Genomic DNA, 288,358 nt, shown 5'->3' on the forward strand with positions numbered 1-288,358 from the left:
TATTCACATACTAAGCTCTACAGAATTGTTCTTAGTCCCTGAGAGAGTCTCACATTTCCTGTCTCTGGGCCATTGCTCATTCTACCCCACCTCTTATCTCTGTCCATCAGAACCCTTCCTGTCCTCCCAAGTCATGTACAAATGCCATCTCCTCTAAGTGTTCCTGTTTTCTGACAGGGAAGTGGTCTCTCGCTCCTCTTGAGCAAGCACCAGTTGTTTAGTCCACACCCCTACATTCCTTTACCTCCCCCTTGTCTTAGGAGTACAGCTTCTCTCCCACTCATTAGGTCTGGCAGAGCTTCCAAGTAGAGAACCCCTGGCAACAGGTGTGGTCATGTGACCCAAGCTCAACCAATCCGATTCTATCTCCCGTAGGATTTTCTCCCCACTGGAAACACACAGACAGAAGGTAGTTGGAGCTGAGTCACTTGATCATGGCATGCTCAATGGTTCTTGAGTTCCTCCTGCTGCATTCACCACTTCAGCCCCAGTTCCTGTCATTCTCAAAGCATCTATTGAGCTCTTTTTTTTTTCTATGCAGTGAGGTACCCAGAATCCTTCTAATGAAACCATTATTTTTCTCTCTTAAGTTAGCCAGTGGTCATTTCTTTCATGTTCAACCAAATATCCCGATTGATACAGTTGAATCCCCAGAGCACAAGGCTTATACATCTCATAATACACCCTATTTCTGCCTTGTATGAAATAGCTTCCGCGTTTTGCCCCACATTTCTTTCCCCTTTTCTCTTCTCCACATTCAAGCAGATAATCCATTCTGTGTTCATTGACTTAAAGGGATGTGAGAGGGCAGAAAAGGGAGAGAAAAAGAAGTTTCCCAGTGTAACAGAAATGGCTGACAGCAAAGACAAAAGATTTGAAAGCAAACATTACGTGTCATAGTAGGATTCCCCACCCCACCTACCCCCGTCTCCCCAGATCAGAGGGTTCTCAGGGCTAGAAGTAAAAAGGAAAGATGGCAGGGGGAGCAAATGAGGAGAATCAAAATGTCAATTGGTTCTAGAGAGAAGGGGCACTTTGTCCTGTGTCCCACATAGATCCTTGGGGACACATAGTAAGACCCCCATAAAGAAAATGAATGAGTGGTGTGTTTCTTAGTCTATTGAGGCTGCTATAACGAAATGCCATAGACTGGGTGGCTTATAAACAGTAGAAATTTATTGCTGACAGTTCTGGAAGCTGGGATGTCCAAGTTTAAAGTGCTGGTGGTTTAATATCTGGTGAGAGCCCAACCTCCTGTGTCTTCACATGGCAGAAGGGGCAAGGGATCTCTCAGGGGTCTCTTTTATAAGGGCAATAATCCCATTCATGAGGGCTCTTCCCTCATGACCTAATCACCTCCCAAAGGCCCTACCTCCTAATACCATCACCTCAGGGGTTAGGATTTCAACATATGAATCTGGGGGGGACACAAACACTCAGATCGTAGCAGTGTGTTTAAGCATGCTGGGACGAGGCACACAGATTACCATGCAACCCAGAAAGGCCTAGAGGTAGAAGAGAGAATCAAAATGTCCTGAAGGGACCACGCAGAACAAATGAGTATGTTCCTGTGGCTGCCTGCATGAACTGATAACACAGAACCACGGGGCTTGTGGTTGTTTTTATCTGCTGACAAATGACATTGCGGACCATAACAGCACCCCCTCCTGGTACCTTAGGATCATGTAAGCCCTGAGAATTAGTTGTGACCCCCAAAATGGTGGGATTCCCACTGAGTTTATTCCAACTTGGTAAAAAGTAGGCTCAAAACAGAAATTAAGTTAAGGAGAAATATAGAAAGAAATTGTCCTTTCTTCCCTGAGCTGAATGCAAAGGTGTATGCCCCTAACACACTTATTTCTGTACCGGTCTGACCCTTCCTGCTAGACTGTAACAGAACAAGCACTGCAGCTCTCTTACCTTTGTATCCCCTGCAGCTGCTGTCCCAGGAACTTACCCAAAGTAGATACTCAATAAATATGTTTTTAAGCTGAATTGAACTGAATCGAGTACAGATTCGGAAGTGTACAGCAGGGTTGAATTGCCAATGGCAACAAGACAGTTATTCTTGATTTATGGGAAGGGCCCTGGACGTTTTTCATATTTTCATGAGAAAATGAAAGAGTTGCATCAGTGGTCTGGAAACATCGATGGAATTTGCTTCTCTGGCACAGGGGAGGTTGTTTGACCCCAGTGATTAGAGGGAGTTGGCAGGGTCTCTCACCCATGGTCAAAGAGTACTTGCATTTTTGCAAAATTGAACCGCAGAATTTTAGACCTGGAAGGGATATTCACCGAGCGAGCCAACACCCTCTCTTTTAAGTGGGAAAACACTGAAGCCCAGAGATATGTGGCATTTGACCCAAAGTAACAGAGTCGACGTGAGAGCCAGAGCAGGAGTCTGCCCCTCCTTCTCCCCGTTCCCATCCAGCTGAGACGCCATAGCCTGCCCCGTCACCCAGGCTCTTGCAGACCCTCAACTCTCTCGCTCCAGTGTCTCTGTACTTCACTCTCCCCAACTACCTGGAAACTCCTCAACTTGGATCAAGCCAAGGTTCTTGAGCTCTTTGTATACCTGGGCTGCCAAGCTCTGCTTGAGAACATCAGACAACCTCACAGATTGGTGCCACCATAAATTCATGACTGCCAGGCCCAATCGGGCCCTAAGCGCTGCCAGCAACCTGTGAATCCTTCCTTGTCCACTCTCACAGTCTCCACTCTAGTTATTTCACAATGTTTCCACTCTCCTCACACTTCTGACCCCACTACATCTCCCCTTTACACTCAGTCCTACTAAAATGAATTCCTCTAATGGGAAAGCCCTTGATCCCTGTATGGTTAGGTCATTTAAGATGGCTGTTTTCTTGCTCTCTGTACATCCCCTGCTCAACCAGTCCCAGCTTCACTCACATGACTACCCAGTCCTCTTAATTATAGGGCTTCATTAGTCTTTGGTAACTGGTGAGCCCACCTGATGTCAGTAACCCCCAATAAACGGTAGCCTCCTGCTCCCCCAAATGTCCTGCCCACTGTCTGCTGCACACGGTGGGGTGTTGCTCCAGGACCCTTTGTGTAAGATCCCCTGTGCAATAAACCACTGATGTCTCTGTCGCTGTCTCCAGGCTCTTTCTTCAGTCTTGAGTCTGGGCAACTACAAGGCTTGCAGGACTGTGGCGTGCAGCCCAACAGTCTCCCACCACCAAACCCACATAAACATCAGCATCCACACCCTCCCTTCCCCCCCCACCATCCCCCCCAACGGCAGTCTGAAGTCAATCCCTCCACCCACTTCCACTCAAAGAATGCACTCCTTGCTTTGTCCCGTCTCTGCTCCATCTCACTTCTTTTTCTGAACTGCTTCCTTATCATCAGCACGTGAGTAGATGCACACAGGTGGTTCCTTTATTTGAAAATCAAACAAACTTCCTCAGCCCCTGTTCCCCGTGTTCTTTTCCCACAACCATCTCACTTCTCCCTTCCTGAGTTATCCTCACTCATCGCCTCATTTACCAGCACCGTCTGGCTGTTACTCATCAACTGTGACTGTTCTCACCAGGGACGTCCTCGATGACAAGTCTACCAGAGCATCCCAGCCCTGCCCCTCCCAGACGGCATGGTGCTGCCCAGGTGTCCTCCTCTGCTGGAAGAGCCTCTTGATTCCTGTGACGGCCCATTCCTCTGCTTTTCACACGTCTCGAGCCACATCTTGTCAGTCTCTCTTTCAAGTTATGTTTTCTGTGTCCGTTCCTTGGGGGTACTAGGCTATCTTCTCCAGGCACCCTTAACATCGTACGAAGGCAATTTTATCTACTTCCTTGACTCCAAGTATAATCTAGGTTGAGGACTCCCAAATCTGTGTCTGTCAGACCAGACCTGGCTTCTGAGCACTGGATTCCTGATTCACCCAGACATCTCCGCGTGGTATCTCCGAGTCGGCGTGCTTAAAGCTAGACTCCTTATATTCATTCTCCCCTCCCCCCTCAACCAAAACCTCCCTTGTCCTCCTGCTGAAAGGCAATACCATCCACCCAGTCATCACCCCGAGCTCGTCCCACTTCCTCTTGACTTCCAGATTCAATCACTGGATGCTCTCAAGCCCACTCTCTTGATATTCCTCAAATCAGCCTACCTCTGGAGAGAAAACTGTAAGGAAGTGGTTACACTTGCAGCCAGAGGAAGTAGGTTCAAACCCCACATCTACCACCTAGTTATGAAACGAACTTAGCCTCTCTGTAAGCCTCTTAGTTTCTTCATTTAGAAAATGTGGCTGTTAATAATGGACCTTCCTCATGGGGATGTGCTAAGGGTTAAACGAGATGGTAGTGGCGCTCATCATAGCCCTCACTGCCACGCTCCAGAGCCGGCCATGCCCCATGTCTCTTCCCTGGCTTATCCTGACATTCTTCCTGTCTAGGATATTATCCCCTCCTCCAACTATTACAAAAGGATCATATGAAACAAAATTTGATCTGGTCACTTTCCTACTAACAACTTCACGGTGGCTTCCCATGGCTCTTAAATTTCAAATTTCTGAACATGACTTCCATGGTCCTGGCCGGGAACACGCCCTCCTTCCCTCCACCTCAGACCCTCAGCTGCATTGGCTGTGCCAGCTCCTCCTCAGCCTTCAGTTCTCAGCTTCGCATCACTTGCTCCAGGAAGACAGGCTTTCTCCTCCGAGTCTGAGAATTCCCCACCCTGTCCTCGCCCCCAAAACTCCCCAGCTGAGTTTGTCATTGCATATTTGTGTTTTTTGTTGCAGATTATGAGTTCTGCTCTCTTTTACATTTACGGCTTTTTTTTGTTTGTTTGTTTTTATTGCCTCCACACTAGAGTAGGAGGTCTTTGGGAGCAGGGACCTCATTTGATTCACTGCTGGATCCCAAGAACCTAGAAGAGTGCCTGGCATGTAGGACTATCTCCAGAAATATTTGTTGAATGAACTAAATGATGCCAAGGCTATCATTTGCTCACCACAGATGTCAGCTTTTTAGGTAGCAGAAAACATTACAATTCATTTTGGAAATTGGACACCCAGCAGATCTTCTTAAAATAACATAATCTATTCTTGTTCAGAGACCTCTCACCTTGAGAAACCTTGTATAATCTTCCTAGATGACTTCTATATGCTCCATCCTCTCTGCTGTAATACATCTTCATGGAAGAGGCTCCGGAGGCCCTTAATCTTGAAGAAACCTTAGCTCTTCTTTTTATGGAAACATTTCTTATATGAGAAAAGCCTGTGGGCTCCTTCAACACAAAATAATGACCTTAATTACATTTGACAATCCTTTCTACTTAAAATTATGTATGAGATTCAACTGAGTAGTTAGTAAATTAATGACAGATTTAATTTGAAATGGTCCTGCCTTCCTAATGCTTTTGCTGAAATGACTTGGTATATGACATAGCCTTCGTTGGTTTTAAAAAGTAGAAAGAGAGTTTCTTCCATTTTAAAATGTTCTTTTAAATTTTCTTTCCTTAGGCTAGAACAGATGAGAGTCCAAAAGGGCACATGTCACTAATTATGATGATTAAGGATTTATTCTTTTCATATTAATGTTTGGGCATCTCTTGGTCACCCAGTTCTGTTCTCTTTCATTCTCTCCCTCTTTTCTCTTCCTTCCCTCTTCTGAAGGGAAAATAAAAGGTCAGAATAAGAAAGGCATAGTATACAATATATACATATATATAGATGTGGAGGGAGAGGGAATCTCACAATATATTCATATATGGAGAAAAGGGTTTGCATATATATGTATGTCATCTATTAATAAATATATGTATATTTGTGTGTTTATATGTATATGTGTGTGTATATATAAATACTTAGTGTGTCCCAACATATTTATTAATTAAGTTCCAAGGTCATCTTCATAAATGTGTAAAATTTCTGCAGATGAATATGAATATATGGATGTATATGTATACACATATATGAATATTATGTATATTACATAATATATACATGCAGTACATACAATATATGTAAATTAATATACATATTGAAATATACATCCTGTACGTGTGAATGCATATATATACATATATACATATATTCTATATCTATGTACATATAAATATATGTATATATTGTGTATAAATACATAATGCATGTGTATATTACATATGTATATTATGTACACATAATATGAATATATATCCATATGTTCATATGAATCTAAGAAAATTTTACCCATTTGTGAAGGTGACCCTGGAAATTAATAAGCATGTTAGGAAGTACTAAGTATTTATGTCCCTTATAAAACTACACTACCATACATATTAATTTGAATTTTTAATGCTTAGTAATCTCCAACCTTTTGGGAAATACTGGTAACCCTTTTGTTTGGTCTAAATTTGATACATTTCCTTTCTCCCAAAAACTGTCCTGTTGAGCCAAAGTTAAATTCAGTTTGCTCTAGATTTGAGGATAATTCTTTGAGACCACCTGACAAACCTAGAGGCCCCTGAGAACGTTCCGCAGACAGAGGCCCCGACATCCTAGTGAGGGGCCATCTTGTTCTTCTTGCCTTGTGTACTCTCCACTTGTCCCAGACGGATCTCCATGCAGCCACCACTCTGCGTCCTCGTCCCAGAGAACAGATGACCTTTCCAGAAGAAGCTAAGGCCCTCCTTATTTAGCACTGTTGCAAGAAGAAATGGAGGGGCTTCCCTGCTGGTCCAGTGGTTAAGACTCCAGGCTCCCAATGCAGCGGGCACAGGTTCCATCCCTGGATGGGGAACTAAGATCCTGCATGCCACACGGTGCAGCCAAAAAAAAAAAAAAAAAAAAAGAAATGGAGGTGCAGACATCTCATCCTCCCACTTGCCAATGCGTGACAGTGTCCCCCCTGCTCCCCATCTGCTGGAAGGGCTACCCTCCCACTGAGACTTCAGCCCACCAGCAAGGAGGGTGGAATTTTCAAGTGTTTCTGTGAACCAAAAGACCTGAGTTTCTACTGAATTTTATTAATTAGCCGTGCGATCCAGGGCACATCACTTTCCTTCTCTGAACCTCCGTTCCCCTCAGTCAACTAAGGGATTTGGACTAAATTATCTCTAAGGTTCTTTTTAACTCTACTGTTCTGTTCTGAGTTGACGTTCATAAATGTGGAAATATAAGGCTACTGTCCTTCTAGTTTCTAATCGATGTAGTAAAAACGACCAGTTTAATTAAAGTTAAGTAACTTTTGTACTGAATACAAAACTCAAAATACAAAATTGGGAGATGCTAAAAGTAGCTTCAGCAGTAGTTGGCGCTATGAAAAGGGAGGATCTTGAAGCTTAATATTACTTTACTAATGAGATCTTAAGTGGAGGAAAAGGAAACCAGGAGTGCGGTTTGGAAAACAGCTTTCCTCACTTTAGGAGTTCTGGAAGCAACAGAAATTACTATAACCTCGCATTCCTGGCACACTGTCTGATTGTTAGGACAGGCATATAAAAAAGTCCGGGGGAGACTCGCGGTGGCGGAGGGGGTATTACGGAAGACTCTCAGTTTGGTATTTATAGATGTATATTTGACTTTATTAAACCATGTGCTATCTTTGAATTCAGGGAAAAAAGATAAATAAAATTATGAAATAATAAGTAAAAATTACTGATAAAATTAATTACCATAGTCAATTTTGATCACATTCCTTCAGGGTTTATTTTGCTCAAGCGAGAACTACCTAGCATAATCCCACATCTCTTCTCCCCGTCCACCAGGAAGGAAAAAAAGATCTGAGAGTGAGACATAATTAAATGAAATCACAGGCCTTAAAGCTTAATATTCCTCTACTAATGAGGAATCTGCCAAGAAGAGGGGAAAGGCATCATCATTTTCTCAGTGTCTCCTCTGTGTTCCCTTCAAAGTGCTCGTTTCATGGAATCTTGCGTCTCCCAAGCACTGGGTTGAGAAAACCATTCTCTTACCAAGGCAGGGAACAGGAGTTGTTGCCTAAGCGAAAGAAGGGTCAGCATGACAAACAAAAGCATAACCGAAATTCACTAACTAGTCTTGCAAAGAGCACCTTAAACAAATGTGCCCTCTACTACATCACTTTTGCTGATTTTAATTAATAATTGGCAATTTTGCTTGCCACTAACTATATTAAAATGGGGGGGGGGATGCAGAAGGACCGTACCAAAGTTAATATCCATAATATCTCTATTACCTGGTGTAAGAGAAGTACTAGTTATCCCCAGCATCTGTTTTACCCACCTGCTATAACAGGGATCAGCTTGTGGGCCAAATCCAGCCAACCACCTGTTCTTGTAAATAAAGTTTTATTGGAACACAGCCATGAACATTCATATGTGTATTGTCTGTGGCTGCTTTCACATTGCAACATCAGAGTTAAATAGTTGAGACAGAGATCATGTAGCTCAGAAAGCCTGAAATATTTACTCTCTGGCCCTTTACAGAAAAAGAATTTTGCCAACCCTTGTTCTGTAATGCTAGAACATGCAGCTTTAATCTCGCTTCGTGGCTGCCTGGAATAGAGACTTTATTTTTCTACCTCCCTGCAGTTGTGTCATGTGTCTAAGGATTGAAATAAGATGTAAGCACAAGCTGGGCACAATTTCATCTTGAACCACGGGAAGAGCTTGAACACAGAGGCCCTGCACGGCAGAGCAACAGGATGGGAAGGACCCGGTTCTGACACCATGGGACAGTATTCCGGGCTTGGACACTCTGCCCAGATTTCTAGATGAGAGGGAAATAAATTCTTATTTTGGGTTTTTGTCTCAACTAAATCTAATTCTAATATATGGGGATATGACTGTTTTTAACATAAAATATAGCTAAAGCTAAAAAGATTTTTATTTTTAATTGAAGTATAGTTGATTTACAATGTTGTGTTAGTTCCTGGTGTATAGCAGAGTGATTCAGTTATACATATATACATATTCTTTTTCATATGCTTTTCCATTATGATTTGTTACAGGATATTGACTATGGTTCCCTGTGCTATATAGTCAGGCCTTGTTGTTTATCCATCTTAGATATAATAGTTTGCATCTACTAATCCCAAACTCCTAATTTATCCCTCCCCCACCCCCTGACCCCTTGGTTACCATTAAGTTTGTTTTCTATGTCTGTGAGTGAGTCTGGGTATTTTTTTTAACTTATTTTTTTATTGAAGTATAGTTGATTTACGGTGTTGTGTTAGTTTCTGGTGTACAGCAAAGTGATTCAGTTATACATGTGTATACATATTCTTTTTCATATTAAAAAGATTTTTAAAATATATCTTCCTCTAACAGAAACACATGGATCTGCGTTCAAGCCAAGAGAGATGATACTAGAGTGTCTTAAAATAATTTCGAATAAATGACCTGTAGACAATTCAGTAAGAGCATCATTACAGAGAGATAGAGGTGCCCATTATTGGCATCTAAAGTTTTATTTTTATAAGCTATAATTTCTCAGTTTATCATTCTTGTCCTTAATTGGGTAAGGACAGGATGTTACTTCTTGTCATTATAATAACTATTAAACAAAGTTGTCACACCCTAAGTAATTAAGAATGTCAGATTCAAAAATGTGTGCTTTTGAATCTGTGTTACCACAAATTAACAAGCACTGTGGTGGGAAATCAAGGACGTATTGGCTACAATTCGACTTTTCCCTCTTGCTCTTTTTTTCCTTTGCGTCTTCATTGTTTAGTGGTAAAACTGTTCCATCACAACAGGCAAGAAGCCTGTGCCTGGTGACACAGCAGGTGTGTGGCCCATGTTTTAACAAAATGCCTTTTTATTAATTTAATTAGCACCTATGATCACAGGCTGGTGATGCAAAAGCTACAAGCTGGAGCATGAACTCTACAGCATCACCCCACCACCATGGTAAATGTCTCTCTGGGACTCATTCACCTCCATCTTCTTACAGTGAAAACTCACTTGTCATTTATTCCTATTGTCACCTCTTGGCCTTACTACTCTCTCTCATGGATTAAAAAATGAAAATAAGAGCCTTTCTAAAATGGGGCAATTTATCTACATTTTTTTATTCGATGAGAAAATGTCTGAGAATTAGAGAATACTCAGGAACATAAAGGTTTATTATTTTTTTATTGGCGTATAGTTGCTTTACAATATTGTGTTAGTTTATACTACAGCAAAGTGACTCATCTCTACGTATACATATCACCTCTTTTTTGGATTTCCTTCTCATTTAGGTCACCACAGAGCATTGAATAGAGTTCCCTGTACTATACAGTAGGTTCTCATTAGTTATGAACATAAAGGCTTAAAGTAGAACCATAGGAATTGGGACCTTGGACAATACCACTACAATTGCCTTTTTTTTTTGAGGGTGATTTTGTTTTTCATAATGATGCAACATATTGGACAAAGGATGTGTATGTTTGATATAGCAATTGTCTACAGATACCTAGTATCACCATCTACCTACAGCACACACTGTAAGAAGGTGACGGGTGACCCAAAGACACCCTGTGACAGAGCATCCCAAGGGGATCATGTTGAATCGTCTCTTACAGTAAATCAAAGCAAGAATCATGAAGCCAAACTTGATGAAGCTTCCCAAGCTCATGAAAGGGATCCCAACAGTACAAAAGGAACTGTCCAGGATTAAAGTACTAAATGATCCATACATTATAGGTAAAGAGCTTATCTGTGACAGAACCCATCTGAGATTCGGGCGGGACCATGGTAACAGCCCCTCACTCTCTGGAAGAAGAAACTGAGGCCCAGAGAAGTAAAGCGTTTTGTCCAAAATGGTGGGAAAATCTGGTTTAGTTAGAAAGCAAGTCCTTGACTTCTAATACAGAGCTCTTCCCACAAATTGGACATAGTCTTCTAGCCTCAAGTCTTATAACAGTTTGAGGAAATACGACACTGAGCTTGACTAGGGTTGTGTGATGGGTTTTCACACCACAGAGAATGTTTCCAGAGAACATGGACCACCTCCTTTCATGGCACGTGGACAGAGTTAGGATATCCACAGCCAAAGTGTGGGCATCGACGAAGTGGGCTTGGGGATGCACAGATTTGCCGTTCAAAGATTCAGCCATCCAAGGGCACTCAGAAAGGTCTGTACGTTTAGTGTTTGCTAATACAGGATTTTCAGTGACGTGCTCTGCCAGGAAAATCTCTTGGAGTGAGTCTGCATTCACTTCAAGTGTCAGCCCAGCATCACACACGACTCTGTTACTCTCTTACTGTACGTGAGAGCTCAGGAACAGTCCTTGAGTGATTTTTAGAAATTATTATTTTTTATAAATTGATTTATTTTATTTATTTATTTTTGGCTCCATTGGGTCTTCATTGCTGCACGCGGGCGTTCTCTAGTTGCGGAGAGCAGGGGCTATTCTTCGTTGCGGTGCGTGGGCTTCTCATTGCGGTGGCTTCTCTTGTTGCAGAGCACGGGCTCTAGGCGGGCGGGCTTCAGTAGTTGTGGCATGAGGGCTCAGTAGTTGTGGCTCGCGGGCTGTAGAGCACAGGCTCAGTAGTTGTGGTGCACGGGCTTAGTTGCTCTGCAGCATGTGGGATCTTCCCGGACCGGGGATCGAACCCATGTCCCCTGCATCGGCAGGCGGATTCTTAACCACCGTGCCACCAGGGAAATCCAGAAATTATTTTCATTGTGGAAAATTGCTCTTTAGAGTGATAGAAAGTCAGTTCAAAATGACTCAGGCTGAAAAACGGGAGAAACGATGGATCCTCATAACTGAAAATCTAGGATATAATAGCTTCGGACAAAGCTAGATTTCGATGTTGAAAGATGTCATTAAGAATCTGTTTCCATCTTTCCACTTCACCTTCTTCTGTAGTGGCCTCCTTCCCCAGCAGTCTCTGTGTTTGTAATGATGAAGAGGCTATCACCAGCTACTAACTTACATCCTGCTAACTTAGGGACCCCAGAGGAGTTATTGTCACTCACTCTTTGGGGCATGTGTCCACTCCTGGGATTGGAGCCTGTAGTCAGACTACTTGAGCCTTGTGAACCAGGATTAGTAGACATGGGTATGGTGGGGAACACCCAGTGGGACTCTGGAAAATGTTTAATGATGAGCTCTGGGGGTGGGAGGTGGGATCTTCATGTGTAATGTTTGCCAATTTCCATTGTGTAAATACTCTCACCAGGGCAGATTTCAAGCTACCAGTGTGGTCCCTGAACACAGAGTTAAGGCAGAGAGATGCAGTACATAATATTTCTACCACAGAGGTAAAATAAAAATAAGTAACCTCAAGACCATCAATAATAATAAAATGTCATAAAATAGTTAGGAAATGTTGAGTTTTGAGCATGCATGACCTTTGTTTTTAATAGTTTATTTAATCATAAGATTATAGAATTTAATGTTAAATAGTGACAGCATATGACAACGGACTAGCCAAATTCCTGAAATTTTAACAACATTGGTGTGGCAGCTCTACACACCAATGCAAATGCCCCAAAAGGAGAAGCTTTCTGTTACCAGAATGAGGGAGAATGGATGCTAAGTGGGTAAGAAGGACGTGTGTCTCTTATAAATGAGAGGTAAGATTTCAAGTGAAAGTTGAAAACTGGAGCTTGAGGATATGCAAAAGAAAAATTGTAATTCTTGCCAGAAACACATTTTGAGAGAAAATCTTGGAGAATTAGGGAGACACAGAGATCTCGTGTCTGTTTTCCCTCGTAATGTCAGGGGGTAATATAGGTCTTGAGTCCTTCTGCAGCCTCAGTCCTAAGGGTTGGTGGTTTGGTACAGGACAGCACCAGGGTCCAGACCTAAGACCCTGAAGAGTTGCAGAGATGGGGTTGGCTGGGCAGGAGGGCGCAGCTGGAAAACGAGCTTCTCAGTCTAATTCTCTCACCTATATCCTCCATAAAAGTTGCTAGTGATAACCGAATAATGCAGGAAAGTCCTTTGTAAATTGAGGAGAGTCTGGATTGTAATTTTTTGGAAAGAACCGAAGTTACCTTTCCATCCATAGGACAAACATCCTCTATAAAGCCGGTCCTTACTAACCCAGAATGCATTGATCTCACCTCTCTGAACTTCTGTAATACTTAACTATGATACAGTCTACACTGTGATTATATACTCTCTCGTTTTGTTATAAAAATCATTGTGGGAGAAATCTTTATCCTGCCAAGCGTATTATTGCCTCCTTAATATTTATTTTTATCACCATCAATGCTAGGCATAGTATTAAACACATAGAGTGTGTTTAATAAAAGTGTAGTGATGCGAAAACTGGACTGTCTACTAAATAACTATTGATTAAAAGAACTTGTTTTATGAAAAGGCAATGGTGACTTTGGTAAACAGGATAGTAAGTTATGTGTAAGTGGTCCTTCTATACCCTTGAGGGTGCCTGACAAATTATTTATTCATTTTGAAATTTTATCAAAAATGCTAACTTGGTTTTCAGATGTTTTTTTACAAAGACGGTATCATGGTAAAATACAAATTGGGCCTTGTCCAAAGTAACTCAAATTTTAGACCTGATGAGGTCCAGGATATGAGGTTACACTATAAATAAGAATTCACAGTAACAATTCTCTCTTAGCCAGTCTCTTGGGCTTACTGTCCACAGTGTGAAAGCTGATCACACTTGATAAATTCACAGAATTACACAAAGGTCCCTTCAGATGAGGTGGCATCCAACATTGGTTTCTGGAAAAGAGGTCACTCTTTTTTGGGCAGAGCTTAAGGTGGACATTAATTCCAAATGGAATTTCCAAGTTGAATGTGGTCATCAGCACTGAAACAGTTGACACCATTTTACATACCTTCAGAGGCAAAGTCATTTTTTCTGGTAAGGAAACGGAGACAATGATCACTTAATCGTCTTAACTGTTCATACTACCTATTAGAAAAAGTCGTAGAGTCTCAAATGCTATAATTATGGTGTCTTACTCGGCCTTCTGACTACAGCTGCTCCCCAGACACTCCCCCACCCCTCACTAAAATTGCTTCTTAAAATTATGCTGCTCAGGCTTCCCTGGTGGCGCAGTGGTTAAGAATCCGCCTGCCAATGCAGGGGACACGGGTTCAAGCCCTGGTCTGGGAAGATCCCCCATGCCACAGAGCAACTAAGCCTGCGAGCCACAGCTACTGAAGCCTGCATACCCTAGAGCCCGTGCTCCGCAGCAAGAGAAGCCACCGTGATGAGAAGCCAGCGCATCACCACGAAGAGTAGCCCCCGCTTGCTTCAACTAGAGAAAGCCCACGGGCAGCAACAAAAACCGAACACAACCAAAAATAAATAATAAATAAATAAATAAATTTATAAAAAGAAAAAATTATGCTGCTCAGCTTCTGGTTGGAGTTTCCTAGTTCAAATTAGGTTTTTTCCATATATCCGAAGCCCTCTCCTTTTGATTTTTATTTCTCAGTCTTTGTGGGCCAGCTGTCTTTAACAGATGGAAATTTTGTCCCTTAAAAAGGCTGCGTCTGTTACGGTACCTGCTGGTATCATTTCTTCCCATATCCTGTTGAATCACACGCATTCTTGCCTATGGACTGCTCAAGCCACACTTTACACCTAAGTTTAATTTTAATTCCAAACACAATGTCTCAGAGCAGCATATAAAAACAAGTAATTAGAAGTTTGCAGGTTTCTGATATGACAGTAATTTGAAGGAACGGGAAAAAATGGTGCAAATATGGAATTTAAGAAAGTATATGTCAAACTCACAAATGTTGCTAAACCCCACACATCCCAACCCACCCTCAGGGAAACACAATATTATTAATCATAGTCAAATTTCCCCGATATCCCAAGGGCTGAGTGTGGTTTTGCATAGCTGACTTTCCAAAACAGTTGAACAACTACACCTTTAAATCAAAACTTTAAAATCATAATCGTTCTCATTTGACTGCTTTGCAAGAGGTAGTATATTAAGTTTATAATATAATTTTTGTGTTTTGTTTTTTTTTTGCGGTACGCGGTCCTCTCACTGTTGTGGCCTCTCCCATTGCGGAGCACAGGCTCCGGACGCGCAGGCTCAGCGGCCATGGCTCACGGGCCCAACCACTCCACGGCATGTGGGATCCTCCCGGACCAGGGCACGAACCCGCATCCCCTGCATCAGCAGGTGGACTCTCAACCACTGCGCCACCAGGGAAGCCCTATAAATATAATTTAATCCATTTCTTTTTTTTTTTTTTTTTTTTTTGCTGTACGCGGGCCTCTCACTGCTGTGGCCTCTCCCGTTGCGGAGCACAGGCTCCGGACACACAGGCTCCGCGGCCATGGCTCGCGGGCCCAGCCGCTCCGCGGCATGTGGGATCCTCCGGGATCGGGGCACGAACCCGTGTCCCCTGCATCGGCAGGCGGACTCTCAACCACTGCGCCACCAGGGAAGCCCCTAATCCATTTCTTAATGACTTGGTGTCATCCTACAGTGAACATTCTTCACTGTGCTGTACTGTTGCAGTTGATAGCACACCAGGACAAAAATAAGTCTTGTTCATTTCCATTCAGTACCACAAACATTTGTGTATTTCCCTCTCCAAGCCAGACATGATGCTGAGTTCTAAAAATAGAGCCAATGAAGCCTGGGCCCTGTATCCAGGGTTGCTCATTCTCCCTAGAGGAACTCGAGAGCATGGAAGATGTACAGTGAATGGTCACAGGCAATTGGCCTTGGAAGTGAGCAGGAACCAGATCAGGAGGGAATTTGAACTTGACCCTGAAGTATTTTACACAGGGGACTAACTTGGTCAGGTTCAAAGGATCATCCGAAGGGCAGTGTGAAGAATGGACAAAGTAAATGCAAAACTGGAGATGAGACAAGTATGGAGAAATCTGCTCTAGTCCAAACAAGAAATGAGCTAAGGGAGAAACAGATTCAGAAGGTAGAACCAACAGGATCTGGTGTCTGTCTTAACAGTGGAATAAAGAAGGAGGAGGAATCTCGGATGATTTCTAAGTCCCTTGCTATGGCAGCTAGGTAGATAGGCCATTAGCCAAAATGGGAAATTCAGAAAGAAGAGGTTTGAGAGCAAATGAACTGAGCTTGGTTTTTCTTTTTATTATTATTATTCTTGTTTTATTGAAGTACAGTTGATTTACAGTGATTCAGGTGTACAGCAAAGTGATTCCGTTTTTTACATATATATGTATATATATTCTTTTCCATATCCTTTTTCATTACAGATTATTACAAGATATTGAATATAGTTCCCTGTGCTGTACAGTAGGTCCTTGTTGGTTATCTGTTTTATATATAGTCGTGTGTATCTGTTAATCCCAAATTCCCAATTTATCCCTCCCCACCGTTCCCCTTTGGTAACCAGAAGTTTGTTTTCTATGTCTGTGAGTCTGTTTCTGTTTTGTAAATAGGTTCATCTGTATCATTTTTTTAGATTCTACATATCAGTGATATCATATGATATTTATCTTTCTCTAAGCTTGGTTTTTCATACATTTATTCGACAAATATTTATTGGCCACCCAGTACATGCCAGGCACCAGGTTAGCACTGTGGACACGATGGTAAACAAAAGAAGACATAAGCTCTGTCCTCTGGGAGCTTATGAGAGAGGATTAACTGAGTAATCACGTGAAGATATTTATAACTACAAGTGTGATGAATGCAAGAAAGGAGAAGAACATGATGCTCTGAGGGACGATTATTGGGAGTCTCACCTCTTCAGGGAGGTCAGAGCAGCTTCCCGAGGAATCCTTGTTAGAGTCAAGATATAGGCAGGATGGGTAGGAGTTTGCTAAGTGAAGGAAGGAAGGAGCATGTTCACAGAGGAAGCAACGCCCAGGGGCTCCGGAGTGGGAGGGCGGTATTTTCAAGGAACTCAAAGACCAGTGTGACTGGAGGAGGGAGGGCAGGAGATAAAGCCAGAGAAGTGGATGGATGCCAGACCACAGAAGGCCTTGGAAGCAGGCCTGGTGGTCAGCCAATCTGCTCCAACATGGCTGCACTGTCATTAAGGCAGTAACACACTTCTGGACCCGATGATACATAGCTCCCGCACTGAGCCACCCTCATCCACCCCAAACCCAGTCCAGCTGCCCAGGCCCTCTTCTGGGCTTTGCCATGATCTAGCAACCAAGAGAGTAATATCTGGCAGAACAGGGCAGGGAGGGCAGATTTTTTAAATGCTGCTCCGAGATTCTGGCATCTGTTCTGATGGTCAGTACCTGTGCAATATTGGTTGTTAAATACTTAGATTCTTTTGAATATGATCCCTGCTTTTAGGCCATGTAACAGGTTAGTGTTATCCAAGAATAACGGGATACCCTTGAAGATGGTAACGTGATCGGATACATGTTTTGAAAATACCACTCCAATTACAGTGTGAATAACAGATTGGGGAGAGGCCAAAGTGAAGGCAGATGGACCAGTTAGGAGATTCTTTTTTTTTTTTTTTAATAGAAGTATAGTTGATTTAGAATGTTGTGTTAGTTTCAGGTGAACAGCAAAGTGATTCAGTTATACATACATGTATCTCTATTTTTTCAGATTCTTTTCCCTTATAGGTTATTATGAAATGTTGAGTATAGTTCCCTGTGCTATACAGTAGGTCCTTATAGGTTATCTATTTTATATATAGTCGTGTGTATATGTTAATCCCAAACTCCTAATTCATCCCTCCCCCTAGTTAATAGACTCTTGTTCATCCTGCCTTCTGTTAGGGTGGTAATTGGGGTTGGGATGGAGAGAAACAGACAGATTCAGGAGACAGAGAAGATATCCCAATCAAAATCCCAGCAGGCTTTCTTATAGAAATCCACAAGCTGATTCTAAAATCTGTAAGGAAACATCAAAGGTCTAAAATAGCCAGAATGATTTTTAGAAAGAACAAGGTTGAAGGATTTACACTACCTGATTGCAAGTCTTCCTGTAAAGGCACATCAATTAATCCAGTGTGTATTGGGAGAAGGATAAACAAGGTTTTATAAATTGAAATGTTTTCTGAATTTCCCTTTTGGATTGTTCACTGCTGGTATATAGAAATACAACTGATTTTTGCATGTTGATTTTATATCCTTAAAATTTGTCAAATTCATTTATTAGCTCTAAAACTTTTTTTTGTGGATTCTTTAGGGTTTCTACATATAACATCATGCCATCTTTGAAGGGAGATAGCTTTACTTCTTTATTTCCAATTTGGAGGAACTTTATTTCTTTTTATTGCCTGACTTCTCCAGCTAACATTTCCAGTACTACGTTGAATGGAAGTGGGGAGAGTGGGCATTCTTGTCTTGTTCCTGATCTTGGGAGAAAAGCTTTCAGTTTTTCACCATTAAGTATGTTAGCTGTGGGCTTTTAATATCTGGGCTTCATCCCGTTTATTTCTAGTTTATGGAGTGCATTTTTTTTTTTATCATGAAAGCGTACTGGAATTTGTCAAATGTTTTTTCCACATCTTGTGTGCATGATGTGATGTACATGAGATGATCATGTGTTTTTTCCTTCATTCTATTAATGTGGTGTATTACATTGATTGATGTTCTTATGTTGAAATACTCTGGCATTCCTGGGATAAATCTGACTGACCAACTGATTTTTGACAAAGGCCCCAAGGTAATTCAATGGGGAAAGGATAATTGTTCAATAAATGGTGCTCACAAAGTTGGATATGCTTGTGGAATAAAACGAAACCTTGATCCTAACCTCACACCATAATAAAAAAAAATGTCCTGGGGCCTCCCTGGTGGCGCAAGTGGTTGAGAGTCCGCCTGCCGATGCAGGGGATACGGGTTCGTGCCCCGGTCTGGGAGGATCCCATATGCCGCGGAGCGGCTGGGCCCGTGAGCCATGGCCGCTGAGCCTGCGCGTCCGGAGCCTGCGCGTCCGGAGCCTGTGCTCCGCAACGGGGGAGGCCACAACAGTGAGAGGCCCGCATACCGCAAAAAAAAAAAAAAAAAGTCCTATTTTCTGTGGGAAAGGAATTTGGAGGTGGCTTAGCTGAATAGCTCTGGTTCAGGGTCTCTTGTGTGGTTTCAATCAGGAGGTCAGCTGAGGCTGCAGTCGTCTGAAGGCTTCACTGGGGCTGGAGGATGCCCTTCTGAGATGGTGAACTCGCACGGCTGTTGGCAGGAGCTCTCAGTTTCTCACACGTGGAGATTTCCTTGCAACATGGCAGCTAACTCCCTGCAGAGCAAGTAGTCCAAGAGAGGGAGCAAGGAAGAACACAGCATCTTTCACAACCAGGTCTCCCAAGGCTCACATTATCACTTCCGCTTTCTTCTGTTTATTAGAAGCGAGTCACTAAGTTCAGCACACATTCCAGGGGAGAGGAATTTGGCTCCACCTCTTAAAGGGAGGAGCATAAAAACCTTCGTGGACATAAAGCCACAAGACAGAACATTAACTCCAAGGACTGCTGCAATTCAGAGGCTGAGATCTCTTTGGGTGGAGAGACGTGAGGTGCAGCACATAAAATATTGTACAATTTTTACCTATGTGAATAATGCGTTTTAAAAGATGACAGCTGATTTTGGTAGAACCCATATCATTGCTGACTTTAAAATTAGACAGGGCTTCCCTGGTGGCACAGTGGTTGAGAGTCCGCCTGCCGATGCAGGGGACACGAGTTCGTGGCCCGGTCCGGGAGGATCCCATGTGCCGCGGAGCGGCTGGGCCCGTGAGCCATGGCCGCTGAGTGGGCGCGTCCAGAGCCTGTGCTCCGCAACGGGAGAGGCCACAACAGTGAGAGGCCCGCACACCGCAAAAAAAAAAAAAATTAGACAAAGAAGCAAAACTCTTTACATCTTATTATTTCCTTTGAGCATACCAGTCAGGATGAAAATACTGAGAAAATTCATCTCTCAACAAAGTGCTATTTTCAGATAATCCTATTGAAAAATTTAATATTCCTCACGTAATGATCAGCACCCTAACATACTGAATATCTATTATAGTTGCAATTTAGAGTCTTCTTTTTACATTTTTCATTAGCATATTGAACTGCCTGCCTATCAAGTGTGTATATAAAATATAAGTTTTGAGAACTATAAACCCAGGCTAAAGAAATTCTTGAGAAATCCTTTCTGTAACAATTTTTTTTTTTTTTTTTTTTTGCTGCGTCACATGGCTTGCGGGATCTTAGTTCCCCAACCAGGGACCGAACCTGTGCCCTGTGCAGTGGAAGCGCGAGTCATAACCACTGGACCGCCAGGGAAGTCTCCTGTAACAATTTTTTTTGCATTCTTCTTTGACATCTGTTTCAGTCACCAGTTTCTAAAAATGACTTGTTGAGATCCGATTTGACATCGTGCTTTTCTTATAATAACTATTCCATACTCAAATGTTTTGGCTAAAAAAACACACTTAATGTGTCCCTGTTTCTTCACAAGCACATATCCTTCACCATTTCATCTTTCTAAACAGCAAGAAATCCTAATTAAATAATGTGACCATAACAATTTTTCTTCTACAATTTTTCCATTGTTTTTAACTTCCTTTCCCCTCTCTTTAAAATAAAATCAAGAATCTTTCTTTTACCATTGCAGAAAGTCTTCAGGATCTGGGCCTAGGTAAAAGAGTTCTTTGACTTGACACCAAAAGCATAAGAGGAAATTTGATAAATTGGACATAATCAAAATGAAAACCTTTTGCTTTGTGAAAGACGAGAATAAGAGGGTGAAAAGACAAGAAGCCTAGAATCTAGTGCAGCAGAAATACAAACCACAAGAATCTGTGTCTATCGGAGAGGTCCAAACAAAGTACGATGAGAATACAAAGAAGAAGGAGATGAATATCAGCCAAGGAAATCTGGGAAGTCTGACGAGGTGAGAACCAAGCTAGGAGTCAAAAGACAAGTAGAACTGCAACAGGTGGACCCAAGAGTGAGGAGAGCACTGAGGCAGAATTAGCAAAATCTAGAAGGAAGGAAAGTGCACAGATGTTTAAACCACAGGTTGCCCAGTGCAGATTCCGGTGTATGGGAGGAGGAGGGCGGGAAGTGAGCCTGGAAAGGTGGGCTGGGGACAAGTTGTGGTATCAAGTGCAGTGGGGACATAGTCCTGTTCCCAAATAGCTTACAGCTAGAAAATGCTAATTCCGGTAAGAGGTGCAGAGAACACCTGCCAGTGTTGTGAACTCTGGACGTCCTGAAGAATGGGATTATTTGGCCAGGCTTCATCATGAAAGATGGCCATCTGCTCCCACTTGAGGGGAGCTGGGGGAAGTTGCTGTGTGACCCCTCCTGTGTGCTTTCCCTCTTCTGTCTGCTGTCTTAGGCACAGGCTGGGGTACCTGAGTCTGTCTTTTTCCCACAGGAGTCTCTTCCTTGCTTCTTCCCACAGTCGTTCTTCGACTGAGGGTGAAGCTGGAAGTGCTACCCTGCAGCGGCTAGGGTGGGATTGATCCCACTCAGTGCAAGGTAAGAGCCACCCAGTTCCCCATTTGTAAGTTACAGTGGAGCATTTTAGCTGCAGGGGGGAAAAAGTAGGTCAGTTAGTAAATGGTTTATGAAGTGCTCACTCAAGAAACACATCACAGTCACTGCTTTATTTTGCAAAACTCTAGATACCCTGAGCTTTTAAAAATCACTTTATTTTCACCACTAGAGTTTTGGACCTGCTCTTTACATCCACTCACCTAATTCTATCAGGAAAACTTAAGTGTCTGTGGTTCAAAGTAAATTTTATTCCCTTGCCCATTTCTTCCAGGTGGCCTTGCTGGTATGTTCAGAGTATAAATTTTTTTGCATGGTCCAAGTAGCGTTGTCTAATTTAAAGGCAAGTAACTCAGCAACCTTGCAATAATTATTTGTTGGAACCGGATTGCTGGATATTTACCTAGTTCTAATATTTTAGTAAAAGGTTACGGTTGTTGGAAGGAAGGAGGAAGGGAGAAATAAAAGAAAATATCATCGACAAAAGGATGGGAAAGATGGCCTGGCTTCCCAAAGGGGATGAAAGTTTGAGTGTTTATTTTGGATATTTAGGAGGTGATTTCCCATCTATCTTGTATCTCTTGCTCCCCTACCAAGTTGTTGAGGGGGAGGGGTTGTAATTCTTGCTCTCATCATGGTATTTCCCTCTTGATGAACTGCTTAAACTCACAGAAGCAGACTTGAATGCTGATGGCATCAGTAGAAAAGCCAAACGCCTGCCCATGGCCTTGTCGCTGTTGGGGTGGAACAGTGGCTGATGACATTGACCTCAGTTTCTGGGATATTATCAGCAAAAATAAAATGTACCTCTCACTGTACAAAAAGCCTTTGGTTTCTGAATTTACTCTGCCACAGAGCTAGCCAGGAACTCCTTATCCAGATTCCAAGTCTGGATTAAACACACATTCTTAAAAAAAATAGAGAAATTATGCAAATTTGAGAGAGGTCTCTTCAGTTGCCCTTCCACAGAAAAAAATTAATGGAGGGGGAAGTAAAATAATTTCTCCCATAAAATGGTAAATGGTAGTATAATATCTTTTTTTTTTTTCTTTTGGCTGCATTGGGTCTTTGCTGCTGTGCGTGGGCTTCCTCTAGTTGCAGTGAGCGGGGGCTACTCTTCGTTGCAGTGTGCAGGCTTCTCATTGCAGTGGCTTCTCTTGTTGCGGAGCATGGGCTCTAGGCACGTGGGCTTCAGTAGTTGTGGCTCGCGGGCTCTAAAGCGCAGGCTCAGTAGTTGTGGTGCACGGGCTTAGTTGCTCCGCGGCATGTGGGATCTTCCCGGACCAGGGCTGAACCCATGTCCCCTGCATTGGCAGATGGTTTCTTAACCACTGTGCCACCACATAGGGAAGCCCTATAATATCTTTTTTGATTATTATCTGTTCATGTAGAACTCCAGCCTGCAGTCTTCTTTAATGTTCATTTTTTTCATCCCCAAAGTGAATAGTGAGTCATAAAGCAAAGGACCTTTCAGACCAGGAAAACCAAGCTCTAAGGTCACTGGAATTTCTTAACTTCTCTGTACACATTCTCAAAATACTATTGCTCTTCTTTAAAATATATCATATAAAGAAATAGTATTGAAGGGCTATAAAGTTTTTCCTGGCACTTCATCATTCATGACTAGAATGTTCTCTCCAATTTATGCCAATAAAAACTTGGAATAATCCAAGATATACTTTACATGTATTACATTACATACAAGAATAGTGCCTCAAAAATGGAAACCCCATTTTTGGCAATTGAAAAAGAAAGTTCAGGGTGAGAGGCAATTTCTCAGAGGACTTTTAGCCAATGTATATGCAAAAATATAAGGTTATAGTAAGGATGAGAAGAGGCTGAGGAAACTTCCTAGAGAAGATGACATGGGATTAGGGATCTGGGGAATGATTCAGGGAAAGAAAAAGGAAGGAGGACATTCCCAACAAAGGTCTCTACCAGGAGTCCCCCCGCTTCGTGGGGAGATCCCTGTGGTTGTCAAGTGTGGCTACAGCACAAGGTCCAAGAGGAGACATGGCTGGAATGGAAACTGGGAAGGGAGACAGAGGTCATGCTGTGAAGATTGTTTTGAATGTCTACTTATGGGGTGTGAAACCATTGAAAGTTTTTTGTAGGAGAGCTAGCTGGTAATGACAGTAATATGCCGAATGCTTTCTGTGTGTCAGACATCCTACACCATGAAATGCTGTGACTCCCTTCTTAAGGCCATCCTATACAGTGTGTACTATTCCCATTTTACCGGGGAAGAAATTGAGGCAAAGACTGATGAAATAGCTTTTGCAAGGTCCAACAGCTGGTAAGTGGTGGAGTCAAGATTTAAATCTAGGGCTTCCCTGGTGGTGCAGTGGTTGAGAGTCCACCTGCTGATGCAGGGGACACGGGTTCGTGCCCGGTCTGGGAAGATCCCACATGCCGCGGAGCGGCTGGGCCCGTGAGCCATGGCCGCTGAGCCTGTGCGTCCGGAGCCTGTGCTCTGCAACGGGAGAGGCCACAACAGTGAGAGGCCTGAGTACCACAAAAAAAAAAAAAAAAGATGAAATCTAGATAGTCTAGCTCCAGAGCCCATGCTCTCCTGCTTCTTGAGGAAGTCACTGCCATACTCTAGAAAAAAACTCCATGGCTGTGTGGAGGATGAATTAGAAGAGAGACTGGAGGCAGGGAGACCAGCTAGGAGGCCACTGCAGCAGTGCAAGTGAAAGCTAATACAGGTCTAAACTGGATAGGACTTAATGAACCAATGGACACAGAGGTGGAAAAGAGGGCACAATAAATATACCTGAGGCATCTAACTTGAATGAATGGGTGGATGGTGCCGCCAGTACCAGAGACAGAAAACAAAGGAGAAGATATAGGATGGGTCGGGGGAGAAGAAAGAACGGAGGCCAAATGATTTGAAACATGGGGGACGTGCAAGTAGAGGGAGCTGCAAGCAATAGAAAACCAGACCTAAAGTGTGGGAGAGGTGGAGGCTGAAGACAGAGGTGGAGGGGTACACTCTGGAAGGTCGTGACGCTTTACTTTCAGGGCTCATCCCATGAATGAGCCCTCCCAAGCCCCTTGGGGGCAGGGGGCAGCTATATGTTCATGTAGTCCTGTGTGTTTGTAAAAATGTCAAAAGTGGGTTCTTCTGGCTGCATTGATTGGCTGTAATTATAACCTCTTTCCACCCCAACTCCTCTCACTTTTCCCTCAGAGCCAGTGGCACTGGAGTGGTCCAGGCATTTGGGGGAACCTGTTTAAGGAGAAACTGAGTTAGAAATACAACAGAGTATGGGATTAAGGGTCTACATCTGTGTGTTTTCTGTGTATAGTTAAGCTATTGCTAACCATCCTGGCATAGAACTTTCTTAAAAAACACCCTCCCGGGCCTCCCTGGTGGCGCAAGTGGTTGAGAGTCCGCCTGCCGATGCAGGGGATACGGGTTCGTGCCCCGGTCTGGGAGGATCCCATATGCCGCGGAGCGGCTGGGCCCGTGAGCCATGGCCGCTGAGCCTGCGCGTCCGGAGCCTGCGCGTCCGGAGCCTGTGCTCCGCAACGGGGGAGGCCACAACAGTGAGAGGCCCGCATACCGCAAAAAAAAAAAAAAAAAAAAAAAAAAAACACCCTCCCCCCAAATCATATAAACGTCACATGCCATAAAACCTAGATGTGTCCCTGGATTGAGTTAGAGCTGCTAATTTGATATGGTTGTCAATTGAAGCCATTGAAATGACAACATTACATAAAAAAGAGGATGTAGCAAGAAAAGATCGACAAGATTAGAACCTTCAGGAACCCACATGTAAGTGGTGGGTGGAGGAGAGCCAGATGAAGAAAAAGTTACCAGACAGGCTAGACGATCCAGGAGAGTTTTAGAGTTTGGAAGCCCAAGGGTGACTGGTTTCAAGATGGAAGGGTAGGCAGTAGAAGTACCAATGCAGGAGAGAAACTGTTGAACTTAATAGGTAGGTGGAAATGGGCTGAGGAGTCCATAGGAGGCAAGAAACTTGAGGCACTGAGTGTAAGATAGTCTTTAAGAAATGCAGTGCTGGGGCTTCCCTGGTGGCACAGTGGTTGAGAGTCCGCCTGCCGATGCAGGGGACACGGGTTCATGCCCCAGTCTGGGAAGATCCCACATGCCGCGGAGCGGCTGGGCCCGTGAGCCATGGCCACTGAGCCTGTGCGTCCGGAGCCTGTGCTCCACAACGGGAGAGGCCACAACAGTGAGAGGCCCGTGTACTGCAAAAAAAAAAAAAAAAAAAAAGTGCAGTGCCCTTTGCTCTGTCCAGGGTGTCCTGCTCAGTGCTTGCAAACATTAATTTTATGTGTCAACTTGGCTAGGCTGTGGTGCTCTGATGTTTGTCAAACATTATTCTGAGTGTTTCTGTGACGGTGCTTTTTGGATGAAATTTACACTTAAATCAGTGGACTTTGAGTCAAGCAGATTGCTCTCCATACTGTGGGTGGGCCTCATCCAATCAGTTGAAGTCCTGACTAGAACCAAGACTGACTTGCCCTGAGCAAGAGGTGATTCAGCCAGCAGAGGCCTTCAGATTTGGACTGCAATGTTGGCTCTTCCCTGGGCCTCCAGCCTGCTGGCTCACCCTGCAGATTTTGGTCCTGCCAGCCTCCCTTAATCACATGAACCAATTCCTTATAATTAATCAATCAGTCTGTCTCTCTCGATATATATATGTGTGTGTATGCATATGTATATATATCTCCTATTGGTTCTGTTTCTCTGGAGAATCTTGACTAATACAGTCCTGTATTACACACTTGTTTAAGAATGTCCTCAGGAAGCTTACCCAGTGTGAGGGGAGGGGTGGATTTCACATCAGGCAGAGGAGCAAGAAAGGTTTCACCGAAGAGATTGCATTTAAGGTGGGCCCAGAGGGATGGACTGTATTTGGGTGAGCAGTGATTGGGGAAGAATAATTGATACGGAACGTGTAGTTAGATGAGGAAATGCACAGAGCAAGTTCAGGCATTCACAGGGGTCCAGTTTGGATCTAGTTTGGTATGTATAAAAAACCAGAGGGAGACAAGTATGAAGAGGTCCATTGAAGCTGAGGTGTAGAGGGTGTTTTAATATTAGGAATGAGGTGTTTGTCATTCTTTTGGTAGGAAATAGGAAATTATTAAAGGCCTTTGAGCAGGAAGGTGGCATCACTGGGTTTAATAGTATAAACAATCCCAACTAATCCATTAGTTGGGTTCTAACTGTTCATTCAGTATACTGTGTGCCAGGTACTATGATAAATATTGTAGATACAGTAATAAAAGACACCGTCTTTGAATTCAAGCTCATAAACTGTGAGAGAGTGGGAAATAGAGAAGGGAAAATTATAAAGCAATATTGATGAACTCTTTAGTAAGAGTAAGTACATAGTATAAAAAGAATCACAGAAGAAAGGCACCTAATCCACATGTGGGTATGGAGCTAGGTTGAGGTGTATAAGGTTAGAGAAAGCTTCCTGGAAGAAGAGATTTTAGGACAGTTTTCTGGAGCTCAGTAATTTTCTCACAGAGACAAGGTTGAATCATTTGAAAATGAGTTGCAATTTCTTATGGCCCAACCTAATTGAATGTTATGATGGTGTTCAGTTCCCCAGGTCAGACCTCAAAAGCTTAATTCATGACTATCTTACAACAGTGTTTTCTGTCTTAAGACAAGAGGCCTAGGACTTCTCAACATGCAACATCTGGAATTGGACAGATTAGATTTTTTTAAAGATTTATTTATTTTTAAATTTATTTTATTTTAAAATTTATTTTGTTTATTTATTTTTGGGTCTTAGTTGCGGCATGCGGGATCTTCGTTGAGGCATGCAGGATCTTTTGTTGTGGCATGTGGACTTCTCTCTAGTTGTGGCGTGTGGGCTCCAGAGCACATGGGCTCTGTAGTTTGTGGCACACAGGCTCTCTAGTTGAGGTGCGCGAGCGCAGGAGTTGTGGTACACAGGCTTAGTTGCCCCGCGGCATGTGGGATCTTAATTCCTTGACCAGGGATTGAACCTGCACCCCCTATATTGTAAGGTGGATTCTTTACCACTCAACCACCAGGGATGTCCCCAGATTAGATTTTTTTAATGTACTTCCATCTTGTTTCCTCAGTCCCTTCTTTTGTTTATGGCTCTTCTCACCAGAACCTCTGACCCCAAGGCCTTCAGCCTGCCCTGAAGCACTCAGTGTTTCTCCCAAACTTCATCTGCCCCAAACTTTCCTTTCTTTAGGCAGTACCCTATCTGGGCTAGAAAGAAGGCAACCTGATTGAACTAATTAGTGCTGAAGTGTGAATGACTCTCAAACCCTGTTACCTCCCAGAGCTATCTGACTCTTTAAGAGTGGATACTAGGAATCTTTGGTGGAATTCCAGGCAATAAAAAAAAGGTCTTTGTGTATTTGTTTGTATAGGCCATTTATAAGTTAAGAGTTGAGAAAGTGGGGCTACCCAGTCTGTGTTCCCCATTCAGACATACTTACTTTGTGACTTTGGTTAAGTAAATTTCTGCTTCCTATTTTTATGGCTGCTTACATTTAATATCATTAAAATACTGTTGGGCTTTTGATGGACTAAACTGAGCTATGAATTTTCTTCTAATGAATTAAAGTAGAAGATTAAAAACCTGTTTCTTCAAAAAGAACTTATGACTCATTGTCCTAAGTAGAAGAAATCATGTATTATTTCATCTCTTTTCTGATTGCTTCCTTTGAATGTTAAGTTGGTTGGATTACTCTATTTAGTTATTTAGTAAATGGGTAGTTATTTTCCTAAGAGAAACTAGTTGTTGTTGTTTTTTTAATCATGCATAAAGTATTTCATGATTTGGATTAAATAAACGAATTTAATAGAAAACTCTGTTTACTTAGCTCCTCTTCCTTGAAGTACACTATTTCAAAACAAATAAGACTTATGTAATATATCATAATGCTAATACCAGAAGTTTTAAGACCATAACATTTGAAACTTTGAAAGAGTAGTTCATTAAATCAGTGGTTCCCAAACTCAGGTCACCAGATTGGCCCTGGATAATTATATCATCAGCATCAGCATCGGTAATGTTTGTTAAGTACTTAATTTATAACAACCTCATATGAGATACTATTATCATCTCCATTTCATAGGGGAAGGCCCAGAGAGGTTAAGTAGCTTGTTCAAAGTTACTCAGATAATACTTAGTAAAGCCAGGATATAAACTCTGCCAGTTTCAAATTTCCTCCCTTCCCCTTCCCACCCAATTTTGAGTCAGTAGGCCTGGAATGGGCCCTGGAATCAGTATTCAAATCCCCAGGTGATTCTGAAGCAAAGACAGGTTTGGGAACTCTCTCATTAAATGAATTAACTTTGCACTGGATAGCTAGTTCCTTACTCAGGTCTTAGAAACAATAGCTCATAGCGCTGGTCAAGAGACACAGTATCCTTTCAAATTTGATTAGTGAACAATTTTGAACCTCTTCAGTGTCCTTCAGGCTTAATGCCGAGGGGCCTGGGGAATGTCAGGAAAGAGTGCCTGACCAAGGCACAGACCACGTAGTTTAAAGGCATATGTGAGAGGTTGGCAATCATGGAGAGATCACCAAAGCCTGCGTAGAAGGTGCAAAGTAGGCTTCCTGAAAGTGGATGTGAGCTGGATGTGAAAAAGGGAGGACGATTTGCAGATGTAGGAAAGGAGGAGGGACCATTTCTGTTTGTTCGGGGAACAAACAGAAGCAAGCCTTCAAAAATGGTGATTCAAGGCTGGTATTTGTGGGCCAACAGTAGACTTAGCAGGATGGGATGAAGTTGACAGTTCCTTTTGGGAAATGGCTGGAGATAAATTTGGAAAAGTAAGTTAGGACAAGATTATGGCCCACCTTAGGTGCCAGGTCAGCGTTTGGCTTGAACCCTATAAACAATGAGGAGACACTGAAAAGTCTGAAAGGACAAAGATTCAGTGATGATGGTAACAGTTTGGAAAAACCATCGGTGGTCAGTCACTTACACAGGCTGGAAGGATAGAGCAGAGATGAGAACCAGGAAAACCATTCAGAAGGTTAAAGGGACAACACAGGTGTGGGAAGACATCATAGTAAAGGAGTGGATGTACCCGGACTTGGGAGTCACTGGATCAGGTTACACCACTAATCAAGCTGAGAGATTGGGAGCAAATTGCCTAGGATCTCTGAGTCTTGGGTTTTTCTTTGGAAAGTGGGTGTGATGATATCGAATGCCCCCACAGATTGAGCCAAAATAGACAAAGGAGTTCTCTAGGACGGTGACTAGCTCTGAGATGCAAGGTCCATGGGTCAGTATTTTGAGTTTTCAGGCCCATAGGACTTGGAAAATGTCAGTGTTACCAACAGCTAAATAGGGCAGTCACTGGATTTCCACTGTATGGAAGATGAGGAAAGAAAGGGAACTAACACTTGCTGTTTGAGGAAGTGTGCTGGAATTACAAAGGAATTACCCTTCACGACAACCTTATGAGGTAGGTATTTGAATGCCCATACAACAGTTGGCTTAACCAGAGAAAAAGATGGTGGTTTGAATATAAACCAAGGTCTACCTAAATCTAAAATGTGGGCTTTTTGAACTTCATCATATTGTTTTAGACTTGTAAAGTTCTATTTTATTTCATTGGTTTTGGCCTAATATTCTAGTCTGAGACTATGTTGATTTTTTTTTTCTGAATTTTGATTCTAACATCTAACAAGTTAATTACCCCTCCAAACTTTGGGTCATCTGAAAGGGGGACAACATCAATTTTGCTGAGATGGGGGAGAAAGATGGAGGAAGAATGTTTTGATGTGGAAAGAGAATAGATGGCCTTGGTTCATTAGGTTGGAGGCAAGCTTACCTGCCTAGAGTAGAAGTGATATAGATGCAACTGGTTGTGAAGTGGACATAAAAGTCAATGGCCTAGGGGACTTCCCTGGTGGCGCAGTGGTTAAGAATCCACCTGCCACTGCAGGGGACACGGGTTCAAACCCTGGCCCAGGAAGATCCCACATGCCATGGAGCAACTAAGCCCGTGCGCCACAACTACTGAGCCTGCACTCTCGAGCCCATGAGCCACAACTACTGAGCCCGTGTGCCACAACTACTGAAGCCCACGCGCCTAGAGCCCATGCTCCGCAACAAGAGAAGCCACCGCAATGAGAAGCCTGCGCACTGCGATGAAGAGCAGCCCCCGCTCACTGCAACTAGAGAAAGCCTGTGCGCAGCAATGAAGACCCAACACAGCCGTAAATAAATAAATAAATAAATAAATAAATTTTTTAAAAAAGTCAATGTCATAGTCTAAGAGCTAAGAATAATAGTGCAGATGAGTGGAGAGCAAAGGCTAGAAGGAATTGAGGTAATGAGAAGTGGGGAGGATGGTATAGAAGGACTAAATCCTTCTGTTAAGGAAAAAGAGAGGTTGGAAGAAAAAAACAGTAAAGAGAAAGTTGACCCACTCAGCTCATGTATGAGCTCTGGGAAGCACAGGCGAGGAGACCATATTGAATGATGAGATGGGAGAGGGCAGATTAAGGGAAATTGGAGATGAGATACCTTGTCTGAGGAAAGCACAGGGAAGAAGTGAGGATCTAAGAGAAGCCATATACCTACAGCGGAAAGCACTGTCCGCAGGGACAAGCCTTCCCTTTGTACCTTCAGCCTTACCATGTGCCCACAAAAAAGTTAAATGCATCCAAGTTTCTTTTGAATATTTAGAAGTATAGGGTATAAACCAAGAATTTAAAAATCCTCACACAGACTGAGATCACATACTTCAGTGACAAGTATAGACAAAGGCCGTATTTTTAAAGATAATTAACAGATGCTGACAGAAGACCACTTTTTAATAGGAGGAACCACATCTACTAATGGGGTATTTCCTCTAAGAGAAACCCATATTCCTCAGGAAAGAGAGGACTATGGGGGTAGCCCTCTGCTCTGGGCCTAGGATTTCCACCCCAAGGTGATACTTAATGTTTTAGTTTGGAGCAAAACAGGAAGTTAACATTCATCAAGTTTGTTGCCCAGATAATCTGAAATCCTTCCACGCTTGTTCATGGACCACGGGTATGAAAGCAGAAGCCCCTCCAAGTCCATGCTTCTCACCTGTGCGACCCTAGGAAGCCAGGTGGCTATTTGTGCTGCCAAAATTTGTATTTCAAGTACCCAATTGTGAGTTAATTTCACTTTAATGCGGTGAACTACTCCAGACCCCACGTGAAAACAATCCTATTCTATAGTCACACTTCATCCCATCCATATATGTAAAATCTTCAGTTCCATTCTTGATTTGTCTTTAGAGATTAATGGTAAAAGGAATCTTTGTCAACATTTGCCTGAAAAAGAGTCGGTTAAAGAGTTTGAAGAGGGAAGCTAGTTTTGGTTTGATTTTAAAGAAACAGAGGGAGAGAGGCGCCGAGGAGCTCGGGCTTTCAGGTGCGGATCGCCGAGGCCCGCAGGTGTCCTGGGGCTCGGGAATGGACGCCACGTTTATCTCTAGTCTGTACCTGCTTTTCAGGGCCACTCGCCCATCTCAGACTTTATCAGCCGGTCGGGATATGGCTTTTGGTTATTCTCCCAGCCGGGGAGGCAGATCCACCAGGTGCACGTGTCTGCGCGCAGGAGGGGGGCAGGAGTGGGTGTGTAAGACCTCCTCCTCCGGGGTGTCTTGGGACAGTTTCTCCCCAGGCTGCTGCCCCGACCTAAGAAGGTGACCCCTCCTCGTTCGGCCCGAAGTGGCGGGAAGCCGGGTCCTTAGAGGCGGCCTCTAGGAGAGGGAGGCTGTAAAACCTGGAGGAGGATCCGCTGCGCCCGGCCGGGGAGGACGTCGGGGTTCAGGGCCAGGGGCCGAGAACAGGTAGAGAGCAGCCCCGCGAGCGGGTCCTCGGTGGCGCTGGGGGACCGGGGGCCGGGGCCGCGGCGGGCGGGAGGTTTCCGGGCCCCTCCCGCGCCGCGGGCTGGTGGGGAGATGGCGGCGACGGTTTCCCGGTTCCCCCGCCCCGGACGCCGATGGCGGTGCGTTCCGGCCCTCCCCCACCAGCTTCTCCCCCACGGGAGCCGTAGCCGGTGAGGCCGGGAGGGCGGGGAGCGGCGGAGGAAAGGCTAGAGGGCGGAGGTTGCGTGGTGCAGGCGGCGGCGGCGGCGGCGGGAGGAGGGCCGGCGGGCGGGCAGGGAGGAGGAGGAGGCGGGAGCCGTGTCGCACGCAGCTCCAGGCGGGGCAGCCCCGGCGGCTGAGGGACGCGGCGAGACCTTGGCGGGACGGGGATTTAACCGGTGCCGGGCCCAGCGACCAGGTGGAGACGTCGCCGGAGCCATTTAGGCACCCGGGAAATGCGGGTGAGTGTCGACGGCGCCGGGGCCGAGGAGAGTCGGCGGCGCAGGCCCGGCCCGGAGCCGCGGTGTCGCAGTGACTGGGGCCGCGGCGGCCGAGCCCAGGCGCCGGGCGAGGCCTGAGCCGCCGAGCCGCGGCTGGGCGGAATGGCGGCTGGGCCGGGGGACTCGTGGGCGGAGGGCGCCGGGGGCGGGAGGGGAGCGCGCGCGGCCCGGCCCTGAGTCACCCCGGCCGGCTTGGGCCTGGCCGGGCCGCGGCCCCGGACGCGGGCACGGGGCGGCCAGGCCCGGACTACGCACTGGGAAAAAGCCCGATTCATGGCGCCCGCCCCTTTCCCAGCGCAACCGGACTCGGGCCGCGGACCCGGGCCGCGGCCGGGCGTGCGAACCTCGCCTCTTCTCGGGCGGCGACCCCCGCGGGGCGCCCGGACCCGTGCCCTCTCTCCCTCGCCCCCTCGGGATCACTTCTCCCCCGAGCGTCGCTTGCCCCGGACTCGTTGTCTCAAGTAAAGTACTGGGCTCGCGCGCTGAAGGAGCCGCGGAGCCGGGCTCTCTGCTTTCCGGTTCCCTGCCCGCGGCTCCCGGGTTCCTCTCCCGCATTGTTGCGACTGTGCGGGGCGCTATTATTGGGTAATAGTCGCCCCTTTGCCCTGTTTTCTTGGGGGAGCGGGCCGGGGAGGCGCGCAGGGATGCGAGTGCGGCGGCCGAACGGGACGGAGCCCCCCCGCCCCGGCGCCGGCCGAGCGCCCGCGAGTCGGGCCCGGCCTGCTCCGCCGCCTCGGCGCGCCCCCGGCCCCGCGCCCGGCGGGAGCGCGCGCTGACCCCGCAGGTAACCCGGGCGCCGGCCGCCGCCCGCGTGCAGGGGTCGCCCCGCGCACCCCTGCTTCCGCCTGGGTGTGCTGTAGGCCGAGTGCTGGTTCGGGGAGAAACACTTGGTGAGCATTCCTTGAGACTAATGCCCCAAAGTTCGGGGTTTTCTCCCTTTAACGAGCTCTCTGCCAAAAATAGGATCCTCTTTTCCGATTGGATCCCTGTTGTTGCTCATAGTTCGCAGTTGGGGTTAGTGGTGAGGGTGCAAATGGGGAATTGCAGTTAACTTAACTCAGGTATTTATTTGCTCTGTGTAATTGCCCTTCCCCGTAGGGGCATTAAAACAGTCCAAGTTAGGAGTGAAGTAGTCACGCAGTTTTGGAAATGCACTCACGCAGTTTTGGAAATGCACTCGTCAGAGTCACAGAAGGGAACTAAATTCACTTTACTTTACGACCCCAGCTTCTAGGACCTCGGCATATCTTAACACGCTGCAAAAGCGTGTGCAGTTGTAAGGTTAACACTTCATTTTGTGGCCACTCTGTCTACCCAATTTTCCGAAATCCTGGAGCGTTTGTGGGTTGTGTAGCAAAATAGGGAATGTTGTTTTAAAAGCAGGAATATTTCGTCTAAAAAAATTGGATATGACGTTTTCTTGATCTAAAAGTGTTCTTGGATATTAGAAAAAAATTTACTTGAACATTCTATTTGTTGCTTTCCATGGTAAGTCGAAATAGTTGCATCGCATTTCAAATTCCGAAGCATGCAAACAGGAGACTGGCTTGCTTTAACTCTATTATGCCCATTTTTGGAGGTTTTGAGACAGAATGCTCATTAAGCTGGAGAGGGGTGGCTGAAATACTGTCTAAAAATATTTAACTTTTTTTGTCATTGGAGTCATCTTTTAAAAACTTGTTACAAAAAACAAAAACCACCTTTAGCTGTAGTAGTAGGGTTTCTCACCGATTTGTAGTATCCTCTGTATCTTAGGGCCACTGGCTCAGGTCCTTGCTGGTACACCCCCTTTCCTACCGCCCACCACCTCGGGGGAACTAACAGCCCAGTGAATGCCTGGGCTGATTCTGCAGTTTGCTTAGATATTACAGTTCCGTCGACTCCTTTGCCTGTTGCTGAATATTGCCTTCTAGAGATGATTAACTTAGCCTGGGTTGCCAGTGCAGCCTGACTTCCCATACTTTTCTGACTGAATTGCTTGAAGGCAGGAGATATTCCTTCTGCATTTTTGCATCCCCAAAGTAAAGAGCATAGAACTTCGTCATGGGTACCTCAGTTGTTTTTTGAGTGAATAAATCTGGAATAATTCTAACTTACACCGAGTGTTTGACCACCTCCGATTTTGGCTACAGAAGCAGTCACTGAACTTCCATTGCGTAAGAATGCAAGCTTAATTATAATTGTTATTACAGCACCCCAGGAACTAACACAGTGCCCTGACAGAAAAAATGCCCAGGTTTTCTTCAGCTGTGGCAATCCAGGAAAGTGCCAAGAAAACAAGTTGTGAAACTTTAATTTGCTTTTTTTGTTGTTTCAAAGCTAGTTTTAGGGTACAGATTTCTAAAATTTGTGTGTGTGTGTGTGTGTGTGTGTGTGTGTTTAAACAAGATTGAGGTCTTTCCCTTCAGGTTAAATGTTGCAGCCTTACCTTTGAAGTGAAATCATTTGGTGAGTTAAGGCTCTTCCCTGTTGGAGAGATGATGCAAACGCAGTGGTGGTACTAGAGCCCGAGTGACCTTTCTCACAGGAGAGACCTTTCTTGGGTCCTTGAGGGCCTTTTATCAGAAGTTCACGCCCAGTTTGCCCAGCAGGCGTGGTATGCCTTTCTTTCAGCAAGGAAAGGTCAAAGGAATGTGGTTTAGATTGAGGAGTAGTTACTTGCCATCCTTCAAGTTGAAAATTAGGGCCCCCCAAAACATAGGAGTGTGTTTGTGTTTTATTCCTCTCTGTTTCGGCCCTGCATAGGTTCCAAGGCCATGAGCTTTCTACCTCAGCAATTGAGTCTGGAATAAAATGTCTTTTGGGGACCATTGGCTGAATTTTGAGCTTGTCTTTCAGGTATGCCTGGAGAAAAGAATGTACCATTTTTTAAGGACCAATTAAGAGTTTACCTTGCTTTTTTGTTTGTTTCTTTGCGGGGAGGGATATCAGGTAGTTTCTCAACAAATTCTCTTCTTTCGTTTGCCTTTCAAAACTGAGAAGTGAACATGAAATGAGGAATAAACCAAATTTAAATAAAACCTTAGGTTTATTACTAAAGATTTAAGCTCTTTGTTTATAATGTGTCCATTTAATAATGCACACTATAAACAGAATTATTATATTTGATGGCTTTAAAATTTTTTATTCACAGGGATATAGCTTCTGAAAGAGAGGTGTGTGTAATTTATTCATGTATTTTTGCTTAGGTATAGAAGATGTTGCTTGGGAGAGAAGACATGGGATCTGGTTTGAACTTAACTTTGCTGAGCCTCTGTTTCCTCATTTATAAAGTGAGATGGTTTTTAATTGACTCAAGTTTTCTTCAGACCCTCAAAGTCTGGGTTCCATGCGAATGCCATAGCTTCTAGCGTTATCAACATTTGAGGAACCATCCTATATAAAGCGTAATCTTATTCGTGTTTGAGAAGCAGGGTTGTGAAGCCTAGGCTTGGTGGTCATTTAAATGTTTCCCCTTGGGACTCTGGGATCAAGTGAGCAGAGTCTCCTGGCAGCTTCCCCATCACTGCAGCGCCCGTTCCCAGAATTGGCCTTGCTGCCCTTTCCTCATGCTCTCCCTCGGTCTCGAGTATTGTGTCCCCTTCCTGTCACCCGACAGACTCCTGCTGCTTTGGAAAGGCTCCTCTCAGGTCCTGATGCTCCATCCGGGGTGGGAGCCTTCCCTGCAGTCCCGTGAGGCCCCACCTGGGTCACTGTCCTAGCAGTTAACCTTGGACTAGACTTGTGGTTCCTTTGGAATAGACAGACCTCCTGTAGGGCCGGGACCTTGTGACGGGCAGGTGTCCCTGTGCCATTGCGCTACCTGCTGCAACTCATGTAACGCACACTTTGTTCACGATCATCGACCCACTTAAAATCTTGATCAGGCCCCGCAGAGTGTGGTGCTGTTGTTCAGTCCTCTGACGGCGTCGAGGAAGCAGCTGAGGCTTTGGGTGGTTAAGATCAGGTCTAGTGAGTGGTGAGGCCTGGGTTAAATAAAACATGACAGGGAGACTCCAGGGCTCCAGCTTTTAACCGGATGCTCCCAAAGTGTCTAGTTTATATGAAGGTGGAAGAGGAGAAGAGAGCAAAATTGAAATGCTTTAAGATTGGTATCTTATCACTGATAATTAGGGCCGAATTCATTATGCAGAACTGGGTTGCCTACCAAGAATGAGCTTATTCTTCTTGGTCTTTTAGTAACTGGGGGACATTGAAGGGGAGTAATTGGGCACTGATGGGATAGAAAGGAACAGTTCTGGAACTTTGGGGCTATTGTTAAGTTGGTGTGATGTGATTCACTGGCCTTCAATTTATGAAACCATTTAAGACTGTTCATATCGAACAAGCTACGATTTTTTAAAAAGGCCTATGTCAGAAAATACTTTGGAAAACAGATTGTATGAAATGTGTGCTTAAAATGTGTATGTACTAGTGAAAATATTTATAAAGTAGTAAAGATGGTTGTAATTTTAGGATGATGAACTTGTGTGTTTTTAAAATATCCCCCCCACCCAAGTTTTTATCTTTATTTATTTATTTATTTACTTACTTACTTACTTATGGCTGTATTGGGTCTTTGTTGCGGTGCACGGGCTTCTCATTGTTGTGGCTTCTGTTGCAGAGCACAGGCTCTAGGCGCGCAGGCTCAGTAGTTGTGGCTCGCGGGCTCTAGAGCGCAGGCTCAGTAGTTGTGGCGCACGGGCTTAGTTGCTCCGCGGCATGTGGGATCTTCCCGGACCAGGGCTCTAACCCATGTCCCCTGCATTGGCAGGCGGATTCTTAACCATTGCGCCACCAGGGAAGCCCCCCCACCGAAGTTTTTAAGAACCAAAAGATAATACAAATGATCTCAGGATGGAGGAACCCTCTCAGCATAACACCAAAAGTAGGAACTGTAAAGAGGGAGGCTCTTTTCATTACTTTAGAATAATTAAACTTCTGCAGGTTAAAATGCCATACACAGAATTAAAAAGCAAATGACAAACTGAAAAAAATATTGTAACTTACAAGTAAATTTACTTTGCTTACTATAAAACGAGGGCTTATAAAAACTAAGGTAAAGACGAAGACCTCCCCTCCCCCGTGGGGGGAAAAATGAGCAAACTGGTAATTTTTAAAAGAAGGATCAAGAAACAAAACAAAAATTTCAGCTTTACTAGCAGTACTCTTAGAAAAGTAAATCAGTGAGATACTGTTTTTAAAAACTTGGGCATAGATTGAAAAATAAGCCACTTCTGGTGAGGGTGTGGAGAAATGAGTCCATTCATTCATTGCCTGAAAAAGAATGATTTTTCTGAGAGAACTATGTAAAAAAAATATATATGTATTTATACACTTTGAAATAGCTAATCTACCTTTAAGGATTTAGTCTAAGAAAATATAAAAAATGATTGATTAATATTCTGTCATGGGTAGACTGTTATTTAATGCTTTCTTATTGAGCATTTGTTTTCAGGTTTTGCTGTTAAGGCTTATGATCTCAGCATTTTTAGATAAATCTTTGCATTTCTGTAATTCTGTATTCAGTGAGACAAAAACATGCTGTGAAACAGTATATGTAATGCTTAAATTTTTCTTTTTAGTGTGTATGTACATTTTTTAAAGGATAATAAGCCAAAATGTTTTTAGTGGTTATCTCTGAATAGTGGAATTATGGGTTATTTTTAGTTTATTCTTTTGGTTTTTATTTTTTCGTCCAACTTTCTATAGCACACATGTATTTATAATGCAGTGGGTTAGCTTATGAAGACAAAAGACAATAGAAGCAGTGAGCCTGCTTCCGAACAAGATGTTTCTGCTCACTCAGTTCAGTGCTGGAATCACTCTGGTGTTTGCTTTATTTGCAGGTCCCTTGCCAGGTGTGTTGACACGTAGGGTAAATATCTGACTCTCAGCCCTCAGGTTCTCCTTGCAGCTCATCTTCCCATTCCCCCATCTTAATCCTTCAGCTGCTTTAGGTCCCTGCCAGTTTCACACCCTCCATGAAACTGTCTTCATCTCATGAACCTCATTTATGTTTTGTTATTTTGTTGAATTACAGCAGTGGATTATGTACTAGTGAATTGTCTTCAGTGTGGAAGTTTCCTTTTCTTAGAGATGCTGTGAACTTCCTGTCCTTTTTTGCTAACTTTACAACTCCTAGCAATAGTAGATGGAAGTTTAAACCTGTCGACATTATGCCTCAGAATGTAAATTTGCTAAAAATTAGAAAAAATAAATTCTTTTGACACATTTTGTGCTGTAGCCTGGAACATTGAAATGTTACTATTGATTTAAGAAACGTATTCTAAATGACACAAATTAGGGATACTTTCGGCCATCTGAGCAAACAGGTGCACAGAACGTGTCCCCTATTAGTTAACATAGTTAAGTGTGCCTGGGCAGCTTCCAGAAGTCAGGACGTGGGAAAAAAGCCAGGGAGCTCAGAGCCCCCTTCCTGCAGTGGGGAGGGAGGCCTGCTCTGGTCAGACTGGAAGGAAAGGCTTGAAATCGTGGATGAGGCTGAGAAACAGGAGACTGCAGACTTCAGTCCCAGCTGGAGGCCCAGGCATGAGGGCTGGAGGCCTTTCCCCTCCCCGAGCCCTGAGTTTGTCTTTGGGAACTAGGGGACTTCAGCTTGGGGGAGGGTGGAGAAGAAAAAAGTCCAAGAGTGATTTCTTCTGACTTCTCCAGTCTTACAGAATCATCTTGCCTGTGGTAATAACCACTATTCCTCAGCACATAGAATGTGCCAGAGACGGGGCTGAATCCACTTGGGCGGCTTTGGAGCTGTTCCCCCTCAGCTTTCTGCTTCTTGCAAATAAATGCCTCATTTTGGACAGAAGTCTTTCCTTCACTTCCCAGGGTGAAGGTAGCCTTGGACACTCGGTGCAGGAGTGGTTCACTAGTCAGTCGTCAGATAGAGACTCCTGAAACCAGAGGGTGATTAATGTCTACCCACAGGGGACCCAGAAGTCAGAAGGGAGGGCTTAGGAGTGCTGAAGACGCTTGGCCTGACGAGCACTTTTGCCGCCCTTACTCCTCAGTGGTACCTTTGCAAGTGTCCTGTGTGTTGGTGCCTTTGTCCTGTGCAGGATGTTGTGTGTTTTGTTTCTGAATGTCTGCAGTTTAACTGGGGCATTTATGGTGAAGCCTGTCATGCCTTTCATCACTTGACATTATGAAGCTTTGTTTAGTCACTCTTATTTTTATAATAAAGGAGCTCAACTTTACCACTCCCTGCATTTTCAGTAGTTTTTGATTTGCCTAGAGCAGTATTTGCCCACCTGTGTTCTGTGACATGTAAGATATTGGAGTGGAAGGGAAGATCTGTGACTAGATACATTTAGGAAATGCTAGGTTGCATATTGAGGGGCTTTTAATATGTTAGTGTGCATTGAGGGTCTTATAGGGAGACATCTATTTTACAGAGAATGTGTATCTTACAGGATATGTGTGCGTATGTACTTGTGTATGTATGCAACGTGTACCCTTAGTTTAATAATAGCCTTTGGGGGAAGAAAACCCTACTACCACGTTAAAGAGTATGTTTTGTTTTGTAGAGCACATACTGATTTTAGAATCAGAAATGTGAAAAATGGCATGCCATGCAGTAGAGGCGTGGTCTGGAGTAAACGGCTGCGTTCGCTTCTTCCCTCTTCAGTGGAGCGTTGATGAGCATCTGGAAACACCCGTGTTCTGGGGGAGCAGTGTGGGAAGTGCCACGGAGATCGGGATCCTCATGAGTACGGAGTTAGACGTGTAGTTGTCTAGAAATGGTTCCTGCTTCAGTTTATTCCTGGTCTAAATATAAATCCTAAATGCTATCACAGGAAGTCTCTAAGGAATTTTTTTAAGCACATGGACTGGCATTAATCCATCCTCACTGCTGAGGACCAACAGCAGGATCAAAGCACACATGGTTCACGTTTTCTTGGAGGTGTCATATGTTGAAAGTACTTTTTAAACCTGGGAAATGCTGGTTGGTAGCATTAACTACAGAGATGTTTCAAAATTTTTAAAGTCTAAACTGCCAGAGTTTTCAAAGCACTTCAGTCCATTGAAACTCAGACTTGGCTTCTCCTCGTTCAGGTTCTGTTAGATTCTTTCCTGTTATTTTAAATGGGTTCCCCTGCATGTCTCGGGCTCAGTGATTTCCAGAGTGTGAACACCGTTCGCGTGATATGTTTGGAAAGTGTAACCAGGTCTGTTCTCTAGAGCGTTTTGGCCCCTTTAAGGAGGGGATGTAACGTGTAGTGTTTTCCAAGCTTCTGGACCAGGTTCTCATCCTTTTTCCTTGAGTCATCTCTTGTCCTTAGCTTCTGTGGAGAATACTTTGCTCTTCTGGTTATGTCTTCTTCTCTAAATGGATGTGCAGGAAGTACCTCTGGGACCTGATTCTCTGTTCTAGTCCACTTTGCTGTGGGGTTTTTCAGTTCTGTTTTGGCCGGAGCGGTTCTGACAGTTCTCGCTGGTAGCTGGTTGCCTCCCAGCTGAGCCCCAGTGGCCTCTCTACCTGCCCACAGGGCTTCTCCGTGGCCCACCTGCCCTCCCCACCATCACAACATCCCCACGCTGATCTCATTTGCTCCCCAAGCCACATCCAGCTTCTCTGTTTCGAGCCTTCTCTCTGAGACTGTGATGTTCCATATTTAGTGACTACCGAGTAGTACTAGTTCCTCCTTCAAAATGCCCTGTCTTCATCCCTCCCTTGTTTGGTTCTGCCACCAGCTCCTGTTGCCTTGTGTTCAGCATTTGTCATGGCTCCCTGACTGCAGAGTCTGTCCCCAGCGGGTGTTGGCGTCACCACGACAGGCAGGAGTGGGCTCCGCCCTCCGTCCTCGCCAGCCCTTCACTACGCATCCCATCTCATCCCCTTAAGCTCAGAAAATACTGAGAGTCGGGCAGGCTGTGTGCTCGGTGCTGACCTGCGGCACTTAGCACTTGAACGTGGCTGGTGTGGGTGGCGGCGCTTTGTCGTGTCCTCGTTCTTCCAACCTTCTACCCATAAAAATGAGATTGCAGTAAAGCAAACCAATTTGGGGAAGTTCGGTTAATTTTGAGATTTTACCTATAATAAATTATAAACGAGAAATTTTCCTTTGATAGGCTGATTTATGGAAACAGTCTCTGATGAAAGAATTCAAGGTTCTGGGCTTCCCTGGTGGCGCAGTGGTTGAGAGTCCGCCTGCCGATGCAGGGGACGCGGGTTTGTGCCCCGGTCCGGGAAGATCCCACATGCCGCGGAGCGGCTGGGCCCGTGAGCCATGGCCGCTGAGCCTGCGCGTCCGGAGCCTGTGCTCCGCAACGGGAGAGGCCACAACAGTGAGAGGCCCGCGTACCGCAAAAAAAAAAAAAAAAAAAAAAAAAAGAATTCAAGGTTCTAACCAACAAACCATATGTTACACCGTTTAATTCTGAAAGTATGGATGTGGTGTAAGATGAATATCCACTGTTGCTTTTAATGGTAGATTTATAGGTGAGTGAGTGTGTGTCTAACTAGGACAGTGGATTCCCTTAATAGTTGTAAAAAGTGATTTTAAAACACATTTAGATGACTCCCTTGGCAGCAGTTTTACATTAAAAAGAGGGGTTTTCCCCCAAAATGTAGAGGCAGATTTGTGTGTTTTGTTGGCGGTCTAGTGTAGCCTAAGTGAGTGTAAGTGCTACTCGGGGCGTGTGATCTGAAAAACATTCGTCCTAAATGTGCTTCTTTCTATAGTTCATTGCATTTATACAGTAGTACTTTGCAGAAGTTGATTTATTTGCAAAGTTTTGATGTCTAAATTTTATTGTAAAAATTGGATCATGTTTGTGAAGCTCAAGTCTTCTAAAGTGCCCATTTTTTATATAAGTGAGTTCTTGTTAAACTGTGGAGGAAATTTGATGTTCTTTTAAAAAATACTGTATTTTCAACTGGGAGCATGATTTGATGGTTTTCAAAATAAGCTGTTTGAAGCATAGGCTTGAAAACCTTGCTTGAGAAAATATACACAAGTTAATGAAGTAAATTCTGTGAAATCAAGAATTTTGACAGACATTTCTTGGAGGCTTCTCCCACCAAACTTGAGCTTGACTGTAAAGATGATGGTAGTGCCCCAGTCTCAAGTAGGACTTTGATAGAAATCTGTACCAATCTCAGTATGTAGGATGTTCTTTATTCTTATTTAAAATATGAGGTTTCATTATTGTAGAAGTGAAATGAGCTGCTTTTGTCTCTTCTGCCCCTAAACAGTAACCTAAAAAGCCACTACTTTTATAGTGACCATAAAAACAAGTTGTGCGGATTATGAAGGAAATTCGCTACAAGTTTTTGCAACTAAAAAGAAACAACATGACTAGGACCAGTTCAGCTGAAAAAAAAAAACACAAGTGAAAAATGCTAGAAGCTTCTGTCAGTTTCAGAATCATTTTCTTAGGTGAGGCTGTTACAGGTTTTACCAGACTTTTTCCCTTGTTATAGGTATGGCCAGATTGTTCTCAGTCAGAGCAGGGAACAAGCCTTTTTAACCACTCCCGCCCCCGCCCCCGCAAAAAGAAAAAACCTCCCTTATTGGAGGTTATCAAATGGTACATTTTCATGAACTCAGAAGACACACTCAAATAATTGAGAGACTGAATTTAATCTGTTTATCCTTGATAGGTGCTAAAGCCCAGGTTTAAACACACTTTTGTATGTTGTGCACCTCCTCATACCCTTTCCCGGATATTTATAAGTTTCTTGACTACTTGCTGTTGTTCTAGCTAGTAAGGACATTTTCAACAGGATGCTTTTTATCAAGTCCGCACTGCACGTGTGCACGGGCTGGGTGCAGACCCCCAGCAGCGGTAGGTGCCTCTGGCTCTTCACGACCCCGCGTGGCCAGGAGCCTAAAACAGGGTGCCGTCAGCTTGCTCTCGTACCTTCGGTAAGGTGAATAAATTGGTAAACTGTATTCAAAACGTGAAATCTCCAGATCAGATGGAGAGTGGAAGTGGGACTGTTTATTCTTTTTGAACCAATTTGTAGTGAAGTGGGAAGTGTCTTGAAAATTCACTTAGCTAGAGGGAACTGCTGGTCAGAATTTTTAAAAAATTTTATTTGGTTTGGGCTGCATTGGGTCTTCGTTGCTGCGCGCGGGCTTTCTCTAGTTGCGGCGAGCAGCGGCTGCTCTATGTTGCGGAGCACGTGGGCTCTAGGTGCGCGGGCTTCAGTAGTTGTGGCACACGGGCTTAGTTGCTCCACGGCATGTGGGATCTTCCCGGACCAGGGCTCGAACCCGTGTTCCCTGGATTGGCAGGTGGATTCTTAACCACTGCGCCACCAGGGAAGTCCCCTGGTCAGAATTTTTGAACTTAAGATAACTTAATTGTATTAGTGGGAAAAAAAAGTAATGAAAAGCCTTGAAAACCCGGATTAGATGAATGATCTTGTCCACTTAGTGATGTGGTAACTTTCAAAATCTGCTGACTTAGCAGATATTATTTCAAGGTCTAGCACTCACCAACTACAGGGCAAACCGTGGCCACACAGGAGGGAAATCTGCGCATTAGTTGAACAGAATTGTGGGAACTGTGAGTTGAAACATTTCATTGAAACAAAAGTGACGGCGTGTGTGGTAGAACAGTGCTTCCTTTACTGGGCAGCATCCTCACCAGGAGTGGGAGAGACCTGTCATCTGCATGTGACATGTCATTCTGTCTCCCCAGCTGAAGGTCCGTGTCTAGATTTCCACCCTCGGTGGCCTGAAGATGTTTCCTGTACCACCAGCGTCCTGGTCATCTCAGGAGTGAAAACGACTTGCTGTCTGTATCTGCCTGTCTGTTGTTAGGCTGGGTCCTGATGATGCTGCGGCACCAAGACAGGAGAGAGATGCTGGGATGCTGGTGTGCAGGGAGAGCTCCGCCGCAGCAGGCTTCCACCCTCAGTGGATTCAATAAAACAGCAGCCCACCCACTAACTAGGGTGAGAAACGGTTTTCAAGGTGGTATTTTAGAGCGTTCTATTTCGTGTATTTGGTGGTGGAATGAAAGATCCAGATGAACTTTAAGAACAAGTGAAATTTCAAAGAAAATCTGAACTTTTACAGCTGCTTCTGTCTGGATCCCCAGGTCCGTCAGAATACAAGGTTCCCTGTCCCACTTTGGTGGGAATTTGGGAAGTACCCCTGGTGTTATGTTATCCAAGGGTATTGTGAAATTTTCAGGCAACTTTACTTTACTTCATTTTGACTTACACGCTAGCTTTGACATTTCCCCCTGAGAAGTTTTTTGTTGTTTTATTTAAGTACCATGTTAGGAATTTCGAGGACATCTGATAACATTTGTTGAAGTGTTAATATGAATAGTAGCAAATACTTACTGTGTGTACTGGTACCCTTCTAAACAGTTTATTTACATAACTCATCTATACCTCCCAGCAACCTTGTAAGGTAGGTACTGTTATTGTCCCCATTATATATATGTCTATCTGTGTTATAATTGCAGGTAATTATAGGCACAGAAGTTAAGGAATCTGCCCAAGCTCACACAGGCTGTGAGTTGTGGAACCAGAACTTGGGAGTCCCCTCAAACATCCACATGCACTTATATATTATTAACTATTTGAAATAGTCATGTCACTGTGTAATGTCACTCTGTGCTCCTTGAATTGTTTCTACAGTAAGAAATGCATTTTGTAGGTTAACTTTGTACGTACACAGACATAACTGAATTAAAGACGCACCGAGCGATACTTGTGTTCTATGAGCCCTTCTCTTTTTCACTCCTTTGAAAAGTTCCGGTTACCATTTACTAAGCTGATTTCATGGCCCACACATTAATGGATTGCAGTCCTCAATTTGAAAAATATGTATGGTGTAGATAACGATCAAATGTAATACTGTATTTCCTTGTTTTAAAGTGAACGAAAATGCTTGGAAATGAAATACGTGCAAGCACCAAGCTAGATCATTGAATAAATGTCCCTATAAAAGCATTGTGCTGAAACTGAGAGCTGAAATTCGGTCCTTAACAGTTAAAGCTAGTTTATATGGACCAACCAGTCAGTCTGCATAGCACCTGTTAAATAGTAAGTGGTTATGGTCACCTTCAGGTTTCCTAAAGCAATTTATACCAATGATGCTCATGTCATCCCACTGGAAGTCACATAGTAATTAAAATAGGAAGAATCTATATTCTAACGGAATTAAGATTCAGTTATAACTTGGACAATACTTGAAGCTTTGAGTGCTTGTATTTGGATTTTTAGGATTTAAAAAGACTTATTAGTTGTTCAAATACCAAGAATAAAAATTGTATCCTAATTCCTAAGATGCTCATAGGAGGAAATTCCATACCTAATGGCATCCAGAATTTCTCATGATTATAAAATGTATATGTGTTTGGGGAATGAGTTGAATTAGCATATTTCTATATTTATATAATTAGAAGGACAAAGATTGATCTCAAGGGAGAAAGCAGCTATGTTCCCTCATTTAGTATAAGTTTGAGAGCCTACTAATTTCAAAGCTCTGCTAGTTTTTAGGAAGTGGGAGAACTCATAAAACAAACCGTGAAGATTTAAATACATTTGCTCACATCCTACCCCAGGATGGTGGGTCCTTGCTTCTTCACTTTCCAAGCCATCAGTTTTACAGTTTTTATCGCCTGTTTGAATAATTTCTCTTAAATTTTATACATAACATAAATGATGTGCCTCCCCCCTCCCCGTTTTTCTCAGTACTGTTACTGTGCTGGGAGAAAATGAAATTACATGTAATAAACATGTTCTAGCATGCTTCCTTGTAATTCTGTATGCTGATGGGCTGGGTGGGTTTAGGTTTTTGTTTTTTTTTTTAATCTATTTTTGGCAGCGCGTGGGCTTTCTCTAGTTGCAGCGAGCGGGGGCTACTCTTCGTTGGGATGCGCGGGCTTCTCATTTTGGTGGCTTCTCTTGTTGTAGAGCACAGGTTTCAGGCACGCAGGCTTCAGTAGTTGTGGCACAAGGGCTCAGTAGTTATGGCGCACGGGCTTAGTTGCTCTGCGGCAAGTGGGATCTTCCCAGACCAGGGCTCGAACCCATGTCCCCTGCATTGGCAGGCGGATTCTTAACCACTGCGCCACCAGGGAAGTCCTAGGTTTGGGTTTTTTTTTTATGTATCATCAGTGATTCAGACGTGTCCCCAAAATATTTGGAATCATCATTTCCCCAGTCGTTCTGGAGCTCTGCAGTGTGCCGGGGCACTGTGTTTGGTGCTGAGGATTTAGCTGTGAATTAGGCCCCTGCCTTCCAACCACAGAGCAGAGCCCATGAATCAGAAGTATTACTTCTATTAAAGTCTGAGGGTCTGGGGCCAGATATTTTTGTTTACAAAGAAGAACCAGTTATTGATATACTTTCCATTTTTACGGTAACAGGTATAAATGTAAAATCTACTTATTGACATTTCCATTATTCAGGTAGCAATAATTATCAAAATAGCCTAATTTTCAATTAAGAAAAATAAGCAAATATAGTATTTAATATTCAGTACTAGCTTTTTGTTTACTCATGTTTTCTAGATTATAAAATGCAAGTTATTTCATGAGCAAAACATAAAGATCAAAAGTGAGCCTCTACTTTCATTTTTTTGTTTTGATTGTTTTGAGACTTTTTTTTTTTTTTAGCAGTTGTAGGTTCACAGCAAAATGGAGAGGAAGGTATAGAGATTTCCTATGTACTCCCTGCCCCAGCACATACACAGACTCCCCCGTTATCAATACCCCCCACCAGCGTAGTACATTTGTTACAACCAGACCTCCATTAACACATCATAATCACCACAGTCCATAGTTGACGTGAGGGTTCACTCTTGGTGGTGTACATCTTGTGGGTTTGGACAAGTGTATAGTAACGTGTGTCCATCACTGCAGTACCGCACAGAGCAGTGCACTGCCTTAAAAATCCTCTGGGCTCTGCACACTGACTTCCCCACCCCCAACTCCACCAAGCTCCTGGCAGCCACTTAAAACTTTCCACTGTCTACTTAGTTTTGCCTTTTCCAGGATGTCATATAGTTGGAATCACACAGTATATAACCTTCTCAGAATGGCTTCTTTCACTTAATAATATGCCTTTAAGTTTCCTCCATGTCTTTTCATGGCTTGATGGCTCATTTCTTTTTAGTACTAAATAGTATTCCGTGGTCTGGATGGACCCCAGTTTATTTATCCATTCACCCCGAGGGACATCTTGGTTGCTTCCAGGTTTTGACAATTAGGAAAAAAGGTGCTATAAAGATCTGTGTGCAGGTTTTTGTGTGGACATTAGTTTTCAACTCCTTAGGTAAATATGAAGCAGCACAATTTATTGCTGAATTGCTTGGTAAGAGTGTGTTTATTTCTGTAGGAAACCACCAATCTGTCTTCCAAAGTGGCTGCACATGTTGCCTTCCCATCAGCAGTGATTGAGAGTTCCTGTTGCCCCACCTTCTCACCAGCATTTGGTGTTGTCAGTGTTCTGGATTTTGGCCATTCTAATAGGTGTGTAGTAGTGTTTCATTATTTTAATTTGCATTTTCCTGATGGTGATATAATGTGGAGCATCTTCTCATATGCTTATTTGCCATCTGAATATCTTCGGTGAAGGCTTTGGCCCATTTTTTAATCAAGCGGTTTTCTTACTGAGTCCTAAGAATTTTTGTATTATTTTGGTTAACAGTTGTTTATCAGATGTTTCTTCTGCGAATATTTTCTCCCAGTCTGTGGCTTGTTTTCTCATTCTCTTGACAGTGTCTTTCCCAGAGCAGATGTTTTTAATTTGAGTGAAGTGCATCCTATCAATGATTTCTTTCATGGATCCTGCCTTTGGTGTTCTGTCTAAAAAGTCACATCTTACCCAAGGTCATCTAGGTTTTCTCCTATGTTGTCTTCTAGGAGTTTTATAGTTTTGCGCTACTTTTCTTTTTAAGGAAGGTTTTGCAAATATTGCATGAATGACGTTCGACATACCAAAAGTGTCCTTGCATTTAATGGGTTAATCATTTTCTGACCACGATCAGGTGAGTTAGATGGTTTCACCTCCTACTACACTATTGTTTTTTAAGAAGGAAGGGAGAAAAAGAGCTATTGGTTGGGAAATTCCTACTAGGTACCAGCCATAGAACTAGGCCTTTTTACATACGATGTCTCATTTAAAACTCTGTAACAGCCCTGGGAAGTTGTTTGGGTCTTTAGTTTCAAATGAGTTAACAGAATTAGAGCTGGCGCTGAAGGAACCAAGTGTGCCCTTCTAAGTGAATCTGACTAGCAGTGCGGCCTGGTTTAGGGTTGTCTGGATTTGTCTGTTCTCTGTAGTAATCGGTGTAGTATTTTCTCAGTCCCATGTGGGTGTGATCGGACTTGGGGGTCACCAAGGAGACCCCTGTAAGAGGGCAGTGGGAAGCATGAACTTCAGATCACATTTTGAATTCAAGGTTTCATACGTTCAACTGTGAGACATTGCACAGAAGTTTTATTTGGAGACAGCTGTTGTAATTATCATTGGTTGTATATTATTTTTGAATAGGCTATGTGACTTGTCTTAGAAGTTGAAACATGATAGTTGTCATGTTGTATTCAAATAACAGTTTATAACAGTTATGCTTGTATACTGGCCTTAGGATTTAAATGGAACACTCATGTCTCTCACTTGCATTGTGTAACGGCGGATGGGGTAATAAGTCATGGCGTTGTCATCGTCCAAGCTAGTCCTGGGTCCTCCTGTGAGACCAGGTGTCAGGAGAGGCAGGTTTCCAGGGGCCCCATCAGCAGCAGAGCCGGCACCTTCTCCCGGCCGTTAGGGGGCGTCTCCACGTGGCTGCAGCCGGCTCCCACTCTGGACCTGCATTCTCAGAGGTACCTTCTCCTGGCACCTGCTGCAGTCAGCGACTTTCATCCTAGACCTTCTCCCTGATTGATCGCAGCCTTTGACCCTGTCGAGGACTAGAGGTTTCGTCCAGCTCTCCTCCCCGAGCTTCTGTTCTCTGGCCTCTGGTTCTCACACCTGTGTCCCCCCCGGCTCGCAGCACTCCTCTCTCCTGGGGAGCCAGGGGGAGGGGGGCTCCCCCATGTCCTTTAAATACAGGTTTTAGTTCTCATCGCTGTTACGTTCTTCCCTTATGCTGTGAAGATTTTATCCACGTTAATGCTGACAGTTTTAAAAACCTTTTTGCAGATTACCAAATTTTTTTCTACAGGTGTGATCTCCTTTGGGCTACAGTTCTGTATTTTCAAACTGCCTGATTGAGCATTTTCATTTTGGTATTATTTTTTTTAATTGCTTCACATTCATCATATCTAAAATTAAGTTTCTCATCTTCCCTTTAGAATCAGACTTCTTCACATAACTTACCAGTTACTCTTAATAATATGACCTTTTTCTTTTGGGTTGTTTCTCTTTGACACTTTTACCCCTGGTTTTTTTCCAGCATGAGAATTTTTTTAAATGAGTGTTCAATTTAGTGACATAAGGAATTTTATAATAACAGATTTATGAATGTTTAGATGATCATCACTTAACCCAGAACTTCCATGAGACTTCGTGCTTGTGAATTCCTATTTATTTACAATTATATCGTTGCCAGTTATTACCTAAAGCAGAGAGCACAATTGGTTGAGACCCGATAGGCCAACTATGGCTCACAGATAGATGTTTTTATAACTTTTACAGTGTAACTTTTTGCTTTTCTCAGTCATGAAAGATGTCCAACAAAGAACAGCAAACTTCACCCCTGAGAATTACACGTTAACGTATTTTAAATATTTCCCGTTTTTTAAATTTTATTTATTTATTTTTGGCTGTGTTGGGTCTTTGTCGCCGCGCCCGGGCTTTCTCTAGTTGTGGCGAGCGGGGGCTACTCTTCGTTACTGTGCACGGGCTTCTCATTGCGGTGGCTTCTCTTGTTGCGGAGCACGGGCTCTAGGCACGTGGGCTCAGTAGTTGTGGCGCATGGGCTTAGTTGCTCCGCAGCATGTGGGATCTTCCAGGACCAGGGCTCGAAACTGTGTCCCCTGCATTGGCAGACGGATTCTTAACCACTGCGCCACCAGAGGAGTCCAATATTTCCTACTTGAGGTATAAAAATTTTTATGGCGAGCTGCTGTAATTCCACAGTATTGATGAGCAGAAATGATCCTGGCAATAACTGTCATGGAGTCATGAAAATACCTGTGATTTCCTGGTGGCAGAGTCAGAGGTCCTGCTAAAACTGTTGTGGACTGCTGCCTATATTCATAATTGGAGGAGTGGTCGGGTTTCAGTCAGAGGTGAGTGGGAAATAAGATGTACTTTTTTCCCCACCCGCGTTTGCAACCCCCTGAGTTCTGTCCACGGACCCCCACTGAATCTCACCTGCACCCCTCTCCTCCTCCCATGGGTAACCATTTGTATTAGTGTTTGGTCTATCTTCCACTTGTTTCTCTTCGAAAAGAAAAATAGAGATCTATCTCTGGATGTTAGTATTTACTCCCCTCCCCTCACACACACAGGGAACGTTGCTTTTTTCAGCTACTGTGTCCACTGGGAAGTCACTGTATTGTCAGTGAGTAGGGGCCGCCCTCCTTCCTTTTTTTTTTTGCAGTACGCGGGCCTCTCACTGCTGTGGCCTCTCCCGCTGCGGAGCACAGGCTCCGGACGCGCAGGCCCAGCAGCCATGGCTCACGGGCCCAGTCGCTTCGCGGCACGTGGGATCCTCCCAGACCGGGGCACGAACCCACGTCCCCTGCATCGGCAGGCGGACTCTCAACCACTGCGCCACCAGAGAAGCCCCCTCCTTCCTTTTCACAGCTGTACGATGCTCCGTGATGCGGCTGTGCTATAATTTAGTGCTGCATCCCCTCTCGGTGGAGTTTAGGTTGATTTTCAGTCTTTTGCGTGACTAAACTTGAGGAGTTTACAACTTCTTGTCGTTTTCGGCCAGTTTATCTTGGGGATAGATTCCTAGTGGTGAGACTGTTGGGTGGAAGGGTCAGTGCACCTGCGGTGCTGCTAGACATGGCCAGTCACTGTCTGTCTCAGTGAACATCCCCAGCAGCAGTAGTTAAGTCATTCTGACTTTGTAATGCAGTGTCTGTCAGATTCTGGAATCCAGAGGTAAATTTTCGGAGACTTGAAAGTCCAAGTTTGAGAGGCGCTCTCTTCATCCTTATGTCGTTCCTCACCAGCGCCGCCCATCCTGGTCCACGTTCCCATCACCCCTGCTTGGTTTGGTTTTAAGCATCTGGCCTTTTCTTTTTCCATCGCTGTTCCTCTAAGGTAGTCAGTGTCACTGACCTTAGGTCCCCGTTCGTCCCAGCTCCAGCTCCAGCGAGCTGTCAGATGAATGTTTCTGAAATCACGGTAGTTGTGTCACTTCCCTGCCCTGGAGCCTTGCGGGCCTCTGTTGCCCACTCAGAATAAAGGCCTCCCCCAAGGGGGGAAAGCCGAGGGCGGGTGGGGATGCTGGTGTGATGAATTGGGCGATTGGAATTGACATGTATACACTGATGTGTATAAAATTGATGACTAAGAAGAACCTGCTGTATAAAAAAATAGAATAAAATTCAAAAATTAAAAAGAAAAAAGAGTAAAGGCCTCGCGGGAGTTCCGTGACGGTCCAGTGGTTAGGACTCTGCACTCTCACTGCCAAGGGCCCGGGTTCGATCCCTGGTCGGGGAGCTAAGATCCCTCAGGCTGCGCAGCCACAAAGAAGAAGAAGAAGAAGAAGGGCCTCACGTGCTCTTCCTGGAAACCTGCCCCCCTGCCCCCGAAGCTTCCAGCCTGAGCCCCGCGCTTGGCCTCCTGCTCTAACCTTGCCGCCCTCCCTGTTCCTCTCCTGCCCTTCAGATCCTCCTAAGCAGCATTCAGAGCACACGCGTGTAGAGACTTCTTGTCATTGTAGCTGGAATGACTTCTTCCAGACCCCCTGAACTCTATTGCAGTGCTGTCTTTATCTTTACTGTGGCAGTAAAACGCCTCTGCCGTGCGGCAGCTCCTCGGGTGCTTCCAGCTGTCTTTTAAATGATTTGTGTTGCGGGGGAATAAGAGCCCCTCTGTCGGTAACATATTACATAGCAGTTCTTAAATAAAGCTTTCTTTCCAGTAGAACACCCAATAATACTGTTTTTCATGCTAAGGCTCCTACATATGCAGAACCTGGTCGTTTTGTAAAGATACATTCCTTTCTGTGAATGACCTGAATTTGACCCAGAACGATTTATAGCTAGCACGCTTTAAAGCTGTCTTTTTTTTCCTTAACAGTTTTATTGAGGTATAATTCACATACCATAAAATTCACTTGTATAATTCAGTGATTTTTAGTAAAGTTAGAGCTGTGCAGCCATCACCACAATCCAGTTTTAAAACATTTTCATCACCCGAAATATCCCATGTGGCTGTCTGCACTCTCCATCCCCGCCACCCCCCAGGCAAGCACGAGTCTGCTTCCTGTCTCTGTAGTTTGCCTGTTCTGTACATTTCATGTAGTAAATGGGATCCTATAACATGTGGCCTTTTTCTTCTGGCTTTCACTTAGCGTAATGTATTTGAGGTTCGTCCATGCTGTGGTGTGTATCAGTACTTGACTTATTGCCTGAGAGTATTCTTTTATATGACTTCAGGCTATTTTGCTTATGCATTCACCTGTTAGTGGACATTTGGGGTGTTCCACTTTCTGGCTTTTATAAATAATGTGCTGTGAACATTCTTGTACAGGTCTTTGGATGGACACATGTTGTCTTGTTTTTTGGGTAAATACCTCGTAGAGGAATTGATGGGTCACATGGTAAATTTATGTTAACCAAACCCGGTGTTCAAATGGCCCAAATGTTTAATCGCTAGCTTTGAGTAAAGACATAAACAAGGCAATTCGAGTACTTACGATACATTCCCGTCTTGAGAACTTGGCTGTGAATTGGTTGCTTGAGAAAAAGCAGAACGCGCTTCCAGTCTGGGTGAGTGTTTTTGCTTCTCTTTCTAGCCGTGGATTTAAAGGTTTTGAATGACTAAGTGGAAACAAAAACTCAGTTAAAGTTTCTAGAAAGCCATCTATTAAGATGTTAATTGGAACTTTTTTATGCTTTTGTCAACTGTAATTGTTTGAACTTAATTGTTATTGTTCCCTTAGTTCTATATAGAAATGGAATAATATATTTAAATTTTATAATATAAGTAAGTATAAACTTTGCAGGCCTTGTGTTTCAATAGTGAAATAGGGTAGGCTTAGCCGAGGTAGTAAAGGCACTTCCTGGTGATGCACAGGTAGACCCTGGTTAGTGAACGCACACATTCCTGGTCTGCATTTACAAGATATTAGCCCCTGTTCTTTAAGATGCCTTTGATTTAAAAAGTGAAAAATTTTAATAATTACCATTCAAATGCTAATAAATGAATATTCCAATGAAGTATGTGCGTATGAATAAATGTCCAGTTGCTGAGTTGGCCAGCTCTTCCTTGACCTGTGTGTGGGTTTGCTGTCCTTTGGGCTCATCATTACACACTTGCGTCGTGAAGTTTTCAGTTGCCTTTTTGCGTGGTTCCTGTGGTTCGTGTTGTAATTTCAAATTGGAGAGTAAGTCTTCATAGCACACTTTTTAAGGAAGTGGAATAAGAAATCTCCACCTTCCTGTGGAAACAGCATGGAGGGGCGGGTGACGGAAAGAACGTGGCTTTGGAATCCAGATAGTTGAGTGTGAATACTTGCCTCTTATTAGCAGAGTGGCTTTGGGCAAATTATTGAACATCTTCAAGCCTGAGTATCCTCATTTGTAAGAAATGGATAGTACCATGCAGAGAATATGGTTATTGTAAGGATTCAGTGAGAAAAAGTATCACAACTGCTATTGCCACAGGGTCTAGCACTGAGACCTACAGAAAATATTGGGTCCTTCCTTTACACGGCGAGTAAACCGACATGCAGCAAGCAGTCCCACTTGATGGACACTGTCCGGGGTGGTCATCGCTGTGGTAAAGTGTAGATGGTGGTTGTGGAGTTAATTCATTTAACAGAATGAAAGGCTGCTTGTGTTTTAGAAATTAACCCGGGCCCCATTGTGGAGGGTGAACTGGACAGGGTGAGAGCAGTGAAGAGACTTTTTTTAGGGACCCCAGTGAGAGACAGTGATACCTCTTGGACTCTAGGAGTTGTGCGGATATCAAGAGATGTGGATGATTCAAGAGAAGAAGAAGGGGCTTCCCTGGTGGCGCAGTGGTTAAGAATCCGCAGGGGACACAGGTTCAAGCCCTGGCCCGGGAAGATCCCACATGCCGCGGAACAACTAAGCCCGTGCGCCACAACTGCTGAGCCTGCGCTCTAGAGCCCACAGCCACAACTGCTGAGCCCACATGCTACAACTACTGAAGCCCGTGCGCCTAGAGCCCGTGCTCCACAACAAGAGAAGCCACTGCAATGAGAAGCCCGTGCACTGCAACGAAGAGCAGCCCCGCTCGCTGCAACTAGAGAAAGCCCGCATTTAGCAACGAAGACCCAACACAGGCCCAATAAGTAAATAAATAAATAAAATTTTAAAAGAAGAAGAGGGAGTTGACGGAACTGACCTTACATCAGGGGTAAGAACAGAGAGGAATCAAAGCTGACCTCTTACCAAGGTGGGAAATACAGAAGGAGGGTTAGTTAGAGGCTAATTAAGCAATACCCTTAATTTACAGTGTCGGGGAGGGGCTGGGTGGCGGGTGGTGTGTGAATGGAGATGTGTCTGCCATTAGCAAGTGGTGCTTTCATCACCCCCAGGAGTTTGAATCGGGCAACTGAGGCTTCTGTTAACTAAGGTGGAGGAAAGGCGGAGAGGGAGGTGTTCCGTTTTATTCATGTGAGCTTGTGGCCTCTGGAAGGTCCGGGAAAGGAGAGTAGGAGGGAGATCTGGATTCGGGAGCAGCTTGGAGTGGCAGGTGCACAGAGGGTGGTGCCGCCGGAATTACCAAAGTGAGAGTGTAGAAGTCTAGTAAAATCCTGACCGGAACTGTCTGCAAAGTTTACAGCCCGAAGCTTTCGTGTTACATGATCCCAGGTGTGCACATCAAACCCAGGTTGGCTGGATCTGCCTCTCAGGTGTTACATTCATTTAAAACTCTAATGGAATTTAAGACTTTCTAATAGAATTTAAGAATTTCTCAGGTTGGGAGCTTTGCAGTCTCAGTTCTAAGTGGCGGTGAGATGTCTTTGTATGTATCAACTAGATCATGATTAAACATCACAGTATTTCCAGGGGTGCAAGTGGGAAGCTACTACTGTAGGGAACCCACCCCCCGGCCCTGTGGAATAGGATGTGTCCAGTGCGGGCTTGCTCCCTGGGTCTGTGCTGCGTTCCAGTCCCATCTCCACCCACGTCGGTGTCCGAAAGTTCACGTCCCCGCCCCCCACCCAATCCTCTTGCTCTTCTTTCTACTTGTACTTCATACGTTGTGTAGGTTTGCAGAGCTTTTAATTATGGAAAATAGAAACTACAGTGTAACTATCACTCGGCCTTTTTTTCTGCAGTATTTTGAAGTATGTGTCCAGCCATCGTATCATGTCACCCACAAGAGTATTTTCTGACGAGGATGGTGGTGGGTGTTGTCTGTTTGGTTTTAAACATGAGCCAGTAAACCCGGGTGCCAGTGCCTCACCCAGCTGTGAGCCGAAACTTCCAGGCCGTCCTCCCATCCTGTCAGGGGAGTGCGAGCCTTCTCTCCTGTGTTTTTTGTTTGTTTGTTTGTTTTGGGGGGATTTTTAAAAATTCAAACAGAGTCACGAAAATTATAATCATCCTCATCAGTTCACTCAGTCCCATGCAATTAATTTTTTTTATCTTGGTCTTTTGTTATCACTTTATGAATTCATCAGTTTTCCATTAGAGTCCTGAAAATGCCTATTCATTCAGTTCAGCAGTATAGTCAGTTACCAGAAACCTGTACTTGTCAGTCTTTTCCATGAATTCCTTGAAGATGAAACCTTTTTATAGGAACATTTTTGCGAAAGTATCAGAGTACACCCAGAACTGTCTGTAAATGACAAAAGACTTAAAAATGACCACAGTTAAAGATTTGATAAAAGTTCATAATAATGCAATTGACAAGGAAATTTAGTTATTTCTGAGATACACATTTTAAAGTAATAGCTAGAAATATGACTTATAACATGATACCAGAACATATAAGATTTTTAGAAATTTCATGTAATGTCTGAAACATTTATATTAACATATTTCCATACAAATAACCCAAAGAAAGTTTAGTTTTGTTTGTTTGTTTTACTGCAGGTTCTTATTAGTCATCAGTTTTATACACATCAGTGTATACGTGTCAATCCCAATCGCCCAATTCATCACACCACCATCCCCACCCCACCACGGTTTTCCCCCCTTGGTGTCCATACGTTTGTTCTCTACATCTGTGTCTCAACTTCTGCCTTGCAAACCCGTTCATCTGTACCATTTTTCTAGGTTCCACATACATGCGTTAATATGATATTTGTTTTTCTCTTTCTGACTTAGTTCACTCTGTATGACAGTCTCTAGATCCATCCACATCTCAACAAGTGACTCAATTTCATTCCTTTTTATGGCTGAGTAATATTCCATTGTATATATGTGCCACATCTTCTTTATCCATTCGTCCGTCGATGGGCATATAGGTTGCTTCCATGACCTGGCTATTGTAAATAGTGCTGCAGTGAACATTGGGATGCATGTGTCTTTTTGAATTATGGTTTTCTCTGGGTATATGCCCAGTAGTGGGATTGCTGGATCATATGGTAATTGTATTTTTAGTTCTTTAAGGAACCTCCATACTGTTCTCCATAGTGGCTGTATCAGTTTACATTCCCACCAGCAGTGCAAGAGGGTTCCCTTTTCTCCACACCCTCTCCAGCATTTGTTGTTTGTAGATTTTCTGATGATGCCCATTCTAACCGGTGTGAGGTGATACCTCATTGTAGTTTTGATTTGCATTTCTCTAATAATTAGTGATGTTGAGCAGCTTTTCATGTGCTTCTTGGCCGTCTGTATGTCTTCTTTGGAGAAATGTCTATTTATGTCTTCTGCCCATTTTTGGATTGGGTTGTTTGTTTCTTTAATATTGAGCTACATGAGCTGTTTATATATTTTGGAGATTAATCCTTTGTCCGTTGATTTCATTTGCGAATATTTTCTCCCATTCTGAAGGTTGTCTTTTTGTCTTGTTTATGGTTTCCTTTGCTGTGCAAAAGCTTTTAAGTTTCATTAGGTCCCATTTGTTTATTTTTGTTTTTATTTCCATTACTCTAGGAGGTGGATCCAAAAAAGATCTTGCTGCGATTTATGTCACTGGGTGTTCTTCTTCTGTTTTCCTCTAAGAGTTTCATAGTGTCTGGTCTTACATTTAGGTCTCTAATGCATTTTGAGTTTATTTTTGTGTATGGTGTTAGGGAGTGTTCTAGTTTCATTGTTTTACATGTAGTTGTCCAGTTTTCCCAGCACCACTTATTTTTTTTATTTTTATTTTTTTATTTTTTTCTTTTTGCGGTATGCGGGCCTCTCACTGTCGTGGCCTCTCCCGTTGCGGAGCACAGGCTCCGGACACGCAGGCCCAGCGGCCATGGCTCACGGGCCCAGCCGCTCCGCGGCATATGGGATCCTCCCAGATCGGGGCACGAACCCGTATCCCCTGCATCGGCAGGCGGACTCTCAACCACTGCGCCACCAGGGAGGCCCCCAGCACCACTTATTGAAGAGACTGTCTTTCCTCCATTGTGTATCTTTGCCTCCTTTGTCATAGATTAGTTGACCATAGGTGCGTGAGTTTATCTCTGGGCTTTCTATCTTGTTCCGTTGATCTATGTTTCTGTTTTTGTGCCAGTACCATTTTGTCTGATTACTGTAGCTTTGTAGTACAGTCTGAAGTCAGGGAGCCTGATTCCTCCAGCTCCATTTCTTTCCTCTCAAGACTGCTTGGGCTATTTGGGGTCTTTTGTGTCTCCATACAAATTTTGCGATGATTTGTTCTCGTTCTGTAAAATATGCCATTGGTAGTTTGATAGGGATTGCATTGAGTCTGTAGATTGCTTTGGGTAGTAGAGTCATTTTCACCATATTGATTCTTCCAATCCAAGAACATGGTATATCTCTCCATCTGCTGGTATCATCTTTAATTTCTTTCATCAGTGTCTTACAATTTTCTGCATACAGGTCTTTTGTCTCCATAGGTAGGTTTATTCCTAGGTATTTTATTCTTTTTGTTGCAGTGGTAAATGGGAGTGTTTCCATAATTTCTCTTTCAGATTTTTCATCATTAGTGTATAGGAATGCAAGAGATTTCTGTGCCTTAATTTTGTATCCTGCGACATTACCAGGTTCATTGATTAGCTCTAGTAGTTTTCTGGTGGCATCTTTAGGATTCTCTATGTATAGTATCATGTCATATGCAAACAGTGACAGTTTTACTTCTTCTTTTCCAATTTGTATTCCTTTTATTTCTTTTTCTTCTCTGATTGCTATGGCTAGGACTTCCAAAACTATGTTGAATAATAGTGGTAAGAGTGGACATCCTTGTCTCGTTCCTGATCTTAGAGGAAATGCTTTCAGTTTTTCACCATTGAGAATGATGTTTGCTATGGGTTTGTCATATATGGCCTTTATTATGTTGAGGAAAGTTCCCTCTATGCCTACTTTCTGCAGGGTTTTTATCATAAATGGGTGTTGAATTTTGTCAAAAGCTTTTTCTGCATCTATTGAGATAATCATATGGTTTTTATTCTTCAATTTGTTAATATGGTGTATCACATTGATTGATTTGAGTATATTGAAGAATCCTTGCATCCCTGGGATAAATCCCACTTGATCATGGTGTATGATCCTTTTAATGTGTTGTTGGATTCTGTTTGCTAGTATTTTGTTGAGGATTTTTGCATCCATATTCATCAGTGATATTGGTGTGTAATTTTCTTTTTTTATAGTGTGTTTGTCTGGTTTTGGTATCAGGGTGATGGTGGCCTCATAGAATGAGTTTGGGAGTGTTCCTTCCTCTGCAATTTTTTGGAGGAGTTTGAGAAGGATGAGTGTTAGCTCTTCTCTAAATGTTTGATAGAATTCACCTGTGAAGCCATCTGGTCCTGGAGTTCTGTTTGTTGGAAGTTTTTTTTGTTTTTTGTTTTTTTAATTAATTATTTTTGGCTGTGTTGGGTCCTCGTTTCTGTGCGAGGGCTATCTCCAGTTGCGGCAAGTGGGGGCCACTCTTCATCACGGTGCATAGGCCTCTCACCATCGCGGCCCCTCCTGTTGCGGAGCACAGGCTCCAGACGCACAGGCTCAGTAGCTTTGGCTCACGGGCCCAGCCGCTCCGCGGCACATGGGATCCTCCCAGACCAGGGCTCGAACCCGTGTCTTCTGCATCGGCAGGCAGACTCTCAACCACTGTACCACCAGGGAAGCCCCTGTTGGAAGATTTTTAATCACAGTTTCAATTTCATTACTTGTGATTGGTCTGTTCATATTTTCTGTTTCTTCCTGGTTCAGTCTTGGAAGGTTATACCTTTCTAAGAATTTGTCCACTTCTTCCAGGTTGTCCATTTTATTGGCATAGAGTTGCTTGTAGTAGTCTCTTAGGATGCTTTGTATTTCTGCAGTGTCTGTTGTAACTTATCCTTTTTTATTTCTAATTTTATTGATTTGAGTCCTCTCCCTCTTGATGAGTCTGGCAATGGTTTATCAGTTTTGTTTATCTTCTCAAAGAACCAGCTTTTAGTTTTATTGACCTCTGCTATTGTTTTCTTTGTTTCTATTTCATTTATTTCTGCTCTGATCTTTATGATTTCTTTCCTTCTGCTAAATTTGGGTTTTGTCTGTTCTTCTTTCTCTAGTTCCTTTAGGTGTAAGGTTAGATTGTTTACTTGAGATTTTTCTTGTTTCTTGAGGTAGGCTTGTATAGCTATAAACTTCCCTCTTAGAACTGCTTTTGCTGCATCCCATGTGTTTTGGATCATCGTGTTTTCATTGTCACTTGTCCCTAGGTATTTTTTGATTTCCTCTTTGATTTCTTTAGTGACCTCTTGGTTATTTAGTAACATATTGTTTAGCCTGCATGTGTTTGTTTTTTACTTTTTTCCCCCTGTAATTCATTTCTTTTTTTTTTCTTTTTCTTTTTTTTTTTTTTGCGGTACGTGGGCCTCTCACTGTTGTGGCCTCTCCCATTGCGGAGCACAGGCTCCGGACATGCAGGCTCAGCAGCCATGGCTCACGGGCCTAGCCGCTCCGCGACATGTGGGATCTTCCCGGACCGGGGCACGAACCCGTGTCCCCTGCATCGGCAGGCGGACTCTTAACCACTCTGCCACCAGGGAAGCCCCCTGTAATTCATTTCTAATCTCATAGTGTTGTGGTCAGAAAAAATACTTGATATGATATCAGTTTTCTTAAATTTACTGAGGCTTGATTTGTGACCCAAGATGTGATCTATCCTGGAGAATATTGCGTGCGCACTTGAGAAGAAAGTGTAATCTGCTGTTTTTGGATGGAATGTCCTATAAATATCAATTAAATCTGTCTGGTCTGTTGTGTCATTTAAAGCTTCTGTTTCCTTATTTATTTTCATTTTGGATGATCTGTCCATTAGTGTAAGTGAGGTGTTAAAGTCCTCCACTATTACTGTGTTACTGTCTAATTTCTCTTTTATAGCTGTTAGCAGTTGCCTTATGTATTGAGGTGCTCCTGTGTTGGGTGCATATATATTTATAATTGTTATATCTTCTTGGATTGATTCCTTGATCGTTATATAGTGTCCTTCCTTGTCTCTTGTAACATTCTTTATTTTAAAGTTTATTTTATCTGATATGAGTATAGCTACTCCAGCTTTCTTTTGATTTCCATTTGCATGGAATATCTTTTTCTATCCCCTCACTTTCAGTGTGTATGTGTCCTTAGGTCTGAAGTGGGTCTCTTGTAGACAGCATATATATGGATCTTGTTTTTGTATCCATTCAGCAAGCCTGTGTCTTTAGGTTGGAGCATTTAATCCATTCATGTTTAAGGTAATTATCGATATGTATGTTCCTATGACCATTTTCTTAATTGTTTTGGGTTTGTTTTTGTAGGTCCTTTTCTTCTCTTGTGTTTTCCACTTAGAGAAGTTCCTTTAGCATTTGTAGTAGAGCTGGTTTGGTGATGCTGAATTCTCTTAGCCTTTGCTTGTCTGTAAAGCTTTTGATTTCTCCATCAAATCTGAGATCCTTGCCGGGTAGAGTAATCTTGGTTGTAGGTACATCCCTTTCATCACTTTAAGTATATCATGCCACTCCCTTCTGGCTTGTAGAGTTTCTGCTGAGAAATCAGCTGTTAACCTTATGGGAGTTCCCTTGTATGTTATTTGTCATTTTTCCCTTGCTGCTTTCAATAATTTCTCTGTCTTTAATTTTTGCCAATTTGATTACTGTGTGTCTCAGCGTGTTTCTCCTTGGGTTTATCCTGTATGGGACTCTCTGCGCTTCCTGGACTTGGGTGGCTATTTCCTTTCCCATGTTAGGGAAGTTTTCGACTGTAATCTCCAAATATTTTTTCTGGTCCTTTCTCTCTCTCTTGTCCTTCTGGGACCCCTATCATTTGAATGTTTTTGCGTTTAATGTTGTTCTAGAGGTCTCTTAGGCTGTCTTCATTTCTTTTCATTCTTTTTTCTTTATTCTTTTCTGCAGCAGTGAATTCCACCATTCTGTCTTCCAGGTCACTTATCTGTTCTTCTGCCTCAGTTATTCTGCTATTGATTCCTTCTAGTGTATTTTTCATTTCAGTTATTGTATTGTTCATTTCTGTTTGTTTGTTCTTTAATCCTTCTAGGTCTTTGTTAAACATTTCTTGCATCTTCTTGATCTTTGCCTCCATTGTTTTTCTGAGGTCCTGGATCATCATCTTCACTATCATTATTCTGAATTCTTTTTCTGGAAGGTTGTCTATCTCTACTTCATTTAGTTGTTTTTCTGGGGTTTTATCTTGTTCCTTCATCTGATACATAGCCCTCTGCCTTTTCATCTTGTCTGTCTTTCTGTGAATATGGTTTTTGTTCCACAGGCTGCAGGATTGTAGTTCTTCTTGCTTCTGCTGTCTGCCCTCTGGTGGATGAGGCTATCTAAGAGGCTTGATGGGAGGGACTGGTGGTGGGTAGAGCTGACTGTTGCTCTGGTGGGCAGAGCTCAGTAAAACTTTAATCCACTTGACTGTTGATGGGTGGGGCTGGGTTCCCTCCCTGTTGGTTGTTTGGCCTGAGGCAACCCAACCCTGGAGCCTACCTGGGCTCTTTGGTGGGGCTGATGGCAGACTCTGGGAGGGCTCACACCAAGGAGTACTTCCCAGAACTTCTGCTGCCAGTGTCCTTGTCCCCGTGGTGAGCCACAGCCACCACCACCCCCACCCCCACCCCGCCTCTGCAGGAGACCTTCCAACACTAGCAGGTAGGTTTGGTTCAGTCTCCCCTGGGGTCACTGCTCCTTCCCCTGGGTCCCGATGCACACACTACTTTGTGTGTGCCCTCTAAGAGTGGAGTCTCTGTTTCCCCCAGTCCTGTCAAAGTCCTGCAATCAATTCCCACTTGGCTTCAAAGTCTGATTCTCTAGGAATTCCTCCTCCCATTGCCAGACCCCCAGGTTGGGAAGCCTGATGTGGGGCTCAGACGTCACTCCAGTGGGTGGACTTCAGTGCTATAAGTGTTCTCCAGTCTGTGAGTCACCCACCCAGCAGTTATAGGATTTGGTTTTACTGTGATTGTGCCCCTCCTACCGTCTCATTGTGGTTTCTCCTTTGTCTTTGGATGTGGGGTATCTTTTTTGGTGAGTTCCAGTGTCCTCCTGTTGATGATTGTTCAGCAGTTAGTTGTGATTCCGGTGCTCTCACAAGAGGGGATGAGAGCGCATCCTTCTGCTCCGCCATCTTGGTTCCTCCCATTAATATGGTTTTAAGACCATGCAGTCATGACCTGAATAGTCCTGGAAACTGTAGTCCAAAGTCAGGGTTTCGGCAGGGCCATGCTCCCTCCAAGCCATCAGGGGAGGATCTTTCCTTGCCTTCCAGCTTCTGGCAGCCCCAGGAGTTCCTTGGCTTTTCTCTCCTGTGTTTTTGTTGTTGTTGTTGTTGTTTTAGCTCTCATGTATAAAAATGGTATCATACAGTATGAATTCCTCTGTCACTTTTTCGCTCTAGACCCTTTCTAAAATTTATCTGTGTTGAAGTAGCCAAAGTTGATTTGTGTGTGGTCTGTTGTGTGACTGTTCTACAGTTAATTTGTGAATTCTCCTGTTGGTGAACTTGTGGGTTGTTTCTAGGTTTGCGTTTTTGTTCTCATTCTTATAAACATATGGCAAATGCATGTTTGCATATTTCTTTTTTTTTTTTTATGGAGCTAACTAAGGAGGTAGCTTATATACCTAACTTAGTAGGGAAAAGGGACTGGGGAGAACATATACCTAACGTAGAAGGGCTTATATACCTAACTTAGTAGGGAAAAGGAACTGGGGAGAACCGGCTTCTATGGGAAGAACAAAAGGTTTCTTTAGGGATGATAAATGGGTTTTTAGAAGAACAGATAGGGAAGAAAGTTTGTGATAATGTTGGTTTACGCTGGTGTGAGTGGTCTTTCCTTCTTCTTTATGGCCATGAAACCCCTGGGAGAGGGATTTATAGTGGTTTACTCTTGGTCTCTCTCCTGGGAGTAGACCCATGATGAAGAGGGAATTTTTGGCAGCCTTATTTCCAAGAAGTTTCTGCTTTTAGTCAAATAAGGGAAGCTCTAAGAAGGCTTCTTTCTGCACCCATTGATTGTCAAAAGTCTTCAACTTAAAATAGTGTTCATACTAATTCTGGGATTCTGAATATGTCCCTACACCATCATGTAAATTTCTAAGTATTTTTTTCTTCTTGAGGTTTCTAACTGATGACGTATCAAGCTATAATTAACCACTTGCTTGTTACTGGAGAAATTTAGCTTTATTTTTGGACCTTTTATGTTAACAATGCTTCCAAAGGTACTCAATTTGCATTGTTTTATTTATCTTATTAATTTAATTTATTAAAAAGAAAGGATTTCTGGTGTCCATTTTCAGTAGAATTAAATACCAGATAGGTAAGCATTTGTACTTCAGCTAACTTGTTAGAGATGCTTTTCAGCAGTCTAAGCAAGGATGAACCTTTTAGATATATTGTGTTGATTTGGGGGATACAGTTCTTACCTTTCTGACAAGAGGACTTTTTTTTTTCTTTTTTTTTTTTACATCTTTATTGGAGTATAATTGCTTAACAATGGTGTGTTAGCTTCTGCTCTATAACAAAATTAATCAGTTATACATATACATATGTTCCCATATCCCCTCCCTCTTGCGTCTCCCTCCCACCCTCCCTATCCCACCCCTCCAGGCGGTCACAAAGCACCGAGCTGATCTCCCTGTGCTATGCAGCTGCTTCCCACTAGCTATCTACCTTACGTTTGGTGGTGTATATATGTCCATGCCTCTCTTTCGCTTTGTCACATCTTAACCTTCCCCCGCCCCATATCCTCAAGTCCATTGTCTAGTAGGTCTGTGTCTTTATTCCTGTCTTACCCCTATGTTCTTCATAACATTTTTTTCCTTAAATTCCATATATATGTGTCAGCATACAGTATTTGTCTTTCTCTTTCTGACTTACTTCACTCTGTATGACAGACTCTAGATCCATCCACCTCATTACAAATAGCTCAATTTCGTTTCTTTTTATGGCTGAGTAATATTCCATTGTATATATGTGCCACATCTTCTTTATCCATTCATCCGATGATGAACACTTAGGTGGTTTCCATCTCCGGGCTATTGTAAATAGGGCTGCTATGAACATTTTGGTACATGTCTCTTTTTGAATTATGGTTTTCTCAGGGTATATGCCCAGTAGTAGGATTGCTGGGTCATATGGTAGTTCTATTTGTAGTTTTTTAAGGAACCTCCAAATTGTTCTCCATAGTGGCTGTACCAATTCACATTCCCACCAGCAGTGCAAGAGTGTTCCCTTTTTTCCACACCCTCTCCAGCATTTATTGTTTCTAGATTTTTTGATGATGGCCATTCTGACTGGTGTGAGATGATATCTCATTGTACTTTTGATTTGCATTTCTCTAATGATTAAAGATGTTGAGCATCCTTTCATGTGTTTGTTGGCAGTCTGTATATCTTCTGTGGAGAAATGTCTATTTAGGTCTTCTGCCCATTTTTGGATTGGGTTGTTTGTTTTTTTGTTATTGAGCTGCATGAGCTGCTTATAAATTTTGGAGATTAATCCTTTGTCAGTTGCTTCATTTGCAAATATTTTCTCCCATTCTAAGGGTTGTCTTTTGGTCTTGTTTATGGTTTCCTTTGCTGTGCAAAAGCTTTTAAGTTTCATTAGGCCCCATGTGTTTATTTTTGTCTTTATTTCCATTTCTCTAGGAGGTGGGTCAAAAAGGATCTTGCTGTGATTTATGTCATAGTGTTCTGCCTATGTTTTCCTCTAAGAGTTTGATAGTGTCTGGCCTTACATTTAGGTCTTTAATCCATTTTGAGCTTATTTTTGTGTATGGTGTTAGGGAGTGATCTAATCTCATACTTTTACATGTCCCTGTCCAGTTTTCCCAGCACCACTTATTGAAGAGACTGTCCTTTCTCCACTGTACATTCCTGCCTCCTTTATCAAAGATAAGGTGACCATATGTGCATGGGTTTATCTCTGGGCTTTCTATCCTGTTCCATTGATCTTTCTGTTTCTGTGCCAGTACCATACTGTTTTGATTACTGTAGCTTTGTAGTATAGTCTGAAGTCAGGGAGCCTGATTCCTCCAGCTCCATTTTTCGTTCTCAAGATTGCTTTGGCTATTCGGGGTCTTTTGTGTTTCCATACAAATTGTGAAATTTTTTGTTCTAGTTCTGTGAAAAATGCCAGTGGTAGTTTGATAGGGATTGCATTGAATCTGTAGATTGCTTTGGGTAGTAGAGTCATTTTCACAATGTTGATTCTTCCAATCCAAGAACATGGTATATCTCTCCATCTATTTGTATCATCTTTAATTTCTTTCATCAGTGACTTATAATTTTCTGCATACAGGTCTTTTGTCTCCTTAGGTAGGTTTATTCCTAGATATTTTATTCTTTTTGTTGCAGTGGTAAATGGGAGTGTTTTCTTGATTTCACTTTCAGATTTTTCATCATTAGTATATAGGAATGCCAGAGATTTCTGTGCATTAATTTTGTATCCTGCTACTTTACCAAATTCATTGATTAGCTCTAGTAGTTTTCTGGTAGCATCTTTAGGATTCTCTATGTATAGTATCATGTCATCTGCAAACAGTGACAGCTTTACTTCTTTTCCGATTTGGATTCCTTTTATTTCCTTTTCTTCTCTGATTGCTGTGGCTAAAACTTCCAAAACTAGGTTGAATAAGAGTGGTGAGAGTGGGCAACCTTGTCTTGTTCCTGATCTTAGTAGAAATGGTTTCAGTTTTTCACCATTGAGGATGATGTTGGCTGTGGGTTTGTCATATATGGCCTTTATTATGTTGAGGAAAGTTCCCTCTATGCCTACTTTCTGCAGGGTTTTTATCATAAATGGGTGTTGAATTTTGTCGAAAGCTTTCTCTGCATCTAGTGAGATTATCATATGGTTTTTCTCCTTCAGTTTGTTAATATGGTGTATCACGTTGATTGATTTGCGTATATTGAAGAATCCTTGCATTCCTGGAATAAACCCCACTTGATCATGGTGTATGATCCTTTTAATGTGCTGTTGGATTCTGTTTGCTAGTACTTTGTTGAGGATTTTTGCATCTATGTTCATCAGTGATATTGGCCTGTAGTTTTCTTTCTTTGTGACATCCTTGCCTGGTTTTGGTATCAAGGTGATGGTGGCCTCGTAGAATGAGTTTGGGAGTGTTCGTCCCTCTGCTATATTTTGGAAGAGTTTGAGAAGGATAGGTGTTAGCTCTTCTCTAAATGTTTGATAGAATTCGCCTGTGAAGCCATCTGGTCCTGGGCTTTTGTTTGTTGGAAGATTTTTTATCACAGTTTCAATTTCAGTGCTTGTGATTGGTCTGTTCACATTTTCTATTTCTTCCTGATTCAGTCTTGGCAGGTTGTGCTTTTCTAAGGATTTGTCCATTTCTTCCAGGTTGTCCATTTTATTGGCATAGAGTTGCTTGTAGTAATCTCTCATGATCTTTTGTATTTCTGCAGTGTCAGTTGTTACTTCTCCTTTTTCATTTCTAATTCTATTGATTTGAGTCTTCTCCCTTTTTTTCTTGATGAGTCTGGCTAATGGTTTATCAATTTTGTTTATCTTCTCAAAGAACCAGCTTTTAGTTTTATTGATCTTTGCTATCATTTCCTTCATTTCTTTTTCATTTATTTCTGATCTGATTTTTATGATTTCTTTCCTTCTGCTAACTTTGGGGTGTTTTTGTTCTTCTTTCTCTAATTGCTTTAGGTGCAAGGTTAGGTTGTTTATTCTAGATGTTTCCTGTTTCTTAAGGTGGGATTGTATTGCTATAAACTTCCCTCTTAGAACTGCTTTTGCTGCATCCCATAGGTTTTGGGTTATCGTGTCTCCATTGTCATTTGTTTCTAGGTATTTTTTAATTCCTCTTTGATTTCTTCAGTGATCACTTCATTATTAAGTAGTGTATTGTTTAGCCTCCATGTGTTTGTATTTTTTACAGATCTTTTCCTGTAATTGATATCTAGTCTCATAGCGTTGTGGTCAGAAAAGATACTTGATACAATTTCAATTTTCTTAAATTTACCAAGGCTTGATTTGTGACCCAAGATATGATCTATCCTGGAGAATGTTCCATGAGCACTTGAGAAAAATGTCTATTCTGTTGTTTTTGGTTGGAATGTCCTATAAATATCAATTAAGTCCATCTTGTTTAATGTATCATTTAAAGCTTGTTTCCTTATCTATTTTCATTTTGGATGATCTGTCCATTGGTTAAAGTGGGGTGTTAAAGTCCCCTACTATGATTGTGTTACTGTCGATTTCTCCTTTTATGGCTGTTAGTATTTGCCTTATGTATTGAGGTGCTCCTGTTGGGTGCATAAATATTTACAATTTTTATATCTTCTTCTTGGATCGATCCCTTGATCATTATGTGGTGTCCTTCTTTGTCTCTTCTAGTAGTCTTTATTTTAAAGTCTATTTTGTCTGATATGAGAATTGCTACTCCAGCTTTCTTTTGGTTTCCATTTGCATGGAATATCCTTTTCCATCCCCTTACTTTCAGTCTGTATGTGTCTCTAGGTCTGAAGTGGGTCTCTTGTAGACAGCATATATATGGGTCTTGTTTTTGTATCCATTCAGCCAATCTGTGTCTTTTGGTGGGAGCATTTAGTTCATTTACATTTAAGGTAATTATCGATATGTATGTTCCTATTCCCATTTTCTTAATTGTTTTAGGTTCGTTATTGTAGGTCTTTTCCTTCTGTTGTGTTTCTTGCCTAGAGAAGTTCCTTTAGCATTTGTTGTAAAGCTGGTTTGGTGGTGCTGAACTCTCTCAGCTTTTGCTTGTCTGTAAAGGTTTTAATTTCTCCATCAAATCTGAATGAGATCCTTGCTGGGTAGAGTAATCTTGGTTGCAGGTTTTTCTCCTTCGTCACTTTAAATATGTCCTGCCACTCCCTTCTGGCTTGCAGAGTTTCTGCTGAAAGATCAGCTGTTAACCTGATGGGGATTCCCTTGTGTGTTAGTTGTTGTTTTTCCCTTGCTGCTTTTAATATGTTTCTTTGTATTTAATTTTTGACAGTTTGATTAATATGTGTCTTGGCATATTTCTCCTTGGGTTTATCCTGTATGGGACTCTCCGTGCCTCCTGGACTTGACTATTTCCTTTCCCATATTAGGGAAGTTTTCAACTATAATCTCTTCAAATATTTTCTCAGTCCCTTTCTTTTTCTCTTCTTCTTCTGGAACCCCTATAATTCGAATGTTGGTGCGTTTAATGTTGTCCCAGAGGTCTCTGAGACTGTCCTCAGTTCTTTTCATTCTTTTTTCTTTCTTCTGCTCTGCAGTAGTTATTTCCACTATTTTATCTTCCACGTCACTTATCCGTTCTTCTGCCTCAGTTATTCTGCTATTGATCCCATCTAGAGTATTTTTCATTTCATTTATTGTGTTTTGAATCGTTGCTTGATTCATCTTTAGTTCTTCTAGGTCCTTGTTAACTGTTTCTTGCATTTTGTCTATTCTATTTCCAAGATTTTGCATCATCTTTACTATCATTATTCTGAATTCTTTTTCAGGTAGACTGCCTATTTCCTCTTCATTTGTTAGGTCTGGTGGGTTTTTATCTTGCTCCTTCATCTGCTGTGTGTTTTTCTGTCTTCTCATTTTGCTTATCTTACTGTGTTTGGGGTCTCCTTTTTGCAGGCTGCAGGTTTGTAGTTCCCGTTGTCTTTGGTGTCTGTCCCCAGTGGCTAAGGTTAGTTCAGTGGGTTGTGTAGGCTTCCTGGTGGAGGGGACTAGTGCCTGTGTTCTGGTGGATGAGGCTGGATCTTGTCTTTCTGGTGGGCAGGTCCACATCTGGTGGTGTGTTTTGGGGTGTCTGCGGATTTTTATGATTTTAGGCAGACTTTCTGCTAATGGGTGGCGTTGTGTTCTTGTCTTGCTAGTTGTTTGGCATAGGGTGTCCAGCACTGTAGCTTGCTTGTCGTTGAGTGAAGCTGGGTGCTGGTGTTGAGATGGAGATCTCTGGAAGATTTCTGCCGTTTGATATTACGTGGAGCTGGGAGGTCTCTTGTGGACCAGTGTCCTGAAGTAGGCTCTCCCACCTCAGAGGCACAGCACTGACTCCTGGCTCCTCAATTTGGGATGATTCGTTGTCTATTCATGTATTCCACAGATGCAGGGTACATCAAGTTGATTGTGGAGTTTCAATTCGCTGCTTCTGAGGCTGCTGGGAGAGATTTCTCTTTCTCTTCTTTGTTCTCACAGCTCCCGGGTCTCAGCTTTGGATTTGGCCCTGCCTCTGCGTGTAGGTCGCCGGAGGGCGTCTGTTCTTCGCTCAGACAGGACAGGGTTAAAGGAGCAGCCGCTTCGGGGACTCTGGCTCACTGAGGCGGGGTGGGGGGGCACGTAGGCGGGGCGAGCCTGCGGGCGTCAGACGCCGGCCAGACGTTGCGGCCGGCGTGACGTTGCACCAGCCCGAGGCGCGCCGTGCGCTCTCCCAGGGAAGCCGTCCCTGGATCTCGGGACCCCGGCAGTGACGGGCTGCACAGGCTCCCCGGAAGGGGGCGAGGACAGTGACCTGCGCTCGCACACAGGCCTCGTGGCGGCGGCAGCAGCAGCCCCAGCGTCCCACGCCCGTCTCTGGCGTCCAAAGCGCAGCTCGCGCCCGTCTCTGGACCTCCTTTAAGCAGCGCTTTTAATCCCCTCTCCTCGCGCACCAGGAAACAAAGGGGAAAGAAAAAGTCTCTTTCCTCTTCGGCAGCTCCAGACTTTATCCCGGACTCCCTCCCGGCTAGCTGTGGCGCATTAGCCCCTTCAGACTGTGTTCACGGCGCCAGCCCCAGTCCTCTCCCTGTGCTCCGACTGAAGCCCGAGCCTCAAGCCTCTCGGGCTGGTGAGTGCCGCTCGGCACCGATCCTCTGTGCGGGAATCTCTCCGCTTTGCCCTACCCAGGTACGTGGGGAGTTTCTTGCCTTTTGGGAGGTCTGGGGTCTTCTGCCAGCGTTCAGTAGGTGCTCTGTAGGAGTTGTTCCACGTGTAGCTGTATTTCTGGTGTATCTGTGGGGAGGAAGGTGATCTCTGCGTCTTACTCTTCCGCCATCTTTCCCGGAAGTCCCTGCATATTTCTTGGTGTGCATAGGCAAACGTTCCTCTAGGTCTAAATCACTGTTTTATCATACATGTCATGTCGTATGTGCCACACTGCAGGTGAAAGCCGGGGGTTCTGCATGCTTTTAACCAAGTGTTAGAAAATAAGTAATTCCTGAGTAATACCCAGGATCATTCACATTTTAATCAGATTTAAAATGTTACTAAACTAGAAAAGCTACATTTCGACATGTTTTATTTTTTAACAGTGAGTTTTAACTGTATTTTAATTTACTCTAATGCTTTATTTTTAGAAGATACTGTAACAGTTTAAGTCCATGCTTTGTTTTTATCTTTTTACATTTTTTCAAAAGCAGTCACCTAACTGAAGCAGCTGTGGTCTTTGTTTTTTTTTTTTTTTTTTTTTGCAGTACGCGGGTCTCTCACTGTTGCGGCCTCTCCCATTGCGGAGCACAGGCTCCGGACACGCAGGTTCAGCGGCCATGGCTCACGGGCCCAGCCGCTCCGCGGCATGTGGGATCTTCCCGGACCGGGGCACGAACCCACGTCCCCTGCATCGGCAGGCGGACTCTCAACCACTGCGCCACCAGGGAAGCCCAGCTGTGGTCTTTTTGAAGAACCCTGTTTCATGTATTCCTATTACAACTCTGATTTGATTGATTTTGCTTTGTTTATTTAACCCTGTTCAACGTTGGCTTGTGCAAAAGCATCTGCTAAGTGTGTTTGGTCTTAATTTATAGGAACAGAGGCAACTATCAGGACTGCATTAATAGACAAAAGTGGTATCTGGGTTTTTTTGAGTATTGGAGGTGAAACTGAGCATGGGACACAATTCTTTTATTATTTTTAAATTTGCGGGTTTCTCCCCTAGGGTAGAAATGTAGTTACGTTCATTAAAGTCTTAACTTATATTCCTGTCTGTTCGGTATTTAGGACTTGTTGGGGGAATAATATAACACATTAGGAGCACGCAGGGAGCGTAGCTGGTGAGATGTGGTCCAGGCCGAGGGCCATGCCCCGCCCCATAAATTGGAAGCCACCCTCTACTGAAACCAGAGGCCTAAGTCCCCTTGTGTCTCCCCAGGGTCTCTCCCATCTCTGAACTAACCCCCCGTAGCTGCATTGTCTGTCCCCAGCGACCCAGATTCCTACCCCAGTCCTCCCTGCCCTCCCTTCTTTCCCCACCTGGTTCTTCATGGAACCTTCTGGAGCCCAATTCCGGGAATGGGAAACTCCCCGGAAGCCTCTCTCCACACGCCTTCGGCCTCCTTGCTCTTCCTCAGAGACTAAGGCCCCTGAAGCCGAGGCGTGGCCGTCGCTCTTCCTCAGCATCCCATGGGCTCCCGTCGAAGGCGGTCTGGGGGCTCCGCTCGTCCCCCCGGTGCTGCCCGACTGCTCAGCCCGCCTGTAGCGGCCATTGTGCCCTGTCACCCTGTCGCAGGCGACGTGGCCTTCGTTGCCTCCACCTCACATCAGCCCCTCTCGGGCCTGGCCACCCAGCTGCGCCCCTACCAGCCACAGCCCCCTGCCCTCCCGTCCCTCTCTTTCTCTGGAGAGAGGATGAGGACATGCGGGCCTTTCCCAGTTGTCGCATCCCCTTCCAGCCTCTTCATGCCTTCATGGCCAGAATTCCTAAAGATAGTCTGCATTTCTGACCCTCCCAGCCCACTCCAGTTTGATTCCTCCTCTTAAAACCAGTGAAACCTGCCTTGCTCAGGTCCCCAGTGACTTACATAGAGCTAAAGTCAGAAGCTACATTTCGGATACTGTCACGATGATGAAAATAACAGCTAGCATTTATCCAACACTACGTTGCCACATTCAACCCTGACCCTCATAGATATTAAGTGATTTACCCAAGATCATACAGGAAGTAAATGGCAGCGACCTCCTTAGGCCCAGCCAGCCATGGCCTTCTCTGGCCTCCAGGATAGGTCTCGTTGCTTTTGGCTGTAACTTTGCAGGTACAAACTCTGTGGGGTCCCCAGCATCTAGTCAGTTTCTGAATGTTCCTCAAGATTCAGTTTGGGCCCATCTTTTTCTGTAATTTCTCTGATTAACTCTGGTTCCCAGACTCAAGTCGTGCCCATCAGAGATGAGCTCTCAAGCACCTGAGATTCACCGGGTCCGAAAGTGAACTATCTCCCGCCTGTCTTCCCTCTGATGTGTTCTGTCCTGGTAAATGGTTCCATGGTCCTTTTATCCTCTAGATACTCGTGGGTGTTTATCATATATGCTCAAAGTATGCTCAAAGAAGAGAAATCCATAGGCAGCTGCCTGTTGCAGTATTACTTAAACTGTTAAAAAGTCAACACACTAGCGGGGCGCTAGTGTGATGAACGGTAGAATAGTATATGCGCACAAAACCAGTGAGGTTTATCTCATTGTTAAATGGAAAAGTTACAGAACACCGTGTGGTTGATCCCAAGAGAGTTAGGACCCTGTAGGGATCAGAACAGATTTACCTCCCCACCCCCCACCCCCCCCTTTTTTAAGTTATGTTGTTCCTTGAAACATTAGTGTTTTCTTGAAAGTCCAGTCCTGAGATATGTTCAGGAAAAAATATGCTCTGGCCAAGTCAGTTTGAGTAGGAGATGCTTTATACTGTTTTTCTGATGGAAACTCATAAGACACATTCACTTATCAAGGCCTCTGAAGTCTTGTAGCAAACAATATTTAGCTGCAGTAAAGCTAGCATTTCCCCAGATTCCCTCAATGATCTGTTGAGTTGACACTCCAGTCAGTGTCTGTAGATGGCTGTTACAAGTGCTCTTTTAAGAAAGCCCTTTCCTTACTAATGAAACTGTGAATTACTACTATCAAAGAGGATGTACTTTGCAGGATTCTTGGAGGTCATTTGGTTAGTTCACACTTGAACTCAAGGAAGGAATCTTATGCACCATTAATCTTGAGAAGCATGCTGATTCGTTCACGATTTGAATTGTTAGAAAACTTGTTTAATATTGATTCTGTTGGCTTTCCATATCCCTTTGGAACAACAGTCTCTTCCATGAGGCAAAGCCTTAAATAGACAATCTCCCTTCTGTTAGACACCTTTGTTTATTTTGGCTCCTCTGTTATCTTACTTTCTGGGAGAGAGGAAGGTGAAGGGAGGGCGGGTGGGTGAGCCGTGCTGGTACTCATGCAGGCTTCTGAGCCAGGCTCTGGGGTGGGACGCTACAGCCTGCTCTGCCATCGGTTCCTGCCCTTGGTTGGCTGCATTTTGTGCCTTGGTCTCCTGTGCTTGGGCCAAATGGTGAAGTGGCAAATCTGCAGATTCTACCTCCGAAAACTTGAGTGTTCCTCCTGGATATTCATCACTGCAATTGGTAAACCCTGTGATGCCAGGGACCTACTGTAACAGACTACTTTGGAAAACCACCCGATTTCCTAAGTGTATATTTCATTTTGTTTTGTCTTTTATTTTTAATGTCTCTCAGCTTCTTGGACATCCTGTTTTTTGGCTCTGTGATGTGAATTATTGGGAAAATATTTTTAGCCCTTACCCCAAAGCCATTTACACCTCTGACTTTTCATGAGGTCGGATTAAGACTATTGATAGTTTTTGATGGCCTGGTTATGAGATGGAGGGTATATGGTTTGTAAAGTGGTTTATTCCTGAAAATTCAACATTGACAGTTAAACCAGTCTTTTTTTTTTTTTTTGCTGGGGGAGCCGCGTTGGGTCTTCGCTGCTGCGTGCAGGCTTTCTCTAGTTGCAGCGAGCAGGGGCTGCTCTTGGTTGTGGTGCACGGGCTTCTCACTGCAGTGGCTTCTGTTGTCGCGGAGCACGGGCTGTAGGCACGGGGGCTCAGTAGTTGTGGCTCGCGGGCTCTAGAGCACAGGTTCAGTAGTTGTGGTGCACAGGCTTAGTTGCTCCACAGCATGTGGGATCTTCCCGGACCAGGGCTCGAACCCGTGTCCCCTGCACTGGCAGGCGGATTCTGAACCACTGCGCCACCAGGGAAGTCCCTAAGTCAGTCTTTTATGGGCACCTCTATTATTGTACTTTATTACTCCAAACAGTTTTATAGTCAGACACTGAGTGCTGCATAAACAGGTGAAATCCAGACACACAAACCCGCACACACCCCGAGGTGGAAACCTCCGTGAGCAAAGCATCTTGGGTCCATTTGGGCCCCACCCAGGTGCCCCGTCAGGGAAAGACTCGACTCCTGCGCATGGTCAGCAGGTGGCCTCCAGTTAGCGCTGCCGTGCCCGGCCCGGCCCATTGCAGGGACTGAGCCAGCAGGAGCAGAAAGGCTGCCTCTGCAGCCCTGCGTGCCATGTCCGGTCAGTGCTGGGCACCCAGCTGCCTGCCAGGTGGGGACCACCTCACAGTTCCTTTCCTCCTCTGCCCGGTCCTGCTTCCTCCCCTGCCCCTCACAGGTGTCATCCCTAAGAAGCATCCTCCACCCAAACTGTGTCCCAGCATCTGCTCCAGGGAGCCCAGCCTGAGACCAGCAGGTCAGCTGCTATCAGCATGTGACCTGATTTTTAGGACCTTTTTCTGATGTACTGACTTTTAACGTTTCCCTTTAGATTTAGTTTGTTGTAGTATAAGTGATAAATGTTAAATATGTAAATGTGAGGCCCGCTGGGGGATATTAAAAATATAAGATAAGGTTATCCTCTTCAGACTTCTCCATTAAGTCAATAAGGACATGTGAATTGTTGTGAACCTTGGACCAACTCTATGAATTTTCGAATCTCAGTGGGGACAACTAGAAAAAGGGAATGAGTAGTTTAAAAGGAAAAACAATAAAGCACCTAAAAGCAGGAGTAGAATACTTTGCTGATTTTTCGGCCTAGTCTCCACATAAGCTGAGATTTGCTGTGGCACCAGATTGCTACGCGTAGACCTAGACACAGAACGTGCGTAATAAAGTAGACTTGACATTTTAACATGAAAAGTTTGTTTTTGATCTTAGAATACCAGTGACTCTTGACAGAGTAAGCTTATAACTGGAATCAGATGAACAATACGAGGAAGAAAGAACGCATTTGGGTGCTGATGTCGAGTGAGGACAGTGAGGTATTGTGAGGAAATCACCGACCGTTTTACTTGGTGTATCTTAACCTTGCCTCTGGGGCAGGGTTCGGGGTGACGTTGGTATGACAAGTGCTACCCTGACTTTATACTGCTCTGATAGTTGCAGCGTTCTTAGTTTAAAAAGTCAGGCTTTTTTTTTTTTTTTCCCCAACCCAGCTTTCTTAAATTTCAAAATATTTAAATAGATTTAATATTGATACGATTAGGACTGGTTTGTTCTTTCAGACTATCAACTCTTTTCATTGGAGCTGTTTGGGTTTGTAAGATTAATAGATAACTGGTGAATCTGTTTGTTTGTTTATTTTTCTTATGGCTCTGTTAGTGGTTTCCCTGTTTATCGACACCTTAAACATCACAGAATCTAAAGTTCAGACTAGAGTGTGGGGAGTACTGGCTTGAGAATCCAGAGCTCTGGCCTGGGGTCCTGCCACCTCCTAGCATTGTGACCTCGATCAGCTCTGACTGCTTCTTTGGGTCCGTTTCTTCATCTGTAAAAGGAAGGGCCAGAACCATCTTTTAAGGTTAACCTCTAATCGTCTGTGACTGAAATTGGCTCTTATGAGCAAACGCTTTTGGCACAAATGCCTGGTACATAAAGTTTCCAGTTTACAAGTGGGTTATATACCAAAGATGTGTATGTTAACCTCTTAGATGTTTTATTCCATGGCAGTGGTGTTATGGAAGTGGACCACGTCTGCTTTGATTTACTATTAACAGTATGTAACCAGGGCAGAGGACAGTGCCTGGCACAGGGTCGCTTCCTACTGAATATTTGTTAGATAAATACTAATGGTCACTAAATTTCTATAAATCTCATAAGTCTTTAAAAACTGTGTTAAAATATGTATACATTTGCAGTGACCAGGATAATACAAAACAGGACTGAATGAAACAGCAAGAAATAAATTTTAGCCTAAAATATAGTGTTGGAAGGAAAAAGTTGAAAGGGAACAAGATAGAATTTGTGGAGATGCTCCAGGGGGATTTGGGGCGAGTTTAGATGCTCGATGATGTTGGTGTTTCCTTATTTCTCAATCCTTGCAAAACATGTAACTCATCGATTCCTTAATTTACTCTCTCGTTTATTCATGCAAAACATTGATGGAGCTCTGCGCCTGCTCTGAAGTGGGCTCAGAGACACTGTGGTGAGTGAAAGAGACGGCCTCTGTGCCTGGGGATCCTTCTCACCGGTACAGGGAGAGAGTCCCAGTAAAGACACAGCCGTGGGGTGTCGACCCTGAGTGAGAGTTAAGACGGGAAAGGCCTGGAAATGGGCGAGCCTGAACCTCGCCTGGGAGTTCCCTAGTGTGTCTTCTGTGGCTGGAAAAGAACTTGACGAAGAGGAGCTTTCCGGGAAGAAGCAGCAGCAAGTGCACAGATGTTCAGGAGTGGGAAGGGGACTGGCACGTCCACGAAAGGAGGACAGAGTCTGTGTGGCTGTCCCCAGGGGGTGAAGGGGGAGTTCTGCAAGAGGCTAACGAGGAGGGAGAGGTGATTCTGCCGTAGTAAGGATTTCTCGGCTTCAGGCTGCCCTTGTGCTCAGGATGACAGCCTAGTCAGAGTGACAGTTTTAGACTCAACTGCTGTGTGAAGAATAGATGAGGAGTGACATAAATATTGGGAGGTATGGGAGTCCCGTTTAGACTGTGAAAATAGTGGTCCAGGGAAGAGAGGATGGTGATGATTACTGGAAGAGGAAGTAGAGATGAGTGAGTGGATTTGAAATGACCTTGAGAGTTAAAATCTGTAGCCACTGAATGTGGAAGATGAGGGATAAGGCATTCGAATTATTCCCAGGTTTCTGGTGTGTGGGTGCGTGGAGCTGCCACTAACTAAGGCGGGCAGCACTGGTGGAGAATGGAGGTTGGAGGAAGATCCTGAGTCCAGTTGTGGATCTGCTGGGTTTGAGACATAGGAGAAGATGTGAACTGGATACAGAGATAGGCCTGGAGTTCAGAGAAGAAGGCTGGGCTGGAGATGAACGTTGTGAGTGACTGGCCTATGGAGGTTTGAAGAAAGAAAGGTTGATACATCCCCATCCTGTGCTTACGTGTCATAATTGAATTTACTTTTTTAAGGTACCCAGCTGAAATGATAAGGTGAGGTAAAGATAAAAATGGGGAAAGTCGAGGGCTTCCCTGGTGGCGCAGCGGTTGAGAGCCCGCCTGCTGATGCAGGGGACACGGGTTCGTGCCCCGGTCCGGGAAGATCCCACATGCCGCGGAGCGGCTGGGCCCGTGAGCCATGGCCGCTGAGCCTGCGCGTCCGGAGCCTGTGCTCCGCAACGGGAGAGGCCACAACAGTGAGAGGCCCGCGTACCGCAAAAAAAAAAAAAAAAAAAAAAAAAATGGGGAAAGTCGAGGGACTTCCCTGGTGGTGCAGTGGTTAAAGCTCTATGCTCCCAATGCAGGGGGCCCGGGTTCCATCCCTGGCCGGGGAACTAGATCCCGCGTGTATGCCACAACTAGGGAGCCCGCGTGCCGCAACTAAGACCCAGCACAACCAAATAAATAAATAAATAAATATTTAAAAAATGAGTTTAAAAAAATGGGGAAAGTTGAACATTTTCAGTTGCTGGTAGACATTAGAAGAGAAGAAAAGGAAGTAAATAGAGCATCTAGATGGGTCTGAGAAAGCTTACGATCTAAGGTAGAACTAACTGAACTGTGAGTCTGGGAAATAAAAGTGATAATTTCCCTTTAGGGAAAAACTAAGTAAGTGACAGGGAATGGAGTGTAGGTTTAAATAGGGGTGTTGTCAGGTGGCGCTGCCAGTCCACAGTACCCTGATTCCTGTCAAGTGGGGCGTTAGTATGTACCATCCAAGGCAGAGGAAAAGCAGATAGAAATTGTATTAGGAAACATTTGCAAAGCAGTTTCTGAGTTGTTAGTTTCTTAAAGCTTGGGGATTCGTTTTTGTTAGACATCGTTATATTTCACATTTGGACATAACTATTTGAGTGTATGACATAAAATATTTTCAGGCTCAGGAAAAATGTTGTGGTTTCATAAAATATTAAGTCCCATAGCTTAGGTTATAAATATTAGAGATGATTTATGCTTCCGAAGTTCAGACTTAATCCATATGTGTGACCTACGTTGTCCTTAAATGTGCCTTAGCCTACGGAGAGCTCTATAATGTCGTTGAAGATGCAGGATGCACTGAATCCCTTGCAGACTTTGACAACCCATTCTTCCTGTTCCAGGTACCATTTACATCCCAACAACATTTATTTTTTGGAGCCATTAAAAAAATTCAGTGTTTTCCTAGTTTTGCACCAGAAATACTTGTTTAAAAGCCTCCACATTTTGATGTGATGTACATAGACAATCCTTAAAGTATGTCTGTAATGTTTTGTATTGGGAAGTACTGACTTAATACAATATTGGATAGCTGAAGTTCTTTATCTGTGGATCCATAATCCTGAGGCATTGTAAATTGTATTTTGCAGTAGCTTCATTCACTTAGAAATAATAGCCATTACCACTTGTCACGTGTTTACTATGTGTTAAATAGATTTGACCCCATTTTGCAGGCTGGGAAATTGAGGCTTAGAGCAGTGAGAGGGAAATTGAGGCTTAGAGGAGTGAGAAGTTAAGTAACTTGCCCAAGACCACATATTTGTAGGTATGGAGCTGAGCTTCAAACCCGCGTCTCCCTAAATTGAGGGAACATTTTAAATTTTGGTAATTCTTGCCCAATTCCCTTCTGAAAAGGGAGTGACTGGGAATTCACTGGTGGTCCAGTGGTTAGGACTCTGCACTTTCACTGCCGGGGCCCAGGTTCAATCCCTGATTGCGGGGAACTAAGATCCCATGAGCCGCCAGGCGCAGCACCAAAGGCGGGGGTGGGGAGGTGAGTGGGACACAGTGACCATTTCCCTCACCTTCAGCCTCAGCAACATTTGCATTTTGCCAGATGCTAAGTGAAAAGTGTTTTAAATTCACAGGTAACTAGTGAGATTGAATGTTTGGCTTTTTGTACTAGCTATTTTTGTTTCTCTTTCTGGAAATTTCCTTTGCCTTTTTCCCTTTGAGTTTGTCTTTCTAACTGTTACGTAGGTCAAGTAATATAGTTTAAGTTTTGATACCTTTCGAAGGCCTGCAAAGTAACATGTTGGTTGTGCTTGTGTCCGTTTTACCCAGCTTTTCTTGTGAGCACTAATAGTCATAATGATTTTGAACTAAACGTCTCCGTAAGCACACACAGACGGTGTAATATGAGTGTGTTTCCACACAGAAAGAGAAACACTCTGGATTAGAGTGGTACCTCCTGAGGCCTGCACACTATTTCTGCTGTGTGGCAGACATCCTATCCCACCCCCGCTCCCACCCCAACGCAGGATGTTGAAAAAGGATTAATTAGTTCCCTTTATTTCTTCTTCAGGTTTGCCTGCGATGAGATTTCATTCTCTGCCTTTAAAGGACGTCCTTTCTGAACTGCTGTGAATAAACTTGGAATGATACTGTATATTTTCATCTAATGGAGAAGTAGCTGTACCTTGAATAAGGATTGCTGCACTGGACGACTTCAGAAAATTACTCAACAATGTCATCCAACAGGAGTCAAAATCCCCATGGTCTGAAGCAAATTGGCCTTGACCAGATCTGGGACGACCTCAGAGCTGGAATCCAGCAAGTGTATACCAGACAAAGTATGGCAAAATCCAGATACATGGAACTCTACACGTATCCTCCTGCTTGAGCTGTGATTGATTTGCTTAGGATTTTGATTATTTACTTGTCTGATCTGTGAGTTGTTAGAAATTTTACGTCACGTGTTCTCTTCCAGTTCATCCTGTAATATAAGATTCGTTTTTTGCTTTAAAAGTTAACTCATTTACTCTTCTTTGTTTTGAGCAGAGGTGAAATTGGCTACTTGGTAGTCTAAAGCAGTGCTGTTCAGGACAGCAGCCTGTAGCGGCCTGTGGCTGTTTACATTTGAAATCATTAGTCGTGGTAGCCATGTTTTCCAGTGCTCAGTAGGTAATAGACTACTTTTATCATTGCAGGAAGTTCTGCTGGACAACGCTGGTTAAAGCCGGGGAGCATTGGTTTCTATGTTGTGCTGGGCTGCCTTCATGCTATGGGGGCAGAGTGGAATAGCTTGCATCAGAAATGGTCTGATCCACGAAGGTGTGTGTTTACTGTCTGGTCCTTTATGGGACGGGTTTGCTGACTCCCGTCTAAAGGGTCACCACATAGAGCAAAAGTTGTACTGTTATGGCCTTGATTTACAAATAATGTGTTCAAGTGTTTCACTCACTGTTATGTGGTCCACGATGGGTGCAGGGGACCGCTGTGTGCTACGAAGGCTACAGTCGGCCCTCCTGATCCGCAGATGTGCAACTCCAACTGTGCTAGCCACTTTACATAAGGAACTTGAGCATCCACGGGTTTCGGTATTGCTGGTGGGGAAGGTTCCTGGAACCTGTCCCCCACAGGTATCGAGGGACGCCTGTACTCCAAGACATACTATTTAACTTGTAGAGTTTCTTGATTCCATTCAAATACAAGAAGTTGCAATTTAAGCTAACTCACCAAAGAGCAGGTTGCTGGTTCTAGGAGTTTAAAGTTGCCAGTTCAGTGGAGATTTAAGTAACTCTTTAATATGTATCAGTGACTATCAATGCGATATTCCAGTATGCCCTCAACTATGCTAATGTTTTGTAATCTGAAAAAATTAACCTTAATTTAAATAGATATGAAACTATATGTCTATCTCTAAATTTAAACCTTACTGTAAGTATGTATACATATTCATAAATGTGTATATACTTACACTGTAGAATACTTTAAAAAAAACAGCTTTAGTGAAATATAATTCACATACCCAAAAAGCTCACCCCTTTCTAAGTGTACAGTGCAGCAGTTTTAAGTACAGTCCCATGTTGTGCACGCGTAACCGCTGTCTAAATTTAGAGTATTTTCATCACCGCCCTGTCCCCCCACAAAGACACTCTGCACCCATATTAGCAGTCACTTCCCATCCTGTCCTCCCCCAGGCCCTGGCACCTGCTAACCTACTTTCTGTCTCTGTGAATTTGCCTGTTCTGGACATTTCACATAAATGGAATCACACAGTGTCTGGCCTTTGTGATTGGCTTCTTTGGCTTAGCATCATGTCTTCAGGCTTCATCCTTGTAGCACGTGTCAGCACATCATTCCTTTTTACATCTGGGTTGAATGCATAGTCCATATTTTGTTTATCCATCAGTAATGGATATCTGGGTGGTTTCTACTTTTTGGCTATTACGAATATTGTATATGAGCTTCTGTGTGGACACGTGTTTTTAATTCTCTTAGATGTATATGCAGGAGTGGAACTGCTGAGTCATGATATGTAGAATGCTTTTAAGGACAGTAGAATCTTTGCAGATGAGAGGATATTGACCCACTCAAGAGGGTTGTGGCTTGCTAGGTATGATGGGTGGTGGTGGTTGTTTTTTAAATTCTTGTAAGTAATAGATATAAAGATGGTGATTCCAGTTGTGAGATGATAAGGCACTTAGTTGGATTCCTGGTGTGCAAACAACAGGGGAGCACTAGTGTAGACATCATGGACATTTAGCTGCTGCTGTGTCTCTCGGGAATTTATTAGTTGTAATTTTTGACCAACTCAGATTGGTCCTTAGCCCAATCAAATGTTTTGCTTTTAGAACTCTGAGAAAGTAGAGACTTGTCTGCTTGCTGCAATTACTAAATTCTTTTATTCTACAAATAATTATAATTTGTAGTTCTGACACCTTCAATTTTAATTTTTTTAGGAATAGTATTAAATTGAGTATTCTTCCAGTTTTGTCTGAGAAAATAATAACTGCATATATTTAATAGGAGTGGAGAGTCTGAACTGAGTCTAAAGCACCTGACTTTAATTCTTTAGATACTATGAAATAATATCCATGAAATCACAGCTACCATTTGAGTCCTGTGTGTCAGACATTGTGCCAAGAACCGTCTACATGTTATTTAAGGCTTACGTCACCCATGGGGGTTGGTGGTAGTAGCCGTCCTCTAGTGCTGTCAGAAACCTGATCTCCAAAAGGCAAGTAACTTGCCTAGTTGTTATAGCAACCATTGGGCAGTGATGATGCCTGTCTAAAATTCTTAGTAGCCTGAATATAGAAACTGCCTTTATCCACTCACTATATGGCCTTCAGATTTTGTATGTGAATGAATCACTGTTCCCAAAGTATTTTCTATATTTTTCTTACGAAGTTCCAAAGAAGAGGGTTTGATCAACTCTTAATTATTAACTTTTAGGATACAGATGAAACAGAATGTCTATTTGTATTTATTAATTTAATTACTGAAAATCATAAAATTTTATTCCCCCCTTTACCTGCATCTTTAACATCAGTGTTATTTTTCCTAAGTAGAACTTGAGTCATCTGACACAGTTTTCTAGAACACATCTACACTTCCATTTCAGTTATTTAACATACAGTATTTTTGGAAACTGTGTGTCGCCATACCGCAGTTTTATCGCAGCCTCAGTTTACATAACAGTATTTTTAAAAGTTTTCTCTTTCGGGTGTATGCTCAGCCTCCCATGTAACCGCTTAACTGCATCGCCCTTTAAAATAATCTCCCCCAGGCTGGTCGCCGGTGACAGATGATTTAACACTTTGGATTGTGAGGTTGTGTTTCAGGCTGGGAGGTACTTTCGGTCCCAGGAAGAAGGAGCAGACTGTGCATCTCCCTGCTGTAGTGTCACCCTTCAAAGTCCTGGCCTTATCAGGAGCTGCTGAGGGAGAGTGGGTCAGAAAGGGAGGAGGGGGAAACTGCCCGAGAGAAAAATGAGGGTTCCTTTCCCCATGATTGTAGCCAGTAGCTAACAGCTAGATTTTTAACCCTTGGTTCATCCTGGAGAGCCATGTGACATGTTTTCTAGAGAAAAGTAACCTACTTCTGGATGTGAAACATATTCTTTGAGCTTTTAGGAACCTCTGGCATTTATTGGTGCTATAACAAGAAGGTGGGTTAAACATAAACATTTTTCTTGATTTTTCAACTCAGAATGGCGAAGGAAAGAGAAGGAAACTTGGGGAAAGAAAAAAAAAAAAGTCCCAGAGCATCTACAGCCAGAAAGATCTAGTTCAATTAACTTTGTGTTTGGCCATTTCACAGACGTTTCCTTTTTCTTCTAAAGTTTAGCCAGATGCTCTTGCTCCCCACTGTATGTCTGTTAAGCACTTATATTCGGTTCTGATTTTCTAGGACGTCTTAGGTACGTAGAGTTACAATGCAGCAACTTTTTTTTTTTTTTTTGTAGTAAAATACAGGAGTACATTCTCTGCCGGTGGGTAAATAATGGTAGGTTTCCTTTCTCTTGAACTTGAAATAGGTAATGAAGTTTCCTGTTCAGTTTCTTGACACCAGTATGTTCCTGGTGTCGTGCCCAGCTCAGAGAGCAGGCCTGGGTCCTGACTCGCAGGCAGATGTTGGTGAAGGGAGTACAGTGTGATGAGGGGACCCCTGTGGCATAACCGAGAACAGCCGGTCTGGTCTAGTCTAGTCTAGACATCAGGCCATCTGGTTAAGTTTGTTGGTTTTGCTAGGCCCCAGGTCTACCTGCTTCTCACTTCTAGGTCAAAATTCTTTTGTTCTGAAGTCATTATTCATCTCAAGTCATAATTTTAGCTTCCCTTGGAGTCAGTTTAGACTTCCATGGTGATGTCTTCTTTTTTTTCTCTCTGCCTGCCTTAGTTCTCAGAAGCTTAAAAGTGGCTGTTTTTCTCCCTGTAGTGCTGTGAGCTGAATTAGTTTATTCTGTTTTCTTAGCCTGTTTTTTCAAAGTTCTTTTTCCCGGACCAGTACACCAAGGATCACATTCCTGTTTCCTAGCCTTGACTGCACCTCTCAGTAAGTTATAACACAGGTGCATTCAGAATTCAGTTCATCTCTGTCCCGATACTCTGTGACAAAGTTCACCATCACTGGGGCTGGGGCACTTACTCACCCAGGCGAGTCTGCCGGGCCCCTGGCAGCCTGCAGCGTAGGCCTTGCAGTGTTGACACGCCAGGATGTGCTGGTCCTGTTGCAGCTCATCACCTGCCAGCTGGGCCATCGCGTCACTATGCTCAGGTCGCCGGCTCCTCTGCAGGAGCTGTGAATGCAAGGCCAGTATTCCAGGTGGCCGCCTTTCTTCTTGGCCTGCCTGCTCCAGAGTTCTCTTTCCTTTATAGAAACTCAGTCTTGTAGAAAATCAGATCAAACAGAAAGAGTCACAAATTGTTTTCACAATAGATTAATAATGATCCATGTCCATTTTGAAATAACCACGTAGGCAGTGAAGGTATTTGGACATTTTTCATCTTGTATACTTTTTATTCAGGAGTCTTACATTCGCCTGATTTTGCTCACCTAATGAGCATGGCTTACAGCAAATAAACCTAAATGTACAGAAGTATTTTTTCCAAATGTATGCGACTGTTGATACATATATATATATATATATATATATATATATATATATGTCCATACTTTTAGAGTATGGTTCTGAAGGATGTAACTGGTTCACAGAAATAAGAAATGCAAATGGTCAGTAAGCATATAGGAAAATTTTCAACCTCTTAATTATTAAAGAAATGAAGAATTAAAAATTTTTTAACTTATCATGTTGAAAACATTTTTAAAGAAATGGTTGTAGCCAGTGTTGGCCAGAGTGAAGGGAGCTGGAGCCCCTGCAGTCAGGTGGGAGTGTTAGTTTGCTATGATCTTTCTGGAGAAATTTAGAAATATAAAGACATAAAAATGTACTTTGGTCTGGTGATTTTTTAACTTTTAATTCTGTCCTAAGGAAATAGTTGTGTCCAAATTGTATGTGCAAGGTTGTTCGGAATACTTTAATAATAGGAAACAATAGAAAACAACCTCAGCCTTCACCATTAAGGACTTGGTATAAAATAGCCATAAACAGCCATTAAAAATTCATTGAGGGCCTCCCTGGTGGCGCAGTGGTTGGGGGTCCGCCTGCCGATGCAGGGGATACGGGTTCGTGCCCCGGTCTGGGAGGATCCCATATGCCGCGGAGCAGCTGGGCCCATGAGCCATGGCCGCTGGGCCTGCGCGTCCGGAGCCTGTGCTCCGCAACGGGAGAGGCCACAACAGTGAGAGGCCCACATACCGCAAAAAGAAAAAAAAAAAAAAAAAAAAATTCATTGAGGACTATTCATTGACATGTAATAATCTCCGTAATAACGGGGAAAGCAGGGTAGGAAGTGGTCTGTGTGCTGTGAACCCTCACGGCATCCTCTCTGCTTTTGAAAAGCTTTCCGTAGTATTGAAAGTGGCTATCCGTATGTATTGGGCTTATAGATGATTTAAAAAAAAAAAAAAAAAACTGATCTGTGCTTTCTAGATTTTCAGTATAGAACATGCATTTTAAAATACAGTTATTTAGTTTTTGCTGGTTTTCCTTATGCAAATATAGGTCCTAGTTATTATACTTACTTGCAAAATTCTCTCTACCTTTCATTACTGACATTGTACTATTAAAATAGTTTATGGGATTGAGAAATTGTATCTATCTTTGAGAGAGAGCCCACAGAAATGATAATTATATTGCATAGTTGTCTCTAGAAGCAACTTTTTTGGTTTATTAGTATAAATGTGGTATGTTCAGCTTTTTTCTTCTAAATCTGATGCATAGTGTATATACTTAGAGCACTTTGAGCGTTGTTAAAACAAATTTTATAGTTAAACACAGTCCATTGCATGGAGTCTCTGCCTTTGAAATAAATGTGAACTTATTTGCTTCATCTGGGATTTTCCTTTTCAATGCTGTACCTACCACAGCCTAGAGAGAACTTGATTCTTTTATAACTTTGCAGGCGACAGTGCGGGATGGTAGGCAGGCCTGCCTCTCCTGCCACTGGCTGCAGGTGGGATGTTTGTTGACATGAAGATAGGAAGTATTTTCAACACAACTTTTAGTGCAGAGCCTTTCCAAATGATTTTAATACAAGCAATTGCTTAAATTTCCACTAAGTTCAGTTGGATAAAGAAGTGGTAGTAGAAAGTGGTTCCGTTCTGTTTAGTTTTGCTTCTTTCATTGACTTTTCTTTTAGTAAATGAAAATGGCTTGAGTTTGGTAGTAACTAAAAGTCACAAACGGATTCCCCAGATGTGTTGACTTTATGTAGACGGCCTGGTGCTGTGTTGTAACAGACAGTGGGGGCATCTGCCTTATCCTAAAGCATTTACAGGCTTCCTTGGCCTCACAGCTGGGACAGCATGTCATCACACGCAGCACCTGGGATGACAGCGGCAGGGCGGGCACCCAGGAGATGGCTGCATGTCACCCGACGCCTTTCGCGGTGACTTGTCCCAACCAATCATGCAAAAAGTGTGTTTTGGCAAATGATGGAGCAGTTCTAGGATATGGAGGAGTCATAGGCCCGTTTCGGAGGCAGAACCAGGCTCGGCTCTTGAACGCCAAGTGCCGCCAGGCCACCGTGCCATCCTGGCCGCCTGCAGACAGAGACCCCAGGTGTCTGCCTAGGGTCCCACTTACTGTCCACCTCTGGCCGTGTTGCCAAAGGAACTCTTCCAGGGAACCTTTTGAAAACAAGCTCAAAGTTTTAAAAGTCAGATACGGGAGTTTGTCAGGCTCTCGCTGACTTAGTGTAAAACAACCAACCCAGTGACTACTGAAGGAAACTTGTATTTAATTGCCTGTTAGGTTTTTAGTTTACTTTTACCTCTTGAGGGTTTTTTCCCCTTATTTCCTCTTAATTCCCATATTTAACTTTTCTTCATATTTTATTTTATTTTTGCTTTAAAAATCATTTTAGACCTGACCATTTTACCTTAAAATCTGAGTCATATTTACTGAGTTTTTACAGTCATCACTTAGAGTCAATGCCTTGTTGACACGCAGCTGCCTGTGTCGGAAGGGCGGTTGGTACAGGTGGGCTTGGGGCGGGGGGACTGCAGGAGGAGCCCCCGCTGTTCAGCCAGAAGCCTGAGGTCAGTGGTTTCCCGCAGTGGAATGAACCACCCCCAGCAATCGCGGGCCACGCCCCTTCCAGAGCCCCCTCAGGCCCGGCTGGTCCTCCCCGTCCAGGTGACACGCGGGACGTACCAGTGACGTGTGTGGAGGGCCGGTCCCCTGCACAGATGACTTCTCCCTGCAGCTTCTTTTTTTTTTTTTAATTAAAAAAATTTTTTTTAATTTATATATTTTTGGCTGCATTGGGTCTTCGTTGCTGCACGCGGGCTTTCTCTAGTTGTGGCGAGCGGGAGCTACTCTTAATTGCGGTGCACGGGCTTCTCATCACAGTGGCTTCTCTTGTCGCGGAGCAGGGCTCTCGGCGTGTGGGCTCAGTAGTTGCGGCGTGCAGGCTCAGTAGTTGTGGCACACGGGCTTGGTTGCTCCACGGCATGTGGGATCTTCCCGGACCAGGGCTTGAACCCATGTCCCCTGCATTGACAGGCGGATTCTTAACCACTGCGCCACCAGGGAAGTCCCCTCCCTGCAGCTTCTGATGCACATTAGGAGTCTGCTTTTTCCTTTTCTGATAGCATTTCCCCACACAGTTAATTTTAAAGCCAAGAAAAAAACACTACAGAGTGAAGATTGCACATCATTAAAGCTCCGTGGGTCTGTCTGGGTGGGAGGCCATGGGTCTCGCCTTTCTGCTGACGCAGCCTCAGCTCAGAGCGCAGCTGGTGCCGTTCTTCTGTGAAAGGCGTTCACGACTCCCTCAGAAGCATCCACCGGTTGGTATCTTCCTGATAAACTTGGTGTCAGTTTCCTCTTCAGGAAAACAGCCAGCATGGGCCCCCAGGCCAGCATCTCTTATGAGGACTAGCCGGGCTTCGGGCTGAAGTCTTCCACAGTCAGACACAACTACCCATTTGGGGGCTTTGTAATAATTTTTGTCTTTTAGACAAATAATCCTGTGGTTAAAATCTAGAAGTTTAAAAGGACACACAGTGAAAAGTACGAGGCCTTTCCATCCACGTGTCGTTCATGTCTCTCAGCCCCCGGGCAGTCCCTGCACTGCGGTCTTGGGTGCATCTGTCTGAGTGTTACCTACACACATACATCGTACAGAAGACGAGTGTGTGTATGTAACTTGGAAATAACCTTTAACAGCATTTCCCAAGTGTCAGTAGACACGTACCTGTGATGGTTCCCTGGTCATCAGGCTTTGCAAAGCACTTGCTCTGAAGCCTCCCCGTGAGTGTGAGAAACGGTCCCGTCGTGATACCATTTCTGGCTTATATCTGAGCACTTGTCATTGTTCTTGTGTGCTCTGGAGACAGACGTCTTTGTTAGAGACAATAGGAAAATTCATTTTTCCTTGATTCCTTGGATAATATTTGTACTTTAGTCAGGAGTAGGAATTGCCTTAACAGCTAGTTCTGATACTTAAATGCTATTAGAAATGCGGAAGATAAATACTCTGAAACTGGAATTAGTTTTGGCAGGTAGCCCTCCAGATGTGAAATATGTTCATTTCTAATAATGCATGGTTATTTGTTTAAGTAAGTTTTAAGACTCTGACTTAGACACTATAATTTTGTATCCTGTCTTTTTTTTTTTAAATAAATTTATTTATTTATTTATTTTTGGCTGCATTGGGTCTTCGTTGCTGCACGTGGGCTTTCTCTAGTTGCAGTGAGTGAGGGCTACTCTTCGTTGTGGTGTGAGGGCTTCTCATTGCGATGGCTTCTCTTGTTGCAGAGCACGGGATCTAGGTGCGTGGGCATCAGTAGTTGTGGCACACGAGCTTAGTAGTTGTGGCTCGCGGGCTCTAGAACACAGGCTCAGTAGTTGTGGCACACGGGCTTAGTTGCTCCGCAGCATGTGGGATCTTCCCGGACCAGGACTTGAACCCATGTCCCCAGCATTGGCAGGCGGATTCTTAACCACTGCGCCACCAGGGAAGTCCTGTATCCTATCTTATTTTTCTGTTCTGTAAATATTATTTGGGCTTGTTTTTTTGTTTTTTTTTTTTGTTTTGCGGTACGCGGGCCTCTCACTGTTGTGGCCTCTCCCGTTGCAGAGCACAGGCTCCGGACACGCAGGCTCAGCAGCCATGGCTCATGGGCCCAGCCGCTCCGCGGCATGTGGGATCTTCCCGGACCGGGGCACGAACCCATGTCCCCTGCATCGGCAGGCTTATTCTCAACCACTGCACCACCAGGGAAGCCCTGGGCTTGTATTTTTTATTTTTCTGTTACGTTTCAGGTCTTCTCATAAGCTATCTCAAATCCCTAATGAAGTGGGTGGAGGGGGGGGATGTGTGTGTGTGACGGAATATTTGATGGTCTTGTTTCATGAATTAGGAAGTATATTATGATGGATAGTACAGAGGGGATGCTCAGAGGAGGAGGGAGAAGGATTCTGACACTTCCAAGGCTGGAAAGTTTCAAGAACTAGTAGAGGTTAAGTGGGCCTCAAAGGATGCGTATAGGGAAGGAGAAACAAAGGGGTAAAAGTCTTGCAGAGTTTTGCCGGAGGGAGAAGGATGAACGTGAAAGTGGGAAGCAGCACTTTGAGAGAACACGACGCTGGTCAGCTTGAATAGATGCTGTAAGAATGGCTGCACAAGTTAGTTTAACTGGCTTTGATAAAGAGGGACACCAGATTCCAGTGAACCTTGAATACCAGGTAAATGAGTTTGTTTGTTTTAAAGTGTTGTAGGTCCATAGAGAAGGATATATGCCTTGATAACTAATGACTTTAGGAGGATGCATCTGGAAACCAAATGGGATTAAAACAGGAAAGAGATCAAAGGCACAGAAAGTCCAACTTGGTTTTAGTAATCCAGGTGTGATGTTGTGTAAGTTCTGAACTAGGGTAGAAACAGGAAATAAAAGGAGCAAATTTCTGGGCTTCTGGTTGAAGATGAAATTTATGTTTTCACTTTCTCATTTGTGACATCACTAAAATGATAGTAAAATAATTTTTAAATCAATGAAGACAAAGAATGGAAGACAACAGACATCATAGATGAGAATTTAACAGTTTGTTTTTGGAGAATGAAAAGCAGATAGAGTCACAGTACTGATCACCAGGGTATAGGAAGCCTCGCTTTAGAGGGTACATCCCCAGAGGAGGATGCTGGCGAGAGCACCACTGGCCCTGCCGGACTGGAGAAGCTTGGGACTTGAAGGCTCCGGTTTGGCAGAAGGTGGAGGCGTGAGACTGGGCAGTGCTTGGGAGGTGAGGGATGGATTCAAAATCTGTGAAATTAACAGCCTGTCATTTCCCTCTACTCAGGTATAGAACACATGGTAGTCAAGAGTCTGCATCCCAAGCAGAAGATTTGTTGCTTCTATTTAGTACACATTGAATGGGACCACTGCAGACACTTGGGAACAGGAGGCCTAGCAGAGGTGGTCATGAACAGGAGGCAACAACAGTGGCTGTGATGGAAAGTTGGCCTTTAGAGTGACCGGTCCCTAATTCCGTATATTCAGAATATACTGGTGGTGATGCTGGAGACAGGACGGTGCTCTGGAAAAATCGAACAGCGCTGAAAAGTAAATGCATTTATTGACATGAAAGGTGAGCCATTCAGAACTGTGGCCCACCAGCCCCACTCAGGCCAGTGGTGTTTCCAGTTAGTTTTTTAGTACCTTATCGTTATGAGTACTAAGGATTAATAGTCATCTGAAAGAACAGAATACACACACAAAGAATAAAAGGGAACAGGAAGAAACTGGTAATACAGGCAAAAGAAGAATATGTTTTAAAAAGTAACATTGTCTGATATGAGAAGCTTCTCATTATGACAGTAAGTTAGGAACAGGATGCTATGAGAAAAGAGCTCACATTTGAAATGGTGACTGAGATTTTAAAAAGAAGAACAATCGAAGACCTAGAAGGACAGTAAAGAGTAAAATAAAAGGACAAGTAGCTTTGGAGACAGGAGTCACCCAGGAGGCCTAATATCTGACTGTTAGGAATTCTAGAGAGAAACGGGAAGAAGATTTTTTTTGAATTTATAATATTTTTAATAGAGAGTGAAAAATAACTTCCCAGAACTGAAGGTGCTATATCTCTAGTGCCCAAGATAATAAAGGAAGAAAAGATCGATCCCACAATTTCTGTGCACAGAGAATTAAGAGATATCCATCAACCTGTGGACTGAATTTGAGAACAGGATGCAGTTCCTGGATCAGTGTCACCCAGTGGGTCTAGAGAGCAGTCTGTCTAAACTGAAGCTAGAAGACCGGGGAGCTGTTGCAATTGCTGCCGGAATTAAGACCAGGAGTGTGTTGAGTGGAACCCAGCCTTCAGTTGCCAAGAGTAGCATGTGAGGCGTATCAGAAGCCCTAAGCCTGTCATTAGGAAGAGGCACAGTTAAGGAAAATGAACATAATTTAGCAGCCTCAAATATTGAAATAGTTGGAGTCTGACCACCTGTCTTAAGTGATTAGCCTATCACAGTGTAATTAGCCAGAGCACCATTATTACAGCAAGTCTTAATAAAAGCACCAAAGTGGTACACAGGCATTTGTTCAGCAGTTTTACGAATGACTGGTTTTGTATCTTTGCTTTTGATTTTAGGTAATAAAGCATATCTAATTGTCTTTAGCAAATGACATCAGAGGCTCAAGTGTTCTTTATGTTTTGTTTTGAAGGTTGTTATATGTTATTTTCTGTCTTGGAGTTTTCAACCTTTTATTTATTTTTGATAAATTTATTTATTTATTATTTTTTGACTGCATTGGGTTTTTGTTGCTGCTCAGGCTTTCTCTAGTTGTGGCGAGCAGGGGCTACTCTTCGTTGCAGTGCAAGGGCTCCTCACTGCAGTGGCTTCTCTTGTTGCGGAGCGTGGGCTCAGCAGTTGTGGCTCGCGGGCTCTAGAGCACAGGCTCAGTAGTTGTGGCGCACGAGCTTAGTTGCTCCATGGCATGTGGCATCTTCCCAGACTAGGGCTCAAACCCATGTCCCTTGCATTGGCAGGTGGATTCTTAACCACTGCACCACCAGGGAAGTCCCTCAACCTTTTATTATAAAAAATTTCAAACATACAAATAAGTCAAAAGAATTTTAGAGTGAAGACCCATTTAACTGAACTTGCTTAATTACATATCTGTCTATCCTGAATCCCCATATCCATCCATCCATTTTATTTCATACATTTCAGAGTAAGCTCTAGACATCAATACACTTCTCCCTAAATGCTTGGCATGTACATCATTGGAGTTTGATATTTGTTTATAGTTTCCAGTAGGTAAGTTTTGACTAACGCATTTGCCCAAGTAACCCAAAGCCCTACCAAGATACAGGGCATAATCATCCCCACAGAAAGTTCCTTAATGCTTCCCAGTTAATCCTGGCCTCCCCCAAGGCAACCACCATAGATTAGTTTGGCCTGTCCTAGAAGTTCATCTAAAGGAGAGTATCTACCAAGTGGTGCAAAGGAAGTGTGTACCACTTCGTGTAAGGCTGCTTTCCCTCGATAGTTTTGAGATTTATCCATGTTATCGTAAGTAGCAGTAGTTTCCTACCCCCCTTTTTTTCTGCTGAGTAATATTCCGTTGTATGAATACGACAGTTTCTTAATTCATTCTTCTAATGACAGATACCTGGGCTGTTTCCAGTTTTTGGCTGTAGTGAATAAAACTATGAACATCTAAGTGGAGATCTTTTATATCTCTTGGGCAAACACACAGCAGTGGGATTGCTGGAATGTATGGTAATAGTATGTTTAACTTTATAAGAAACTAGCCAACTGTTTTTCCAAAGTGACTGTATCATTTTGAATTCATGTGAGCAATGTTTCTGAGTTCTAGTTGTCCTACAGTTTTGCCAACATCTGCTCGGAATGTCATTCTCTTTAATTTCAGCCATTCTTGTGGGAGTGTTGTGGTATCTCCTGGTTTTAATTTGCATTTCTCTAGTGATTAATGATGTTGAGTCCTTCTCATATGCTAGTTGACCATTTGTATGTCATCTTTTGTAAAGTATCTGAGTCTTTTACTTTTTTTTTTTTAACTTTTGGATTAATATCCTTTTTATTATTGAGTTGTAGGAGTTCTTAATATATTTAGGATGCCAGCATTTTATCATATCATCAAGATATGTCTTGCTACTATTTTCTCCCAGTTTGAGGCTTGCTATTCCTGTTCTTAATGGTGTCTTTGAGTGAGCAAGTTGTTTTTATTTTGAGGAAACCTAATTTGTTTTATTTTCTTTTACAGTTATCATCCTCTGTGACCTATAAGAAACCTTTGCCTAGATGACAAAGATACTGTGTTTTCCTCTTGAGGCTTTATGGTTTGGGCTTTTACATTTAGGTCTATGATGCATCTTTTTTTTTTTTTTTTTTTTTTTTTGCGGTACTTGGGCCTCTCACTGTTGTGGCCTCTCCCATTGCGGAGCACAGGCTCCGGACGCGCAGGCTCAGCGGCCATGGCTCACGGGCCCAGCCGCTCCGCGGCATGTGGGATCTTCCCGGACCGGGGCACAAACCCGTGTCCCCTGCATCAGCAGGCGGACTCTCAACCACTGCGCCACCAGGGAAGCCCTATGATGCATCTTGAGTTAACTTTTGTGTGTGGTGTGAGGTAGGGCTTGAGGTTAATCTTTCCCCCACGTGGTTCTCCAGTTATTCCAGGGTCATTTGTTTCCCCCAGTGTGTTGCCTTGGTGCCTTCGTTAAAACTAAGTCACAATATAAGTAGGTTCTATTTCTAGAATTCTGTTTCATTGATATGTATCCATCCTAAAGGAATGACATACTACTAATTTGATTTGTTTCTATTTTGTGCAGTATGTTTACATCTATATTCATGTGGGATTATTGGTTGGTGTTTTCATTTTTTGTAATTTCTTAATTACTGTATGTATGAAAATTCTTGAAGTCAGGTAGTATAGGTCTTTCAACTTTGTTCTCCTACCCCAAGATTTTTGACTATTCTAGGTCCTTTGCATTTCTCTATAAATTTTATTGTCAGCTTGTCAATTTCTACCCTGTAAGTTTCTGGATTACAATTGAGATTACATTGAATATTTTTTAATAGCAGTTTTATTGAGATACAATTCACATACCATACAATTCATCCATTTAGAATATACATTTCAGTGGTTTTCAGTATATTCAGATATGTTCAATCATCACATTTTAGAACATTTTCATCATCTCAGAAAGAAACCTTGTACCCTTTAGTTATTACTCCCTTAGTCCCCCGCCTCCCTGCTGATCTACTTTCGGTCTATAGATTTGTCTATTCTGAACGTTTTATGTAATGTAATCATATAATATGTGGACTGAAGTGTATGCCCCCCCAAAATTCATATGTTGAAGCCCTAACCCCAGTTTTATAGTATTTAGATGGGACCTTTAGGGAAATAAGATTAAATGAGTTCATAAGGTAGGGCCCTGATCCTATGGGATTGGTGTCCTTATAAGAAAAGGAAAAAATACCAGAGAGCTCGCTCTCCAAGGACACAGGGAAAAGGCAGCCATCTGCAAGCCAGGAAGAGAGGCCTCACCAGAAACCAACCCTGGCACCTTCATCTCACACTTCCAGCCTCCAGAACTCTGAGAAAATTAACTTCTGTTGTTTAAGCCACACCCAGTCTGTGGTATTGTGTTATAGTAAACTGAGTAGACTAGTTTTGTGTCTGGCATCTTCCACTTTACCATGTTTTCAAGCCGCATCCGTGTGGTGGCATACATAACTACTTCATTTGTTTTTATGGCCAAATAATATTCCACTGTATAGATATATTATATTTTGTTTATCCGTTCATCAATTAATGGACATTTGTGTTATTTCCACTTTATAGCTATCATGAATAGTGCTGCTATAAACATTTGTGTTTCTGTATGGTTATGCTTTTATTTCTCTTGGTTAGATACCTAGGAGTGGAATTTCTAGGTCAGATGGTAGGTCTATGTTTAACCATTTGCAGAACTGCCAGAATGTTTTCCAAAGTGGATGATAATACCATTTTACTTTCCCACCAGCAGTGTGTGAGGGTTCCAGTTTCTCCTGGAACATCCTGACTAGCACTTGTTACCATCTGAGTTTTTTGATTCTAGCCATCCTAATGGGTATGAAGTGGTGTCTTATTATGGTTTTGATTTGCATTTCCCTGATGACTAATGATATCTATCGGCAATTTTTATACATTCTTCAGAGAAATGTCTGTTAAGAGCCTTTGCCCATTTTTTAATTGGGTTGTCTTTTTGTTATTGAGTTGTAAGAGTTTTTTACATATTCAAATAGTTTATCAGATAAATGATTGATAAATTGTTTTCTCCCAGTCTGTGGATTGTCTTTTCGTTTCCTTGATTGTGTTCTTTGACACGAAAAACTTTTAAATTTTGATAAAATCCAGTTCATTTTTTCCTTTGGTTGCTCATACTTTTGATGTCATATATGAGTCCCTTGCCAAGTACAAAGTCATGAAGATTTATTTTTGTGTTTTCTTCTAAGAGTTTTATAGTTTTGGCTCTTAGTTCTAGGTCTTTGATCCATTTTCAGTTAATTTTTATATACGGTGTGAAGTAAAGGTCCCCCTTCATATATTTGCATGTCACTATATAGTTGTCCCAGCACCATTTGTTGAAAGACCATTTTCCCCCCATTGAATGGTCTTGGCACCCTTGTCAAAAATTAGTTGTCCACAGAGACATGGGTTTATATCTAGATTCTCAATTCTGTTCCATTGATATATGTGTCTATCTTATGCCAGTACCTCACTGTCTTGATTACTGTAATTTTGCAGTAAGTTTTGAAATTATGAAGTGTAAGGGCTTCCACTTTGCTCTTTTTCAAGATTGTTTTGGGTCCCTTGCAACGCCATATGAATTTTAGAATCAGCTTGTCACTTCCTACGAAGAAGTCAGCTGTGATTCTGATAGGGATTGTGGTGAATCTGTAGATGAATTTGTCATCTTAATCATAAGAAGTATTGTCATCTTAATCATGTCGTCTTCACCTATTCTAGTGTAAGTATTTGAAGGTACAAATTTCCTTGTAAGGATTTTTAGCTTCATTCCACAAATTTTGATTTGTTGTATTTTCATTATCATTTAGTTCAAAACAATTTATGTCTTGTTATTTGTTCTTTGACCCTTGGGTTTTATAGAAGTGTGTTGTTTAGTTAGAAATATTAGAGGTTTTCCAGGGTAGCTTATTGTTGCAGATTTCTCATTCCATTTTGGTCAGAGAATAAACTCTATATGAGTTCAGTCCTTTAAAATGTATTGAGGGCCATGATGGCCCAGAAAACGGCCTATTTGGTGAGCATACAATGTACTGTTGAAAAGAATGTGAATTTGTTGGGTGTAGACTGGAGCAGGATCCTGTTGGCTTGTGGGAGATGATTATGCACATCTCTCCCCAGCTCCCTGTCAGTGATGTCATGTTGGCAGCTTGAAATCTGCCATGGAGGGAGTCTTACCCCACAGATAGCTGCTAAGGCTACAGTCAGGGCTTTTTCCTTTTTTTCTTTCAGAGAGACAGTTGACTAGCATCCACTGGTATAGAATTAGGTGAAGGCGATTGACAGTGTCAGTCAGGTCGTCTGTGTCATGACTACGTTCCCCCCTTCCCCGCCTTTGGTCTAGTTGCTGAGAGAGGGATTTTTAATCTTAGCCTATGATTGTGGAATTGTCTTTTTCTCCCTTTAATTCTGTCAGATTTTGCTTCATGTATTTTGAAGCTCTGCTATTAGGAGAACGTACGTTTATGATTATGTCCTCTTAGTAAACTGATCCTTTTATTATTATGAAATGTCCCTCTTATCTCTGGTAATATTTTGTTTTGTTGAAGTCTGTTTTGTCTGATATTGGTATAGTGTCTTCAGCCTTCTTATGCTTAGTGTTTGCATGATAATCTTTTTCCGTCTATTTACTTTCAATTTGTCTGTCTTTATATCTAAATTGTGTCTCTTCCATCAGCATATTGAAAGGTCTTGCTGTTTTGTCCCTTCTGATCATTTCTGCCTTTTGATTGTAGGTTTTAGTCTACTAACATTTATTATAAGTATTAATAGGTTGGTTTTTAGGCCTACCATCTTATTATTTTTTCTGCCCTGTAAAAAAATTTCTCTGTTCCTGCTTTCCTCTCTTCTTTTGGATTATTTGAAATTTTTCAGAATTGCATTTTAATATATCTGCTGGCTTTGTTAGCTGTTCCTGTGTGTGTGGGGGGGTGTGTGTGTGTGTGTGTGATTGCTCTAGGGAGTACAATATGTATCCTTTTATTTATTTTTTAATATGCTGCTTAGAGTTGATACTGAACGACATCACAGAAAACATAGAAACCTTGTAACTGCGGTGTTCCATTTACTGTCCCAAGCTCATCCTTTATATTACATCTAAATAGTTTTAAGACCCACAAGACAATATTATAAATTTTAGTTTTAAATCATTCTTTGTATTTTAAAGAATTAAGAAAAATAGTCTTTTATATTTGCCCAAATATCTACTATTTCTAATGCTCTTCATTCTTTTCTGAAGATCCAAGATTCAACCTGATATCAATTCCTCTCTACCTAGAATTTAAGTCTGTACTATGTGAAGTCTCTAAGTTTTATTTTATCTGAAATTACCTTTATTTTGCCTTCCTTTTTGAGGAATATTTTCACTGGATAAAGAATTTTGGGGTTGATAGGTTTCTTTTTTTCTTTCAGCACTTAAAGATGTTATTCCACTGTCATTTGGCCTCTGTAGTGATGATATTGTTTTGCTGTATGTTACAAGTCCACTTTTTTTTTTTTTTTTTTTTTTTTTGGTACGCGGGCCTCTCACTGTTGTGGCCTCTCCCGTTGTGGAGCACAGGCTCCGGACACGCAGGCCCAGCGGCCATGGCTCACGGGCCCAGCCGCTCCGCGGCATGTGGGATCTTCCCGCACCGGGGCACGAACCCGTGTCCCGTACATCGGCAGGCGGACTCTCAACCACTGCGCCACCAGGGACGCCCTACAAGTCTACTTTTAATATTTTTTTCTCCTCTTTAGTTTTCAGCAGTTTCTTTTCTTTATTTCCTCTTTCTTCTTCAGAATTGATCATTTTTGTTGGTCTGTCTTCATGAGTCTTATTTCGTTTCCACTCTGCTCTCAAGCCCGTCCACTAAATAACTTATTCTAGGTAATATGTATTTCAGCTCTGGAATTTTTATTTGGGTTTTTTTCTTCATAGTTTGTTTTTTACTGCAATTAATTTTCATTTGTTATGAGCCTATTTTTCTTTGTGTCCTTGAGTATAGCTGTAATAGTTGCTTTAAAATCCTTGTCTCCTAATTTGGACACAGGTCACCTCCAGGTTGGTCTCTGTTGCTTTTCTCTTGAGAGTGGGTCTCATTTTCCTGTTTCTTAGGTCTATAGGCTTGGGTTGTGCTGTTCCCTTCTTCCAAGACTAGGATACTCTGCAGTATAAACCACCTTTTGGTTGCTCTCTGGTGCCTTCAGACAGTTCTTTTTACACTTTTTCAAGTTTATAGTTACTATCCCACAGAAACGTGGTTAGATACATTGGTACTGATAGCAGAACCAAAGTTTAAGTAGAACCTGAAGTTTCAGCGGCAACTCGCGCAGGCTCCACAGTGACATGGGCACTGCCATGGCAGGATTGGGTTGGGGGTGGCCACTAGAGAGGTTTTCTGTTGGCAGGAATTCAGTAACTTACGCAAAGATTAATTAGTCAAAAGACAATACAGGCGTATGATTTGAAGATGTGTATATTTGCCTGAAAAACAAGAACTAAATCAAGAAACAGTTAAAAGCGGTTGCTGCTGTGGGTTGGGAGGGGTGGATCATAACACGCTTGCTTTTTATTATAAGTTCTTCATTATTTCATCTAATTTAGTTGTAAGTTGATAAAAGGAAGCCTAAGTTGTATAAAGCAGGACAGCTCCTAATCACTACTGTCTCTAGTCAGCACTGTCTCATGTTTTCCGTGCCTGGTTGGATAATGGTGAGGGTGATGCTAATTTGGGAATGAACGTTAAACTGTGGGTAGAAATTTTAAAAGAGCTTTTAAGGGCTTTTTTTTTTTCCTCATTAAATTTTTGCCTTTTAGTCTGTTCGGTGAGGCCTAGGGTTCCTTGCATTGTTTCCAGGTCCTCTTTGAGGAGGTGAGGCTGAAAGGAAGTAATGGTGGGGTGAGAGTGTGTTCTGGGCACAAAGAATACTTTGTGAAGAAGAAAGAATTCTGTAGTTAAAAGTTTTTAAAAACCTTTGCTAGCCCTGCTCTCCCAAAGTAATGACTATTAATGTCTGGACAGATACATAAACTTTATCTACATGTCCAAAGGAACCATACTAAAATGCTCATTTCTAAGTTGTGCTTTTCACGTACTGTTATCTTTTTAACATCTTTCTGTATGGATCTGTGCATGTCCCACGTTCATTGACTCCAGGGCTGAGTGCACCCCTAGTGGGCAGCATGGCTCCCTGGTTGGTCAGGTGCTCCTCATTACCTGCACCTGTGCTGAGTTACCTGCCCGCCCCCCCCCCCCCACCGCCCCTTGTTCTTAGCCTGCAAACCATTTTAATATCAAGCAAGCTCAGGATGGGAGCAGATTAGAAAGAAACCCCACCGTGGGCTATGGGCTGTGGCCTGCTCTCAGCTTTTCTTTATTGGCTTACAAAAACGTTGTGATAAATCTTTTTAAGTCTAAACCACTAATCTTCTAGCCAGTCAATATAAAAATTCCATCTAAACGCACTGTGTCAGATTTTAATTGGCAGCATTTTCGTAGTGTTACTTAAAGTAATGATACATATTATGACCAGAGTCTTGGATTAGATGAAATTTGGTAAATATATTGCAGTTTTTATAACCACTCCATATTCTCTGACAGTGTTAAAAGCTCCATATTGTATCCTCAGGTGAATCCAACAGTGTATTTAACTAATTACAAGTAGGTTGTTAGAATTCTTTTTATCATCTTCAGCAATGCTGTGATAGTTTGCTAGCTAAATTAAAGTATTTGTATACTTACATGATAATTTCACTATGATAAATGCTTGTGAATATAATTACTATATCAAAAAGAATGCACTTGAATTTTGAATATTCCAAATTATATTCCAGAAAAAAATATAACAGTGTATGCTCTGACCCCCAATGAATAGATGCTCCCATGTTCCTGTACTTTGGCTATCACTGGGTTTGACTCTTTTGTTTAAAAAAAAAAAACAAAAAAAACCTTTGTTAATTTAGTAGCTAGAGATTAACATATTGCCGGGAAATAAAGGTCAGGCTGAACTAGGTAACCTAAAAAATTCCCTAGACCCAAACACCTCGAACTGGATGCTAGATACAAAGTGAGACTCTGTGCTGCCCAAGGATCTGGGTGAGAGGCGGGTAGGCTGGAAGCAGTGGTCACACACAACAGGAGCAAAGCCTGCGCCCGGGCAAGAAGCCGATGTTTCCATGGAAATCTTCAGTGAAAAGGTGAACTGGAAAACAAAATAATTGACCCACTGTCCCAGGTGGGCCACTAGGAAAGTAGTTTGAGCCAAGGTCTGCATGTGAGGGGAGTGGAGGGGAATCCGTCCTGAGAATTTGTCACCTCGGGTGTCTTTGGGATGTGAGTTTGTATTGCCAGCTTGCTGGGGGATTTCCCCAAGCTGGGAAATTAATGTGAAAGCCCCACTGAAAATGAGTTATAAAAAAACCCCAAAGTTACAAAGTGAGGAGAATCTCGGTCCACGTGAACAAGTCAGCATATAGAACAAACAGCAGAACTAGAGCCTCAAGAACTTCAAACAGAAAGGTCTTTAGAGAGCACTTCTAAGTGTATTTAAAAACAATTAGTGACGTAAAAGAGTCAAGAATATAAAGGAACAAAACACTGTGGACAATAAGACATCTTTTTAAAGAAATAGGGAAAATCTGCAAATGTAAAATAAAATTATTAAAAATAGCCAATTTGACACAGCTGATAGAGAATTACTTAACTTGATGTGGTAGGTAGATCAAGAAAAATTAGAAAGTTTGAACAAAGATAAAGTGATGGAAGTAACTGAAGTGATAAATTGAGATAAGGAGGTGACATGAAAATGTAGCAGAGAAGCTAGGAGAAAATAGAAAGGGAACCAGAAGTGTTTGAAGAGGAAATAACCCAGGAATTTACCAGAATTGGTGAAAGCAAAATATGCATGCCCAATTTTAAGGTAACCATTACAAGAATTTGAATAAGATGTGTAACTCCAGCATAACAAAAATACTACAGTGGAATAAGGAAACTATTGATCCAATATAAGGGAAAGGGGGAGAAAACAAGAAGCACAGAGAAAAAAAATTAAAATAGAAAATGCAAAATAAGGTGGTAGAAATTAATCGAGATAGCAGTAGGAAACAGTATCTTAAAACCAAACCTGCCCATTGGAGATGCTCTGACGCAGTTTCTATTTTAAAAGTGAATGTTACTGCGGTGATTCACAGTAGACAAACCAAAACAGAGAGATACAAAAGTTGAAAGTAAAGAGGTGGAATACAGGTATTTGAGATGAATTCTAACCAAAATATAGGAAAAACCATATTAACATCAGATACGATAGATTTCTAAGGCCCTGTTGTTAAGAATAAACATGGTTACTTTCTAATGATAAAAAAGAACAAGTTACCAGAAATATAATTCTAAATTTGTACACTTATTAACAGCGCCTCAAAATATATGACAGATTTTTTAGAGAATTGTAAGACTAATTGACAAACTCATAACTGGATAGGGGGCTTTTAATAAAACTTTCTCAGTAGTTTATAAACAGACAAATCACTGACAATACAGAAGATCTGAAAAGCAGAAGTGACCAGCTTGCTTTAACAAACCATGTGTCCAGCAGTTAGAGAGTGGACTTTTTTTCTAGCACATGTAAAGAAAAATCACTACATCTTCAGCTACAAGTCTCATCATATTTTTTAAAAAACATTTCTTTTTAAAAAAAAATAATTAATTAATTAATTAATTAATTTTTTGGCTGTGTTGGGTCTTTGTTTCTCCGCGAGGGCTTTCTCTAGTTGCGGCAAGCAGGGGCCACTCTTCATCGCAGTGCGCAGGCCCCTCACTATCGCGGCCTCTCTTGTTGCAGAGCACAGGCTCCAGACGCGCAGGCTCAGTAGTTGTGGCTCATGGGCCTAGTTGCTCCGTGGCATGTGGGATCTTCCCAGACTAGGGCTTGAACCCCTGTCCCCGGCATTAGCAGGTAGATTCTCAACCACTGTGCCACCAGGGAAGCCCCCTCATCATATTTTAAAGAAACTATCCAAAAGATAACACTCTCTGATTAATTTTAAAAAGAAATTAAAGGATTTTTTTTTTTTTTTTTTTTTTTTTTTTTTTGCTGTACGCGGGCCTCTCACTGCTGTGGCCTCTCCCGTTGCGGAGCACAGGCTCCGGACACACAGGCCCCGCGGCCATGGCTCGCGGGCCCAGCCGCTCCGCGGCATGTGGGATCCTCCGGGATCGGGGCACGAACCCGTGTCCCCTGCATCGGCAGGCGGACTCTCAACCACTGCGCCACCAGGGAAGCCCAAAGGATTTTTTTAAAGGTTAAAAAAATACACTTTGGAAGTCTAAAAAATTTTAAACTCTTAATCAAGATAACTAGCAATGGAAAAAAATATAACTGAATAAGGAAAATACATATCAGACTTAGGTGATGTAGCCACAGAGGTGTAGAGCAGAAAGTTTGTAGGATTTTTTTTGTTTTTTAAAAAATAAATTTATTTATTTTATTTTTATTTTTGGCTGTGTTGGGTCTTCGTTGCAGCGCGTGGGCTTTCTCTAGTTGCAGCAAGCGGGGGCTACTCTTCGTTGCGGTGCGCGGCTCCTTATTGCGGTGGCTTCTCTTGTTGCGGAGCATGGGCTCTAGGTGTGCGGGCTTCAGTAGTTATGGCACGAAGACTCAGTAGTTGTGGCACACGGGCTTAGTTGCTTCGTGGCATGTGGGATCTTCCCCGACCAGGGCTCAAACCCATGTCCCCTGCATTGGCAGGCAGATTCTTATCCACTGCGCCACCAGGGAAGCCTAGAAAGTCTGTAGTTTTTAATGCTTATATTAAAAAGAACAAGGAGGACAAATACAAAGCTAAGCAACCAAACGAGGATTTATAGAAAGAGAGCAAATGTAAAGAAAGAAGTAAATTTAAAACAATAGAAATACAGGTACAGTGATGAAAATGGATAAATCTCAAACTGGTTCCTTAAAAAGACTAATAGACAAACCTCTGGCAAAATTAATAATAAAAATATTTTAAAAGGGGACAATAAAATTTGCAGGCATTTTTTAAAAGAAGACTGAACTGGGCAGTATACTTGAAAAGTTTATTGAAATGGACAGTTATCTAGAAGTAGCAATACATATAGTCGGGAAAGGATAGACCATTTAATATGTGGTTTGTGAACCGTTGGTTTTCTATGTAGAGAAATGTAAAATCACTTTTCTTCTTCATGTTATATACAGTTTTAATCAAGGTGGATTAGAAATGTCAGATTTCAAAGAAAATACAGTAAAATCATGCCAAAATTTGGAACGTGCCAAAAGATCGTTAGCAGGGTCTAGCAACGAGAGAATGGATAAATTATAAATCTGTACTATACAGTACATTACATACAGCTGTAACTATCTCAAATATTGTCAGAAACATATTGGCGGAAGCAAATGTACAACGTGTTGCACTTTGTGTAATCTAAAATTTGAAAACATGCAAAATAATTTCATATATTGTTACACAGTAAAATATAAAACATTCATAGGAATGTTAGACACCAAATCACGGGGACATTTGCCCCTAGGGAAAGGGGGAGGAAGAATGGGATTAGGGAAGAGTTGTAGTACGTCAGGTATACTCTGTATCATTTCATTTCCTAAAAAGTTGAGGGGGATTTGGATGGAATGAGACAAGCATGGGAATGTAATAAGATTTGTCCAAACAAGGTCACGAGTTTGCAAGAGTTCGTTGTGTATTATCTGTGATTCTGTCTATATTTGAAATATTTAATAAAATGAGTCAGTGTTTTATGGCATAGTTCTTTGAGTACCACTGAGATTGAGGGGTTTCTTAGGTTTTTGGCTACGAATACGTATTTCTTTTAGCTTTTGGATTTTCTGTTGGAATCCTTGTTTCTTTAGAGATTAATTTTCTTCACATTGTTTTAAGTTACCTTTATTTATTAAAGATAGTAACTTTAAGATATTTCTTACTAAAATAGTTACAAAATTTCAGATGAAGTGATTATATGACTTTGCTTAGAAAGGCCTTCTCCAACCTCAGATCAAGAAAGTATTTGTGTGTATATTCTTTGTTTTATGGTTTCAGTTTGTATATTTTAATTCTAATCTGTTTGTAATATATTTTGGAATATGAAATTTTTTTGAAATCGCCTATAATGCCATTTATTCAATAATCTTTATCCACTGACTTGAAATAGTTTTTATATAGCAAGTTCTCAAATACACCAGAATATTCTGTTTCATGATTTTTCTTTCTGTCTGAATCAGTATTGGTGTCTTTCTATTAATTTTATCCAAGTAAAGTACATGCAGATAAACTGAAATAGTATTAAAGTTTATAAAAAAAAAAGAGAGAGAGAGACCACATCTCCATCTCTCTCCGTAGTGCCTGGGTCCTGCTCTTTTCTGATTGGCCAGCTTTAGGCATCCATGACTTTTAGATGTAATAGAGGACTCCGTCTCTTTCACTGCCGTGTCTTCTGCTTTTCATTTTTCATTCTCAGAGGGTAGCTTTGGTTAAATCCACTTACAGATAATTTTAAAGTAAAGTTTTGGTTATTTTTATATTTATGATGTATGCTTCTGGAAATATTCATAGCTAGGCATTATAATAGACTATGGTTATAGCTTGTTGTTTTCCCTGAAGTAGATAATTGCTTTTTTTCTTTATATTTGCAACCTTTTCTTTGTACATTTGCCAGTTCTTTTCTTACCTTCTAATATACTCTCAGGACAGTTTTCCACAAGGTAATGGCATTAGACGATCTTGAAGGTCCAGAGTTTTCTTGGTGACCTTCCTCCAGGATGTTCCATCCTCCTCGGCTGGCTGACTCTTAGCTTTATTGGTGTGTGAATGGGATCTTTTTTCCACTCTAACAGGTTTTGGTTGATACATGGGAAACATTGATACTGAAGTATCTTATAAGAAAATATGTTCGTGTTAATCACTGTTGACATTGATGATGCATGTTGATTTCCTTGACTTTTCTCCAAGTCACGTTTATAACTACTGCACGAGTGTTCACCAGTCAAACCAGGCTCGAGGGGCTGGTGTCCCTCCTTCTAAATCAAAAAAGGGGCAGACGCCGGGGGGAGCTCAGTTTGTTGGCTTGGAATTGTACAAACGGCTTAAAGAATTTTTGAAGAATTACTTGACAAATCTTCTGAAGGTAAGATGTTTTATATGTATACTGAGCATTTATAATAGAATGTAAAAAAAAAGGTAGTGAAATAATGATTCTATTGATAAGTTAAATCTTTCACTGTCATTTTTTCATTGTTTTTGGCATTGACATGTGCCTTAGTCATTTACCTTTTGTGAAGATGAAATCTTCATAAGCCCATATTCTGTTCTTTGATTTGTTAAATTAGAAGTTTTTGATAGCCTTTCACCATAGTAGTACTTTCCTTAAATTACTAACCATTTGGTATTTGGTGGTTAGAGATTGATGAACCTTTTTAAAGAATATGATTGTGAAGTCAAATTACCTATATTGTATTTTGAACCCAATGTGCTATTCTGTATCAAAACGTGTAAAAGACTGTAAGGTTATCCAGCCTTCGGTAATCACATTTTCCAACGTGTTCTTGCCTTTTCTACATGGCCTTGTGGTATATTTCAGAGCTATAATGAAATTGTGCCCTTGGCTGGATGGGTTTCACCACGGACATTCATTCCTCCTGCTCTGAGCCTTTTGCTTGGACAGTGAAGTGGTTTTTCCCCTTCATCTTCTGCCTTTTTCTTCCTCAGTCTCCATCCTCTGTAGCAAAGGCAGTGTGATGCCTTCCATCCAGCCACAGGATGGGCAGGTGGCTTCTTCATCTGGTGCTACGCAAATTATGTAGGGTGTGTACCCTGGGAAGTCTGCACACTCTGTGCATATACTTTAAAGATTTTTTATTTACACAGATAACAGGCAGAAAACTTCAGCATGCTCCACATTTGGTTTTCGTAATATATTTTACAAGGTAATTGGAAACTTAACATCATTTTAACAGACCATAATCGACTGACCACAAATCGTGACTAAGGTGGAATTATTTTCCACGTTCCTGAGAGCAGTCGTGATGAAGCCACTGTGTCCTCCTTGCTTTTATTCACAACACTTTGTAAAGTGAACACTGGAATTAATTATTCTTTTTTAGTATTGAAATGAGGAGCAGTGTATTGTGTTTTGAAAGGTATTGACAGCCATGCCATCAGCGATATTATTTTTTGCATTTTGAAAAAGGTCATCTACTATAATCCAGAATAGCTTAGCTTTACATGTTCGGGTTCATTTCTTGTTATTTAAATGAACACAGATTTGGTTGTATCAAGATACGGTCAGGTTTTCACGTGGCTTGTCGGATCACTTGTGCAGCGTGTATTTATGGAGTTTCCATTCTGTCGAGCTTTTTATTCTGCCAGTTGAAGGGCCCCAGGCTGAGAAGTTCAGGGACGGCCCCAGGCCCTTATTCATGGAGGGGCCGCCCTCTCCCAGCTCCCCCTGCAGTGCTCTTCTGCTACAGCACGTTTTAATTATACTGCAATCTAATGCCCCATTTTTAAAGGGTAAGACTTAACGTTGTAGATGTCATTAATACCTAAGAACAAATTTCAAGTTACTTTCCTTCAAGTAAAAATTTGTGGTTTGAGTTGTAGACATTTCAGTAAAAATAATTTGGTAAATGAACATTTTCCTCGTGAGGCCTTGTTAAAGAAGAAATATTGCACCATTATACTGTACACTTTATTTTTACAAAAATGCAGCAGATTACCACAAAGAGCTATAGATTTTTATAATTTTTAAGTAAATTTAATGAAGGAAGAAGATGCATTAAAAAATGGAATAGTATCAGCCCCGTGGTCTAAATTGTTAATTGGACATTTAATTTTTTAACAGAAAATATCAAAAATAGGGGTAAGTTGAGGTGAATTCCTTATTTGTTAATATAAAAAAATTACCCTCATATTCTAAAAAGTTCAGTCTTTTTATGAATGTATATGCATATTAATACCATGAAAAAAGTTCTAGTTTGAGATCAAAGAATTTTCATTAAAATTCTCTTTAGTCTAATCCTCATGAGCTACTTTCTTGTGAGAATTTGTAGTAAGTGAGCATGTTTTGTATACAGAATAATTCAAAGAACCTATCTATAACCATACACATCAGTGTATCTTAATGCAGTAGATTTGTTTCAGTTAACTTTTATCTCTAATTTATCATGTGACAAATTAGTCATCTTAAAGCTTTAGTGAACTTGTCTTTAGGACGGAGAAGATTTGATGGATGAGAGCGTACTGAAGTTCTACACTCAACAGTGGGAAGACTACCGGTTTTCAAGCAAGGTGCTGAATGGGATTTGTGCCTACCTCAACAGACACTGGGTTCGCCGCGAGTGCGACGAAGGACGGAAAGGAATCTATGAAATCTACTCCGTAAGATCTTTTTCACACACCTTTCAAATGTGTGCTTTCTTAGGGACGCGTCTTCCTTCCAGGTAGGAGATCTAGGCAAATAGTAAGCAGTTTTCAGACTGGTGAGCTATAACTTCCTTTGTTTTAATTTATCAGTAAATGGCCCTTAGATATTTTGTGGCGAGAAAAGAGAAGGATGAGTAATTGGAGTTCTAAAATACAGCCTGCACGCTTCTGCATTTACTTATTAAAAGTTTCTTCTTCAATTATCTGACCGACCATCAGGCTGAACCCCGAGCTGTCCCCGTTTTAGCACAGCAAGTCCTGCATCCCGGCCGCAGCAGGCAAAGCGGGTCCCTTACTTGGGACTCGAGCCTCGGTGATCAGCCATCCACGGTCTTTTGGGGTCTGGGAAACTGCTTCACGGAGGGGACTGTGATGTGAAATTCCATTCTACCCACTCAATATACAAAGTAATATGAGTCATGACACTTAACAGAATTCAAAATTGAGGGGTTTTTTTTAAGACTGCATGAAAAATTTTGAAGAGGCAAAATTTGAATTGTTAAATCACCTTCATTAGTATGTTTCTTCAGTCAAGGGAGCTTTTTCCAGGCTCACTGGTTTTACAAAGTGTGGTCCCCAAACTTGCAGCATCAATATTACTTGGGAACTTGTTAGAAATGCAAGTAATTGGGCCTCAGCCTAGACTGACTTAACTAGAGACTCTGGAGCTGGGGCCCAGCATTGTGTTTTTAGCAAGCCCTCCAGGTGATCCTGACGCACTCTTGAGTTTGAGAACCAGTCAAGGGAGGACTCAGAACAGCAGAACAGTCTGTGTGTTCATCGTAGGCTCTCAGATACCTTTTCTGAACGAGTGGTGTCAAAATGTCAGGTTCTGCATAATGAGATTCTCTCCATATCCAAGAATGTTGCTATAATAGCAGTGCTTTGTTGCTTTGCTTTTGGCAAATTTAATTAAAAGAAATGTGCCATAGATGCATGGCAAATTTTTATTATTTTAATATTTGTGTAGCTCAGTTTCTGTACCAAACAGTTATTGCTTCATAATGGTACTTTGTTATATAATTTTAACAGAATTTTCTAGGTTTAGTGTTTTGATTTGAGTCTTTTGTATGTAGTTCCCCTTTTCTTTTCCACTCACAAATGCTTTCTTGAGACTGAAAGTTGTCAGTGTAGGAATCAGCGTGATTTTCGTTGATTTCCTCTTGGCTGCTTGACCTAAAACACCATATATATGTGCTATAATAACATCACATGCTCCTAAAAATTATTACAGTCTTTAAACTTTTTTGTGTACTGTTTTCAAGATTTGGCTGCTTTTCTTTCCTTTTCTTTCTTTCTTTTTTTTTTTTTTTTTTTTTTACTTTCAAAATTCGTAGTTTCTACATCCCTAAATGCTGTAGTTAGTTTGGAAATGCAACATGCAGCCATAACTCATAACAAAGGCCAGGTAACACCCCTCTCTAGAAACAGTATTTCCTTTGCCTGCTCTTGCAGGGAGCCTGCTGAATTCATTTAAAGTTAGAATATCAGTTGACACATGGAACAGTTCTTGTACAGTGATGCCTCATTGCATTTTCCAGACTCTCCAGAAGACGGGGATGCTTTGTCATGAACTATAAAGATTTACTTTTTTCCTTGATAATTTTGTCTTTCTCTTCAATTATAGAAAGTTGTGGGTTTCCTTTCCAGTCAACCAGAGCGCGTAAACTAATTTCATTATTAACATGTTAAAGGGATTCAGCAAGACTTTTTCCCTAAATCTGTCCTTCTGAACTTTCTCTGCTTTACCTTCGGTCCTGCTTTCTTATCTTGCCTTTCTTCCTTCAAAGTGACAAATTATCCCAAGTCAGATTAGGTCTGCCTAGTGCTGTCTTAACTTAGAAAAATGTTTGGGAAAAGTTATTTTTAAAGGTGCAGAATCTTTACTGGAAGTTGATGGCCACACGTTGCGTTTGCCTTGCCTCCCCCTGCACTGACAGGTCTGAGGAGTGGGGAGAGGAACGACAGCGAGTTTCCACAGGGAGAGTTACCTTCAAACCGCGCCCCACGGGGTGCATTTTTCCTGAAAAATGAGACTCTTTCTTCCCGGAGTCTTTTTTGGTAGCATAATTCCTAATTCTGAAATAACCTTTTTATTCTAATAGTACTTGAGTATATATTGTTCATGCTTTACTAAAAATATTTTTCTCTTAAATAGTGCTTTCATGTTGCCCTTTTTTTGGTAGAATTTTTTTCATTTTGTAAATTAAATTTACACATAATCTTTTCAGAACTGTATTATCTTACATAAACCCAGTTTTATCTGTGGTTAAATTTGGAGGAAAATAAGACTGATAGCATTTACATTTAAATTAATTTCTCAGCAGTTTGTATTTGAGTGTTAAATTGTTATAAATTTGAGTTCGAACTTAACTGAATAATACATTTCTCAACAGTTTAAAAACCATATATGAATTGTAACATTTCTCTTTAGGGGAACTTACAGTAACTTTCTGACATAACCTCTATTGAGAAGTTCCAAAACTTTTATAAATGCATCATATGCACACATACTAGTCAAATGGGAAATTTGAATAATTTATGTATAATAAACTGCATTCATTTAAGATGTACAGTTTGATGCATTTACAGTTGTATGCATCCATGTAACATAAAACACCATGATAAAGATACAGAACTTATTAGATATTTAAGATCCATTATTTATTTTACTGAGTATTAGGAAACTATGATAAATGGAATTATCTTTCTTAAATGTGTTAGGTCAACACATACATTTGAGTCAGAGAACAATTTTATACATTGAATCCACTGTTGCCCTTTAGGCTAATATGTATGTTCTCCTAAAATCCAGATTTTCTTTTTATCTCACCTGTTAAAGTGTAAGCTGATAAATGTCTACTTTGATACCTTTTGAAGTTGTTAAGAGAATGGCTCTCTGATTTCATCATGATGATTTTTACCAAGTTTATAATCTAGAAATATTGATACATGTAATCTAGGATTCAGGCTATTTCCTATGACTTCAGCTTTGGAAAAAGCATAGTAAAAGTATAGCCATTTAATACTGTTCCTTTTTCTTTTCATCCAGCTTGCATTGGTGACTTGGAGAGATTGTCTTTTCAGGCCATTGAATAAACAGGTAACCTACTTGTGTGAGTGTGTGCATGTTTTCCTTTTAAAACCCCTTCCAGATTTCATTTCTTAGCCATTGTCTTCCTCACTCCTTTGGAATGTCCTAAGAGTGCCTCTCACCTTGCATTTAATGGATTCTGATGTTTAAGAGCTATGTAGTAACATAAGGTTGGGTTGGCTTAAAACCCGAACGAACTTTTTGGCCAGCCAAATACATACTGTAGTCTGTAATCTACATGTTTTCTTCCTATATCCTTTCTAAAGGTAACAAATGCTGTTCTAAAACTGATTGAAAAGGAAAGAAATGGTGAAACCATCAATACAAGACTGATAAGCGGAGTTGTACAGTCTTATGGTAAACAATTTCCCTTTAATTTATTCGAAGTTGTATATCAAGTGACAATTACATAACAGTGCTCCAATAGATTTATTTTCAGATAGTTTAGTATTATCAAGAATATTGTTAGCATTTACAAAGGTACTCATAATTCTTTTATGTCAGTGTGATTCGGTTTGATTTTACCCATTATAAAAATTGTTGGATCTTTGTGCCCTAAGGAAATTTTGATGGACTAGACATTTGAATTATTTTCTTTTCTAGTCTCATACTGAATTACTGGATATATATGCTAGAGTGTCATTAATGGAGCCAAATGGTAACAGATTGAGAAATCTAAAAAGTAATACAGTATTTTAAAAGCTTAGGTAGCATTGTATTTCTTTGAAAGTTTAGAATTAGGCATTCTTACTTCTTGTAAGCTTTTAGAAATATAAACGTTCTCTGAATGAACTTCATGATAACTTGAAACATGCCTGGCCATCCATCAGAATTACTTGCTTTTGTGTGTCTTGGATTTTTTTCTTTTTTCTTTTATTGAAAGTATACTTTACTACCAGTGAATAACAGATTTGCCTTATGCCCTGTTATTTTATTCTTACCTTTTAAGGATAACTTAAACTGAATGCTACACCTAAGTATATTCCTTAAAATATAACCAAAAATAGGGCAGTTGACATGTAGTTTCTGTTTACTTCCAGTGGAACTGGGACTGAATGAAGATGATGCCTTTGCAAAGGGCCCAACGCTAACAGTGTACAAAGAATCCTTTGAATCTCAGTTTTTGGCTGACACAGAGAGATTTTATACCAGAGAGAGTACCGAATTCTTGCAGCAGAACCCGGTTACTGAATACATGAAAAAGGTAAGCTTAAACATAGTACTTAAAGTAGGCTTAAGTTAAAAGTTATTGCTGCTCAAATGAATTATTCTTTTTAATATATGCAACTTTCTTCAAAGTCATTTCTTAGGCACTGTTATCCTGTAGTGTCTGTAGCAGATGCAGATGGTTTCTCCCAGTTCACCAAGGAGCTTTTATAAATTAATTTGGTAATCATGGCTCAGTGTTCTCCTTACTGATCGGCGGATATAACCGTAATAGCTGTATGACTTTCGTGTTTTGAACTGTCTCTACTACAATAGAATGTATATGTGTAGCTAACGGGAGCCACGGTCTTACGTCAATGAGAAACTAGTTTTTAAGAAACAAATATTTGCGAACTTTAAACTTCTGCTTTTTTGCTTCTGAAATATCCCCTAAAAATCTATATAACACAGTCTTCAAGTTTGCATTAGAGGAGAAGTCCTTCTGAGAGAACAGGATCGAAGTCTTAGACAAGAAAAAATCCAAGATCAGTGTCTGTATCATAAATCTGTTTCTACATTAAGTGATGTTACAGTGAAGTTCTAGTGGAATTATTCTTCGTTCTCCTTCTCGGGAATACAGGTATCCCAGACGTATGCTCTGAGGAGTGACCTAAGTCAGGAGGTAGCAAACCTTCTATGAAAGGCCAGATGGTAAATATTTTAGACCTTGTGCACATGTGGTCTCTCTTGCAACTGTTCAGCTCTGCCGTTGCAGTGCAGAAGCAGCCATGGCAACATCTGAACAGTGAGTGCAGCGGTGTTCCAATGGAAGTTTCCTTACAGGCAGGGTTTTGCCCACAGGCTATGGCTGCTGACTGAGACGGGCAGGGAGATGTCCAGGGAGTCTGGGGCCGACTGTGTCTGACACCTGCTTTTTTCCCTTGATTCTCTGTTCGCTTGGAGAGCAAATGCACTGCAGAACCACTTTCTCCATGTGCTGAGATCGAAAGTTAGTAAGTCAGAAAGAGCAGCAAACAGCTCTCCCTTCTAGCCATGTAGAGAAGGTCCTCCCCAATTTGTTTGTGACATTCCGAGTGCATTTTCCGATAAGAGATAGTGATTATAAGTGGCCCTTACAAGTTTGAAGCTGAAAGTCCTTGACAAATTTCTGATAACCTCAAAACCTAACAAAAGTGGAACTCTTCAGAAGTATTATACTTGGGGGGCTTCCCTGGTGGTGCAGTGGTTGAGAGTCCGCCTGCCGATGCAGGGGACGTGGGTTTGTGCCCCGGTCCGGGAAGATCCCACATGCCGCGGAGCGGCTGGGCCCGTGAGCCATGGCCGCTGAGTCTGCGCGTCCGGAGCCTGTGCTCCGCAACGGGAGAGGCCACGACTGTGAGAGGCCCGCGTACCGCAAAAAAAAAAAAAAAAGAAGTATCATACTTGGAGTAGTGATAGTTCCTTGTGTATACTTATGGATTAAATTAGCTTTTGTGTGCCAGTCTGGAACCTAACCAGCTTATAGAGAGTTTCTAACAGCTGCCTGACAAATCTGTTTTAAATCTAAGCATTGCCTGTTACTTCATTTTTTTATTTTGGCAGTGTAGTTTTCATAAAGACATATTTTATTGAACTCTACTATATATGGTGATCCTTTTAAAACTATGTATGTTTTTAAAAGTGGGGCCTTTTATCACGGTACACATCCACAAGCGTGGTTCAGGCCTTTTCATTTTACAGACTACTTAGTGAATTGCAGTTACCTGCTATCCACAACAAGGAAGGTAGTAGTGCTTTGATACAAGGAAATCCACTTTTAGGCCAGAGCTACATCAGCGCTCCCAAAGCAGGGAAATCTGCTTTTAAAATCGGACCTGGAACCAAAGGCAACTTGAGGAGCAAGGATTTCCAGTGGCCTGGATGTTTTCACCCCAGTGTGAGCTCTGCCTTCAACAGAGAGCATGCTCCCAGCATCCTTGCTCTCTTAGAGGGGATTTCTTCCTAGAGGCATTAAAGGTTTGGCCCAAATCTGGTTGTTTCTTACCAACATGACATCCTTCCATTCTGAAAGTCCATAATGCAGAGACTCTGAGCATAAAAGTGGAATTTAACCGTGCGGACAGTTCTGCCCTTACCTATAGCTGTAGCCTTGCATCTCAAACTGAGCTATGGGGCTAGTTTAAAACCCCTACTCCACCAGTTACTAGGGAGTTGACCTTAACCTTTCTGTTCCTCAGTTTCCTCATCTATAAAATGGGGATAATTTATTATTATTATTATATATTATTTGATGCTTGGCAAAGAGCAAGCATGATATAAGTGTTTGGTATTACACACATACATTGTTTAGAACCTTCAGTATATGCCTGAGAATATGCAAAACCATGGGATAAATTGTGGCACATTTTATTTAATAACTTAAGAAATTACGTTTATATTAAAACATTCTATCAGGAAGTAGAATACAAAACTCATGAACAATATTGAGATAAAGCCTGAACTTTCAAGAAATACTCTGCTTTTAACAGCCAGCTTGGGCTAGATGTGCAAATTCCCGGGGGGGGGGTTGGTCTATGTTCCCACTTCTGTGTTGTTAGGAATCTTTTAGTGGAAACAGTTGAGAATCTTTGGCTTTCCTTCTACTGATGACTTTGATGAGTGAACACCCCTGAGCCATATTAGTGTTTTAGCATATCTTACTGTCTCATCTGAGCTACGAAAAAAACGTGTGACGCTTCTAGGTTTCTAATGTCATTTTTTAAAACTTTAAAAATAAAGTATCCCTTATTTCATGAATTTGCTTACTTTTTTGGTCTTTTTTTCATTGTGTTTTTCCTGCAGACTGATCCTAATAGAATTAATAGGAGCAGCCTTTAATCGCTTAACTTTATTTAGTCATTCTGAATTTGATCCGGGTGTTCTGACGTAATTATCTGCCAAGTACAGTCCTGACCAAGGGCTTATTTGCCTTCAAATCAACAAAGAATGTAAATGACTGTCCTTCCTAAAACCTAATGACATAACACCCAGGACCTTGGGTTTTTCACCAACCTCAGAGACACTGCAGGCCCAGGTTCAGACCACTGCGAGAAAGCAAGTCACTTGGAGTTTTTGGTTTCCCAGGGCGTGACGCCATAGTGTAGTCTCTGAAATGTGGAGAATAGCGTTATGTCAAAAACACCAATTTACATACCTTAATTTAAAAAAGCTTTATTGCTAAATGATGCCAAAACAATTAAAATAGCAACATCTAAGATCACTGATCACAGATCAGCATAACAAATAATAATAATGAAAAAGTTTAAATATTTTGAGAATTACCAAAATGTGGCACAGAGACCCAAAGTGAGCACACGCTTTTGAAAAAACGGTGCTGATAGACTTGCTCAACCCACAGTCCTTCAGTTTCTGTTTTGTTTTTAAAAAAGCAGTATCTGTGAATCGCAATAAAAGGAAGTAAGCCTGTGGACAGCAGTCCCACCTTATTCACAGTTTCAGTTACCCACAGTCAACCTCAGTCCGAAAAATATTAAATGGAAAGTTCCAGAAATAAACAGTCCATAAGCTTTAAATTGTATGTATTGAAATATGTCGTTCTGAGGAGCATGATGGAATCTTGCCCTTGAATCATACCTTTCTCCATAGCATCTCCCCTGTTAGTCTCTCCATCGACCAGGTGATCAGATCGACCCTCGTCTGCAGTGCTTGAGATCACGTAGCTCTTACTTTACTTGAAAGTGGCCCCAAAGCACAAGAGTAGCAATTCAGATACGCCAAAGAGAAGCCATAAAGTACTTCCTTTAAGTAAAAAGGAGAACGTTCTCAGCTTAATAAGGAAAAGGTTGCTAAGATCTGTGGTGAGAATAAATTGTCTCCATGAGATTGTGAAGAAGGAAAATGTGTGCTGGTTCTGCTGTCACACCTCAAGTTGACGTTATGGCTACAGTGCATGGCACGTGCCCAGTTAAGATGGCAAAGGCATTAAACGTAACTTTTATGACATTATATTGTTACAATTGTTCTACTTTATTGATGGTGCTAATCTCTTACTGTACCTAATTTGTAAATTAAACTTTCTCATAAGTATGTACGTATAGGAAAAAACATAGTACCTATAGGGTTCACAGTTGCAGGCATCCACTGGGGGTCTTGGAACGTATCCCCCGTAGATAAGGGGGGACTGCTGTGTAAACAGCTACTGAGCCCCTCTGGCTTTTAATGCTTTTGTGATCACTTAGGGACCAGTTTGCTCTTCCCTCTCGGCCCCTACAGGAAGAGTCTGTAGAGTGCTACTGTTTTTTTGTAGTACAGGGGATGGAAAGCCAGTGTCCCCCAGAAAGTGAATCAGCAGTGATACCAAAGCTTTACCTTTCATTTTGGGGGAAAGAAAAGTTTTTAAGAGATGACTTTTTGCTGCCAGGGTGTTACGTTCTTCTAGGAAACAGGTATAACCTCGAGAAAAAGTGGTGCCTTTTGGTTTGCATGTCCTGTGTTTCACCAGCTTTAGTTCTTGAGGTATCAGGCTTAATGAAATACTAGATATGAAGCAGCAGAGGCTTGGAACTTCAGAGTTAAAGCACAGAAAGATCTTTTATTGTTTTTTAAAATTGCTTTGTAATCAGGAAAAAAAACACCCAACTGTAGACTTGCGGGGAAATACAAATAGCATAAACCTGCACAAACTTGGGAAACTGTTACTTAAGTATGCACAAAAACACCAAATTGGAGTAATGCTATAGGGTTTTGTTTTGTTTTTATTTATTTATTTTTGGCTGCACTGGGTCTTTGTTGCTGTGTGCGGGCTTTCTCTAGTTGCAGAGAGCTAGGGCTACTCTTCGTTACGGTGTGCAGGCTTCTCATTGTGGTGGCTTCTCTTGTTGTGGAGCATGGGCTCCTGGCGCACAGGCTCAGTAGTTGTGGCTCGCAGGCTCTAGAGCGCAGGCTCAGTAGTTGTGGCACACGGGCTTAGTTGCTCCGCGGCATGTGGGATCTTCCTGGACCAGGGCTCGAACCCGTGTCTCCTGCATTGGCCAGCGGATTCTTTAACCACTGCACCACCAGGGAAGCCCTATAGGGTTTTTAAATAACTTTTTCCCCCCACTGATTTATTACATTAATGTATTTTATATTTACTGGATAGCGGTATTCCATTAACCAAGTAATATAACAAATTGTATGTTATCAGAATCTTCAAGTATTTCTTAATTTTAAAATTGTTCCTTTTCCTTTCCCATGTTTTTATTTGCACATACTTATTGATTTTTCACAGATTATTATATATTAAGGATATTGACCTTTTGATATATACTACAGATATTTTCCAAGTTTATTTTGTTTTTCACATTTAACTGTATTTAGAATGTGCAGTAAGGTTTAAATTTCTGCAGTTGAAACTGTTGTCCTATTAGTAATTCTTGACAGTGCAAGACCTGCCCAGTCATTTTTTCTTTTTATGTTTTTTTGGCTCTTGAATGTTTATTCTTCCACTTGAATTTTTCTAGATTTCTCCAAAATTATGCCAAATTTAAAAATCATTTTGGGGGCTTCCCTGGTGGCACAGTGGTTGAGAGTCCGCCTGCCGATGCAGGGGACACGGGTTCGTGCCCCTGTCCAGGAAGATCCCACATGCCGTGGAGCAGCTAGCTGGGCCCATGAGCCATGGCCGCTGAGCCTGCACATCCGGAGCCTGTGCTCCGCAACGGGAGAGGCCACAGCAGTGAGAGGCCTGTGTATCACACACACACACACAAAAAAAACATCATTTTGGGAAGTATTGGCATTTTTACAATACAAAATATAGTTTTTCACTCTTTATTCAGATTACCTGAATAATGCGAGATCATTGAAATTTTTTATTTTTAAGAAGATGTTGCGGGTAGGAGTTTATTAATTAATTAATTTAATTTTGCTGTGTTAGGTCTTCATTTCTGTGCAAGGGCTTTCTCTAGTTGTGGCAAGTGGGGGCCACTCTTAATCGTGGTGCGCGGGCCTCTCGCTATTGCAGCCTCTCTTGTTGTGGAGCACAGGCTCCAGACGTGCAGGCTCAGTAGTTGTGGCTCACGGGCCTAGTTGCTCCACGGCATGTGGGATCCTCCCAGACCAGGGCTCAAACCCGTGTCCCTTGCATTAGCAGGCAGATTCTCAACCACTGCGCCACCAGGGAAGCCCTGAAATTTGTTTCTTGCTTTGATAATTTAGTGGTTCCTAGGTGATACTTTACACCACACATTTCTGGTAATATGTTGTAAAACAACCGACTTTTATTAACTTTGCTACTCTTTTAAATTGCATCCCTGTTTTCTTCTCTTCCTTGAAGGGAGATGGAAGAAATTGAGATGCATAAATAATCCAGTAGATTTCAGAGATGCATATTCAGTTGATTGGCAAGAGAAGGCCATAATATTTAAGTTTTTTAAAGGTCTAATTGCTGCTGATTCTTTCCATGTGGTCATTTCAGGGAATATATTTATATGACTTGACCTCAAGTAGCTCTCAGTCAGAGGGCGTGGTTCTTCCCTCCGTGTCTGTGTGCAGTGGAGAATCCACAGGTTTCTCAGAGTGTCGCCAGGGGTATTACCCCCAAAAGGTGTGAAGCACCACGTATCTGTGGGAAGAAAATTGATGTAAATACATTTGGACTGTTAATCATGATAACCTCATTAAAGTCATTTAAAGAGGACTTGGAAGCAAAAATATAGGTTACAGAGAACATGGGACACATTAGTGACTGGTTAGTTATAGTTGGCATTCATCCTAAAATCAGAGAACCCCTCCCCTCCCTTTTTTTCTTCAGGCAGGTTTGCAAGTTTAATTTGCTGCTATTTTTGTTAGCAGTGTTTAAAAAGCAAACCCAAACCTCTGACTTGAATTAATTCCCACAGGCGGAGGCTCGTTTGCTGGAGGAGCAGCGGAGAGTCCAGGTCTACCTTCATGAGAGCACCCAGGACGAGCTAGCCAGGAAGTGCGAGCAGGTGCTCATCGAGAAACACTTGGAGATTTTCCACACAGAGTTTCAGAATTTATTGGATGCTGACAAAAATGAAGGTGAGCCACTGAGATTCAAAACACAAGGGTATTTATTTTGATCTGTGATTTTGAAATTACGTGAAGTTGTAGACTCAAGAGTTAGCATTACCAACACCAGTCATTCTTTAAGAGATTCACGTGTGAGATTGTGTGTGTGTGTGTGTGTGCCTTGTCTTGTGTTGATTTCAGACCTCTGCAGTGTGTTTGGGGTGTGACTTCGGGGGCAGAACATCTTTTCAGTGTGGTTTGGAGTCTAACTTGTTCCATACACCTTAGCATTAAATGATGCTACCGCTGTTTTTTTTTTTCTTGCGTATGTTTCTTCTGAAAATTCTTTAAGATGAGAAGGCTATAATTTTGCAGAACTATTTCCTTTACCCCGCCCTTGTTTTACTGGGACATGTTAGGAGCTCAGTAAAAGATTGGTGTTTGGATTCAGGATTTTTCTTTGGTGTTCATATTTCAACCATGTGCCATGCATATATTAAGTGAAGAATATGGGGACCCTTTTTTTTTTTTTTTTTTGCGGTACGCGGTTCTCCCACTGTTGTGGCCTCTCCCGTTGCAGAGCACAGGCTCCGGACGCGCAGGCTCAGCGGCCATGGCTCACGGGCCCAGCCGCTCCGTGGCATGTGGGATCTTCCCGGACCGGGGCACGAACCCGTGTCCCCTGCATCGGCAGGCGGACTCTCAACCACTGCGCCACCAGGGAAGCCCTGGGGACCTTTTTGTGACTTATTTGTTTGTATAGTTGAGATGGATATTCATAAATACTCCTTAAATTTATTCTTTTAAATAATATTTGAGTGCCTGATATGTGTCAGGCATAAATCATATCTCAATCTCAAATTTAGGAAGCATCAGATGTAGTTCCTGATCATCTTCTTTCTCTATTAGTAGTTTCTCCTAGCAAGGGGGAGAATATGCTTTTATAATAGCATGACTTCATTGTTACTTTCAGCTAAATATACATATGCTAAATATAAAGTATTTGGTTACAGTTAAGTGCATTTGATTATTAAGGTGTAAAAGCGCGGTGGTTTTATTTCAGTGTACCTTTCACCTCTATAAGCACTTAGTTAATGGAATGGATATGCAGAGTTTGTTTCTGTGCATAAAGGTGTGGCGCCTTCTTCTTTCAGATTTGGGTCGCATGTATAATCTTGTATCTAGAATCCAGGATGGCCTGGGAGAATTGAAAAAACTCCTGGAGACACACATTCATAATCAGGGTCTTGCAGCGATTGAAAAGTGTGGAGAAGCTGCTTTAAATGTAAGTACTGTTTAACTGAAAACCAGTCAGGCCTAACCATTCCCACGCATGGACTGCAGGTGTGTCTCGTGTCTCCACTTACAAATCCAAGGGGTAAGATTTTCACTAGACTCTCGTAGAGAACCTTGTTTTGGCTTTCTAAAATAGAAAGTTCACAAGCATCTTTATTTAGTAAACATCTCCATAAACTCTTCTCTGGCACTTTTTAGGCTTTAAGGATTTAATTTCTTGATATTCTTTTTTCCTTTATGTCTTCTCAAAATTACATTCCTTGCACTAGAAGAGAGAAGATTATTCCATAGAAAGAACAGGCTAAAGCCTCCTAGAGACTTGGCTCTGGCACTCACAGGCCACAGGCTGCCCCTTGCAGGAACTTCGGTCTGTGTACCGCCCTCCCACTGAAGCTCACAGGGCTATTTGCCCTGGAAAGGCCCTGAAATGTATGGCATTTCTCATACACACCCCCATCCCCACTGCGGGAGGCACAAGAATATTCTGCTGGGTTATCTATAATTCACTTGATAATTTTACATAGCAAGTATCATGTGTTTCTAAGAGACAGGTAAGTTGTCTTCAGTTTTGTCCCTATTGTGAACTTTAATTTTGATAGTGTTTGGGACAGCTGTTGGAGAAGAAAAGCTTCTAGAACACACGGTTGGTTCTTAGGTCTGAATCAGAAAACTTTTTATCTCTGATTTTGTTGTGTTTGGTGTTAATTATTTCAACAATACTATCTTTAATATGTTTTTTTAAGTCTTTATTTTCCTGTTATCTTTGGGGGATCCCCCTCTTCTACTTTTAATTATGGGGGTTGCTGCTTCACGTGTTATCACATCTATGACATATTAGCGGGAAGAATGTAAACACACCTCTAAAGGGCCTGAGACAGGCATGTACGTGAGATTCAAAAGAGGTGACCTGATGAAGATATCTTTTCAATAACATAAGGTGTTTTCACAGATGTGTTAATTCAAAACCCGGTTTGGCTGTGTGGGCAGCAGAGCCAAGTTAAATGACTTTCCTTCAAATGAGTTAAGGTGGCGAGTCTTATTTCATCAGGTATGGATTAGAGTAGCAGATAAATGAAGCAGGTGTCGCTTTTTCATGTAAACTGTTAAATGTTAGATATGAGATTGGCCTTAGGGACTCATGTTCTAGGTGAATATAGTTAGATTAAAAATCAGTAGGATAACTTGCTTTTTTGTTTTCATAGGAATGATGGGATATTCCTTCTAATGTCAATCTTTTCCAAACCAAGTAAGGTTCTAGATGGAGAAATAATCACGTAATTCTCAAGTACCATTTCCTCTTTCTTTTGGATACAGCCAGCTGCCTGATTGACTTGGTCAGTGAGTCTTGAATCTGAAGTTGACCTTTTCATGGCAGTTAAAGCACAAGTTCAGCTTCTAAGTAAAATCATTTCTCTATTAGTAGAGACTTCATCCATCAGCAGTAGACAGCAAAAATAAACTGTATTTACCAGCAGTTATATTTTATTGGAAATTAAGCTTTTAAACAATATTTTTATCATCTGTTTATTTATTTATTTTATTTTTGGCTGCATCAGGTCTTGTTTGCAGCACACAGGTTTCTCTCTAGTTGTGGCATGCAGGTTTTCTCTTCTCTAGTGGAGGCGCGCAGGCTCAGTAGTTGTGGTGTGTGGGCTTAGGTGCCCTGCAGTGTGTGGGATCTTAGCTCCCTGACCAGGGATTGAACCCACATCCCCTGCATTGTAAGGCGGATTCTTTACCACTGGACCACCAGGGAAGTCCCCTAAACAGTATTTTTATTACTTAGATGTAAGCCACTGATACACATGTATTTAAACATCAAAATAAGATTTTCCCCCATGAAGAATAATTATTATTTCCATAGGAACTGTTTTTATACTGAACTCATGAAATTGGTTTTTTAAACTGTTGTTCTTGTGAGGAAAAGTTTCTTTAAGAAAACAAATACTTTTCCTATTTTCTGCAAAAGGAGTTTTCCCTGGATTTCCATTTTATTGGCTCATCTCTGAAGTTTCGGTTGACTCATAAGTTCGTGGTGCCGTCTGACTGGCGCATGGATTTCTTTACGACCTTCCCCGGGCTGGGTCGGACCTGCTACCTTTACTCACCAATGATGTAAAAGCCCAGGAAACTTGAAGAAGCTCCAGAGAGAGCACATGTAGCCAGTCTTAGCCTGACTCACAGCAGCTGCTTATTGTAAGACAATAAATACAGCTGCTACAACATAAATAATTTTAAGTAGGTATTCATTTTTATCACATGTGTAGTAAACGTAAAAGATGTATTGTAAGCCAAACCATGATGGTTTTCCAAAACCCATTAATGCTGAAACAAAAAAAAAGCGGCAGAAAAAGGAGATTGATTGAATTAGTAAAAAATTACAATTATCGTACCTAATTTTAAGTGGGGTTTAATTACTTTGAAAACAGTTTTTAAAGTTTTTCACCTAACTGAGTTGAATCATAGTATATGAGAATCATTTAAATTCATCTATTAAATGCCATAGAAGGCACTGCTTAAATGATTTTTTTTAAGGGCTGAAAAGTTGTCTAGTCCTATGATTCCATTTATCCCATCAGTTTGGCTAGAAAACAAGTTTTACTGCTAATCAGTGTGGCCTAGGCTGAAATTGTTACAGGTTTCACACTTGTAATGTGATTCAAATAATACTTTTGTGTTAGAAACTTCAAAATCTACTTAAGAATTTCCTGAAGGCATTTTTTTTTTAGGTAAAACAGATTTGAGAATAATGGCTGTTCCTGGGTAACCAGTGTCCGGGAAATCCCCCTCATGGTGTCCCCCTCTCTTTACCCAAAGAGGAACTGGCAGTCTTTTCCCATGAGGTGTGGCTGAAACCCTGAACACATGTGCTGTTTTTAGACACACTGCTTCTTGTACCTGGCCCGCACCCAGGCCGGGGAACACCAGGGAACGCAGCTCGGGATCAGGGCTCCTCTCGGGGTACAGGGGCTTCAGGCTGAAGCAGGTCAGTGCGGGTCCATCCCACCCACCCTGACGTGAGATTCCAGCATGAGGAGGAGTTCTCTCCAGCCTTCAAGAGACGCTCGCGACTGAGGACCCTCACGCCTAGCCGTGCTGCAGGCACCGTTAGCATATTGCATCGGGGCAGCGGTAGAGCTTTGGAAACACAAAGAAATCTTCAAGGATGGGTTTTAAAGAGGTTTAGAGCTGAACAAAGGATCAGATAATGTTTTTAATAGGCAGGTTTATTTCCTAGGCAGGTTCCCTGTGCGCGGCCTCTGGACTGAAAGGAGACAACACGGCAGCAGCAGGGCAAATCAGCACGTTTCGTGTTGCCTTCAGGCCGGCAGGAGTCGCACACTGAGAGGCCTCGTGTGCGTATGTAGACGGGCCACGGCACTACAGGTGTGCCCAGTTGTTGGCAGCGTAGTAACGGAAGAAAAATAATCCGTATTAAAATATAGGAGGAGGTTGGGCCCGTCCGCTTAGGTCTTGAGGGGGAGCATCTTGAAAGCAGAGCCCGCGCCTTCAGGTGTCCATTTAAAAGGATTGAAGCCCGCGGTGGGCCGGCCCCGTGCTGGGTTCTCAGCTGTTGCGTCTACCAAAGCAGCCAGCTGCTGCGCTGGCTGGTGGTAAAACTCAGAGGACCCACAGATGCCGCAGAGAACACTGATGTCGTTCTCGCTCATCCAGCAAGCATTACGGCCTTGCTGCGCTGGCTCTGCTGCCGAGGATTCCGGTGCGAGGCGCCTCCACACTCCTGTCTTCTCATCGGATCTCACTTTGTCTTCTCAGGTCTCCGTGACCTCATCGGCCTGCTTTAGTGGACTGTATTGCGGGTCCGTTTTAAAGCTCCCATCTTCCTTCCTTGGTTCCTTAGCACGGCGGCGGAGCTGTGGAGTATGTGCCACGCGGCCTCACCCTCTGCCCCTGGCAACCCGAGTCTTCTAAGGTGGAGTCATTTCCTGCTGAATGTGGGCGTGGCCGGGGGGTCCTCTCAGGACCCCAGCAGCGCGTAGCCGCCACCCAGTCCTCTCTGCTGAGTCAGTGGAGTGGGGACGCGCTGCCTCCCTTGGCCCTCCAGGCTTTTCCTGTCTGGTCCCAAAGCGACCCTTGTAATCTAGGCCCCGTCCCGTCCTTTCTGGATGGTCTTACATCTCTCCCATTCCTGTTCATCCCTCAGCTTGCTTAGCAGTTCCGTCTTCCAAAAATACTCCTTAACGCATGAACAGTTTTACTCCATGTTCTTCATCCATTGCTTTAAATAAAGCACAAAAAACCCCTCTTCCCTAAAATAATGTGTTAAATCTTCCATATTATATTAAATCAAAACCCCCTTCTAACATGCGCCCGTCTTCAGGAACCTCATCTTCCAGTGAAACCGTTGTGTCCTCGTTCCCCCCAGAGCACGTCCTTGTTTATTACACGCATGCCCCCTTCTCTGCCTGTAGCGCGGGCCTGCCTGCCTTCTCGTTTTGTCCTGCTTTTGAAGGCAGCTCGAATCCCACTTTCTAAAAAAAGTGCTCCCCACTAACTGTTCCCGCCCAAGTGGTTGTATCCTCATCCTAGACCATTAGGGCCTTTAGAAAAGTCTCCCAAATGCCACTTTATATTTGTGTATAACTTTGGTGTTTCTTGTCAGTCCATCGATTATAAATCCCTTGAGAGTACAGCTGACACCGTACTATGGTTCGATACTCTTTATAATTTTAGAACTAGCATCTGATCCAGCAAGTAGTTATGACGATGATAATGACGATGACCGTGGTGGCCAGGAGGAAGGGCCACCTGCTGCCGCCCCGGCTCCTTTCCAGTTTCACCCTCCTCACTCTTCTTCCTCATTATGTCCATCGTCGAAACGTCTTTAAACACTCCCAGTTCCATACGTGTGCCGTGCTGTACCCTCCTGGTTCTTCTTTTTGCTTAGAGATACTCCTTCTTTTTTTCCTATGTGTTAAACACCTTTATCTTTCAGTACCTCAAATGCCATTTCTTCCATGAAGGCTTTCTCGATCACCCCTTTGAAATAACAGCATGTTGGACTATTCACACTCCGTATATCTTAGATGTCTGTGTAAATGTCTTCTACAGGGATGGCTTTATCCATCTTCGTGGCCTCAGCTCAGCACTGCGGCATACAGAATAGGGTCTCGGTCTACTTATGTCTTAATTATACTCTTCACTGTTGCCAGCAGGATTCAGGGCGGCTTACACAATACATAAGAGACAATAGGATAAAGGAGACAGAGAGTAGCAAAATAAGGGTTGGGAACACAAACGAAGCCAAGTGGAGGAGCGCACTCAGGGTGCATGCAGTGAAGTCTGGTCTCATTAGAGGTGGGTGACAGGTTTGCCTCTGATGTTTTCCATCAGTACAGAGAGCTTGCTGGAAAGGACAGTTGGTAGTACTGTGAAGTACGGTCAACTCCTTGATTCATAGTGAACTTGGGGAACGAGCCCGTAGCTCAGAGGAATGATTTTATCGGCATTCAGAACTGACAGTACCTTTCCTTATGGCCCATCCTAAAGAGAACACCAGCTATGTGGAAAGTCATTCATGTAAATACAAAGTAAATACTATATCAAGTCATTGGATGGCTTTATAAGTTCCCCTAACGCCACAATTTTATAGCAAATAAAGTTCAGGAAAAGAGTCAATACAGACTTGTAAGTACTTGCTAGTAAATGCTTGACCGATACAGTTGGTTCCATGTTGAATTTTTAATGAACACGCGATTCTACGGCAGTCTGGGTGCTATTGTTCTTCCCTACAAAGAAAGCTTCATAAATCAGGTATAGAGAATGTTTCATTACTCTGTCTTCAGGGCAGAAGTGGCAACAGATAAGCACAAAGTCCTCTTTGAAACCGTATCTTGATTTAGTGACCTCAGTCTAACTGGAACTGAAATATAATCCAACAAGAATGGGCTTGTAGATGCTTCGATGTCCAGCAGGGCTGTTGGTGTGACAGTGGGAGGTTGGGCTGCAGAGCCAGACTGGGGCACAAAGTTGTGAATGTTTACTTGCAGCTTTGGAGGGCAGAGAGGCGTTTCAGGAGCGGCCCAGGGCTGCCAGGGCGATAGTGCTGTAAGAGGGAGCAGTTAAAACGGAGAGTTTTAAAAGCAGAAGTAAACTCGGGGCGCTCTGACGAGCATATTTTCCAGTATAAGACAAAGGGGTGAGTCTGGGACCCCTTACGAAAAAGAATTACGAGAAAGTTCCATGGTTGGGATTGAGGACTCACTTGTGTGTGAACTTACACCAGAACGAACAGAGTAACACAGTGCTGGGTGCTTCTGGCAGATTTGGGTTTCATTTATACAACCAAGATTGCCTTTCTCTTCTGGAGTAAAATGCTTAAATAACTTAGTCCTGACTCAACCTTTCTGTGGGTGGTAATAGAAGAAAATTACCCACGCAGAGCTGAACTTTAGCTCGGGGACCTTACATTTGGAGTGTGACCCGGCTTTGTGTGGTCAAGGGAGATGGAAAACATATCCATCGTGTCTTTAAAGAGTGTGGAGAGGGTAGGAAAAGAAAATTCTAGACTATTAAGCTATAGGCTATCCCTTAAAGCTGGGTGATGGATTATGGCAGCTGATTTTACTATTTCTTATTTTGAATATGTTGAAATTTTTCCATAATAAAACTTTAAAAAAAAAGCAAAACAAAAGAAATGTACCAGTTTTGGTGCAGTCGATGTGGGAGAGGAGAAAGAGGAGGGAGAAGGTTACAATTTCAATTACATAAAGAGCTGATACTTGGTGACGGTGCAGATTGGTTCAGAAAGCACGCAGCTAAATTTGTGAATTCGTCTTCTGTCTTGCCATGAGATGAAGAGGATAACCATTTTCTCTGAAGGAAAAAGTACACAAATATCCATTTTTAGTCTACGATAGCCGGGCTCTGAAAAGACTCACTGTATCCTTTGTGTATCCGGGAAACACCCTTCTCTCCTTCCACTGTGGGGAGCACTCCAGTCCTTTCACAAGCAGACCCATCGTGGAAGCCTCTTCCTGCCCAAATCTGACTTTATACCCCATGTGAAACTGAATTTTGGCTTCGTCTTTGTTGCGTATCTGTACGTCCTGAAGTGGCCCCTGCCCGGTTCAAGACCAGTCAGATGCAACCCGTGAACTTATCTGGCCGCCCACCCACCGGCTTCCCTTCTGTATACGCTGCTCCTGTTTCTGAACTAATGCATTTATTACTTTCTGAAACATCATTCTTTCACTTAGAGAAGACACAGTTTTTCTTGGCAAGTCTAACTTAGTTCCACTTTCAAGGTTTAATATTTTCGCCTTTGATCACCCAGCACCTAAATCTAGTCAGTTGAGCCTCAGCATTTACAGGGTAACCAACACCAAAGGGCTGACTGCAGGCACACCCTGGGGTTCAGGGCAGGGTAGGGGGTGAGCGGGCACGAGGGGCCAGGGTCAGAAACGGGAGCCCACATGGTCACATAACTCAGGTCAGGGATTTGTAAACATTTATCAGAGGCCGAAGGTCATGATCAGATTAAAGATGTGTTCATTACGCTCTGAGGCTCATAAGATAAGTGAAACTGACTGAAGCAGAAAGTAGCAGGTGGACAGAGGTTAAGGTGGTGGGAATGGAGAGCACTGGTTCAGTTGCTTAGTTTGTTTGTCTTGATATTTTAAACTTCAAACTATTCTCAGTCAGAAAAACGAGTGATTTCTGCTTATCTAAACAAAAGAGTTGAGGTGATGGAGTAAGAAAAGCCCATTAAAGGACTTCCTTGGTGGCGCAGGAATCCACCTGCCAATGCAGGGGATGCGGGTTCGAGCCCTGGGCCGGGAAGATCCTGCATGCCGCAGAGCAACTGATCCCATGCACCATAACTACTGAGCCTGCGCTCTAGAGCCTGCGAGCCACAACTACTGAAGCCTGCATGCCTAGAGCCCGTGCTCTGCAACAAGAGAAGGCACCGCAGTGAGAAGCTCGCGCGCACTGCAATAAAGAGTAGCCCCCGCTCGCCACAACTAGAGAAAGCCCATGTGCAGCAACGAAGACCCAACACAGCCAAAAATTAATTACTTTTTTTAGGCCCATTAAGAAAATGTGAGACTTAGAATACTGAATGGTATTTGAGGCCTCCCATTTCTCTCCCAGTTTGGGGAGGGGGCTGTTTGTTTTTTTTGGTTGGGGTCTTGGGGGGTTTTGCTCATTAGTTAATATCAAAATTACTTTTAAACCCTGAGTGCACATAGGCTGGCAGTGGAGGGGGCACCTCAGGAAGTGCTGAGTGACGGGGAGCCGGGCTGGGGTTGGAGCTCCCGCACGTCATCGGCAGAGTGTAGTCGGTGGTTTGGGACTGTTCTTTTTCTGAACCTTTTGCTCCTCTGTGTTTTGCTTGGAGATGATGCGACTCCAGAGGGGAAGTGCTAATGCTTACGGGGGAGAAGAGTTCCACTGACCCCGAGAGCTGGCGTGGTGTGTCCTCGTCGGTTGAGACATTTCTTTCCCTTTGCTTCTTGAAGAGAAGCAGCCCCGAGGTGGGGACGTCGGCCTCATGGAACAAGGCCCCGGGTGGGCTGTGCTGCCTCCGCCTGCCCCCCGCGAGGACAGGAGGCTGAGTGCCACCCGGGCCCCTGGAGGCCACATAGGCCGAGAGCGCGATGCACGTGTGTGAGGTGGAGGCCCCAGGCCTGTGGCCCCCGTATCCTCTTGAGGCAGAATCGCAGTATTCCTTAGGATCACAAGTGACCCCGAGAAATCCTGTGCGACGTGCAGCAGCTCCCCGTGAGGTACTGACGTCACTCCTCGGGGCGTGTGCCTCACGCGCCTCCCTGCTGTAACTAAGGGTGAGATGGAAGTTATGTCAGGCTCCTGAAGTGTGTTTTCTCTCTGTGAGACGGGCTTTTAGAATTATCCTGTTAGTGGAAACGTGGGATAAAAGGTAGTAATTCAGTTATGATTATGGTTGTTCCTGATTCAGCCATTTCAGAATGAGTTGGCGAAGTACAGGAGGCAAGGCAGGCGCAGTCTGGGGAGCCCCTTGAGCTCGTGCCCGGCGAGGGAGGCCGCCCTTGGAGACAGCTCACAGGGAGGGTGAGCTCGTGTAACAGGGAAGCCTGTCCTGTCCTGGAAGCTCAGGAAGGTTCCCTGAAAATATTGGAGACCAGGAGAAGAGTTGGAGCTGCCTGGGCCAGGTAGGGGTCCTAGACAGAGCAGAGACCTGTCCTGGCCACCGAGAAGTCTGCTACGACAGGAAGAAGGGACGGGGCACAAGGTAAACCTGCGAGGGTGGGCCCGGGCCGGCCAGACCACGGGAGACCTCGAAGGCCAGGTCGATGATACACCTTAATCCTGAGAGCAAGACGAAACCAGGAGAAGGGTTATAATAAAACCGGACACTGACAAGATCAGATTTTTTTTTTTTTACAAAATTGCTACCATGTAGAAAATGGATTAAAAGGAAGAAGAGTTGCTAGTTTACCGGTTAGGTTTGTTAGAGTGGTTCAGATGGAAGTGACACGGGCTGGCGATGGGGGGGACACCAGAAATTACGTCATTAGGCCCTGTAATGGACGGGATTTGTGTTGGATAACTGTTGAAGCTGGACGATGGGTACGTGGGGTGGGTTTTCCTGTTTGTAATTTTGAATATGTTTGACTCTTTTCTACAATGACACGTTGAAACAAAAGAAATGGAAAGAGAGAGGTCCAGAGAGCAGCAGGGCCAGGGAGGAGATGGGGCCGGCTCCAGCACACAGCGTTCGGGGATCCTTCCAGGCGTCCGTGGCAGGTTGTGTGAACCGAGTGGGGACGTCTGGTCTGGTCTGGAGAGGAGTGTGACAGCCATTGGCAATAAAGACACCGATCGCGTAGGAGTTGGATGAGATCCCTCCGGGACCAGCCTGAGAGGTGTCCTGTTTCTTATATGCAGAGGGCTCTCATGTACTGTTGAGTAATCACGCCAATTACTGACTACGGTTTTTTTTTTTTTTTTTGGAGTATAATTGCTTTACAATGTTGTGTTAGTTTCTGCTGTACAATGAAGTGAATCAGCTCTATGTATACCTATATTGCCTCCCGCTTGGACCTCCCTCATCCCCACCCCCCATCCCACCCATCTAGGTCGTCACAGAGCACCGAGTTGAGCTTTCCTTTTTTTTTTTTTTTTTTAACGTCAGAAATTCACATCTTCATATTCTTGAAAAAACATGCATTTCATCCAGCTGATCTTTTCTCTCCTTACCTCTGTTGCTTGTCTAACCCTGCGATCTGGTGCCCTCTGAAGAGGCCGTCATTTACCTCCTGGTTGCTAAATCACTCACCTTTTGAACGTCTTCTCTCCATGTTTGGCACTGCTGACTGCTCCTTCCTTAAATTCTCTCCTCTGTGTTATTCCTGTGTGTTCCCGTCTCCATCTGCCCTTGCCGGGTTCCAAGGTGGCTTCTCTCTGCACCTCAGATGCTAAATTCAAGTCTCCAGGGCTCAGTACCTTAGCACACTCTTCCCTCAGTGGGTTCCGTTCACACCCTCACTTCTCACCAGCCAGGCTCCTGGCTGGGTCTTCTCGTATAGCAGAAAGAATCTGGAATTGGAGTCTGAAGACTTCTGTTCCCTTAGGGAAGAGCTGTCTTTCCATGGGCAATTCTGCTGGGCGTTTTGGGGGACATTTATGTTTTTCCAAATCCTAAATCCGAGAAAAATTGGTCAAGAAATCAAGAAAACAGGGAAAAGCGTTGTAGTTCTCCTGCAGACATAATGGTCACCGTGGAGACTTTCCTGATTCAAAGGAATCCATTGATGATGGTCCAGGGCAAGGGGAGGGGTGCTGATGTGGGGAGTCCAAGTTTCAGGTCGTCTCTGGGAGCCAGGATGAGGTGGAGGAGCAGCGCCGTCCAGTGGGTCCGTCTTCCATGTAGGTGATGCCCAGGTCTAAACGTGTATGTGTCCCTCTCTGCTGCTAAGGGTGAGTCATTCTTGCAGATAAAATAAAAACTAACCTGTTTAAATACGTAATATACTTTATATCAGTCCTGTGAGTGGTGTTCCAAGAAATAGCAAGTTTTGGAAGCAAATAAAGTCCTTAACTTGGCAGTTTTGATATGCGATTCTTTGTAATGGTGTTAACCTTTAATGTTCCTTTATTCAAATACTACACGATAATGTTTGCTGGCATTTTCCAGTGTGTAGATACTTGCTAGAGATTAAAGTTCTTTGTAAATACTTTCAAAGAACAAATGCAGAGGGAAAAATAATTTGAATGATGTGAAATAATTTAACATGAAATCAGAAAGCAATCTGAATTGGCAGAAGCAATATCAGTTTTAATGGCAAAACCAAAATTAAGTCAAGCGGACAGTATTTTCATTGTTAGAAAAAAGAAATGAGCTTATATGAAGTACGCTGTGTGCCAACTGAGAGATGCTTTTGGGTGCAGTCTTGTGAATAAGACCATTAATACAGAATGCAAGAAATTCTTCTACACCCGGAAGAGTTGTCATGAAACTGAGAGCCGGGTTATCTGGTGGAGCAGTTAATGCTGTGTGTCTTCTGAGTTTTAAGATAGATAATTTTTAAACATTAAATATATGTGGCATTGGCTTTCAATATTTTAAGTGATTTTTTTTTTTTTCGCGGTAAGCGGGCCTCTCACTGTTGTGGCCTCTCCTGTTGCGGAGCACAGGCTCCGGACATGCAGGCTCAGCGGCCATGGCTCACAGGCCTAGCCGCTCTGCAGCATGTGGGATCCTCCCGGACCGGGGCACAAACCCGTGTCCCCTGCATCGGCAGGTGGACTCTCAACCACTGCGCCACCAGGGAAGCCCCTTAAGTGATTTTTATTTGGCAATTATTTTGTGTTAAATTCCCTTTTAATGTTTTATCGAATGTCTATCAAGTAAAGGTCACTTTACATGTCATTGAAATGATAATCTTGTTATCACTTCGTAATAATAATAATCCTGGCATGTTTATTACATCTTTAACAGAAAACCTCTGAAACTCTTAGTATAACCCTATCTATCGCAGAAAAATGATTTACTCTTAGTGGTTACTCATTATTATTTTAAAATAAGTCAAGTGTCGCAGAAATGCAGAGTAACTAGAATTGGGGGAGTTCTGGTTTCTCATTCCTGAGTCCCGAGGAGAAACACCTGTCAGGAATTTGGAAACGCTGGCAAACCATTCAGGCCCCCCGCACCAGGCCTTGCACTTGTGATGTGCTGGCCGCCGTGCCCTCACCGCGCACCACGCGGGCTCAGCCTGTCTTCCCGACCTCTCACCTGGGCCCTTTCCTTCTCAGAGGCTCTCAGGAGTCAGGCTGCCCGTGTCCAGGCCTGACTGCCGCCGCTTAGGCCCTTGGCCGGATGGTTGCCTGTGACTTTGTTTCTTCGTCGGTGAGAAGGGGATGTGAACAGCACTGGCCTCGCGGCGGGGCAGTGACAGCCTGCAGCGGGCTCTGCGCCGTCCGGTGCGCAGCAGGCTCTCAGCGTCGGCCTCTGCTTTCTTATTACCCAGGACTGTCTCCTTTGGTGTCCCCCTTCCTGTGTTCCTTCTGTATCGCTCCAGAAGCCTCTCCTGTAGCTGACTTTCACATTTCATTTCCATCCTGTTGTTCCTTTGTCCAGAGACTCCCACTGGGCTACCCTGCCGATCCCACGGTGCTCTGCCTGTCCCGTCTCCCAGGCCCTGGCCTTTCCCATCTCAGTTCTCTCTGTTTGTCCACGTGGGTCTTGTGATTTTCCCGGATGTACTAGTCTCATCCTTGCTGCCACGTCTGACCTACCCCGGCCCCTCATCCACACTTCCTAGGACCTAAAAGCTATGTTATCTTTGCATTGCCTGCCCAGCTAAGTTCTAAATAACTGATAGACTGGCTTCCCCAGCCAAAACAGAGTCTAGAAGTTGAATTGTTAACAACAAAAATTGGCAAAGTAAAGCTATCACTTTGAAAGTTTGTTTTCTGTCATCCCTTTGAGTTTTCAAATAATTTGAAAAATCACTATTTTTCATATAGCTTGAAGTCAGTATTTAATTTCGAGTGCAGAGAATATATTTTATTATATCTATAAACGTCATGTCCTATGTGTTTTGATGATGGAATGAAAACTATTTCTTGATTTTACTTGTGAACATCTTTGGAGAAGTATCCAAACCTTTTGGAATGTTTTCTAGTAGCATGTTAGTGTGCAATTTAGTCCCCAGAAAGCAACTTGTGTGTCTTGTTTTTCCCTCTACCCAAGGACCCCAAAATGTATGTACAGACAGTGTTGGATGTTCATAAAAAATACAACGCCCTAGTGATGTCAGCGTTCAACAACGATGCTGGGTTCGTGGCCGCACTGGACAAGGTGGGTGTACTGGCCCATGGCTCTCCTGGGGACAGTGGCTGGCACACTGGCCTCTCATTGTGTTTTCTGTGATCTGCAGGCTTGCGGTCGCTTCATAAACAACAACGCGGTTACCAAAATGGCTCAGTCATCCAGTAAATCCCCCGAGTTGCTGGCTCGATACTGTGACTCCTTGTTGAAGAAGAGGTACTAGTGACTTTTTTCCTGTTTAAAATCTCAGCTTCTAGATGAGGAGTTAAAATTTGTATTACATTTTACGTATGTTAAATTGTAATTTTTGTACCTTTTGAGAAAATACTGTAAACCTAATACACCTTCTTTGTCTTCCTAAAAGGCACTTCATGTTACGTGCAGTGTGCCCAGTTCATGTTTTTCTTACATCACTAACGTCTATAATGGCAGGCGGTGTGTGCGTGACCCCTTAGCTAAACAGACTCCACTGGGCAGGTCCAGCTGGTGGTGACGAGGGTGGAGGTTACAGCAGGAAGTCACCGTTTCTCTTCACTCCCTACTTGCTCTTTTCTACTGGCCCTGATTAATTTTTTTCCAGTTGAAAATCTGCAGTAGCTCCCACTGGCTGCTTTTTAAAACGGAAGACTCTCCACATACTATAGTGTTTTCATCAGTCTGTGTACTTTTAACATGTATTTTCATTTAATGAGTTTGTTTTATTGCTGTTTCATAGTCTTTATATTTTAACCATCTTACTTCTCAACTGGTGTTTTTCCTAATCAATGTTTGTGTATTAAGCACTAGAGGCAACATAATCTAATACGGTTTTCTTCTCTGTGTTGTGTTTTGTGAAGTTCTCACTTAATTTTTTGTGTGTTTGTTTTGCTTTTCATCAGCATCTCTTTCACTGAGGAGTAGCTTTTTTCAGTTTAGAAATGCTCAAGGCTTATTTTCCTATTCCAAATATCACACCAACAGATTTTGCAGTAGTTTTCTGTGCCCCCAATTATATTGGTTTAATATTAATAAATTGTATTTTAAGCAGCTCTCAAAGGCTCATATAATCCCATTACAAAAAAGACTGAGAACACCTACACTACCAAGAAAAAGACTACAAACAAGTCTCACTTAGAAGAGAGTTGTGGGAATCTTAAGTAAAATGTTAGCAAACTAAATTTATCAGCGAACTAAAGAATAACTGTCCAGAACATAGAATAGCTTTCTAGGAATGAATGCAAGGATGGTTCAACAGTAGCAAATCTAATGTAGTTGACTTTATTAACTGAGAACTAACTGTATGAACAACTATGTGGTCTTCTTGATTGACATGAGAAAACATTTGATAGGGTCAGTAGCTATCTCTTTTAACTTTGCCGGAAAGTGACTTGCCCAAGGCCCAGTGCAAATTGAGTATTTGATTTTTTCCCCCCTACTTATCACAGTGCTTGTCTACTGTATAATTTAGCAATTCTAGTCAGATCCACTAATGTATACATTTCAGGAGTGAAAATGGACTTTAAATTGGGATGCCTCTTCTGACCTGATTTCATTTTTTAGGCTCTATAAAATGAAAGTTTTCAATATTTTAAATATGTAGGTACTCTCATAGAGCTCCAGTTTGTTTGGCAGAATACATAGCTTCTTTTTTAGCCATTGTCTTTTTTTTTTTTTTTTTTTTTTCTTTTTGCGGTATGCGGGCCTCTCACTGTTGTGGCCTCTCCCGCTGCGGAGCACAGGCTCCGGATGCGCAGGCCCCGCGGCCATGGCTCACGGGCCCAGCCGCTCCGCGGCATATGGGATCCTCCCGGACCGGGGCACGAACCCGTATCCCCTGCATCGGCAGGCGGACTCCCAACCACTGCGCCACCAGGGAGGCCCCAGCCATTGTCTTTTTAGAAATTGTCTCATCAAGTCTCTTGATGGATTATTCTTTAGTTAAGGCTGCTGAAGCAGACAGAGTGGCGGATAGTTCCAAAAGTGCTGCTTTAATGAGCGCGTGTCAGTGACTAGACTCCAGTGGGCACTAAATTAACCTCTTTCAGGAGAGACACAGCCCTGACCTCTCAGTGAGAAAAAGAGAGAGAAAAATGGACCTTCAGAGCCAACTGTTCTTAAATAGGAGCCTGTCTGGTGGTTGGATCATTTTATATGAATTTATAGGGGTCTTGTTTATAAAGGACTCTTGGGATAAAAGCTTTAAATTTTTATTTACCCTGAAGTAACCTTTCAATGAATATTTGCTCATAGAATAGAGTGAATGGATCAGTTGTTAAAGGACAAGTATCTATTTTGTAGACATAATGACAAACGGAAGGCAACACTTGAGAAGTGGTTTAAAAACCCCTTTCATTGTCTTTAATTATTAGGCCATTAAAAGGCTTTTTTTTTTCAAAGTTAACTTAAAGCATATTGTAGAATGCAGTTAGAAAAGTGAAGCTCATTTACTTACATTTAAATGGATTATCTTAAAGGAAAACTTGGTTCAGAATGTTTTGGGAAACAAGTATCTTCTGTTCAGTTTCATTGTGGATATTCTAAATGATCATATGGGAGAATAGATTATGAAATAGAGACAAAGTATAAGATTGCCAAATTGCCGCAGGTAAGGAAAGCTAACTTTCCCTGTTCCACGTGTTAATCTGAAAAGAACTGAGCATTTGAATGTTCAGAACCACAGTCTGATATGGTAGTTTGGCTAAGTGGTGCTTGTTTAGTACATGTTTGCTGATTCATTTTAAAACACTATGCCTTTTAACAATTTTCAGTTCCAAGAACCCAGAAGAAGCAGAACTAGAAGACACGCTCAACCAAGTGGTAAGGTGCTGGATAGTTATGTCGCTATGTTGTACCCTTTTCTCTGACAAGTGGCTTTAACGTTATTTATATGAGTCATCTGTAATGTGGAAAGTAGTAGAATCATTTATTTTATTTGAATCTATGATTTTACTCCCTGTGTTGAGTCATTAGTTTTAGCATTTGTACTTTCCTCACTAGTGCTAAGTGTAAACCAACTTAATGTGATTTAGGGGTTGATGAAAATATTTACTTTAAAGATTGCAGGACAGTATTTTTTTTTAACTTTTTAAAAAAATTTATTAACTTATTTTTGGCTGCCTTGGGTCTTCGTTGCTGCGTGTGGGCTTTCTCTTGTTGCAGTGATGGGGGCTACTCTTCGTTGTGGTGCGCGGGCTTCTCATTGCGGTGGCTTCTCTTGTTGCAGAGCACGGGCTCTAGGTGCGCGGCCCCTAGAGCGCAGGCTCAGTAGGTGTGGCACACGGGCTTAGTTGCTCCGCGGCATGTGGGATCTTCCCGGACCAGGGCTCGAACCCGTGGCCCCTGCATTGGCAGGCGGATTCCTAACCACTGTGCCACCAAGGAAGCAGGACAGTATTTTTTGTCATTATAAATGTTGGCCTACAGGGCCGGACAAGACAAAGCACACGTGTTGGTTTCTGGCCTGTGTTTGGTGACAGATTGTAAGTGCATTAAGTGTGCTCTCGTGCTGGCTTTCTAGATGGTGGTCTTCAAGTACATAGAGGACAAAGACGTGTTTCAGAAGTTCTACGCGAAGATGCTGGCCAAGAGGCTCGTGCATCAGAACAGTGCGAGTGATGATGCCGAAGCAAGCATGATCTCCAAGTTAAAGGTAAGTGTAACCTTTTCCTGGACGATTCCGCTTGTAGGTCATTGACGTGCTTAGTCTCTCCAGGTTGTCAGTTGGGCCAAGCCATGAATCCGTGATGACACGGAGTCCGTGCAGCATGAGCTCTGCTGCTCCGCTACCGAGAACCCACCACAGTTGTGATGAGCCCAGGTCTCCCCTCGTTAGGCCTCACGTGCTCTCCCGACCACCCTGCCTGCCCGGCACACACACACCCGGGGGCCCTTCTGTTCCAGCCGAGCCCTGCTCACCGCCCAGCGCCCGCTCCTGCACCTGTGGCCTCAGCGCTGCCCCCGCCACCAAGCATTGCTCCACGTGGCGTGGCCCGTACTCTTGTGCTGTTGGCCTTGAGCGGGCGGGGTGTTTTGTTTTTTTCTGGGCTTGGTTAACAATTAGTAACCCCACGTCTGCAGGAGGACAGAAAGCGTCAGTGTTAGTTTGCTGTTGAGTATTTCTTCCTTTATTCAGCCACCTCTGCACTTAGCCTGCATTTGTGTCAGTGCTTGCTAGCCCATCAAATGCTGCTACCTGTTTTGCAGCATATTTCACTTTGACCCGAAGTTATAGTTCCACTGGTATCTTGTTCAGCTCAGGCTGCCGTACCAAAATACCATAGACTGAGTGGCTTGAACAAGAGAAATTTATTCTCAGAGCTCTGCAGGCTGCCAGGAAGTCCAAGATCAAGCTCCCAGCCAGTTCAGTTTCTGGTGAGGGCTCTCTTCCCAGCTTGCCTGGGGCCGCCCGGCCACGTCCTCACACGACAGGGAGCGGGGTCGGGGGCAACCTCTCTGTCTCTTCTCACGACCACACTAATCCCAACGTGGAGGAGGCCCGCCCTCATGACCTTTTCTAAACTTAATTATCTCTCTGTGGCCCGACTTCCAAATGCTATCAGCACAGGACTAGGGTAGGGGCACCGTTCAGTCTGTGGTAGTGGGTGAGAGACATAGCAAACTGTGTCATCTTGGTGTCCCCCACGGCGTCAAAAATCCTTGCTCTTTGGGCCTGCGTGATAGTTACTGTGTGTATAAAGTCGTGACCGTTCCATTTATAACTGTATAATTTTTGATAGTGTGTGAATTTTAATCAGTGCATGTTTATACCCTGAGATACAGTTAAATGTTACTAGCTTTAGTAATACGGTTAAGCATCTGTCATGTACTGTGATCCCCATCGGATTCCCTGTATACATTTATATTTCTATAGAAATTAATAAGGCAGTTATCTGGGTTCATTTCAGCAAGCTTGTGGTTTCGAGTATACCTCTAAACTTCAGCGGATGTTTCAAGACATTGGTGTAAGCAAAGATTTGAATGAGCAGTTCAAAAAGCACCTGACGAATTCAGAGCCTCTGGACCGTGAGTATCCCCGGGTTTCCGAGCTTCCTTTACAGGCAGGGTTCTCGGAGGAGGTGGCGCTCTTTGTAGCTAGTGAGAGAGATGGTGGATGCTTTATCAGAAATTCAGGGACAGGCAAACAGGAAGTCCTTCCCACAGGCACTGCCCACCTCACGACTTGTGTGGTGACAGGAGGTGACAGCCTTGGAAGCGTGTTGGCCTTTCCCGGAGGGCCGAGCCAGGTGGGTGGCTTAGCTTGCGTCCAGGTCCTGAGCCCTGGCCTCTTCTACTGGCTGACGTGGCTGCCCCACCCCAGGCGTTTGCCATCTCGGGGCGCCACGCACAGTTTGAGTTTCAATGAATGTTTTTTAACCTTAGTTTAATTCCATTCCAGCAGTTTTTTTAATTATAAGAAACTGAATTGGCTGTATAGATAACAGAGTCAAACACGGCTTCCGATTGCCGTTGGGGGACGGGACAGGCGGGTGCCCGGCCTCGTTCATGGAGGCCAGCTGGGCTCCTGCTGTGAGGTCTGCCTGCAGCAGGAGGTGGCAGGTGATGCTGACATCATCATGCAGTGATTTTATCTTTTTAAATGAAAAACGAGGTTTGTATTTTTCCCAAATTGAAAGCACTATTTCATTGTTAAACTTGACAGCTGTGTCAGCGGACTTGTCAGCCATCTGCGATGATACATGACTGTTACAAACAATGTGTAGATTATGTGTGTGTTAGATACATATAGTCCGTGTGCTATACACAGAGTAGTCTGTGCTACACAGAACAGTGAAGTCGGTTTACTTTGGGGTTCTCGTTGTCTTGAGTTTGGGGCTCTCACGCCATCCATGCCTGGTGGCCTCAAGTGCGCCTCAGGGGGACTGAGGTTATTCATGGCAGAAAACTAAAGCAGGTGCAGCCAAACAGGCACACGATGTTGTAATTCTGCGTTAGAAGAGAAATGGAAAACTCACTCTTTGGAGGAGGGAATTTCTGGGTCTTCTTCCCTTTACTGAATTTAATTGAAATTAAATGTGTTCAATCCTTAGTTTTATGTTAAAGCAGGATTTTTCATTCAGTATGCTTTCTTTTAATAAAAAGCAATCCATGTTTATCTGAGATGGTGGCACTTTTCAGTTTCTGAGGCTAATTAAATGTATTCCTGAATTTTTCCCCATTCCCCCAGTGGATTTCAGTATTCAAGTTCTGAGTTCTGGATCGTGGCCCTTTCAGCAGTCTTGCACGTTTGCCTTGCCGTCGGAGGTAAGGATGACTCTATCGTCTGTTCGTTCCCTTCGTGTTGAGCAGAGGTGAAAAGGGGCAGCCTCCGCCATTATCGCGTGCTGTCTGCAGAAGGCCTTTCTGCTAGCTGGCCATGTGGCGCTAAACCGGGCGGTGCTAAGGCAGCCGCGAGCCCCGGGCAGGGCAGGAGGCCCAGAGGTGCGCCACCTCTATTCCAGCTCAGCAGCGTGTTCATTTACCTGATCATTTACTCTCAAAAGTAGAACCTAACAGTTCTGCGATGAACATGGTGGTGATACCTACTTGTCTGGAGCTAAAAACTTTTTGATTGTACCTTCAAGTGCTTAAATCAACTTGCTTTTGCAAGAGAGTCAACACTTGATATTTGTATTTTACTGTTCTGTAAGCATTTTGTCCTGTAAACTTGGACCAGTGTTGTGGTTTTTTGTTTGTTTGTTTGTTACACGGGCCTCTCAGTGTTGTGGCCTCTCCTGTTGCGGAGCACAGGCTCCGGACGCGCAGGCTCAGCAGCCATGGCTCACGGGCCCAGCCACTCCACGGCATGTGGGATCTTCCCGGACCGGGGCACAAACCCGTGTCCCCTGCAGGCGGACTCTCAACCACTGCACCACCAGGGAAGCCCTGGACCAGTGTTTTTTATTTAGAGATGTTGACTGTAGAATATGGTGAGATATCTATTCCACAAATGCTCTTCCCCCTCTGTATCCAGCTGGAACGGAGTTACCAGCGATTCACAGCGTTTTATGCCAGCCGTCACAGTGGCAGAAAATTGACATGGTTATATCAGCTGTCAAAAGGAGAATTAGTAACAAACTGCTTCAAAAACAGATACACTTTGCAGGTAAGATCACCTTTTTATTTTGGATTTTTTTTTAAGTATAAATGAAGACAAGTTACAGAAATTTAGTGATTCACGCAACAAAATCTGGAGTCAAGCTTCTGGCAAAATAATATCGTGGTTAAACAGCTTGGATTTTAAGAGTCAGCGGAGCTGAGTTCTTGCTCTCTGTGGCTCAGAGAGAAGTTACTTAATGACGCTGAGCCTCACCTTTCTCCCCCACGAAAGGGCGGGCGGGTGGTTTTGCTTCGACTCTGTGTGTGGTGTGAAAAATAAATGAAATCCTGTATTTAATAAGTGTTGGGTACAGCTCCTGCCTGACACACACTAAGTGGTCAGATAGTAGCTTAAAAAGCTGGAGTTCCATGCATTTAATTACGATAATAGCTCTTTCCCTTTGACAGGACGGTTTCACATTAACAACAGCCCTCGGCGCTCACTGCGGTGCTGAGTGCTGTGTGATAATAACTGTAACTTAGGTTTCCATTTTGTATCTGGGAAACTGAGGATCAGGCAAATTTAAGTGACTTCCTCTGGCTCCTGGCTGATACGCAGCAGAGACGAAATTGCAGTTAAGGTCTTTTCCCTTAAAGAATCCATCTTGAAGAGGGTTTCACTAGTGTGCTTATAAAAACAATTATAAATCTATTGTTAGGTGTTAAGAAACTTCTGACTGCATTCTGCAGACTCAACCTGCTCGTTAGTTGAAACTTTTAATAGTTCTACCCTGATAAAATTAAGTGTTTGATATTCTGTTACACCAGGTCCGGAGGTCTTTATCCACTTGAATGTGCATTTCTCTACAACTGACCCTTGAGCAGTGCGGGGGTTAGGGGCACCTGTCCTCCATGCAGTTGAAAATCTGCACATAACTTAGAGTTGGCACCCTGCGTCCACGGTACCCTGTATCCACGGTTCCCTTTCATTTGGATTCAAGCAACCTCGGATCTGTAGCACTGTCCTGTTTACTACTGAAAAACAAAATCCACGTATAAGTGGACCCACACAGTTCAAACCTGTGTCAAGGGTCAATTGTACGATTGGAAATTTTTCTTTATTCCCAAGTATGCATAGAAGAATCTGTGAGTTCATACTTCAGTACCTAAAATCTCAGTGCCCCTTTTTTGATCAGTGGACATTCTGTAAACTTTACTGAGATAATTTACGTAAAAAGACACCCATCTAAGTGTACAGTTGGAGTTATGACAGATGTGGACACCTGTGGGGCTACCACCAAGCTGTGGAACATCTATTAGAGACTTGTTTTGGTTTTGGTCACTGCCTTCGGAGATGAGAGGCCCCTGCTCACCTCGGGGGAGGCCTCAGGGCTGTCAGTCTTGCCCTTCCCCCCACCCCCGTGCCCCCCAGGTCATTTTTCTGGCGGCATCTTGAAGTCTGTCAGAGGCACTCACCCAGCCCACACTGTCGCTGCTGTTCCTCCTCCCGTTGACCAGGGTTTTGCCTGGACAAGTGGTGGTGCTCATGGTCCTTTAGTTGTTGCCGCGGGTTATGGAAGAGGGGAAGGGAGAAGGGGTTCCCATGGGGAGTGTGGCACGGTGCCCAGGGCTCCCCCAGGAAAGGAGCACCCTCCCTCAGTGGGCGTCATTCCCTGCACAGCTTGAGGAATTAAAACCGGTGCGTGCTGCCTGGCTCACGTTTTGCTAAAAATACCTCAGAGCAGTTGTGGTTTGCTTTAAACCGTTTAAACTTTACATAGTGAAGTACTTAGGATAAAAAAAACCCCAAAACACCCAAGTGTAATACAGCTCAGCATGCAGGTTCCTCTGTCAGCGGTGTACCAGACACAGTTTTCTTTAGTATTTGTGGAAAAGCAAATTTAAAGATGGATGCTCAGTGCTTCTGTCTACACTGGCTGAGCATCTCTGTGTTTATCTACATAAAATGAGTGTGGCTGCATAGACGGTGTGTACACTTAACCCTGAACCACACGAGTCGACTTTTAGGCCGGTTTTTTCCGTAGTAAATACTACACGGCCCGGATCCCCGGTTGGTTGAATCTGGAAATGAAACCTCGGGTGGGGAGGAAGCACATATACACAGGGCCGATCTTAAGTTACACTTGGGCGCTCGGCTGCTCAGGTCCGGCACCCCTAACCCAGCCGCGCTCCGAGGCATTCAAAGGTCAGCTGTATTTATATAGACAAAGCATTTGGAAGAAAGGTCAAAATCACTTGAATGTTTGAAAAGGTGGAGAATGACGTCTTTCAGGAAAATGTGGCATCGTGGTGGAATTATGACACTTTGTATTCCCTTTTAGATCTGCTTTGGTTTTTCGCATCTGTTTGGAGAATTGGTTTCATAAGTAGGTTCTTCACGCTGAGGCTCTGTACTCTGGGAGTTGTCCACGCGTTTAGGTTTTGCCTCTCTTTCTTTCATGTGGGGACCCGAAGGCGTCGACGTTCCAGATGGCCATCCTGCTCCAGTACAACACGGAAGACGCGTATGCCGTGCAGCAGCTGACAGACAGCACCCAGATCAAAATGGTATTCCTACCGCCAGCCTCTTTGCTGTGGGAAGGTGTGGGAGGAGGGGATGAGGGTCTTCTGTGATTTGAAATGGGTATCTGTCTTATGAATATGAATATGCTCTTATTCCAGGGCTCAATGCATGATTTTTTTAAATACTAATTTTTAAACTCAATGTAACATATACCTACACACACACGTACACATGATATGCTTTCCTCTCATTCATTTAGCTTGTTCTTAACCCTCTTTCCAGCTAAGCTTTTACTTACTAAACTTAAATTTTCACTTAATGTTATTCTTCCTATTAATCATTTTTATTGAGCTATTTCACATAACATAAAATTCACCATTTTAAAGTATACAGTTCAGGGCCTCCCTGGTGGCGCAAGTGGTTGAGAGTCCGCCTGCCGATGCAGGGGATACGGGTTCGTGCCCCGGTCTGGGAGGATCCCATATGCCGCGGAGCGGCTGGGCCCGTGAGCCATGGCCGCTGAGCCTGCGTGTCCGGAGCCTGCGCGTCCGGAGCCTGTGCTCCGCGACGGGGGAGGCCACAACAGTGAGAGGCCCGCATACCGCAAAAGGAAAAAAAATAATAATAATAAAGTATACAGTTCAGTGGTTTTTCACAGGGTTGTATAACCACCGCCACTATCCAATTCCAGAACATTTCCATCACCTTCAGAAGAAGCCCAGTACCCACTAGCAATAGCTACCCTTTACCTGTCCTCTCCCCAGCCCCCATGACCACTAATCTACTCTTCTCTCTCCCTCCCTCCCTCCCCCCCGCCTTTCTCTCTGGATTTGCCTGCTCTGGACATGTCATATAAATGGAATCATATGACATGTGGCTTTTTGTGTCTGCCTCCTTTCACTCGGCATAATGTTTTCAGGGCTTATCCATGTGGGAGCACATATCTGTATTTCATCTTCTTTTTATGGTTGAAATATGTTCCAGTGTATGGATGGACCACCTTATGTGTCTATCCATTCATCAGTTGATGGACATTTGGGTCGTTTCCACCTTTCAAGTCTTTGTATGAACATATTCTCAGTTCTCTTGGGTATAAATCTAGATGCGGAATTGCTGAGTCACGATAACTTATATTTATCTCTTGAAGGAACTGCCAGACTGTTCCGCAGTGGCTACACCAGCTTGTATTCTCACCAGTAGCGTATGAGGGTCCACTTTCTCCACATCCTTGCCAACATTTGTTGTTACCCATTTTTTAAAAAATTATATGCATCCTAGTGGATATGAAGTAGTGCCGCATTGTGATTATTTGCATTTCCCTAACAACTAATGATGTTTATGCCCGTTTTTAATTGGGTTATTTGTCTTTTTTGTTGAGTTGTAAGAATTCTTCATATATTCTGCATAGTGGACTCTTTTCAGATACGTGACTTACAAATATTTTCTCTCGTTCTCTGGGTTTTCATTTTCCTTATCACTTACCTCGCTTTAATTTTGATGAAGTCTCCACTTCATTGTTCTTCTGTTGAGTGTGCTTTTGGCGTCATATCTAAGGAGCCATTACCTAATCCAAGGTCAGAGATTATTCTTTCCCTGTTTTATTCTTTTTATTGAAGTATAGTTGACTTTATATATAAATTTATTTATTCATTTTTGGCTGCGTTGGGTCTTTGTTGCTGCGCGCGGGCTTTTCTCTAGTTGCGGCTAGTGGGGGCTACTCTTTGTTGTGGTGCGCGGGCTTCTCGTGGTGGCTTCTCTTGTTGCGGAGCATGGGCTCTAGGCGCATAGGCTTCAGTAGTTGTGGCACACAGGCTCAGTAGTTGTGGCTCACGGGCTCTAGAGCGCAGGCTCAGTAGTTGTGGCACACAGACTTAGTTGCTCCGTGGCATGTGGGATCTTCCCGGACCAGGGATTGAACCTGTGTCCCCTGCATTGGCAAACGGATTCTCAACCACTGCACCACCAGGGAAGCCCTGACTTTTTATTGAAGTATAAATTAATACATTAGCTTCAGGTGTACAACATAGTGATTGGATATTTTTGTACATGTTTTTTCCCTATTGGTTCGTACTAGCAACCTGTCAAAATCAATTGGCCATAGATGTATGGGTTTCTTTCTGCATTCTCAGTTCTTTTCCACTGATCTAAATGTCTATTCTTATGCCAGTACCACATTGTCTTGGTTACTGCTGTTTTGTAGTAAGTTTTGGAATTGAGACATCCAACTTCGTTCTTTTTCAAGATTGTGTTGGCTATTCTGGGTCCATATAAGTTTGAGAATCAGCTTGTTCGTTTCTGCAAAAAAGGCAGTTGGAATTGTGATGGGGATTGTATTAAATCTGTAGATTGCTTTGGAAGGAGAATTGCCATCCTAACAATATTAAGTCTTCTGTGAACATGGATGTCTTTCCATTTATTCAGATTGTCTTTTATTCTTTTTAAACTGTGTCTCATATTGATAGTTTTCATTATGCAAGCCTTTACACTTTGGTTAAATTTATTCCTAAGTATTTTATTAAGTTTGATGCTATTGTTAATGGAATTGTTTGTTCATTGCTGGTGTGTAGAAATACAATTACGTATTGAACTTGTATCCTGCAACCTTGCTGAACTCATTTATTCTAATAGTTTTTGTGTGGATTCTTTAGGGCTTTTTTAATATGTGACCATGTCATCTGCAGATGCAGATAGTTTTACTACTTACTTTTCCTATTTGAATGCCTTTTATTTATTTTTCTTGCCTGATTGCTCTGGATAGAATTCGCAATACATTGTTGAATAGAAGTGGTAAGAACGGGAATCCTTGTCTTGTTCCTGATCTTGGGGAAAGCCTTACAGTCACTAAGTTTTTCTTAGATGCTGTTTACTAGACTGAGGAAATTCCCTTCTATTCCTAGTTTTTTGTTTTGGTTTTAGTGTTTTTATTATGAAAGAGTGTTGGATTCTGTTTAAATGCTTTTTCTACTCCATTGAGATAACTATGTGCTTTTTGTCTATTAATATGGTGCATTATCTTGGTAGTTTTTTTTTAATGTTGAATCACGCTTGCATTCTTGGGATAAATACCACTTGGTCATGGTATATAATGCTTTTTATATGCTGCTGGAATTTATATGTTTGCTGGAATTTTGTTGAGGATTTTTCCACCTTTATTCATAGGAAATTGGTCTGCCCTTTTCTTTTGACGATTTTGTCTGGTTTTGGTGTCGGGCTAGTACTGGCCTCATAGAATGTGAATTAGGAAAGTCATTTATTTTTGAGTCCTGCTTCAAGTTAGTCCAGAATACATTCTCAGTTTCTAAGAACAAAACTACTCTGCTTCTCTGCACGTAGGAGCGTTCTTTTTTTTTTTTTTTTTTTTTCTTTTTGCGGTATGTGGGCCTCTCACTGTTGTGGCCTCTCCCGTTGCGGAGCACAGGCTCCGGACGCGCAGGCCCAGCGGCCATGGCTCACGGGCCCAGCCGCTCCGCGGCATATGGGATCCTCCCAGACCGGGGCACGAACCCATATCCCCTGCATCGGCAGGCGGACTCTCAACCACTGCGCCACCAGGGAGGCCCCGTAGGAGCGTTCTTTATTCCTCACTCCTCACCAGAAGGAGGAGGCTTCAGTCAGGGTGGAGGCTTAGGTTGCCCCCAGACAGTGGTGTGGGGCTCTGCCCTCGGGGACCCACTTTTCAGAGCTGAGTGGTCCCTCGCCTTGCTGTGTGCTCGGTCTCCCCGCCAGCCCCTCAGCCAGTTTTTAGTGCAGAGCCGGCTCCCCGCGGGGGGCTGCCCCCCTCCCCTGCCCTCCACAGTAGGAGTCAGTTTGGCTCAGGAAGGCAGCCTCTGCCTCCGTGCCCTGGGCCTGGCCGGCAGCGTCCTCATTCTGCTCTGGACTCTGGGCCAGTCACCACACTAGAGGCCTCTCCAGCTCTCCTTGACCAGAATGGGCTTCCCTTACGCGGCGGGGGCGGCCCTTTCTGTCCGTCCAGGAGAGATGGGGCTGCGCATGTGAGCGGCCTGGTGACTGTCCGATTCCATGGGATCGGGAAGCTGTGGAGCTAAAGGAGAGCTGAGAAACGGTTGACCACCTGCTCTCTGGGGGAGGAAGCGGCCCAGCGGCCACACGACAGGCTTAGAGGTCACCAGAGGTGGGTCAGCAGCAGGGTGGCGGGCACCATCCCCATCCTGTTGGTGGACAGACGGTGTTGTTCACCACGCCCAGGCCCGGGACACTCCCTCTGCTCGTTCTTGTGCGGTGATTGGTGTCCAAGATGCACTGTCAGGCATCTAAGAAGATTTAGTCAAAGAAATCAGTTATGCACGATTTCTAATATTTGTAGTAGAATTGTCAGCTTTAATACTGGGTGATCAAGAGCAGAAAGGGGTTGACTTTTAGGAGTAGGTTTTGGGGACCCTCTAAGAGGCACCATCCCTCTTTTTCCTCCGGGCATATTCTACTTCAGTGACTATTATTTTTCCATAGAAGAATGGACTGTGGGACTGGGGCTGTGGTTCATATTACAAAGAAAAATGCATTTTCTCTTTTCTCTTTAATTGCAGGACATTTTGGCACAAGTCCTACAGATTTTATTGAAGTCGAAGTTATTGGTATGTTTGTGTACTTTTTATGTTAAGCTAGAAGAAAGCCTTTTCCTGAGATTACGTAGTAACACTTGTTTTCTTATAGGTCTTGGAAGACGAAAATGCAAATGTTGATGAGGTGGAATTGAAGCCAGATACCTTAATAAAACTATATCTTGGTTATAAAAAGTAAGGAAAATCTAACAAGTAGACGGTCCTAGGCCGTAGACTTATCCCCTGACCCCCAGTGCACTTACTGGTGTGACCTCAGGTGGGGGGCTGTGGGCATGGTGCCAGGCCTGGCAGGCCTTTGACAGGGGCCTCTGATTGCCTCTGACCCGTCCTGGGTGGGTCTCCATTTGACTGTTTCAGTTTTTGGGTTTTTCTTCTGTGGGCAACTAAGTCTCCTTAAGTGGCCCGCCTAGAAAGTTTGGACCTCTGTGTCCCAGTGTCTTGATTTTATTTCACTTGACAGAGTTTGGGAGAGCAGGTTAAGGAACTGAATTTCCTGCAATACAGACGTCCTGCTGCTGGCAGAGCAGGAACCCGCCCTGCAGAGAACTAGGGGCCTTTCAGAGAGATGACTGTGTCAGGGAGGCGGGAGATGGTCGGTCACACTCTCCACCCTCCGTCCGGGGAGCAAGCACCTCTTAAAGATTGAAAACAGAAAGAAGCCTTTACTGTGTGCCTTTTAAAACAATAGTGATTGGTTTCCTCGATTTTCTTGACAGTAAGAAATTAAGGGTTAACATCAATGTGCCAATGAAAACGGAACAGAAGCAGGAACAAGAAACCACACACAAAAACATCGAGGAAGATCGCAAGCTACTGATCCAGGTGACACTGGGTGCCTGTCCCCTCGCGTGGGAGGTGGCCACCGCAGCTGGGGTGGCGCTTCCTCTGGGCTGTGTTCCCTGTGACTTGGGAGTGGTGGCCAGGATGATGGATGGTTCTGGATGGAGTAGATGGAATAATCGATGAAATAGATGAGAGAAAATACATGTGGTGAGTTACTAAGATGGGAGGGAGGGGAAGTTGTTTAGTGCAGGGTCACGTGGCTTCCGTGGCTTCGAAGACTGAACTTTTTCTTATTTTAAAAGTGTTTTCTACTTGGGTTAAATTGTTAAAATTGCTGCTTATAAGACCAAAACATTTTAATGTTTGTTGTGTTAGCGCTGAAACTTAAGTACATAGAGTTGGCGCCCTGCCCGCTCTGACCTGCGGGTGCTTGTTACCTGTTAGGAAATCGTCGTCCTCTACATATTTAGCAGCCTTGTTGCTAGTTCTTCTTAATTACTACGGGTGAGTTCTTATAACTCTGTTAAAACACATTTGTTTTTCTTTCCTTGGTCACACAGGCGGCTATTGTGAGAATTATGAAAATGAGGAAGGTTCTAAAGCACCAGCAGTTACTTGGAGAAGTACTGACCCAGCTGTCCTCAAGATTCAAGCCTCGGGTCCCAGTAATTAAGGTACAAGAATTACATAGCAGAGGCATTCAGATTACATTTCAGAAGCCAAAAGAGGTAACCAAACTAGGTTGATTGCTGTGTCGTGAAGAAGGAACCTGGCTTAGTCATGTATAACAGGTTTCTGCAAAAGAAAATAGGATGAATTTTTCAACTTTTTAAGGGCAGAACCCTCAGCCTTCAGCTGTGCTGATCTGGGCAAAGCGAGCAGCCGCCCCAGACGAGAGTGAGCCCCGTGCCCCGGGAGCCTCCCGCTCCCTCCCGGCCGGTAGTCACGCCCTGGTGTCACCTCCTATTGCGTGTGTCCTACCCCGGGCGCCTTGAACTCTGCCCAGAGGGCCTTGAGAGTCCTGCCCTCCCGCATCTGCCGAGCCCGCTGGGAAGGCGGTCTCCATGGATGTGGCTCGTTGCTCCGGGTCCCCTGGGTGGCTCGGTGGCTCGCGGCTCGTTTCTGGGTGCGGTCGTTTCAGACAGAAACTGGGCAGCAGGTACCGCGGGGTGGGAGCGGCTGGAGGGACGGGCGCGGCGGGGGGCGGGGCGGGTGCGGCTGGAGGGACGGGAGCGGCGGGGGCGGGGCTCCGGGCAGGGAGGCGGCGTCTTGTCTCAGCTGCTCCGAAGGAAGACTCGGTGCCCCAGGGATGGAGGGGCTCCGTCTCTGTTCGACCCTGAACGTGTTTTTCTTTCCCTTTCACTACCTCTTCCTCTTCCAAAAATGGCGCCCAGAAATGCATTGACATTCTGATCGAGAAAGAGTATTTGGAGCGAGTGGATGGTGAAAAGGACACCTACAGTTACCTGGCCTAACCCTCCTGGAGGGGTCTGACCGCGGCGCAGCCCCTCGTCCCGAGGGAAGGATGGAGACGAGGCGGCGGCGGCGGCGCCACGCGGACCTCCTGCTCGGCCCGAGGCCCAGGCTCCCATCGCGGGCTCGGGGCGATGAGAACTGCTCAGGATCGCCACACTTCACGTCTGTAAATACGGACACCGACGCCATTTAAGCTAATTTAAGACCAGAGGGGATGGAACCTTCCTCGCTGAGGGCTGCATGCTTCTGCATCCGAATCAACCCATTGGCCACGTGAATGACAGCGGCCGGCCGGGCGGCCCTTCGGAGGCCGGCAGCGCCTGGAGAGCAGGTCTGAATGGACCCACGTGTAATCCGCTATGAAAAACCATTTGTATAGTGTGTTTCATTTTTTAATGTGTGAAAATAAAGAAAGTTAAAGGATTTCTGTACAAGTCGCATTTGGTTTTGTTTTAAGTTTTACTAATTTCTATATGTAAATAAAAGACATAATGATTGTGCAAACGGGTATTGCCAGTGTCTTCCTGAGGCCCCAGGGGCCGCCCTCCTGAGATCGGCCTTTGTGAGCTCTTAGCATCGTAAGCCCTTTGTCGTCTTTTTCTCCTCGACGCTTGTGCTCAGCCCCACGATTTCCTCCAGCGACTGAACGGCAGCTCCCAGGCCTCAGCACCTCCCATGGCTTCTCTGTGGACACTTGCAAGGCTGGACGGGGTCATCCGGACACCTCCCACAGGAAGAGTGGCCCCTGTTTCCGGGCGCTGGTCACGAGTGCGGCTTGGGAACCGTGTCTACCGCCAGCGCCTCCTGCTTCCGACCAGTTGTTCGAAGGACGGTCACTCCTCGTCCGCGGTCCTGGGATTGGCGATGTATCAGTGTCACTCAGCCCCCGGGCGGTCACTTCCTGGCCCGAGGACGGAAGGAACAGGAGGTGGGAGCAGAGACCCCGGGGACGGCTCCGTCTCGGGGGCTTCGTGGTCCCCATAAACCACCCGCACCTCCTGTGACGTGAGACGTGAACATGCTTGCCAACACCTGTCCGGTCCCTACCTGCCCGGAGGCCAGGTTCCAAGAGCAGGGCCAGAGGAAGACGCCAAAGCTAAGTCCTTACAGTTTCTTGGACCAATCTGGCACCTAATGGGTTAGTTCTAAAAACTTAAAAGTTAAACAGGTTATTAAAAGGAGTAGTAATAGCCTAAGCACTTGTGTAATGGTGTCCACTCTTTTTTTTTTCTAGTACGTTCTTCTTTTTCAAGCAATCTTATAAAAGATTCCCAATGCATGAACCAGGCAAAGAGCAGTGCCACCACCCCAGGGGACCGTCCCTCTCCCCAGGTCCTGCGGTGCCCTGGGGCTCCGAGGACGACCTAACTGCCCGCGAGTCCTGGCGGGGACCACAGCTCTGCTTCTCAACCGTCCGTCTGCCTCCGCGACTAACGTGCTGTGAGTAACCACCGCGGAGCCAGTTGCCGAGCTTGTGTCTGAGTCTCCTCGAGTGGAAGGTGGATGTTGATGGGATTCTGCCGCTGTCTCTTGAGTTCCTCCGGGATGAAGAGAGCCTTTGGTAAGACCTCGGACATCTGTGAGCAAAGGCAGACTGACGGTAGGTGTCGGGTGGTTCCCTCCCATCCTCAGATTCAGCACCTGTACCTGCCCCCCCCACACTGGGTAACTGTCCTGTTTACTGGGTGTGGAATAAAAAGCAGCGCAAGACTTTGTGCCTCTATTCCCTAAACCATATCCTGGGCTAACCAGGATGGCCGGGGCCTCCAAATACAAGCCACGAGAATTGAGTTTCCTGCATTTTTCAGGATAACTTCAATAGTAAGTAGTATCTTCCGAATCTACTTAGGGACAAATGCCCAGGCCTTCTGAAAGCTGTCTGGTGCACAGTTGCTACAGGAAGTCCACACCCTGGGGGAGGGATGGTGGACGGCAGCCTTGGCAGAACCCACAGGAGTTGGTTGGTTGAAGGAAAACCACGTTCCAGGCTATCACTGTGGTACCGCGGTCCGAGGGAACCATTTCCTCTCGCCTGGGAGGGGAACAGGCAAGGTGGGGCCACACTGCCAGGAGCCTCTCTCTCCTGGGCTGGACTCTCGGACCTCATGTCTGCGTTAATGCAAACTGCCAGGCGGTCACCCGTCAGTGCCTTTGTGAGAAGCAGCCAGGGACACCGAAGTACAGGCCTGAGTAACAGGTGCAGGGAGAACAAGATGCAGGACCAAGAGGCACCTGAATTTAAAATATTTTTACTGACTGAGCATTTTAAGATGGCCTGCCTATTTGTTGAGGTATCTAATTTTCCTTTGAAAGAAATTTAAGATTTTACCACACCCAGATAAAAAAATCTAATGCTGACCCATTTGAACTGAATCCCCCTTCTAATGAAGACAATTTTTGTTGTTGTTGTTAGGAATGGCAATAACTTGTCTGGGTGATTTGATTTTATGTACACGAATTGCATCTCCAGTGGCAGCACAGTGACTCGGTCATAATAGGTGAGTGTGGATGGTTTTTTAAAACCTCCTTATGGAGGTGCGGTTCACATACAAAAAGCTGTGCGGATTTGACGTATTGGGCCATTTCTAATACCAGGTGCTACATACACCCGTCACTGGAATTGTTTGTAATGGGTTGGAGGAACAAGCCAGCGTTTATTTGAGCTTATTCCAGTAAGAGCCCAAAGCTCATACAACTTCCGGCAGAATACTTAGGTTCTTCAGAACGTCCACATGTGAAATCCCTCTTGACGACCCATCTACAAATCGAAATTACACGATGTTAGTTGACTTTTGGCGGGTGCGGGGGCAGAGGTGGAAATCAGGACTTTGGAGTCACTGACTGGATTCAGTGAAGGCTGGAGGGTGAATGATTCAGACAATATCAAAAAATAATTAGCGGGGCTTCCCTGGTGGCGCAGTGGTTGAGAGTCCACCTGCCGATGCAGGGGACACGGGTTCGTGCCCCGGTCCGGGAAGATCCCACATGCCGCGGAGCGGCTCGCCCGTGAGCCATGGCCGCTGAGCCTGCGCGTCCGGAGCCTGTGCTCTGCAATGGGAGAGGCCACAACAGTGAGAGGCCCGCGTACCGCAAAAAAAAAAAAAAAATTAGCGGGACTTCCCTGGCGGTCCAGGGGTTAGGACTCCATGTTCCCACTGCAGGGGGCAATTGTTCGATCCCTGGCTGGGGGAACTAAGATCCTGTATGTCACCCAGCACAGCCAAAAAAAAAAAAAAAAGAAGCAGTTTCCAGGTAGATAATTTTAATTTTTTTATAAATTACAAAATCTTGATTGAAGAGAATTTCGACACACGGAACGGTGTTGTCATGGCGCCTTCAAATTTGCCTGAGGCAGTTGACTATGAGGCTGAGGTGCTGCCTGTGTTGGACCATCAGGACTGTGGTCAGACACGTGGGTCCTCATGACCATCAGGGGAAAAGCCTCGGGACCACAGACGCCGACCAGCTGAGCAGCCTGTTGTCGGGCTCTTTATCCTCAACGAACAATGTGTGGTATTCCTAAACCGTGGAAACTGTTTGAAACGTATCCGTATCTTGTGATAACTCATTACACTCATCTCATCCTACTTAGGCGTCTGTTTTCCGTGGTAGGGAACTAACCACCAGGCTTACCCACATACCAAGTCAATTACCACCTCGGTGCGGTGAGCAAGGGGAAGGGAGAAAAGCATGTACTTAAAACTTAGCTTTGCCCAAATTTTCTCCGTTAACTGGGTACTTGAATACATTGTGTCAAGATCAAGCTCTGCTTTTTTCCCCCATTACAGATGAAGGAAAATCTAAAGCTGCCTGGATCTAAGGATGCTCTTGATCACATGGGATGTAGCCGTGGCTGCGTGTCAAGTGTTTCTGGTCAGAATCTCCGTGTCCGTGAGGTCGGTGGGTAGGTTACTGGAGGTACATTGCAAATCAGGGTACAAAGCCTGCTGTGCACCGAGAATACACACCAGCTGGCGCTCACAAGGATGCCGTCCATCAGTACAGCTGTTGTCTTTCTGCTGCATTTGGGTCTCTGGTGTATTAAGCGAGCAGAACCTCCCTGGACTCAGGGACCCACCTCCCGGTGTTGGCGTCTGGGGACAGGTTGGGAGCTACACTCAGTAGAAAAGTTGTGGCTGGAATGAGCTCTGTCAGTAGCTGCTGTTGGGGGCAAGTCATCCCTGGGGCGTCCTGAACAGGCCCATGTGCAGCAGGGAACAGACGGGCTCCGCTGGGGCTGAGTGCCAAGGGCGGGATGCGGTGATCGGGCAAACGCGGGGTGACCCTCTGTGAACAGGTCAGTGACAGGCGGCCGAGTGCAGGTCCCGCTTCCTGGGTGGAGCGTGGGGACAGGACATCCCAGCAGGGTGGCAGAGAACACACGGATGACACACAAGACTAGGCCCCAAGGCTGGGTCTCCTCGCTGCCCAAGCCGAGGGGCACATGAACTGTATGCCGGGACTCGGGTGGCTACGGCTTGTGCATGGATGCGGTGGAAACCAGTCTTGTCAGCGTTTGTGTAACTGCAGAAGAAGGTGAGTTTTGACTGAGCTTCCCGTTAAGCATTACCATGTTATAAATCAATGAAAATTTACCAAACTCTAGAACAGAAGAGGCAGCTACACGCCCGGGCTGATGACGGCCATCTGGGCTCTCCCACCACAACGGCGTCACTGCCACCGCCGCCTGGCCTGAGGAGCAGCACCCGCCTCCTTGGGACGTAAGAGGGTGTTCTTATTCCTTCTTCGAGGAGGTATGAACCTAGTCTGGCTATATCCCCGTCATATCTCTGAAGGGCTATATCTAGACTCGTGGAATTTAGAGCTAGATCGGTTCTCAGAAGTTGCTTCGTCCAATTGTCTGTTTCACATGGGGAACGAGGCTTAGAGGGTACGTAGCTGCAGGCCTCTCAGCAGCCAGGGACGTGCCCCACCCTGGTCTCAGATGCCAGCAGTGAGTCACTTATTAAATTGTAACGTGTATTATTGGTAGTATGTTTACATGTAGGCATATATTTGTTATATTTAGTATTAACTTGCCTAATAGGCAGTATTAGTGAAAAGCCAAGATTTCAGTAGGATGGCTACTGGAAAACCAAAGGAGTTAAATGTTTTTCCCATTAGACTCAGTCGTCTTTTTCCAGCTGGGGAAGCTGTGTGACAGATGACAACGACCAGGAGAAGTTCAAGTATTCTTTATTCAAAGTTGAAAAATGTACCACACTGCATTATTGCAAAAATTCACTGGTACAAAACACTTTGCAGCTGGTGAGAAGGCAATAAAAAGTTGATTTTTAAACTCATTACTATAAATTATTCTTACAGTACTTAGCAAATTCAGAATTTCAAACTGCATTTTCTTTTTCTAAATCGCCCACAGTACTCGAGGTTCCTGAAGCTAAGGCAGCTGTTCCAAGAGGAGGGGGAGGTAGCAGACGTCAAGGGATTTCCATTTCTCTTTCGATGCCCACGTACTTGAGGGCGTCAGCCTGGCTGTATCTGAAACAAAGAGCAGGAAAAAGGGGTGAGTACCCTCCAGCCCGGGGTGAGATCCAACACAACCAAGTCTGCTGAGTTGAGTGTGTTGCACTCACGTCCCCGAGGAAAAGCGCACACGCATCCTGTTACACAGCTGCATCATTGGGCCTATTCCAGTTGCAAAATGGACGGAACTGGTAGTACAACCCTTCCCCAGTTCTCTCCCCAGCCAGCCCTGTGCCCCTGAAACCAACCGCCGGCGAGGGCAGGCCCGCAGCGCAGTGTTTAGGCCTAACACGGGGAAGGCAAAGTGACTGCGATGTGGCAGAGCCCTGACTTAGGCCCTTAGTCAACAAGGCCCAGGAGCAACCAGAGCTGGTCACCCCCCCAACCCCCTTGAAGAAAGAACAGGACAGAGGCCAGAAGAGGCACCTGCGGCCGCCGCCGCCGGCTGGAGCCTACCGCGCACCCGAAGGAAGGTCTACCAGCTGCCCCTCACTCAGAGCTGGGGGCGGGCTACAGCTTCGTAACCTCCCACTAAAGATCTGGGTAGATCTCGCCTTCAGCTGTGCCGCAGTTTGCCATTGAAAGTGGCTACACACGGGCCCTAGATTACGACAACTCAGCACTCAAGAAACAGCTTCTGGATGGGATGTACAATCAGCCACAGGATTGGTTTAACTAGACAGTCATCTGAGTGCATTTTGTCAGTTTATCCCCCTGAGCTTGACAATATAAACTGCCAGCCGAGGGCCTCAGCTCAGCACCCTGACAGCTGGCATGCCTTTTCCCGCAGAAAGGACCCCCAAAGGTAAAAATGGAGCTTTCTACATCTTTAAAGCACTACTTGTATAATGGAAACTACGTTACCAAACTCCCACCACTGCCCATGACAAATAACGGCCAGAAAACTCTGTCCCTCCAACAACAGAAGCCCCAGCCCGGAGCTGGACCAGGGAGAAAAAGCCCTTGATGACTCTAGAAATGTACTGTCACCAACCTGTAATCAAAAAACAGCTCTTCACCAGTCTGGATGGCTCTCTTAGCAAAAATCCCTATCCTGTGATCGCCGTTAACCATCATCACTGCAGAGAGAGACGCCGTGGTCAGTGAAGTCGGCCCGGGAGAGTTGCTGACCATTCACGTAACAAGTGTCAACCCCGAACCACTCAGGTCAACCTGCGGCAGCTCCACCTCCGGGGACACCTACCTTTTGCATAGCAGTTTGGATTTACTGAGTGATTTGCAAAACGAATTTTGTTACCCTTGCGGGTTGCATCCACCACAAAATCTAAAGAGAAAAAATAAGCACAATCCAGTAAACAATTTCAGCTATAGATCAATAAACACAAAGTTATTGTGATTCTGGAAATACAACTGGTTATACTTCTTCAGGGTTTGCCTTCAAAAGCAAATCATTCATTTGGAAGAAAATGTTCTCTAGGTAAAAATTCATCAGTGATTCAAGACAGTTATATCAGCTATAAATACGTATTACTGACTAAAGCATGGCAAAAAAAAAAATCTGACTAAATTCTTCCCTTCACATTTTAAATTATATTAGTTTTTTTCATTATTACCATTTATGGAGCACATTCATGAAAGAACCCACTCTACTTGCTTCAGCTGAGAGGCCCCCTGAGTAGCTTGGGTGTGAAGTGCACACTCCCAGCAGTGACCCGACTACACCGTAAGTTTTCCACCCAGGATTGGCATCTGCACACGCAGCACCCTTTACTCTCACAGTCCTCTGAGGACCCCCAGGGACGTTGTGGAGACGCTTCACTGAGGCCGTGCTCCACACCCTTCCCAGGTCAGAGGCACTAACTGGAGGAGGGGGGCCCAGCCGACTGGTGCCTGTGGCAAGAGGGGCACGAGGAGAGCCAGGCAGTGAAGCCAAGGAGCAGCTCAGGCCCGGGGCAGCGATCACTCCCTGCACACACAGCCCCCCACGGCTGAGGGAGCCTCCACCTCCACCCCCAAGTTACACTCATCCGACCTGCCTGGCTTCCCAGCAAACAGCCCAGGCCGGGGCTCCTTCCAACACTGCAGACACTGGGGGCCCCTAACGTCGTTTCTGATACTCAAGCCACCAGAAGGGCCCGTGCAACCTGGGAACCAAATGCACTCTAATTCATCAACATACCATTGTTCAAGTTGAAGAGAAAGCTGCACATGTATTTATCATATACTTTCCCTCTTCTGTCTGCTTCATCTTGAGAAATAATCTAAAAGGAAGGACATGGGGGAGGTTGTTTTGCATCAGGTGAGCCTGGTAGGAGAACACACTCCAGCTCATCGGGAACAGCTGGGACCTTGAGGATGCTCAACAAAGAGTCACTGTGGCCAGTTTCTCTCTTTGTCAAAAACAGTGATATTTTAAGGACTCTAACTTAGAAATACTGAATACTTCCACATTTAAAGTAACTATGCTTGGAGAAAGTGATGAACGAAAGTCTTTTTACTCAGTACAAAATACAAACCAGGTGGGTTAATCGCACAATGAAGCCAGCCCCAGGGTTTTTCCTAACTTAGGTCTTTATCAACTAGGCTGTGGATCAAGCAGGACAGACTCCTCATTTTAAAGCTCTTGTTCTCCCCCTCGTCCCCAGGTGATAAAGGCCAACTGTGACAAGGACTGAAGCCGTGTAGCTTAACTTCCAAACAAACCAAACCCACAAGCCCAAGCTGAAAAGGCATTTTAAATTCACTTCCAATCAAACCCAATGGGCTTGCCCAATGAAAATCGGTGCAAGGCAAAGTGAGTACAGATGACGACACGTGATCATCCCTCTGTCTGTAACTGGGCGGCTCTGCCTTACCTCTCCACAGTATTCCGAGATGAATTCATTTTTCTGTACAGGATCTTTGATGAAAATCCCCCAGCCTGCCACATCAGATGGTGCCAGCAGTAAATGCTAGAGAATAATAAACACAATCATATAATCAGAGGAGAGTGAAGCCGGACAAATCAGACCATGGGATGACCAGGGTAATTCGACCACAGGTGGGGAAGGGGTCGGCCCCCTCACGTTACCAAAGGGCTTGACAAACTGCAAGAAGCACGTCTTGGTTTTTGTAAATCAAGTAGAGCCTAAGTATCCTCTCTCTCTCTCAGAAATACGACGTCACCTGTGCTGGTGCGGGTCCCTCCGACTGCGGTCCTCGCACGAGGCCTCCGGACGTGCTGCACCACTTGCTTCCCTGTCCTTCAGCCCTTGACTTCCTGGACTTCACTGCAACGTGCCTGTCACACAGGGACCCCTTGCCCCCCGCACCTCCCCAAGGCGGCCTCTATCGCCACCTCCTCCAGGCCCGCTCCCAGCCCCCAGGGGGCCCTCTCCTGGCTCTTCACCAGCTTTTGTTCCTTCCAGGGCGCTTTTCTCTCGGGCACGTCCTCCCACGGCCCTTCCTCACAACAGCACGAAAAGCCCCCACGAGGGGTGGCACGATCCCATGGGCCAGCATTCTGTTCTTAGCTGACGCCAAGATGACTGATCATCGCTGTTGCTTCTACCGTTAGAGTCTGTTTGGCAATGAATCCCTGACTTTTCATCGTGGCTCGTTATTATGCTTTCATTCCAAGTATCCTCGTGGCCTTGAAAAAGACTCCCGGATCCCCCAGGTTACCGATCTATGCTTGTTCTGACTCAGCGTACACTCCCTGTCAGGGAAGAATTAACCAAGTACCTTCCCGACCAGCTAAATACTGTTAAGCAAATGAAACCCCGTTGGTAAAAAGTATCTACACAGTTTTCTGTTTTAGGAGGTAAAAGATGTGTAGAAAGGCATGTCGCCATTAGGATTATCCACTTTCTGAACAAACTGAAGGAGGTGTTTTTATCATACAGTGGGGAAGTACGGGATTGAAGGAGAAATGGGAGTTCTCGGGGCTGAACGGGTGTCCCCGGGAAACCACGCCAGCATCACTGTGACGTGAGGACCTAGAGTAAAACCGTCTGAACAGCCAAAAAAATAAAGCCACTGCCATAAACAGAAGTTCCAGTAGAGTAGGACCGACAGTAGTACGATCTCAGTTACATTACACACCAGTTCAAGACCCTAAGAGATGAGCGTGCCGCGTGCACGCGGGGTGGTCACTCACAGCACAGGGTCCGGGGCCAGAACACCTGGCTGAGTTCCTGCTCCTTTCCTGACAAGTCTCAGAACGTTGGGTTTAATGATTATTCCTAACTCAGGGAGTTAGGAAGACTCATGAGTTAATACACAAAGTGCTTAGACCAGGGCCTGGTCTATATTAAATAATAAACGTCAGCTATTATAAAAATGATTAATTGAAGAAATGTATCATCTACCCTAAAAACTAAGATACTACCCTAAAAAACTAAGTTTCTTTTGGTCAACAATAAACTCCCTGGTTGCAACAAGTCAAGTGCATGCAATGCCCAGGCTTCAGTTATAAAATTCCTGCCTGTGTTATTTTCAAGGTTATTATAGAAACGGGAACTAATAAGTCTGCAGAAACTACCGTGGGAAGTCCCATCTTTTACTCTGTGCAAAAAGGAACCCGGAATACTATTTGATAAGAATGGGTCTCTGTTCTGACAGGAACACCACTGATTTGCTTTAAGGAGACCAGATAAACCACTTGTTCTATTTACTAAACTTAAAAAGAAAATCAAATCACCTATTAAACAACTGGAAAAATACCTCTTACTCAAATCCGAGACCATTAACAGCTGCTTCTCAGGGTTTACTGGTTCATCCTATATCAAACTGAAGTGTTCTACAGAACAAGGGACCACTTTCCTTCTGTCAGCTGTCCCATTCAGTAACCGCTTCTTTGCCCCGCTAAATGGTCTCAGACGACCCTGACTTTGACCGTCCTCGGAGCCCCGCGCCCTACCTTCTTGGAGCCCCGCTGGATGCTGCAGTTCTTGCAGGACACGTTCTTACTGTCCCAGTGGTCAGCAGCTCCACAGGTAAGACAGAGGTCGGGGTCACACTCGCGGACGGCCAGGTAGCAGGGGCACTGCTTGGTGTTGCACTGGGCTTTGCAGCGGCACCCCGGGAAGCGGTTCTGACCTTCAGAGAGAGGTTCTTCGTCAGACGGAAACCTTGCCTAACGGTGCAGCCCGAGTCCGGCGCGAAGGCCCTGAGTAACGCACGGAGGCCTCACAACAACTGTATTATCCCATCGTACACATGAGGAAAGGGAGGTAACCGGAGAGTTAAAGCTGTCCATACTGAAGGAGATGACTGAGCTCCTGTCTCCCCTTTTGTTTGTTAGGTGGCACGTGTACTTACAGTTCTTTGATTTATAAAACAGGTGCGAAGGAAGGATTTGGACTACATAATATCCATGGATCTCAACCATTCCGATAGTCAGAGTTCTAGGTACTTCCTTGGTATCCAGGCTTCAGTGCAGTTTCATTAAATCATTACAGTCACTACCCTGATGCTACACATTCCTGTATTCTGAGACTAAACCCACCTAACTCTTAACGGTTTCTGGTGTCCTAAAAGTATTTGGGGAGCTATTTCTAGAGTCCCCTTCCATTCTGTGTCAACTCTACTATGATTTAAGTTAAATGATCAAGGGGGAAAAAAATAAAAGCTCCTTTAACCCACATTCGCCTAAGCCTGCCCGCATACCCGCGTCCGCCAGGAGGCTGGCTGGATACAGGCCCAGCGCCACTCCTGGGCGCCACGCATGCTCGTGGCCTAACTGAGTTTCCCAAAGGGAGCAGCACGCAGGGGCTGCCGTGTGCTTGTGCCGACTGAGGTTAGTTTTAAATTGCTGACCAACAGCCTATTGAATTCTCATGTAATCACATCAAGACAACAAATACTTACACTCTGAACTACATTGACAAAACTTTTCACAAAAATTCTGTGCTATCACACAAGGGCACGAGCTGTCGCAAGGCTGCCGCGGGTGGTCACAGGGCTGGTAGTTGTAAACATGGTTGGAGGAGCCGTCTGCACAGAGACAACGGCACCACGTCAGTCCAGAGAGCGGTGAGGGGAGCACACGCCCGACAAGCACACGCTTTCCCCGTGGCCCTCCGAGCTTAGCGGGTTGTCTTTCCGTGTCCGCAACATCACACACACTGCTTACAAGAGGTCCGCAGAAATTAGCCCCACCCGCCAAGAGCTCGGGATCCCCGGGGCACTGTTACACACCGCAGTCAGGTTCCCAGAGTCGTTCTCCTCTAACCGACTGGAAATTAATCTACAGACGGCCTCCATTTAATGCACTTCAGTGCACCAAAGTCGGTTATATCAGAATATCCCAAACTCTAATCCAATTACTATTCTAAGACACGAGAAGTAAACCCTGAGCTACTAATGAAGCTGAACGGAAAGATGCCAACCCTTCTTCAGCTGTATCTTTCTGCAGTGTGCAGCCCACAACCTGCAAAACACAAAGAAAGAAAACATCACCCTCATGACCCTGGGGCGCACAGTCAGTCACATGTCAACAAACGCAACTTAAACGGGTCAGCCTGTGCCATGAATGCAGCGGGGCTCTTAATCCAAGTAACTGTGAAAGAGGAGTCACACGCCCCCCAGCTCACACCTGGCGCAGGTGTGGAGCAGCGTGGGAACAGCTTAAGGGCTGTGGCCTCAGAGAGCCAGCCCGGCCACCTGGGGCAGGTTTATTCTAGTGTGGATGATACTGACACAGCATACCTGCTCTAATTCCTGGAATCTTGCATCATTTCAACTGAGCTATATGGTCAGAAATAATCCAAGCAAAAAATGCAGAAGCATCTACTAAAGCCTAAATTAAGCTGTAGACAATTTTTGAAGCATAATTTAGATGTTCCCTTACCCAACACCCAACTATGTTTCTCCCTAAAAAGAAAAAAAGGAGCGGGTGGTGGTTACAGCAAGTAGTCCATCCAGCCCCCACGCATCCGAGTCAGCCTGACACCTTCACTGCCCCCGTCACTGGCTCACCCAGGCCGATGGCAGGGTGGGCTTGGAAAACTCAGGCTCCCAGAGTGAAAACCGGCCCGGAGCTCACAGCCTCCCAAGATCCACACACGAATGCCAAGTAAGGGTCTATGCAGCCTTCACTGCAGAAGCTACTCAGTAGTTCTTCGTAACCAAAATGTGGCATAGTAATCATAAAATTTTTAGGACTCAACACACCAAATCTCCTGACCGCCACTGTGCTCTTACAGAAAAATGCCAACAAATGCCCACGGAAACGAGACCCCACAGGTCTGTTTCTGAGGCCACTTAAGGCTCCTTCCTAATCGACGGAGTGCAGCCGCCACTGCCCTCATGAGCACCCCGCCCGCAGTGGCATCCCCGTCACGCGGCAGACTCACCGGTGTTTCCTCTTCTTCTTCCTGGGAGGGGTGTCAACGTCCTCGGCGGGGGCCGGCGCTATGACACTGGATTCTTTGACTCGAAACTCATACACCTGACAAGAGGCAAGGTCACAGGGCCGTGAGGACCGTCTATTTAAGCAAACCAGTCTCCTGCTCATTCCCACCAGAAACTGTCTGTCCTGTGACGCTGCTGCGATTACACTCTTATTGAGAGTCATGAGGCTAAATCTAAATTGTTCCTGGTTTTTAAAACCCGTTGCCACAATTCCCTGGCGGTCCAGTGGCTAGGACTCTGCACTTACACTGCAAGGGACACAGGTTCGATCCCTGTTTGGGGAACTAAGATGCCACGTGCCGTGCAGCATGGCCAAAAAACAAATGAACAAATAAGATAGAACCCATTGCCACCTAACCTGAAACATCTAAAGTTGAATGAGTAATTTCCTTTCAGTTCCCTCTCAGTGAAAAAAAACTTTTCATGAATGTTCGTATGTTTGGACAGTGACCACATATTTCTCCGTTTGAAGCTGACAGTGTTTTTATCAGCCACGCTTACCTGTCGACATGTTTTGGTCCCAATCAATCTGGCGATGGCACAGAAATTGTCATAGTACGTGCCGATGAGGACCCTGAACATGGAGGCCTCAGCGCCACTCCACTCCACGTTCTCGGGGGGCTCGGCGTTGGGCTTCATCTTTATTGGTGTTTGACACCGAGAATTCGCTTCTACGAAACCAAAGTTAAGCAATGGTCAAGAAATAGCAATGGGAGGAAGGAAAGGGAAAGGGAAGGAAATATCAGTAAGCTTTTCCCCCATGGAAGCCATGAGAGCGGGCTCCCTTTAACTCAGCCTTCTAAACTGAAAGCAAACGGGGTTGCCCTACTCTTATTTATGGTGTAATAATCGTAGGGCTGAAAAGACAATCCGTAACACATTAGTCAGTGGTTCTAATCCTCTCTCCTAACCAAAACTACCCACAGAGCGTCAAGAATATTCAGCTGAATGATGAGAATTTCATCATGCCCTTGTGAAAGCTGGAAAAAGGAAAGTGACCCAAAGAGTGAAAATAAACTGGATCGTCAACTTGCAAGTAACCCAGACAGATCAACACCACAGGCGAGGGCTGGGTGTGGGCCCGAAGAGAGCAGGAAGAGTCACAGCCACACAGCTCTGCCCCTGGGTTTCTTACCGCGTCTATAACTAACCAACTGAGGGAAGTAACACAACCCGAACCTTGACAGCATGAACCCTGCGACCGGCAGGAAGAGCCCGTTACCAGGCGCGTCTCACCCGAGGAGCTGGAGGTCTCGTCCTTCTTCTCCTCCTCCTCCTTGTCGTTGCCCTCCCCTCCGGTCTCGGTCCCCGCCTCCCTGTCACTGTCCGTGTCCTTCGACTCGAGCACGTTGGTGGTGGGGGTGCCGGGCCTGCTGCTGTTGTTGGGGAGCCGCCCTCTCCTGCGGCCGCCTGGGCGCTTCGGGGGCGTCTTTATCCGCTCGGCAGTGAGGGCAGCAGCAAACTCCTTCGCGCCCTCCTACGAAGGGGGAAAAGTGCAGACATCAGGGTAAAGTTCTGCAGCTCATTTTGGCGGAGGAGGAAAAAAAAGGATGGCGTTAGCACGTTAGTCAAATGTATCACTGGCTTTCACAAACAGTTGCACATCTACATACAACTGTTTTCTATCTGCTTTTGAGGGTTTGAAGATTTGCAAAAGATAAATATGGCTTCCGTACAGTGCCAGAGCAGCATAAAATCAGGCAAGACGGCTCTATATTAACTGATTATGAGTTAAAATACAAATATACTTTAGGTAACAGTCTAGTTAAAAGTGAATTTTAAGAGGAATCACACATCTAATGTGCATCTAAAGTCACACCTTCCTATTTCAGGGTTTCTTAAGCCAACACGTCCCTTTCTAAGGTAATATTTAAAGTATACAAGAAAAAAACAAAACATGTACACATATTCCGTTCTGTCACTTTCTGCCTTACAAGTAAAACATCCCATTTTTTTTTTCCCTGTGAGGGATGCACAGTCCCAGGAAGACATGAAAGAAACTCGACGAACAAGGCGGTGAGGGTTATATTCTGCATTACCAGGTGTAACAATCCAGTCTCGGAAAGTATACAACAACGGGAAGGGCATGGATTATAGAAATACCACAGACACATTTTAGATGAGCCAAATAAAATTCTGCCTTGTAAGGAATATTATAAAACAGTGCTCAAGAATTCCATTTTTAGTGGCAATAGAAGGGAGAAGTCTGAGAGCAGCCAACAGTTTTATACTTCATTCTACAAAAACCAAATTGCTTAAAAATAGGATACCTTCTGCAGGTGCCATTCAATGAATCTTCTGTCCAAAATCCAACAGGCAATATATACCCATTTAGTTCCTAGGTAGGAGTGGCTTGGTTCAAAGAGGGGAAATGGTAAAAATAAGATAGTACCCGTAAAAAACAACTTTTCTACCTCATATTTTCCTAAACCCTTACCTTTTCTCCATCATTAAAAAAAAAAAAAAACATACAAAACCTCTCCAGGACCTATATATAATATAGCTCAACTACAGTGGGTCTACAACTCAAAGAAGGGCTATGGCTCTGGGCAAGGCTCAGAAACTACTGCACTTCTGGGGTTTAAAAGGGTCCTCTGTGCTTCCCATTCTCATAAGCTCTGTGGAGGTACAGGAGGCCTGGATCCTAAAGACCTCCATACGCTGCTGAAAAGACTAACAGAGATAAAGAATAACACGAGATAACGAAAGACTAGAATGTGCAGTACGTAAGCACTACCAAGAAATGTGACTGAGAAACCTCTGCTATCATATGGCCAATGAAAGTATGGGAACAGTGAGGTTACCTCTGACTTTACAGACCTCACCGAAGTTCAAAATTAAGACTTCTCCAATTCCCTCTGGAGCCCCGCTGCGCACGCTTACCAAGTGTTGGTAACACTGGGGGCCGCAAGGCTTGTTGTCCAGAGCCGTCTCCGTGTTCTTCCGCTTGTAAGTGTTGGGTGTCGCATGAAAAGCTGCGAAATAAACATAAAATATCCAAACACAACTAACATTACTTTTACACATAAACATAACATTACTTTTTCATGTCTCCAGTTCCAAAGGAGAAAGTCAATTACTACATTACATTTTGCTAATAATGTTTACATTACAGAACTTTCCTTCAAGCTCTTATTGATTTTCCACAATGTATTCTCCTCAGGTCTCCCCCAGAACACCTGAGCTCTAATTATAAACATTTATTTGAGTCTTTAATGTCTCCATAGAAACAACTGATGTATCCTCTACATAGAAATCAGACTTCCTCTTTTTACAAAAGAATTCTGACATCTACAATTTATCGATTTCCAAAGAAAGGTCAGCAATCAGCTTGTCAAATGGGGGAGAAGAATGGGACACCAATTGTTAAAAACCAGTTTTAAAAGATAATGAGGACAGCCTGGGAATACTACAAGTCAATTTCTTTGAATCACACACAATTCAAGAACCCAGGGGGAGCCTGCACAGTCGGCACCCTTTCTGCAGGAAACTACAATATGGTCACATAAAACCGGTTTCAGAAAGATAGAGTGTTGGAAACCTAAGACTCCCAAATAATAGAACAGAAAAATTCAAACTCCAGCACACTGGTATACTAACAAAGTATGAAAGCACAGCAGTGCGAACTTCAGACAACTCGGGGACGCTTGCTTACAGTGTATAAAGGCAAATACTAGAAATGTCCTATTCAGAATTACACAAGATGAAGATTAATCTGGATAAAAACAAGTGACAGATTCATGAAATAAATCATTTAAAAAATATTTGTAAAAAGCCATACTTCGGTCTTCCCTGGTGGCGCAGTGGTTGAGAGTCCGCCTGCCGATGCAGGGGACACGGGTTCGTGCCCCGGTCCAGGAGGATCCCACATGCCGCAGAGCGGCTGGGCCCGTGAGCCATGGCCACTGAGCCTGCGCGTCCGGAGCCTGTGCTCCGCAACGGGAGAGGCCCCAGCAGTGAGAGGCCCGCGTACCGCAAAAAAAAAAAAAACCCATACTTCTATCCGTAGAACTTAAATGGGAAATGAAGACAGTGATGAGGGAAGGAAGAAAAAGTTATGTTTTTAAAATAGAAATTCAAGGCTCAGATTCTGTTTCAAGTATGTGAGTTGGTTTTTCCCAGAACAACAGCCTGATACGATATGACTTATTTAGCACTGAATTACATTTTGCACAGGTGAAGAGCCCTAAAATACAAAGAGTGAGCACTAGAAGATTAAGGTCACATAAACAGAAGGAATTACATCCATCCAGAAACAAAATCGTCATGAGCCAGAGGCACATCCTGACTGACACGTTTTAGGTGAAACTTGTTTTTAGTTTGGATGTCTCCTCTAGTACGTACTATAGTTAGAGATTGATATTTTTGCCCCAATTCACTGAAGAAGACACACATGTATCTGTACACACACACATACACAAATGAGGACAGCAGCCTCTGCTGGTCGTGAGACAGAAGAAGCCTCTAAGTCAGGACTAGGTAACAGTATCAGCATCATAAGCCACAATTATACAGTCTCCAAGGTAAGAACAAATTCAGGCCATAAAGGAAAAATTAGCATGCTAATAAAAGTACTTAAAATTTTAAAATACCATTCTTCATCTCACATTGCATTTAGCTAAAGAGAGAGAACTATTATTACAACTAGATTTCCTTCAGCAGAATTTCCAACTTCAATTCTTTAGGAAAACTAAGTATATAAAGAATTCCCTCTTCTAGAAATGTTTTGACTATTTTTTAACATCTTTATTGGAGTATAAATGCTTTACAATGGTGTGTCAGTTTCTGCTTTATAACAAAGTGAATCAGTTATACATATGTTCCCGTATCTCCTCCCTCTTGCGTCTCCCTCCCTCCCACCCCTCTAGGTGGTCACAAAGCACCAAGCTGATCTCCCTGTGCTATGCAGCAGCTTCCCACTAGTTATCTATTTTGTATTTGGTAGTGTATAATGTCCATGCCACTCTCTCACTTTGTCCCAGCCTTCCTTTCCCCCTCCCCGTGTCCTCAAGTCCATTCTCTAGTAGGTCTGTGTCTTTATTCCTGTCTTGCCCCTAGGTTCTTCATGACTTTATTTTTTTTTCTTAGATTCCATATACATGTGTTAGCATATGGTATTTGTTTTTCTCTTTCTTACTTCACTCTGTATGACAGACTCTAGGTCCATTCACCTCACTACAAATAACTCAGTTTCGTTTCCTTTTATGGCTGAGTAATATTCCATTGTATATATGTGCCACATCTTCTTTATCCATTCATCTGTCGATGGACACTTAGGTTGCTTCCATGTCCTGGCTATTGTAAATAGAGCTGCAATGAACACTGTGGTACATGTCTCTTTTTGAATTATGTTTTTCTCAGGGTATATGCCCAGTTGTGGGATTTCTGGGTCGTATGGTAGTTCTATTTTTAGTTTTTTAAGGCACCTCCATACTGTTCACCATAGTGGCTGTATCAATTTACATTCCCACCAACAGTGCAAGAGCGTTCCCTTTTCTCCACACCCTCTCCAGCATTTATTGTTTCTAGATTTTCTGATGATGGCCATTCTGACTGGTGTGAGATGATATCTCATTGTACTTTTGATTTGCATTTCTCTAATGATTAATGATGCTGAGCATTCTTTCATGTGTCTGTTGGTAATCTGTATATCTTCTTTGGAGAAATGTCTATTTAGGTCTTCTGCCCATTTTTGGATTGGGTTGTTTGTTTTTTTGATATTGAGCTACATGAGCTGCTTGTAAATTTTGGAGATTAATCCTTTGTCAGTTGCTTCATTTGCAAATATTTTCTCCCATTCTGAGGGTTGTCTTTTGGTCTTGTTTATGGTTTCCTTTGCTGTGCAAAAGCTTTGAAGTTTCATTAGGTCCCATTTGTTTATTTTGTTTTTATTTCCATTTCTCTAGGAGGTGGGTCAAAAAGGATCTTGCTGTGATTTATGTCATAGAATGTTCTGCCTATGTTTTCCTCTAAGAGTCTTAACTATTTTAGACTTCCAGAATACTGAAAATAATCTTTTCAAATAGACATTTTAAAATACTAGTATTTGAAATACATTATTAAAATATATTTCAAACGAAGTATAATATGGGCGGGTTGGAGAGAAGATTATATAAAATTCCCTGATCAGGAAAATTATCAGATGGAAAATTAAAGCAAGATACTTAAAAGTTTCACAAAAAGAAAAGAACATGGATATTAAGGGCTTTTTTTTTTCTTTAATTTCAAAAGCAACTTAAAGAATTTTGGTGCAATATCTTATCTAAAGGTTTTCAAGCAAAGGTAAAAGACTTATAAATTATAATATACAATTCTAGCTATGCTCTAGGCCTGTATTGGAGATTAAAGTCCCTCTAATAGAAAAGATCCATGATCAGATATCACGCTTCTGGCCCAGATGAACTGCCAATCCCCTGCCATCAGAATATCTTCCGGGACTTCCTTGGTGGCACAGTGGTTAAGAATCCGCCTGCCAATGCAGGAGACACGGGTTTGAGCCCTGTTCTGGGAAGATCCCACATGCTGGGGAGCAACTAAGCCCATGCCCCACAACTACTGAGCCTACGCTCTGGAGCCCGTGAGCCACAACTACTAAGCCCACGTGCCACAACTACTGAAGCCCACGTGTCTAGAGCCCGTGCTCCACAACAAGAGAAGCCACAGCAATGAGAAGCCCGCACACCACAAGGAAGAGTAGCCCCCACTCGCCACAACTAGAGAAAGCCTGCGTGAAGCAACGAAGACCAAACGCAGCCAAAAATAAATAAATAAGTCTATTTTTTTAAAAAAAGAACATCATCTTTAGAGATAAAAATGGCAGACACCCCTAACATCTAAATAACAAGTGAGGCCCAACATCAGTGAGGCTGCCAGCACAGAAATAATAAAAACAGTTAACATCCAAAAAAGCCCTCTTTCACAATGAAGTTTTAAAAAGTCTCCCTTAAACAATGAGTTAAAGGAAATACAAAACATTCCCTCAAATTCCTTTAAAAAAGTAGTAATAATACCAAATATCAGAACCTAAAAGTTGAAACAGTGCTCTAGAGACAACTCACTGTGTTAAATACATACATCCAAAAAAAGAGGAAAGAATGAAAATGACACAAACATCAGATTCACAAACAGAAAAAACTAATACAGTAGCTGATTCTCTGAGGGAAAAATATACAAAACAGATTTTCTAAATAAAATATATAAACCACTTCTTAATCTCATCAAGAAAAAAAAGAATGAAACACAGAAGAACAATCAAAGAAATAAAAGAAATTAAAAGAATTATTAGAACATGCAGATCAAATTAATACAAATAAACTTCAAAATCGGAATGAAACGGGTAATTTCCCAAAACTGATCCAGGAGCAGTAGGAAATGTATCTCCTAGCACCACTATTACTTAACATGCACTGAAGATACAGTTAGACAGGAGAAAGTAAAGTTACAAAGATTGGAAAGAAAACAAAACCATTCATAACTATAGATAATTACAGCTGGAAAACTCAAAAGAATCTATGCAGAAACTATCACAAACAAGGAAAGCACAGTAAAGTAGCAGGGTATGAAATATACATGATACAAGGGGAAAAGCCCAACACATTTAATGCCTAGAAATCATCTTACCAAAGAATGTAAATACAAGAAATACAGGAAGAAAATCAGAAAGCTTATTTTAAAGGACAAAAGGAGACTTACCACATAGTTAGACATACCCTTATTTTAAATTGTCAATTTCCCCTTAGATAATTTATAAATTTAATGAGATCCCAATAAACATACCACCTAGACTTTTTTTTTTTTTTTGCAGTACACAGGCCTCTCTCACTGTTGTGGCCTCTCCCGTTGTGGAGCACAGGCTCCGGACGCACAGGCTCAATGGCCATGGCTCACGGGCCTAGCCGCTCTGCGGCACGTGGGATCTTCCCAGACTGGGGCACGAACCCACGTCCCCTGCATCAGGAGGCGGACTCTCAACCACTGTGCCACCAGGGAAGCCCCTAGACTTTTTTTTTTTTTTAATTAGACAAACTGGTTCTAAAATGTATATAGAAAAACAAGAATGGCCAGGAGATCTCTGAATAAAGCCCCCTGGACAGACAGACTCAAGGAACGGAACCCAAAGACCAGAAACAGACCCCAGCACCTGTGGTGACAGGGAGGAAGGCAGTGGCTCAGGGCAGCCCCAGAGGTACTTGTCAATAGATGGCGTGGAAGGAAGGAGATATATGGGAACATATGTATATGTATAACTGATTCACTTTGTTTTAAAGCAGAAACTAACACACCATTGTAAAGCAACTATACTCCAATAAAGATGTTAAGGGGCTTCCCTGGTGGTGCAGTGGTTGGGGGTCCGCCTGCCGATGCAGGGGACACGGGTTCATGCCCCGGTCCGGGAAGATCCCACATGCCGCGGAGCGGCCGGGCCCGTGAGCCATGGCCGCTGAGCCTGCGCGTCCGGAGCCTGTGCTCCGCAACGGGAGAGGCCACAACAGTGAGAGGCCCGCATACCACAAAAAAAAAAAAAAAAAAAAAAAATAGTTCAGAGAAAATACAAATCTCTTAATCATACAGAAAAAATGCAAATTATATTATGCTAAAAAACATTTTACTAATTCAATCAAAATCAAAGTTTGTTTTTTAACACACTCTATTGGCTGGGCTCTGGGAAACAGGCACTCTTACTTTGCTGGTAGCTCTTTAAATTGGCAGATCCCCTATGGCAGGTAGTTTGGCACTCTCTACACAGAGTGGACCAGGTTAACCTGCACTTGTGGGAAAAGACGTACAGGTCCACCACGCAAGGTTACTCACTGTGGCGCCATTACCATAAATGTTGACCTTTGGGGGACGGGTTCAGTAAGTTATAGGGCCTCCTACAGCAGAAGACTATGCAGCTGTCCAGACAGGAATAATATCTACAATATTAAGTCCAACAGGGAAAAAGCCTGGAGAGTATGGCACCATTTGAATAGGGTGGTTGGGAAAAGAGACAATGTATTTGTATTTGCCAGAAGAAACTACAGAAAGACACAGAAGAACTAACAGCAGAAGTGGTTTACCTACAGGGGAGTGAGGATGCGGACAGGAGGGGTGGGGGATTTCGCTGGATGCCTTTTAATGCTTTTTTGAAATGTAAGTCATGTGAATGATGATTTTAAAAATAACAATAGCTAAACACATGCCAAGTGCTATTTTAAGTATTTTGCACGTAGTAATAAATTTAATCCTCATGACAGTTTATATTATTCCCATTAGACAACAAAAAGCACAAAATACTATATTTAACAGGTATGTTTAATAATGTATTTAATGACTTCTTTTACCTAAGAAAAATATAGAGTGTGTGATATTTTGTCAAAGTCAGTGTAAAGCAATTAAATGCCTGTAGAATATGTTAGGGCTACACTATGAAGAGCCTGGCTCTAGTGGAACAAGAGGGAAGGGTGGGCACAGCAGTGCTGGACCTGCGTCTCCCACGCGCTGCAGTGAGCAGCCCACCGGTCAGTCCCAGAGAACCAGCTTCATTAATTAAGCACAGCACTCTTCTCGTCTCCCCGGCATGAATAATGAGACGACGAGCAGGACTCAGACTGGAACAGCACAATAAAGTAACTCTCATAATGATGTTTACAAGTAGTATCCTCCTGCCTTGGCTCATGTGTACAAAAAGGTCCATCAAATGCTACATCTATAAACAACAAATTGGAGGGACCATTGCATGGACTCCAATGAAAGAGCTCCCACCAGCTTTTTTGCTATAGTGATATCTGAATGCAGTTTACAGTATTCTGAAGAACTGGACATTATCTTATAAAATGATCATGTGTAAAGGGGAATTAAATGCAGTTCAAAACAACTACTTCAAGGCCTGTGTAAAGACAATGCTGCTAAGCCCAAGTAAGTAATCCTACAATGTCTGGAGTAACAAATGGCTGGCTTCTACAGATTATTACAACTACCAAGTCATCAATTTAAACTAGATTAGGAGCACGGACAACAGCTGCAAGGAGATACAATGATAATTCAGAAAGTCTACTTCAAGTTTTTCTAAGTTAAGATAACTAAACCACTAATACTTCACACACACACACACACACACACAAACACACACGACCATTTCCAGACCTAGATACACATCACGTAACGAATTATGTGCTGCAGCAAACATTAAGTAGATAGAGCAAAAACTCAAAGTAAGGCAAGATGTAGCTGCTTAGGCAGGCTAATTAACATTAAGAGGTACCACTGGAAAATGAGGGAAAAAATTGTAAAAGGTGAGCACAGGAACTCTAAGAGGGCAAAGCAACATGAACCCATTTAGCACAGAGACAAAGGTGTTATGCCACAGACGGTCACACAAAACTCTAATGTGGAAAAAGCTAACCTACATTAAGTAAACTCTGCTTAGGAACCAGGAGGTATGAAATATACTTTCAAAAAACATGCCTCAAAAGTAGCTGGTACTTCCTAAATTGTACTTAAGTTCCAGTTACCTGGAAATTTTACTAAGAAACTTCATTCCCCAGCAATGTCAGAAAAAGAAAGTAATGTCATATGTACCATATGTAAATCTCATTAAGAACATGTCATGCTTTACCTGTATTCAAATGCAGGTGTTTTTAAAAGCAATGTATTCAGAGGATGCCCCCCCACACCAAAAAAAACAGACTCGGCACTAAACAGACAAGAATATATATAAACACCTTTTTAGCCAACTTCTTATTCAACAAGTTACTCATCAGTATTGGCAGTGTTGCTCTGGGCCATCAGCTAGTTCACAGTGTTTTATTATAAAACAATTGTTCGGTTAGCATTTATGGAAAAATCACTGATCTGTATCCCAAGTTAGTGGGAGACGGCAGTGCCAGCTTAACGTGTGCAAAAGACTTCAGAGCAACCCTTAAGCAACAAATTACACAATTAACACTACTATGATCCTAACGTATTTTTCAGTCGTAACTGCAAGATTACATGACAAATTCTAGTGGTAATAAATGACGCTTCCCAAGTTGCTTTCACACATAATTCCACAACACAGACAGAACGTGAGAACGTCCAAGACCTGCACTTACGATGTAGGAAGCAGTCGTATTTAAAGCAGCGCCTACAGAACAGCGTGTGAAACGAGTGCAAGCTCTGTTCCCTCTGAACAGACTTGGCGTTTGGTCCGTCTATGTTGGGGGTACATTCAGGGGGAAGTGCACCCGGGAGCTGCTGCTCAGTGAGTTCTTTGTACCTAACAGTAACCAAGAAAAATGGAAGTAAAGGGGAAACAAGAATTACAGTTTTGAAAATAAAGTTTCTACAAGATTTCTGTGTATTATTTTTGATGTTTGTCTTGCCTAAAACACACAAAGAAGTTTAGCCTACAACAATCTTTATTTAAATGAAGAGCCAGTTAAACATTATGCATGGTATATCAAGAAACGAATTCACTGATGTGATTCAGATCTGTCATGAAAAATGTTATATTCATTAAAATGAAACATCAGCTGCACTAAAATTTCTACAGGCGTCCCGAGAAATTTCTTCTTACACGCATTCCTGTGTGTGTACATGTGTGTGTGTACACATGCGCGCACAAACTTATCCCATCTACCATAAATGGAGTACAGGGTACCAGATACATACACGTATTAGTTCAAGTATCTTGCAGATGTTGGAAACACACAAAGTGGGGAGCTCACTGGCTACGTTAGTTCCATTTTTTCTAAAGAACCAAAATGGTGAGTTAAATACCATACGAGGCAAAACCATGGCCAAAGAACAAATCTTACTTTTCCTTTAGCTCTTCTGCTGTGCCCTTATCTGGAAACATTGAGGAAATAGCTTCAAAAATTTTATCAGAAGGAAATTTCCGAGGTGGGCGACTTTCTTTATCTAAACAGGGAAACGTGAAGGGAAAAAAGAATGAAAGTGAACAAGCCTGCCAGTCTTTCATTTCCTTCATGCCTAACAAAGCTGATTTTCCAGGAAACTGCCAGCTCTATGTTTCACTTACTTCCAGCATATCTCACAAGGATCTGGGAGGCTGGTGGGCCAGACAAAATTCAAACTCAAGCGTGGAAAGCTGCAAGTGTGCCAGGAGGCAGAGAACCAAGGCTGTGGTCCCAGCTCAGCCCCTAACTGACGCTGCGGCCCTGTCTGGCCACTGACCCACCGTGGCTGTAAAATGAGGAGCCAGGTGATCACTAAGGCGCCTGTTATAAAAACTGTACGCTTCTTTGAAACTGCAATTTTTCCCCATATTCTTCTATGCTGTCTTAATAATGAGCTTTGTCCGGTCTTCACCAACCGCCAAGCTCTAAGTTGGGACCCTCTAATTTTCTGGCAAACCGTAATTAGTGTAGCAGTTAAAACATATGCTCTGGGGTCAGTTAGAGCTGGTTCCGAACACAGCATTTTCTGGGTTCTGTTTCCTCCCAATACTGTGATCTTAAGTCACTTCACCTCACTAAACCCATCTCCTCAACTATGAGGTGGATCTGATGATAAAAGCCACCTCGTGGAACATTGTGAGAATTAAATGTCTATACGCATATAAAGTGACGAGCACACAACTTGTTCATAGTCAATGATCAGTATGCCATATATATGTTATATAATGATTATGATGACTGCCCAGGGAACCCCCCCAAAAAACGTTCTTTTGCTAGCCAAGGGAAATAAAGACAAGTGCAGGATGAAATGTTATAAATAATATTCTAATTTTGATTATACTACCACTGATATGATATTTAACAAAAGAAAAAAGAAGATTTACCTGTACTCTATTGTTTTTGAAAAATGCTGTAATGGCTACACGCAAATGTAACAGACAGACGTACCTTCTCGGTTCTCCTCTAGATCTTTCTGTTTTTCTTCTCTTTCATCAGGATCATCTCCATCATCATCATCATCATCATCATTGTATTGACCAAGAGCATTCACCAACTCCACGAAAATTTCATCATTTATAAACCCACATTCTGAAATTCATCAAGTCAAATATCAGAAATACACAAAAGTTCACGTATGCTTTTGTAATTTGTAAGAAACAGCTGGAGCCTATCAATCAGTACCATAGCACTATTATTAAAATGCGGTGAGGAAAGATCATTTTCAGGACTGGCCTGAGGCAAAGTCGGAAGTAGTACTTATCCTCAACACCTGTCATTTTCACAAGTTTCCAGTGCCTGCTACCATAGCCTAATTCTCTAGAGACTAACTATGGCCTTCACCTCCTTCCAAACAATGCATCTGCCAGACCTTGCTGTCCACTCCTGACAAGAACATATGAGGATGTTACACGTTACCCTCCTGCCAGGAACTTTAACAGGGTCTCCTGTTAAATCACCGAAGCTGTGATTCTAATGACAGGATTTCAGGTCCTGTGGTTGCCTAGCGGGGAAGGTATTTTTGAACATAGGGCCTTTTGGAGCCCATGTCACATAAGCAGAAGCCCTATTCCTAACTGATTTTATTGCTAAAGAATCTTAAAATCTACATACACTCAAACAATTCTATTTAATTTACATGTTATTGACATCACAGTTTGTTATGACCAACCATGCATAATTTTCAACTGGCAAGCATGATCCTTCAATGTAAAAATCGTTAGGGTGCTGACACATATATACAGAATCTAAAAAAAATGGTCATGAAGAACTTAGGGGCAAGATAGGAATAAAGATGCAGACCTACTAGAGAATGGACTTGAGGACACAGGGAGGGGGAAGGGTGAGCTGGGACAAAGTGAGAGAGTGGTAGTGTACATATGGACATATAAGCACTACCAAATGTAAAATAGATAGCTAGTGGGAAGCAGCCGCATAGCACAGGGAGATCAGCTCGGTGCTTTGTGACCACTTAGAGGCGGGGATAGGGAGGGTGGGAGGGAGATGCAAGAGGGAGGAGATATGGGGATATATGTATATGTATAACTGATTCACTTTGTTATAAAGCAGAAACTAACACACCACCGTAAAGCAATTATACTCCAATAAATATGTTAAATAAAATAAAATAAAATAAAAATAGTTAGGGAAAACACTGAAAATTTTCGGCTTGTGAGCCCAGGCCAGTACAGCAATTTTAATGTAAAAAACAAATCTCTTTCATACCTATGTTTTAAAAAAATAATAAAATATCAGTTCTCTGGCCACTTTTCCAAGACAATAAACACATGACTCACCTCTATCCCCGTGTACTTTTCCATCATAATTTTTTATTAGTTCTTCAATGAAAGTCCCGTCCTGGTCTAAAACTTCATCCCCCATATAAGGAATGTTATGTAAAACAGTTTCATCTTCCACCTAAAAGTAAAAAATATTTAAAGAGCAGGCTTATCCTAAGTATCAAAGTTTTTTAAGAGTAAATGTAATATAACTGATATACAACAATATTTTTTCATAAGTAGACGTCTGTACCCAGTTCTCCAGATCTAAAATAATAGACATCCAATTCTAAAAGCCACAAAGAAGTAAAAAACCCTTCACATCAAGAAGCATATCTGAGAAAACAAACCGTTTACAGGGAAATAATTTAAGAAAAAATACTGTATTACCTAATCTAATATGTCATCAATCATTAAAACTTACCGTTATTTTATTTTATTTTTTTTGCGGTACGCGGGCCTCTCACTGTTGTGGCCTCTCCCGTTGCGGAGCACAGGCTCCGGACACACAGGCTCAGCGGCCATGGCTCACGGGCCCAGCTGCTCCGCGGCATGTGGGATCTTCCCGGACCGGGGCACAAACCCGTGTCCCCTGCATCGGCAGGCAGACTCTCAACCACTGTGCCACCAGGGAAGCCCCAAAACTTACCGTTATTTTATGTACCTCTAAGAAAAGAAAAAATGCTTCAAATTACAACTCATCATCAATTTTAATACATGCCTATTTCAGACGTTTCAAAGTTTTCTTAGGATCGATAAAATATGGTTTATCAAAACCAGCGAGGGCTTCCCTGGTGGTGCAGTGGTTAAGAATCTGCCTGTGAATGCAGGGGCCACGGGTTCGAGCCCTGGTCCAGGAAGATCCCACATGCCACGGAGCAATTTAGCCCATGCACCACAACTACTGAGCCTGTGCCCTAGAGCCCATGCACCGCAACTACTGAGCCTGCGTACTGCAACTACTGAAGCCCGCGCGCCTAGAGCCCACGCTCCGCAACAAGAGAAGCCACTGTGATGAGAAGCCCACAAACTGCAGCGAAGAGTAGCCCCCACTCGCCTCAACTAGAGAAAGCCCGTGTGCAGCAATGAAGACCCAATGCAAAGCCAAAATAAGTAAATTTATTAAAAAAAGGATATTCCACAAAAAAAGAACCCATAAATAACCATACCCCCAAAAAAGGAAGAGGAAATAAAAACTAATGTAAGTAAGGATTTCCAAACTTCACTTGATGATCTAATTATTAAGAGACATTCAACATAATAAAATTGTAGGCATACAAAATATCGATGGTTCATTAAAGTTTATGCCAAAAGGATTTACTCTTATTCATAAAATAGAATTGTTACTCTACATGACAACACAGTTCACTACTAAGATGAACAAGATGCATATCAAAATTGATAGTGCTAATAAAGATGACAGATGAGTTTACATCACCTCATCAACTCATATATTATATTGGAAGACAACAGGGAAGAAAGAGCATGCTAACGTAGCAGCAAAGAGCCAATCAAAGAAAAGTTCAGAGAGAACAGAGTAGTTAAGAAACAAGGGAGGGCTTCCCTTGTGGTGCAGTCGTTAAGAATCCGCCTGCCAGTGCAGGGGACATGGGTTCAAGCCCTGGTCCGGGAAGATCCCACATGCCGCGGATCAACTAAGCCCGTGTGCCACAACTTCAAGCCTGCGCTCTAGAGCCCACGAGCCACAACACCTGAAGCCCACGCGCCTACAGCCCGTGCTCCACAACAAGAGAAGCCACTGCAATGAGAAGCCAGCGCACCACGACGAAGAGTAGCCTCCACTCACTGCAACTAGAGAAAGCCTACGCGCAGCAATGAAGACCCAACGCAGCCAAAAATAAAATAAATAAATAAGTAAATAAATCTATTAAAAAAAAAGAAACGAGGGAAAGGAAGCTGATATTCATGGGGGAAGAGAATTTTCAATAAAAAATTTAAAAGATAGTAATTATAAAGACATGAAAAAAAAAAAAAACCAATTCACAACAGAAGGATGTTTTGGGCTTCCCTGGTGGTGCAGTGGTTGAGAGTCCGCCTGCCGATGCAGGGGACACAGGTTCGTGCCCCAGTCTGGGAAGATCCCACATGCCGCGGAGCGGCTGGGCCCATGAGCCATGGCCGCTGAGCCTGTGTGTCCGGAGCCTGTGCTCCACAACGGGAGAGGCCACAACAGTGAGAGGCCCACGTACCGCAAAAAAAAAAAAAAAAAAAAAAAAAAGACATGAAGTTTCTGAAGTCCATATCTAAATATGGAGACTAAAACAAGGATAGGTCTAAGTCTTAAGAGGCCTTTGAACAAGGTATTGGTTAAGAACAGAATTTCAGAAAGATAATTCTGATAAACAGAATGGACTGGCTAAGACTGACGGGAGGACATGGCAACTATGTCCAGCGTGCAGTGCCTTAGGCTGGCCCATGATCGACAGGGAGGAGTACGCCGGCAAAAGGCCGTGACACACGCACAGAACCGTCACGTAGGAGCAGGCAGGAAACAGGAAGAAAAGGGAAATTTTCACATTATTCCTGCATAACAAATTTAGGATAACTGCAGAGTTCTTAAAGATAATGGTACCTTAGACAAACAAGGAAAAGGGAAACTGGGAGAAAAAGTGCATATGGGGTATAAAATGAAAATGTAGATGTTAATGTATTTATTGCTCTGTTCAGGGTCAAGCTTATATACAACTAATGAGCCTAGCTGCCATCACACCTCACCTGCACTAATCCCATTTAAACTGGGAGAGTTAATTATTTTGGACACAAGCTAAAATTAAATGACAATTGGCTATTTTGTCTTCCCAATTATAGCCGTATAACCTTTGCACCTCAAAATATATCCTAGCCATAATAAAGACAGCTTGCCTGACCTAGCTTTCGTCACCAGCAAAACCCATGGATGATTCATAATATTTACTGACACCTTTGGAGGGGGAGATAAATTAGGAGTTTGGGGTTAACATATACACATTACTATATATAAAATAAACAACAAGGACCTACTGTATAGCACAAGGAACTATAGTCAATATCTTGTAATAACCTATAATGGAAAAGAATCTGAAACAATCACTTTGCTGTACGCCTGAAACTAACACAACAGTATAAATTGACTATACTTCAAATTTTTAAAATGGTTTTAAAAAAAGAAGTAAAATTTATTGACAACTTTAAACACTCTATGCTTTCAGAATTACAGTCTGTGAAAATATGAACCCTCCCAGAAGCTCCTGCAACATGATTCTCAAACAAAATGTTTCTGAATAAAGCCTTAAACTCACAAAAATACACAATGGCAAAAAGAGAATCTGAAGTTTGCCTTTAAGCCTCCACTGCAAAATTTTTAAGAGCAAAGTTACTGAAGACATTAGAAACATCTATTTATTTAAAAATCTAGCAGGTAATTCTCTAAAGCAGGCTCACCAAGGACTTCCATCAACACTGTAATAGCCCTATTATTTTATATACCAACTAAGTAATAAAACTATGTATTTTTAATTTAACAACACAAGTCAAGAATGCATACTCAGATTTCTCCTTTGTTCCATCCTCCTTCACCCTACTTCTATAAAGAATTAAATACTAGCATTTCATTACAAAAGCTATTGTGCCAGTGTTATCTGTGGAAAAACGCTTAACCTTGCCCTGAGAATATTTCATAGTGTACATTATTATTTAATAACATGCTGCCTAAAATTGTTTTAAATAATACGTTCTCAATTAACAAAACCTCAAAGTCAGACTGAGATTACAGGATACTGACTAACATCTTCAAGGATAAGAACTATAAGCTTCATCTTTTAAATATATTTTAAATCCCAGGTATGGCTTTTGCTTGATACTTTTCCTTTGGAGAATATTTTAACTAGAAAGGACTAAGAAAAGAGCAACATCAACACTGAAAAGGCTTAAAAATACATATATTAATTGGTTTAAAAAACTACTCTAAGTACTCCCATTTCGATAGCTATTTTTACTTATACTATCTACACTCACCTTGACAAGAAAATTATCTATGCTTTTTTATTTAAAAGAAGTGATTACCAAATAAGAAGACATTATTTACATACCATGAAATTCTGCTGTAGAGGAGACCAAGAATACATTATGGGTACTGAAGCAACTGCATTCAGGGTCTTTAACGGGATGACTTGTGTTGGAAAATCCAAGTCACTGGTCACCGAACACTAGAACAGAAAAAATAAAACTGACTCGTAAGAATAAAAGGACAGCCTGAAGCTGTAGGCATCATATTATATAAAGAGATGCTGCCTACTTACAGCATTTTGAAAAAGAAATTTCTTTACTGAGACGGTAAGTTCATAAAAACCAAAAAGGATTCTCTCTTCTCTTTTACTTAGTGATAGAAAAAGCTTCAGATTTTGCAAATTTTCAAAACCTTCCAACCCTTTCCATACTTACCAGTATCAATAAGAATCAAATATTATATTAGGTTGGCCTGAGATTAACTGCTCCTTGCTTTCACTATAAATTTTCTACCTCACTGCTTAATTTCATTTACATCTCACCCACATGGAATAATAATAATATATATATATATATATATATATATATATATATATATATATATACCAAATATGCCACTTAAATCTTACTTAATAAGAATATAGAAACTTGTTAGGTTAACCTTTCTTACCTTTACCTCTCCTTTTTAAAAACCCAAGTGTCATTTGCTGATATTATCAGATGATACACAAATATTAAAAGTAATAGACCTGAATTTCAATCACAACAAAATGGATTCAAATCAATTCTGCAGAAGTGTAATCTCTAAATTATTAACAATAATAGCTAATGTTATTAAGCACTTTCTATGTGCTAGGCACTATTTTAAACACTTACATGTCTTATATTTAGTCCTCATAACAGCGCTGTATGATGGGGACTATTCTTAGCGCTCATTTTACAGGTGAGAAAACTAAGATAGAGAAAGGATACGTAACTGGCCCAAAGTCATACACTGTTAGGGCTAGAATTTAAACCCAGAAAGTCTGACTCTGGAGCCCCTGCTCTTACCCACTACACATATTGTCACGATACCACATTTCTATACATTTCTAATACCGGTTAAGTAAATATATTTCCCTGAAATACCATATTTCATCCAATCTACGATGACATCAATTTCAAAGCACACCATTATCTTCTGTATCATTAAGAAAATAATGTTGCCAATTAAACTATAACACAATGCTTTCTTATCATAGTGATTCTAAGATGCATGCCAGTTTCAGATGTTAGAATGTTAAAAAGTTTGCATCTTTGACTTGATGAAATACGGTAAAGATCTGTGCCCAAATACCACAGCACTTTCCATCCTGTTTAGGAATCCAGCTTTTCTTAAAAGAGTACCATTACCCAATTATCAGGTCTACAGAGCCTTCTCAAAAATACCCTGGACATATAATCCATGAAAATAGAGCAAAAAGAAGTAGAATTGAAGTAGTAAAATGAAACCAAAAAAGTCATGTCTATACAACACACATAATTATTAAATGTTTCATTTTTATTTAAGAGGACTTAAAAATCGCGGGTCTAGATTTGGTGAAATCAGAGTGGAAGTCTGGCATCCAGGCCCACCTGGCCCTCAGCACTTCCTCAGGCCAGGGGGATACTCTTCCAACAGTCACAGTCACCGCAGCACAAAAATAGTTCCTTCCTCAGTGGAAGTGAAGGTTTAAAGATAGAGTAGTTAGGAAGAACTGTGACAGTGATTAATCCATTAATTTGCTTTCCAAAAGGGCAAAGATTAAAGATAATACTAGAAAGCTCATAGCTCAAGTAAATAAGAAGTTGTGAACAGTTTACTAAAACTCCAGAACCCGCAATCTTTCCCTGTTTCCTTCTTTGGCCTCTGATGCAATTCCTCATCCATCCGTCCAATAATAACAGCAGTTAACATTTATTGAGCACGTACTATGTTGCAGGCACTGTGCTAAGTGCTTTCTATACATTTTCTTAACCACTTCTCCTCTTAGCCTTTGGCATCACGATTTCACAAAATGAGGAGGAGACTGAGGTTCAGAGAGGTTAAATAACTTGCCTAGTCAGAAAGGGAGTGAATTACCAAGCCAGGATGGAAGCCTAAGTCTGATTCCAACACCCACAAGCTCCATGCCTATGCTCTAGTTCTCACCCTGAGATGCCCGTGCAGTGGGTGCTGTGCAAGAGAGACACCCAACAGTGTCACAGGGCATCTCCTCCCCCAGCATCTGCCTCTTGTCCTATTCCTACCACGTCTTCATTCCTTCTTCTTAAGTTACTTAACCAGGTCACTCTGGGGCAAGGCGTGGTTATAACTACGGAATAAAGTGCTATACACTACCCAGTGATTTTAAATACAAAATAATTTCATTTCTTGCAAAACAATTAAATTGGGGTTTTTGATTTTTGTTTTACACATGGTGGAAGTAAATTAATTCTGCGATTTTAATTCTGAAGACTGGCCCCCTTTAAAGCCTGGGGGACGAGGGGGAGCGGCTGCTTCTCCAACTCTGACTTATTCACCTGCTCTAGTATCTACCTCCAAGGTCCCGCGTACGGGAGGACTGCTGGACACCCTGTTCAATGACCAGACAGGAGGGACGCTGGCTCCGCTCCACCTGTTCGCTCTAGTGACAGAGAAGATGCTCTGAGTCCACTGAACGAGGTCGGCTGACTCTTCCGTTAACAGAAAGAACTTAGAGAAGCACAGAAAATAAGACAGCAAAGGCTGCAGCGCTAAGTCCCATCTCCAGCCCCACACCTGCCATACCCCCATGACCCATCACCTCAATTCTGAGTCATAAAAGTGTCACCAAGGGGCTGGAAATAAGCTCTCAAAGCGGCTGTGGCAGAGTGTGGTTGTACCTCTGTCTCGCAACAATACTCAGCACAGTGTCTCAAAAAAGAGTAGGCACTCAAAAAATGTTTCTGGAATGAACCGACTGCATTTGCTGATGTTTCCCTAATGGAGACTTCGACTTCAATTTCTTTTTAAAGCTAAGAGAACACCTATTTAGCAAACTGAAGGTCTATACCCACCTCATTATCTATGTAGTATCTCTAGAAACCTACCCCATTCTTTAACTATTAACCTTAACTAATAACCATATCCCTTTCATTTATGAAATAATATTCAAATGCAAAAGCATTTGTTGGTAAAACAAGTTTGGGAATTCTTATTTATTGACTTACAGGAAAATTACTCAAAAATCCCAGTTACTTACCAGTAACTTTTTTTCTTTGAAAATGTATCATCCTTGACACTTTATATTATTGTCTCATATCACTCAGAGCACTGAATAGGATTTTGACCTCATGGGTCTCCACAGCATTTTACCTGATCAGAGTCATATGTCTTGGACTCAGGAACTCACTAGGAGACCAATATCAACAAATTAAATTCTCTAATTCTAGTTCCAACTTGAGGATCACACAAGGAAGCTGCTGTAGGTAATCCATCATTGATGGTAAAGAAAGAAAACAACTATATTAGTTACCAAGGATGCTACATTTTCAGAGAAACACAGCTTACTGGTAAGTAACCAGGTTCCTCTGAGGATGGATAGACTTACATCAACCAGCTGGTACAATAGGCGACTGTGTGGCTGGACCACTGGGAGCTGGAGAGGGAAGTCAAGCCAAAAATAGTAGTTGTAGGAGTACACAACCCAACTGAGACTCTTGGCAGAAGGCTGGTTCCAAGTAAAAACTGTGTTATGGAAAATCGTAGAGGGAAGAGCAGGTGAATGGCCTGCAGGGAAGGGAAAGAAATTAACACACCCTACTATGTGCCAAGCACTGTGCTAGAGACTTTACCAAAGTTAACTTCTTTAAAATTCACCACTACCCTAGGAGGTAGGTATGACTCCCCATCTTACAGTGGGACATCCCAAAGGGCAACAGTCATAGCCATCCAGTCTCTCAACAATCTTTAACATTAGAAGGGTTAAGTCCGACTTCCATATAGTAGGGGGAAAAAATACACTCAGTTAGCCAAGTTAAAAATATTCTTGGATCCTGGTTGGTCCATTTAATTCAAGCCAGAGACACAATGAACTGGTGATGTTGTCTAATATCCTTTAGCTTTTCCGAGTAAAAACAATAAGGAACTGTCTCACATCTAAGGTGTATGAAAGAAAGCATCAGCTGCCACCCAACTCTAGGGAAAAGCTGAGGATGATTTCTGAAACTACCCATATTCTTCAAGAATTGAGTAGAGAAAAGATGACACACCAAGTTTTAAACTAGCTAGGCCTTCTGGTGAAAATGACAGCGTACATAACTTAATTGCAGACTGCTTTTATGTGAAGTAAGTACTAAAGAAAAAACTGGAATGAGGTAAGTATCAGGTCTGGGTCAAGAAAAGCTCATAGTGGAAGTGAGTTCCTAACAAGGTTTACAAGGATGATTAGGAGAAGGGTGGTTACAGGAGAGGGTCAGAAATGAAACATCCTCATCAGATCGTGACACAGGCACATTTAATTAAAGCAGCTAATCAAGGGTGCTGGATACAAGAGTGGTTCACGCCAGACTGTAAATTATTTTCATTTCTGCTGCTGGATATGTATGTTGCAGAGCTGTCCAGACTGGGGGGAACCTCCACCAGCAACACGAGGCTCCTGCCCTGAGCTCACTTAAGAACAACAGGAAGATGCCACCCTATAAGCATCAGTCTGGCACTTCTTCCAGGGTGGGGCGGGGGGGCATATACAGCATTTCACACAGAACAGGTAACATGTGAAGTACAATTTCAGGAAGTTTGGACCCTTAAAGCTCTTCCCTGCATCCTAGCTTCAGAAGCCCGAGCCCGAGTAAAGAGGTCATAAATCTATAAACCTAGTTAATATAGTAACTATTAAAAACCCAGTGCAGTCTGGGTCTGAAGGGGGCTGTTAGGGTAAATCATCTCCTCATAATCTGCAGTTTTGCTAAAATACTGGAGATCAGAAACAGAACAATAGTCACAGGACATAAGTTGGTAAAACTACAAAAACACCCAACACATCATGTAAAGCACGTAACCAGAGCCACGTTTGTCCATGACATGCAAACTCAAGAACCTAATTCAGTAATAGTCCTGCGAGTGGCAAATAAGACCATTTCTATCATTGAAAAAAAAGTAAACAAAAACTAAGAAACAGAACAAAGAATAAAGTCATGGTTTCCATCAGCTGTGGCAGCACAGCCGTCGTGAAGCCTCGCTCCTGTGAGTGGACGTGGGGCTGGACGCCACAGAGCAGCAGAGCCACTGGCTAAGGTAAAAAGGCAGGACGGCCACCGGACCGTAGTCTCAGACGTGCAAAGCCCTTGCTCAGGTGCTAAACCTGCTCCGTGACCACCAATCAGACAGGCCAATTCTGCTGATCTTTGCAAAACAGATTTATAACCGCTCCCCAATTGCTCACGGATTGATCATTTAGTGAATCGGGCTGAAACAACAAAGCCAAATAGAAAAAAAACTTGAAAACAAAATTCCCCACTCACTCTTTACACCAAAGGAAATTCCGAATAGGTTAAATGATGTTCAAATATAAAACTGAAAACTAGAAGGAAAGATGGATAATTTATAATCTTGAAGTGGAGAAAGGCTTTGTAAGCCTTAAAGAAACACAGAAATCAAAAGAAGAAATTCTAATTTGACTACATAAACATTTAAAACTTCTGTATAACCAAAACATACCAGAAATAACATGAAAATGGGGGGGAAATCTGCAGAACAGATGATTAAAAACTAGTATTTATAATATACAAAAGTCCTTAAAAATCATAAGAAGTCCAACCCAATTTTAAAAGATCCAAGACCATAACAGCCAACTCATAAAAGAAATATAAACAAACAATAGGTACTTAAAATTAACTTCACTGATTAACGAAAGGAGAGCAAATTACAATAAGGTTTTACCTGTCACACTGACAAAGATTAACATTTTATGTTGGGAATATAGATAAACAGACACCACTATAAACAGTTGGTGAGAGTGTAAATGTAAACCTTTTGGGGGCAATCTGGTAATAGCTATTAAAAATTTAAATATGCATATTCTCTTGACCTAGTAATACTGTTTCTAGAAACTTTTCCTACAAAACTACTCAAAAGATGCAAAGATGTGCATGAAGGATATTCACTGAAATGCTAACTGCAAAAGGAAAAACTAAAAACCTAAATGCTCATCTATTATGAATAGGGCAATTAATTATGGTAAATCCACAGGACCAAGCACTGTGCATTGCTGAAAAGGCCGGCATGTTTTATCTGGGAATAACTTTTTAAAATAAAAAAATATTATCATTATAATTAACATGTTATAGAAAAAGAAATCTGAGAGAATAAAAGTCACAGGGCTTGGACGACAGGGCCTTTTGCTCCTGTTTCATACATTTCTGTTTTATTTGAATTTTTACAGTTAATATTTTACAATGACCTTTTAATTGAAGAAAAAGATAAAAAACAAAAGTTTCATTAACCCAACAGATATTCACAGTAGCTAGTATTAAAAGTGCCTCATCGGTTGCCAAGGTAGCTCATGAAATCTGCCCAACCCTCTCAAAATGGTACTCAAATAATATTCTTTTACAAAATCTAGTAAGAGAAGATAAAACAGAATCCTAAGCAGTGGATTTAAGTCCATCCAAATTATCAAGCTAAATTGTGATAGTAGTTCTAGGTCTAATAAAATTTTCTTATTTCTTCAGAGCAATGAACAATTTTTAACATTGCAGACTAGATAAGCATTTCTCTGGGTTTTGGTTCATTCTGTTTGTTTTCAAAACAGCTGTCAAAATTTGGTTTTGCATTTTGAGGACAGACTTGATCTTTGTAATGGTCAATTTAACAATAAATTTTAAAACACAAACTGTATACACAGTGTTCTTGGAGAAAAACAGCAAATTAAACACAACTTCTGGTTTATTTAGTAGTACAAAATAAACATTTGACATTTTTGAAAAGTTCACTTTTTAAACTTAAGATATATAATCTTAAATTTAAAATATGAATTCAAACATCATAAGTGTATGATATATCTTTAATATATGATAATAATATATAAACTCAAACAACAGAAGTGATCTTTCTTTTTTTTAAATGGCCTTTTTGGAAAAGCATAAAATGCTTATATTAGCTTCCTTTCAAAAGCAAAGGAACACCTCCTTATGGTCATTTAAGTAATATTCCATCTATTTCAGCCGAAAGAAAGCCAGAAAGGAAGCAAAGGCTACCGTGAGTTGAAAAAGTGACCCGGGCAGGAAGGACTGGCAGAGTTAACACAAGATTCAACCAACAGATGGTTAAGAGGGACAAAGAGCAGCAGAAAGCAACTAAGGAACCAGTTTCTTGAGGAACCAAGAAAAGGATGGATGTGTTCAGAGTGAGAGTAAAGACACACACTTGGGAGAACCACTCATCTATGTCTAAGACATGAGAAAAATGACCCAGCTCCCTGCCATATCTGCTCAAATGCTGGGCAGGACACATTGGTCCTATAATCCCGAAATTCACAAAGGAAAGAAAGCATGTTACTGTGTTGAAAGTTGGGAGTATATTTAAGTAAAGAGCACTACACACTGGGTACACCGGCATGTTATTTTTTCTTTGTGTATAGTAACTAAATTTCTGTTTACAATTAACTGAGGAAAGTGCATTACCACGTCAATAAATAATGCAATCAAGTGTTTACAGGTAAACAAGACAATGTTTTTCTTCTCCTTCAACAAAAATAAGCCCAAATTGCAAACTTACGAAAGAACTTACACATTCTGCGTCATGAAAGAAGCCTCCCCCCACGAAAAAAATTCATTTGCAAATATCAAATGATAGGTGATGAACTTAAAATTTTAAGATATCAATAGGAAGAGCAAACCTGTACGTACTGAAAAGTCCAAAAGACTTAATTCTTCATGAATACGAGGACTAGGAGGTCCTTCTGATGCTGCTTGTTGTATGCTAAACATTCTGAAGAAGCCCCACTTTTCTTACTCTTTTCATTAGTAAACAAGACACAGAATTCTTACAAGAACATTACATTCTCCTGGGAATCTAAAAATGCATATTGGCAGGATATTTTTAAATTATTAAACCAATCATACCACTTGCCCAGAAGACAGACATCATTTGAGCAAGCCTCCCTTTCAGAGTCATAATACATACAAGTAATAAAAATCTTGATATGAAGAAATCAATGAAAGGGGAAAGTGCCTTGTTGTTTTCAGCAAGAAATGGAAAATGTACAAAAAGAAATGCACTAGTAAGAACTACAAGAGTAACTCCTAAACCAGCTTCTTCATCAGAACTGGAAAAACAGACACAATAAAGAACATGATTACCAATGCGCAGACTTCCAGAAGATAAAGTTCTTTACTGACTGATGAGACAAAGTAATGAATGTCACCTAGAAATAATTTTCTGACAAACAGCCACATATTATGGCAATACGGCGTACATCCCTTGGCCTGTATGTATCGTTTCATGACATTTTTAAGCTGAATGCTCCTTAAAAAGATAAACTGAAGAGCAAAGGAAATATATGTAACATATATTACAGTCACTGTCTTCAAGAAGTCAGAAGTATTTTTAAAAAGAGAAAATAGACACATACTCTGTATTGAGATCCTATGGGCAACATGGCTTAGGTTCTGTAACTTCAACACCAAAAAATAAGTACCCACAAGTCTCCTAAAAGCATGCATTAAGGAAACAACAGACTAAAGATGTGGTCTCCAGGTCGACTGCAGGGCTCCTTGATCTCAAGTCAGAATCTACAGCAGTCACTTCACTAGATCAGAAAGTAAACTTGTCAGACTTTCTTTACTAAAATAACGTAGATAAAATTGGCCCTTTTAAAACTGAGCTTATCCCCTTCTACAAGTACAGAAGGGAATAAAGTAGAAGACTTGAGTGAATGACTGAAAATTGTCATTGAATCGTCGTCATGCTCAAAGGCTTTAAACTGAAGACAGCACTTATAAAGGATCAGCTTATAAAAATAAGGACTTAATTAAAACAATGTTACAACAGCACTTCCAAATGTTGAAAGCCATGGACTTTCTAGGTGTTTGGGTCAACAGTGCAGTCCCAAATTCTGCCAAGCCTGCAAGCCTATTACTAGGAAAGTCGTTGCAAAACAGGCTAACTTATTTATCCTCCTGCTTCTGACCTAGCTGACTCCAACTTTTAAAGCATGTAAAAGAAACTGATATATTGCTGGAAATGCTCAAACTGAAGAAAAAATAACAGGGATATAGTCTCATCTGAAAAGTAAGGAGACTAGACAGAGATCATTAAAGTCCTTTCCAGCCCTAAAATTCTATTATTTATTGTGATAACACCAAAAAGCTTATCACAAACTGTATAAACCTTCAGCTTCCAAAAGTCAGTGATGATGGTTTGAAAGGGGCCATGGGCTCGGAGGAGTAGAAGTCGAATCACTTCAAGCAGACTCAGTAATTAAGAGCGGCTCAGAAACAAACGTGCTTTGACCCGAGTTCCATGCAACAAAACCTGAATTCCTGAGGCTAGGGGTTACTTTCCTCCTTTTCCCCTCCTGTTTTGTGAAAATGTTTTTTCTCAACCTGCATGGGGTACTAAAAGTTTAGAAAAACACTTGTTTCATTAAAATGCTAATTTCTTCTTACAATTTCTCTCATGAACTCAATAAAAAGTTAGGTATCTTTACATTCAGTGACTTTTATCTCCACTTGACAAAATTAAAAGCAAAATTCAATTAGTAAATACTCATTTGAATCAACTGTACTCTTAAATTTAACACCAAAAATTGTATCATGAGCAATTCCGGTTGTACATAAATAATGAACTTTAATAATTTCTTAATGTGTCTGAGCTAAGTGTACTCTTCCAGGCCCACATCAGATCATTAGAGCAAGGAAACTGACTTTAGTTCTTCTAAGGCTCAGTTTCCTCACCTGGGAATAAAAAAGTGGTGATACAACCATCATGAAGACAAAATGAGGTACAGTAGTACCTAGTGCAGTGTCAGAAATCATTATTGATGTTAACTTTTATTATAAATGTAGGCTGGGCTTTCAACAGCATTTTGAGATTTGTAATGGGTGGCAAAATTAAGTATTCCATGTGTTCCTACTTTATTTCTCCAAATTTCTAAAATGTATCCCTCTGGAGAGAAAAAAACGAGGTTTCTTTTTCCTTCACTTCAAAATTTCCAAAAGGTCACTTTCAAAAGAATTAGAGGCTCCATCCTGATCCCTTTTGAGAACATTCTGACTGGCATAGAAAAGAATCCCTTTCACCTTTAGTATATTAATTAGTCATTTACCTCTAATGTGTAGGCCCTGACCTGTTGCCGATGACTAGAAGGTGTTAATAACATATAATACATATTTATACAACTGCAAGTCAGAGCTTAAAGAGCTGTCGACTGACAAAATGCATAAAGAACTAAGAGTAATCCCAAGCCATATGTGTCACCATCAAGACCACAACACCATCACTGAAATCACCACTAGGACCGTGTCTGTAGCACAGACTGAGCTACTATAATAGCACTGACCAGTCTCTGAAGCCAGTGTATCACACAATCTCAGCAGGTCTCGTAAGACAGCAAACTAGTGCTTGATTATTACAATATCATATAAAAAATGACTGCTCATTGAAAACATTATTTTAGAACAAATTCCACTGTTTAGATGCCTTCCATGTTTAGACACCCAGGTCAACAATCATCTACTACACAGTATAATCTAAATTTCAGATCACTTTCTTCCCTCTTTTTGCATCCATGCCCATTCAAATAGCATTCCATATCATATGCCATGTCTTCCTGCATAAAACAGGTACTTAAACAGAAACGCTTTAACCAAAATCCTACTGATTGGTTCTATACTGCGTAAGTTTCTGCCACTTTCTTTTTATCTTGCTGCCACTATGTTTTAATGTGTCATCTCATTATAAAATCTACCATAGATGTATTGCCTTCCTTTGAAAACAGTAATTTTCTACCTCGTTCGTTCAAAAAAAATCTATTAAAAAAGGAAATTCTGACCTCTCAACCCCAAATTTAAAAATTCTTATAGAGAGAGCCTTAGAATTTGGACAAAATCTATAAGAAGCTTGTTTACTCCATGAGTATGGATGAAAAAGAACCATTTCTTACAGCATGGCTAATTCATATGAAGGGGGAGGAAAAAAGACAGCTGTGCATCAGAAAGCCTTGCTCTAACTTGTGATCTGATGAGGACATTCGGGAGTAGTTAAAGTTCTTTTTTAATGAACAGTCTTATAAACATCTAGGAATCAGTTGCACATTAAAGAGAAATAACAATAAAACAAGGGACATCCGAGGTCAACGGCCTCCTCTAGATAACCAACCAACATTCCAAAAGCAAAAACCAAAATGCACTGATAATTCATACAGTGCGTGAGTTCACCAACCTCCCTGGTCCCGCGCAATGAGCTCACAGAAGTCAGGATGTGCACAGGCTGGATCCTTCGCTGTTTCCATTCTTGGTTTAAGATTTCTGTTCTTTCCAAAATTTTCTGACGATTGGAACTAAACATACTCTTTAAAAAAATGAAGGAGAGGAGAAAAGAAATTGTTCATTGTTAGAAAATTTGTAACATCTCTAATGAAGGTTAAAATTGAGTGATTCCTCAAAAGTATCAGGGACATTCCTTCAAAAGCACATGGATTTTACACTAAACTGTGGTTTCCCACGTTCAAATAATACAAAAACACCACATCTATTATTTTACTGAGAGTAGAAGGGGAATAGGAAATTATTTCCATCCTTTCTTTGTTAACTCTGTATATATCTATATATTTTTTAAATCACAATGACTTTACGAACACAGTACCATGAAACACATTCCTTTATATTTGGGTCCTGGGTCTCCACATGCAGTACAAGGCTACACTGAAAAGATGGTGATTTCCAAGTAGACTGAATAACCATTAGATTAAAATCTTTTCACTTCACTAATGTGCATGGTACGATTTTTATGTTAATTAAGACAGACCAAGGACCTTAACTTCCAAGTTTTCATTTATCTTACAGTAAATAAGACCATTTACCCTTTCAAATTAAAACTTATCTTTAGGGGGTAAACCATCCTTAACTGTACCCGCATTTTCACAGAAGACGGAGGATACCTTGACTTCGTCAGCTCGCCTGAACCTCTTGAGCTGCCGCAGGCGCATGTACTCTGACTTTACACGCTTCCGCCAACACACTGGTCCCTTCTCAGATTTCTTCCCAGTCTGGCCCATGATTATTCTAAAAGCAATGGTTTCATATTAAAATCACTAATCTAACCAGCCTGAATATGACCACTTGTGTTTTAATCCCCAGCAAACTAACAATCAACAAGAGAAACGACACATCATTACACTGTTGATATTTGCAAGAAGGGTCCTCATTTGTTCTGCATGGTGAAGTCCTTAAAAACATTTCATTCCAAGTATAAATTTTTATTTAATACAACTTTTAAAAGACATTTGTATTTACAAAGATACTTCACTCCTCAACTGCAGTCATCCTACAGAAATGTGACCCATTATAGGAGTTAAGTATATACAGTAACGAGCTGTGAGATCCACACTTGTGGAGTGAAAAAAAATGTAGACACATATTCTAAGTTTTTCATCATTAAATTAGTTGCTACAGGCATAAATGACTGAAAAAGATAAATCTGAAAAAGAAGTAAAATCTACATACAGCACCAAAGGTAGAAAATATACAGTACAATATGTGATAACCATACAAATTAAAGTATTCCTCCTACACGCACTTTCAACCATGCTTCTCACCTTCAACACTGGGATGAAAGTCTGTGTTTCTGCCTCGTGCCACCTTTCCTGCCATGGGGGCTCCTCTGCTAGCCAGAGGAGAAGGAAGGCAGGGAACCCTCCCACCCCATCTGTGGTTGCAGAGGCTCTGGAAGCCGGTTATGTGCAACGTGGGCTCGGCCTGTAGTCCACTGGGTGTCCAATTCACACCGCAGAGTCTAAACGGGTGTCCTCTTCCAGAACATTTGTTCATCAAAGTGTTAAAATTGTACTTGTATCTTCAAAAGATTAGAAGGACATTCCTCTATCGGATGGTGCAAAGGTGCCACATTAGGGATCTGTGCTTTAATTTATCTAAGCGCAATGCAAAGTCGTAGAGTGTTTTAAGTAAAGGGGCAGGGGGAAGATTTACACGCTGGAAAGCCCAGCTGACTGCAGTGCGCGGCAGGAGAGGCTGCAAGAGAGTAAAAGGCAAAGGTGAGGCCAGGTGAGACTGGAAGGTGGGGCTGTCCCTAGACAAGAGAGGACACTGGTGATGAGAGAAAGGAAATGATTTCAAGAGTCACTTGAGAGCAAACATGGCAAGGATTTCAACATGGGGAAGATGGCTTTCTGGCTTGAATAACTGAGTAGGGTTTCATGTACCTGCTTACATACAGCCCTCGGGCACAGAGAAAATTGCCTAAGGAGAGGAATTAGAGAAACAAAAGGAACCCAGAGGTCAGTGGGAACTTTCTGTAGGAATATTCCACCACCAAACCACGAAAGAGAACACAAATGGTGGATTATTCAAGCTGAGAGAGCAGCAAAGAAAGCACGTAATTAATGACTAGTAAGAATCAGGCAATGAATATACAAAGATGAATGAAACGCAGAACTTGCCCTGGCGGCGCTTATAACCGACCTCAGAAGGCCTAAAAGAACGGACTTTACAATATGAGATAAATATGCAAAAGTACTGGGGCTGAGGGTGGGGGACGCAAGTAAGGAGCTGCAGAAGGATGGCAGCAAAGCGACCACTCAACCTTAAAAGTTGAGTCGGGTTTCAAAAGGCAAAGAGAGAACGGAAGGGGCTCAGGTAAGAGCAGGAGCCAGCTGGGTTCGGGGCTGTAAGGGCGGAGAGGGGCCGCCAGCAGACCCTGCAAACAAAGGTGGACCCCAAATTAGGTAAAGGGCCCAAATTACAAGAATTGAGGGAATGAGGAGAATGAAGAGATTTCAGAACTTAAGATAAAGACAGTTGAATGAGATCACAGAGATAGGACCGAGTCCCATAAAAGCTTCAAAGTGCGACCTTGCCTGGGGTGCTGAGTGGAACAAGGATGACAGCCCTCAGCGCTGAGAAGACTAAACCCCACAGCCGATCCCAGCTTGGCGGAAACACAGAAAGTGGGGAAGAAGTTAGGAAGACGGTGAGGCTGGGCAAAAAGACGCCAAAGTTAGGGAGAGGCTGGAGCTTTATTCTAAAAATGACTTTGTGGCAATTTTTTGCTTTCACATCTGCTGGTTAGTTAACAGAAGAGCTCAGGTAATTCTATGCAAATTATTTTCAGACACTTAGCACTTCAAAGGCCTAGCTAGAAAGGAGAGGAATTAGATAAAAAGGGATGATCTGTTGCATTAGCTCAGAAACTCATCACAACTAGTCCCATCTGCTGCTTCCACAAATTCTTGGTCCTGGGCGGCAGCACCACTATGCCTGATAAAAACCTGCTCTGGGAACACGGCTTCCGTTTTCACTGATGTGCAACACGGGTATCACTACAATGCATTTTTTAAGGTGCACTTTTTTTATGTCGTGGTGAAGAGGTATCATTTCATTAGTTAGCACTTCATGTTTTCCACTGGAATCCTCCGTGTCTAACACGCTGTAATACCTTCTATGTGTTTCTACCATTAGTAACAACACCTCTGGAAAAGTATGTCAGGACAAAACCAAAGCTGCTACACTAAACTAACAAGGTGCTCCATCAATGACAAAACACTTCAAAGTTGATTTGGAAGCAACCTCTCCGTACAGGGCATGAAGGGAGAAGGTTCCACGTTTACAAACTTCACAAAGTTCCTCCAAATAAAGAAGTAAGTAAGTGAAGGTTTTAAGCTATAGAACGATCTGGTAAATATCTGGTAAATAGAGAGGAAAAGAAAAAAGGATAGTGATTCATTTAGGGGACATTATCAAAATATAAGAATCATGACCTCTGAATTAGGATAAGAAATGAAAGTGTACAGACTGTTGTTTAAAAGTATAGGGATAGGGCTTCCCTAGTGGCGCAGTGGTTGAGAGCCCGCCTGCCGATGCAGGGGACACGGGTTCGTGCCCCGGTCCGGGAGGATCCCACATGCCGTGGAGCGGCTGGGTCCGTGAACCATGGCCGCTGAGCCTGTGCATCCGGGGCCTGTGCTCCGCAACAGGAGAGGCCACAACAGTGAGAGGCCCGCGTACCGCAAAAAAAAAAAAAAAAAAAAAAAAAGTATAGGGATAAACAGGCAGATCCATGAAAAAAATAACAAAATTTAAGGCACCATTAGAAGGATGTTTTACATAAAGCAAACTGCCTCCGACTATCACAGCATTTACAACGTATTAAAGTCACATTTTCACGTTCTTCACCCCACTTCACCCCCACTGGAAGTTCCTCAGTCTCAAGAACAATGTTTCTCCATTTGTAAAATCGCAGGCTGTGTGCCTGGCAAACAGATTTAAAAACAAACAAAAGGCAGGTCTATTAACATGCGCTGATCATGAGTCGCTGTGCCACAAGGTATGAAAGGAAGGGTGGCCGCTGTGCTGAGTGCGGGAAGGGAGGGGGAGTCACCCCACCACGGAGAAACCCAGGAGATGAGTCTCAGGGGCAGTCAGGACCCTGTGGTCCCACCGCCTTACAAATCAAGAGATCCTGAGCACAAAACCTGGAGCCTCTGGGTCTTCCTTAGGGAAGCTGATATTGCCTGAGAGACCTTATCCAAACAACCGGGATAATACCACCTACCCCACAGCCAGGTGCGAACACCAGACGGCAGGCTCACCCACCTCTCAGGCCTGACGTGCAGGGACTTCAAGCCTTCAAACGTGAGCTCCCCCGCTCCTTCCCACCCTGAAGGCAGACAAATCAGCTCTTCTGACTTATTTCCCACTATCACAGCCCAGTAAGTATTAAGATACAGCTTGGAATACTCGTACATTATTAGCAAAACGAAACTTTTATTAAAATGACTGGCTACTAAATGGATGGGGATTTGTGAAAAATCCAATTTTTAAATTTCTCACTGAAAAGATCTATTTAGTTTCATAGGTGAAATGGCACAAGTATGATTTTTATCCAGGAAAAAAACAGCTTCTCTTATTCAAAGCAGATTACAGCTCAAGTCTACCTATATACAGTGAAACCAAAACAACAGTTATGCTTTAATTCAAAAGACAAACCAGGTTATGGTGGGGAACCATCCAAACCTTAAAACAATGTAGTAAAGCTTTATAGGATCACAAACATATAAATAAAATAAAGGAAAATTACACAGTCCAGAGTCTAATTTATGAATCAACCAAACTCAAATTTTTTTTGCCGCCCTGCATCAGTTCACCTTCTCTGGGAACTTGCCACCCACCCTTCTCTAAGGACTGCCACCTCCATGGAGGGAGCCCGAGGCCCTGGCCCACAGCCCCTGTAGTGACCAGTGCAGGGATGAATACACAACCAGGTATGAAAGTCTCAGGAGGTTCCCTGCAAGGTCAAGAATGCTCACCCTTTCCACTTAGGTTTGAACCTGGAAACATGCTGCCTGAAGAATCGCTGGAAGCCAACTGCAACCATGAGAGGAGAGCCTGCAAAGAACAGTCAAGAAGAGAAAAAGAAAAAACACCCAAAGCCAAGAAATGGACTCTAGTCCCATCACTGAGCCCTGACCCGGCGTGCTTTGCCAAACCAGCGCCACAACTGTTCAGTTATGTGAGCCAAGGAATTCCCTCTCTTTTGCTTAAACCAGTTTGGATTAGATTTTCCACCACATGAGACACAGAAGGGGTCTGAGGTATCGTTTTAATATTGAGATTATATACACAACAACGCCTGAGTGAAGAGAAGACAGGTTCTCGAGCCCTATTTCCTCATGGTCAACAGCACTGGCTCCACCCCCACGTGGTGAGGAGCTCCGCCCCTGCCCTGGTGACCCCAAGACACACCTCTCTACCTCCAGTGACTGGGCCACACAGCACAGGAATCAGCATTCTTCTCCGTCAAGTCCAACTCTAGTCTACTTGTAAGGGGTCTTTTCTGAAATAAGGTAACATTCCTGCCCCTCCTTACTCAGTTGCCAATGACTGAGGAATTAAAAAAAAAAAAAAAAGCGCTAGGCATTTTCAGTGCACTTCATGCCCCTCTTTAAAGGTTTTTCATTCCTAAAGGATCTGCCAAATCCAGGCACTCGCCATCTACTAGTCTTGCTGAGTTCTGCACCTAGTTGTCTGAAGAAAACTAAAAACTCAATTACATGTACTACTTACCCTTCTCAACCAAGTCAATAGCATCAACTTTGACTCTAAACTGAAGACCAGACTAAGGAAGGTAAAATCCAAATTTAACAACATTTAAGTAATAATGACTGCAATATTCTCGATGTCCTTCCCTAACTGAAAATGCCAATTTTGAAAAATCACCAATCTTCAATAGTGCTTTTATATTTAAAATGCTTTGAGGGCAGCTGTTAGTCACATTTACCAATTTCAATTACTTTTTTTTTTTTTTTTTTTTTTTTGCTGTACGCGGTCCTCTCACTGTTGTGGCCTCTCCCGTTTCGGAGCACAGGCTCCGGACGCGCAGGCTCAGCGGCCATGGCTCACGGGCCCAGCTGCTCCACGGCATGTGGGATCCTCCCGAACCGGGGCACGAACCCACATCCCCTGCATCAACAGGCGGACTCTCAACCACTGCGCCACCAGGGAAGCCCCCTCAATTACTTTTTTAAGTTAAGATCCATTGCTTTAATAAACTCAAAAGGAAATTAATGGTAAATAAGATTCTGCGGGTAAGGCTAAGGGTTAGGGTTAGGAGAACTTAGAGAGACCTATAGATGTAACTCTTGGTAAGAGATAAAAATTAGTAACCTAAGAGAAGTAGGTCTTACGCCTGAGGGGCTTTATGGAAAACACCCCCATGAGAAGAAGACTAGGAGTGAGGGGCCCAAGGAGGCAAGCACACAGGGCTGCTGCCTGCGTCCTCCATTCGGGATTCGCAAGGACAAGCAGACTCCACTGCATGTCACCACCCTGAACCTTACAGCGACCCACTCCAGGCTGGCCATGCTCTGGCTCAGCAGGAAGGGCGCTCTGGCAATTAACAACGCCTGTCATGGACGTGGGGCAGAGAATGTGGGCAGCAGCACTCTCCACTCCAAACTAAGTCCCAACAATAAACCAACAAGACGGCATCCGGTCCTATTAAATCCTAAGTCCTATCCACAACTTAAACAAAGGCAAGAGCACAGCCTGCAAAGCCAGCCTCCCTGGGTTGGACTCCAGTTCTCCCAGGACCAGCTGTGTGTGAACCTGGTCAAGTTCCCGAACCTTTTTGTTCCTCCCTCTCCGCATGCTGTGAGGAGCGTCCTCGTCACAGAGTTGTCCTGAGAAGCCCACTCATGTAAGGATATAAGGCCGCAGGACAGCACCTGTCAGAGCAGGCACTACACCATGTAAGTCCTGGCCACCATCACCCAACAGCAGGTGAGGGAGATCAGGATACGATATGCATATAAAAAAGTTAAGTTAGACAACAAATCAATGTGAAAAGTCATTTTCTTAAATGATAGACTGTATGCAAGTAAATAAAACCAAAACAGGATGTCAGGGGATCTCAGGAAGGAATACAGACCACACAATGAGTTGAGATATATTAAAACCACATGAGATAAGCCCATGGAAACGGGTGGGGAGAAAAGGAGCCAACCTAGGAAACTTTGGAAATCTGTGTTCTGACTGGACAGAGGAAGGCTAAAGACGAAAAGAACTGGACAGAAACACTGTCCTCTAGTTAAGTTTTCTCACGGGTACCAGGGCCAAATAAGCAAGAGGTGGTGATGGACTAGAGTCAGACAGCAGCGTGAACTCTTCTATTTTCATACACACACGGACAGGCGCAGAGAGACTCGCGCGCATCCCTGGGTGAGCAGACACGTGTGGGCTTCCAGGCACCGCCCACAGAGCCCAGGAGCAGGACCCCCAGCGCCCACATCTTCCTCTCCTGAATCCCATTACCCAGCACAAGGAAGCCGGGCTCTGGATTAACGGCCGGTTCATGGGCTGGGACCGGGAAAATAGGAGAAAAGCCTGTAGCAGGAAGGGAATGCTGAGAGGCTGAAAGGGCGGGAACCAAACTGAAGGCACTCCCAGGGGCCAAAGCTGGAGCAATTTGAGCAGCAAACTAAATCACAACAGTATTATAACCGAACTAATAAAGTAAGTATCCATGAGTCTATGAGAGAAAGAAGTGATTAAATAAACAAGTAAATGGGGGCGGAGGGGCAAGTCTTTCTTACACGGAATTCCAAAATCCATGTGCACACTTCCCGAGCCCACGCACGGAGCTCTAGTCCCTTCCCAGGTGAGTTGCTTTCAAAGCAGAATCCAGGGAGGGGAAGGGGACATCCCAGCAGAGAAACCAGTGACACCCCTGCCACGGTTAGATCACCCGCCACCTGCACCCCGACGTGCGCTGAGACCAGCACTGCACCCCAGTCGTATTCTTTCCCCAAACCTCACAACCTCTCACTTCAGTCATCGCTGGAAAACATCACATCAACCCAAACTGAAGGACATTTCGACCAAACACCTGACCAATAAATAAGGTCATGAAAACAAGGAAAGACTGAGAAACTGTCACAGACTGGAAGACACTAAGACACCTAAATGCGACCTGGTGTCCTGGACTGGATCCTGGAGCAGAAAAAGGACTAAACAGAAAAACTGGTAAAATCCAAAGTCTCCAGTTTAGTTAAATGTAACATAATAATACTGGTTTCTTAATTTTGACAAATGTACCATGGTTACAGAAATCTAAAATTATTCCAAAATAAAGTTTCTTTCTTAAAGAAGGGAATTAAGTTATACAACAACCTAATGTAAAGACATTCATTTTTAAAATAGTCATCGACTTTTTAAAATGATAAACACAACAGAAATAGATATATTAAAAATTAAACTGCTATGTAAAATGTTAAATAGGAAAAAACAAAAAATATACACAGATGGAATTTGAGGAGGAAATCCCCACATCTAATTCTACTATTTAAAAACTCAGACCTGACTTGAACAATTTAAAAAGGGGGGAAAAGATCTCCGTATGAGCTTATAAGATGGTGTTCACTTAAAAAGATAATATACTTAGAGGTTATATTAATAGAAATACAGACTCTGAACCAAGGAAAGTAATTGTGCCACTGATTATACATATACTGATCAAAGAAATCAAACAATTCTGTACAATTCAGGTCCAGTTTAGGTGTGTTTAGGACGGACAGCGAAACATGTCTTTGCCCCAGATGGAAGACAGCATTAAACACATAACACAAGAGAAGAGCATCTGAGTTTGGGGTTTTAAAAGAGAAGTGTTAATATGCATTCACTCATTCATTCAATATTTAGTGAACATTTAACACATGGCTAGGTACTCTTTACAGAAATGAAAGGCTCAGCAATAAATAAAACAGACAAAAATCTGTGACTTCATAGAGCTTAAAGTCTACTTAGATGGAAACAATCAAAAAGAAAGAAAAATGTTTAGTATGTACCACGGCGTTGAGGGCTATGGTGAGGCAGGTCTGGTAAGGCTGGCAAACAGAGGAACCGGTGCTGAAGCGCTCAGCACCCAGTGCGTGCGGCAAAGCCGGTGGGAGGCAGAGAGGTCACCAACTTGCATTTTGTTCCCACCAACCAGCAAACCCAGTAGTAAAATATGTAATAATATTTTCTAGTAAAGACTCCAGAAATAATTGATTCAGTATCTATCCAATGCAGGCTTCAGTAACTCCACAGTGCTCCAGGGATCAACACAGCTTTGCAGAAGTTTCAACTGGCATTCAAGGATTGCTAGGTGTCACAGCGCAGGTTAACCACTAGGTCTAATTATCCTGAACAAATAAAGACTAAAAGTTAACAGCATTTTATAAAACACATATATGCAAACAGCCATTCTCTGTGTTAGTATTAAGCCAAATTAAAGAAATAGATTGGCTATTCATGTTAACAAAATAGCATCATTAAATACATGTTGCTGATTTGATTGTCCGTGTTTAATCTGTAACTTTGCTTTGGTTTTACCACAAGAAGTTTATATCTGTACATTTTTAGAGAGCATATAAATAAAGTCAAGTCAACCCTGGGGTTGCATTCAACATTCAAGTTTGAAAACTATATTAGAAACAACTGGAGTACTAAAGTAATTCAGGAATAAAGTGATAAGAGTTCTGACTGGATTGACAGTAGTGTGAATGGAGAAAAAAGATGGCAAGAGACATTCTAAAATTTAAAAACCAGATGCACCCATGAGGAGAAAGAAGAACTGACCAAAAGAGGATAAGAAGCCCTAAGTGAGCCACTGCGACCGCTGAGAATCTGAACTTAGATCCAGATTGAGACATTAACGACTCACATGGCAGTTACTAGCACAGACAAAGAGAGAGGGTAGACTGTTCAAAGAAAACACCAGACACCATTCTTAAGCACTTTGGTCTCAGGACCCCTTTAGTTTATATGGGGCGTATCTACTGAAATTTCGCACATTAGAAATTTTAAACTGAGAAAGTTTTAAAACATTAATTCATTAAAAAATAACAGCAAGCCTGCTACATGTTAATATAATAACACATTTTACTTTTGTTTAACTATTTTTCTTTTAAAATAATCAGTGAGGGACACTGTTTTACATTTTTGCCAATTTCTTTAATATCTGTCTTAATAGAAGACAGCTGGATTCTCATATCTGCTTCTGCATTCAATCTGTTCCAACATGTTGTTTTGGTTGAAGAATATAAAGAAAATCCTTTCCCAAACAGACACTGAACTAGAAAAGGGAAGAGTATCTGGATAGCCTTCTGAGGTAAAGGTGAATCTCATCCTCTGATATTACTCCAAAACTGTTTTAAGAAAAGAGTGGCAAGTGCAGCTTGTAATTCAACCTCATAGGTGCTTTTCCTCAAGACAACCACTACCCTTCAGTAAGCAGTGGTGGTTTCTTAAAAGATTAGGTGCAATGTGGAACCTGAAATTGTATCAATAAACTTTTCGTACTCTGCTACATTAAAATTCATTGGCCTGTCTCCTTTGAATGCATCTTTAACCCACGCGTGACTTTATAATATCATTTCCTCAGTATGAAAAACACTGACTGGTCCACTGAGTTATGCAGATTTTCCATAAGTTCATATATTTCAAAAAATCATACTTGTTAAATCCACTGACGTCATCAAAGATGTATTTAAGTATTTATTGGGAAAGTTGTCAACCTCACAGTGACAGATGCAAGTTTTCCAAAAATTCTAAATTTTGCTTGAAAACTCAAACATTATCACCGGCAACAAATAACGGTCAGTTGTTTTCCTTGAAGTGACAGGCTCACTTCGTTGAAAAATGGCTGCCAAATACTCAAGTCGGAATAATCAGTTTGTCTGTCAACCCCTCTTTCAAGTGAAAATGGTTCCCCATGAAAAAAGCAGCTGGTGCAGCCTGGAACTCCATCCATAAGTGCAACTCCCAAAGAAGGTCACACTTGGGCAGCAATCGAAGCCCTTTATGCACATTCCCATCCTGTGGCACAGAACATTAAGATGTGTGCACAGGATCAAGAGTATATAAAATTAACAACTTTTTTCACTTCATGGAGGACATTCTCAAAACTGGCTTTTTTTTTTTTTTTTTACTCTCAGTGCTAAGGTGCCAACAGTCCTTACCTACCACTGCTTTTCCACCACTGGTGCAGATGTCAACACGGTAAAAAAGGCAAGTAACATCTTAAAATTATTACAAAAATAATTTTAACCTCACGGACCCCCTGAGGCCCCCAGAGCTCACTTGGAGAACAAGTGCCATCAGTATATCCAGACACCGTACGAATCAGAAATCACAATACCCCGCCTCTTCATTTGCCTAGCAGAGAGCCTGGAACTGGCATATATTCAAATTATATTTTCTAAAAGACAAGTCTGTAAGAATGAAAGCCTAGAAATCACCATTCTTGCAACTAAAAAAAAAAGCAAACAAAAATCTATGTGAAGAATATTTAATGAGGGATACTTTGCTATAACTCTCAACTATAGAATCCAAAAGAAAGTCTGCCATACATCTGTGCCAAATGAAGAGACTAACATTAACAAAATTTCTTTTAAACAAATTGCTTGTTTTCATCCACCTGTCCTACCCTTCATGCTCGTAAGAAGATAATCATCCTCCATCATGGTCACTCTTCTGACCCCCTTGCTTACCTAAAACAACCCCATCCTCCCAACCAACTCCCCATATATTCAAACTCCCCATATATTCCCCTACACACATAAAAGTAACATAAATAACTTGTTCCTTTTCACTTCCTAGCATGCCTCTGTTTTTATTTAAAAAGGAGAAAAAAGAGACAAAAATACACAAGCTCACTACTGTTGGACCCGAACAGTCCACCCAAATGACTTGCAAAAATTTAAGGAAAAGAAACTTCTGAAACTTCATTTTGAAGGATTTGGGAAAGCCAGGAATAGAGGTATTATAAACCAGTCAATATGAATTTATTAAACATTCTGAAAGTGCTATATCCTGTGACAGACACAAGTTTGCAAGATACAACAGGCTCCTTAGCGCCTAAACGTCAGTGGACACAACTACAGGTGAGAAAGCATTATAAACAGCAATTGTATTCAAGAAGTTTTTAGGAAACAGATGTGCCCCTGACTAGTGATAAGGGAAAATAAGGGGGAAAAAATACACATCACACTTGTAGCCCTGGTTTAAGTAGTGCTAAAAAGGCACAGTCGTGTTAAAAGGCACAGGAAAATTACAGTAATGTGGCAATCTTAGGTGAATGATAGAAAACATTAACTGGATTGTTTCAGCAAAAATGAGTAGACTCTGCTGTAATGTATTTTCTACAAAAATAAGATCATTTTCCTTCCAGAAGAATAAACTAAACTCCTAAGTTCAATAGTTCAATACAGAGTCTACAGACCAGCATTCCTGTGTTTATTCGAAAGTTCTATCCATTCACAGACCCGTCCTAGAAAAGAAATGGCATATAAATTTACACCAAGTGGAAAACTGAACTATCATAAAGGTTATAAATAGTTTGCTTGGACAACAAATAAAACAGATTAACTAAACTGGCATCTAGAGGGTAAAGTTTTCTTTGAAAACTGTATGAAACCTATTTTATAAGCTAAACCCTCTCATTTTGTTGGGCACATACTCAGTTTACTGAGACACTGTTGGAGGGGAAACAGAACAAAGACTGATGTACCAGAAACTAAAACTATGATACACAACTCAGTGTAATTCAAGGACGTGACATGGGATACATATTATTTCTTCAACACTCCTTTTGATGTAGGCAAAAGAATGAAAAGGTAGGTTAAGTCTCATGACAGCCTTTCTTCCTTGTAGGAAGTCTACTTTAAAGCTTACACCTCAAATAAGCCAACCTAGTACAAATTTAACAACATATTGATATATTGGCAAAATTTTAAGAGAAACCCACTTTAGGTAAATACAAGGGATCTACCCATCATTCCAAACAACAAGTTACCTAAGTGAGCATAAATAGGTGACAGGAATCTGCTGTCCCCACCACCTGCTCTGCACATCCTTGACACTATTTAGCCGCACAGAGTGATTCCAGTGCTCAGTGCTTTCCATAGAGCACTGGCCCCTAAGTGCAAACAAACAACTCTGTGCTCAACAGAAGAACAGTGATCTGTTCCCATACTAGAGGAAAGATGGGCTGGTTTTGGACCTAAAGAGAAGGTATTTATGATACGGAATCTTCCTAGAAACTCTCCATGGGCAATTCTGCCAACATACTATTGTTGCCTGAGACACTGACCTTGTATCTTAACCCCCAAACAAAACACAATTCCCTCTATATTCTGAAGGCAGAATCATAAAAAGGACCTGGTAGTTCAAACTACTAATCCCAAAGTATTTACAGAACCTCTCAGAACTTCCAGGCATCCTACAACCAAGTAACCCTTACCTGGTAGTTTCAGCACTGGAGTTTGGTGAGTTTGGTGTACACCACAAGGGGGTAAAAATGTTGGCAGGTGCCATTTATCTAGTCCATGGACGACAGAACTCCTCAGAAACCCTTCAGAAACTCCTTAGGCTTATCTCCACTCTGAAAGTCATTCTCTTGCTAAAAACAGTAGTAGTTTGGGGCCAACATGGAAGTATAGGAGGTAGGGGCAGTGATGAGCTATAAGTCTTTTCATGATTTTCCTCTACTTAAGGTTCATGACAAATATCAATATAAATACATTGCTGAGGTACTAGAAAATGTCCAACCCTTCAAGTACTATTTACAATCAATGATACTTTCAGTATTTGTTACCAAAGTATATTGTCTATTTTATTACTATAACATCACTTATCACAAATACTTAAGCCCTGAGAAAAAATATTTTGAGCCTCCAAATAACTATGGAAATGCTATAAAGAATTCACTAACTACAGGGAAACCAGTTGTACAATCCCTGCAGTTACCTCTCTGCAATTACCACACTAACACTAAGGTTTTTAGGCAGGAAAAAGAGACTCCAATCCCAGCACTTCCTGTGGTAAAAGAAAAGGAGGGGGCTAAAATGAGTGCCTAAAATTTAGGAATTTTAGACTCTGGGCACAGAAAAGACATGACTTTTTGTTTGGTAATCTAGATTTAAAAGTTGTAATAGAATGTATCTTTCTCAAGGGTAAGGAAGAGAGTATCTCACCCTATATTTGAACAGCGCTAATGGGTGAAGACTGAGGCACCCAATAAACAGTCTGAAGAAATTTCTATTCTAGAAAACTGTATGGTACAGCAAGCCATTTAGTTATATGCTGTTAGGGGATAACAAGTGACACCAGACAAATAGTAAAGAAAAATGATTTTATTGGCCACTGGTGACTGAACTCCATCTCTAGCCCCTCTCCCCCCACCAGAGGTTGGAGGGGAGGGGTGGTGTCTGAAAGTTCCAACCCACTAATCTCAAGGTTGGTTTCCTAGCAACCAGCCCCCATCCTTAGGTGTTTTCCAGAAGTCACCTCTTAGCATAAACTCAGGTGTGGCTGAAAGGGGTTGGTTACAAATAGCAAAAAACACCCTTATCACTCTTAACCGCTTAGAAAATTCCAAGGGTTTTAGGAGCTCCGTGCCAGAAACAGGACAAAGACCAAATATAAACTTATTATAAATCACAATATCCCAATTTGATTGTTTAGAAAGTGAGTTTAGTCAGATATATCATAGTCCTAAAAGACTTTTAGGTGCTATTATGCCTATTGTGCAGAGGCAGAAAAGAGGAAAAAATAGGCTTATAATCAGCATTAGATGTTTTATGAATTGATGAATTGGTAAAGAAATATGGGAGAAATGCATAGAACACAATTAAATGCCAGCCAGGGAGCACGGCAGTTACCTGCGATAGTAACGTGAACTCAAGTCCAGTATTTCTCAAACTCTCCAGAGAAATAGATCTAAGTGGCTAACAAAAGCCAAGCACCTAGCAAGCATCTCAGTATTCGAGCTAAGCAGGACGCTAGAAGCAGCAAAAGCCTATTCTCAAAGGGATCTTGGTCCTCCTGGTTGCATGAATTTAAGCAAGTTACTTACCTTCACCACGTCCCTATTTCTTTATCTGTGAAACAGAGACACAGATATCCTCTGTGAAGGCACAAGGTGGATCCTCAATAACCACAAGCTGCTCAGTTTGTTCACCCCGGTCATTTAGCAGTGGAGATCCACGAAAGCTACTTGCCAAGGAAATACAACTAGTTTAACGGCAGAGCCTAGCCTAGAGTCTGTGTTCTTTGCACAATATCCAGCTGCCAGTGGGAAGGCACCCTCTAAAATATCTTCTCCATAGCCAACTTGAGCTCTGTATTTCAGGCAGACGAGTATTCTCTGAAGAGGCAAAATTACTTACGGGGCAAGTAGAACAATTCATCCTCTCCTTCCTTTAAGCCTGTTCAAGCAACAGTTCTGCCATTTAAAAGTCCTTACTGATTACTCCAGAAGGGCATTTCCCAACCTTTTCTGACCAATAAATCCTCTGCATGGTTAACTTATCTCATGGTACCCATTAGAGATTTAAAAAATAATTTTGCTTACACTATTAAATAATCTGAATATAGAAACATTTTAGATCAGAATTTTATGAATAAGGATACTCACACCATAGCTTTTGTCTACCTAATAATATTATACTGTCTACCTATAACATTATACTGTTAAAAGATTATGAAGTTCAAAAAAAAAGATTATGAAGTTCATCTTATAGAATCTTTTATAATATTCAAAGAACAGATAATTATTTTCTCATTTAGCAAATACTATACGGTTTTTTAAAGTAATTAAAATGCATGACTTTCAACAAATTTCAAAAGTAAAATGTTTGGTTTACAGGCTGCATGTATATTAGGCAAAGGGCAAGTTCACAATAAATAGTAGTTAGTTCCATTATTTGTAAGCACACAGTAGGTATTCATGTACCTATGAATAGCATACAGTGAAATTTCACTATAGGTTATGGCATCAAAGACAAATAAAAGCTGTTTTAATGATGATTAGAATTCTTTCCCTGTTTAAAGAAAATCAAATAGTTTTCTTAAATTTTTGTGTTTTGCTTATAAAGCACTTCTCAGATGGTCTTTAGTAACAAAAACCAAAGCACTAAAACGGATAAAACTGTCATGACGTTTTGTCTTTTTGACTTTTTTAAAACTTACTAGAAACATCTTGACATGCTATGTACGATAGCATGCATTTAGCTCGCATAAATGCAACAGAGGGATAAAGATCATCCTGAGATAAATTTGCAGAATCATTATTTTATGTTCTCACTTTTTTCCATGATCAGAGTTTCTCAAGCTTTCTAACTTTAGTCAAGAGTATACTAGGGGGCCTCCCTGGTGGCGCAGTGGTTGAGAGTCCGCCTGCCGATGCAGGGGATGCGGGTTCGTGCCCCGGTCTGGGAGGATCCCATATGCTGCGGAGCGGCTGGGCCCGTGAGCCATGGCCTCTGGGCCTGCGCATCCGGAGCCTGTGCTCCGCAACGGGAGAGGCCACAACAGTGAGAGGCCCGCATACCGCAAAAAGAAAAAAAAAAAAAAAAAAAAAGAGTATACTAGGAATATAAATTAAAATTGTATAATAGTACCTGACAGCAGGTAGCAAAGCTCACTGGGTGATACACAGAACAGCTGAAAAACTCACCTGAGACAGACTCTTGAAGGCTCTGCTTTAAAGGGTCGGGGTGCTATTTAAATCACTATTTACTGAGTTGCTGCTGAAGAAGAGAGCCTCAAGTTTTCAGAGCTCTGGTCCTAAATCAATTTCACAAAATTTTATTTCTATCTACTATGTACAGAACCCCCTTTTTTTTTTTTTTTAAAGGAAGGTACTTTTTCTTTCTTTAAAATTTATTTATTTATTTTTGCTGCGTTGGGTGTGTGTTGCTGCGCACAGGCTTTCTCTAGTTGCGCTGAGCAAGAGCTACTCTTCGTTGCGGTGTGCGGGCTTCTCATGCAGTGGCTTCTCTTGTTGCGGAGCACAGGCTCTAGGTGCGCGGGCTTCAGCAGTTGTGGAACGCAGGCTCAGTAGTTGTGGCTCACGGGCTTAGTTACTCCGCGGCATGTGGGATCTTCCCGGACCACGGATCGAACCCGTGTCCCCTGCGTTGGCAGGCAGACTCTTAACCACTGCGCCACCAGGGAAGTCCTAGAACCCTTTTCTAACCTCTACCATGCAGACGAGTAAACTAGAGCTTAAAGTCAAGAGGAGAGGGAAAGAGAAAAACACAAGAGAACTGCTGGGGATTTCCCTCAAAGCTGGAGAGAAGCTGTCTAGTTTGGTTGGGAGAGGGGGATGGGGTGTTCTGAGCCAAACAGGCTAAACAGCATCTTGAGAGGCTAAAATGGTATGGAAGACACTGCAGAAAGAGGGCAGAGCACAGACTCTCCACGTGAGGCTTCCTGGAGACAAGTAAGAAGACCAATTGAGCTCAACAGGGGAAAAGTATAAGAAAACTATCAGAGGTGAGACTAGTTGAAAGAGGTAGGGCTGTTCCGTAGCCAGCCTGCACCACTAGCTTCAGGAGTTTCGCATGGAATCGATGACAGCCATGGAAGACTTGAGCTGGGCAAGGACGGGACCACCTGCAGAGGTGTACGACACCCAGCAGAAGCCCAAATGCTTGTTTTTTTTTTTTCTCCTTTATTTAACAGGGAAAAGGAGGTATTGTGTATTACTTGAATAACGAAGAAAAACTAAAAATTATTATGGGAGTAAATTAGCTGCTGAACAAAAGAACTGATACTCTTCAGAAATAAAACAGTACACAAATCAAGCCATCTGATTATATAGCAAAAAATTTACTTAACTATCAAAATAGGTACACGAAGCCTGGCAATCTTATCATCACTTCTACATTACAAGAGTCTAAGATCAAAGTCACTTTTACTATCCCCATTTATCCTCTGAAGAAAAAAAAGGAAGAAAAATGTTAACTCACTAATAAATGAAAAGGTCCAAATTACCCAAAATGAAAATTTAAAGAATTACTGAATATTATCACTTTCAAAACTAGTTAGCTGAATTTTAAAATTTCTCATGCCACACACCTAATACCATCATTATAAATAAGATCCTTTTAATGTCCATGTTTCTGCAAACACAAGACATTTTGTTATACCAAGAACTAAATGATTTGTGGATTAAAAATGAATTTGTTTTCACACAATGTAACTGAATTTAAACAATTACGCTTCTAGTACTATTACCTAACTTGATCTATATATTGTCAAAAACACAAAATCAAAGTAGAAAATTAAGGAGAAAACATTTGCAACACATACATCTGACAGAGAATGTGTACCCAGAATACACAGAGACCTCTTACAACTCAATGAGGCAAACACCCCAATTTTTTAAATGGACAAAAGGCTTGACCGAAAAATGCATACAAATGGCCAATAAGCACGTGAAAAGATGTCCAACATCACTGATCACTTGGGAAATGCAAATTAAAACCACAATAAGATACTCAGCACTCAGATGCCAGTAACTTAAATGACAGCAACACGGGACATGGGTGAAGACTCAGCGAAAATGTGGATAAACCACAGCTCCCACACAGAAACAACTCAACCCTAACTCCACGCAAAACGGGACAATTGCTTGGGGAAATGGTCTGGCAGTTTCTCATAAAATTAAATCAATATTTACCACATGACCCCACAGTCCAACTACAAGCTATTTACCCAAGAGAAAGTAGAAGATATGTCTACAAAAGGCTTGCCCAAATGGTCACAGAAGCTTTACTAATAAAAGCCAAAACAGGACACAGACCCATCAACAGGTAAATGAAGAAAACACAGGATATTCACACAATGGAATATTACTGAGAAATAAAGAGAAACTACTGAAACAAGCAACAACACAGATAAATCTCAAAAACATGCTGGATCAAAGAAGCCAGTCACAAAAATGTATATTCTGCGTAATTCCATTCATGTGAAATTCTTAAACAGGAGAAATCTGACTGGCAGTTGGGAGCATAAAAGAACTCTGAAATGAGAGGAAGGTTGTATCTTGATTGAGGTGACAGTTACACAGATGCTTACATTTGTCAAAACTCTTCAAACTGTACCCTTCAAATATGTGCATTTTCATGTATATAAACTACACTTCAATAAAGTTGATTTTGCACACTAAAAAATGGATACCTCTCTAGAAAGTGATTTGGCAACATCTATTAAAACTTGAAATGTGCATAATCTTGAACCAGCAATTCTCCCTACAGAAAGGCATCACACAAATGTTCAAAGCTACATAAGGATGCTCCCTCCTTGCGGGGAGAGCACAACGTCCACACAGACGGCTGGTTCACTGCATGACGGCACAGAAGCCGGCATACTGCGTATCCCATGTAACAAAACAGCCTGAGAGCTTAGAGCAGAGGGCAGCAAACTTCTGCAAACAGCCACATGGTTAAGTGCTTTGAGGCTTGGCAGGCCACATCCAGTCGCCTTGCATATTCTTTTGGGGTATTTGTTGTTGTTTTACAACTCTTTTAAGAAATGCTAAAATCATGGGTAACTCGAGGGCCTTACGAAAACAAAGAACAAACACACACACACACACCCCAGGCTGAGAAATCAGGGCTTTGAAGCCCAAATGCCCAAATTCAAATCTGTACTCTACCACTAACTGGTTACCTAAGCTCTCCATCTCTTGTTATTACGGTGTCTGCGTAAAATAAATGAAAGCACTTAAAACAGTGTTGACTACATAGCAAGCTTTAAAGAAATAGCAAGCTTTTTAAAATGAAACAGATCTCTGCATTGACCTAAAAAATGTTTCATAACAAAATAACTTGATACTGTTTTGTAAAATAAATGTATTAATATATATTCATATGAATACACTGGAAAGTTTGGGAAGAATATACAGCAAACTGTTAAGGGTAGGGAATGGGGTTACAGGGATCAAGAAAGTTTTCACTTTATAAACGTCTAAATTGTTTTCAGTATTTTAAATTGAACACATATTACCTGTTTTTAATCAATACATAATTCGAAGTAAACAGAAATAAAAAGCGTACGTGGCGCCGTTTTCTTCACATACAGGTTCTAAGCAGGAACTTAAGCTTGGGAAGTGTTTAGTTCCATGAATGAGAAAGTACATCAACTCTTATAAACAATACTAGTGCAATAACTAAGAATCACTTATCAAACAATTTGTGCCAGCTGTAGTTCTAAGGGCTTCACTTGTATTAACTCATTTAATCCCCTCAGCAACCTTATGGAATGAGTAGGTATCATTAGGACCACCAATTTACAGATAGGGAACTTAGACATCAAGGACAATGTGACATGACACAAACTGGCGGTTCCGGAACTGGAACCCAAGCAATGCGACTCCAAAGACCACACTCTCAAAACTTGTACTGCCCCCAGAGCGCACACTTGTACAACTCCGGCTGAAAAGAAATCCACAAAGACATCTTTTAGTTTGTCTAGGGCATCAGATCCCATAAACCTACAATTATCTACTTTTAAATATAACTCTCTGATTGATTCAAATAAACTCACTCTTCTTGGAACCAATCCGTCTTCAATCATCCAGGAGACCAGCAGATAACACGAAGTAGATAAAACGGAGCCAAACAGAATCTAAGTTTGGATCCTGACTGCAAATTCCTAGCTGGATAATCCTGGGCAAATTCTTAACCCTCTACATCAAAGTTTCCTTATCTGTAAAGGTCTGCAGTGTGTTGTTGTCATTGTTAAAGTTTTTTATGGTAAAACATACATAACATAAAATTTACCATTTTAACCATTTTTAAGCACACAATTCAGTGGCATTAGACACATGCAAAACGTTGTGCAGCCATTACCACCTTCCACCTCCAGAACTTTTTCACCTTCCAAACAGCAACTCTGTCCCAATTAAACACTAACTTCCCATTCCCCTCTCCCCTCTGCCCCTGGTAACCTCTTATTCTACCTTCTGTCTCTGAATTTGCCTGTTCTAGGTACCTCCTATAAATGGAATCATACAATTGTTTCCTTCTGTGTCTGGCTTATTTTCCTTAGCATAACATTGTCAAGTTTCACCCATGTTATAATATGTGTCAGTACGTCATTCCTTCAATAGCTGAACATTCCATTGTATGTATACACCATGTTTTGTTTATCCAAACATCTGTTGATGAATGCAAGGTGGTTTTTACAAGAATTAAAAACAAAGCCTCTGATGTGAATGTTACCACAATAAAAACAAACAAACCAAACAAACGAATGAATGAATAAAGAATCTGGCAAATAGTAGGCTCTTTAATATTAATGTCTTTTTTTTCACTTCATTTTTGTCATATTTTTGCACCACACAGTGGTGCAGTGGCAAGATATAAAACAGCGCAACCATCTTAAAAATATATCAGCTATGCCTTTTGAGATATTATTGGATTTACAAATCTACATTTATCATATGATTTTAAAAGAATGATGAAGAACATCCCAATAAATGATCTGTAATTACACTGGCACTACTTCCTTCAGTTTTAGCTTCAAAACCTACCTCAAATTATTCCAATAAAGAACTCATTAATGGTAACTAGACTCCTTTCGATTTAAAGATGTACTCGCCCTTTATATTTTTGTACAATTATCAATTTCAACACAAATTAAGCAGATACTATACGCTAGGTAGCCAGATGATCCATCAAGCTTCTCTCTAGCTGCCTGAAATACCGAACATGAAAACCAACAGTTGCACCTAAAGGATATCCAATTTTCAATACCTCAGAGTGTTAATAACTAGGAGAGACCTTGGAACTTGTACATCTTGACAATTATTTTTCTTTATAACCACTGCCTCTCAAAGAGGGAGAAAAACACCTTCCAAAGTTCCCCACAACATAAATATGAATATACCCTGTTTCCTTTGCAAGTTCCTTTGTCAAATTATTTCCCTACATTTTTTGGATTTCCTTCATTCGTTCAACTATTAACACCTACTCTCTAGCAACCACCAGGTATACAAAGAAAAGTAAGACAGAGCTTCTAACTCAAGGCACTTAAGAGTGTAGTGAAGGAGTCGGAGGCACCAGCAAGTGATTACAATTGGATACATGCTACAATAAAGGTATGAACAAAGCCTTTGCAGACACAGGGAAGGCCTCTAGCAAGTGAAGCTTTCTCTGAACTTAATGAGCTATTCCTCTCCTGCTCTCCTCCAAACTGAAGATTTCACCTGCCCATCTAGAATTCTTCATCATTCACAGTCTTCATTTGTACGGACATAAAGACTTCAAGGCAAATCCATAAATCATTTCTAATTGACCCCAAAAGACATGAGATCCGCTGAGAAGCGGATTTTTCCTTGCTGTTAGTTCTTTAAAAGCAGATCAACTTTCTTAATCACTTTTTAAGGCCAAGACAGAACCTAATTCACACTCTTTGAGCATGCCAGCTCAAAGGATGGAGGATATCCTGGAAAACCTCAGGGTGAGCTGGGGAAATGTGCCTAAAAATTTAAGTGGCCAACACAAAGATAATCACTTATACGTATGCATGCAAGGCAAAGCTGGTATAAAAGTATTAGAGCTTTTTTCTTTTTTTGCCTAATTACACTAAATCAACAAGTGTGTTTTTTTAATCACTGCTACTTAAACTAAACATTCTCAATTCAAATAGAAAAAATTTAAAACCAATTCCCAAAAAAAACTTAAAAAAAATCTTGTGGCAAGTACAAAGATAGTAATTATCAAATACAGTGTACACAAGAAGGGAAAAACTGGAATCTTATATCCTAAAAGATCCAAATTTCTGCCAAAATCTGCGTAACTAGTTCATCTCGTAATAATGGGCAAGACTTGTTAATATATAATTACCAGCAACTAATATAAATGTAAACAATATTTAGGAACAGCACCTGGAATGTCTGTTCAGTGGTGTTCAACACTGCAAAATATGTAATAAAGACTTCTACAATGCATTTCTTTGTCTCCATTTTTATGAAACCATAAGATAGTAGGTTGTACATTAGATCATCAGAGAGAATAATGCAAATCAGAAGAGTGTCTATGTGTTTCTAAATTCCTTTTCTTTGAATATGTTCACTTTCCACAAAAATTAGAATTTAAGATGCCATTTTCCTAAGCGCTTCCAGGACTTTAAACATTACATTCTCTAACACACCTCCAAAAAGAGAGAATGGGATTCTTTATATCTAGGACTAGCATCCTATCTATTCCTATCTTTAGGGAATATGAAAAGGAAATTAAAATATATCTTAAATACTTTCATTTTCTTGCAAATAAAATGATCAATAAACTAGTTAGGATTAAACACTTGTTCTACATTTTATTCCCAAACATAAAATAACTGCTAATGGTCATGAATGAAGAGTAATGGAAAACAAACTCCAAGACCCCACCCCAGCTCCCTGGTGGTCTAACGGTTAGGATCCCACCCAATCTCAAAACCCCCTAGAAGTATAGATTACAGTCAACTGTGTCAGCATTCGTGTTTTTTAAAGATTTTTTAAAAATATTGTTTTAAATGTTGTTTTATGTGACACTGAAACGCCATAAAACTAGGCTGATAATGATGACCTTTCAAACCCAGCAAGTAAACCTTGTAGTAAAATATTTTTAAATACCAAAGACACATCTTTATTTCCAAATGAATTTAAATTTTACAGATCCTGTGTGACAAACAAAGGAAGTTTAACTTAACTGTGGACAGCACACATTCGATTTCTTAGGCAACAAACATTTCTGCAGCCAGCCTTTTCTGACTCAACAAAGCTATTGTTCACGGAAAACAAGACCAATTAATGAGAAATTGCTAACCATTCCACCTAAACACCCGTTTGTCATAAACATTTTCTTGTAATCAACTTTCTACCATCTCATCCTCATTCATCCCCTAGGGATTTGGGGAATAATCGCTTACTAAATGACAGCTGATTTCGTTAGCACCTGTCGCCAGTCTCAGCTGTATCACACAAGTTGGCCGAAACAGCCTGTAATTTTTTTTTAAGATTATGATTCTTTAGAAAGTGGGGACTCACCAGTCGTGAGTTCACCAAGTTTTCCAAAATATCGTGCTTCTCATTCCTCCCATTTTTCAAAAAGTGACCCTGTGGCACCGACTTTTGGGTGGGCGGGGGGGAGGGGTGCCACAATGACGCGGGAACTCGACGGAAAGCCCTCCGAAACGAACAAAACCGGGAAGGGGGAGAACAGCGAGACCCTTCCCTCAAACTTAACAGAAAGCCCGCCGAGAACGCGAAGGCGGCCGGGACCGCCTGGTCCGAGCGGGTGGAGATGAGGAGCTCCGGGGCTGCTTTCCGGGGAAATGTCAGACGCGCGGCCGCTCGGAGTCCGGTCTCCGCGCGCCGTCCCGGCCCCCGCGGCCCCGGCCGAGCCCGCGCCCTCACGCGGAGGGGGCGTGGAGCCGAGCCCGCCCGCTGCACCGCGGCCGCCGCTCCCCACGCCACTCTCCCGCCCGCTGTCAGGCCCCGGTGTCACTGCCCCTTCCTCGCGCCGAGCTCCCCCGAGACACAGTCCGTCCTTTGTCTGAGTGCGCACTCGGCGCCGAGGTCCCACCAACTTGTGTGCGTCCCGTCCCACCCGGGCGCTCTCGCCGCGGCGCTCCACACAAAGGAGACCGGGGCTCGGGCGGCCGGCCCGCCCCGGGCACCGGAGCGCCCCCAGCCCAGCCCCGGCGCCTCCGGAGGGGTGGGCGCGCGAGAGGACCCCTTCGCTTGCCCCCCGCGGCGCCCGCCCGGGCTCCCGCCTCGGGTCGCCGGGTCCGACACTGCCCGCCCGTGGCGGTAACGTGGGCCGGCCCGGACCCACGGCCCCTTCAGAGGGGTCTCCTCTCACCCCGCCAGCCAAAGCGGCGCCCCGGGAGAGCCCGCTCGGGGCGATACCCGGACAGGCAGAGCGGCGGCGGGGATGTCCCACCACCGCCGCCGCCGCCGCCCCTCGCCGGGCTCCGGAACCCCGCCGGCCGGCCGGCCCGACAGCGGCGCGTTACCTGCGCCCCGCGCCCCAGCCCGCGCCGCTCCCGCGCGCCGCTCCCGCGCGCCGCCGCCGCTGCCGCTGCCGCCGCCGCCGGGGCTCCACCGCCTTCTGCGTCCCAGTGGGTGTCGGACGCTCCCGGACCGAGCGCCAAACCCGGCAGCCCAATCGCCATCGCTTTTATTTGGCCCCCCCGTCCAACCAAGCGCCGCCCCGATTGGCGGGACGCGAGGCGGGCTCCCATCCAATCACAGGGCCCGCCGGGCTCTGAGGCGCAGAGCCAGCCCCACGCCGAGGCGCCCGCGGGACTCGGCCGGGCCGGGCCGGCGGCGCGTGCGCGCGGGCGGGCGGGCGCCGAGGGACGCCGCCGCCGGTGGAAGCGCTGCGCCGGCTCTTTGTTCTTTCGCGGAACGCACGGCGCCTTTCAGGAAGGCGGTGGGCCGGCGCGCGGGGACGAAGGGCCTCTGGAGCCCCAATCACGGGCCGCGGGCGGGAGGCGGACAGGGCGGGGTGGCGGGAACCGGCCGGAGGGCGGGACGGCGCGCTCGCGGCTCTTGGCGGGAACCGCCGCCTCAGAGTTCCCGGGCCGGAGGGGCGGGGCGGGGCCGAAAGCCAAGTTTGAACCAGTTCAAAACTCGGGGGTGGTAACGGTTTCAACCGCTGCGCTCTTTTCCCCGCGCGCGGAGCCGAGGCCCGGGCCGGCCGGCGAGCGCGCGGGAGGCGCCCGGACAGGAGGGCCCGCGGTGCCCCGTTTGCCGGCCAGATGCGCTCTGGGGCCCCGGCTCCAGCCCGGCTGGGCTCGGGCGAGGAGCCGCGAGCCTCCCGCGCTCCAGTGGGGCCAGCGTGCCGCCCCCCGAGCCGAGCGGAGCGCCCTGCCCGCTACTTTTGTCTGCTGCCGCCCCTCGGCCGCTTGGCCCGCCTCGGATTCCCGGCCCGCTGGACTTTGGTTGGTCGAGCCCGCAGTGCCCTTGCCTTAGAAACCTGGCACAGAGCGGCGTCACAATTATTTCAAATTCCTCATTTAGAGCGCCTTGTTCAGACCCTTCAGTGCTTGTAGTGCCAAGCACGTGTCAACGTTAAAAATCATTTATCAAGGATGAGTGCCTTTCACTTGCCTCGTGCTAACGCCTCTGGAAAGTATTAGGATGATTGCAACATTTTTCAAGTATTAAAAAAAATGATCTTGGGGTAAGCCTGTTTCAACCCAGAGGAATTAGGAATATTCTACTTCAGATACAGTCTCCACTTTTGATTTTTCTGGCAATGAAGTTAAGGTTATTACGAATTTTTTATTTTAATAGGATGCAGCTATAGGGCAAAGTAACCACTCACCCATATAAACTGGGATTCCATACTGAGAGTTCAGATGCGTTGCAGGGAGGATGGTCAACTATGAGCTGGAGTTAAAAGCCTAACGGAATCATGTTTTTAATATTTTTAGTTACATTTTTAAATGATTAAGATTTTTAATGACTAGTTCCTCATGTGGTGATTTAACCCATAGTTCTACCAACTTTCCTAAATCACCATCCCATTCCTCACGTATATTCTGGACCAACTCAATGTTAAAAGTTTAGGTGGAGGGAAACCAAAAGATACAGAGAAAGTACAATCATGTGCCCAAATAAAAGCAGAGTTATAAATAAATGATAAGAATAGTGCAAAAGTAAGTAGGTTATGCATCTGAGATGTAACTATACACTAATGTAACAATTCCATCTGTCATATACCAACAGTCACCAATACATTCGTAGTCCATGGTAAAAGCCTTCCCTCTAGACCATTAATTTACGATTACTTTTTAAACCAGCCATTTAAATCTCAAAAGTTAACTTTATCCCTAAGTCACTTATCAAATTACCGATTTTGCCTGTCCTTTATATTAAATATTAAAACAATGTGGGCCTTTTTTAAAGAAAGATCAAGGAAATTACATTAGAGATGATCAGCAAATCCAAGCAATATATAAACACATCCAGCATAGTGTGAAATGCCATATGAATTGCTAAGGCATTTAGAACCAAGGAATGACGTTGGATCAAGATGTTCCCCCAAAAACTCAGAAAAGGAAATTGTAGCTGGACCGTAAAGAAAGCATAAGATTTAGATTGATGGAGCAGTGAGGGCACTTGAGATGGGAATGAACAGGTACCCCGAGTGGTTATGTGGAATCTAGCTAGAGCTGAGAGCACCAGGTGTGAAAGGGAGCGGATTAGAAAGCCAATATTGTAATATTTATATTTACAATACACGTTTATGTTCAGTAGAATATGAAGGCTGACTTGGAGCAGGAAGTAGGGGTGCCCGTGGATCACGACATCGTCTTAATTCAGGGGTAACATTATCCAGTTAAGCAAGATGTTTTAGATCACAGTGATGGCAAGAAAGAAGGCTAAACTGAAAACATTCCCAGAAGACTTCATTGTATGTGGAGGGCAGACATTATCTTGCAACTCAATGTTGTATATTCACAAATACAGGAAAGTTGGGAGGGAGAAGAATTATTTCGTTTTAGATACTAAGAAAAATTATCTGAAGATTTCCAAGCAGGGAAAGCAAGAAAATGTGTGTGTGTGTGTGTGTGTGTGTGTGTGTGTGTGTGTGAACCCCAAATTACTGAAGGGACCCAGATGAAGTAGAAAGCCAGGCTGAACACAAAGATAGATGGGAAGGGTGACAGTCACCAGTAGTAGTTGTGCTACCACTAGTAGGTCATCCTGTCCTCCGTTAAAGACAGATTTACTATTAACAGTTACGGGATAAAACCAAAAGTGGAGAGTTAAAAACTCTGAAGTCAGGACCTAGCTCTACCTTAGTCACTGCTGTTCTCCCAGGGCCTACCACTGCCTGCACACAGTGTATCATCAGGGTTTTCCAGGGGGGACAGGAGAAGGTCAAGGGCAAAATGAAGGCTGTTAGCATCACAGAACTCCCCTTTCAACCCCCTGAACGGGATTTACTTCTCACACGTTCATTTATTCACTCAGCATTCAACAAGTATTACGGAGGGCTTACTATGTGAAAGCACTCTTCTAGGGTCTAGGAATACAAAGAGAACAAAAGAAAAGTCCCTGCCTTGGTGGCGCTCATAGTCTAGTGGAGAGAAACAAACAATAAACAAATTATACAGCATATGAGTGATAGTAAATAAAACGGGGAAACACATAGCATGGAAGGAGGGAAGCGTTGAGTGTAAATGCTGCAATTTTAAAATAGCTTAGGGAAGCCCACACTGAGAAGGTGACATGTGAAGGGAAACTTGGAGGTGAAGGAGCACGTCCTGAGAAAGATGTTCAAAGAACAGCGGATGGCAAGTGTCTGGGCCTGAGGTGGAAGCCTGCCTGGTGCTCTAGGGGGAGGGGGAGACTGGTGGGAGGTGAGGGGGCACAGGCAGATCTTCTCACGCCTTGCGGGCCGCTGTTAGGACTTGACTTTTTACTTCCGTGAGAGGATTTGGAGCAGAAAGGTGATTGGATCATTTAAACGAGATCACTCTGGCTGCTGTGTTGAGAGTAGCCTCAAGTGGAGCAAGGGCCAAATCAGAGAGCAGTTAGGGGTCTATCGGAATAACCCAGGCAAGAAGTGACTGTGACTGGGAAGCTAAGTGGTGACAGTGGAGCTGGCAGCTTGTAGTTAGATCCTGGGTGTGTCTTGAAGGTACAGGCAGTAGGAGCGGGATAGGGATATGGGGGATCTACCAGCTTAATAAAGGGCGGGGGAACAGGGGAGGTTTAAGCCTTCCAAGGATGGAACATTCTGATGAGGCTTATTTAAATGACTTCTTTTTCTTCTGGAATGTCCCAGTGCCTGAGGTAGGTCACCTCCCTGACGGGAGACTTGCTGGGGAGGGCAGGTAGCTGACTCCGTGAAGCTCTCACTTTAGTCAGATAAGGGGAGTCCAATAAGTTCTTTCAGCATCTGTTAGAGCTAAGATGTTCACACTTTGGGGTCATCTTTATACCATTTCTGTTATTTAAAAAAAATCGTTATAGGAGTCTGGACTTAGGAGAGAGGTTGTGACTAGGAATGTAAGTTTGGGAATCATCAGCATATAAATGGTGGTTAAAACCAAGGGAATAGGGGTAGACAGAAAAGAAGTTGAAGGTACTCTACCGTGACGTTTGTGGCGATGAGGAGAAACCAATAAAGACAGAGGGAACGACCAGCCAAGTGGGAAAGTGTGGCATCCTGGGAGCCAAGGGGAGGAGGTGTTTCAAAGGAGAGTAATCGTTGCACAATAAGTAAGATGTCCAAGACTTAACCCTCGGATTTAACAACGTGGAGAGCATTGGTGACCTTGATAGCACACTTTCAGTAGACTGGTTGGAGTGGATATCATAGTGAATGAAGACTGGAGATAGCAACCGTAGCCAACTCTCTCAAGAATTTTACTACAGAAGGAGAGAAAATATAGCTGGAACAGTAAGTGGGATCGAGAGAAAGATTTTAAGATCTTTTTTTTTTTTTTTTTTTTTTTTTTTCCTTTTTGCGGTATGTGGGCCTCTCACTGTTGTGGCCTCTCCCGTTGCGGAGCACAGGCTCCGGATGCGCAGGCCCAGCGGCCATGGCTCACGGGCCCAGCCGCTCCGCGGCACATGGGATCCTCCCAGACCGGGGCACGAACCCGTATCCCCTGCATCGGCAGGCGGACTCTTATTAACCACTGCGCCACCAGGGAGGCCCTAAGATCTTTAAGAGAAATAACATACCACGTTGGTATTCTGATGAAAGATCTAGTGGAGATGGGAAAGCTGGTGATTCAGGAAAGAAAGCACATTGCTGGAGCAACATCGGTTGTGTTAGGAGGCATGGACTCCAGACCCTGAACAGGTGAAAAGAGATGGGTCCTGGAGACCGTCAGCAGCCTAGCAAAGATTGACCTTTGCTAGGTAACGGCCAGGAGAGAAGGTAGACTACCTGGACACAAATGCAGGTACGTGGGTAGATTTGGTAGGCGTTTACACCTGATTGCAACAGACACCCATTGGTAATGACCTGACTGAGAATGGGTAGTGTGTAAATGAGTATGCAGTTTGTTAGGGCAAAAAAATGTTTAGACCATTATATTCCAGCATCACATTGTTATCAACTCTCCCTTTTTGGTCTTAAAATAATTTCTCAGTCCTGATAGAGATAGAAAACTCATTAATTGGGTTTTAGACATAGAGAATACAGAGCAAAAGCAAAACATCTAAAAGTTTTGGAGGACAAATGAAGAGCTATAGGATATAAAATTTGGCTAAGAGGTTTGAGCTTGTCAACAGAGGAGCAGCAACTGAAGGCCCGAGAAGGGATGAACTCTCGTAAAGAACGAGAGTGGCCTTATACTGCAGCCTGGAAAACACCCAGGGCTGGGCCAGGACACATGTGGCATGTAGAGAAAGCTTAATTAAAAGTTATAGCATCGGGCTTCCCTGGTGGCGCAGTGGTTGAGAGTCCGCCTGCCGATGCGGAGGATAGGAGTTCATGCCCCGGTCCGGGAGGATCCCACATGCCGCGGAGCAGCTGGGCCCGTGAGCCATGGCCGCTGAGCCTGCGCGTCCGGAGCCTGTGCTCCGCAACGGGAGAGGCCACAGCAGTGAGAGGCCTGCGTACCGCAAAAAAAAAAAAATTATAGCATAATTTGGTCCTGATTTAAATTAGCCTGACCTTTTAAGAAAAAAGGTTGAAATAGTCACCTCTAGAAAGCCAAAGGGGCCTGTGATAGGCAGCCTCTAAAATGCTCCCAGGTATTATACCGCCTCTTGATCTTCACAGCTTTGTGTAATCTTCTCCCCTTGCATGTGGCTGGACCCACTGGCTGATTCACTTCTAATTAATAGAATACGGCCACATGAGTAATGGGATGTAATTTCTGAAATTAGGACCTACCCCCCACCTCTTTCTCCCTCTTTCTCTCCCTCATCTCTTGTTCTGGATGAAACAAGCTGTCATCAGTTTTATCCCTTACACCTCCACCACCCTTAATTCCAGCCATGTTGTACTACCCACTTTCCGAAACACAAGTTCAGCTAAATTGATCAGGATGTTACCATTTTACTTTGACTTTTAAAAGAGAAATTTGATCAAGTCAAATGAATAGATTAAAATAGATTTAAACATTTAGGCAATCTAGAAATTATCTGGGAGTTTTAAAGGAATCCAAGTGTGAAACTGAGGGATGCTTGGCCAAAATAGTGTTACAAATGACCCCTGGGCAGAATATCATTTTACAAATGTGACACTTGTCCTACAAAGGATTACTGAGGATTTGGGGAAGCTGAGACCTGATGAATCTTACCATGACTTTGAACTATAATGGGAGAAATGATCAATAAAGACTAAAATATATTATATGAAAGAGAACATAGTTTTAGCAAAGGATAAGAGCTGGAAAGGAAAAAATAAAACTGATTACATGATTGCATACATAGATACTCCAAAATAATCTTCAAAGTATTAGAATTAATGAATGAAGTTAGCAAGGGCACTGGATACAAGGCTAGTTTACAAAAATCAATTTCTATATACCAGCAATAAACAAAGAGGAAATTAAACTTTTAAAGTAAAACCATTTACCTTTTGAAAAACATCAAATACCTAATAATAAATCTGATGAAAAATGCACACGACCTATATACTGAATATTACAAAATGATACTGGGAAAAACCTTTAAAAGACCTAAGTAAATACAGGGAATGTCATTTTTGTGATTTAGAAGATGCCTAGATTCAACACAATGCCAATCAGAATCCCAGGAGGGTTCATGTGTGTGTGTGTGTGTGTGTGTGTGTGTGTGTAAATTGACAAGTTGATTCTGAAACATATGTGAAATGCAAAAGGGGGAGAAGACCCAAGACAATCTTGAAGAAGAAGAACAAAGCTGGGAGACTTCATGGCCAGATATCAAAACCTAGCTTTTTAAAGCTATGGTCATTAAGAGAGTGATATTAACACAAAGATGGACAAATGGACCTATGGGAAACAAAATGGAGAGCCCAGAAATAGACCCATACCTATATGGTTACCTGATTTATAACAGAGGTGACCTGGCAGCTCAGTGGAGAAAGGAGAGTCTTTTCAACAATTGGTCCTGGATATCCTTATGGGAAAAAAATCTTTGCCTCTACCTCTTACCAGATGGGTTACTGATTTAAATGTGGAAGAAAACTCAGAGAAATATCTTTATGATCTTGCAGTAGGCGTAAAGTGCTTAAACAGGATGCAAAAAGTGCTCACCAGGGTTTTCCCTGGTGGTACAGTGGTTGAGAGTCCGCCTGCCGATGCAGGGGCCACGGGTTCGTGCCCCGGTCTGGGAGGATCCCACGTGCCGCAGAGCAGCTGGGCCCATGAGCCATGGCCGCTGAGCCTACACGTCCGGAGCCTGTGCTCCGCAACAGGAGAGGCCACAGCAGTGAAAGGCCTGCGTATCGCAAAAAAAAAAGTGCTCACCATAAAGAAAAAAAATAAGTTGAACTACATTAAGAACTTCTATCCTTCAAAAGACACCATTACGATACTGCAAAGGCAGGCCAAAGAAGAAATCCACAATACTGATATCTGGCAAAAGACTTGTAATTAGATTATGTAAGGAACTCCTAGGGACTTCCCTGGAGGTGCAGTGGTTAAGACTTCACCTTCCAATGCAGGGGGTGCAGGTTTGATCCCTGGTCAGGGAGCTAAGATCCCACATGCCTCATGGCCAAAAAACCAAAACATAAAACAGAAGCAGGGACTTCCCTAGTGGTCCAGTGGGTAAGACTCCACGCTCCCAATGCAGGGGGTGTGGATTTGATCCCTGGTCAGGGAACTAGATCAGCATGCATGCTGCAACTAAGAGCAACTAAAGAGTCCACACACCGCAACTAAGAAGTCGGCACACCTCAGATAAGAAGTTGGCATGCCGCAACTAAAGATCCCACATGCCGCAACTAAGACCCAGTGCAACCAAAATAAATAAATAAATATTTTTTAAAAAAACAGAATATTGTAACAAAAAAAAATTCAACACAGACTTTAAAAATGGTCCACATCAAAAAAAATCTTTAAAAAAAAAGAACTCTTATAAAACAGCTTGAAAAAGAAGAAAACATATTAGGAAGTTGTCAAATACAACGCACCTTAAACTGGCACTCTGAAAGAGTAAATGTACAAACGTCTAATAAGTATAAAAAGTTGCTCAATTTCAGTAGTTATTAGAGAAATGCAAATAAAACCATAATGTAATACCACTACATACATACCAGAATAGCTAAAACAAACAAAATAAAATACAGAAGATACCAAGGGTTCGCTAGAATGTGAAACAACCAAAATTCTTATACACTGCTAATAGGACTAGGAATTGGTACAACCACTTTGGAAAATTGAGAAGAGGTCGTGGCTACTGAACTTGAACAAATATTGAACACTCGGTAACCTAGCAACTCTACTCCAAGGTCTAGATCTAGCAGGTATGTATGTGTGTATGTATACTTACCAAGAATACACTTTCTTGAGCACATGTACAAGAATGTTCAAAAGAGCACTATTCCTAATAGCCACAAACTGGAAACATCTAAATGCCCATCAACAGTAGAATGAATAAATTGTGGTCAGTTCACAGAATGGAATACCCTACAACAGTGCAAATGAACAATCCACAGCTACGTAGAACAATGTGAATACATCTGATCAACATAACAATGAAGTGAAAGAAGTCAGAAAAAAATCATATGTATCATATGATTTTGTTTCTTTAAAATTCCTTAACAAGCAAAACTGACCCGTGATGTTACAAGTCAGGATAGTTGGTTATCCCTGGTGAGGCTAGTGACTGGGGAGAATGTGAGGGCCATTTCCGGGGTGCTGAGGATGTTCTACTTCTTGATCTGAGTGCTGGGTAAACAGGTGCATTTTCTTGGTGAAAATTATTTAAGCTATTTCTATTTGTATGTTATACTTCAATAATAAGGTTTTTTTCACTTTTTGGGTTTTTTTTAAGATCAAGGAGAAGAGAAAGAGCCAGCAAAGAAGACTGAAGGGGGTGAACAATGACAAAGGAGGAAAACCAGAGTGTCCTGTCCCAAAAGCCACATGAAAATAGTCTATGAAGAAGGAAGAGGTATACCCATAATATATGAAGAACTCTTAACAACTCAACAATAAAACGACGAATATCCCAAATGTATAAACAATAAAAAGACAAATAGATAAAGGATTTGAATAGACATTTCTCCAACGGCTAACAAGCACATGAAAAGATGCTTAACATCATTAGTCATTAAGGAAATGCAAATCAAAACCACCACTTCTCACCCACTAGGATGGCAATGATCAAAAAGACAGACAATAACAGGTGTTAGCAAGGATGTAGAGGGACTGGAACCCTCAGTCATTGCTGGTGAACTGTAAAATGGCGCAGCACTTTGGAAAACAGTCTGGCAGTTCTGCAAAATGTAAAACAGAAAGCGTTACCATATGAACCAGCAGTTGTGTTCCTAAGACTATTTTATTTCAACCAAGAGAAATGAAAACATATAGCCACACAAAACCTTGTACATGAACATTCATAGCAGCATCATTCATAATAGCCAAAAAGTAAAAACAACCCAAATGTCCATCAACTGATGAAAGGATAAACCAAACGTGGTATATGGAGACAATGGAATATTATTCAGCAGTAAAAGGGAATGAAGTACTAATACATGCTACAACAGCGGTGAACCTCACAAACATGGTGAGGGGAAGAAACAACACAAAAGGCCATGTATTGTATGGGGCCATTTATATCTAATGTCTAGAATGTGCAAATCTAGAGAGACAGAGGTAGAAGAGCCGTTGCCTGGGACTGGAGGGGGAGGAGAGGGTGGAGAGAGACAGGAGGAGTGACTGCTAAATTATACAAGGTTTCCTGGGGGATGATGGAAGTGTTCTAAAGTTAGATTATGGTGATGGTGGTACAACTCTGTAAATATACTAAAAACCACTGAGTTGTATAGTTTCAAAGGGTGAACTTTATGGTATGTAAATTACATCTCAAAATCATTTTCAAAAAAGGAGGAAGTGGTGATTACTCAGGAGAACTTGCTTAGACATCCCCAACCACCAAAAGATCCTACTTCCAGACAAAGGATATTTGCTCAGATGGAAAGTTCCAGATAACTTATTTAGGGATAAAATAAATCCTCTATGCATTAAAAAAGAAGACCTCTGAACCATTGGTCAAAGCCTTAGGAAAGGTCCCCCAGGGAGTCAGTTGCTTGAAAATAAGGGCTTTAGGTCCCAAAAGGCAGCAAAACATTACTTGTCCTAGCATCAGGCTTAAAAACGAAAATAAGGTCTTCCCTGGTGGCGCAGTAGTTCAGAATCTGCCTGCCAATGCAGGGGCCACGGGTTCGAGCCCTGGTCTGGGAAGATCCCACATGCCGCGGAGCAACTAAGCCCAGGCGCCACAACTACTGAGCCTGCGCTCTAGAGCCCACGAGCCACAACTACTGAAGCCTGCGTGCATATAGTCCGTGCTCCGCAACAAGAGAAGCCACCGCAATGAGAAGCCCGTGCACCACAACGAAGAGTAGCCCCCACTCGCCACAACTAGAGAAAGCCCGCGCGGAGCAACAAACACCCAAAACAGCCAAAAATAAATTAATTAAATTAATAAATAAAATTTTAAAATGGGAATAAAAAGCTTTGAGGTGTCCACAAAAGGAAATACTGCAAGCATTTTTGATCACTGCACCTAAAAGGATTAGAGAGGGAGACGGGGAGATGGGTGTTGGAAAGGGAAAAGAGAAGAAATTCTGCTGAATAAAGACAACATCAGAACACTTGAGGCTAAAAACGCAAAAGTTGAGAAGCGACTCAGGTGTTCAGATTCTCTGAAAACGTATGCAATCTGGATAAAGTGAATCCAGGTTTTTTCACTGAATCCCAAGATGTTTCAATTAAAAAGTACTGCTTGCATTCTCTACAATGTATAATGAAAACAATTAAGAATCACTTCATTTGGTAAGTAACAAGCTAAGGAACTCATTATGTAAAAATACGGCATAATTAGACAAACATAAAAGAGTTTAAAATGTTTGCATAGATGTTTAAAAGTCTGAGTCATACGCGACAATTTATTTATTCACTCAAAATACATCTACTTAATGTTTGTTTTGGTCCATGCCCTGCAGGAGTATAGCCAGGGGAGGGACACAGAGAAGGATTCCTCAAGAAAGCAAGAGGAAAGCAAGGGAGGGAGGGAAGGAAGGATGGAGGGCTGTGGGGCTCGGAGCCAAGGAGCAGAGTTAGCGATGCCGAGGGGAGAAGATGTTCAGGTCGGCAGCGAGGCAACCCAGACCTCCTGATCCCAAGAGCAGGGTGACGTGGGTCCTTTCAGCAGCCCATTCCCATGACTGGTGGGGTTTGGGTGGAGGAAGGTTAATTCCCTTGGCCTCTAGAGGTGTCATCGTCTAGGATCTCAGAAGCAGGGTGTGTGACCAGGACCCTGCCTCAGGACCAGGCTCAGTGATTCCTGAGTCTGGGGTGGGCAAGCTCCAACTCTTTGGCTAATAAATCTTCCCGATAACAAGATCCTACACCTAATTTCTTCCACTGTTCCAAGTCCAGGGTGGCACCCACCTGAAACCCTTGAGCATTCTTAGTGGGTTTGAGCTGCAAGGTTCCCTGTGCCCTCTCATTCCCTCCAGCACCTGCGGTCCGGTGGGCAGTGCTGTTGCACATGCACGTGCTAACATAACCAGAGCTTTTGAAGCTCTGGTTCTGTACAAGTTCCATGGCAATCTTCTGACATGTTGCTTTGCAATTCTCCATGTTCTGCTGACTGTTGACTAAAGACTTATTCCTCCCATTCAAAGAGGAGCATGTTCCAAATCAATATCTTTAATATAAGAGACGTTCCAACGGCAGAAATTTATCCCTAACTTGAGGAGAAAATATTTTCCCACTGATGAAATTTATCAAACTGGTGTATAATCTTCTGGGAAGAAAAACAGTAGCAGTGATAAAACTTCAGCTGGGAACCATATGTTTCAAAAAGCAACCATTTTATTTTTTTTATTTTTTTGCTGTACGCGGGCCTCTCACTGTTGTGGCCTCTCCCGTTGCGGAGCACAGGCTCTGGACGCGCAGGCTCCGCAGCCATGGCTCATGGGCCCAGCCGCTCCGCGGCATGTGGGATCCTCCCGGACCGGGGCACGAACCCGTGTCCCCTGCATCGGCAGGCGGACTCTCAACCACTGCACCACCAGGGAAGCCCAAAGCAACCATGTTAAACTAGTATATCTGTGACAGAGCAGGTTCACTCTGCAGTGCTGTTACATCTGTACCACCTGTGAAGTGTTTGCAGAAAAAATCACCGAACGTGGAATATTGCACTGGAAATGGACCTCATGAGTTACTTTTCAAATACTTTCCTACAAAGGTGATCCTAGGGTAATCTTAAAAGAATGGCCCATTGCGCACTAGTTTATTATCTTATAAATACAAAAGAAAGTAGTGTATAACAGTCAGTGCACACTGGCAGAAACTGCTCAGTACAGACATCCCTTGTGCCCCTAATTTTATTATTTTTCACACCTTATATATTTTACAAGCCAAGTCTTTTCAAGTAGGCTGGGTTCTCCCAGAAAATGGTGAGATTATTAAATTTTTTCTAAGGTGCAAGCTACGCCAGCCGACCGGCAGACGTGTGAGTGACAACACCACTGCTGTTTAAGCAACTGAGTTTTAGAGGGATTTGTTATACAGCAAAAGCTAACTGATGAATTTCCAACCCTTCACCTTGGGTGAACTGTAGATAAAGCTTTTTAAAAAGAATCCACAAATATATATATACATATGGTTACATATGAAGTCATGTTTAAGTTTATATAAATAGCATAGAAATACATGTGACTAAATTTCCTGGAGGAGAATGTGCTAACTTAATTCAGTGGCTTTCTCCTTCCTCAAATTTTTCAAGGGACTTATATGTCAAAATGGTTTTAACAGAATAAAAAAAAAAATTCAAACCTTAATTAGTAGATTTGTCTTTTATGTTAGTATGTAGGCCATTTATTGAGATAGAGGTGTTTAGAACAAAAAAGCATGGATACTTAAAATTAATTCCCACTTTAGTTGAAAGTAGAGATGTAGCCTCTGCCTATATAATTACTTCTGTTCATTGATTATGGTATTATTAACCAAAAATAAGGTAACACCCACCATTCTTCATATCAGGAAGAATACTGTGTAAGTTCAGAGGATCATTTATTTCACTCCTGATTTTTCCCATGTTTCCTGCATGTATATTTAGAAGGCTAGCTTATTAATAGGGTTAGTGTCATCCAATGAAAACAACATCTAGCTACTAGTCGTACATGTTGAACAGGCAGAATCAGTTGATTATATTTTAAGCTGAAAAAGATTATTCACTATACCCACTGAGGTATATTTGGATGCAAGTAGCAGAAACCCTCACTAACTATAGGTTCAGCCAGAAGAGTGTTTATTACTTACTTAAGAAACTCAAAGACAGTCCATATCAGGATTGACCTGCCAACTTACCAATGTCATTAAAGACTCAGACTCCTTCTCTCTCTTTATTTTGCATATTGGCCTATTATCCCCATGCACATCATCTCAAGGTTACAAGATGGCTGCGGCAGTTCCAACTATCACAGGCAAGTTCAAGGCCAAAAGAAAGGGGAGGGGGCTGAGGCGGCCACTTCTTTCTTATGTATAAAGAAAGCAAGAACTCTCCAAAAGCTTCCCTGCAGCCTTCCTCTTGCATCTCATTGGCAAGAAATGGAACACATGCTGACGACACCCTCACTGAAAGGGAGGCTGGGAAGTTGACAGTCTAACGGAAGAGGATGGGATTGTCCTGACTGGTTTTGCAATGTCATGAGTCATCCTCCCAGGCTAGGCCCATTGTCACCCTGAGCAAAATCAGGGTTCTATTGGCAGAAAGAAGGGAAGACAAACAGCATCCCCACATTGTCTTACTGTCCTTACATCCCTTGTCTTCTCGACCCAATGGATGCAGGAAAGCAGAAGACATGGAATTGTGGTTTTATTTATTTATTTTTTTTGGCAGGGCAACCTGAATCCCTTTGAGCATCTAAGCAACAGATACTGCCCTACCCTCAGAATTTCCAAATAGGGCATTTCAGGGAGTGTCCAGAGCCCCTGAGGCCCATCCGTGGGTGACTAAGTTAAGAAATCCACCCACAGTCTTTCAACTTGGTCCCCCACATTATACAGCTTCTGGGTTCCACTCTGCTCTTTCAAGTATGGTTGTGTTGTGGGTATGATGGTTGCTGATTCTGAATGTAGCAGTATCTCCTCTCTCTGTAACTAAGTTTGCAAGTGAGGAAAATTGACAATGTCTAAAATGGCATAACAAGAAAAATTAAATTTTCACTCTTTTCATGGTCCATTATGTTAAAAATAAACAGACCAAACGTTAAACTGAATTCATACTTCAAAGCATTATCATTATCAAGCATCTAAGTGCAAAATATTACACACGGGGAACTGCATGTGGCTGGCTGCTGCTGCTAAGAATCTATAATCTGAGACAATCCGGTGATTATCTCATTTGGGTCATGGGGGAGGGGCATGAATAATGTTATTAAGTCATTAAATAATACCTGATGACTTTAAGACGTGTAAACTATTTTGAAAATACAAAGTTCTAGATTAGTTGTTAAGTCCTGACTCCATGCTCCAGCAAGTAAAATCAGAGATCGCCAGTGATGCCCCAAATCACATCTGAAACTCTAGGAAAACAGAATACTGAATAAGCTTTTTTAAGTTAAGATGTAACTGACATACAACATTGTATTAGTTTTATACAACAACATAATGGTTTGATATATGCACATAATGCCTGCATACGCTTCGATTATAAAATAAGAACATTGATTTCCATGTGTGGCTCGTGTAATCAGAAGCCTTCCTTTGTAGCCACACCTGGTAACAGTGTGAGACAGATTTCTGATAATAATAAAATGATGATTCAAAATTCTTCGGCATTCCATACACCTGAAACTAACACAACATTGTAAATCAACTATACTGCAATAAAAAAAAAAAATTCTTAGGCATTCTTAGCCAGAGAAAAAGGGACATATAGAGACTAGAACAGAAAAGTGTAAGAGGAAAGGTGAATATTTTTTTCTTTTTCCTTACTAGATTGGAAGAATCGGCTTTTCCATTTTATTTCCTTCTTTGTCAGTGCAATAAAGTGGTATCATGTGCAACTTTATGTTTTTTTTTTTTTAAATCTAAGCTTCTGGTTCAACTTATCACATTTCCTAACAGCAGACATTCTCTACAGGTCCTCTTGTTCTCTGCGGGATTCTGTACTTTGTACTGGTTCCGATTTTGTGGAGACCTGAATCATTCTGTAAGCAGTTCTGAAATACCTCCTGCAGAGTCATGGCCCAGGATAGATGGAGGAATTAAAGAAGAAAAGAGCACCCTGAGCAGCCTTATTTTCTGGCAGACAGCCGTCGCCGTGATCTCAGGGATCAGTTCCTCCCCCGGTCCACGGATCAGCCGGCACAGCCTCGGTTCCATCGAGAGAGGGTCTGGGCTCCGGTTTCAGCCCAGCGGCCGTAAGATCCTATTTCCTCCGTGTCTGAGCCCAGTGATCTGAAGCAGATGCTTGTTGGAGGCTGCTTGCAATTCAACCTTCCTTCGGCCCCTTATCGTCTCCTTCTAGCTCCATACCCCTGTCCCAAGTTGTCCTAGAGTTGAGATAAATAACCCCAACCTTTACAGAGCTTCTTAAGGGTGGGGAAAAAAAGCTGGGTTTCAAGGAAAACGGGATAAAATTTCTCCCTGAACATAACCCGAAGTACGGAGACTTTACATCTACTTTCTTTTCTTTTTTTTCCCATCTATGCTTTCTTTTCCCCCTTTTTTAACACAAACTTATAGCAGAAACCTGCCATTCGAGTACGTAATTTTAAATCTATTTTACTCTAGTATTAAAGATGTCCCATATAAGAGAGCTTATAGTTCATTTCATGGAAATTTATTTCCATACATACGAACTAACAATTTCAAAGATGCCAATGCGTATAAAATTAATAAACCTGAACGCTGCTTAATAGCGCGACCGTGGTGAAATCTACAAATTGAAATCACAGTTACAGCCCCAATATATTCACATTTTAAAACTAGGTGGCTTTCCTAATCCAATGTTTGCGGTGTCGTTAGCACACTTGGTACGGGGTTGAGGTGTAAGAGCAAGTTCAGACGTCCTTAGGGCATCTGGGTTAAGACAACAGCAGAGGGTCTAGATGTGGGTCCATGGAACTGTCCTGGTGATGGACCAGAGTGGGTAAGATTCAGAATAACCCAGGATGACCTGGGCTCTTGCATCAGAGAAGAGAGAGAGGGGGAAGCCAGCAACTATTAAGTGCCTGATACCTGCCAAGCGTTTAGATCCATCAGTTCATTTAATCTTCATGTTTCGTATATGACGGAGGAAGGTTTTCCCTTTTACAGATGTGGAAACCGAGTTCTCTGGGAACTCCTTGGTCAGCAGTCTTTCTCCCATAAGCCACCTGATGGCATAGATCCTATTTACCTTACTCTACATTTTCCCACTGTTTTGCATTGTGCCTCATCTAGAGAAGGCATTTATTTAATACTTGTTGAATAAGCAGCCTCCCCTGTCTTCCTGGTGAGGCCCATCCCTTAGAGCAGAACTCGCTAGACTTTAATAAGTCCTTAACTAATTAACGGTGTTCTCTATTTCCTTTGAGGCAGGGGATCATCCCTAAGCCTCTAGTTCCCTGATACAAATCAGGACCACATGCTGCGGCCACATGTGTGTCTCAGTCCGGGTGCTCATATCCATGAGAGGCTCCTGGGGTCAGGTTCCAGGGTCCACAGTCCATGCCCCAGAGTTGGTATCTGGAGCTTTCTTCATCAGGTTTCTCCAAGCAAAGCAAGCACATGACCTGTAGCATCTTTCCTCTATTCGACTTACTGCCCTCCCCAGCCAGGTATCTTAATAATATTGTGTCCTGTGTCCCCAGGAACATTTGATAAGAGCGTTCAGAACAAATGCAGACTCCCCAAGGGATTACAGTCCTATTCATTTTGATTTTACATCTACATTAATCAAATTAATTCCATCTGGGCTGAGATTTATATGTATTTCACAATCACTATAACAGCAAGCAGAGGATCTTTTCATTTTCTGTTATGATTTAGTCAATTCTATCTTTTTGCATCTAGAAAAAGCAAAAATATTGTTTCACAAAACATCCGAGAAGTTGAGGCGATTGTACAGAATCAGGTTGCATGAGTCCCCATTTCTTGGCAGCACTATTGAGTTTTTATTGTTTCCCACCCACCTCCACCATCACCTCCACCAGCACCCTCCCTTCTCAGTCGTTAAAATGTTATATAGTATGTATTAAACTTTGGGGACTAACTTCTCAATTCTGAAAAAATTTTAGACAGAAAAAAGTTGAAAAAAATTGTGCAAGTAATTCCCATCTCTCCTTCATTGACATTCCCCAAATGTTAACATTTTACAACATTCTCTCTCTCTCAGTAAATATACATATACACATAAAGGGCACTCAATTAAAGCATGCTGACTTATTTAGTATTCCGTGGGCATTGGATTATATCATCTCTAATCTTCCTTCTCTAAAGAGTGTATGATTTTATCACCTGTATATAAAGTTAAGCCTTTTATAATATTTGTTATATGTATTCGTACACAGTATCAAAACACTAACAGCTAATCAATTCAGCCCAATGATAAGCTAATAGCTCAGATGCAAATATTTGGCATTTTCACAGTAAACTATCACACTAGATGCCAAGTCAGACAAGAACTGTAAACGGGACATGAGTGACAGTGAATCACCCCCATCCAAGAAATCAAAAATAAGAGAAAACAGATGCCCCATAAGAGGTAAATGGAAAAGTCAGCTGGGGATGGGTCAGGACTGGGTCAGGTCAGCTTCCGTCTAGGACTCACTGAAGCTTAGATGCACGTGTCCAGCTGCCAGCCTAAGGTTCACATCCGTGGGTCCCACAAGTGCCACAAACTGAGGTGGCCACCAAAGTCCTTAAGTCTGCCTGTCTTCCTGTGTTCTCTCTTCTACTTGGTGGCACTGAGACCAATTCTGGGGCTTGGGATTCCTCCGTGATGAAATTTTCTTTCGTCCCCAGCTTCTCATCAGTCACCAAACTCTGCTCATCTGGGTGGCTGAGACCACCCAGGAGAGCAAGGAAGTAGTCCAGGTGAGAGGGGGTGGGTGCCTCACCTTTAGAGGGTCTTAATCCGAAGATGTCCAAAGATAAATATTTAAGGAAATATGGTCCAGAAAGCTGCCCAGTGAAGCCCAAAGCCTGGTGTATTTCTGTGGATGTAGTGGTTTCTGTTCCACTGTGTCTTGTAAGGTTAGTGCCAGCAAGAGTTACAGAGAGCTTGTGTGAGAGAACTTAGACATGGGGCCCTCAGTGGATAGCCAACCACCCCTGTGATGGCTCGTCAGACTCAGAAGGACCATCAGGTCCCCTGGTGGTTTGGTGGGGGCAGTTAGGGGGGTAAGGACCCCAGAGAAATGCACTAGGAAACAGCCCGAAGAACACACCTGCCTCCTGCTGGGCTCACCGCCCCATCGCCGAGGGACAGCTCCATGTTCCATCCCATGAAAGGTGAGCATTTGGCACAGGTGTGTGGCCTAATCACTGTTTTCAGACACACTGAATCAGGTCAAGCCTAAACTAGAAAGAAGTTAGAGTAGGGATGAGAGAAGAGAGAAATCCTGGAACTCCAGAGACAAAATAACCAGGCCTTGGGGACTGAATGTGGGAAGTGAGCACGAGCTGCAAAAGGAAGCAGTTCACCCTGGTTGAGGCCCTACTGTGTGCAGGTGCTGCACACACAGAACAGAATTTATGTGAGGCAGCCCTCATCGGCCCCATTGTATGGATGAGACATCGAGTTTCAGAGAGGTGAAGTGATTTGCTCAGGGTCACACAACTAATGAGTGATGGGGTCAAGATGCTGACTGTTAACTTAAAACCTTTTTCTTTTCTTCTTAAGCCACATAACCTCATCTTAAAATGAAATCTTAAACAAAAGCCCAATATGTAAATCAGATCAACTCTGGTTAGAAAGGGGAAAGGGAAAAGGCAAAACTATGGAGACAGTAAAAGGATCAGTGGTTGCCAGGGGTGGGGAGAGGGAGGGAGGGATGCATAGATAGAGCACAGAGGATTTTGAGGGCAGTGAAACTCCTCTGGATGATACTATAACGCTGGGATACAGGTCCTTATGCATTTATCCAAACCCAGAGAATGTGCAACACCAAGAGTGAACCCTCATGTAAACTATGCACATTGGGTGTTTATGATGTGTCAGGGTAGGTTCATCAGTTGTAACAAATGGACCACTCTGGTGGGGGGGATGCTGATGATAACACGGGAAGCTGTGTATGTGTCGGGCTAAGGGTATGTGGGAACTCTCGGTTCCTTCCTCTCAATTTCGCTGTGAATCTAAAACTGCTTTAAAAAATAAAGTCTATTAAAAAAAAAAAAGGGGGATGAGGGGCCTTGAGTCTCTTCCCCCACACCCACTTCAGCCTTCCCTTTGGAGGTCCCTGATGCCAGCAAAGGTCCTGCAATGGCTCCACCACGAGCAGTATAAAAGCCACTGGCCGCCCCACCAGAGAACAACCCCTTCTGTGAAAACCCCAAAGCAGTCCCGTACAGTTTGCCCCAGACGTGTGGGACTGCTCGCTTTCTTCTAACCCCCTGCAATCTGCTCCTGGGTCTTCTCCCCCAAATGCATAGCTGGAACCTATCTCCCAGAGGGTCGCTCCCAGGCCTCACCCCACCTGCAGCCTCTCAGGTCACAGAGAGCTTCCCTACCCTGTCAGAGAAAGTGGACGCCCAGAGCTAGAACATGCCTGCCCCAGCGCTGTGGCCCCGGGGCGCCTCAGGCCCAGACGGCGTCTCAGGCCAGCCATCCCGTGGGAAGGAAAGAGTGTCTGGGGACAGACACGGCCAGGATGGCTCCGAGACCCGAAAGGAAAAAGGAAGAGGAAGGATCAGAGAGTCTTCTTGGATCCATCTCCCCAGAGTGCAGGCATTTTTTTTCTTTCGAACTTCTAAAATTCCTACTTATCTTCTTGTCTCATCAGCCAGCACAATGCGGACCCCCCAGGAGACATTTACCAAAGACACATTGAATAAAAAATTGAGAGAATTCTCCTTCAGGGTGACGCTTTCCTCACCTGCTAGGGAATGCCTGAACATCGTTCTAATTGTTGCTATATGAACGATTCAAAAGCAAGGAGGGAGGAAATGTCTCCTTCAACCTCCTAAGCTGCGACCCAGGGGTGAGAAAGTTTCTGGGAGGAAACTTGGTTTGAAGGAGCTCTCCTTGTGATGTAGAATCCTTGGGGGTTTTATTAGGCCTTCTGGGTCCCAGGTGGCATTTGCTCTTGTGGAGAACGTTTTCTACACCCTCAGCTTGTTAATCCATATTACCAGTGGGAGGCAATGGCTCAGAACATCTCAAGAAGGGACTTTCCTGGTGGCGCCGTGGATAAGACTCCGTGCTCCCAATGCAGGGGGCCTGAGTTCAATCCCCGGTCAGGGAACTAGATCCCACATGCATGCCGCAACTAAGAGTTTGCGTGTCACAACAAAGGAGCTGGCGAGCTGCAACTAAGGAGGCTGTGAGCCAAAACTAAGGAGCCCGCCTGCCGCAACTAAGACCCGGTGCAACCAAATAAATAAATAAATATTTTTTTTAAAAAAAGAACATCTCAAGGAACTGTCCCTCGGTCACTAATGTTTGCCTCCTTGAGAATAGAATAGAACAGAGGAATAGAACAGAGCAGAAGAGATGCTGCACCGATTTCTGGCCAGGGCCTTACTGCCCCTTTGGAATGGTCATTCTTTTTTTTTTTTTTTTTTTTTTTTTTTGCGGTACGCAGGCCTCTCACTGCTGTGGCCTCTCCCGTTGCGGAGCACAGGCTCCGGATGCACAGGCTTAGCAGCCATGGCTCACGGGCCCAGCAGCTCCGCGGCATGTGGGATCTTCCCGGACTGGGGCATGAACCCGTGTCCCCTGCATTGGCAGACGGACTCTCAACCACTGCGCCACCAGGGAAGCCCTGGAATGGTCATTCTTGAGACGCTGCCATGCTTCAAGAATCTGAGTCACATGGAGAGACCACATGGAGAGGCTCCAGTCCAGAGGCACAGCTGAGCCCCCAGCCAAAGACAACACCAACCTTGGGCATGTGAGTGCGTCATCTTGGACATCCCGCCCAGTCATGCCTTCGAATGACTCTCGTCCCAGCCACTGTCTAAGAGATCCTGAGAGAGAAGGACCCACCCTCGCCCACTCAACCTGCAGAAACATGAGAGGTATATTCACTTCCCAGAGCTGCCTTCCACAGTACCGTAAGCTGCGGGGCTGAAAACAACAGAAATTCGTCCTCTCACAGCTCTGGAGGCTGCAAGTCTGAACTTAATGTGTCAGCAGGGTCAGGCTACCTCTGAAACTTCTAGGGGAGGGTCCTTCCTTGTCTCTTTCAGCTTCTGGTGGTCCTAGGTGTTCCTTGACGTGTGGTAACATCACACCAAGGTCTGCCTCCGTCTTCCCATGGCCTTCGTCCCTCTGGGTGTCCGGTGCCCAGATTTCCCTCTCCTTATGGGGACACCAGTGATATTGGATTTGGGCCCTGAGGCCCTCGTCTTAACTTGATGACATCTGCCAAGATCCTATTTTCACATAAGGTCCCATTCACAGGCCCCGGGGGTTAGGACTTCAATATGTCTTTTCTCTTGTTAACCCATAACAAGAGGTAAAGATAAACTGTTGTGAGCTTCTTCCTCTTGGAGAAGTTTGTGATGCAGCAATAGAATGGTTGACGCTCCTGGTCCACCAGGCAAATGAGCTGGATGTCTAAGGGAAGCCAGCCTCTGATTAAAACGTGGATATGCAGATAATTGAAACTTTGTGAAACTTTGTTTCACTTGGCTGTTGTGTACAGGTGTTTTATTTATTTATTTATTTTCTTCTTAGGGTGTTTTCTTCATTGATCTCTATGTACTTTTACCAAATTCAAGGTCTTTATTCTAAGCCTACTCTATACCAAGAGCCATGGCTGAAAGTCAGAAGACGTGGGTCTCTCCCTGAATAACTGTGTGATCTCAGGCCAATCAACCAGTCTCTCTGGGCGCTAGCTCCATTCATTCAACAACCATTTATTAGGATTCTGCAAAATGTTGGTGGTGGGAGGAGATCAGAGTTCATACAGCCCAGCCTCTCATTTCACAGACCAGAAAGCCGAGCCCTGGGAGGTTAAGGGACCTGCAGGTCATAAACTAGCTGCATTCATCTGCAAAATGATGGGCTGGGAACAGATCTTCTCAAAGACTCTTCAGTCATTAAACTGATTCTGATTCTAAAACCATGAATCTATATTTTACCCATTTTAAATTAAAAAAAATACTACATTCGATTCAGCTGAATGCATTTCTGAGACTCAGAAACTGTGACTGCAAAAGTATGTCACCAGTTTCCATGACTTTGATGCTTGTGAGTTATGAAGCCAGTGAAAAGAAAGTTTCATCAAACCATCAAAAGCCAAAATGTTTCTTTTTGTACTTTCAATTTGCATGACTTTGACGATCCTGTTTTTACTAATCTTAAGAATGTCTCCATGCTTTTAAAAGCCTCCAGACTGCCTCATTATGGCAAAGTTGAGTCACAGAGCTCGCCTGCAAAGAGCTCAGCCTTGGAAAGTATACTCATTGCCTGATTTAACAGAAAAAAATAATAATATGAGACTAATGTGAAAAAAAGGTCGGTATACTCATATATCATTTATAGCATATACATATCATATATACATGTATAGATATCATATATACTCAAATACATATACCTATATATCATATAGTCATTTATATATGAGTATACTCATATCATTTTCTTTGAAACTCGGAAGAAATCTCAAATGTTGTACAGATATGTGTTGAGATTATTTGTGGATTCATCTTCCAGTTATGCCTGGTACAAGAGTTTATAGGCTTCATGATCTGCAGGAACATTTACATGAACGATTTGCTTTTGGAAATGAAAGCACGTCGTATAGTCAGATAGTGACACAAAGCACATGCTGGGTAAAAAGATATGTTTATAACATATCATGAGAAGACCTGGGTAAGTGAGATTAACAGACAGTTCAGGACTGCAGGTTCTGCCATGGTAGCGAAACCTGAGAATATGAATTAAAATCAAAAAGTCATAAAATGAGAAGGTAGGGCTTCCCTGGTGGCGCAGTGGTTGAGAGTCCGCCTGCTGATGCAGGGGACACGGGTTCGTGCCCCGGTCCGGGAAGATCCCACATGCCGCAGAGCAGCTGGGCCCGTGAGCCGTGGCCGCTGAGCCTGCGCATCCGGAGCCTGTGCTCCACAACGGGAGAGGCCACAACAGTGAGAGGCCCGCATGCCACACACACACAAAAAAAAACTTAAAAAAATAAATAAATAAAATGAGAAAGTATTTGCTCCATGATCAGGGCATGATATCAACCACCGTCAAGTTCAAATGTTGGAAGCCTGTGTCTGGAGCACGCAGGGAATCTGAAAGGACCATTTCTTTGCTCGTGAGCAGTTATCGACTTCTCCCTCTCTGTTCCCAAATCCTTGTAAAATGTGTTTTTATAGCACTTGACCCCTGTGTGGTCATTATTAGTTCATAGTTCACATCTCCGTCTAGGCTGTGAGTATCTGTGGGAGAGAAATTAGGTCTCAACTCTCTCTGCGTACCCAGGGCCAGCTGGTGCACTGGGGAACAGAAGGTGATCACAGGTCATCTTTCTCCAGTCCCTCCACCAACGGCAGCAAAGATGCTGTGGGTGATGCAGGCAGGAAGAGGTAGCTGAAAGGATGTGGATTTGGAACAGAACGAATGTTTCCTCCCAGGCAGCTCCAGGTCATTAACCTGATACTTGTGATTCCTTCATACCTATACCTCTCCCCATCCATCCCTGACTTCAGCGTGGGAACATCTAGCCTCTGGACCGTTCAGGGAGGTTTTCGTCATCGCCTGATCCGCAGCCTCGAGCGCAGCTGTCTCTCCAAAGCACCTGCCGCTTACTCAGAACTCACCCTGACAGCGGCTTCTGACAGGTCCTCTTTCACAACTGCTTGAGAGAAATCCAGAGCGTGACTCACCCAGAGCAATCATGAAAGAGAGGGAAGTATTCTCAAGAAAAAGAGTTTTGGAAGCGGTGACTTGCTGGGCCTCCACGCGGGCGGACCTCAGGTGTCACTGACAAGGGCCCGTGTGCCCCGACGGGAGGGGCCCGGCCCCAGCCCTGCCCCTGCTTCCCACACCTCCTCCACGATCCGCGGGCTGCAATTCCAGGAGACCCAGCCAGGGGGGCGTCTCAGCCCCGAGCCCAGAGCCAACCTGCGCCCTCTCCTCGTTCCTAGAACAGGAACCCGCCGAGGGGCTGTGTTCTGGTTCCCTGGAACCAGGTCAGCAATGCCCGGGGCCAGGTGTGAGGCCCTGCAGCTCAGGTTCAGCTGGAGAGTTGTTTCTGAAGGTGGAGCTGGAATTTTGTTGGGTGAGATCCTTCCCAGGGGTTCCTGCCAAAGCCTGAGCCAGCTGCCCTGTGGCTGCCTCATGAGCTGTATGAGCAACTTCTTCACAAATTATCTTTTCTCCTTCTCCCTGACCGTTTTTGCCAGTGAACAAATGGGAGGCGGGTTCTGCTTTTCAAACAGATGTGGGTCTCGCAAAATGCATGGCTTGCTACCAGGTGGCAAGTTCTGGGGGGGCCTCTTTTTTATTTTTTTCGCCTCTAGTTTCCTTTCCCACCGTTTATATGAAGGGCATCTAGTAAGGGCCCAATCAGTACTGGCTGAACCAGCGAGTGATTCCTCCCCTTTGCAGCACTTTCCACTTTTTTTTTTTTTTTTTTTTTGCGGTACGCGGGCCTCTCACTGTTGTGGTCTCTCCCGTTGCGGAGCACAGGCTCCGGACGCGCAGGCTCACGGGCCCAGCCGCTCCGCGGCATGTGGGATCCTCCCAGACCGGGGCACGAACCCGTGTCCCCTGCATCGGCAGGCGGACTCCCAACCACTGCGCCACCAGGGAAGCCCCAACACTTTCCACTTTTTATTCAACTTCCTCAGAAGAGTTAGGCCCCGCCCCTCACTCGTTCACATGTCTGGCCTCAGAAAGTTCCTGCCGGCCCGCTCTTCTAAAAGGAGGAGGAGAAGACGTGGGCAGTGTTGCCTCAAGCCCCATCACAGAAACAGAGACTGACAAGAACCAGCCATGCGTGGGGACCTGGGGACCTGGGGCAGAGTCCTTTGACAGAGGGGTTCCGAGACAGGACAAACCTAAGGATGCATATTGGGTGCTGCTGAGGGTTAGAAACTACCTTACTTATGCTTAACCTCCACAATAGCCCTACGAAAAGGGTGGTCTTCCCATTTCACAGATGGGTAAATAGTGGCCCGGAGGTACTAACCAGCTTTCCCAGGCTTACACAGCTAGGACGCGGCACAGCTGGGCTTCAAGCTGCGGTCTCGCCGTCTGCAGAGAATCATTTGTTCACGTTTCATTTGATTACATCACTAAGCTCCGTTTTCCTGTCCTCCTTCTAGTATATTCTTCATGTGGAAGCCTCACAAATGTCAAGGATTAGAGAATCCTGGTTGCGGTTTGTCAGCAACCTTATTGGGCCAGAGTTCAAAGGAAGTACGTTGAGGGCAGTCTTCTCAAAGGGAAGTCTGTGGACGGGGGTCCAAAAACGTTACCAATCTGACCAGAGATAAATACAGAATCTGAGATTAACCACTTAAAAATTTTAAAAAATTTTTCTGCCTTGGCACTTTTGGTATTTTGAGCCCCAAAATTCCTTAGCGTTAGGGCCGTTCTGTGCACTGTGGTCCGAACAGTAAGCAGCATCCCTGGCCTCCACCTACTATAGGTGCCAGTAACACTTCCCTTCCCAGCTGTGACAACCAAAAGTGTCTCTAGACTTGCCAAATGTCCCCTGGGGGCAAAAATCACAGCTCCCCCCTGCCACCACCCCAGTTGAGAACCACTGTTTGGGTTTTTCTTTTTTTAATTAATTTTTAATAGAGTATAGTTGCTTTACAATGTTACTTTCTGCTGTACAGTAAAGTGAATCAGCTATATGTATACATATATCCCCTCTTTTTTGGGATTTCTTTCCCATTTAGGTCACCACAGAGCATTGAGTAGCGTTCCCTGTGCTCTACAGTAGGTTCTCATTAATTATCTGTTTTATACATAGTAGTGTATATATGTCAATCCCAATCTCCCAATTCGTCCCACCCCCCTTCCCACCTTGGTATCCATATGTCTGTTCTCTATGTCTGTGTCTCTATTTCTGCTTTGCAAATAAGTTCATCTGTATCATTTGAGAACCACAGTTTAAAAGCAATTTGACAGAGGAACTTTATGTCTATTCTATCTACTAATAAAAATATTGAACCCTGAATTTTGCATGTCTTGGTTGTTTTTTAATTTCATTTTTGCAGTAATTCATTTTTATTGGTTTTATTAAAGCCTCCATCTGCAAGGCATTGGGGAAATAAAGAGCAAAACAGAACTGGTCTTTCATTACCGATTCTCTGTTCTAGAAGGCCTGTTGGGGGCCGAACACTGCAGGCGGTGGGTGTGAGAAGCCCACTGGGAGGAAATAGAAAGTATCCCATCAGATTCCTGTTCTATCTTGACCAGTAGTTGTGGCTTGTGAACCTAAGTATAGCCTTTTAACATTTTAATTTTTTTTTAACACGTGGCACAAGCACTTGGTATAAAATTGAGAAAGTTCCCCCCAGCAACACAGGCTCCTCTTAGGCTCACCCCACTGCAGACAGACACACATTCTCACGTCCTCTTTCTCTCCCTTGGATGATGGCCTTTCGGGGACTTTTTTTAATGGCAGAGCTTTTGCCATTTCAGGCATGGCTGTAGCGAACATCCTTGGGTACGCAGGCAGGATGAAGTTTTGGGGGGTGTGGGTTTTTTTTTTAGGATGCAGTTTTGATAGATGACTCTGCAACTAGATTACTTTCAAGCTCTTTGCAATACTATTTTATTGTATATGTCATCAATTTCAGCTCCATATTAATATATCATTTTCTGATTACAAAAGCAATATAGGCTTCTTATAAAAATTCAAGTAGTACAGAAACATGTAACTCGAAATGTAAAAATACCTTATAATCTCACTCTGCTCTGATCCTCACCAAAACCACTGTGAAGTTAGATTGTCTTCCAGGGTTTTGTGTGTGTGAATGTGTGTACCTATAAATGTGTGTATATACGCACACACAAATGGAATCATACTGCATATTCTGTCCTATAACTATCATTCTTAGATATTAAAGGTTACATACAAAATGCCAGCCAATGGTTTCTGATATTAAAACAAGAGCAATTCAAAAGAATCTATTTGTAAAGCAAAGAATTACTGAGAACACATCTCTCCAGATTTTAGAAATGTGAAAATCCACTGATGTGTAGCCATATGGTACTATATTTATTTCCTTGAAGTTCACCCCAAAGGATTGTTCTCATGCAGTATTTATTAAAGTGTATGTTTTCTGTCTAACATTATTGAACAAAACAAATATTTCCCTGGACCAGCCTAACCATCATATTAACTGTAAATTGCATTATCTGAAAAGCAATCAATATTCTTCTGGTATACAATGCTCCTAATGTATAATTCTAAACCACATTAGTAGATGGAGAAGGCTGCCTAAGATTTAACAGGCTTTGTCTAGCTATTGTTCAGATTTCTTCATCCAAACCATGTAATCTGAACTGAGCATTAATTATCACCGAGAGCAGGGAAAATGTCATTTGAAAAAAGCCACCATTGCCTATCATAGGTAATGAAATGGCACTTGCAGGTTTGGGTACCTAGATCAAACATTCCGGCAAAAAATATGTTTTGAGCATGTTTTATATTCTAAGCTCTGAGCTGGGCAGGTCAGTGATACAAAGATGATTAAAACAGTGTCTGCCCTTGCAGAGATTTCTTAGGAGATGGTTTCTCTCTTTAAGAAAGAATCTCGTAAAAACATTCTACCATTTGGTGATTTAAGCTCATATACCAGATACCAAGCAAAACTCTCTGCTTTCAAGCCAGGATTTTTGCTGCTCAGGTGCATCCTAATATCCCCTTCTTAGTGTAGAGGTCTCTCACCCAACACAGGGGAGAATTTTTTTAAGGTTCCTTAAAGTGAATCTCTGCTAAATGAATTCTTCCACTATAAAATCAGTTAGGCTTTCTGTAAAACAAAGCACAACAAAAAAGCACTGTCTTTGAATGTGAGAAAATTATAATTAAAAAAGCAAGTATCTAAAAATCACATATACTGAGAATACATGTATATACACGAATCGTGTACAGCATGTAGTAAGTACTCAATACATTTCCACTGCTGAATTGACATATTAATAAGATTGGCTATATTTTTAAAATTCTCCTTTGTCCACAGAAGGCTTACCCACTTACTAAATCTGACTCAGAAAATGCCAACACAACCAGAAGTGCCAACTACAAAAGGAAACGTATCTAAATTTATCCAGAAACCCTGACAGTAATTGGGTGTTTCACTCTTTCACATCCTAGTCCTGCTATAGATATTGTAGTTCCTGGAGTCTTAGGATTTGGTGAAGTTCTACTTCAACCTCAAATCTCCATACCTATCTAGCTGTATCTCTAAAGCAATTTTTATAGATTTTGCTTTCATTCCACTTCTAGGAATGTACTTTCATCTTACCAGTTTATTAGGTAAAGAGGTAAGTGGATAGTGATTAGTTTCCCAAGACTACAGCACCTAAGATCCAAGTCTTTTTTTAAAATTAATTAATTTATTTATTTTGGCTATGTTGGGTCTTCGTCGCTGCGCATGGGCTTTCTCTAGTTGCTGCGAGCAGGGGCTGCTCTTCGTTGCGGTGCGCGGGCTTCTCATTGTGGTGGCTTCTCTTGTTGCGGAGCACGGGCTCTAGGCGCACGAGCTTCAGTAGTTGCGGCACACGGGCTCAGTAGTTGTGGTTCGCGGGCTCCAGAGCGCAGGCTCAGTAGTTGTGGCATGGGTTTAGTTGCTCCGTGGCTTGTGGAATCTTCCCGGACCAGGGCTTGAACCCATGTTCCCTGCACCAGGAGGCGGACTCTTTTTATTTTTTTAGCAGGCAGATTATTTATTTGTTTGTTTGTTTATGGATGGCTGCATTGGGTCTTCGTTGCTACGTGCGGGCTTTCTCTAGTTGCAGTGAGCAGGGGTTACTCTTTGTTGCGGCGCGCGGGCTCCTCATTGCGTTGGCTTCTCTTATTACAGAGCACCGGCTCTAGGCACACGGGCTTCAGTAGTTGTGGCAGGCAGGCTCAGTAGTTGTGGCGTATGGGCTTAGTTGCTCCACAGCATGTGGTATCTTCCCAGACCAGGGCTCAAACCCGTGTCCCCTTCATTGGCAGGTGGATTCTTAACCACTGCGCCACCAGGGAAGTCCTATTCAAGTCTTAATATGAGTGCTCTGATTTCTAAAAACACACCTTTCTCCTTATTAATCTGGTGAATCTGACCTGACCAACACCATCGTTGCTCTCATTAGAGAGAAAATCCAAAATTGTCACTGATGAAGTCACATCATCGGTGCTCAGTGACACCATGGCTGCACACAGTCTGATAGAAAGTACATTCCTGCCTATATAGATATGTGTAAAACTACTGGAAGTGCTGAGTTTAAGATGACATGCCTTTTGGACAAAATTTGAAATCAACTCTACAATACACAACTGAACCTTTTCTACGAGTTCTGGACTTTTCCCATAACAGTCTTTATGCTAAATCTACTCTTATCCCAGACCTTTATTTAAAAGACAATCTTTTAATCCACCCAACTCTGCTTTTGATGTCAGGCCCTGGGGACACTGGCTTATTTGCTTTCTGATTCTACCTGTCTGTCTGTCTGTCTCTCTCATCTCTTCCCCCTCCCTCCCCTCTCTTTAAGTCTTTCCTTCCTTCATCTAGCCCCAGATGGCAGTGAGGGTCTAGAATTTCTCTTGCTTTCTCTGTTTTTCTTTCTGCACTCAAATTTTATAGCCAAATGTCTATGTCCAGTGGGTATGTTGGCAGGAGGGGGCAGTGGGGGATTCCTGAGTTCCACTAGTCACTAAAAAAGAGGAAAACCACTTAAGTCACTGCCATCTAATTTGCCATAATATCCAAATTTACAAGCTTTAGGTTCCAAGGCATCCCTTAACAAGGGACATCTGTGATATCTCAAGACAGTCAACTGACAGCATGACACCTAAACCTCGACCTCACCTACACACTCACACACACACACACTTACACATACTTACTCAATTTATGAGGTTGTAAGCCTACAGAATTTCAAAAAACATCATCCACGGCTACTACAATTTTATGGGCTGGCAAAATCCATGGATGAAGAGTCTAAAGTGTTTTAACGGTAGCCAGCGTGTCGGTACTACAATTTCTTGCCAGGATGTCACCCCACTGGCAAACTCCTTGGGGCGTCTCCCTCCTCTGTAATTGTCCAGGACTGGTCCCCAGCAGGTACTAGATCCTCCTTGTGGAATTATCCTGTTGCACCCTATACTATCCCTTACCAAGGTCCACATACGATGTTTTTTAAAGGGAGAAGGGATAGGAAGTGAATCATTATAAGTTTGGTTTGCTGGGAAGGTAAGATGAGAACTCCGGTTCCAGCCTTGACATGTTATTATGGGATTGAACTGTGTCCCCCCAAAAGATAGGCTGAAGTCCTAATTCCCAATGCTTCAGAATGTGACCTTCTCTGGAAACAGGGTCTTTGCAGATGTAATTCATTAGGATGAGGTCATACTGCAGTAAGATGGGCCTTTCATCCAACAGGATGGCGTCCTTACGAGAAGAGGGAAGAAGCCCGTGTGAAGACAGACACACAAGGGAAGGCCATGTGGCCGTAAAGGTGGAGACTGGAGGAAGGAGAGGGAGTGAGGCGTCCACGTGCCAAGGAATGCCAAGGGCGGCCGGCCACCACCAGAAGCTGTAAGAGGCAAGGACGGACTCTACCCAGAGTCTCAGAGGGATCCTGGCTTGCATCCTATATACACAATCTGAAGTTTTCACAATACAAGATCTTCACGTCATGCTCTATGGCTTTTGCACTTTTAGGAATTCGGTTGGGGGTTCAGTAGACACTGTGTGACACTGCCATATAAAAGCAGTTTTAAGTTTAGGACACTTTCATTACACAATTATATACAATATAATACAGGTCCTATGACAAATGAAATTGGATGGCACAGAGAAAAGGTAAGCTGTACCTTAAAGCCAACAGCAATTCAAGTCCACATTTGCTATGACATCAAAGTCCGAAACACTCGCGAATGTTATATCAACCGGTGCTATCGTGTCCACAAGTGCAGCGATTAGAGTTAAAAGTTTCCAGACTGAGTATGGACTTTCTGAAGAGTCTAAAAGCTACAAATTGAGGGAATTCCCTGGTGGTCCAGTGGTTAGGACTGGTTGGGGAACTAACATCCTGCGTGGTGAGATAGATAGATAGACAGACAGACAGATAGATAGACAGACAGGTAAGTAAATGCTACAAATTGAACTTGTCATCAAAATAGCCTCCTTGACTTGAGGTCATCATGCCTCTCTCCCTTGTCTGTAGGCTTGCAAGCTGGGCTCCTTTTAAAATCCTGTATCCTGGGAACTCCCTGGGAGTCCAGTGGTTAAGACTTGGGCTTTCACTGCTGTGGACCTGAGTTTGATCCCTGGTCAGGGAACTAAGATCCCCCAAGCCGTGTGGTGCGGCCAGAACCAACCAAACAACCAAATCCTCTTTCCTTTGCCATCTGCACGCAGCCCATCACCAGTGCACTTCCTGAATGTGTGTTGGCTTCAACCTTCTTTTCCTTCCCCAGAGCCAGCAGCCTTACCTCATAGCCTCTCCCCGGCATGGTACCTGCCAGCTCCTGACCAGACCCTTAGGCTTGGAGTCTTCCCTGCTCTAAGCTCTCTGGCAACCTGGTACCCTTGAACACTTCCAGCCCAAATCTGGTTGGTCATGCCATATGAGATGAAGTGAGCTGGGCAGTTTCCTGGGCTGAAGGTTTGAGGTACCGTCCAGTTCTCGTGAGAAAAATGTGGCCACATCTTTGGGGGCTCTTTGGGCCACCGCCTCAGGGGCTGGTCGGCTCTCCATCCGTGAATCCCTGGGAACTGTGTATAATGAGAATAAGCATAGTTTCATGGGGAGGGAGACCCGTAATTTTCTACTGTTTTCTTAAGGGCATGCTTGACTCCTCAACAAAAGGATAAGAATTACTGACTTGAACTATTAGAATCTCTTCTGAATTTCAACACCGGCCAGAGGTCAGACTGAAACTGGCTATTCATTCCTTCACTCATTAGAATAAAGGTGACGGGGACATGAAGCATCCTCCAGGATCAGTCCTTTGTCAGGGTAGATCACAAGATGAGAAGGCACCTGCATAGTCAAGGTTTCTCGAGAAAATGAAGTGGTTGAACTATGGTTCGAGATTATGACCTTGGCTTTTTTTTTGTCAAGTTGTGTTCAACACTGTGTTGCTGAGGGAAGCTAAGGAGATGTATATAGATTTGGGGGAGAAGGAGGCAACACCTGACTGTGAAACTGCGGGAGAATCACTGAGTCTTCCTAGGTCCTGACTGCGTCAACATATCACCTTTCTCCAAAACCCCCCTCCTCCTCCTGACCTCCTGTAGCAGCCAAAGGGTGGTCTGGAATGACATCTCCTGTGAGATGTGACTTATCTGGGGAAAGGGTGTTTAGCGATGTAATTAAGAATCTCAAGATGAGATCTTCCTGGACTCGGATGAGCCCTAAATCCAGTGACAAGTGTCCTCATACGAGAGGAGAGGTAACGTGAGGATGGAGGCACAGACTGGAGTGATGCGCCTACCAACCAGGGAACACCAAGGGCTGCCGGCAGTGGCCAGGAGACAGACATGAAACGGATTCTCCCTCAGAGCCTCCAAAAGGAACCAACCCTGCCGACACCTTGATTGCAGACTTCTGGCCTCCAGAGCTGCAGAGAAGACACTTCTGTTCTTTTTTTTTTTTTTTTTTTTTCTTTTTGCGGTATGCGGGCCTCTCACTGTTGTGGCCTCTCCCGCTGAGGAGCACAGGCTCCGGACGCGCAGGCTCAGCGGCCATGGCTCACGGGCCCAGCCGCTCCGCGGCATGTGGGATCTTCCCCGACTGGGGCACGAACCCGTGTCCCCTGCATCGGCAGGTGGACTCTCAACCACTGCGCCACCAGGGAAGCCCAACACTTCTGTTCTTATAAGCCAGCAGTCTGTGGTAATTTGTTCCAGCGGTCCCAGCAAGTGGGCGCATTGAATACACCTCCCTATTTCTCACTTTTGTCACCTTTGAGTCTACTCCTAACATAACAGCCAGAGTCAGAAGCCGTTCTTCTGCTGGAAGCCCCTGACGGTCCTCTCCCCATCACTCCCTCCTTTTGAGAGGAGCACACTTCCACGTCCAGGTAACCAGATGGCTCATTTTCTCATGCCCTTCAGGTGTTTTTGTTTTGTTTTTTAATTTATTATTTATTTTTGGCGGCATTGGGTCTTCATTGCTGCGCGCGGGCTTTCTCTAGTTGCGGCGAGCGGAGGCTACTCTTATTGTAGTGCGTGGGCTTCTCATTGCGGTGGCTTCTCTTGCTGCGGAGCTCAGGCTCTAGGCACACGGGCTTCAGTAGTTGTGCTGCATGGGCTTAGTTGCTCCGCGGCACGTGGGATCTTCCCGGACCAGGGCTCGAACCCATGTTCCCTGCATTGGCAGGTGGATTCTTAACCACTGCGCCACCAGGGAAGCCCCATGTGTTTATTTAAAAATCCTCCCTCTGTGGTATCTTCCCTAACTACCCTACTTAAAACTGCACCTGCCACACACCCTACTGCCTCCTTGCTTCACTTTTCCCCATAACACTTACTACCACCTAACATGCTATGTCTTGTAGTTATTTATTTTACTTTCTTGTCTGTCCCCCCATCGTTAGACTGTAAGTTCCATAATAGTAGTAGGTACTTGATACATTTCTGTTGAATGAATGAACGATGATTGAATGGAGGTACTTGATACATTTCTGTTAAATGAATGACTGGATAATGTTCATCCAGTGGAACTTTCCACGCCACCTTTAACTCCTGCATCTCAAGTCTCACGCCCCACATCTTAATTCATCCACACGTACTGATCATTCACTTCCGACGGCCTCAAATCTACCTCTTCCTCCTTTGGTCACAGCTATCACCACCGTTTTGTCCAGCGACCCATGAATTAGCTTCCTAAATAGTCTCCCTGACTTAGTTCATCCCCAGTACATCCTAGACGGCCCGTCATGTTAATTTTCCTAAAAATAGCACTTCGATAATGCTTCTCTCCAACAAAAAAAAGAAAAAAAGAAAAAGAAAGAAAGAAAGAAAGAAAATCACAATGGCTCTGAAAGACAAGATTATGAGTGATGTTTATCTCCTTCTTTATACCTTTCTGGGCTTTTTTTCTGATTTTTCTACATTAAAGGTATATTCTTATTATAAAAATTTATTGAAGATAAAACTTCCAAATGGTTCCCTCTTGCCTATAGGAAGGCCCTCCATAGCGTGGCCCCCACTGTCCTCTCTTCCCTCTGGACCATCCCCACCCCTCTCTGCACAGACCAAGCCTAAACTCCGACCCATACTTCAGTGGGAAAGTCTCCCCTGGATCCCACGAAAGAAAACCAGATGGACCGGGGCAATTCCAAGGCATGAGGGGCTACAGACGTAGTCAGATGGAAGATGTGTTAAAGTCGCAAATGTGACCAAGTAAGAATCCCCAAAGGCAGACACTTGAGTCTCCTCACATTCTAAAATTCCTCCTCCTCACTCTGTTATACTTAATTTGCGTTTGGAATGTTGCACTGATTTTTCTCATTGCTGACTTTTGTAATGCTAGCGTGGTCATTGTGCTTTCCTATTCAACAAACCATAGGAATTCTGAAATGCAAGCCCTCCTCTGATGATAAATGAAATTGATTTTTAAAAAAACATTTGGATTCACCAGAAACAACTGCCTCAACACTTGTCTGGTCTGAACTCCTACCTAATTATTTTTGGGGCTTTGGGCTAGGAAGCAAATTGCATTATATTCTTCTAAAAGTATATACTTACAGAACCATCTGTAATCCCTTCAAAGCAATCTTTGCAAGTCACTACTGGAATACGTAATGTTATAAGTTCTATTAGATCATAGAATTACAGGGCTGGAAGTGATCTAGAAAACTGACAGATCATAGAGCTGACAGATCCCCGCTGTCTTCAAAAACCGCATCTTAACTAGGCCAGAGAATAAATGACCAAATGTATTTGTTCCAAAGTGCCTTCCTGTTTCCACCTCCTCAAAATGTAAAGAGATTTTCATGTTGAGTGAGACCAAGCCGTAAACATTTAAATTTCAAAAGGGAATTGGGAAGAACTTTCCAGTGCTACGATCCATGATTATTTCCCTTACTATGCACATTCGTAGGAATCACGTGTCAATGCTCTGAGGCCAGCCCTACCCTTTCCTCTCTTTTGGTCACTAGGTTATCAGACGGAGTTAGCCGCGTACCTGCCAGGAGCCAAATCTATTCAACTGAGTTGACCCTATCCCAAGTTCCCATGACAGAAGCCAGCAGAAGAGACAGACTCTGTGTCATTTCTATTAAAACAATGGCTTCTTATCACCAAGGCCAGGTTCATTCTAACTTGGGCAAATGCTAAGAAGCATTTTTAATAGGGTAAAGGCAAGTCAGGCCCTGTCTTAAAGGGAAACGTTTATTAAAACCCCAGCCTCACCTTTGTTGCCACCACTCTCCCCACCCACCTGCTGGCTTTCCCACCTCCCTCCTCGGACACCCAGACTTATAGAACCTTCCACCACCCCTCAGTCAGAACAGCCCCATAAGATATATTCAACGTTCATCACTCAGCACGTGTCTTTTGAGCACCTTACTGCATTAACCACTTCATGAGGATATTCTCTCTAACCTTCACATGGGGACTCTGATGTGTGTGCTGTGATGATCCTCATCCAGCTGGTAAAGTGCTGCACAGAGAAGTGAAGAAATTTGCCCAAGGTCACAAAGCTTGTAAGTAGTAAATGGAGCAGAGACTTGAACCCGGCAGGTCTGACTTGGGTGGCCATCCTCTGAGGCTGCCTCATTCAGCCTCCTCGCAGGCCTGAAGCCTTTCCGTTGCCAACAGCAGTGGTGCTACATGTTAGGAAGAGGTAGAATGGCCTGGAACGGCCTGACCTAGTCTGGGGGTCGGGTATAGCTTCTCCGAGGGTGCAGCATTGAAATTAGGGCCAGCAGTTAGGAGAAGCAGCTGTAGAAAAGGGTACAGAGGAGTATTTCAGCCCAGAAAGTGAAGTCATTCATTCATTCATTCATGGTGTGATGCTGAACTTCTGCTTTCTTGGAGGCACTGGCGTCTGCAGCCTATTCCCTGGGCAGGAAGCATTGGTTGATATTCACGTACTTATTAACCTGTAAATATTTATGGATCCCTATGCTGTGCCACTGTTAACCTAGGGAGTCATGAGCTGCCAGAGGCTGTTTGGCAAATGGATAAGAACCTTTCCTTTCTTCCTGAGATGTTCATGCGAAGGTTACTTGACAGGTGAGGCCAACTCTGATGAAGGCCCTTGACTTGATTTACTGGTCACTAATACGCTTTTCAAGGGAAGAGGTCAAGTGCTAACTGGTGGTGCCCTCAGGTTGCAGAGCCACGGGTGAGCCAACATGGAGGCCCCCCTGTACCCCTGAGTTCTGAGGAGGAGGCTATCCCAGAAGACAGACAGACGTGATGGCTCAGCTGAACAGCATGCCCCCACAGCCTGTGACCGCCCAGTGTTTGATTCACAGACTCAAACATCAGACCAGGCAGGAGGCTTCTGTGATGTGTTCTGTGTTGTTCTAGGTGGTGTTCACATGGGTGTGCTCGTCAGCTATAAATGCATCCATTGTGCACCTTCTGTATCTTTCTTACACTCGAATTTACAGGTTTATTTAAAACATCAGGCAATGCAATTTACTTTCTGGTTATAATAAGCATTACGGGAAAAGATCACATGTGAGCTGGCAGGGACCTCTGAGAGTGGCTAGTCCAGCATTTATCAAAGTGTGCTCCACGGAACCCTGGCCCCAAGAGATGTTCTACCAAGAAGAAATGGATTATGGGTTATGGATTATGACAGATGCTGCATACTATTGATTTTAGGGGTTTGAGATATCAGCTCCCAAACGGAGTTCACTGGTCTCCACACATCCCTGTCACCATCACCTCATAAATATTCTCCATGTCAATATCACTCGCTCTGCATTCCGGGCACTAGTACCAGTATTCCCCCCAATGGCACAAACCAGAAACCCGGGTATCATTTCTGACTCCTCTCTTTCCCTGACTTCTTTCAATTACACCTCCAATTTTTTTCTCCAATCTGCCCACTGTGGCCCCGTTTTCACGGCCATCATCCAACAACACCAGCATCTCCTCTCTAAAACACTACAGACCCCTAACGGTTCTGTCTCCATTAACCTATTCTCTCCAAAGCAGCCAGAAGGATGGATCTCTGCAAAATGGAAACACCACACCCCTAATGAAAATCTTCAGTAGCTTTTTGCTCCCCTGGGATAAATTCCCAAATCCCCCAAAAGGCTTCAGAGGTCCACAGTGATCTGGCTTGAGGCTGGATTCTCACACTTTCTCGGAAGTTCCACACACTCTCAGTTCGGAGCATATGCTTTTTTCTCTGCCGCTCCCCACCCTTACCCTGGGCAGCTCCTACTCACCTTTCAACCCTCAGCACTCGGTGTGGGCTCCCCCTGCCATGCACTCCTGACACCCCTTTGCAACTTCTCTGTAACTGACCAGGGTTTGCTCAAGTCTGTCTTCTGCACAGTATGAATTCCACTGCAGAGACTGTGTCTGGGCTTAGGGGCCCTACCTCTTGTGATCAAGAGTCACTCAATAAACGCTTCTGAATAAATAACAATATTAAAGGTAAGATAAAAGAAAAAGCCCTTTTACACTTTATATAACACAGAACTTCCTGAACATAACTGTCTACAGAATTCCTTTCTCATTTAGCCCAACAAGACTGTACTCCTCAGAATACTCAGGGGGAAAAGCAGATCCAGTCCAAGTCTCTCTCTCATTTTACAGAAGATTTTGAGGTCGAGAGAGGTGAAAACTATGACCCAAAGTCATCTAGCATGTTAGTTCTTGAAACAGTGCAGTTTGTCCTCAGAAAATAACCTACAACACAGTAAAATTTAACTTTTTTTTTAACACTCCCTTCAGGGTTTTTTTTTGTTTTTGTTTTTTGGGTTTTTTTGGCTCATGGGCCCAGCCGCTCCGCGGCATGTGGGATCTTCCCGGACCGGGGCACGAACCCATGTCCCCTGCATCGGCAGGCAGACTCTCAACCACTGTGCCACCAGGGAAGCCCCCTGCAGGGGTTTTAAAGCCAAGAAATACCATAGAAATTAGAAATCTTAATTAAAATAAGAGGGAGGAGCCAGGCAAGGAAGATAGAAGCTGGTCTCTCATCACTCACACTGAAATAAAATTGATTAAAGAGTTAAATGAAAAATAAGAGCGAAATCTAGAAGAAAACATAGGGGAATATTTAACTGAATTATCAACAGGAAGGACTTTAAACTTAAAAGCAATGGAAGAAACCATATAGGAAAAGATATGACAACAGAAAATTAAACTGGGTGTGGGGCCACCTGGCCGATTCAGGACTTCTTTACCTACACGTAAACATAACTGGCTATATCCCACTAAGGAGCTTAAAAAGAAAAGAAGGTATCATTAGCATAAGTCCAGGAAAATATAAATGCTTTCGATGACAAGAAAGGAAAAGAGGGCACAGATGCAATGTTGGTCAGTTATCAAAATTAAAACTCTTGAGAATCAAACTCGATGGTCATTAATGAATGAATTTAGGTGAACTTTTACTGAGTGTGCATGACACATGCCAGGCATTAGAGTACATGCCTCTGACACCTGCAGTAACATCTTTGAGGGAGAGAAAGATGCCTGGGGTAAGGAGCAACATTTAGGCACCCGTTCTACCTTTTACAGGATTTGGCCCTGGAGGAAGTTATTTACTTTCTCTGATTTAACTACCTGATGGAGTTGTTTCCAGGGTGAAATGAGATAATGCTAGTTAAAGCTCTTAGCCCAGTGCTTGGCAGGGACGTAAATCTCAATGAAATATTAAAGAGAGCCAACTTAAGTTGGGTTCTGCAGATCTAGGTCTAAGACCATTTCTATAAAGATCTAAGGGATCCTCCGCTCCCCCACGCACCTCATTTAACCTCTTTGATCAGTACTGATATTTCACAGTATTTCCTTTAGGTCAGAAGGGGAAGGAAAAAGTTTTCCTCTAGGCTTTCAAGTTCAGTTTCTGGGGGCCTGTGAATTAAGCACAACAAAAGACAGGATAGTAAGGGGGAAGAAAGGAGAGTTTCCTTATGTGTGTAGCACTCATACATGCAGGAGTAATCAATGAGGAGGAACTCAAAGGGGTGGTCAGAATTTGGAGTTTATACACCTAACTTAGTAGGGGGAAGAGAGGGGAAAGAAAAGGCTACTATGGGAAGAACTGAAGGGTTTATTTAGGAAAGGCAAACAGGAGAACAAACAGGAGAGAAGCAAGTTTGTGATAATGTTTGTCTATTTGGGTTTGAGTCGTCTTTCTCTCTTCTTCAGGGCCATAAAACTCCCCCGGAGAGGACATTTATGAGTAGACCTGCCCCAAAGAGGGAATTTATGGCAGCCTTATTTCCCTGAAGTTGCCGCTTTGGGTCAGATAAGGGAAACTCCGAAACGGCTTCTTTCTTCATCTGTTGACTCTCAGTTGTCCTCAGCTCAAAATAATTTTATGCCGAAGCAGCATATCCTGATTCCCTTCAGGTCTGATAAGTATAACAAAAGGGGGGAAAAGCTGACATGTGCAAACCAGTTAATAAAGATAAAGACATGAGTACTAGGGCTTCCCTGGTGGCACAGTGGTTGAGAGTCCGCCTGCCGATGCAGGGGACACGGGTTCGTGCCCCGATCCGGGAAGATCCCACATGCCGTGGAGCAGCTGGGCCCGTGAGCCATGGCCGCTGAGCCTGCACGTCCGGAGCCTGTGGGCTCCGCAACGGGAGAGGTCACAACAGTGAGAGGCCCATACCGCAAAAAACAAACAAACAAACAAAAAAACGAAGACACAAGTACTATAATATAAATGAGATAATATAAAGAAAAGTATAAATGATTATACAAACTGCAATGATTACTATTACGTAAATTCCCACTTCAGTCAAAAGACAAAACCCCCCAAATTTATAAGGATGTCACTAGAGCAATTATCCACATCTAAAATAGAGCACTTGACAGCATTCCTAATGTCTTTCTTAATCTATTAGCCTTTCCTAGATTATAAGTATTTTTTAAAAATCATTGAGTCAGCTAGCTTAGACTTTGGAAATCTCTAAGCTTCTTGTACCATCATTTTCTCTAGGACAATTTTTCAATATCTTATCTTAAATTTGATGATTTCTCCATTTTTCTGAAATTCTCAACCCAGTCCCAATATTCCCAATTTCCAAAATTTTTCTCACTAATCATAATAGGTAATTAGGAAGTCAGCCCGGGCCTTTTTCTGAACAATTTCCTGGTTTTGTCTTTACAGGAAGAAAGAACAGTAAGTTACTAGGAAAACCCTAAGAAATATGTTGAATAAGAGCTTTATTTTGAGTAAGTGCAAGAAATCTGTCAAAGTTGCCCCAAAAGGATTTTTTTTAAACAACAACAACCAAAAAAAGCAAAACTATCCTTAGAAAAGATTCAGATGATGCCACTATTCCAAAGGGCTTATTTCTTAAATCTAGTTCATATTTTAGTTTCTGGGTATAATTTATATCTGACACATAAAACCGAGGTTCAGCCCCACTTCCTCAGCCGAAACCCTCTCCCTTAAGGAAAATAACTTCATGTTTTTGTTGGCAATGTTTTTTATGTGCAAAACTTAAGTGTGGGTAATCTCTCAGTTTGTCCTTCGACTTCCACTATAAATTTTGAAAGCTTCGAAAGTTCACCAGTGGTTTGCATTTTCCCAATCAGTTGCTGGAAATAAATACCCCCGCCCCCATGGTAGGTTGAGAAAAGGTGAGTAATTTATGCGTGATGTAAACCATTGAAGAACTCCCAGAATAGGAGTTTAGCACACACGGAGTTTCATGGGTGGTATCTTTACCCGAGGGAAAGAGGAAGTCTTGCTGGAACCACCTGTTTGACTGGTGTTGACTCACTCTTAATCCCTAACCAGTAGACACCGGGATGTAGACATCGGGATTTCTGGGGGAAGGGGTTCCTGATGATGAGCCGGAAGGTGGTACCCGCCAGCGCCGGGAGAGGGACCAGCAGACCGGCGCCCCCTACCTGCCTGCCTGGTCTCCGCGCGCTGGGAGGGCGCGCAGTCCAGACCCGCCGCGAGCTCCTGAAACTGACACGACACTGACAGGACGGCCTGCCAGGGCGCGCCCCGGCACTGGGGCCCCAGGCAAGCGCGTGACTTGGTTTCCTCGTCATTCCGCGCGGCCCACCCGGTCGGGCGGGGCGTGGGCACCCAGCCAGGCGGGCTGTCCTCAGCCAGGCGAACCCGCCGCTCCCGGAGCCCGCGTGGCTGGCAGCCGCCCGCCCGGGTTTACTTTCATATTTAGCTAGGCGTTACCCACAATGCATTTGTAAAAATGAAATGCAAAAGAGGTTAGTGGTTAACATAATCCTTGCAAACACTACTTTTCAAAAGAGCGATTTGGGTTTTTTTTACATCGTATTTAATCGGGAAGTTGAACGCATCTTATTTTTCATGGTTGTGACATGGGCCATGAAAAGTCTCCTTACTTTGAAAAGTCTCTGGGAAGGAACTATAAATAATTGGAGACCTATTCTTATGCACAGTTGGTTCAAAAGTTGTGGGATATTATTAATCTGTTTGACGTGATCTCCTGCCACAATGACTTTGTGTTTTGCTTTAATCAAGAAGCAGTAATTGGTAGTGTTTACATAAATTAACCAAAATGCAAGTTTAAGGAAATTTTTAGTTTATGATCTAAAAAGGAAAAGACTTTGCAAAAATAGCTTGCTTGGGACTCAGACACAGAGAACAGACTTGTGATTGGCAAGGGGAAGCAGAGGGAGGGAAGGAGGAACTGGGAGTTTGGGATTAGCAGATGCAAACTATATATTATATATAGAATGGATAAACGACAAGGTTCTACTGTATAGCACAGGGGAACTATATTCAATACCCTGTAATAAGCCATAATGGAAAAGAATATGAAAAAAATAAAATAAAATAGGCTGCTTGGTTACAAGTGTTTTTTTTTGTAAAGTTAACTTTCCAGCAGTATTTATGCATTCACTTTCAAAGTGCCTAGAAAAAAAAAAACTAATGCAAAAAAAGCAACTTTGTTTTAATTAGCTTTAAACTTATCAAAGAAGGTATCGGTTTTTAGAAATCTTATATTGAAAATGGTTAATTCATGGTTAAACAGCAATGCATTTCTTATAAATCAGGGAAAAGGAGGGGAAAACCAATTAAAGAAGCTTCCTTTCAAAGCTGCATATGGCATGATCTCATATGTCTGTGTATGTGTATATACATACATGTGTGTGTTTGTAGATGGATAGAAAAAACCTGGAAGGTGCACACCACATTATTAACAGTGATTACATAACTCTAGGCAGTGGGATTTCAGGTGAGGGCATTTAAAGAAACTTCCAGAATGAAAAAAAGGTACAGAGCATTTGTTGCCAAAAATTCAGTATATTTGTAGGTGTCTATGAATGAGTAATGAACTTTGGATTGTTTGTTTCACAACAAATATAAAGTACATATGTTCACAGACCCAGATGGATACCCAATTTAACACCAGGTGGGAAAGGAGGTGTAAGTCAGTTTCTGCTCTATGGCAAGACTTCCTGACTCCACGTCGTCCATCATTTCTGTCTGCAGTTGTCAGCCAGCAGATGTCATCTCTTTGGTTCAATTGTTGTGATCAGTTAGAGTTTATAGTCAGATTCAAGCAACAGGTTCCAACACACTGGCTTTCCTCATTAGCAATGAAACTTGACTGCTTTGTTCATTAATACGCACCCTCTGCTGTAAATTTGTTTGGGGGAAAAATCATGAAAAAAATTGGAGAGAAGGTTCTATGTTTACTAAATCTTGATAGATGAAAAGGGCCTCATTTGTTAGTAAGGATGGTTCTCAGCTGGAGAATACCCCAGCTCACACTCTCAGGCTGGTGGCAGCTTGTTAAAAACAGGTGCTTTGTGTCAGTCAGCCTTGTTGAACTTAATATTAAGTTAATTTCTGAATTTAAAAGCATTAAGCCAACCGGTAGTATAGAAATGTTAGAATACCAGAATCTTGTTCAGTGTTATAATCCTGATAGGCAGTTCCATATCTATTTCAGATGACTAAAAAAATCTATCAGAGGTGAGGTCCATTATGAGGGAAATGGACTAGAACTAACATTTTCCTTATATAATTTCAACCCATGACCCAGGCCCAAGATGACAATTATTACAATCATGTTCTTAGTGTCAGATAATTTTTTCCACAAAAATACCTGTATCACAGGAAAAAAATGTAGCATCCCTACAAAACAATGAAATAAAAAAAAAACAATTGGAGATACATATGTATGTGTGTGTGTGTATATATATATATAGAGAGAGAGAGAGAGACAGACAGAGACAGAGAGACAGAGAGACCTTATTGAAATGAGTGTTATCGTTCAACCCTGCCATCTCACTTCAGAGATCTATGCAATGATTCTGCCTCCTGGTATTCATTCCTGTGTAATCACGTCTCCAGGAGTGAGACCTGAACTTACTGATTCATTTCTAAGGAAAAGAATAAGGCAAAATTATAGGGTGTCACCTTCAGGATTAGTTTCAAAAATAACTGTAGATTCTACTAGTATTCTCTCTCCCCCCAGCCCCATCTCCACCCCCGCCATTGCTCTGGGGGAAGCCAGCTGCCCTGTACAGAGCAGCCCTAGGGAGAGGCAAGGGAGGGTGTTTGCAGCCAACAGTCACTCGGGCCTGAGGACACGTGAGTGAGTCAACAGCCTTGCAGAGGGCTTGGAAGTAGACGTCTCTCCAGTGGAGCGCTGAAATGAACACAGCCCTGGCTAACACCTTCAGTGCAGCCTGAGGAGAGACCCTCAGCCTGAGCGCCAGCTAACTGTGCCCAGATTTCTGACCCATGGATAGTGTGAGAAAAATGTTAGTTGTCTTAGATTGCTGTGTTTGGGGTTAATCTGTTATACAGCCATAGATAACTAATACGTGTCCTTTACTAAAAGTGCTCCCGTTGCTTAAGCATCTTTGGTATCCTGTTTTGAAAGTTTCCTTCAGGGTCCAAGTGTGAGCCACACACGACGATGGACTGCATTATTTTAATTACACCTCGTTTTTGCCAAGAACATCCTTCCAGGCTTGTTCTCATCACATTCACCATCCTTGACTTTGACAGACTTGGGGCTGTTTTAAAAAGCAAATCTGCCTTCCAAAGAGGAAGAGTCACTGCCCCAAGGAATACTAAAAACGAATATGCCACAGTTTCTGAAGACAATTTCACTTGGCTTCAGATACATTCTGACCGATGGCTACATCACTGGAATAGTTCTTCCAAGGCGATTATTTGGAAAGGGATGATATTTACTTTGGATATTTCATGCACAGATTACTCAATGAAAGAGTTGTGCTGTGTTTATTTATGTAGTATCTAACAAACATGACCCTTCCTACCAATAATCACTCTGTGCAGTAGGTGCTAGTATCTTTTTTATAGCTGAGGACACTGAGGCAGGGAGAATTTGCCTGAGGTACCCAGAGGAAGAGGCAGAGAAGGAGTGTAATCTGGGCAGAGTCTGGTTCAGGTCTTTGCTGTCCTGCTTCTGTTAATTCACTCTGTGCTCTCGTTAGATCTCACACCATAACAGGGTCAAGACAATAACAAAGCAGAGTCAGATTCTTATTCATCGTAATAAAATTTCACCTCTACTCAGATGATATTCCAATTTGATGGGCTTAGGAAATGTACAAAGTACTAAACTGACGTTCCTTCATACATTCTCCTGTAAGAAGAAACCTTCATACATTCTCCTGTAAAAAGAAAGGTTTCTTTTCCCTTAAAAGAAACCAGAACACCTGTCTTTGGTCAAATTTAGGAAGGTGCAAGTTCGGAACAGCAAATTAAGATTTTGGTCTTTATGTAAAACCGGACAATTTTTTTAAAAAATGAGTAACATATCAGACTTTGGGTAGAACTTTCCACGCATTCGGGTGTGATGTTTCTGACTGAAATGCTGGCAAAGCTCACACCAGATTTGGAGTCTGGCTTCTGAGAAGAGGGCTTTGCGGCAGCCACCCTGTCTTGACAACTGCTGGGTTACTTCAGAGAAGGTTCCTTTACTGATTAAGCCTCCTTTTTCTTTTTCTTCTTTGGTCTCTGAGGGTGTCCAGCTGAGTGCATCTCCTCTAGCTATAACCAAGGGAAGTGTCCTTTCTGATGTGGTTTCCTGGAACGCGTCTCTCCCTTCAGTCTGCTCCTCCTTCCTGAGAAACACCAAAGACCCTTGTTTATAGCTTTATTTTGTGTCGCCACTCAGCAGATCATTTGTTGTCTTATAATAATTTGTGAATTTTTCCCCAGGTAGATTAGAACTCTTTTAGGGGTGGTTATGCAATTGTATTGGTTCCATTAGCCTCACAATGCCTGGAACACAGGCATTGCTTATTTTTAAAAATACTTAATGCTTTTTTTTTTTTTTTTTTTTTTTTTTTTGCGTTACGTGGGCCTCTCACTGTTCTGGCCTCTCCCGTTGCGGAGCACAGGCTCTGGATGCGCAGGCTCAGTGGCCATGGCTCACGGGCCCAGCCGCTCCACGGCATGTGGGATCCTCCCGGACCGGGGCACGAACCCGTGTTCCCTGCATCGGCAGGTGGACTCTCAACCACTGCGCCACCAGGGAAGCCCCCTTAATGCTTATTTTTAAAAATGAATGAACTGTTTCCATTTCCAAGGAGCCATGTTATTACCTATAGACAGACAGGACCTAAGTTGGCTTCCGAAGTCATGCGAGCACCAGAAGATGCCCAGTTTCTGCTCTTCAAGCTGCTGCAGCCAACTTTTTAAAGATTCCAAACTGCTAGGAATATCAACGAAACTCAGCAGGACTGAGTAATGGTAGTGAACTTGACCACTTTGATGAATTTCCAGACTACTCGTTATTGGAAACTATTGTTTAAGAATGGTTACTTGACTTGTATACGTTTGTGCATTATTTAGCAGTGTAAATAATTACCCTCAAGAACTTTCTGTGATTCCAGTGCACATTTTTTTTTTTTTTTTTTTGCGGTATGCGGGCCTCTCACTGCTGTGGCCTCTCCCGTTGCGGAGCACAGGCTCCGGACGCGCAGGCCCAGCGGCCATGGCTCACGGGCCCAGCCTCTCCGCGGCATGTGGGATCCTCCCGGATCGGGGCACGAACCCGTGTCCCCTGCATCGGCAGGCAGACTCTCAACCACTGCGCCACCAGGGAAGCCCAGTGCACATTTTTTTTTTTTTTTTTTTTTTTTTTTTTTTTTGCGGTATGCGGGCCTCTCACTGTTGTGGCCTCTCCCGTTGCGGAGCACAGGCTCCGGATGCGCAGGCCCAGCGGCTATGGCTCACGGGCCCAGCCGCTCCATCCTCCCAGACCGGGGCACGAACCCGTATCCCCTGCATCGGCAGGCGGACTCTCAACCACTTGCGCCACCAGGGAGGCCCCCAGTGCACATTTTTTAATCCCTAAGATCTTGAATTCAGAAAGGATTCTGTGTATCCATGAGGTAACCTTCCTTTTCTCCTCTTTTTCCATCCTTTACATGGAGGCATAAACACCATCATTTTAATAAGGAGACTGTCAACAAATATTCACTGGCCCCTGCTATTGGCAAGCTCTGTGGCCAGAAACACACAAGAGAAACAACCTCTGTCCTTAAGTAGCCAAGTAAATAATGTATGTGATTTACCTGTACAAGGTATGATGTAAGGTTCCCGAAGCACAGTTTACAGACAAGGAACTTCAGACTGGAGAGGTTGGGCGGCTCACCCAGAGACGCACAGCTGCAAAATGACCCAACCACGACTCAACTCTGGTTTTCTGATGCCAAGCCCAATGCCCCTGTCCCAAATGTGGATGGATATGTAGAAATATACATTCAGCCTGAGGAATGTTCAAGGAAAGAGCGAGACAATTCACGCCTTGGATAAAGAACTTTTATTGCATTTTAAAGAAAATTATAAGCATAATCCAATTTACAAGTAGGCTATTCAGTTCGTGCAAATGACTAAAGAAAAAGAAATTTACATAAGCTTGTAGTAATATATTTAGTAAAGAATGCTAGTGGCGAAATATATTTTTTGAAATATATTTCCAAAAAAAGAACATATGCAACTTTTGGTCAACAACTGCTGATGGGAAATCCATGCCACTGTCCTGTGCTGCTATCAGGCTCAGGAGGATGTGCTCAAGGCTTATAGGTTGGCAGGAGGAAGCTGCAGTGGGGAGGGGGACAGTGTCCCACAGCAGGGGACAGTGATCTCTGTGAGACCACACACAGTCACTTCAGCACCAAGAACAGATAGCTGGAGCATCTGGCAACAAGTCCCACTTTAGTGTTACTTTCCTTGAAATAAATTGTCATTTCCATTTGCTCCTTTAGGAGGTAATTAGCAGGGGTGAGGTCACATGCCTGTATCTTCCTGCTTGCAGTATGTACTCAATGGATATTTTCGATTAAATGAAAACCACATTCTACAGCATAGGTGCAGTCATGTTCGGATGACTTAACTGCTGATGTCTTGCTCTAAATGTCACATACAGAGAAAAATTCTGAGCGCTAGGGAAGGTTGATAAGTTAAACCCAAAGGCTGTTGCCACTTGGTATTGACTGAATATTTGTGTACCGCCCCCCAAATCCATATGTTGAGTCCCCAATCCCCAATGTGATGGTATTTGGAGGGCGTGCCTTTGGAAGGTGATTAGATCATGAGGGTGGAGCCCTCATGAATGGGATTAATGCTCTCTAAGCAAAAACATGAGAGATGATCTCTCCCCCCACCATTTGAGGACACAGTGAGAAGACAGACATCTGTAAACCAGGAAGAGAGCCCACACCAGGAATCAAATCTGCAGCACCCTGATCTTGGACTTCCAGCCTCCAGAACTGTGAGAAATAAATGTTGTCTAAGCCATCCAGTCTTTGGTAGTTTGTTACTGCAGCCTGAAACATGCCTCATCACATTCCATTTTGCCACTTACTAGGAGTGTGATCATGCACAAGTTAGTATTTTGAGGCTCAATTATCTCATTGTTAAAATGAGAATAAAACATAGGTGGTAAGCACCTCCAAATCAATTTTTTTTGGAGTTGACACCAAAAGCAAAGGCAATAAGAGCAAAAATAAACAAGTGGGACTACATCAAATAAAAAAGCAAGGGAAACCATCAACAAAATGAAAAGGCAACCTACTGAATGGGAAAAAATATTTGTAAATCATATATACAATAAGTAGTTAATATCCAAACTATATAAAGAACTCAAACAACTCAGTAGCAAAAATACAAACAATCCAATTGAAAAATGGGCAGAGGATCTGAACAGACATTTTTCCAAAGAAGACATACAGATGACCAACAGGTACAGGAAAAGGTTCTCAATGTCACTAATCATCAGGAAAATGCAAATTAAAACCACAATGAGGTATCACCTCACACCTGTTAGAATGGCTACTATCAAAATGACAAGAAATAGCAAGTGTTGGGAAGGCTGTAGAGAAAAGGGAACGCTTGTACACTGTTGGTGGGAATGTAAATTGGTGCAGCCACTATGGAAAATAATATGGAGATTCTTCGAAAAATAAAAAATAGAACTACCAATATGACCCAGCAATCCCACTCTGGGTATTTATCTGAAGAAAATGAAAAACAAATTTAAAAAGATATCTGCAGAACTACCCTGGTGGTGCAGTGGTTAAGAATCCGCCCGCCAATGCAGGGGACATGGGTTCAAGCCCTGAATCGGGAAGGTCCCAAATGCCGCGTAGCAACTAAGCCCGTGCTCTGCAACTACCGAAGCCCGCACGCCTAGAGCCCATGCTCCACAAGAAAAGCCACCGCAATGATAAGCCCACGCACCGCAACAAAGAGTAGCCCCTGCTCACGGCAACTAGAGAAAGCCAGCCCACAGCAGCAAAAACCCAACGCAGCCAAAAAAACCCCACACATATATCTGCACCCTCATATTCACTGCAGCAGCGTTTATAATAGCCAAGACATAGAAACCATCTGAGTGCCCATCAAAAGGTGAATGGGTAAAGAAAATATTATTCAGCCATAGAAAAGAATGAAATCTTGCCATTTGTGACAGCGTGGATGGTCCTTGAGGGCATTATGCTAAGTGAAGTAAGTCAGAGAAAGACAAATACTGTATGACCTCACTTATATGTGGAATCTTAAAAAAGAAATAAGAACTCATAGATACAGAGAACAGGTGGTTTCAGGGGGTGGGAGTGTGGAGGGCAGGCAAAATGGGTGAAGGGGGTCAAAAGGTCCAAACTTCCAGTTGTAAAATAAATTACTCCCGGGGTTCTGACGTGCAGTACCGTGACTCTGGTTAATAACACTGTGTCGAATATTTGAAAGTTGCTAAGAGTAAATTCTAAAAGTTTTCATGAGACAAAAAAATTAGTAACTGTGTGCTGAAAGATGTGAACTGGACTTAGAGTGGAGATCATTTTGCAATATATACTAATATCAAATCATTATGTTGTACACCTGAAAATAATATGTTGTGTGTCAATTACACCTCAATTTTTAAAAATAGGAAAAAATGGATATAATAATAGTACTACCTCATAGAATGATCAGGAGGGTGAGCGACTGCATTTAGCACAGTCCCCAACGGCAAGGGCTCAATTAATACTCTTTCACTGCTCTAATGATGATTATTCCCTGCTCTTTATTTCATAGACATGACATTTTTCTATATTGCAGCAATGACCATTGTTCTGGTGTAAATTAAATGCTTTAAATAATATTATCTGAGTCTGCTTTGATGATCCTAGGGACAGATAAGGAACTTCTACGTAATCTGAGAGCCCAGGTACCAGGTGGGGCCAGCCTTATCCCTCTGCCAGATTCTGTTCACCTGCTGCTGATTGTTCCCAAGTCTATTCTCCCATCAACTCCTCCACACCTGGCCAGCCTTGGTGTTTCACCCACCAACTCTGCTTTCCTCCACCCAGCTCTGGGCCTGCGACCCGCCTAATCCGGCGGTTTCACCATCAGAGCCCTGAGGCCTCTGCCTGGCAAATGCCCTGAGTGAGCAAAAACTCACCTCCAACCAGCGCACCCCACCGTGGACCAGAGGGTCGGAGTCAAGGATTATCCTTGGAGCGCAGTGTCCACATAAATGCCCCCCCCCCCAAATATACTTAAAACTTCCAGCAGCAACCCTTAACAATACAGTACACACGGCCTTTGAACAAGGCCATTCCAGCTGGCTTTGAAGCCTCCAGGTGACAGATGAGGAAGGACCGGGGCCACAGCGAGCCAGCGCGGCCAGCACAGCGGCGGTGGGAACCGCTCCCCCGACGGCCGCCCCCTCCATCATTTGGGCCGGGAGGCGCTCGCATCCCATGTCACGAAGGAGGAAGGCGAGACGCGAGGATCAAACGCTTGCCTGGCAAGGAGCGGCAGGGCGGCGACAAACCCAGATCCCGAAGCCTGGGTCCCCCCTCCCGCCCCACCGCGGGCGCCTGCAAGCGGGAACCTTCCACGGGAGAGGTGTGTCCGAGGAACACAGGTTTGGGCAGAGAGAAAGAAACTAGTACAGAGGAGAAAGAAAGAAGATTTTTAAAAAGTTCCAGCCGGGATCCACCTGCCAAACCAGAACACACAAAGCGCTCCTGTTTGGGTCTGCGGCGGTCCGGCTGCCTCACCTGACACCGGACGACTCCGCCGAATGGGTCACCTCCCGGGGCCGGATGAGCGCGGCCGCCGCACAAAGGCCGGCTGTTCCCTGCGGCCCCGCGGCTCCCGACCGCACCGCCCTCTCAGCGCTGGCCCGCCTGCCCAGCCCCGCGAGCTCCAGGTGGAACCTCTTCAAAGAGAAGTCTCTGGACGCTGGCACCCGAGGAGGCCGGTTTAATCACCGCAGAGCCGTCCCACCTGCCCTTCCCCGGAGTTGCAGAGCCCGACTTGCCCGTCTCCTAGCCCACCTTAGCCACAGGTGGGCCTTCTGAAGGATTCCCCAGGCTGGTGCCCCCTCCCCACGACGCCCTCATCCTACAGCAGCCCTGCCTGTGAATAACAAGTGCCGTCTTCAAAAACCAAGGCTTCTGCAACTAACACAACATTGTTAATCACCTATACTCCAATATAAAATTTAAAAAGCTTTACAAAAAAGGATGAGGTAATCTCTATATATTGACTAAGATTCCCAAGATGTACTAAGCTAAAAATAAATAAATATTGCAAATAAAAGAAGCAACACACACATGCCTCCACAGGAGTCTTGGAAGAAACGCTGGGAAAATATTTCAATGGATCTTTTCCTCTTTCAAGCTGGAAAAAAAATGTTAAGAAACCTGCAGCTTTTTTTGCAGAAGGCCAGGACGCTCTGGTTGCTTAGATAAAGTCCCTTTTCAGGGTCATTTCGGGTTGGGGGAATCTCATTTAGATCAGATATAGGGGTTTATATGATGTTATCTACACCATGTGGGAATTTGTTTACTCAGCCTTTTTTTTTAATTGGATGAAAGTCTTTAAATTCTATAGTGCTTTACAATTTTCAAAAGTTTCACACACATGATTTCATATAATCACATAATAACCCGTTTTTAATCCCCTATCCCTATATTGCCCCTCCCCCTTCCCTCTCCCCACTGGTAACCACTAGTTTGTTCTCTATATCTGTGAGTCTGCTTCTCTTTTGTTTAATTCACTAGTTTGTTGTGTTTTTTAGATTCCATATATAAGCGATATCATACAGTGCTTGTCTCTCTCTGACACTCAGCCTCTTTTATTCTAACTAGCTGAGCTGGCTGCAAGGAAGGAATGAGATTCCTAATTCTTATGTAAGCAGCACTATAATACTATCTAGTAAATATAGATATATAGATATAACATGGGAAAAACAGACACTGTCCCAATAGATCACACTTTCGATTTTCAGTTTTCTTTGCTTATTCCCATATAATTCTCCAATAGGTGTGAGCACAGTATGATTTTGTTTTGTTCTCCTGCTGAACTGTATGTGTACGCTTCCTACTACTCAGTCTTAATAAGCCTGTTTTAAATCTGCATAACTTTCCATCTCTCAAATAGATGTCTAAAAATATACTTAAAACATTTCCTATTCTTGGGGGTGCTCTGGGGGAATAAGGGTTTCTATGACTGGGAGGAAGGGGTAATTTGGGGCACTGCTTCCCAAGGGCAGCTCTGGGTGGGACAAGGGGATGGAGAAGAGAGTGGAGATAAGGAGGGAGGAAGTAGACAAACGTGTCCTAGCTTTGCAGTTAGCATCTGCATTCCTCAGGTTTAGATCAGACTTTCTTAACCTGGGTTCATGATTGGGCTTGGAGATCCATAACACCCTGACATTGTACACAGGATGTTTGTACATATGCAAATATGTGCAATTTTGTGGACATAGATGCATAACTTTCATCAGAGTCCCAAATAACATAATGATTTTTAAAAGATTTTAAGAACCACTGGTTTTGAGAGAAAAGATTCAAAGGGCCAAGCTCCTTTGAATTGTTAAGCTTCTGCCATCCCCAAAGATGCATCTGAAGGAGAGCATTGGGGGATGACACATTGGTGTGTGCCTTGGGGACTAGACATCACAGGCAGCTTGTAATAATAATACACCTCCATAATTAGGACACATTTAAGAAACTGAAAAGTGCTGTGACTGGGGCATGTGAATAAAATTAGACTGGCATTCAGAGGAGAAAAGATTCTTTCAGGTTGAGGGGAAAAGAGAAACAAGGGAGGCAGTCTTGCTGGGAGAGATGAAGCCTCAAAGATACTTTTAGGGAAGCATGGGGGGTGTGGTCTGATGTGGTGAGATGTGGAGGGCGGATCAAGTAAGTGGGGGAGTGTGGAATAAAGAGGGGAGGTAGGTCGGGGCCAGGGAGTTTAAGATGTATCACTTAAAAACAAAACCCCAGTGAAGGACTTCCCTGGTGGTGCAGTGGTTGAGAATCCGCCTGCCAATGCAGGGGACATGGGTTCGAGCCCTGGTCGGGGAAGATCCCACGTGCCGCGGAGCAGCTAAGTCTGTGCACAACTACTGATCCTGAGCTCTACAGCCTGTGAGCCACAACTACTAAGCCCACGTGCCACAACTACTGAAGCCCGTGCCTAGATCCTGTGCGCTCTAAGAGAAGCCACCACAGTGAGAAGCCCATGCACCACAAAGACCCAATGCAGCCCCAAAAACAAAAAATACCCACAACATTGTAAATCAACTATATTTCAAAAAAATTATTTAAAAAAAAACAATGAACGAAACTGCTACCTCTGTGGCTTCACCTGTAGCTCATCACCTCCTGCGTGATTGTTGTTTACATAGTTGTGTTCTCTTCCTGCATTTTAGAAGAGGCATCTGTTTATATCCTGCTCACAGAGATTTTTAAAAAGAGGAATCATATCGGAGAACTGCTTAGACGGAGCTGGCTAAAAATGCTTTTGGCCACAGAAAGATTCCCCTTAAATAATGGTCTCCTTCCCTGCCCTGCCTTAGACGGCTGTAGTTATAAATCAGGCTGAAAGGGAGAGGGGAGGGCACAGAGACACGAGCAGTTCTTGGGTCTGGTTGGAGAGCAGAGGTCTTGGGCCTTGGGGTGGGAGCGGCTCATGCCTGTGGAAGACAGACCCCAGAGAAATTAGGGAATTTAAACGTCATCAAAGGCAGCGGGGTGCCATGGAATGGTTTCCAGCATATTCTGAAGAAAAGCACAGGTTAGCACATGAAAAAAAGGGTTCTTCACTGGGCGCCCTGTGACCAAATGGTGCATCTTCCTAAAGAATTGCTATTTTTTCAAGTAGATCATAGCACAGCTGTGAAACAGATTAATCGTGACGTCTGTCCCTCCCACCTCCTCTTCAGACCTCCTTCCTGGCTGCCCCCTGGTTCTTACCAGTGCTCATCTCCAGCCCCAGCAGCATCTCCTGGATGAAGTTTTAGGACCTTGACCTCAGCATCTGTTAAATGCCTGCTGAAGTTACATATATTCCTCATCTCAGCCATTTGAAACTCACTTCCTGGGTTTTGTGAAATTCAAGTAGCACTTTAATGGTTATTTACACAATATTTTTCTTTAAATAAATTAATTTGTTTTACATAGATACTTCTTTATTTTTTATCTTTATTGAGGCATAATTTATATACAGTAAGATGCACCCATTTTAATCGTGCTGTTCAAGGAGTTTTGACAAATGTATACATACATGAAATCACAACCAAGATGTAGAATTGTCCCATCACCACATAAAGTTCCTTCATGGCCCTTTGCACAGTCTCCCATCCTTAACCCCATCCTATGCAACTGCAGATCTGCTTCTATTATCATAGATTAGTTTTCTCTTTTCTAGAATTTCATGTAAATGAAATCATACTTTTTGTACACTGCTGTATCTGGATTCTTTTTTTCATTATTGTTCTTGAGATTCATTCATGTTGTTGCATCTATTAGTAGTTTTTCCGTTTTATTCCCAAGTAATTTTCCACAAATACATTTTTCAAGAAAACCTTACATTTCCAGTAAAATTAGAAAATCAATATCAATTACCATAAGTAAAAGGAACCATAAATATAAATACTATGGAAACAAAATAATGTTTTAAAATTCTAGTGAGATACTGTTGCAGCAAGAGGTACTTTCCTTTTGCTTAAAAAAGAAGCTTAGCAAATGGGAGGTATTAGTGACATATCATCAGACTAAGATTTTCCCTCCTTGATGTAATCATAAGGATTGAAAGAAAGAAAGAAATAACTTTTCTCATTATAGGGGTCAGTGCTATTTAAGTCCGTGTACAGTGCTACCTAAAGTTTCTCATACCTCACCATGATCTGGTGATGTATATCCCATGCTTTGGGTATCCTCTTTCTAACAGTTAGGAATGTGTTGAGCTGCATGTAACAGGAAAGCCAAATAACAGTGGCTTGAACCCACGCAGACTTATTGTCGTCAGATCACAAGAAGTGTGGAGCTAGGCAGTGTCCAGGGCCGGAGCAATGCCCCACCATGTCATCAATACTCCAAGATCTTTTCTCTTTATCTTATGCCATCCTTTGGGAGGGCCCGTGTACTCAAGGTTTCAGGATGGCTTTTCCCACTCCAGGTACCAGTCCCCATTCCAGGCAGGAGGAAGAGGTGAAGTATGTCTTCTCTCTTTTCTCTTTCCCCCTTTTCTATTGTTTCACTCTAGTTTCAGTGGGATTAGAGAAGGAATTCAGACAAATGCATGTGTTCAGGCTACCATGTTAAACAGAAGTTGAATGCTTATATGTTGGTAAGAGATGTCTGAGGCCAGAATGACCTTCCATCCAAATGAACTGAAGAATCTTTCAAATGTGGGAGAGAGATGAAAGTAATTTTGTACTGGTCAGGCTTCCAGGAAATCCCAACTAGCCTACTTTGGCAAGTGGTCCCAATCACTGCCTGAGAGATTATAAAGATGAGGATAGAGACTGTATCTTCTATTCTTCATCCTCCAGAAGGCTCAGCCCTTCACTTCTCTCAGCCCCAGATCCCAAGGAAATTTCATAATTCTTATTCCAATTACTTAAAAGAACTTTCTGTTACTGACTAAGCTCAATGAAGATGAAGTCAGCAAATGTTATGCCTTACAAACTGGCATTTCCTAAGCATTCATATTAATCATAAACTTCACACGTTTTCTTCCATACTTGAAAAGTTCAATTCACTTTAACATTTTAAAATACAAATGATTTAAAGCAGGAAAATTAAGATTTGACAGGCAAAGATAATAACTAAGATTTATTGATCATTTTCTAATCATTTTCATTCATTTTTTTCTGATTAATGTAGAATTTCTTACCTGGATTTTGGTGAGGGTGCTTATATCTAATCATTGAGTGGGATTTGGCCCCAGTAACAAAACCATTGGCAAAAGACCATTTTCAGCATTTTATGGCAACTTCTACATCACAGCAGCAGTCTTTCTTAAAGGTGAAGGATATGGTCATATTAAACTTGGCCTAACTATTTAACTTATTATAACTATCAGGGATTATTAAGAAAAGAAGAAGTTATAAACATTAAATGTATTCATGGACAAACTGGGAGATTGGGATTGGCATATATACACTAATATGTATAAAATGGATAACAAATAAGAACCTGCTGTCTAAAAAAATAAATAAAATTAAATTAAAAAAAAAATGTATTCGTGGACGAGAAGTTCTCTAGTCAAAGCTCTAGATGGAAAGTGAATCTTCTGTGTAGTACTGCCCTCTGCTGCTGCCCTGAGTCAGGAAGGCATTTTGCAGATCATAGAAAGACGATTTAAAAAAAAAAAATCAAAGCTCATTCTGTTGACATTAATTTTTTTTTTTGGCTAAACATTTGGCACAAATATGTTCTGCTTTTTCTTTTTTCTGTGATCCCTGGATGTCCTAAAATATTTGTGAAGGACAGGAGGCTTCCATCCGGTAATTTGTTTCTATTTCCCATCATGCAACTATATTCATTTTGAATATCAGTTTGTGTTAAGCTGTTTAAAATCTAGGGAAAATCATCAGGAAATGCATTGCTTTCTGTAGCACTATATTGTATGGCTCATATAACATTAAAACTTTTTGAAAATTATTAAAATAACTCATCCTAAGTTATTTAGAGTAGCTACTTAAGAGATTTATATAATGAAAGTGAAAGTGGTTCCCTTGGCTGGTCCGATGGTAGTGGGTTACCAGAACTTATTAACGTTAGTGTCACTAAAGTTGGTATACAACCCCCCACTGCTAAATTTGACTAGCTTTTTACCTTTTGAGTTTGTATCCAATTAAAAAAAATAACTTTGCAAAATATTCATTTTTGAGGAAAAACAATCTTTAAAAAGTGCACTTATAACAACTAGGAACAATACTGTTCTTTTTCTAAGTTTCATAACAAGTGCATTTTTTTTTTTTTTTTTTTTTTTTTTTTACTGGAAATGGCCTTTTGCAGGTTTGAGCCTTTCATTTGTACTTAACCTGAATGGCAGTTTCCTATGGCTTTTGGGTCGGAGCACACTTCTCGTGTAGTAGCCCTCGGAGACGGTGCAGGTACAGTGTTACTGCCAAGGGTTAAGCTTCCCTGGCAGCATGTCCAGGGTGCCTTTTTGCTCAGAAGGGAGGAGTTTTCAAGGGACCCGGTACAATCATATCTCATTGTCTCCTCTGAGGACCAAGGCTCTCTTTGCCGTCATGGTTATCTATTGTTTGAGCTGCAAACCCTTGTCAATGATGAAGCTCTGTAAGTATCTCTCTGTAGCTCAGTCCTAACCCCTGTGTTCAGAGGAATTTAGGGATAAGAGCTAAGGTGCAGGGCAAAAAGGAGGAATCCACATGTCTTTCCTTGACCCTTTATATTATATTTGCTTTAGTTCAAAATCGTAATGATCATTTTTTTCAAATAATAAAACCAGCATAATCTGTCCTTTCTAGAGAATGAGACTGGCCATCAGAGCAAAGCGAAGAAAATAACAGGGGTGATATCATTCCCCAAAGATCATTCCCCAAAGCTCCTGATTATGGAGGAAATAGTACATATATCTTTTTCTTTTTTCTGCAGTGGGGAAGAAGCGCAATGGTTGGCGGTTGAGTCACTAGAACAGAAACACCCTTTAGATGATCTCTAGTCCAAACCCCATCATGATTTCAACTGACAGACAAAGTTACCGGAAACAAAGAATTAAAGCAAATACGGATAATTGAGGCAGCTTTCCCATTGCTCCCCTAACCCTTTGCCCCTTGTATCCGACTAGCGTTTTCTCAGTTGCCTGGATCATGGCCTCTGCTCCTGGGTGTGTGTGTGTGTGTGTGTGTGTAGGATGAGCATCCCAGAGACCAGCGCAGCAAGAGCGGTGTGCATGCCTCAGGGACCGAGGGTGAAGTGTGACTGTAGCAGCCATGCTGCTTCTCCTCTGCATGGCCCATTGAGGACTAATAATTGTGTTGAACTGGATGTCAAATGTCTTGCTCTCCAGGGGCAGAATGGAAATTGTTCCCTTGGAGAGACTATGCCTCTAGGGCCCACCTCTCTGATTCCCCTGCCCCATCTCTAAGCCCCTACCCACTGCCTTCGGCAAAAAACACCCTACCTTCCCCTCCAGGCAGAGTCCCCCATGCTGCCTTCAGGCAGCTACCTATTACCTCATGTTCTCATTTTCCATCCCCTTCTCTGGCTCCCCAACTAGAGAGGGAGAGTGTCCTGAGTTCTTTCATCCATGCCTTCCTTCTGCCTAGCACACAAACCCCCTCTTCACAGGTACACAATGAGTGTTTGGGGAATGCCTGAAAAATCGAGTGAATACGCATTTATTTAAAATTACTGGGCTTCCCTGGTGGCGCAGTGGTTGAGAGTCCGCCTGCAGATGCAGGGGACACGGGTTCGTGCCCCGGTCCAGGAAGGTCCCACATGCCACGGAGCGGCTGGGCCCGTGAGCCGTGGCTGCTGAGCCTATGCGTCCGGAGCCTGTGCTCCACAACGGGAGAGGCCACAACAGTGAGAGGCCCGCGTATCGCAAAACAAAACAAAACACAATAAAATTACTGACTGTGATATAGAAAATTTTCCAGGCCTTGGTCTAGAAGTCGGTTTATTCCTAATGGGTGGGCGAAGTAAGTGGAAGGGCCCCTCTGGGAGTTGGAGCAGGTGGTAGAAGGTGCTGGTGAATAATGAGATTTAGGGGCTGGCAAGGAAAGGACAGCACGGAAACTGACGCTGCTGAAGACAACGCACTGGGGATGCCCGGCGCTCTCTCCCCGGGCTTTGGGGCTGTAGCGATCTGAGGGGTGTTCACAAAGCCCTCCTCCTGACCCCACGCTAACCAGCAGCCGTGCAGAAGCACCTTCACCGGTTCTTCCCACCTTCTGGAAGCGGGGAGCAGGCCCCAACACTTTCCTATCAGCCCAGAGCCTCAGTCCGGGGCCATTTCCAGAAAGATGCCTCTGTTCACGTTGCGAGCTGCACCTTTCCACAGAGGGGTTCATTCAACAGCCCTGTGTCCACCGCTCTCACGTTTACTCATTGTATGCATTGCACTTTATCTCCAGAATAAAAGTCACTCAGAAAGTTTGTGTGTGCTTTAATTTTCAGCTCTGCTGTTCCATGGAGGCTCTGCAGGACACTTCTCAGCTAAGCTCTCAACAGCCTTCTTTCAGAATCAGTTCTTTTCCTTTTCCTTCTTTGCTTCTGTCGCTACAGAATGGAATCCTTTGCTTCTCAGCGCACCAAGGAGTTAACAACAGAGGTTGCACTGGAAAGAGATAAAGGTGGCTCGTCCCGGCCCCAGGGGACAGAGGACACCTCCCCAGGGGCTGGGAGCAGGCCCAGTCATGGTCACCACCAAAAAAGATCCTGAGATAGTAGCCTGAAGAACATTTGATTGACTCCGTGCAGCAGCGACCAGCCCCTAGCCCCGCCCCACGGCAGACCAATCCCGTCTCATCCATTCATCCATCCCAGGATTTCATCCATTCCTGTTTCATCCATTCCCTCCTCAGATTATTTTGAAGCAAATCCCAGACATCATATTTTCTTCAACTGCAAATATTTCAACATAAAATTACAAAGGAAAATAACTCTTTTGAAAACTTTTTAAAAACATAACCACAATACTATCACTTACCTAAAAATTTAACAATAATTCCTTAATGTCATCAAATATGCAGCCTTGGTATTTTCCTGATTGTCTCATAATTTTTTCCAGCTTGTATTTTGAATTTGGATCCAAATAAGATCTATACACCATAATGGGTTAGCATGTCTCTTAATTCTCTGTCAAAATTTTTTTAAATTAAGATATAATTCACATAAGATTCAACTTTCTTTCAGCATATTCACAAGGTTATGCAACCATCACTGCTATCAAATACCAGAACATTTTCTTCACCCCATGTCCATCAACAAACACTCCCATTTCTCCCCTCCCACCTCGGTCCCCGGCAACCACTAATCTACCTTCTGTCTCTTGATTCTCTTTTAATCTGTAGGTTTCTCCTCTTTCCCTCTCATGCAATTTACTTGTTGAGGAAACTGGGTCATTCGACTTCAGAGTTCGCACAGGTTGGATTTCCCAGATTGCCTCCCTGGGGTGTAGTTTACAGAGTTCCTTTGTTCTGTATCTCCTGTAAATGGGTAGTGAAGTCTGGAGTCTTGATCAGATTCAAGTCGGATTGGGGAGGCATTCCTGGTGTTGTGAACGTCTGTAAAGAAGCACATGATGTAGGATTCTCTCTTTTCGCGGCGTTAACAGCTGTTGGTAACTGTTGCCCAGATCCATGGATTCATCCGAGTTCGCATAACGGTGCGGTTTTAACTCAGTCTTCCGTTCTCTTCTGTGAGTTGGCATGACTCTACGAAGAGAAACTTTCCTTCAGCAACTATGAGTTACTCTGAGGTGCAGCGTATTGAGTAAGAGCAGGATGAATGTTTGAGTCTTTTCCTCTGTCTACAGTTTTGAAAACATGAGTTTGTTCGCAAGCATTCTCCAAAGCTGATCAGTGAGAGTTGGTTGGTTGGGTTGTTGGTTGTTTTTTCTTTTTTTTTTGGTAGCATAATTATAAACTATGCATTTACAAATCTACTATAGGGGCTTTGCTGGTGGCGTAGTGGTTGAGAGTCTGCCTGCCGATGCAGGGGACACGGGTTCATGCCCGGGTCCGGGAAGATCCCACGTGCCGCGGAGCGACTGGGCCCGTGAGCCATGGCCACGGAGCCTGTGCTCCGCAATGGGAGAGGCCACAACAGTGAGAGGCCCGCGTACTGCAACAACAACAACAAAAAAAAATCTACTATAAATGTGGGAAAGGTAGAATGGGTCCAGATTCTGGAGGACCTTAAAATCTGGCAGAAGGGCATAAATTATGGCATTCAGAGAGCATTGTTAATTTCTGATTGAGGTATTATTTGGTGAAATGGTGTTGAAGGAATAATATTAGAAATGGCAACAGAGGAGAGGATGTGGAGAAAACCGAACCCTCCTACACTGTGGGTGGGAATGTAAGTTGGTGCAGCCACTATGGAGAACAGTATGGAACTTCCTCAGAAAACTAAAAATAGAGTTACCATATAATCCAGTAATCCCACTCCTGGGCATATAGCCAGACAAAACTCTAATTCAAAAAGATACATGCACCCCTGTGTTCATAGCAGCACTATTCACAATAGTGAAGTCATGGAAACAACCTAAAAGTCCATCGACAGATGAATGGATAAAGAAGATGTGGTACATATATATGATGGAATACTACTCGGCCATAAAAAAGAACAAACTAATGCCATTTGCAGCAACATGGATGCAACTAGAGATTATCATACTAAGTGAAGTAAGTCAGAAAGAGGACAAATACCATATGATATCACTTACATGTGGAATCTAAAATATGACACAAATAAACCTATCTATGAAACAGAAACAGACTCATGGGCATAGAGAACAGACTTGTGGCTGCCAAGGGGGAGGGGGTCAGGGGAGGGATGGAGTGGGAGGTCAGGGTTAGCAGATGTAAGCTTCTATATGTAGGATGGATAAACAACAAGGTGCTACTGTATAGCACAGTGAACTATATTCAATACCTATGATAAACCACAATGGAAAAGAGTATGAAAAACAATATATATATATATATATATATATATATATATGTATAACTGAATCACTTTGCTGTACAGCAGAAGGCAACACAACATGGTAAGTCAAACATACTTCAATTAAAAAAAAAGATATTGAAAAGGCAGCAGATGTCAGGACAGGCTCAGGGTGAGGGCAGGGGATAAATAAACAAGAGTCTCAAAGATCAGAAAGGATCTGTTGCTATAATTTAATGAGAGAGAATCAGCTGAACATGATTAGAAATGAGGAATAAAGGACACACATTTTGAAGAACAATTCAGACACTGCAAGTGATTGACAGGGTGTGGGAAACACGAACTCTCAAGGTTCAAACCAGGAGCAGAGAGAATGGTCATTCCTTGGCTAAAAACAGGGACGCTGGATGAGGGAGACAGTTCTGAAGAGAGAAGATCAGGATGATGGGGTGGGGGGCCAGGAAGGGTGTTTGAGGTTAGAGTGAGACCTCTGGGTGTGAATATCCAGGCATCGCAGGCAGGCATGGTGGAAGCCGGGAATATGAAGAGAAGGACGTGAAGAGATTTGTCAAGGGAGAGACAGGTACTCAAAGGGCTGGAGGAGGATGGAGGGGGAGTTAAGGCTGGCAGCCCAGAGCCAGGGAGGATGAGGAGGGAGTCCCAGCTAAAGGTGCCACACGATTGGGTTGGGTTACGGAGAGTAAGAATTGAGACAGTCATTGGATTTGTCAAGACAAGGAACCGGAGACCCTGGAGAGAGGGGGTGGGGGTTGGAGAAAGTTAAGTAGGGAATCTGTCCTGGATTTTATCTAGTGACAGACAGTCAGTGCACATTTCCATCCCTCTTCTATCTCACTCCAGTACCACCAAGGCTGGACACCTGGAAAGCGCACTTCACAGCCTCCTGTGCCAGCCGTGGTCCAGGTATAGTTTGATTTCTGCCTGAGATGGACTGGAATGGGATCTGGAAATCATACAGGAGGTAGAAGCCCTTTTCCTCCTGCAGTGGGCGTAGCAAACACCAAGTTGGACGGCTGTGCTTTGAGCAGCCATGCCCTGACCTCTAGGTAGTTTGGCATTCCTGGCTTTCTGGATCACGACTATGGCCGTGAACCTGAATGCAGCAGTGGTCCCACTCCCTTTCTGTGCTGTCCAGACCTTCCCAGCTCCCTCGGCTAAAGTCCTTCTGCTTGAAATTCCTAGTGTGGCCTGTCTCCAAGTGTCAGAGGTTAGGTGGTGAGTGGAAGGGTTTAGGAATCAGCCTGTGGAGTTGGGAGGACCCAAGGCGATCGTCATTTTTCAAGGTGGGGAAGACCATGCGTGTCTGCCGGTGGCAGGGGTCGGGGGAGGTTGAGGACACACACAGGTGGGGGGTAAGTGGGGGCACCCGTGGAGTCAGGGACCACCTCGCTACAAATGCAAGGGAAATACACTTGAAACATACCTCTCACCAAGAAATAAGAGATTTGTGGGAGTTTTCTGATTACAAAAACAATACACATACATTATAGAAAGAAAAAAAAAACCTGGAAAGGTGTTTGTTTGTTTTAAGTAAAAACAAACAGAAAAATCATGCACAATCAAGTTCAAAGTCTTTGGCATCTTTCTTCCTGGTTTCTCTTCTTGGCACGTTCCTCCTGGTTGGGGCTGAGTGAAAGCACTGGTGAGGTTGCTGGGTGGGCGGAAAAGCTCAGGTTTTCTTTCCTCTTGACTTCACCACAGCCCAGTGCTCTTTTTCATCCTCATAGGTTCAGGCACATTTTTGTCAGTCCCTGGAGAGGAAGGCAATAACGGTGCTCCCTGAGACGGGCACGTGAGCCAGAATGCCAAGAGTTCCATCAACCATGGGAAATCCAGAGGTCACTCGGACCAGAACGCCATTAACGATCACAGCAACACCAAAATGATACGCTCGTGGTGAGCGCACTGGTCTCCTAGGGCTGCCCTCCAAGTGCCACACACGGGGTGGACTAAAACAACAGAAATTTACTGTCTCTGGACTGGAAGTCCAGAAGATGTCAGCAGGGCTGGGCTCCCCACAAGTCCCATAGAGGAGGGTCCTTCCGCACCTCTTCCTGGCTTCCAGTGCTGGTTGGTCAGCTGACCTTGGCCTTCCCTGCCTGCAGTTGCCCCTCTCCACTCTCTGCCTGTCATTGCATGGTGGTTGCCCCGTGTGTGTCTGGTCTTCATACAGTGTTGTCCCCACTTCTTATCAGGACACCAGTCATATTGGATTAAGGGGCAACCCAACTCCAGTTCGACCTCATCTTAACCAGACTAATTACATCTGCAATGACCCTGTTTGCACATAAGGTTACATTCACAGGTACTGGGGTTAGGACTTCAACATAGTATTTGGGGTGGGGGGACACATTTCAACCCATACAGGGAGCCAGGAGCCCCAAGCAAGGTAAAGTTGCTGAGTGACAAATACAGAGGTCTGGTGGCCAGGCATCCTCTGCTGGTCAGCTCTTGGAGATTCACTGCCCACTCTGGGCTCCTCTGTTAGGCTCCAATCCAATCACAGTCTTTCCCCAAACAAGGAAGAGGACAGAGGCACAAGATTCCACTCAGCTCATTATAACCACAGCCTGGTTCTGCTGCCCTAAGTTGACACTCGAATTTTCCCATCATACTATAAGATAGTTCCCTAGTTTATGCTAACTGATGGGTTAATTTCTTTTTTTTTTTTTTTTTTTGCGGTATGCGGGCCTCTCACTGTTGTGGCCTCTCCCGTTGCGGAGCACAGGCTCCGGATGCGCAGGCCCAGCGGCTATGGCTCACGGGCCCAGCCGCTCCGCGGCATATGGGATCCTCCCAGACCGGGGCACGAACCCGTATCCCCTGCATCGGCAGGCGGACTCTCAACCACTGCGCCACCAGGGAGGCCCCATGATGGGTTAATTTCTAATTGGGTGATTTTCTCTGACTTCCCTCCTTCCAAGAGTTTAGAAGACACCTCACTGTTACCCCTAGGTACCACTGACATCCATAACTCTAGAATAGAGTTGAAAGATGGAAGATCAGTGTCAATATCACCTGCATGGCGAACGGCTGGCTTTTTCAAGGAAAGCAGCTTTGCAGCCAGGACCCCGCGGACAGCGAGCTTTATCGTCTTTGCTCCGGTTGAAACTCTGAGCAAATCCCTTACTCAGAATGCCTTGGTTTCTTAACTGCAAGAGGATGACTTGTGTGGTACGCACTCACAAGTCATTTTATACCGAAAGTGGTCAACTTTGAGTGGACCTGTTTTTTTGTTTGTTTTAAATAAAGAGACGAACTTTTTAGAACACTTTGAGATTTACAGGCCTATTGTGAAGATAGTACAGAGAGTTTCCAGATACCTCACACCCAGGGTCCCCTATTATTAACATCTTACATTGGTAGGGTACAGGTGTCACAATTAGTGAACCAATATTGATACATTCTTATTGACTAAAGCTCCTACATTACTCAATTTTCCCCTAACATCCTTCTTCTGGTCCGGGGTTCCATCCAGGACACCCCATTACATGTAGTCGTCATGTCTCCTTAGGCTCCCCTTGGCTGTAACAGTTTCATCAGTGTCCCTGTTTTTGATGACCTCAACAGATTTGAGGATTGCTGAGCAGGTGTTTTGTAGAATGTCCCTTCATTGGGATTTGTCTGATGTTTTTCTCATAATTAGATCAGGGTTACGAGTTTTTGGAGAAAGACCTCAGAAGTGATGTGCCATCATTATATTGTATCACGGTCACGTACCGTCACTATGACTTATCACTGTTGATTTAACCTTGATCACGTGATGGAGGTCGGGTTTGTCAGGTTTCTCCATGGGAAAGTTACTCTTTCTTCCTCTCCCTTTCCATACTGTCCTCTCCGGTGGAAAATCGAGTGGGCACGTTTCTGAATGCTGTTTATATTTTAAACCTTGCGTCGCTCTGGCGGCCTGACTTCCCTTGGTGATAACAACCCACGTCTGCACACACACAGCACCTCCCACCCGCACCGTCTCTGTTTGATGCTGCAGACACCTCTTTCACGCTCTTTCTCCTTTCCTGTGCACAGCTTGCCCTTGCGTCTGGCCAGTAAGTCTGTATTGCACTTTGAATAAATATCCTCACGACGCAAGATCATGGCAAGTTTCCGTGACCTGGGGTGAGGAGGCTGTGAGCTGCTGAGGAAGGTTTGTTTGGTTTGTTTAGTGCTATCAGCTGTGACACAGGTAGCAGCTAATTAGCACATCAATGTCTGTAGCGTAATTATCACCTCAGTTAAAACATCAGAGCCTGCTAGCAAGTATCATTAAGTTTAAATTGGATCCCTGGGGAACATTCTAATTACAATATTTGAACTTTTTAAATGAACTTGTAGAAAGATTAGTTTCATGCTGTACTTAGTGATTTCTTCCTATTGGACAGGAATAGGTACAATGTACCCTTGAAGTAAATGATCATTCTTTCCTTGTAGCACTAAGGTGAGCTTATGAGTATGATCAATTAAAGTAATTACATCTTGCTTCTTACTAGAAGATATTAGATTCTAATTATTATGTAGTATAGTACATATAATATCTAATATATAATAACATATTCATAAGTATATTTAAATATTTATACATTTATAGGTAAATATAATATATAGAATTATTTTGTTATATTATGTTTCATATTATATCTTATATTCTATATAATCTATTATAACATTCTATATTCTATATTATATTATACATTCTTATTGGAAAATATATATACATGCATATACATATATACAATATCGTCTTGGTTGAAAATCTGAAAGTGAGGAATGGAAGATGCCATTTCAGAGCAAGGTTAGATTACACTATGCAAAGTAGCAAAGGTACATAGGATATGAAAGAAATCAGACTACAGGGAAGTCATATTTTAATTAAAATACAAAATGTAATCCTTGGTATTGGCCCTATGCTTTTTAGGTTCTTGCTGTGCAGGCGTGGCAAACAGGGAGAGGCTGTTGAGAATACGAGCCTTTCCAGGATGACCTTCCCCATGGCCGCAGTGTATGGCTGGGCAGGCTGTGCACTGCATAACTCCAGGGGGTGCCATTCATACAGAGACTATAGTGTAGACTATACTGAGATGCTCCAGGAGTTATACTATGAGGCTCTGGATCTCCCATAAATTGTGCATGCAACAGGGAGTTTTTCTGAACATTTTCTTCATTCTCTCTTCCTTTTATCGATTAATGGTACTCATGGGTTATTAAAATTTAATGATTTACCCATCTGGTATGGAATCTGTTTGGATCATCCACACCTGAGGAGGGCAGTCTGACCATTTACCATCATTTGATTCTTTTGCACTACATCTTTATTTTCAATCACTCAACAAATAGGTACCAGTATTTCAGTCTATGCCTCCCCGTGGGCTATCCTTCTCTCTCTTTTTTTTTTTTTTTTTGCGGTACGCGGGCCTCTCACTGTTGTGGCCTCTCCCGTTGCGGAGCACAGGCTCCAGACGCGCAGGCTCAGTGACCATGGTTCACGGGCCCAGCCGCTCCGCGGCATGTGGGATCTTCCCGGACCGGGGCACAAACCCGTGTTCCCTGCCTCGGCAGGCGGACTCTCAACCACTGCGCCGTCAGGGAAGCCCTCCTCTTATTTTGAAGAGCAGACGTGGAGAATCTTTTATCTCCTGCAATCTACTGACCCACAAAGCATATCAAGGTGTGCCAAAATAAAGAACCACTTAAATTCACACTGGAAACTTGTACATAGGTGTTCACAGCAGTATTAGTATAACAGTAAAACCCAAATGTCCATCAACTGCTGAATACAGAAACAAAATGCGGTATGTCCATACAGTGGAATATCATTCTGCCATAGAAAGGGATGGATTGCCAATGCCTGATACAGCAAGGCAGAACCTTGAAAAGAGTGAAAGAAGCCAGACACAAAAGCCTATATATTGTATGATTACATTTATATGAATGTTCAGAATAGGCAAATCTATAGAGACAGTAGATTCATGGTTGCCAGGGAGTAGGGGGAAGGGGATGAGGAGGGACCACTAGTAAATATGGGATTTTTGGGGGGGAGGGTGGATAATGATGATGTTCTAAAATTAGATAGTGGTGATGTTGCGTAACTCCATGAATACACTACAATGGCCTGAATTGTACACGTTAAAAGGATGAATTTTATGGTGTGTGAATATGTCAATAAAGCCATAATGAAGACCTTTAAATCATATCGGAATCACATAACTTTAGAGATGCATTTTAGAGGGCTCTAGACCAATTCGTCCTTTTACATTTGAGGAAAATAAGGTTCTAGAGCAGTTGATTGATTGCCAACAAGTCACCGTATGTTGATTGCTGCCTTGTGATTAAATTGTTAGGGAGCAGGTGTTTTTGTGAGGGTCCCAATTACATATAAGTGGCTACCGGTGTATCCAGGAGATGGTCCTCACAGCAAATTACATTTCACAATTTAAAGTGCAGTTTTAATATACTCTTGAAGTTCCACCATATTTATCGCAGTTATATACCCCCATCTCCCAGGAAGTTAGGATATTAAGTTGTTAGAATGTAAAACCCATCAGCTGGCTCCCTTCTGATATTCTCTCCAGTAACTACACCGGCTCACTGGTTAGAGATAAATGTAAGACCTTCAGCTCATGCACTTTAAAAAGAATAAACCGTCAGAAACACAGAACTGTATTAAATTAATCAATACCATAAACATGTTAAAGGATACTTTAATCCCATTTCTAGGCCAGTAAAGACAAAGTTACAGAAAAAAGGAGAGACCAAAGAAGGAAAATGAGGAGACAAGAAAGACCACCAGGCTCAGTGGTTAAGAATCCGCCTGCCAGTGCAGGGGACACGGGTTCGAGCCCTGGTCCGGGAAGATCCCACATGCCGCGGAGCAACTAAGCCCGTGCGTCACAACTACTGAGCCTGCGCTCTAGAGCCCATGAGCCACAACTACTGAGACTGCGCTCCAGAGCCCGCGAGCCACAACTACTGAGACTGCGCTCTAGAGCCCGCGAGCCACAACTACTGACGCCTGCACTCCAAAGCCCGTGGTCCGCAAACAAGAGAAGCCACCGCAAGGAAGAGCAGCCCCCGCTCGCCGCAACTAGAGAAAGCCTGCGCGCAGCAACCAACGCAGCCAAAAATAAATAAATAAATTCATTAAAAAAAAAAAGAAGACCACCAAAGATGGGGATAAAGAAAAGGGTCTCCTGCCATTCAAAACCTCCTCCCCCTTCTGTTGAAGGAGCAACAGATTCGAAACCCCTGCAGTGGCCCACCCCTGCCCCCATGACACGGGAGTTCTGGCCCAAGGTCACCTGGACCAATCCTCCTCTGCAGACCCAGGGGCGGTGACCTACACCTTTGGCGATTTCTCTATTGTTGCTGCTGGGAGCATCGGAAGCTGAGCTGGAATGCCAGGGGAATCACTGAGGCAATTAACCCCGGAAATCGGGATTTATGGAGAGAACTGTCTTCCAGCTAAAATGGCACTGATTTTGTTAACCTTGGAGCAATCTTCTCCAAGGCCTCCCCAGTTCTAAAATTC

General features: G+C 43.2%; 2 protein-coding genes and 1 non-coding gene across 10 annotated transcripts; 2 read left to right on the forward strand and 1 right to left on the reverse strand.

Annotated features, from left to right (window-relative positions):
• The first annotated feature begins 32,004 nt into the window (after window positions 1-32,004).
• Window positions 32,005-151,730, forward strand: CUL1 (cullin 1). 4 transcript variants are annotated; one of them, XM_060108246.1, is made up of 23 exons: window positions 32,450-32,610; window positions 47,957-48,090; window positions 80,776-81,077; window positions 106,552-106,726; window positions 108,811-108,978; window positions 112,076-112,126; window positions 112,384-112,474; window positions 113,158-113,321; window positions 120,145-120,307; window positions 121,432-121,562; window positions 134,772-134,879; window positions 134,959-135,065; window positions 137,597-137,645; window positions 138,346-138,477; window positions 139,733-139,850; window positions 141,013-141,089; window positions 141,799-141,930; window positions 144,339-144,431; window positions 148,932-148,979; window positions 149,059-149,141; window positions 149,684-149,789; window positions 150,311-150,424; window positions 151,145-151,730. In XM_060108246.1, the coding sequence occupies exons 3-23, from the start codon at window positions 80,938-80,940 to the stop codon at window positions 151,223-151,225; spliced, it is 2,331 nt and encodes a 776-aa protein (XP_059964229.1). In that variant the 5' UTR covers window positions 32,450-32,610; window positions 47,957-48,090; window positions 80,776-80,937; the 3' UTR covers window positions 151,226-151,730. The 4 variants fall into 4 exon arrangements, with proteins under 4 accessions (XP_059964228.1, XP_059964230.1, XP_059964229.1 ...); XM_060108245.1 differs by lacking the exons at window positions 32,450-32,610; window positions 47,957-48,090 and adding an exon at window positions 32,005-32,131; XM_060108247.1 differs by lacking the exons at window positions 32,450-32,610; window positions 47,957-48,090 and adding an exon at window positions 32,224-32,340.
• A 4,676-nt stretch (window positions 151,731-156,406) lies between these two features.
• EZH2 (enhancer of zeste 2 polycomb repressive complex 2 subunit) lies at window positions 156,407-218,859 on the reverse strand. Of its 5 annotated transcripts, none has more exons than XM_060107816.1 (20): window positions 218,776-218,859; window positions 194,367-194,490; window positions 193,649-193,777; window positions 182,310-182,426; window positions 178,240-178,360; window positions 176,894-177,034; window positions 175,844-175,946; window positions 175,139-175,302; window positions 166,950-167,041; window positions 165,303-165,543; window positions 164,568-164,737; window positions 164,009-164,103; window positions 163,043-163,083; window positions 162,522-162,647; window positions 161,572-161,750; window positions 159,527-159,622; window positions 158,851-158,932; window positions 157,915-157,995; window positions 157,705-157,789; window positions 156,407-156,725 (listed from the first exon to the last, which is right to left on the reverse strand). In XM_060107816.1, exons 2-20 carry the CDS (start codon window positions 194,481-194,483, stop codon window positions 156,665-156,667), a joined length of 2,241 nt encoding a protein of 746 aa, XP_059963799.1. In that variant the 5' UTR covers window positions 194,484-194,490; window positions 218,776-218,859; the 3' UTR covers window positions 156,407-156,664. The 5 variants fall into 5 exon arrangements, with proteins under 5 accessions (XP_059963799.1, XP_059963795.1, XP_059963796.1 ...); XM_060107812.1 differs by lacking the exon at window positions 218,776-218,859 and adding an exon at window positions 185,817-185,995 and having other exon boundaries at window positions 194,367-194,457; XM_060107813.1 differs by lacking the exon at window positions 218,776-218,859 and having other exon boundaries at window positions 193,676-193,777.
• Window positions 164,278-164,350, forward strand: TRNAV-UAC (transfer RNA valine (anticodon UAC)). Its single transcript has one exon. It is a non-coding gene; the product is annotated as a tRNA-Val (tRNA).
• Window positions 218,860-288,358: the final 69,499 nt, after the last annotated feature.

The sequence above is a fragment of the Mesoplodon densirostris genome, chromosome 9, assembly GCF_025265405.1.
Source record: "Mesoplodon densirostris isolate mMesDen1 chromosome 9, mMesDen1 primary haplotype, whole genome shotgun sequence".
In the NCBI taxonomy this organism is placed as follows: Eukaryota; Metazoa; Chordata; class Mammalia; order Artiodactyla; family Ziphiidae; genus Mesoplodon; species Mesoplodon densirostris.

What these genes read in the sequence shown, in the direction of transcription:
- EZH2 (XM_060107812.1), bottom strand. Translation starts at nt 193,718, where the DNA reads ATGGAAACAGCGAAGGATCCAGCCTGTGCACATCCTGACTTCTGTGAG. An exon ending in GGACCAAAACATGTCGACAG is followed by an intron (nt 164,104 to 164,567) that starts GTAAGCGTGGCT and finishes GCCTCTTGTCAG; the next exon opens with GTGTATGAGTTTCGAGTCAA. An exon ending in GAGCTGTTTTTTGATTACAG is followed by an intron (nt 156,726 to 157,704) that starts GTTGGTGACAGT and finishes TCTTTGTTTCAG; the next exon opens with ATACAGCCAGGCTGACGCCC.
- CUL1 (XM_060108245.1), top strand. Translation starts at nt 80,938, where the DNA reads ATGTCATCCAACAGGAGTCAAAATCCCCATGGTCTGAAGCAAATTGGC. An exon ending in AGATACATGGAACTCTACAC is followed by an intron (nt 81,078 to 106,551) that starts GTATCCTCCTGC and finishes CTTTTCTCCAAG; the next exon opens with TCACGTTTATAACTACTGCA. An exon ending in CGTTTGCCTTGCCGTCGGAG is followed by an intron (nt 141,090 to 141,798) that starts GTAAGGATGACT and finishes CTCTGTATCCAG; the next exon opens with CTGGAACGGAGTTACCAGCG.